Source organism: Ceratotherium simum, chromosome 29 (genome assembly GCF_057802395.1).
Source record: "Ceratotherium simum simum isolate JZ-2026a chromosome 29, ASM5780239v1, whole genome shotgun sequence".
NCBI classification, from domain to species: Eukaryota; Metazoa; Chordata; class Mammalia; order Perissodactyla; family Rhinocerotidae; genus Ceratotherium; species Ceratotherium simum.
The window spans coordinates 9,851,714-10,140,071 of record NC_141928.1 but is presented as its reverse complement, the minus strand read 5'-3'; the positions used below and the strand labels follow the sequence as shown (position 1 = coordinate 10,140,071).

General features: G+C 46.3%; 1 protein-coding gene and 1 non-coding gene across 4 annotated transcripts; one reads left to right on the top strand and one right to left on the bottom strand.

The window, feature by feature from the left end:
- The first annotated feature begins 93,736 nt into the window (after window positions 1-93,736).
- Window positions 93,737-278,164, top strand: MVB12B (multivesicular body subunit 12B). Of its 3 annotated transcripts, none has more exons than XM_087419078.1 (10): window positions 93,737-93,973; window positions 106,902-107,024; window positions 152,749-152,856; window positions 157,915-158,011; window positions 165,605-165,734; window positions 169,218-169,340; window positions 199,237-199,331; window positions 253,644-253,699; window positions 256,352-256,411; window positions 274,226-278,164. In XM_087419078.1, the coding sequence occupies exons 1-10, from the start codon at window positions 93,911-93,913 to the stop codon at window positions 274,310-274,312; spliced, it is 942 nt and encodes a 313-aa protein (XP_087275204.1). In that variant the 5' UTR covers window positions 93,737-93,910; the 3' UTR covers window positions 274,313-278,164. The 3 variants fall into 3 exon arrangements, with proteins under 3 accessions (XP_087275204.1, XP_087275205.1, XP_087275206.1); XM_087419079.1 differs by having other exon boundaries at window positions 93,738-93,973; window positions 277,441-278,164; XM_087419080.1 differs by lacking the exon at window positions 93,737-93,973 and adding an exon at window positions 101,309-101,456.
- On the bottom strand, window positions 222,131-222,234 carry LOC147913196 (U6 spliceosomal RNA). The gene has a single exon (XR_015549050.1). It is a non-coding gene; the product is annotated as a U6 spliceosomal RNA (small nuclear RNA).
- Window positions 278,165-288,358: the final 10,194 nt, after the last annotated feature.

Genomic DNA, 288,358 nt, shown 5'->3' with positions numbered 1-288,358 from the left:
TTCTGAGGCAGGAGGGACGCAGCGAGGAGCGTCTGAGGGCAAGAGGCTGTGCGGGTTTGGTAGATGGAAGGTGGGGAGCTGACCATGGCTCTGTTCTTTCCATTAACTGGACAAGATGGATTCCTGAGAGCGAGTGGAGGGGTGAGGAGAGAGGAGGCTTGGGCATGTGGGAAAAATGGAATAACAGCTGAGGGAGTGGGAGAGGAGCGCAACATGCTCTCTTGCACCTACTCGTACCAGGCTTTCACTCTGTCACGTCCCCAGAGCAGCTGTGTCAAGGGCACCTGTGGCCTCCATGTTGTCCAGGCCAAGGCCAGTTCTCAATGCGCTCAGACGCTCTCACCAGCATCTCACACGGCCATTCACTCCCCGCTCCTTGGTTCTCCGGCCTCCCTGGTCGCTCTTCCTCAGTGTCCTTTGCTCATTCCTCCTCTTCTCATCCTAAAACACTTGTGTGCTCAGGGCTCAGGCCTCAGACACCTTCTCTAGGGACACTCACTCCTCCAGCAACCCCTTCCGGTATCACATCATAGGATGACTCCCAGAACTCAATCTCCAGCCCTGACCTCTCCCCGCACTCCAGGCTCACGTATCCAACTGTCCGATCAACAGCCACGTGGTTGCGTAGCAGGCACCACAGACCTAACACGTCCACAACCACATCCTGATGATCCCCCGACCCACTCCTCCCAGCCTTCCCCGTGTGATACATGGCAACTCCATTTTACCAGCTGCTCAGGCCAAACCCTCGGAGTCACTCTTGACACCTCCCTTTCTCTCTCAACCCACATCCCACCCATAAGGAAACTTATCAGCAATACTTTCAAGATATATCTCGGACTGGACCACTTTTGACCCCTTTCCCTGCCGCCACCCTGGTGAAGCCCACATCATAGCTAACGCGGATTATTGCAGGGGCCTCCTAACCTCTCTCTCTGCTTCCAGCCGGGCTCCTCCAGGCAGTTCTGCAAGCACCAGCCAGAGGCGACCTTTCAAAACAGATCAGCTAATGCCACTTTTTGGTTCCAAGCCCTCCTCCAGGGGGCCCCACCTCACTTCTAGGAAAAGCCAATGTCATGCCATGGCCTCAAAAGCCCTAGATCTGCTCGCCACGCCTCTCCCTGCCCACCTCTCTGACATCATCTCTCACAACTCTCTCCCTGTTCACTCGCCCAGACACCCTGGCTGTCACTGCTTAGGGCTGGCCTGGGGCCCTGCTTTGGGTTGTGGGTGGCAGCTGTTGTAGTTCAATCATCTTAAAACTCATTTGAGGTGATGTGGAAACCCACCTGCCAACACTGCATCGGGAGACGCCCGGATACGGCCAACTGCACAGCCAGGTCATGCTCCCACCGGGTCAGCGTCTGCTCCGTGATGCACAGGCCATGGGGGAGTGGAGCAGCCACGGGGGACGCTGCAGATGGCAAAGGGGTTGTCATTAGCCAGAGAGCAGCAGGGTCCAGGCCCTGGCTTGGGGGAAATGATGGGGGAGGGGCTTGCCTCACTGGAGAGAGTGCGTTTTCAAAATTTTTATCATAAAAAATTGCAACCATTCAAAATTGCAAATTATGATGAACACTCTGTACCCATCACCCACTTTCAACAATTAATAACTCATGACCAATTTTGTTTCACCTATATTACCATTCACTCCCCCTCAATTGTTTTAAAGTAAATCCCAGACATAATAACATTTTAACCTTAAATATCCTGACATGTGGGGTTTAAATTTCATCCAGAGCTGCCCCCACGGGCTAGGCAATGACTCTTGTTTCTTTACTCCCAGGACCAGACTGGGCTCTAAGCTCCAGGCTCCGGGCCTGAGTCCAGGCTCCAGGCTGGGTTTGGGTTTCTGGGCCCTTGGACGCCCCAGCCTTCACCCTCTGGGCTGGGTTTCCAGTAGAGGACAACGTCTTGGGCAGAAGGCTGATCTTTCAGGAAACGGTGTTGGTGGAGAGGGGAGCTGGAGGTGGCTGCTGAGGGACGGGGACTTTCAGAGCGCCACGCCTGCAGCTTGGGCGGAGCTGGCAGGGCAGAGCACAGACACGAGGGCGGGGCCGGGCAGCCTCCTGAGACACTTTCCAGAGTGACTCACAGAAAAACTCAGGTCCCAGTCAAAATCCCAACCGCCTTTCTAGCAGAAACTAACAAATGGATTCTACAATATACACGGAAAAGCAAAGGACTTACAATAGCCAAGACAATCTTGCAAAAGGAAAATTAAGTTGGCGGATTTACACTACCTGATTCTAAAACTTACTATAAAGGTACAGTAATCCAGAGTGAGATCTGGCATCAGGGTGGATCAAGTGGATCACTAGAACCAAAAAGAGTCCACCCAGACAGAGTCAATTTTTTTTTTTTTTGACAAAGGCAGCAAGGCTATTCAACGTGAATAGGAAAAATCTTCTCAACAAATAGTGCTGAGGGGCCCGCCCCGTGGCTTAGGGGTTAAGTGCGCACTCCGCTACTGGCGGCCCGGGTTTGGATCCGGGCGCGCACCAACCAACCGCTTGTCCGGCCATGCTGAGGCGGCGTCCCACATACAGCAACTAGAAGGATGTGCAGCTATGACGTACAACTATCTACTGGGGCTTTGGGGAGAAAAAGGGAAAAAAAGGAGGAGGATTGGCAATAGATGTTAGCTCAGGGCTGATCTCCCTCACACACACACACAAAAAACAGTGCTGGAACGACTGGATAAATGGGGGAAAACACCCAACCCCTACCTCACACCACACACAGAGATTAATTCAAGATAGATCATGAAAACTACAACTATAAAGAAAATGTAGGAGAAACACATTCACAACTTTAGGGTAGGCAAAGATTTATTAGAGAAGACAAAAAAGCATAATTTATAAAAGAAAATGTTGATAAATCAGAAATTATCAAAATTAAAACTTCTTATCAAGAGACACAGTTAAGAAAATGCAGAGGCAAAGCACACTGGGAGAAAACAATAACAATACATATATCTAGCAGAGGACTTGTATTCTTAACATATAAATGTCCTATAAATCAGTAATAAAAAGGCAAACAACCCAAGTAAAGTTGAGCAAAATACTTCAACACTTCACAAAAGAAAATATATAAATGGTCAATAATCATATGACAAGGTGATCAATAGCATTGGTCATAAGGAAATGCAAATTAAAACGACAATGAGATACTACCACACCCAACAGAATGGTGAAAATTAAAAAGACTGACAATACCAAGTGTTGGCAAGAATGTGGAGCAACCAGAAAACTCTAACTTTGCTGGAGAGAGGGTAAAATTGTATGACCTTTTGGAAAACAGTTTGAAAGTTACTTAAAAAGGTAAACATACACTCATCACTCTACTTAGCGGTTTCACTCCAAAGTATTTACTCCAGAGAAATAAAAATGTATTTCTGCAGAAATATTTGTATACAAATGTTCAAAGAAGCTATTATTTATAATAGCCAAACACTGGAAACAACCCAAACCATCATCAATAGGTGAATGGATCCACCAACTACAGTACACTCACACAATAGAGTATCATTCAGCGATTAAAAATGCACAAACTACTGATACAAATCATGAGTACTTGCTATATGATTTCATTGATATGAAGTTCAAGAACAAACAAAACCAATTTGTGGCAAAAGAAATCAGAACAGAGATTACCTTTGGGAGTAGGGAGAGGGAGTTGATGGCAAAGGAGCAAGAAAAAATTTATGGGGTCATGAAAGTGTTCTGTACCTTGATTGGGGTGGTGATTTCACGGGTATATACATTTACCAATATTCAAGGATTGGGCACTTCAGATCTGTGCACTGCATTGTATGTAATCGCCTCCTCCCCCCAAAGCTGGGAACCTTTCAGATCATTCACTCCAGCCTCTAGTTTTAAAGGGATCCCTGAGGCCCAGAGAAGGCAAGGGACTGGCCCAAGGTCACACAGCAAGTTGAGGCAGTAGTAAGAGCTGGAATCCAGTCCCCTCCCAATCCTCGGAGGTCCTCGACCTGGGAAAGAGGAGAGGGAAGGAAGACAGAAAGAAAGGATGAAGAGACTGAGGGAACTGCCCGCACCCCCATCCCGCACGCCTGTCCTCAAAGCTGCAGAGAGGTCTCTGCACGCTGGACTTGGGCAGCTTGGGACCCTGCCCGTAGGATTATGGAGACTCCAAGGTAACTGCAGGGTCCAGGTGGGGTCTAGCGGCTGTGGTCGCAGCTCTCCCCCGGACCCCCACCGGGCGGGAGGATGCGCCTGCGCATTGTGGGCAGGGGGGAGGTGCGAGAAGACCAGGGGGCGCGGGGGGGAGGGAAGGCGTGATGGGGAGAGGCGGCTGGGCTGGAGCCTCGGCGGAGCGCGCGCCCCTAAATCACGCGTTCGCATGAATAATAAATAAGGACCGCTCGGATCCTTAACAGTAGTCGCATGTCTTATTAAACTAATATTTCACAAACTTTTATTCTCCCTGTGGTTGGAGGTCGGGAACAAAGCCCGCCTCTCACTCCGGCCTGCGGCGGGGCCTGGGGGCCCGGGGGCTCCGCCCGCCCCCTCCCACGGGGCCTGGAGGGGGAGCCGTCGGTCTCTGGGTTTGTTCAAGCTTGCAGCACGTTGAGGGTTCCTCCTCTGTGCCAGGCCCTGCGCACAGGGACACGGAGATGGGTGGGACCTCGTTCCTGCCCCGAGGGGTCTCCGGACACGTGAGGGGGGAGACAGACCCCTAAACAAACCGTTGTCCTTGGGAGTGACTGTCCAAAAGGGATGCACACAGGGCTGAGCTGCTCGGAGGAGGGGACGAGCATCCCGGGTAGGCGGGGAAGGCTTCAAGGAAGGGGAAACCTTGTCTCTGAGTGCGCGCTGCGTCCCTCAGGACCAGCACGGCCAAGCCCTTCCAGGTGGAAGGAAATGCAGGCGCAGGGAAGCCCCGGGGCCGGACGGACCTGGTGTAAACCCTGCCTCTGCCGCCAGCCACATGTTCTTGGGTCCCGAGAGGACGAGGGACAAGCCCTGAGAGGAGCTGCCAGCTCGCTGTGCAGGAAGCCAGGAGGGGCCCTGGAGACCAAGAGGGCTCCTCCAGGAGCAGAAACGGCAGAGACCATGGGGAGGCCGAGGCCGAGGGTGGGGGTCCAACTGTGTCCATACTTTTCTGTCAGCCAAGGATTTGTTTTCCTTAAAGATCTGCCTCAAATCCTGGCCCCATCACTCATCAATGAAAGCAGAGTCACAGACACCGTGTCCACATCGTCTCTAACAAATTGCAGGGGTGTTGAGGGGACAATCTGACATTAAAAGCACATAGTGGTGCCTAAGCAATGGGTGTTCCCATCACTTCCCCCTGAAACCACGCCTCCTGGTGCATCCCCTCCACTCCCCTAGAGGCTCCGATGGATGGCCTGTGGGTACCAAATCCAGTGTGTCCCACCCTCATTGCACTGCTGGCCCAGCTCTCCCTCCTCCAGCCCGTCTGACTGCGCCTCCCTCACCTCCATCACTGCTGCGTGCTTCTTGCCTCCCGGAGGGACCGACACCCACCTGGCTGAGCTCTGTGCTGAGCACTGGGGCTCTGGGCTGGGTGGAGACGCAGATCCCTGCCCTGAGAGCTGCCAGTCTTCCCAGTCTTGTGGAGGGGGCAGCCACGAAGGCCGAGCATCACCCGCAGGAGGCGCCGGCGGTGCTGGGCAGGTGCTCACGTGCTGGTGCTCATCCTCTCCAGCAGCTCCAACCACCAGCCCTGCTCTGCCAACCCCCACTCTCTATTTCCAGACCACGCTCCTGAGCGTCAGACGCTGTCTCCAAGGGCCCCCTGGACGTGACGTCTCCCGGCCCTTCCTACTAACCCGAGTCAACATTGAATTCCCCACCTGACCCTCCGCCTTTACTCTGGGCCACACTGCGTTCTCTTTGTGAATGGCAGCGTCACCCCTCCATCGGGGGGTCAGGTTGTGTGACTTCTCCCTCTCCACCCCCAGCCCCACTCAGTCAACTGAAATTCAGGCAGTCCTGCCTCTGAGCTGGCTCTCAGCCATTCCCCTCCTCTCCGCCTGCTCCCACCGCCCCAGCACTGGCCTCCTGTCCCTGCTACCTGGTCTGTTTCCCCAGACCTTTCACAGGTCCTCCTGCTGCCACTCCCCCCAACCCCACTCATCTTACATCCACTGTCACATTAATGTCCCGAGCACTCAGGTATAACCTCAGACGGCTCCGTGGCTCCCCGCTGCCCACAAAATAAAACTCGGGCTCAGTAACCTGGCGTTCAATGTCCTCCCCACCTAACAGCTGGTCCTCACCCATTATTCTAAACATAGCTCCCTCTGCACACCCCCAACACACACACACACACACACACACACACACACACACAGGCCCAGTCACCCATCCTCAGGCCCAGTCACCCAACCTCAGCTATGTCCCTTTGATATAACATTTTTAAGGCAGATAAGGAGGAATTAGATGGGTACAGACCAAGAAACTGCATTTCTTGGAGTGAGCTATTTAACCTTTCTGAACTTACTCATCTATAAAATGGGAAAACAAAAAATTAATTAGTTGCTCTTACCTTGTGTGAGTCTCAATATCTCAGTTAAGATTCTAGACTGGATTGCAGCATTATTCACTATAGCCAAGACGTGGAAGCAACCCAAGTGCCCATCACCTGATGAATGGATAGAGAAGAGAAGATGTGGTGTATATATACAACGGAATACTACTCAGCCATAAAAATGGCAAAAGCATCCCATTTGCAACAACATGGATGGACCTTGAGGGTATTGTGTTAAGCGAAATAAGCCAGACAGAGAAAGACAAACACTGCGTGATTTCACCCATTTGTGGAAGATAAACAAATGCATGGAGACAGAGAACAGATTAGGGGTTGCCAGAGGGGAAGGGCGTTGAAGAGTGGGCAAAAGAGGTACAGGGGCACATATATATGCTGACTGATAAAAATTAGACTTTTGGTGATGAGCACAATGCAGTCTATACAGAAACTGATAAGTAATAATGTACACCTGAAATTACACAATGTTATAAACCATTATGACCTCAATAAAATAATTTTTTTAAAAAGATTCTAGAATGGAATATAAAAGGATGATCTGTGAGCACCTAAGAGGAGGAAGTGTGTAAACCCAGGAGAGCGAGGGGTTTGCTAAGAAAAGGCCACATCTGACTGGCCCATGTTCTTGTCTACAGGATGGCTGGTCCAGTAGGTCAGAGAGGTGACGCTGAGAGGAGGCATCTAGATTCCTGGAAGGGGAGGTCTCTTGGGACATACTTATAGAATAAATGGGGAAACGTGGAATGGGCAAAGAGCCAAGTGAATAACTACCAATAGGGCAGCCTATGCCCTCACAGGGGTCTCTAGTGGAGTGCCTCAGGGCTCCCTGCTGTTCAGCTGTGGTCTCAGTCCTTTGTACACGAAGGTAGAGGGAGCTTTGCTGGTCCTCCAGGGCTGGGGGAAGAGAGCTATGCTGGCTCCAGAACCAGGGCAAAGAGAGATGAGCTCAGTCATGTCAGCACACATGGACCAGGGACCGTGGGAGCTCTTATATTTGGAAATGACTTACAGGAGAGAGTCCTAGCCTTCCTAGTGTGAAGGGGTGGTGGGCGGGGGAGGATGATAAGAACAGCAGTGACCACTACAGGGGCTTTGCCTCTGGTGTTAAGCCCCTTACACACAGGTCTATTATACTGGAGGATACTGCGGCTCGGGCAGGTCAAAGGACTTGTGCAAGGTCACCTGGTCAATGGACAGCAGGGCCAGGACACCAACCCAGGACACACTGTGTCAGCACCACTGCTCTAAGCTGCCTCCCGTTGGGGCCGCAGCCTCAACAGCCTGTAGCCTGGGGGTTTTCACGCAGAGGAGAGGGAAGGGGAGAGGAGTCACTCCTTCAGCCCTGGGGCAGCTCCTGGCGCCTCTCCAAGGAACTGCAGGGCCCTGGGAGCAGAGTCCGAATGCTATGCAACTAGGGTAAAGGGAAATGTCCAGCCTGGTCTGCCTGCTCAGCACGTAGCAGGTCCCTGGCTCTGCCCCGGGAGGTCCCGCTAGCTGGAGCTGCCCAGGAGAGCCACCCCTGCCGGGAGGGGACTAGCCAGCCAGCCTAGGAGGAATATTTGGACCAGCTGAGATTGGTTGCACCTGATGATCAGAAAGTGGGATGGGGGGTGGGGTGCTGTGAATAGCTCCCAGTTGCTGGCTGCAAATCTCTGCAGGGCTGAACTGGGGTGGGCGAGGGGTTGGGGGGAGTGGGGCAGCACATGAAGGCTGATTTTGAGGAACGACATTCTCAGAGTCAGAGTTCTCCGAGGATGGTAATGAGTTCCCCATCCCTCGAGGTAGCCAAATTAAAGCTGGGTGATACTGAGAGAGGAGATATTATAGAGGGGATCCAGCCATTAGAGGATGCACTAAGCCTTCAAGGGTCCTTCTAACCTTTAAATTTGCGATGCTTTTGCATCAACTGTGCTGCTATCTGGAATACCTTTCCTTCTAATCCCACCTCAAGGCCCAAATCAAACCCTACTTCTTGCCGGAAGTTTCCCCAAAGCTGCCCAGTCAGAACACATCTCATTTTTCCTGGTTCATTCATTGTAAACTAGACACTCTATTAAATGGAAGAGAAGCAAATCAAATGGAATTGCATGAAATCGACTAGAGCCAGGAGAACATGCTTTTAGAGCACCCACTCATGCCAGGAGCTGGTCCCCAAGGGCGCAGATTAATCGTCTCGACTGCCATTGGCATTGGTATGTTGGCTTCACATTCCAGATGGGGGCACTGGGCACCCCGAGTGAAGTGACCTGCCCAGGGTCATGCAGCTGGGGCCAGGGGTAGAGCTGGGATTTGAACCCCGGGCAGGCTGGCTCTGGGGTCCAGGCTCTGAATCATTGTTCAGGGCTGCCAGGATGATGAAATGAGAACACAGCAGAGACTGCACGTAGTGGGCACTCAGCAGGGCTGGCCTGTCATATCGCGGCCACGTTTCTCTTTGTCTCTGTCCCTGTGTCTCCCCATCCCTGTCCCTGCCCTTCCCAGCTCTGTGGCTCTCCATTCCTCAGTATCTCTGGCTTTGTCTGTCTTTCCCTGTCTCTCTGTCCTTACAGCTGCCTTCTCCCTCCTCTGCCCTGTCTCTCGCTCTGTGTGCCTGTCTTTGTCTGTCATTCTGTCCTTCTCTCTGTGAATTCCTGCCCCTTTCCCACCAGCCCCGCCACATGGCCCCCACAGCACGTGTCTCTGCTGTCCCCGTCTCGTAGTGCCTCTCACCACCAGCATCCTTTGTCTTTACGGCCGCCCCGAGTCTCTCTCCCTCTCTCCCTCCATTTATGAGCCTGTGTGTTAGTGGACAGGGCAGCAGGCTGGAGGCCACTCACTAGTGACCCGTCTCTACGATCACCTCATTATTTATCACCGGGGACGCCAGTGTTTCCATAAATTACTCCGACCCGGAGCCGCCTGCACCGGAATCAATAGTCGCCTCTCGCCTAATACCCAATTATTAATAACCACGGGGGAAGGGTGGCCAGACATGGCCAGACATGGCACTCTAGGCCCTCGCCTGGTGGGGGGAGGGGAGGGCTGGAAGGAGCTGGCACCTGTGCTGTGAAATGCCTGTGCAGGGCAAGAGGTAGGGCCTGGAGAAGAAACCGGGGTGCCCACACTCTCTCCGGGGCTGGGCAATAGAATCACGGACACGGTTCCCCCTGAGGTCGGAGCAGAGAGGCAGAGCCCATCTCCAGGCGCCTCCAGTCTGAGGATGCAGACATGCCGTGCCCTGAAATCTGCTCCTTTAGGACCCACCGGGGACCCTAGTGATGAGGTGCCGCTTCCCCAGGGAGCGGAGCTGTGGCAGGACCTTGTCTGCCAGGCAGGGTGCCGGGAGGGCATTTGGTCCCATCAGGGCAGTGGGGTCAGGAGGAGACTGGAACCCTGCAGGTACATGGGGATCAACATCTGAGCCACAGGGGCGGGTGCTGGTGGAGGAGGCACCAGACAGAAAGCTGTAAGGACAGGGCAGGGGGCAGGGGTGGGCACGCGGCACTTAGAGGGGGTGCCTAGCTGGTGGAGCCTCAGGCTGGGGGCTGAGGGGTCGGAATCAGAGCAGCTGTCCATGCAGGTGACGGGGTGGGGGCAGGGGCCACAGGAGGGGGAGGCTGAGTCCCAGGAGTCTCTGACCTTAGTCTCTCCAGGCACCCAGACACACACCCGCCTCGTCTACTGGCTCCGTCCTGGTTGCACCCAGAGGCCCAGTCGGAAACACAGACACACAGACACACACACCTCTCAAATCAACACAGCCACAAAGCAAAGACAGACACACTAAGAAGCAGAAATGCATGGAGGCAGAAAGAGACCATACATAGACACACACCCTGTTAGGCACAAAGATACACACACACACACACACACAGGGACACTTGCACAGAGCCAGAGACACCGATAAACACAGATGCATGGGGGCACACGAACACACCCACACACAGAAATACTAATACAGGTGTTTGTACCTATGCACGCAGACCACGCCCCCGGACATGCCCCACACACACAAGCGCCCACACACGTTGACACAGTGCACACTCACAGCCCATACTGCACACACACCCTTTGTGCATGCGGTGTGCGCACGCGGCAACGCGGCCTCTAAGGGCATGTTGCGGGAGCCGGGCTGACGCTTCTGCTCCTCTGGAGCCCAGTTGGTGCCAACACTGCCACCCTGTGGCTGCAGGGGCACGGCGCGCAGGCCGCAAGGCTGGAACGCCCGGCCAGTGGGGACGAGAGCAGGGAGGGACTGCGCTGAGGTCTTGCCCCCAAAGCTGGGCCTTTTCCTCTAGATGAGCCCGGCTGCCATTTTGGCCACTTCCCAGCGAAACCAGACCCGGTCCTGGAGAACTGGGGTCGGACTGTGTGGCAGCTGGAGCCAGCTCCTGTGGGCCGGCACCATCCACTCAGCAGGGCCTGGGCTGCCTCCCTTGGCCCGTGTCTCTGCAGCCTGTGGCTGGTGCCAAGTGGTGGGCAGACAGCCCCTCTGCTAGTGTACACGGAGCGCCAAGTTGCTTAAACTCTCCTAGAGGGACTGAGGTTCAGTCCTAACCTGAAACTTCGTTATTCATTCATTCACCAAAACTTATTGAGGTTCTATTCTGTGCCCAGGTACAATGCTGGGGTGACACAGTGGTGAGCATAGTGTCAATCGTGAGCATTTCCTTAATGTCAGGGGGCCAAACATTGAAGAGATAATACAATAAATATTTATTAGGTTGAACCACAGGAAACTGCCATTAGTGTAGGTCCAAAATGGTCAACTATTGGCAGTTTCCTATGATCCACCCTAATGAGGATAAGTATATAAGTGTTACAAAATAAGACAGAGGGGCCTAACTTGGGGAGGAGGAATGTCATGGAAGGCTTCCTTGAGAAGGTGAATCTAAGGTGATTTTGAAAGGATGAGTGGAGATTAAGTAACTAAAGGCAATGGAAGAGCCATGCAAAGGCCCTGAGGCAGGAGGGAGCTTGTATATTGCGGAAACCAAGACCTTAGAGCTGAGAACTAAGAGGTGAGGGGTGTGAGTGAAGCTGGAGGGGTTTGGGGAACCAGGCTTTCCATGCAGGACCCCAGGCATGTAATATTTAGGACTCTGGACTTTATCCCAAGGGCCCTGGGGAGACACCACTGAAGAAGGTCATAAGCAGAGGATTGTCACAATTAGCTGGGTACTTTGAAAAGCTCACTCTGGCTGCAGAGTGGAGAAGGAATGGGCAGTGGGGCAGGGAGTGGAGGTGAGAGATGGTGGTGGGAGAGGTGGGCAGAGTGGAGATCTTGGTCCAGTCACTCTCTGAGTCCAAGTTTGTCCTCTATAAAGTGGGCTGTATTTCCACCTTGCTGGAAGGACAAAATAAGAAAACGAATATAAAGCACTTGGTACATGCTTGGCACATAATGAGTAGTCAACGAATGGCAGCTGGGACTCCTCATCTTCTTGTTATTAGAAACCCAAAGGAGCACCCGCTGCGGGCTCCAGTGGTCTCTGCCACTAGGGGCCCAGCTCACTGACGGAGCCCAGAGTCCACTGAGGCACAGACGTTCTTGCTGTGGTTCTCAGAGTTCCTGGAGCCTTCGCCCCTCGCCCCGCCCCAGCTTATGCTCTAGATCTCCCAGGGGTGGGCTCCCTTGGGAGAACAGTGCCTGGAAGGACCATGCCCAGGCTTTCCATCCTCTTAGGTGCTGCGCAGAGCCAGGGCAGATGCCCAGCCACATCGGCCTGCCAAGGAGGCAGCATGATCTCCCTTGTACAAATAGGGAAACTGAGGTTCCGGGACGTTAAGTCACACACTGAGTAGCTGCACTGGGATGGGAAACAATGGCTGACCCCCAAAACTATGCTTTTTATTTTTTTTAAATCTCATTGCAGAAAGTCAAGTTAATTACACATGTCAGTTCCAGGCACAATATTCATGCGAGGTCTGTCTCCTGACTGTGAAGAAATTGATATGCGTTGACTATTTCCAGATCCCCATTGTGCACCAGGCTCGGTGACAGGACCCCACCCCAGAGGACCTACAGGTGGTTCAGTGATGGTTCTTATCCTTGGGGAGCACGTGGGCTCGTGGCAGCTAACTCCTGGGTAAAGGGCTTCCATGATCCCTCCCAGCCACGCTGATTGAAGGAATTTATCTTCAGGAAAATCAGGACGAGGATCTATAAATGTGTTTGTATCAAAATGATAATCAAAAATTCATGGTCTTCAGTGAGGAATAAGTGTATTATCATACATCATTTTAATGGAATACTATGCAGCCATTAAAATCGATGGTGTGGGTATTAATTTATTGATGCAGAAAGATGGCCAAGCTTTGTTATTCAGATTTTTAAAAAGTAGGCCATAAAATAGCATTCATAGAGATTCCCATTTTGAAAAACATAGATATATGCTTATATCATATTTTCTTGATTCTAAGATGTATACATTTTTCATGCTTTAACATTTCTGAAATCATGGTGTGCATCGCAATTAATATATGTTTAAATGCAGTTCTTTTCTCCCTAAAAGCTGGGTAATTAAATCAATGATGCATCCTACACTCAGTATTGTCCTAGAATCAAGAAAAAAATACACACACACACACTCACACACATATACATATATGAAAAATTCCAGAAAGATATCAACCAAAATGTTAAAAGTCATTAATTCTAGGTGATGTCCACTTTCTTTTGAAACCTTTCTGTCTTGTCTGAATTGTATAAACTGAGCACAGCTTATTTTTGTAATCAGGAAAAACCCCTAGTTCTATATTGGAAAACAAAAGGCACAGCTAAAAAAAAATGAAAGCTTCTCCTACACCGCATATCAGAATAATCACTAACCAGAGCCCCCAACCCAAGCTCAAAGGCGGGGGGCAGAGGGGGGAGCAGGGTGGCTCTGCGGCAGGGGCAGTGCAGGAGGCAGGGAGGATTTGGGTAGACGGAGAACAGGCTTGGGCACAGCAGGTGGAGGAGACAGCCTAAGAGGAGGCCTGGGGATCCAGAGCTGTCCCCAGGCTGGAGGGGGGTGGTGTGATTTGAGGCCACTCAGGTGACAGTGGTAGTGGCAGTGGTAATAGTTAGAATCATAACACAGCTACCATTTATTGAGTGCTCACTCTGCGTGAGGTCAGTTCTAAGTATTTCATGTGTATTTAGTTATTGTTACAGGCTGAACTGTATTCCCCCCAGACTAACATGTTGAAGTCCTCGCCCTCTGTACCTCAGTGTGTGACTGTATTTGGAGACAGGGTCTTTTTTTTTTTTCTTCCAATTTTATTGAGATATAATTGACATACAAGACAGGGTCTTTAAAGAGGCAATTAAGTTAAAATGAAGTCACTAGGGTGGGCCCTAATCCAGTACGACTGGTATCCTTAGAGAAAGGAGATTAGGACACAGAGGTACAGAGGGAAGACCACGTGAAGACACACAGAGAGAAGATGGCCACCTACAAGCCAAGGAGAGAGGTCTCAGAAGGAACCCACCCTACTGACACCTTGATCTCAGACTTCCAGCCTCCAGAATTGTGAGAGAATAAATTTCTGTTGTTTAAGCCACCCAGTCTGTGGGGTTTTGTTATGGCAGCCCTGACAAACTAATACACTCATCTACCCTATAACAACCCTACGGGGGTAGGTGTGTCAGTTAAAGCTTAGTAACCTAAAATAATAATTATCATTTATTTTGCTCTAGGGCTTCACAGGGTCAGCTCAGCTCCACCAGCATCGGCTCCGGCAGATGGCTTTCAGGATGGCTCACACACATGGCGGGCCAGTTAGTGCCGACTGTCAACCAGAACACCTACAACGGCCTCTCCACGTGGCTACTTGGCTTCCTCACAGCATGGCAGCCAAATTCCAAGAGTGAGCATCCTGAGAGAAGAAGACAGAGAAGTACATGGCATTTTGATGACCTAGTCCTGGGAGTCGTGTAGCATCTCTTTTGCCACATCTATCAAGGCAGTGACAAAGGTCCACCCGAGTTCAAGGGGAAGGAACATCATCCCCACCATCCCCTGGGAAGAGTCAATGGTTCTTATAAGAGCTTGTGGGATGGGATATATGTTGTGGCTGACATCTCTGGAAATTGCAGTCTGCCCTGGTACGTTTTTACAGCCGAGGAAACACAAAGAAAGAATTTAAGTGACAGGCTAAGATCAAGCTTGTGAGCGGTGGCATTGGGTAGGTTGGTGCTGGATCATGAAAGGCATTGAGTGCCAAGTTCAAGCTTTAGTCTTAAAGTGCACGGGCACTGGGGACCCACTGAGGTTTCTGACGCAGAGGGTGGCATGATTAGATTTGTGTTTAAGGAAAATCACTCTGGCTGCAGAATAGAAAGAGGAAGGATGGAGGAGAGTCTGAAGGCGATGAGGACACTGGAGCCACAGTCCTGCTGAGAGTGGATGCAGCCCAAGCCAGGGCAGCGCTTGGGGGATGGAGGGAAGGGCCCAGGCACCAGGGCCTCTCGTGGTGAATACAGCCCGTCCCACCCCTCCGCGGACCAGCGGAGCTCCGTGCCCCCTGGGTTCCTCCAAGATCCACTGCGTCACAAGACACCGTGCAGGTGCTCTGCCAGCCCCTCTCGCTGGCTCTCACCACCTGCTGGTTTGACCTCACTGAGCGTAAGGTGTCCTTAGTGTTTGCTCAGTGAACAAGTGAATGAGTGAATGAATGAATGGGAGATAAGCCACAAAAGACACCTTGATAAACTGAGGGAGAAAAAAGGAGAACATACCTTGAACATAAAACTGCACAGAATTGCAGATGTGCGGTTTCTACCTGGAAACCCCGCAGAACTAGGGAGCCAGGAGTTTGAGACGCCTCCAGACGTGGGCGGAGCAGGAAGAAAACCTGGGCAGGGACGAGGCTGAGTTCTGATTGGATGCAGTGGGTGTCAATCGCGGCTGCTCCATCGGCTTGCCGATCAGCTCGGAGTTAAGACCTCACAAGCCTCCCGGGTTCGAGTCCCTCACTGCTCCACGACTGAACACCGCGAGATCTCGAGCACGTTAGTTCGTCTGCAGACTGTTTTCTCAGCTGCAAAGTGGGGGTGAGAGCGGCGCCTCCCGCCAGGCCCACGGGGACGGGTCAGGGGTGGATGAGGGACTCCCCGCAGCCAGGGACCAGAGGGAGGCGGAGGGAGGGGACATCTGAGTTGACGCAACGCTGACAACGTGCCAGGAGCCAGGCTGAGACCTTCCGAGGGGGATGTCGTCTCATGGTCCGTGTTTTACAGAAGGGGAAACAGAGGCTCAGAAACGTCACGGCTCTCGGTGCTTTGAACCCAGGCCTGCCTGATTCCACCACTGTGCTTTTTATCCTACATACTCTGCCTCCGGGGAGACTTCGAGGAGGGAGACACAAGTTGGCAAGGTGGACTCCAGCCGTGGCATCTTGTGGGGGGGGGGGGGAAGTGGGGTGCCCTCTCCAGGTCCCTGCGCCCCGGGCATCTCTGCTTGGCCTCCTCCTGAGGTGGGCCCGGTAAGTTTCCCCTGAACCTCCGAGGACCGTTCCTCCTGGATTCCCCTCTCAGACCAGCCTAGACTGAGGGGGAAGTAAAGAATAAGATTTCCCTCCTGTGCCAGAGAGGCTGGGGCAGCCACCAGTGGCGGTGGGAAGCAAGTACCCTGGAGGATGGCGCCAGCAGAGAGACCCTGGCAGAGCAAACACGAGTGAGGAAGGACCACAGCACAGGCTGGTGGCTCCCAGGTACCCACCTTCTCCCTGGGGCCAGATTCACCTTCGGGTCCCAGGGCCCATACCTCTGTGGGCCGGCACCGCCCGGAATGAAGTTCCCATATTCCCAAGAGTTCCCAGGGCTCTGGGCTGGACTTGGGGCTTCAAGCTGAACTCATCCCCATCTGTAGCCTCATGTGATCTTCACCATCCCTGCTGGTCACCTCATGGCCCCTCGGCCATCCTGCTCAGGGCAGGAAGCTCATCTGGTGCCAGCAATGGGCACCAGAATTGGCCATGCTGCCTTAAGGCCATCAGCAGCCCTGCAGGCCCCCAGCCTTGCCCACACCCTCTCCAGCTGGCTCAGCTCAAGGCCAGGCTCTTACAGCCCTTTGGACACTGGTTCGAACAGCTCCCCGTCCAGCGGGCTGGCCAGCAGCCAGGCCAGGTCCTGAACAGTGCCCCCTTTTCCAGAGCCCCCCAGGCCCCACCTTTTCCCACAGCCTGCCTCCCCCCATTTCTGTTGGATTTGACATTCGCCCTGTGGCCGGGACTCCCAGGACCCCCTGCAGCCCTGCCTGGGGACCCGGCCCGGGTTCCAGCTGGCTGGCGAGCCCAGCCAAGCATCATAGCTCCCGCGACATCCCTGAGTGACAGGAAACAACTCGCGCCTTCCAAGAGGCGAAGCTCTGACAAACACTCACTAGGAAATAATAAAGTGGCAAAATAATTCTGCATCGGACACACTTACCAGAGCAGAAAGCGTCTGTGGAGGAGACAACATCTTGTACCATCTATCTTCCTTAAATCCCCACGCTGTGACAAAGTGGAGGGCAAAATCATGATGAATGATCGGACACATTTAGCCAGTACCTGTGCTCTGTAACGAGCGCGGCCCGGGGAAGGGGCTCTAATGAAGATCCGTGCCCCCCGCCCCAAACTGGGCCTCGTCAGAAGCAAGTCTTTATTACAGAATTGGCGCCTGGTTCTCATTCCACGAAGGATGGAGGCGCAAGGTGTGACATGAATTAACGCCGGCACCTGCGGGGTCAGCCCAGCCCTTGCTGGCGGTACATAGACAAACGGGTTCGGCTCCTGCCACCACCCTGCGTCTGGTTGACAAGGTGCCAGTCGCCTTCCGATTGTGCGGGAACACGCCTCGGTTTGTTCCTACCCGGCCCGCCATCATTTATTCTGCTGCCTCATTTGAATATGATGAATACTGTAGTCCTTTATTTGTTCACAACAACCAAATAATTGTAGATCCGTGGGCTTCGGGGCAATTAATCACATTTTTCCCTCCACCAATCCACTATAAACATGACATTGAACAATAAAGTACATTAACCTCTGCTTTGCACAAAACTTTGCTTATTTAAACACTGCAAGGTTATTTGTTTTCCTTCTTGCCAGGCCCCTGCCACAAGGGAAGGGTGGCAAGGAGAGAAGGGCCACCCCATACCAGCCAAGCCACTCTGGCCCGTCCTGGCCCCCAGCTCAGCCGGGCACGGGGTATGGACCAAGCAGGTGTGGCTACAGGTATTGGAGTGGGCCTCTCCAGGGCAGGGCCTGCAGCTGTGAGCCTGTGTGTGTATGCACCTGTGTATGCATAAGTGTGCCTAGGTATGATTATGGATATGATTGTGTGAATGTGTCTGTATTACATGTGTGTTCATGTGCGCATATATATTTGTCTGAGTCTGCTCTCAGAACAGAGGTTCTGGGGACAAGGCCTATGTGTGTGTGTGTGTGTGTGTATGTGTTTATGTTTATGTATAGGTGTGTTTTGTGTGTATATGTGTGTGCACATGTGTGTCTCTGTGTGTGTATGACTATTCCTGTGTGTGCACGTGTGGCCATTTTTAAATATGGTCGCAAATTCCTTCTCATTTCTCCCATAAGAGGTGGGGTCTTTGTCCTCCCCCCTTGAACCTGCATGGACTTGTGACTGCCTCAGCTAAGTGAGTGTGACAGAGGTGACGCTATGGGATTTCCCAGGCTAGGTCATAAAAGGCCCTGCAGTGTCCCCCCTGTTCACAGGCATGCTCACTCCTGGAGTCCTGAGCTGCCATTTAAGAAGCCTAAGTCCTGCGAGGCCTCCATGCTAGAGTAGTCACGTAGCCAGACCACACGGAGAGGCCCTGAGACCTGGAGGAGAGTGAGAGAGGCCTGAGGGGCACCCAGCCGTTCAAGTCACCCTGGCCCAGGGGTCCGACATGGGAGGGAAGACGCCTCTAGCCATTTGAGTCTTCCCAGCTGAGGCCCTGGGCATGGTGGAGCAGAGACAAGGCATCCTCCGGTTCCTAGGGCAGGGCCTGGAAGTCTCAGCATGTGTGTGGGGTGTCTGCGTGGGCATTCGTACATGTGCAGTGGCATGTGTGAGCATGTAGTATGTGTGTATGCATTCATTCCTTCACTTAGCAGATACTGACTGTGCACCTGCTGGCCACTCTCTCTTTGTTCTTCAGCGAGCAAAGCACGGCGTGTCCTCAGGGAGCTTCCATTCTAACACAGAGACAGAAAATAAATGATAGACCGAAACAATTTTTAAAAATTATATGATATGTTATACTGTGATAACAACTACGGAAAAGTCAAACTGGAGCTGGTAAGGGGGTCGGGAGAGCTTGGGGGTGGGGGTGGGTTGCAGTTTTATGTGGGTTGGTCCGGGTGGGCCTCCTGGAGAAGATGGCATGTGGACAAATCCTTGAAGAGTGTGGAAGAGTTAGTGTTATGGGTTGAACTGTGTCCCCCAAAGATAGACTGAAGTCCTAAGCCCAGGACCTCCGAATGTGACCTTATTTGGAAATAGGGCATTGCAGATGTAATTAGTTAAGATGCGGTCACACTGGAGTAGGGCGGGTCCTTAATCCAACATGGCTGGTGTCCTTATAAAAGGAGAAGAGACAGAGACAGAGACACACAGGGGAAAAGGCCACGTGAAGACAAAGGCAGAGACTGGAGTGATGCATCTACCACCCCAGGGACACCAAGGATCGCCAGCAAACAGCAGAAGCTAGACGAGGCAAGGGAGGGGTCTCCTCTACAGCTCTGTTCCGAGGGAGCACGGCCCCGCCAACGCCTTGATGTCAGACTTCTGGCCTCCAGAACTGAGAGACAATAAATTTCTGTTGTTTCAAGCCACCCAGCGTGTGGTACTTTGTTACAGCTGCTCTAGCAAACGGATTACAGTCAGTGACGTGGACTCCTGGGGCACAAGTGGTCCAGGCAGGGGATCAGCCAGTGTAAGGGGCCCAGGATGGGAGCACTGTGGCAAGTTCAAGGATTAGCGAAGAGGTGGAGCGAGCAGGGAGAGAGCGTGGGGGACTCGAGGTGAGCTGGGAGCAGGGCGCGTCTCATAGGGACGTGGCTGTTATTCTGGGTCAAACGTGGAGCCATTGCGAGGTTCTGACTTTTTGTAGTAAGTGTGTGTCTGAGGTTTGTCTGTATGTGCACGTCCATGGAGGGACAGTGCTGGGGAGGTCAGCCCCTGCTAAAGGGCTTGTCTTGGGTGGGCAGCGTGGCAGTGGGGTTCAGATAGGCAGGGCTGTGCCCCAGAAGCTCATGGAAGCAGGGCCCCTGGGCAGGGAGAGTCGAGTCATCCAGGATCTCATGGAGAAGGAGGCGCTGAAGGTGGTGAGCCTCCCATGGGGGCTGAGCATCAGTTGCACCAGGCGGTGCCCACGTGCCAATAACATGGGTTTGGCCAAATGGATTGGGCATCTTCACAGGATGGAATATGGGGTTGCCCTAAAGAAATTGTTGATTATTTGGGAAAATTCTCCCCAAATAATGTAAAAGGCAGTTCTCCACAAATGACGTAAAAGGCAGTTCTCCACAAATAATGTAAAAGGCAGTTCTCCACAAAGAAAGGAGAAGCCATCAGAGGCTCACAACTGCCAGATACCTTGGCTGTAGGATCTGTGCCTGCACCCTACTCTCTTCCTTCCCTTCTCCTGTCTGAGGCAGTCCCTCTCCTCCAAAGAACCTCGTTCCACCTGCCAATCACCGTGGCCCTGATTGCGGCTGCTGTGTTCGGCATAGTATCATTGCTGGAGCAGGTTAATAAAGCCTCCGGCCATTGATTTGGTGAACGCACTCCTTTCTATTCCAACCAGAAAAAAGGATCTGAAACAGAACAACCATAGTTATTTGTAGTTTTACCCCAGGGCTATATCAGCTCTCCCATTGTCTGTCATGTAATAGTCCAAGGAGATCTGGACTCCTTGGATTCCAGATTGCACAAAACATCACATTGATCTATTACATCAGTGACATCATGCTGATATGGACGAACAAAAAGTGGTGAGTTCACTGGAGGTTTGGAGAAGACACATGCACATCAGAGGGGGTGTACATATTTATAATTTGTGTAAACAGTATTGTGTAACATTACCATTCTCTTACTTATTTTTTTCAATTGACACTATGTTTTTGAGATCTGTGTTGTTATCTGTATGTATGATCCTTTGCTTCATAACAATAGTGAGGGCCAATCCAGATCGCTGGTAGCTCTCCTCCAGCAAACCTGCAGCAAACATCCTTGTAGATTTCCCCTTGTGTACATGTGTTAGAATTTTTTTGGGTCCTAGGTGTGTGTGTGCTTAATTTGCATAAGTAGTTTGGGACCGCTCTCCAAAAAGGCTTTACCAATTTACACTCCCGTCAGCCATGTGTGAGGGAGCCTATCTTCCTCGTTTCTGCCATTAATTGGTATTACCCAGCTTTCTAGTTTTTCCCAGTCTGAAGGTGTAAAGTGCTATCTCGTTCTAATTTGCATTTCTTTGGCTACTAATGAGTTTGAGCATCACTTCATGTACTTATTAGCTTTTGGGGTTTCCTTTTCTGTAAATTGCCTGTCATATCATTTGCTCATTTTTCTATTGGAGTTGATGTCCTCTTCTTGTTGCTTTACAGATTTCCTTGTATATTCTAGATGTTAATCCCTTGTCAGTTTTAGACTTTGGAAAAAAATCTCAGTCCTATCATCTAACTCTTAATTGGACTATGTTATTTTTTTTTATTAAACACAACTTCTTAATTTTGATGTAATAAACTTAAACAAATTTGTGCATTATGGTTTGTGCTTTTAAGGTTTTGTTAAATAAACCTCCTTGCCTTTCCCAAAGCCCAAAGATATCCTCCCACATTTATTTCTATTAACCCTATGATTTTTAACTTTCACATTTAGATCTTTAATTCACCTAGAGTGCCTCTTGTATATGAGGCTAAACAGGGATCCAGATAATTTTCTTAGTAGATTGAGCCAATTTTCCCTACTCTGTGCGCAAAACAATGCATCCTCTTCCCACTGATTTGCAGTGCCATCTCCTTTCTCCCTATTAAGTTCCCGTCTATACATATGTAGGTCGCTGAGTTCTCCATTTTGTTCCACTGATATATATGTATATATGTTTTTTTTAAGTTGATTTAGTTCTTCATGTATCTTCCATTACTCCATGTAATTTTTGGAGTAGATTTATGAAGTTGTTTTTTTTAAAGAAAATACACGCACATATATACACACATACATATATATACTTATAACCGTACTTATGATTGGGATTCCAGTGAATTTATGAGTTAATCTAGGGAAAGTTGACTTGGTTATAATATTAAGTCATCCTATCCAATGGTTGTCAATTATTCAAGTTTTAAAGTTCAATTCACAGAGGTCTTATGTGTTCTTGGTTTAATTCTCAGCTACTACATAATTTTTGTTGCTGTTGTGATATATTTCATTTTTTATGACATTTTCTTACATTTCTGATATCTTTTATCTCATATTACATTGATTACATTTTTGGGTATTTCATTGGCTATTGCTGGTGTAGAAAATGCTATTGATTTTTGTAGGTAAATCTTGTATCTGAGCAACCTTAGCTGAATTCTCATATTAGTTCTAATAAGTGCTCTGTTGATTTTGTTGGTACCCATCTAGATGGGTAATCATATTTACAAATAATGACGGTTTTATGTCTTCCCTTCCAAACCTCACTATCTTACTTCCTTACAGTATTAATTAGAATTTTCAATACTGTGTTAAACAATATCAGTTATTAGAGACATCCTTGTCTTTTTCCAGGACATGAAAATGTATGTTTCAAGTTTGTCTATTATGTATATTACTTGTTTGTGGTTGTATAAACTTTATCAGATTAAGTAAATTTTTTTCTACTCAAGTTTTATAAGAAGTTTTTAATCATAAAAAGGTACTGAAACTTATCAAATGCCTTTTATGAATCAATTGAGATTATCATATGTTATTTTTCTCTTTCTATTAATGTTGAACTAAATGGAGAAATTTTCTGATGTTGAACTATCCTTGCATTCCTTTTTTTTTTTTGAGGGAGATCAACCCTGAGCTAACATCCATGCCAATCCTCCTCTTTGTGCTGAGGAAGACTGGCCCTGAGCTAACATCTATTGCCAGTCCTCCTCCTTTTTTTCCCCCCAAAGCCCCAGTAGATAGTTGTATGTCATAGTTGCACACCCTGCTAGTCGCTGTATGTGGGATGCAGCCTCAGCATGGCCAGACAAGGGTGCATTGGTGCGCGCCTGGGATCCGAACCCAGGCCGCCAGTAGTGGAGCACGCACCCTTAACCACTATGCCATGGGACCAGCCCCATCCTTGCATTCCTTGAATATGATGTATTATTTTTAATACATTGCTGGATTCAGTTGGCAAATTTATTTATTTATTTATTTTTTGCTGAGGAAGATTCACCCTGAGCTAACATCTGTGCCAATCTTCCTCTATTTTGTATGTGGGTCACCACCACAGCATGGCTACTGATGAGTGGTGGTATGTTCGTGCACAGGAACTGAACCTGGGCTGCCAAAGTGGAGTGCACTGACCTGAACCACTAGGGCACAGGGCTAGACCCACAGTTGGCAAATATTTTGTTTAGGATTTTTGCATCTGCTTATAATTGAAATAGGCCTATAGTTTTCCTTTTCGAGTAGTTCCTATCTGGCTTTGGAAGCAGGATTATAATAGCCCCACAAAATTAGCTGGGCAGAGTTCTCTATTTTTCTATTTTCTGAAACAACTTGAATAAAATAGAAAATAACTGTTCTTTAGAAGTTTGGTAGAATTCATATGTAGTGCCATCTAAAACAATCTGGCCCTACTTTTTTGGGGGGGTGGTGTGGGGACAAAGAGAAGATATTTGACTATCAATTTAAACTTTTGAATATTTTTCTGTTTGAGTTTATTTATATGTCTGTCCAAATTTGCTTCCTTTTGCACAAATTTTAGCATTTTATATTTTCCTATATAAGTATTTCATATAGGTTCTTAAATTTGTTAGCATCTAGCTCTTTGTAATACTCTTTTATTTTTATTAACTTCTATCTCTCTTTTTTAATTAGTTTTTTTTAAAAAATGAACTTTTGGTTTTGTTAATTTTCTCTATTTCATTGATGAGTGTCTTTATCATTATTATTTATTTCCTTATTCGGTTTGTGCTGTTATTTTTTTTTTCATTTTCTTATTTCTTGAGAAATAAATATATTTATTTGATGCCATTAATTTCTTACTAACTGTTGTTCTTAGCTGTGTCCATAGTTTTGACAACTATTATTTCCATCATCATTTGCTTCTGAATACCTCTTCAGTCCCGTTAGTACCATGTTATAGGTAGTAAAGTTCAGGGGCCCTGGAGCCTGTCTGCCTGGGTTTGAATCCCTTCTGTGCTGCTTGCTCACTAGCTGTTTGACCTTGGGCAAGTCACTTAACCTCTCGGTGCCTCACTTTTTTCATTTCTATAACAGTAACATTTAAATGAGTATTAGCTCATGTAAAGACCACCACAGAACATGCCTGCATATAGCAAGTGCTATGTAAATGTTAGCTATTAAAGTTTTCAATCATGTGGGACACTTTAGCTCTCCTTTAGTTGTTAATTTCTAGTGAGATCGTAATCTTAGGAGGAAGCTTACCTGCTTCCTCTGGAAAGACAGAAGGGAGAAACTGTGGGCCCATGTGAGGTTGGAGACCTTGATTTTTCAGAGGCACCAGTCTTCGCGGCTGTGGCATTCTCCCCTGAAGGTTTCCTTGCTAAATGTGAGCAAGAAGGCGGCGAGATGCTTCCAGGGTGGAAGACAGAAAGGCAGATGGAAAGGGAGGACACATGGGCAAGAATGTCAGGGACACTGACAAGAGAAGTTTCAAGAGATGATGCGTGAAAGAGAGGGCAGATTAGATGTGGGGACTGAGGGAGAAGAGGGGGCAAAGCTGACCCCAGGGTTCCTACAACCAGATCGATAGAAGTGCTGGTTCCTGAGACAGGGAGAACAGGAGAAGGGACAATCTGGGAGGTAGAGTGCAGAACTGGGATTCAGTTTGGACACGTGATGCTTGGGTTTGGTTTGGCCGGGGCCTGGAGTATGGGTGTGGCGCAGGAAAGAAAGGATGAGAGAGGAGGAAAGTGGGCAGGTCCAGGTAACCCATGTTAGAGAGTATGACTATTATCACAAGTGCAGAGAACGATGGGAGTGGGGGTGTTAAGCAGGAGCCGGGCATGGTTAATTCTGTGTTTTGGGAAGACCACTGACTCCAGTATGGAGAATGGGTTGTAGGAAGAGAGAGCAGAGGAGGGAAACAAGTTGGAAGGGATCTGGCCTTACCAGACACTGGGCGTCATCCAGGGATGGTTTTATGAGTGTGCAACCTGTGCGGTCACACAGAGCCCTGCACTCCTTGGGGGCCCACATTTGGCTTAATGCTCTGCTTTTGCTATCTTGAGATTCTTAACCATTTCATCTTTGAACTTTTGTTTTATAAGTCAAGTCTGATGGGACAAGGGAGCGTGTGCATGAGCAGAGGAGATGTGCACAATATGTGTGCGTGATGCCCCATGAGCACAGAATTCTGGTGGACCCACAATCCATGGGGCCTTGCATATTCATAACTGTTTGGTTGGTATCCTTCATATTTGAAGGAGAGTTTGCCTGGATATAAAACCTTTGGCTCTTTTTTTTCTACTTAAATATCTTTAAAATGTCGCTGCATTTTTAAAACATAAAATGTTACTGTCTAGAATCTTGATGGCATCCTGATTTTCTTTTCCTTAGAAGTAAGTTGGACTTCTAACCCGAATGCCTAAAAGATTTTTATTTTATCTTTAAGGAACAATAATGTCACTAAGCTAAGTGTCAGTGTTGACCATTCAGGGTCAATTCTCATAGGACAGAGTATGTGCCTTTCCATATTTAGATTCAGATCTTATATTTCAAGAACTATTTTTAATTCAGTTTTTAAATATTTATTCTGTTTCATTGTTTAAAGTTTATTCTTTAGGGCTTTCAATTACACATATGTTGGATCTCCTTTGCCTAACTTCTATGCTTGTCACTTTCTCTCAAATCCTTTTTATCTCTTTCTTCCTTTCTGTTTGATTTTCTTCACTTCTCTGTTTTATATCCTCTGTTTCCCTTACTGTTCCTGTTAAGGTGTGTACTCACCCTTGTGTTCCTTCTAATTTAATCTTCATTTTAAAGTCCTCCTATTGTCTGGCCATCTCATTTCTGAGTGCTTCTATTTCTGTATTATGTGCTCTTCTTTCAAAGCTTCTCACATTTTCTTAATTTGCTTTCAACTCATTTAACTTTGTGTCCATATATGTCCTCTTTGTCTAGCAGAATAGTATTTAGTTAATTTCCACTTCCATCTTTTTCTTTCTTGTAAAAACCTTTTTTTGGAGTTATATTATATTTCTCTTTTGTTTCTTGAATAGAAAAGATGTTTTCCCCTAGATTCTTAAGAGAAGGTGGCTATGGAAGGGCCAGAGATGGGCCAGGTGGCTTTCCCTATGCTTTCTGTTGTTACTATGAAACACTCAAATGGTGGTCTCTCTGTGTAAATTTTTTTCGCTTCTCAGAACTAAGCCTGAATCAAAAGGGCTTCCTGCCTCCTTCCTTGGGTTTCCTGGAGCTCAATGGGCCTTGCTCTTTAAGTCTTCAGACTTTCACTGTCCAATATGGTAGCCACTAGCCACACGTGGCAATGGAGCACTTGAAATGTGTCTAATCCGAACTGAGATATAAAATACACACTAGGTTTCAAAGACTTAGTATGAAAAAAAAGTAAAATAGCTCATTAATAATTTTTATATTGATTACATGTTGAAATAGCAATAGTTTGAGTATATTGGATTAAATAAAATATATTATTAAAATTTATCTCACATATTTTCATTTACTTTTTGACTGTGGCTACTAGAAAATATAAAATTACATATATGGCTTGCATTCATGGCTCACATTATATCTCTATTAGACAGCACCGCTTTAGACTTTATATTAGCTGTTACAATACAGCAAAATCTGCTTCCTCTCAACTTTCCTTCCTATTATCTGAACCTTTTCTCTCAATTCTGCCTAGTGTTTCTTCCTTGTTCAATTTCTTTTCTGCTTCTAGCAGTTTTTTTTCAGAGTTTAACATCTGAAGGCGAGTCTTTTCTGGATAACTATTAAATCCTTGGAGACTGAGACCCCTAATAGCACGCACCCTTCTGCATCACTCACAACTTGCAGTTTGGGAAGACACATCCCAGTGTTGTCAGTGTTTCTCAGTTGCCCAGAGCCCGCTCGGGATGGAGTATTTTCCTTTTGGGTATGCAAATATTTTAGAGATTTGGGGGTTCAGTGTCCATCGATGGTACACTTTCAAATCCTGGTGCTCCTGACTCACCGCTGCGGGCCTGTCCTGTACATCCTGTTACTCTCAGGAGTTCGGCCACATCCGCCCGTACCCTGGAGTCCATGGAGCATCTTCGTCACCTGGTTTTGTTGAAGAGATTGTCTATGGACTTTCTTTCTTTTACTGCTATATTGATTTTCCGGAAACATTTTGGGGTAATTAAAAAAACTATAGTGCTGCCACAATTTCAGTATGACTAGAATTCTCTCATTTTCTATATTTAATTCTTTAATCTAGCTGGGATTTATTTTAGTGAATGTGAACTGGGGATCCAACTTTATTTTTTCCATTTTTTAAAGCATTTCCACTTTTTCTTATTATAAAAGTTATTTGTACACATGGAAGAAAACATACAATATGGATAAGCAAAAGGGAAAAAATGAATTATAATCCTCGCACCCAGAGAGAACCATTTTAACATTTTAATCTATATGCTCCCAGGCATTTTTAAGTTGGGGGACCTTGGGCAAATTACTTAACAGCCTTAAGATTGAGCACTATCGTCTATGAAATGGGAACTAGCATATTTCATTGACCCTAATATGCCATCAATTGTAAGAATTACCTTTTTTTTTGCCACTGAGAAAGAAAAAAAACCAACACTGCCAATTAAACTATGACACACAAGCAATCAATTTTAGGTATGTTGAGATATAAAAATTTAATCTTAGAATCAATTGAAAATGGTAATAATGACCTCACAAGACTGTTATAGGGATAAAATGATATAATTTATATAAAGTACAATAAATGACAACTATTATCATTCTATTATATTAATATACTGAAATGTATTTATCTAACCTCCTATTGTTGAATAGCTAGATTATCTCCAGTTACTGGCTATTATAAACATTAATAATTCATTAATAGATAAATGCAAATGATCAGAAAATACTAAATCTTAAATCTTAACACTGAGAAATGCAAATCAAAACAGCAATGAAATACCATTTGCACTCTTCAAATTAACAGGATTCTTTCACATGAAAGAAAAATTAGGAAAACCTCAATACCTAACAATACAATGTAACTAAATAAATTGTGATTCACTAGTATTCTCAGCCGTAAAAAAAGATGATATACAAAGGTGAGCAATTTATAATGTCAAACGCTACAATTCATAATGAAAACACAGTTATGCATATCTGTGGACTTAGCAACAGGGGATACAAGAGAAACAGAGACAAATTAGTAGTTGGCAGCTTTAATCCACCTAAGTTCATGACATATACATAAAAAAGTAATATAAAACATCTAAAAACATAATGAGTGGGATAACATTCTATAATCACAATGCAGTAAAACTAAAAATTAATAACAATATCCAAATGCAAAACAATTTTTTCTGCCCATAAAATTTAGAACTTTCAAACAATTCTTGAGTTAAGAAGAAATCAACCCCCAAACTTCAAAGTGTTCGTAGAATAGTGAAGGTGAAAATCCTAACTATTAGACCTATGAGATAGAAAAAGAACAGTGATCAGAGGAAAATTCACAGCCTTTGATATGTATAGTAATAATTAAGAAAGAATGAACAAAAATGCATCGTGTTTAACTCAAGCAATTAAAAGAATAAACCTAAAAAAATCAGAAGGAAAGAATCATGAAGAGAAAAGTAGACACCAATGAATTAGAAAAGAGGAAAAAAATAGCACTACTAAATCCAGGTGCTAGTTCTTTGGGGGAAAAACAAGAATATATCAGTGGTTTGGTGACGTAGTCAAAAAATGAGAAAGTAAAAATATACAAAATAATCATGACAATCGCAAAATAAATACAAATAGACAGACAATTACAAACATAGTTGGAGACATTCTGCCTAACTTGATTGCAAATACATTTGACAACCAGAAGAAAATGATATTTTTATTAGGAAAAAATAATTTATCAAAACTGACTGTAGAAGAGAAAGAAATAATAAACGGACAAATTACCATAGATGAAATAGAAAATGCTGTTAAAGATTTACCTACCTTCTTGAAAAATAACCCATCCCAAACAGTTTTATGGGGGAATTCTACCAGTTTTTTAAGAGACAGATAATTCCAATGCTACTTAAAATATTCCAGTGCCTAAAATATTTTTTATGTTCAAATTGTTTTTGTGAGGCAAAGACACACAGACGTACATACACATCACATGTACATATATTTATGAATTTTGACACAAAAGTCCAAATTAAAATAGCAAACAAAATACAACAGTACTTAAAAGCAAAACTAATACACTTTGACCAAGCGTTTACTACAGTAATACAAGAGTGGTTCAAGATTTTAAAATCTAACAGAATCAATTAAAATCTATTAAAATCAATATTTTAAAATCTATTATCTATTATGTGATAAAGTGAGTATAGTAACATGTTAATGGTAGAATGTAGGTCACAGATATATAAATGTTCGGTGTAACATTCTTTCAACTCTCGTGTATGTTTGAAAAATTTTGTAATAAAATGTTGCAAAAATATCTATTAATATAATTCATCATATTAATAGGTCTAAGGAGAAAGATCATAAGACCATCTCCATAAACACTGAAAGGGCATTTGACAAAATTTAATATCTATTCTTAATTTTTAAAACACTTAACAAAATAGGAAGAGATAGTTATTTCTTTAACATATAAAATAGATTCATCTAACCCATAAGCCAGCGTTATCCTTAATGGGAAAAACACTAAAAGCATTCCCATTAAAGTCAGGATAAAACAAAAATGTGCAATATTATTATATAGGACTATTATTTGCATTGTTCTGGAAGAAATAACCCATGTAATTAAAGAACAATATTAGAGGTATGAAAATAAGAAAGTGGGACATTAAATTATCTTTATTTGCAGATGATAAGATGAAATGATATGATTGTATAGCTGTAAAACCCAAGAGAGTCAACTGAAAAACTATTATAAAAATGAGATAGTTCAATAATGTGTTTGGGTACAAAATTAAAAGAAGAATCAAGAATATCTATATGTACATACTCTTGATACTTAAAATATGCAGTATTTTATCATAATGAGAAATGTGTCATATATATGTGAATAAAACGTTTAAATACTACTGAGGATATATATACACACACACTCTTGATACTTAAAATACTCAGTATGTTATCATAATGAGAAATGTGTGACACACATGAATAAAACTTCGAAATGCTGAGGATTACAAACGACGGCTTTAAAAATGGAAAGTTATTTCATGTTCTTGGGTAGAAGACTCAAAATAAAGATGTTAGTTCTTTTTAAATTAATTTACAAAGTAATAGGATCCCACCAAAATGCCAACAGTATTACTTAATGAAACCAGTTGATTCTAAAGTTCAGATAAAAATGAACGAACCAAAATAGGAAACCAATTTTTTAAATGTCAAGAAATTAGAGGGAAATAGGGCACCAGATAATAGAACATAATAAAACATATTATAAGGCTACAGTAAGAAGAACAGTGCAGTGATGGTACTTACATATACAGACAGATCAGTGGTCCAGACTAAAAGTTCAAAGTTAGACCCAAATATGCACAGTAGTTTAGTATTTCAAATCAGTGTAGGAAAGATTGATCATTCAATAATATGAGATAACTAGATAGTCATCTGGGGAAAAAAGTTGGATGCTAAGTTTGTACCTTACACCAAAATAAATTTCAGGTGGATCAGAGTTAAATGTGGATAATGAAACTATAAGCCACAGAAGAATGTTTTTATAACCTTGGAATAGCAAAGGCCTTTCTAAGTATCACAAAACCCCAGAAGCCATAAAAAGATTGATCAATTCAACTACCTTTTTAAAAAATCTGTAAGGCAAAAACCATCAGAAGTTAAATTCAAAGAAACTACAAACTGAGGGGAATTATTTGCAAGTCATTATGAAGAGCCGGGTTCTCTAAGATATGAAGCATTCCTAAAAATGAAAACAATAAGGCAACCCCATAGGAAGAAAATGTGCAAGGGCTCTAAAGAATGCATTCCCAATGGGTGTACTATGGCCCCCAAGAGGGTAGAAGTTGTTTCTTGGGGGGCAAAAAAATCTTAGGTATTACAATGGTTTGTGGCCCTCCAAACTCAATTCTTATTCCTTAGTATTTAATTTCTCTTGTTAGCAAGAAATGAAATTTGATTATTTGGCTAATTAAACAAATAAACTTATTAATTATAATATAAATTATAGTATAATAATTGTAATAATTAAAACAATTCCTTAATTAAATAAATTCATTAACTAATTAAAGTTTTCTCCTTATGGAGTTGATAATGAAAAAGTGTTGAGAAATATGAAGCTCAACAAACAGTTGACAGAAAAGGAAATACAGATGGCTGTGGATCAGATGAAAATATGCTCACACAAAAACTTTACACAAATGTTCAAAGTAGCATTATTCATAATAGCCAAGTGGTGGAAACAGCCCGAAGGTCCATCAACTGATGAGTGAATAGAGAAAATATGGTATATCCATGCGGTGGAATATTATTCAGCCATGAAAAAGGAATGAAGTACTGTTACATGCTACAATGGATGGACCTTGACAACATTATACTAAGTTAAAGAAACCAGTCACAATAGACCACATATTGTATGCTTTTATTTACATGAAATGTCCAGAAAAGGCAAATTTATAGTGACAGAAAGTACATTAGTGGTTGCTTAGGACTGGGGACAATGGGATGTTTAGGAGATGATAGCTAAAGGCTATGGGGTTCCTTTTTGGGGTGATGAAATGTTCTAAAATTGATTGTGGTGGGCCGGCCCCGTGGCTTAGCGGTTAAGTGCGCGTGCTCCACTGCTGGCCGCCCGGGTTTGGATCCCGGGCACGCACCGACTCACGGCTTCTCTGGCCATGCTGAGGCCGCATCCCACATACAACAACTAGAAGGATGTGCAGCTGTGACATACAACTATCTACTGGGGCTTTGGGGGAAAAATAAATAAATAAAATTTTTAAAAAATTTAAAATTGATTGTGGTGATGGTTGCCCAATTCTGTGAATATACTAAAAGGCACTTAATTGCACGCTTTAAATGGGTGAATTAATTGTATGGTATGTGAATTATATCCAATAAAGCTGTTGCCAAAAAATGATCAGTAACAGTGGTTCTTAGTATTTCTTTGGAATAGGCCATGTTGTATTTCTTAGAAGCTATTGATACTCACTCCAGAAAAATTCACATACAGGAAAATTTGCATTTAATTTTAGTGAGTTTAAGGACCCCCTAGACTTCCTAGAAGTCCATGCAGCTCGGATTAAGAACTTCTGCCGCAAAATAGTGATATGGAAATACATTCATTAATCGTCATTAAGTATGAAGTGCTGGTTTATAAAGATAGAATGGTTGGAATGAGTTCATTTCTGCGGTGTGTATGAGTGGGTTGAGGAGAATTAACGTCTGCGTTATATCAGCTCTTCCCATTCTGGAACATTTCTCGTTTATTCTTGTACATTTCTCATTTATTCAAGTCTCCTTTTATGTGAAGTTTTATGGTTCTCTTCACATGTCTGCACATTTTTTTGGTTCTTTAATAATTTGTTTCTTTTTTGAATTATATTTTTATTCCAATATTACTTTGTAAATTTTTTATTGCTGCCGCATTTCTTTTACAAGCTGCTACCTTCCTGAACTTTATTAGTTTTTTGACTTTTTACCCCTCCATTTTATTTAATTTTCAAAATGGAAATATCATTATTGTTTTCTGAATATAAAAGTAATACATGTTCATCATTTCAAAATTCAAACAATTTTTGAAAGATTAGAAAGTGAAAGTACCTCTATAATTCTACTCCTGGGGATAACCACCGCTTTTTATTAGTTCTAAGTATTTTTCAGTTAATTATGTGAGGTTTCCCAGATAGAAAAATCATATCATCTTTAATTAATGTGTGACAAGGATAATGTTTTGGGAATATTAAACCAATGTATTTTCTTTAAAAAATAATCTTAATTATGAAATATTTCAAATACACAAAAAAGTATAGAGAATGATATAACAGATATTCATTTTACCATCATCAGAGTTTGGGCGTCCCTCCTGCATCCTTCTCTTACCCTCCTTCCCCCAAGGACACCACTCTTTTTAAGTCAGTGGGTATCATTCCCATATGTTTATAACATAAGTGTATATCCACAAACAATACCCAGAATTCTGTTGTGTGTTTTAAGTTTACATGAATAGTAACATACTGTCCATATCTTTTTAAAACCTGATTTTGAGACTGACTCGTGTTGAGACATGTAGATCCAGTTTATTCATTTTATCTGCTCGCTAGTATTTCATTGTATGAATATTTTTCCATTTCCCTTCTAAGGTACAGTTGTTCTCACTTTTAAACTATTACATAGAGTCCATGATAAACATTCTTATCCATGTTTTCTTAGGAACACGGGAGAAAATTTGTCTAGGGTAGGTATGTGGACATGGAATTGCTAAGTCACAGCTGTGTGCACCTTCAACTTGACTAGGTCCAGTGTTATCAAAATATCTCCAATGTGATTGGACCAGTTTGCATTCCCACCAGCACTGTATAAAAGTGCTTGTTTTCTTGCATCCTCCCCATCACTAGGTATCATCTGATTTTTAAGTTTGGCTGATCCATGGATGTGAAACGTATCTCATTGTTGCTTTTTTTTTTTTTTTTTTTGGTGAAGGAGATTGGCCCTGAGCTAATATCTATTGCCAATCTTCCTCTTTTTGCTTGAGGAAGTTTGGCCCTGAGCTAACATCTGTGCCAATCTTTCCTCTATTTTGTACGTGGGTCGCCGCCACAGCATGGCTTGATGAGTGGTGTAGGTCCGTGCCCAGGATCCAAGCCCATGAACTTAGGCCACTGAAGCGGAACATGCCAAACTTGACCACTACACCTCTGGGCCGGCCCCTCTCATTGCTGCTTTAATTGCATTTTCCTGATTACCTGTGAGGTTGCAGAGCTTTTCACATATTTATTTACAATTTTCTTTTGTAATTCACTGTTCATAGCCTTTGCCCATTTTCCCATTTTTCCTTTCATTGATTTGTAAAAGTTCATTGTATATTGTGGACACTAATATTTTGTTGCAGATAGTTTCTCCCAGACTGTGGATTGTCTTTCATTTTGTTTATGGTATCTTTTATTGTACACAAATATTATATTTTTATGTCCTCAAATTTATCAGTGTTTGCCTTTATGGTTAGCACTTTTTCTGTCTTGCTTAGGAAATCCTTCCCACCTCAATGTCATAAACACATGTTCCTATATTCATTTCTAAAAGTTTCAAGATTTTGTAATTTACAATTAGTCTTGAATCCACCTAGAATTTATTTTTTATATGATGTGATGTAGGGATCTAATTTTATTTTTTTCTCATATGGATAAAAAAATCATTCCAGCATTGTCTTTCCCCTTTTTAACTTTTTATTTTAGAAAATTTCAAACATATACAAAAGTACAGAGAATAGGATAATAAACCACATGTACTCGTCATCCAGCTTCAACAATGATCTAATCATGGCCAGTCTTGTTTCATCCATACCTCCAGTCATTTTCTCTCCTGAATTATTTTGAAGCAAAGCCAGACACTGTATCATTTAATCTGTAAATATTTGAGCATGAATCTTTAAAAGATCAGGTGTCTTTTTATCCACAATAACATTATTACACCTAAAAAATGCAATAATTCCTTAATATCAATAAGCAAATTTCTACAAATTATATCATAATTTTCTTTTTGCACTTGATTTGAATCAGGATTCAAATAAAGTCCATACATTGCAGTTGGTTGAATGTTTTCTAACTCTAGTTAATATATAAGTATCTCCTTCCTCTTCTTTTTCCCCCATTGAAATTTATTTATTAAAGAAACTAGACTTGGTTCTGTATAGATTCCCACATTCTAGGTTTTCCTGATTGCATCTTTGTGGTATCATTTAACATGTTCCTCTGCCCCTATGTTTCCTATAAACAGTTAGTTAGTTAGTTAGTTAGTTAGTTAGTTAGTCAGTCAGTCAGTTTAGCAACTTGATCGGATTCAGGTTTGACGTTTGGTAAGAAAACTTCATGCAGGATTTTGTGTACTTCCATCAACTGGTATATAACATCAACATCATATTTTTAGGATAACAACCAGTGATGTGCCTAGATCCATAATTCCTTAGGGCTTGAAAAAAATGGCAATATTCTAATCCCATCACTCCTTTATCATTTATTGTAGCATTGTTTATTGAGCAGTCCATCCTTTTGCTACTCATTTGTGCCAGACCCTTACACATGTGGGTCAATTTCCAGGCTCTTTTTCTGTTCTTTTGATCTGTTTGTCTGTCCTGGCACTAATGCCACATTATTTAAATTACTCGAGCTTTATAATAAGTCTTCATATCTGGCAGGAGAATACATCAGCTTACATACATACTAAAAAAAAATAGCTATTTTTGACCCTTTATGATTCCATACATGTTTGGAGATCAGCTTATCAAGTTCCAAGAAAAACTCCCTTGTTGTTTTGGAGTGGCACTGTATCAAATCTACACATAAAATTAGAAAGAATTACCATCTTTATGATACTGAGTCTTCATATCCACTAACATGACTTATCCATTTATTTAGGGATTTTATATCTTTCAATGAAGTTTTATAATTTTCTCTTTAAGGTTTTTGCACATCTTACAGATTTTGTTATTATGAATGGTATCTTTTTAAAAAATTATGTTTTCTAACTGTTTGTTGCTGGTGTATAGGAATGCAATCAATTTTTGTATATGGAATTTGTGTTTAGCAGGCTTGCCTAACTCTAGTATTCTGATAGTTTGTTGGTAGATTTTCTTGGGCTTTTTTCAAATGTAAGCAATGATTTTTTTTTATCTGGGAATAATGACAATTCTGTCATCTCCAATCCATATATCTTTTTTCTCTTATTAATTGTATTTCTCTAGTACAATATTGAATACAAATGGTGGATAACAATCATTTTTTACTTGTTTCTAAATTTGATAGAAATGCTTTTTACTAGTCAGCACTAATTATCATGTATATTGTAACTTTTCTTACTTTATTTTTTTTCCAGCTTTAGTGAGATATAGTTGACACATAACATTGTGCAAGTTTAAGGTACAACATGATGATTTGATACATGTATATATTGCAAAATGATTATCACAATAATGTTAGTTAACATATACTTCACCTCACATAATGACCATTTTTGTTGTGGTGGTGTGGTACTAAGAACATTTAAAATCTACTCTCCTAGCAACTTTCAAATATGCAATGCACTATTGTTAACTGTAGTCACCATACCATACATGAGATCCCCAGAAATTATTTGTCTTATAGCTGGAAGTTTATACCCTTTGACCAATAAGTACTCCTTATGAAACGAGGTAAGCTCCTCTTTGTTCGCTAGATAACTTTTCATAAATGAGCATTCAATTTTATCACATATTTTTCCCCACATTTGTTGAGATGTTAATATGGTTTTTCTCTTTTAATATATTACTGAGCTAATTATATTAATATTTTTAAATGCTAAACTATCCATGCATTCATCAAGTAACCTCTACTTTTTACAATGTTTTGCCCTGTTTTTCACGCATTATTCAATTTGTTTAGTATTTTATTTAGGATTATTTGCATCTATGCTCATAAGAAAGACTGCCTTATAACATGCAGTCCTTGTAGCCTCTTTGTCTGTTTTGGTATTAAGGTTGCAACAGTTTCATAAAATGTGTTAAGAAGCTTTCCCTCTTCTATTCACTAGATTATGTTGTAAAGAATAAAGATTTGCTATTCCTTGAAGTTTGGCTAATGCTCATTTATAAAATCATCTGTGCCCAATAATTTTGTTTTGTTTTTGCAGGTAAAGTTTAAAATACTTATATAATTTTATTAATGATTAGGTTTACCCTCTCTTCTTGGATCAGTTTTATAAATTAGTTATCTATGAAATCATTCAAATTTTTAATTTATTGTCATAAAATTCTTTGTAGTAGCCTCCTCTAATTTATTATATTTGAAGTTTTGTCCTCTCCACCCTTTTCATTCTTAATATTGTTTATTTGTGCCTTCTCTCTTTTTTCTTGATAAATCATGCTAGAGGTTTGTATATTTTATTAATCTTTGCAAAGAATCGGTTTAGGGTCTTTTTTTTTTTTTTTTTACCTTCTCTACCGTTAATTTGTTTTATATTTAATTGGTTTCTATTATTTTCTTTGTTCTCATTCTTATTATTGTCCTTTGAGATTACTTAGTGTCTATTTCTCTAACTACTAGAATTGGATGCTTAACTCATTGATTTTTCCATCTTTTTAAAGCACTTTCTTCTTTCAGTGTTGCTTCTCGTATGTTTTTAAAATATGCTACTTTTATTTTTGTTTCATTTGCTAAATCAATGAGGTGTTTTAGCAGTCTATTCGTAATTGATTTCTAATTTTATTTCATTGCTATCAGAGTATATGGTCTGCATGATATTGGAATTTTCAAAGACTAATCTGATCTTGTACGTGGTTATTTTTATACTGTACTATAGATGCCTAAAAAGATTGCTTGTCCTCTAAACTTTGAGTACAGGGTTCTAAACAACCATATAAGTTCAAGCTTGTTAACTGTGTTGTTCAAATCTTCTTTATCCTTACTAATTTTATTTTTCATTTGCTTCACACATAAATAAGAGAGAGTACATTAAAAATCTCCCTCCTTGATTGTGGGTATGACTGTTTTTCCTTCTAATTTCAGTAATGTTTTGCTTTATATATTTTGAGGTTGTTGTTAGGTGCATACAAGTTTAGGATTCTTACATCTTTCAGGTTCATTGTTTCTTATCGTTATGCAATATCACTTTTCATCTCTATCAGGGCTTTTGCCTCAAACTCTGTTTTACCAGATCTTAATATAGCTACACCAGCTTTTAAATTATTTTGTTATCAAATTTCTCTGACATAACATATTCTGTTCTTTTATTTTCAATCTTTCTGAGACAGAATCTTACACTGTATATAGCTGTTTGCTCCCCTCCCCCCAATCTAAGCCTCTTTGTCTTTTAACTGGTAAGGTTAGTCTGCTTACATTCATTTTGAATACTAACATATATTTCTACCACCTTATTTTATGCTTTCTGTGTGCCATGCTTTTTCTTTATTTATTCTTTTTTCCCCCATTTTCTGCCTTCTATTTGATCAATCAAATGTCTTTATTCACTCCCTTCCTTTCTTCTCCCCCAATAGTTTGCAAGTTTTAACATCTATTTCTCTGCTTTCAGAAGGTATGCTTAAATTTTTATAATGCATGCTTGAATTACCAAAATCTGATGTTAATGATTTTACATTTGTCCCAAACTATTCAGGGATCTGATGACCACTCCCTTCCACATTTTCCATGTTATTCTTGTCTAGAAATTTAATTCCACATTGTTTTAAACCTTCTCCAAATTAATTCTCTATTTAATATCCGGTCTCCTCACCTCAGGGCTACTGAACTTGAGTTTGTACACTACAGCTCTGGCTTTTGAAAATATCCCTCTTTATTTCTCACATCTGGGCATTTTCATTTATGTGTGTCTGTGTGTGTATGAGAGAGAAAGAGAGAAAGAGAGAGAGAATGAATAGGTCTATATTTTGAAAATGTGGAATATTTTATACAGAATTTCTAGAAAGATCCTAGGTGATAGCTGAAAGGGATACCACATCATCTCAGTTGGCCATATTGAATGGCACTCCAGAGTTTTTAGGCATTTATATACTATACATGAACTTAGAGAAAATAGTTGTTTTGCTGTGGATTTTTTAACTTATAGAATATCATATTGTATGTAGTATTCTGCATCTTTCTTTTTTCCATCAGTAATAAGCATCTTCTCCTGTCAATATCCATACATCAAACTGATTCATTTTAACTATTGCAGCATATTGCATACTATGGATTTAATATAGTTTATTCAACCATATTCTCTTTGATGGACACTTAGATTATTTCCAAGTTTTTCTATTATAGGGAATGCTGCAGTCAAAATCATGTGCAAGCTGCCCTAGGAATGTGCCAACGTTTTCTCCAGGGTAGAAGCAAGGATGTAGAATTGTCATGTTATGGAGTGTGCATTTTTTTCACTTTGGCCCTGCTCAAATGCCCTTCAAAGCAGGAATGCCATTTTATGTATATTTTCATTATACCTTTTATATTCCTCTCATAATGTATGAATCTATTACCCCCATCCTGCCAACACTCATTATACTCGAACTTGAAAAGTTAGCTAAACTAATGAGTGAAAGATAGTATCTCTTTATTTTACCTTGCATTTAGTTCCTTGATTACTGGTAAAGTGAGACATCTTTTTAAATATGACTACTGACCGTTCGTATTTCCTTTCTGTGAATTGCCTGTTCATGTCCTTTCTCCATTTTCTATTAAATTGTCTTTTTCTTATTGACCTACACGAATTCTTTCCTTATTCTTGATCCTAATTCTTTGTCTCTTAATTAAAGGTTGTCAGTATTTTTAACACATTTGTCATTTTTCAAAAACTTTTGTGGTGTCATTTGTCACAAAGAATTATGGCTTATAGTGTAGCAAATTTATTAAACTTTGCATTTATGGCCTTTGGTGTTTGCTTTATCTAAGAAGCTCCCCAGACCCCAAGTCGATATTCATTCTCCTATATTTCTTCTAACACAGTTGCTGTGTGTTTTGCTTTTAGGACTTTAAGCCGCTGGGACTTTTTCCTTGTGGTTAGTGTGAGGTAAGGATCTAATTTTATTTTTTCCAAATGGGAGACAAAATTGCCCCAGTATCATGTATTGAATGGTACATAGTTTCCTCACACATTTGACATGTATCTTATTTAAATTAATAAATCAATGGACAGTATATATCTGAACTCTCTATTATCTGTTAATTTAACTGTCTTTTCCTGCACCATCACGACAGTTGAATTTCTACGCTTGATCTCAGCCAAAAGGCCGAGAAGCGATTCAGTTTAATTTCTATAATTTTACAAAGTTATAAGTTTCATAGAACGAAAAATAGAGTATGTTTAATATTTATCTGGTCAATTTGCATACAGTCATGCCCTGCATCACGACGATTTGGTCAATGACAGACCGCATATACCGCAGTGGTCCCATAAGATTAGTCCCATATAGCTGAGGTGTGTAGTAGGCTGTACCATCTAAGTTTGTGTAAATACACTCTATGATGTTCGCACAGCGATGAAGTCGACTAATGACGCATCTTGAGCAACACGTGACTGTACATTTGCTTTTCCATATTTATTTTAGAATCAGCTTGTGAAAGTCGATGAAAAATCTTACTAAGTTGCAATTGATATTGCATTGACTTTAAAGATTATTTGAGGGGGAATTTCTTTTATTTTCCAAATGCTTTGAGCTTTTTATTTGTTCAAACTTTTGTTATGAACTTTTTATTTTACTGCATTTAAGTGAGAAAATATAGCCTCCCTCTAATAATAAATATTTACTGAGTGCCTACATTGTAGCAGCTGCTGTGGTAGGCACTGAGGATCAATGATGACAGGACAGACATGTTCTCTACCCTCATGTGGCTTAAACTTCCTACCTTTTGAAAGGAATTAACATTTCTTTGTGGGCTAGAAAAACGTTATATTTTTTTAAAACGCTAAGTGGAATGTATTCTATGTGTATAGAATGTGTATTTTATGTATGTAGATTACATATTTTGAAATATATCTAGTAAATAACCTTATTAATGAAATTATTCATATCTTCCATATTTTTATTTCCCTTTGCCTACTTGATTTGACAAAGACAAAATGATGCAATAATATTAAGGTATCCTATTAAGATTGTGATTTTGCCAAATTCATCTTGGTATTTCTAATAGCTTTTGTTTTGTATATTGCTTTTTAAAAAATACCATTTATTGGATTTTTTAATAAAGAAAATGTTAAAGAATATCCCATAATCCCACATCAACATAGCCCTTACCAGTTCCCAAAACACACACACACACACACACACACACACACACACACACACTCTCATAGTTAGGAAATTAAAATTGTACAGAAAACCAGAAAACAAAAACTCAGGTTGCCCACTTCACCGTCCCTCTTCCTGAAGGTAGCCACTGTTAACAATTTGGCAAATTTTGTCTGAGATCACCTTCTTTCCCTCCAGTATTGTCCCACAGAGCCTTGTGTTTCTGGAATGCCCGTGATGAACTGAACATGATGAACTCTCTCTAATGACGCAGTCTCCACGGTGTCTTGGAGCCGGTGTTTTCAGATCTGTGCTCCAACTCCTGGTGCCAATGCCTCTTGCTCTGGAACTGCTTCGGCCTAAGAAACCTGCCTTCTAGAGCGGTGCTTCTCAGACACTTATGTGTACACCAGTCCCTAGAGATGTGGATAAAAAGCAGATCCTGATTCAGTGGGTCCAGGGGAAGACACAAGATTCTGCATTTCTAACAGGCTCCCAGGTGATGAACCAGGATGCTGGTTCATGGGCCACGCCTTGAGTAGCAAGGTCCTGTCCTTCAGCTTGGCTGTCCCTTGGAATCTCCTGGGGAGTTTTATAAAATATAGATGCCTGGGTACCACCTCCAGAAATTCCAATTTAATTGGCGTGGGTTGTGGCCTACACAAGGGGCAGATTAAAAGTTCTCCGGGTAATTCTACTAGGCAGCAAAGCGTGAGAACCACTGTTGTAGAGACTCTTTCTTCCTCTCTCTGCACTTTGCTTTCGCTGCACCATTGCTCTCAGCAGATGCCTGAACTGAAGCTGCGATTGAAGCTTCTGCAGCCTGTTCCCCTGGGCTCCTAGTGAGGACCCACATCTCTACCAGGTGCTTTCCAGGGTGCAGACTTCACTTTGGAATGTTCTGGACCTCGAGGAGACTTTTTACTTTGTCTTTTTCTGCAGTTGTAGGGTATGTCCCTGGAGTTTCATGCCCCAGTGTGTTTCCTTTCTCCTTTCAGGAAGGCACTGTTTTTGTCTTGTGGTATCTCCCAGAGTGAGAGCAAATGAAATCAGGAAGTTCTAGCTATGCTAAAAGCATCCATTAGAGCAAACAAATCTTGCCCCGACTTCACTTCCTAAATTGGTTAATCCTGCCCAGGAGATGTTCTCCATCAACTGACATCTAACCTAGGCCTGCCTCCATCTGTCGTCCTGCCTGGCCCCCCTTTATCTGTCTTATCTTTGCAGTGCCTTCCCTTAGGAAAGGTGGTTCTCAAAGTGAGGTCCCTGGGTAGCAGCCTCAGCCTTCCCTGGGAATTGGTTAGAAATTCAAAATTCTCAAGCACCACCCAACCACTGATCAGCAACTCTGAGGGTGGGGCCCGGAAATCAGTGTTTTATCAAGCCCTCCAGGGGATTCTCCTGACTCCTCAAGCTCGAGAACACCTGCCCAGAGCATCAGTCAGATGCTGACTGATTACTTTGATCTGGGGTGCTATTCAAGCATCACTGTGGTGAAAAGCTTCCCCAGGTGACTCTCACGTGCAACCAGCACTATGAACTGCTGCCTTAGAGAGCCCTACTTCCTTAGATTTCTCAGGGGCCAAGTAATGACTTGATCTCCAGCTACCTTGCAATTCACCTTGTGATGCTTCTAGTATTTTGTGCTGATCTTCTTTTTCCCTCTCAGATTTGCCTGGATCCTCTGTAACTCCTTGGTTCAGATGCCCCAATGTCTAAGGAGAGAGTTCCCAATTGCTCCAATGATGTACTTTGTGTGTGTGTGTGTGTGTGTGTGTGTGTGTGTGTGTGGTGTGTGTCTGTCTGTCTGTAAGAGACCATTTCCCAATGGTATCCTGGATGTGATTCCCTTGCGGACAATCATTCTAGTCTCTTCTCTGAGATCTTGCTTCTCTTCCTCTGGTAAATTTCCCCAATCACCATTTCTGCTGTAGTAACAGCTAAGACATGGCCCCTTCTCTGATGCTGTGTCTATCCTTCCCTTTCATATCAATCTGTTCTGCCTTCAAGATCACATTTGTCATCTCATATCCATCCAGTCTGGTCCCAAGGTCTCAATCTTTCTCTTCCTCTGCTTAGTGAGGTTGTTTTCAATTGTTTCCTTTCTTCCACTGGTCCTGATCTGATAGTCTGAGGTATACTTTTCTCGGTATACCTCGATTCTCTGGACAACTTAATTCTTAGAGACAGAGTCCTTCAAGGACAGGCTTCTTTAATGCCTTTTGTAGTTTTTGGGTTTGCAATAATTTTATCGAGTTGTTTCCCTATAACCTAAGAAGGTAACGCATCTCTTTATAACTGATTCCCTTTTCCTTTTTATTTGTGCGTTAATAAAATATGCCATTCTTATGAGAGTGAAGCTGTGATTTGGATCTAAAATCCAAGGCCATGATTATTCCAGAGCCAGCTTTAGATCACAGGGTGGGGTGTGTGACCCATAAGAGCCTATGGGGAAGCCACCTACACTGAGAGCTGATTGAGAACTGAGGCCAGGGGTGTTACACCAATGGAGCCCGTCTTCTAGGAAGGAAACAGCAGGAGTGGGATGACAGATTTCCCTCAGCACGTTTCTTGAACACTAACTGTGTACCAAGCACCAAGCGTGAAGCTCTATACAATCCATGGTACTGAATGCCCATGGCAACCCCATTAGAGATGGAGTTTATTCACATTATCCTCTAGGAAAGAGAGACTCAGAGAAGCGAAGCCATTTTCCCACAACTAGTAAGTGGCAAGGATGGGATTCAAACCCAGGTCAGTCTGAATAATTTTTTTTTAATGCAAAGGCAAAAATTATCTCACTTAGGACAAGTGAGGTAAGCCTGGATGGGAGCACATTAAATGGACCAGTTGTTTGAGGGGGTTTTTTTCTTCCAATTTTCCCAGCAGTTTATACTGCTATACACATTTTTTAATCCCACAATAGAAAGGAATTTAGGTGCTTTATAGATATATTAACCCTCTATATCCTCACAGCAACCATATGAGTTACGTTCTATTATCATCCTCATTTTACGGATGAGTGAACCGCGGCTCAGAAAGACTAACAACCTGCCCAAGGTCACAGAGCTAAAAAGCGACAGGACTGGGATTCCATGCCCCATGTCCACATTCACCATTGCCTCTACGATAAATGGCAGAAAGGACAGACGGGAGGGAGTGGACTTCACTCTTCAGAATACATTGTTTCCAGGTGGCACAGGAGACTGACTGGCTAAAAGCATATTTAGTCCTGTGTGCTAACCTGAGCCAGTGCAGGCAGCCTGCCCCTTAGCTCTGGTTGGCTGAATTATAAAGTAGCTCTTGAGCAAGGAAAAAAATACCTTTATATAGTCTATTGTAGTTGGTTGCCTTATATATGTGACATACATGCATATTTTTTAAGGAAACTATTTCATAGACAAACCCGCATTATGGGTGAATGAGCACTATGGAAGGTAGAGTTAAACGGGATATGATGTTATACCAAGATTTTGGCTGTTTTTTATGCACTTAACAAAAAATTAGAGAATCACATGGAATCTTCTTGCCATGCCCCACTGTCTGAAGTGGACTTCCTGGGAGTGGTGATTGTCCAAATGCTCTGAGACGCTGGGTCTTGGACCAGACCCATTCACGGATGTGTCCTGGCTTCGTGGAAGTATCGTGAGTGCCTGACACTTTCCAGGATTTAAGAGTTCCCCCAAAGAGAAAACAAAATGACCTATAGCACAAGAAAAAACAAACCAGGCATGTGGTCACCAAAGAGAACAGTGAACAAAGTATCCGTAATATTATTTTGTGAATTAGCCCTTAACTTTCAAATCTTCATAAAAACATATATAGTGATAAAATACCTCTATACTTAGTGCTTTTTTTGATGAAAGACTAGTAAAGTATACCAGCATGACAACAGCTACTAAAATAATTTTGTGTTTCTAGCCAACTCATTTAGCAGGAATCTGTTCTACTATGTTCTTGAGTTGACCCTACATGACCCCTCCCCCAGAAAAAAGGGTAGCTTTGTGGTTGAGCTCTAGTGAGCAATGGGTGGGTGGGGGAGTGTGGTGTCAGCTTCTCTTCCTCTATTTCCCATCTGCTGTGGAGCCTTCCCATTGATCTGCACCTGGCCTTCAAAATTGCAGCCTGTGTGGAGTTTGCTAGGCAGGCCCGCCCCAGATTGGGGAGCTAACCTGGGAGCAAGCCATCTCTCTGTACTTCAGTCTTGGGTAATTCAGCACGAAGGTCAGCCCTAAACATTGCAACTGGAAACAAAGTCTTGTTTTAGAAAAATAGATCTGACATTGTCACTCCCCTACTGAAAATCCTTCTATGGTTCCACGTTGCCCTTGGGAAAAGTTTCAACTGTCTTAGATGGCCTGTGAGGCTCTGCTGGATCTGCTGCCTGTTCACCTTGCTAGCCTCATTTCAAGCCATCTCCTGATTTCTTTTTTTTTAATTGAATTTTAAAATTTATATCAAAGTTCATGTAAGTCATTTAAAGAGTCAAAAAGGAGAATAAGGTTTATAACAAAAAACAACGGTCCCTGCTACATCCTCAGTGTCCCCTTCCACGAGACAACTTTCAACTTTTAGCCATCTCTTTGCTATTTGCCTTTGTATTTCAAAGCAACTGTGTATGCTGCTAGTTCCCCATTTTTGAAGGAAAAAAATACTGACTTTCTAGCAAGAAAGATGAGGATTTAGTTCTTTTACGTCATACCACACTCCCCCTCTTCCCATCCTTCCAACATAGTTACATCACAATTTTCGTTAATTAAATATCCAATATTTTAAAAATTACGACTATGCAAATATTGGTCACAGCTGAGACATGTGGTGTACTATTGATGCATTCTTTTCTTGTATAACTTTTGTTTTTCCCAGAATTAATAATTGCTTTGTTTTTTTCACTTGCCTAGTATTCTGTGATTCTTCACCACTTCAGCCTCAAACTCGCCAATGAACTAAAAAACTCTTCCCAATAGGGTCAAACTCATCTGGTAATCTATCATTTGTTTGTTTCTTTGCTGGACACAACCCCTTGGGGCCTTCCATATTCCTGCCATAATCCAGGGTGTTTTTTCTCAAGGTCTACCTGGTATACAACTGTCTTCTTGATCCATTTCCTTCCCATCATTCCAGGTGTTGCCTTTGCCTTTCTGTTGGATCTCATTTCTTGTATCTCATGCTTTTCTCTTTCGTGGTTTTCATCCTCATGTAGTTGTAGCATGTCTTCTAGTAGCATCCTGAGAAGGATTGCAGAGGAGCTAATATTTTTTTAATCTTGCATGTCTGAAAATGTATTTATTCTTCTTTCACAGTTAATTGCTAAGTGAGATTCAGAATTCTTGGTTGGAAATTATTTTCCCTTATAATTTGTAATTCTTTGCTCCATGTCTTCTAGCTTCCAGAGTTGCTATTGGGAAGTTCAGGACTATTCCGGTTCCCAATTCTTTGTATACAACTTTCTCCCTTTTTTGGAAATTTCTAGGATCTCTCTTTATTCTTAGCGTTCTGAAATTTCACAATGATATGCCTAATTGTGAGTCTTTTTTCACTGGGCTGGAGTGTTCCCTTTCAATCTGGAAATTCATATCCTTCAATTCTGGGAAAATTTCTTGGTAATGTTCTCTTTTCTGTTGTCTCCTCTCTTTTTCTAGAACACCTATTAGCATCATTCTAGACTTCATGAACTGATTTTATTTCTTCTCTTTCTTGATCTCCAATTAGTTGGATGTTGGATCTCCTGGATTGATCCTCTAATTTCCTCATATTTTATTTTCTATTTAAAAAATTTCTCGTTCTCTTTTTATTCTAATTTCTGAGTCATCTTAACTTTATCTTCCAATCCTTTCATGTTCTCTCAACAGTCCCTTAAAAAATACGTAGATAGCATTCTAATCTTATTTTATGGCTGCAATGCCTTCTCTTATCTTTCAGAGGATATTAGTCCTAGGTATTTATTTAAATGTTTCCCTGCTCCCTGTATTTTCTCTCTTTCCTCCTAATTGCCTTTCCCTATTCCTGAATCTTTAGTCTCTGTCTTTCATTCCAGAGTTTTGTACAAATATCTGGTGATAATTGGCTGTCATTCATATTCAAAGTATTGGGTAAAGAGCTGACTGGAAGCTCTATGCCCATGGGTGGGGCTCACCCGAGGGTGATCAGGCGGACACTAGCTTTTTCATTGGAGGGCCTTTGATGGTCTCTGTAGACCTCGTCCCTTGTGCCAGGCAGCTTCCCCAGAAAAGAATTTTCTAATTGCCTGACCTGAAGGGAGAAAGAGGCATGAAGATAGTCCTAAGCCCAACGGCCAGCATCCTGTGAGCAACCTGGGAGGACAGAGGTACCGGTTTTAGTCTGGGCCTCACTCTTTGCTTAGCTAATGCCCTATATTCAGAGCCTCCATAGTCAGCCCTCTTAGAGGGTAAACTTCTTGTCTTCAGCTGTGGTGGGCGGTGTGGTTGGTGCCCTGGCTGAATGAGGCTCTAACCTGTCCTCTCACGTTACTCCCTCTCAGCCCCCTTCGGAAGTCCCCAGCCTCCCATCCTGAGTCTTTCCCAGGTCCTTGGGGCTAATTGGTTTGTCCCTAGTTGGCTTCCCTCCTTGCAGGCTCAGATTCCAGCTTTCCCTGCTCTGCAAGTCGATTACCATCATCCATCTTCTTTCTAGCTTCCAAAATTTAGTTAGTAACCCTCGTCTGCTTTGTCTCCTCTCCTGTTCTCTTTGTCCTGTGGATTTTTACATCTTTAAATTCCATGCAAGTCCATTTTGGTAAGATTTCAGGAATGAGTAGAAATAAACACATCTTTAACCATCCATTTTGCCTCAAGTTCCCTACCTTTCTCTGTCGTTCTCTTTGCCTGAGCCACATCTGCTCTCTCTCTCTCTCTGTTTCCTAGACATGTTAAGTTCCTTCCTACCTCTGGGCCTTTGCACATACTGTTCCCCCCCTCCTGGAACACTCTCCCCTTCTTTCACCTGCTCATCACCTAGCTAACTGTGACTTATCATACGTGTCTCAACTTAAAAGTCACCCCCTCAGAGAGACTGTCCCGATCTCTGGCCTTCTTCAGCCTAAAGAAGCTGCAGTGGCCACCTCTACACAAACCAGAGCTGCTTCCTCTGGATCTTCGATGACTCACCTCCTCCCTCTCAGACTCAGGAGGTTTTCAGAAAAAGGGAAAGAAACAAAGAGGACAGCTTCCTTCCCAGAGCCCTGAGCATCCTGCTGGAAGTCCCCTCAGGCCTGGCCACAGCCTCATCCACCCTCTGACCATATGTCTGCTGCCCTGAGGAGCTGAGCTGGTCCCTGGGATTCCTCCCCGCTGCCGGCCAAGGCCGGAAGGTCGGCTGAAACAAGGCTTCCCCTTTGTTCTCTCAGCCTCACACTCATCCGGGACTTTGCACTCACGCTGTTAGTCTCCGTCACTCTCTCTGGGTCTCAGCCATTCTCTGTGTGTTTCTTTGTCTCCACCTCAGTGTCTCTCTCCCTTTCTGTCTCCGGGCCCCTGTTGTCTCCTGTCTCCTCCCTCTCCCCTCCCGCCTTCTCTTCTCCCATTCTCTCTCTCTCTCTTCCCGTCCACCCACCTCATTTTCCCTTTGTCTTTCTCCACCTTCCTCCTGCGCCCTCTCTGGCTCTGGCTCTGGGACGCCTCTCTCTCCCGGGCACCCACACACTCGGAGGGCTCCCCTGAGTCCTTCCCCTGCCTCTCTCTGCGGTGCGTGGTCGGTGGGGGCCTCCCGCAGCGGAGCCCCAGGTGTGGTGTGGCCTGGTGGCCGGCCGGACCGCCGGCTGTCTAACACTCTTGTAAGGTTACTATTTATCTAGTGCAACCAAAGTTGGCACACACATCTGGCGCCTGGTACTTAGTGCAATTATTTATGATTTCCACCAAGATTTAAAAGCTCATCGCCGGCCTTGTAATGCAGTAACTTATTGCGCTGCTAATGTAATTAAGAAAAGATTATGATGTCCGCGTGGCGTACCAGATGGTGGCATTCATAGTAATCGGCGTGCACAACTGGCTGACAACTGCACAAGGGCAGCCGAGCGGAGGCAGCTGGAGACCAGCGTCTTCCTCTAGCCACTCAGAATGGAGAGAAGGCTGCTGGGGATGCCTGACAGTGCAGGGTGGGGAGAGGAGGGGTGCAAGGGGAAGGTAGGGGTGAGGAGAACTAGACAGGGGAGGAAGGGGTCCATCTCCCCTGATCTGGTGCTTCTAGGTTGGTGTCTTTTTGTATTGCTCACACACACACACACTGAAAAGCTTTGCTCATGCACATACACACAAAAGCACACATGGACACAAATACACACCCAGATTGCCATAAATAAGGGACTCTTTCCTTCGTTTATTCAAAAATTTTGATTAAGTGACTAATTGTGCTAAACCCTGGGACTCTATTGATAAATAAGGCAGAAATGGTCTTCTTCCTTGTGGAGCTCAACAGATTAGAGGAGGAATAAGCATTGATCAAATAACCACAAGAATAAATGTAAAATTGAATTGTAAGCAATGTTACAACTGAGAGGCAAGCGGTATTATGAGAGCTTCCATGGGGCATTTGACCTGGTTGGGATGTTCAGGGAAAGCTTCTCTGTGGAAGTGACAACTGAGATATGATATGAAGAGTAAGCGCTAACCAGGAGATGAGAGGAGGGAAGAGTATTTGAGCAGAAGGGACATGTGCAAAGGCCCTGGGGTTGGAAAGGGCGTGGCAAATACACATGTCTAAAAGGAGGCCAGTGCCTAAGAAGAGCCAAGGCAAACTAGATGCCAAGATTTTTAATAAAGCTATAGTAATTGCGGCAGTGTGGTGTTGGTGCAAGGATAAACAAGTTGACCAATGGAACAGAAGAGAGAGTCTGGAAACTGATGCACACATATATGATTATCGTATTTATACAAAGGTGACACTGTAGTCCAGTGGGAAAGGGCTGGTCTTTTCAATAAATGGTGCTGGGTCAATTGGCTATCCATATGAAAAAAAGTGTATCTTGACTCCCACCTCACATCATACACAAAAATCCTTCCCAGATGATTTGCAGAGGTAAATGTGAAAGGTAAAACAATAAAGCTTAGAGGAAAACATAGGAGAGCAGTCCTATGACCTTGGGGTAGGCAAATACATCTTAAATAGGACACAAAAAGGCTAATAACTAAGAAGAAATTCATAAATCAAATATATTAAAATCAAGAAATTCTGTTCTTAAAAGATACCAGCAAGAGGGTGAAAAGCTAACTAAAGGGGTGGGAGAAAATGTTCACAATTCACATATTTAACAAAGAACTTGGATTCGGAATATATTTTTTAAAATGCCTACAAATCAATAAGAAAAAAACAGGCAACCCGTTTTTTTAAAAAAAAAAGGGAAAAAGACTTTAATAGATACTTCACAAAAGAAGATATTCAACAGGCCAGTAAACATATGACAAGATACAAGACTTCATTAGTCATCAGAGAAATGCAAACTGAAATTACAACCAGATACCACTACCACCCACCAGAAGGGCTAAAATTAAGAAGACAAAATATCAAGTATTGAAGAGGATGTGGAGAACAGAGCTCTCACGCACTGCAGGTGGAAATGAATATTGGTCCTTGGGCAAAGTGTTTGTCATTAACTCTTAAAGCTGAATGTATACATACCCAGTGCCCCAGCAGTTCCACTCCTGATGTATACCACACTCAGTGTTCACCAAAGACATGCACGAGAATGGTCATCGCTGCACTTACCCATAACAGTAAAAAACTCAAAACTGCCTAAATGCGTACAAATCGCAGAATGGATTTTATCAAAATAGATAAATTGTGGTACATTCATGCATTGGGATCCTATTTGAAAATGCAAATAAATAAATAATGGCTGCGTTCAACATGGATGAATCTCACAGATATATTTATGGGTGAAAGCAGAGAGAACAAAAGCATAGATACTGGATAATTCCATCTATATAAAGTACACAAACAGGTGAAACTAACCCGTGATATTAGAAGTCAGGAGAATGGTTATCCTTGGGAAAGTAATGAAAAAAACCACAAGAGCGGCTTCTGGAATCTGTGATTTTCTATTTTGGGTTCTGGGTACTGCTACATGGGTGTTTTCAGTTTGTTAAATTTCTTTGAGCTGTCTACTTAGGATATGTGCATTTTTCTCTGTGTATTTTAGACTTCAATAAAAAAGTCAAAAGTTAAAAAGCTAAAAGGAAGAAAGAGGAAGAAGCCAGTGACCGGAATATATCTTCAGAAATAAGTAGGGGAAAACCAGGCAGGGCCTGGCAGGCATGTTAAGGAGCAGTGGGAAACCACTAAAGGGTTTCAAACAAAAGTTGGGGTGGGAGTGGAGGGTCAAAAGGTGGTGATGTGATCTGTTGTGGATTTCGCACAGATCACCCTGGACCTTTGTTTAAAGATGACTAATCAATCACGTGCGTTTATCTCCTTTTTCTCCTAAATGCTGCCAAAGTGAATGGAAAGAAATAAGAAGGATATGCACACACAGCGATAAAAAGAACCAGGAGAAGAGATATGGGCTAAACCTTTCTACAAATTTCTGGAAGCCAAAAAGCAGATGGGAGAGAAGTGCTGAGGAAGCTGTTGAGAGGGGACTGCAGCTTCAGTGCGGTCCGAGGGGCTCTCATTACACGAGGATTTGATCCCAAGGAACCTAGGAGCGGCTTGGTCTCAAAGATGTCTCATGCAGAGGAAGGTGGGAGGGACACGTGGGGCTTAAAACAAGGAGATCAATTGGAAGCAGGCAGAAAAATCCATCGACCTCTATACCTCCCAACCCTCCTCCTACACAGAGAAGGCACAGAACAATCAAATAATAAGAAAGGACTAAGAGAAAGTAAACATGAACAATTCAATAAAATTAAAAGATAAATTCAAGGAAATCTCCCAGAACATGAGATTAAGGTAAAAGAGGGAGAAAATATGAGAAGAAAATAAGAAAAATAGAGAATTTGTTGAAGGGTTTCAATAACTAACTAATGGTAGTCCCAGAAAAAAATTAATTTAAAAAAGGGGGTGGGAGGAAGAATTAACAAAGAAATAATACAAGAAATTTTCCCACAGGCAAAGGACACAAGTCTCCAGAATAGACCTACTGAATGCTGGACAAAAATGAATGCGTAAAGATCCACATATAGAAACACTGACATGAACACCACAATAGAGAGAAACTATTAAAAGCTTCAAGAAAGAAAATATGATACCTAGAAGGGATTGGTACCAAAATAGCATCAAACTTCTCCTAGCAACATTAGACTCAATATTTCCAATATCTTCAAAACTTTTAGGGAAATGATTTTCAACTAGAATTTATATGCCCAGCCAAACTATAGATCAATGCGAGGTTAGAAGAATGATCCTCTCAGAAAATTTACCTCCAATGTGACTTTTTTAAAAGAAATTACTTGAGAACGTGCTTCAGCAAAATAAAAGAATAAACCAAGGAAAAGGAACACATAGCATCCAAGAAACAACAGACCAGCCCAGAAAAACAGCAGAGAGAAATTCTAGAAGAGAAGCAACGCGGTAGATCGAAGGAGGAACCAATCCATGTAGGAGCTGGGGACTCCTGGAAAGAGAGGATATAACAAAATACAGAACCGGATGGGAAGGCTGGAAATGAATGAAAATATGATAATAGCAAATAGCACAAGGGGAAAGGGCAGGGGGAAATTCCAGGGGGAAAAGGGTATTCAAAAAAGAAATACGATTATAATATACTACTTGGCACTGCAATGAAGAGTATTTAAGTAGAGTTTTCTGTGAGCTAAACCCTCACCTATCATAGCAGGAATTCAATTAATAATGTGTAAGACATAATTGAAGAAACAGAAATGGAAGCATATTACTGGAAGGTATTGGAGATACTATCAACAGTAACTAAAGGAGCTGGATGTTGCCTCTGGGATGAGGGCTGAAGATTGGGGTAGATGCGGGTGGAGATCTATTGTTTTTAATACAGCATATAATACTGCGATATAATTTTTTGAATTGCTATTTCACTCTGGCTATAGAGTGGATATCTGATTGGAGGAAGTCAAGAGCAGATACAGGGAGACTGGTTAGGAGACTATTACAGCAGTGCAGGCAGGAAACAAAGGTTTATTGGATCAGATTGGTGACAGCGGAGATGGAGAGAAGACGATGGTTGAAATGTGATGAGAAGGTCACATGGACAGGTCTTGCAATGTGTTGGATAAAGGGATGGTGAGAAAGATGGGGATCCAGCAATGACATCTAGTTTCATGCTCGTATATTTGAATGGGCAGTGGAGCCATCTATGGAGACTCCTGGCCAAGAACTAGGTCATCAGGAGAAAGTAGTGAGTTCCGCTGGACACATGTTGAATCCAAGGTGCTGTGGGCACGTCGAAGAGAAGATGTTCGTAGACAGTCGTAAACACAGCTCTGAGCACAGATCAAATACCCAGGGATAGCTAGTAGGTAAAGCTGTTCATGCAGATGAGATCTCCTACAGAGACAGTCGGATCCAATTATGCTGAAGGGATTGAGTAAACGAGAGAGAAGTAATTGATGGTGTAAGGTTGACACCAAGTTTCCCATTAGATCTATTCAGCACACAGTTCCAGATGGCAGAGATAGAAACATATTCACACAGTCACCATGTCCTTTATGGGCACATTGTAACCCAGATGCTCGAAGACGACCCCTTACTTTCCATTAAAACCAGATGGTTCAAGCTCCTGTCCCACATGCTGTAGAACATCTTCCCCCATATTTCCATGGGTTTCCAGACAGACTCTCCCGGTTGATATGCACTGTAGCCACCCTCGCCACTATCCTGGCCCCTGACTGTGGCTCTGACCTTCACCTTTGGCTAGTCACACCCACCTCCACCCTGCTATTCTCTCCCAGACAGCATCAACAAAGGTTATTGTGTGAGCAGGATTTACTGATGATTTGGGGTGGTAGGGACAGTTACAGCACACAACAGGAGGCAAATTAAAATAGTATCAGAGGGCTGGCCCCGTGGCTTAGTGGTTAGGTGTGCGTGCTCCCCTGGTGGCGGCCCGGGTTTGGATCCCGGGCACGCACCGACGCACTGCTTCTCCGGCCATGCTGAGGCCGCGTCCCACATACAGCAACTAGAAGGATGTGCAGCTATGACATACAACTATCTACTGGGGCTTTGAAGGGAAAAATAAATAAAGTTTAAAAAAAAACAGTATCAGACATCACAGTCCTAGAAATGGATCAGCTATACCCCACCATAGGGAATTTTGCACTGGCCATGAGCTTGTGTGGAATCCCTACTTCGTGCCCTGTAGGGGTCCTCTTCTTGCTCCTGCCTCCTCTGTCTTGTCTCTGTGTCCTCACCCCCTGCCTCCCAGGCTGTCCTCAGAGATCCTGCTGAGAAATCCAACCCTCTCTTCGTTCCATCCCTGGCCTTCCTGGCCTCACCAGGCCACTGACAGTGCCCATGGGGGCCAACAATGTACTTTTCAAAACAAAGAGCCATCTTCCCTGAGATGAATTATGTCCGTCCCCTAGAACGGTAAATTGGCTGCCTCCTGTTCATTCTCTAAAGAGAGAATGAACACTCACGTGCAGACGTGTACACTCACCTTGACATTCATTCACTTACACACACGCTCATGCTCTCACCTGCAACCACACACTCATACATGGATGCGTGCACACCCTCACAACTGCATATACACTGTGCACACGTTCACATTCACACACGCTTGGACATGCAGACACGCTTACAGGCTTTTAACAGTTAGCACCCAGGGATTAATCCTGAACCATTCCCTTAGGTTAACCCCACCCTGTGTGTGTGCATGCATGTGTCTGAGTGTGTACCTGCTCTTTGCTGCAGTGGTCACTAAGCTGTCCTAACGGAGTGGTCTGTTCTTGGACTTGTGCCTGTCACCCGGGGACGAGGCGTCTTAGCCCAGAGAGTAGAACTGAGCTGAGCCTGAGGGTACTGGAATTGGGCTCTGAAACATGACCCTGCCACAATGTCGCCAAGGCAGCTCCACCCGGAGCAAACAAGCCAGGAATTGGGGGCTGTGGTAGGCAGAACAAAGATGTACACAGTCGGATCCCCAGAACCTGTGAATGTATTACCTTATGGAAAAAGGACCTCGCAGATATGATCGGACTAAGGATCTTGAGATGAGCGGGATGGGCCCAATGTAACTGTCACCAACCAGGTGCCTCAAGAAACTCACAGATGGGTTTGGAAGCAATTAACTGTTTTTCCAAGCTGTTTCTTTTCCTTTTGTGTGTTAAGGAGATGTAACCACCAGCCATCCTGAAACTGACCAAGCCTCACACAAGAGCTATGGCCATGACCTTTGCCTTATTTTCAATGCAAATATCCCTCCAGGAGAAGCTTAGGCCTCATTATGTGGAAGCATGTTCTCCAACTGAGCCTGTGCAAGTGAATACCGGCCTCTCCCTTTTGAATATTCATTCCCCAACCAAATAAAAGTTCCTGCTTCCCTTATTCAGGGACGCCATGACTTTGGAAATGATTCCTCATGGCCTCCTATTTGCTGCAAACACACTTTGTGAGACAACTTCCACTGGTGTAGATTCTTATTTAACTCACCAGGAGGCGAGCCCACTTGGTTCGGTAACATGATGACAAGCAGAGGGCAGGGTGATGTGATGCTAGCTTTGCAGATGGAAGAGGGCCACGAGCCAAGGAATGTAGAGAGCTTGTAGATGCCAGAAAAGGCAAGGAAAGGATTCTCCCCGAGAGCTTCCAGAAGGAACGCAGCCCTGCCCATGCCTTGATTGTAGCCCAGTGAAACCCATTTCAGACTTCTGACCTCCAGAAACGTTAAGATAATAAATTTGTATTGTTTAAGCCACTACGTTTGTGGTCATTTGTCATAGCAACATTAGGAAACTCACATAGGGGTCCTGTGATATTGCCAGTCCTTGGAGGCCAGAGGTTAGGAAGCATGGGTGGTAGGGAGGGAAAGTTTGGGTGGGGCACTGGGAGGAGGTCCCTCTAGGGGGAATCAAGGCCATGCCTTCCTTGGCTCACCTCCCTGTGGCTGTCAGCCAAGACTAAGGGGAAACTCTGTGCCAGGGGCTTGGGGAGCAGCCATCAGGGAGGGGGCTTCAGGGAGCTAAAGGGACAGCTACCTCCCCCAGGGCTGCGTGGTGTGGCAGCAGGAGAAGGATGAAAGACTGGAGAAGGAGTTGGGCCTCATCAGCAAGCAGCCCCTCCCCCAGAGCCGCCTGTGCTGGAGGTCAACCTGGAGACACTGGGTGTCCTTCTAGGAATGGTGCCCGTGGGACTCCATGGGTCTGTGGCTGAGGAAGGGGCAAACACTGCCATCCTGCAGGGCTTTGGAAGGGACTCTGGGTTCTTTGGCTGATTGACATCAAGCCTCTGGCCTCAGAGAGAGACCAATGAATTCCGGCCAGTGTTAATTACCAGACTGGGAGCTCCTCAGGTACAGGCCTGTCTTTGGCCCATCTCTCAACTTCATGACAGGGCCAGTTGTCCAGCAGATGCCAATGAGCATGTGTAGGGACAGCAATGGACAGAAGCCCCAGACCCCCTGGGGACAGCTCCAGAAGAGGGTATTCTTGGGCCCGTGCAGTGATCCAGCCATATTCCTGGGCCTCCTGGATGGAAGATTCCAGAACACCTCGATCTTAGTTCCTCACGCACCTGGAAGAGATCCTGACTATCTTTCTTGACTTTGTGCTCATAAGTCCAAGCCAGGGCTCTCCTGGGCTGTCTATAGCAGCACAGCCTCCAATATAATCCCAAGAAATGACCTTGGACAAATGTCATGAGTTCTCTGGTCCTCCATCTTTTTCTCTGTGAAAGGGGTCTAGTAATAGTATCATACTCAAAGAGCTGTTGTAAGGATTAAGAGAAATAATAAGTATAAACCTCCTGGAATATAGTAAGTGCTCAAGAAAAGGTATCTTTTCTTTTCTTTCTTTTTTTCACCTTTGAAAGTCTAGAGAGCAAATTTCTGGACTACACTCTGGCCTGCCACTACCTGATGCCCATCAAGCATTGGCTATCCTAAGGTGGCAAGTACCCTGGGTGACCTATAATTTTCTGGGATTGGCTGATGACCAAACCCCGGCCCCCTCTGGCCACTTCTCCAACCCCACTGTCCTGTTGATAGAATGTCTCAAGAACAGGTGGGGAATCCTAGAAATTACTCCTAAGAATTTACCTATGGATGCTGAAGGACAAGAGAGCAAGAGTTCATAGTGGTATTTACAATGGTGAAAAATTGGAAATAATCTACATCTACATGTCCAATAGTAAAGGTACTGTCAAAAAAATAAAATGGATTTGTTAAGTAAAATGTTATGTATCCATATAAAAGAATCTAAGCATTTTCAAAAAATTATGACAATGTGTTTGTTTGCAAATGGAAAGATGTTCATGATATATCATATTAAAAAGCCATTATTAGAAATTATAACAGTAGAGCAGGCCCCATGGCTTAGTGGTTAAGTGCGCGCACTCTGCTGCTGGCGGCCTGGGTTCGGATCCTGGGCGCGCACCGATGCACCGCTTGTCTGGCCATGCTGAGGCCACGTCCCACATACAGCAACTAGAAGGATGTGCAGCTATGACATACAACTGTCTACTGGGGCTTTGGGGATAAAAATAAAATTAAAAAAAAAAATTATAACAGTAGAAGCCCATTTTGGGGGGTGTGTGTGTGCATGTTAGATACATATACATGTCTTAGATACATATATATATATCTTAGATATATACATACATCTTAGATGCATATGCATATATACATATATATAACCATATATAAAATCATACATGTGTATATATGTGTATATTTGTAGTGAATGTATGTATATACATAGAAAATAGGAAAATAGTCTGGAATTAAACAGACCAAAAAATTAACAATTGAGGTGGTTATCACTGGTTAGTGGAATTTTAGATGATGTTAATTTCCTTCTTTATAGTTCTATGCATTGCCTGAAAAAAAATTTCAATGTGTTTATACTAGTCTTTTTTCACTTTTTTAAATTAAATCTTTTAGATATAAAAACAGTATTGATAATGTAATGAAATATCATGAAACCACCAATCAGCTTCAGACATATATTACTTGTTTTGAAAGAAGAATTATTTTCATTTATTTCAAAAAATGTGCTCCTTGTTATCATTCAAACAATACAGAAATGTATAAAATAAAGTCTTTTGTCAATCTCCCTAATCACTGAGTTACGAAAATTTATTTAAAAATTTAAAACATAGTATGAAAAAATGGACAGTATATACCATATTTTTGGATGGAAAATCTTGATATAAAAATATCCATTCTCCCAACACTAATATATAAATTTAATGTAATTCCAATTATGGTACCATTTTTAATTGGATGAAATGATCATAAAGTTCATGTAGGAGAATAAATGTCTGAGAATGGCCAAAAAAATATTTAAAGGAGGAGGTCTTGCCTTACAGATATTAAAATATACTGTAAAACCACTAGAATCCAACAATATGGCATTGGCATAGGATTATTGGATTGACAGAAAACTTTGGAAGAGAATAAAGAGCCCAGAAATATATCCCCCTATATATGAGAATTCAATACATAATAAATATTTCACTTCAGTAAGAAAAATAAAAGGTTCATTAATAAATAATGCTGGAAAAAAGCACCTTATCGATTTGTAAGAAAGTAAAAATGGATCCTCACCTCACACCATTTAAAAAATTAACTCTCAGTGGATAAGACTTAAATGTAAAAATAATATATGACAACCTTATCCCATGCACATGAATTGGAAGAATAAACACAGTTAAAATGTCTATATTACCCAAAGCAATCTACATATTCAACGCAATCCCAATCAGAATCCCAATGACATTCTTCACGGAAATAGAAAAAAGAATACTAAAATTCATATGGGGCAACAAAAGACCCCAAATAGCTAAAGCAATCCTAAGAAAAAAGAACAAAGCAGGAGGCATCACAATCCCTGAGTTCAAAACATACTACAAAGTAATAGTAATCAAAACAGCATGGTACTGGTACAAAAAAAGACACACAGATCAATGGAACAGAATTGAAAGCCCGGAAATAGAACCACACATATACGGACAGCTAATTTTTGACAAAGGAGCTAAGAACATACAATCGAGAAAGGAAAGTCTCTTCAATAAGTGTTGTTGGGAAAACTGGACAGCCACATGCAAAAGAATGAAAGTGGACCATCTGCTATCGCCATGCACAAAAATTAACTCAAAATGGATCAAAGACCTGAAGGTGAGACCTGAGACTATAAAACTCATAGAAGAAAATATAGGCAACACACTATTTGACGTTGGTCATAAAGGAATTTTTTCAGATGCTGTGCCCACTCGGACTAGGGAAACTAAAGAAAAAATAAGCAAGTGGGACTTCATCAGATTGAAGAGCTTCTACAAGAAAAATGAAACCAGGATCAAAATGAATAGACAACCCACCAGCTGGGAGAAAATATTTTCAAAACATATACCTGACAAGGGATTGATCTCCCTAATATATAAAGAACTCACACAACTAAACAACAAAAAACAAACAACCTGATCAAAAAATGGGCATAGGAAATGAACAGACACTTCTCCAAAGAAGATATACAGATGGCCAATAGGCACATGAAAAGATGTTCAACATCACTAATCATCAGGGAAATGCAAATCAAAACAACACTAAGATATCACCTCACACCCGTTAGAATGGTTATAATCACCAAGACAAAAAACAACAAATGTTGGAGAGGATGTGGAGAAACGGGAACCCTCATACACAGCTGGTGGGAATGCAAACTGGTGCAGCCTCTATGGAAAACCATATGGAGATTCCCCAAAAGATTAAAAATAGAAATGCCCTATGATCCAGCTATCCCACTACTGGGAATCTATCCAACAAACCTGAAATCAACAATCCAAAGAGGCTTATGCACCCCTATGTTCATTGCAGGATTATTCACTATAGCCAAGAAGCGGAAGCAACCCAAGTGTCCCTCGACTGATGATTGGATCAAGAAGATGTGGTGTATATATATATATACAATGGAATAGTACTCAGCCATAAAAAAAGACAAAATTGTCTCATTTGCGACAACATAGATGAACCTGGAGGGTATTATGTTAAGTGAAATAAACCAGAGAGAGAAAGACAAACACCATATGATCTCACTCATACGTGGAATATAAACCAACACATTGACAGAAAAAACTGTATTATGGTAACCAGGGGCAAAGGGGTGGGCGGATGGGCACAAGGGGTGAAGGGAGACATGTATGTGGTGATTGACAAACAAAAATGTACAACCAAAATTTCACAATATTATAAACTATTAAGACATCAATAAAAAAAGTGAAAACCTTAGGAGAAATTTTAGGTTAACATATGTATAATCCAAGGATTAGAGGGGACATTTTTACTTGTGACAGGAAAACTAGAGTCTATAAAAAAAAATCATGTTTTACTACATAAAATTTAATCTCATCTGGTTAATTTTTATTTGATATTGTATATCTTCGTTCTAGAATTCCCATTTGCTTATTTTTATAGTCTGTTTCTCTGCTGAGGTTTTCTATTTTATCATTCATTTCTAGCATATTTTCCTTCATGTCTTTGAACATAGTTATAATAGCTGCTTTAAAATTCTTATCTCTTAATTCTAAGATCTGGGACATCTTGAGGTTGGTCTCCATGGCCTTTCTCTTGAACATGAGTCACATGTTCCTATTTCTTCATATGTCCGATAAGTTGGGATTGTATCCTGGATACTGTCAGTGATAAGTTGTGGAGACTTTGGATTCTATTATGTTCCTTTAGAAGACTGTTGATTTTTTCTTCTGGGATTTCTTCTTTCTTCTTTCTGATTTCCTCCCTCCCTTTCCAACTACTCTGGAAGCCCTAAATTTTGTCCTCTGATTCCTCAACAAGTAAGAATGCAGATTTCTATCTAGTGTTTAGCCAATTCATGTGGCACTTCCTGGAGCCTGGCCTTAAGCACAAAGAAGTTAAAATGAGAAACTCATTTAATGTTTTCTTTTTCCAAGTGTCAGTCTCTCCAATTTCTGCCAGGTTTTAATCACTTTCAATGCCTTTACATAGCCTTTTAAATATTTTGTCCAGAGTTTATAATTGTTATCTGTCAGAGAGATTATCTTTTACAAAGTATTCCAACATTATTGGACATGGAACTCTCTGACTACATAAAATTTAAACTTTTTTAGATGGCTAAAGATTCCCATAAACAAAGTTAAAAGACAAACACTAAAGATAAAGAGTTAATTTCTAGCTCTTACAAATCATTAAGAAAAAGACAAAGCATCGTATAGAAACGTGTTCCCAGGATATGAATAGACTCAGAAGAGTAAACCCAAATGACCAACAAAGATATGGTTCAACCTCCTGGTACTCAGGGAAATGCAAATTACAGTAACTTCTCACCCATCAGATGGGCAAAAATTCAAAAGAATGTTAACACCTACTACCGATGGGAGTGAAAGGAAAAGTATATTTTCATATGTAACTGGTGAAAAAGAGAATTGATATTGCCTTTTTGGAAAGCAATATGGAAAAAAAATCTATTAAAAAATTCAAATATACATACCCTTCAACCCAACAATCCCACTCATAAGAATTTGTCCCATAGAAGTAAACAAAATCACTCATATGCAGGAATATGTAAAGGTGTTTAGTCCTGCAATATTTGTAATGGACAAAGAACTAGAAAGAGCCCATGAATAGAAGAGTGTTTAAATTATGGCACATTCACGCCACGGCACAAGATGTAGCCATTAAAAAGAATACATTTGCTTGCAAGAGTTTCCACAATATTATTAATTGAGAACGTAAAGACATATATGTAATATGATCCATTTTGTCAAACAAACAATGATCTGCTAGCCCTATGTGCATATGACCACACGGGCACGTAGAAGGGCATGGAAGGATTCACATCAGGTTTTAACATTGGTTGTTGGAATATTGGGGAAAGAGCAGGGAGATGGAAAAGGGGATAAGATTAAAAAAGTGTTTAAAAAGTGTCCATGAAAAAAACATGTATGAGATGATATATTTATGTACAAACATGTGTGAAAGCAGAGTAACAGAAAGGTGTTTGAGGCATGATCATCAAAATGTGAATGATTAGGGGGCTGGCCCAGTGGTGTAGTGGTTAAGGTCAGCGTGCTCCACTTGGGCGGCCTCGGGTTCACAGGTGTGGATCCTGGGCGCAGACCTACACCACTCATCAAGCCATGTTGTGGCAGCGTCCCACACACAAAATAGAGGAAGATTGGCACAGATGTTAACTCAGGGCCAATCTTCCTCACCCAAAAAAAAAAAAATGTGAATGGTTAGGTGTTGGGAATTATTAATTTGTTCTTTTCACACTCCTATTTTTTAAAAAATCTTTTAAGTATATATACATCACATAATAGAAAAATTAAAGCTATTTTTAACATGCAAAAAGGTTTTAAAACTATAGAAGTTGACTTCCTCCCTACATGATGTCATCCAGCCCCTGGCTACCTGCACACTGATGACTCTTGAATTTCCATCTCCACTCCTAACTGTGGTCAAGAGCTACAGGTTCATAGACCAAGATGTCTGTTCAACAGCTCCACCCATATGGGCATCTCAACCCTAACAGAGCCAGCATGGACGGTTTGATCCTCTCCCATCTAACAGGTTCTTGCCCCATTCTTTCCCATCTTAGTAAATGACACCACCATTTGACCAGTTGATCAAGCCCCAAATCTGGAAGTTAGTCTTGATTCTTATTGTTCTCTTTGATCCCACGTTCAATCCTAGGGCAACATCTGTCAGGTCTACGTTCAATATATGTCCTACATCCATCCCACTATCCGTGACGCTAAGTTTGATCCCTTGGTTAAGATGGTGTCTGCTAGATTCTTCCTTTGTAAAGGAAACTCTTCCTACTTGAAATTGAAAGGTAATCTATTGAATGATACTTTGAAATCCTGTGAATGTTCTGTGTCCCCAACATTTCATCTGACGATTTTAACATCCATTAGTGAGTCTTATTCGAATCAATTACTATATTGGTGATTGCAAAATGGTAATTTTTCTAATTTTATCATTTCTTCTGTTTTCATTCTACATCATTCTATAAATAACTTTTCTTCCTGTCCTCTCTTTGAGTATTGTATGGATTCATGGATTATTTTTAATTTAATGTGCTATAGGGCCAGCCCTGTGGCTTGGCGGTTGAGTGCGCGCGCTCCGCTGCTGGCGGCCCGGGTTCGGGTCCCGGGCACGCACCGCTTCTCCAGCCATGCTGAGGCCGCATCCCACATGCAGCAACTAGAAGGATGTGCAGCTATGACATACAACTATCTACTGGGGCTTTGGGGGAAAAAATAAATAAATAAATAAAATTATAATTTAATGTGCTATAATCCATTACTGTCATATTCTTTTTTATGCTCAAATTGGTCAAAATTTGGCCATCTCCATCAACCTATCTCTTGTGCTTTTTGACATGTCCTCACCAGTCTTGCAAGACACCCTTAGTTTCTGACACAACAGAATTGGGATAATTGGGAAAATTTAAATATAGACTTTATATAAGTATTATTTTATCAGTGTTACTCTTGGGTGTGATCATGGTATTGTGGTTATGTAGGAGAATGTCCTTGAAATTAGAAGACGTTCTGAAGTCTCTTGGGCTGAAACATTGTGATGTCTGCAACTAACTCTCAGATAAGGGGAATGGGGAAGAAAAATTTTGCAAAATCTTAACAATTGGTCAATCTAGCATATATTAAAACTATACCCTGCTTTGAACTTTTTTGTGGGGTTGAATTTTCTCAAAGTAAAAGTTGTGGAATGGATAGGTCCTGTACCCCATCACTGGTCATGCCCTCCACTGCTGCCATGCTGATCCCCATCACTCTTCCCAGTTCTTCCCTCCCCTGCAGTCCAATCTCAAAGAGATGCCAAAAGGAGTGTTTTAAGACTTAAATCAGAACTTGCCATTCCTTTGCCTAAAGTTCTCCTTGACTCCTGAAGTAAAATCTAAATTTCTTACCAAGGTCTCTACGGCCTTCCACGGTCTGGCCCTCCCTGCCCTCCTTCCTCACCTCTTGCCCCTTGCCGGCTCACTCTACTCCAGCCTCAGGGCCTTTGCACAGGTTGTTCCCACAGTCTGAACAGTCTTACCACAGATTTTCACATGGCTTTCTTTTTCTCATCATTCACACTTCTGCTCAATGCCACCTCCATTGAGAAGCCCTCCCTGCCCACTCTACTTAAACAGCTTCCCCATTCCCACCCAGTCATACTCTATCCTTGACCCAATTTAATTTTCTTCTTGGTGCTTGTTGGTTGTCTGTCCCCCCTGCTAGAATGTAACACAGCCCAAAGCAGAGACTTTGTCTATTCAACCTTGTATCCTTAGCACCAAGAATAAAGCTTAGCACATAGTAGGTGCACAATAAATCTTTATTGAATAAAATGATGTAGACATTCACTGATACAGACACATATACGTAGATGTGCTTGTACACACAAATGCACATTCATGCAGAGGATCACACACAACTGCTTACTGAGGTACATGTAGAGAAACAGAGTCACATGGGAACATCCATGAACAGACATACAATTATATAGCTCCTATAGACACAAAAACACACACACACTTGGAAGACAGATACACTTCCACAATAACACACACTTATCTTTAGACATATATCCACTAATCCATATACATTCAAACATTGATGCACACAGGCAGAAATATGCTCACGCAGTCACATACACACAAAGATACAGACATTCAGGCGTAGGGGCATAAATGAATACCTACTACACTCTTGCACGTGTGTGTGTGCGCACACTTCACCTTTGCCTGACCTAGGTGTTCACATCCTTGCTAAGCCTGGCTTGCATGGGCACTGCTGGACCACTCCACAGGAGGGCCCCAAACCTCCTGGCAATGTTCCCCCTCCCAGGACAGACGATCTGGGAGGGCTGGGGGCTGCTGGGCAGGCGCCCCCTGATTTATGACTGCTCCAAGGCCGCTGTTTGGAGCGGCAATGTCAGAGAGGCCATTAGCTGTCTGGGCAGAGCTGTAAAACACGCCTGGCTCAGCACCCTCAGCTCCGGCCACGCTCGCCTCTGCGGTCACCCTGCTTCCCGGGGCAGTGCCTGAATACCAAAGGCAGTGGCCTCTCATAGCCACACACCAAGGAGACAAGGGCAGTAGGGAAAGCCCTCAGGGCTCCTTAGGTTTCTACCCACCTGGCTGGGTGGGGGGGTGACCCTGTGGGGTGGGGGCAGGCAGATGGTGGTGGTCCTCAGTGATTCAAGGCAGATTGGTATACACTCTGCCCATATACAGCTAGAGCAAGTAGGCTGGGGGTCTGGAGAGGGCTATGGCCACCAGGCAAGGGGCTAAGAGGGCACTTGGCCCCCCAGGTGGGATTGGCTGTTTCCTGGAACTCTCAAAGCACACTCAATGCCAGAACCAGGTAGCAAACCAGCCCCAGAACCCAGTAGCTGGTGCAGCCCGGGCCGCCCACGGCTACCTGCCCAGCCTGCATAGGACTCCAGTCTGAGCTCATGAAGTCTTCAGGGGACTGGACATTTCCATACCCTAGATACCCACGTGGGAGACCCTGAGGAAACCTCCGTGGCCAGCCTCTCGGCAGTCTCCCGTTCACATGGAGCCGTTGGGTGACACCCTCTGCTGGACTCAGGAAGTGGCAAGGCAAGTTCCTGAAGGGTCTCGACGATATGTTCAAAAGCCTAGAAGCTGGAGAGGACACAGTTTGTTCAGTGACTCCACGACATAGCTGTGAACAAGGGCCAGCACAATGGAGGGCCGAGGTGGGAGAGGACATGGTGTGCTCAAGCCTTGTGAGAAACCGAGTCCAGCTGGAAGAGAGAGGGAGGAAGTGAATGGGAGGACGGGAGACCAAAGAGCCGCTGGTGCCCAAACCCTGCAGCCCAAGGCAAGGACTGGGGCTTGAACCTAAAGGCACTGGGGAGCCACAGATGAGTCTATAGCAGAGGAACGATGTGATCTGATTTGACACAGTGTCCCTTGCCATCTCATGCAGCTCATGGCTGTCATTTCATTACGGAAGTGCAGAGGTGTACCAGGACAGGAAAAGGGAGGGGAGACATTTTACAGAGCGTCAGGGACTGTGCACCAGCCCCCTGTTTTTTGCCAAAGGTATACTGCTTGCAACTCGTGTTCAACCAAGAGCTGGGTTTCTTCCATTCATTCATTCGTTCATTCACGTACCCATCATCATATAAACCTTATGGAGATGAGAAATAAACCAGGTCCTGCCATCCAGGGGTGTTCAGTCCAGTAGACAAAGAGGAAAGGGAAGGGGCAGAAGCTGGGATCAGCATGTATGGGGCGCCTATTGTATGCAGGACACCCAGCTGGGCAGCTGACATGCACGGTCTCCTTTTGGCTTCCCAACCACCTGGTGAGAGAGGTACTTCTCAACCCATTTTACAGACAAGAAAACTGAGACTAGGGAGTGAAGCCACCTGCACGAATCCTCACCAGGGGCCCAAGCCCCAGGCAGAGAGGCTTCAGCGAGTGACAGAGAGCAGCCTGAGGTACTTCAAGGGTAATTTCCGTCCTTGTCCTCAGGCCCGGCAAGGTTCTGAAGTTCCCGAAAAGGATGAGACCCTGGGGGATTGGACCAACGGCCCCGCGCTGCCGCCCCTCAGCCCGTGATTAATGCCTGACAGCCCTTCCACTTGCGGGGAACTCATCAGACTAATATTTCCTGATGTGAACTCCACGTCGCCCTAGAATGAGAAATCCCAGCCCCCTCGCGTTCCGTGCCCCAGATGAATGGGCTCCCGTCCCGAGGCCTGTGAATGATGTGGCCGAGTCTGCAGAGGGAGGTCGATAAAGGCCCTTCATCAGCAGAACCGCAGCCTCTCCTGCCAGCCAGCGGGTCCTGGCTCCCCTCGCCACACTGCTCCCCAGGGCTGGCCCTGGACTGACCATCAGAGATGGGGAGGCAAGGTCAATGCCAGCAGATGGGTGGGGAGGGCCCCGTGAGAGAGGGACAGGCCTTCTCCAGTCCTGCCACAGAAGTCAGGTCTTTGGGGACCAGAAGGAGGGGGCAGTGTCTGCTAACAATTTGCCTTGACTTTGAAGCTCCACTGAGCCCAAGGAGGGCGTAAGCATGTAGCGCAAGGAGCAAATGCCTTCTTAAGACAATGGAGAACCTCAAAAGCTGCAGGGAGGGCGCTGGAACCAAATAATTCTAGGAATGGAAACACCAGTGGTTGTTGCCTGAGTAAGAGAAAATAGAAATATTAACCAGTCCCATTTATTGAGTGCTTACCATGTGCCAGGCATGGCACGAAACACTGATATGCATTATTGCATTCAGTCCTCACAGAGCCCCACGGAGGAAGGTGGTATCTTCCCATTTTACAGATGAGAAAAGGGAGGCCAAGAGCAGTGAAATGATACTCTGAGTGGAGGCATCAGGATCGAACTCTCGATTTCCCTCCCTTCAGACCTGTGCCTTTAGCCCATCATCCTCCAACCATTCCACTGGTACTGGTAAACTGGCATCTTTGTGCCAGGCATTGAGCTGGGTTCTGAGAACACACAGGACAGGCACCATCCCTGCCCTAACGGAGCTTGTAGCCTCGTGGGAACTGACATCAAAGGAGATGACTGTGGGGCCTCAGTGAGAATGCGGGTGGGGACAGAGTGCTCAAGGCAGGTGTTGCCAAGACGAGGGGGAGTACCCTGTCTTGCCCTTACCCAGGGAGAAACCAGTCCAACTCCCCAGTGTGGGTCCTGAGGACAAGTCCTCTCCGAGGTGGCCAAAGGTGGAAAGAATCCAGGGCTGACAGTCAAAGCATTGCAGGCCAAAGCCAAGGCAAAGAGAGGGGCTCTCGTGCATAGCATTAGCAGAAGACGGGGTCAGGATGCGGATGTGGGTGGAAAGGAAATGATGAGAAGGAAGCAAGGGGTCTCCTGTGTGAAGGAGGCAGCCACTGTAACCCGAGCTGTGTGGTCCCTGGCTGGGTGGCGGGTTGGACTGGCTTAAAGGTGGAGGTCGAGAAAGATAGCTATCCACACCTGAGAGGGACATCTCTTCCTGAGGGTGTCCTTCAACAACAGGAGATACTTAGAGTCAGGTACACAGCAGCGCCAGGATGGTAGGTTCACGGGAGGTCCCCAGCCAGATGCTCAGGGAGAGTTGTGACTTTAGGAGATGGGGGCTGGCATAGGTTATGCAGGGGGTTCAAGCCCCAGCCAAGCAGGGTGGGTTCAGGGCAGAGTTCGAGGTCCAGCAGGAAAGAGGAGGTGGAGGATGGTGGCCAAACCCGAGCAGAGCCAGAGCCAGAGCCAGAGCTCAGGGCAATAAGAGTAATACCGGAGGCCACCTGCTGGAGGCGCTGTAGCCACCGACCTGCTCTCCACCGAGTCAGGATGGGCCTGGAGCTGCAGTTAGGCAGAGCCACCCCACGCCTGGGGCTGCCAGGGGCCGGGAGGGTGGGGAGGGAAACAGCCAGTCCTGGCTGCAGAGAGCTTGTCCTCCCCCTGCCTTTTGGTAGTGGTTTGGCCTCAGGCCTTCACGTGCAGCTTCTCGCGTAGCAAAGTTTGGGCCCATTAGACCGTCTCCCCTCCTCCCTCCCTGAGCCCCTCCTACTCATGGCTCCACCCTGTTTCTGAACCTGCCTTGAACCTGCCCCGCGATTCATCCTTGACCCTTACCCCGTACCCATTCCCGAGCCTCACCCCAATCCTGAAATTGCTTCCATCTCTGAGCCTCAGCCCCTCCCTGACCCTCCACCCCGTCCTCGTCCCGCCCCAGTCCTGATCCTCCCCCCTCCCCTATCCCCCATTCGGTTGCCGGTCTCTGACTCATACCAGATCCCTCCCCCATCCTTCCCCCAGCCCTGCCTCTGAGTTGGAGTCAAGATCCCACTCGAAGTTCTGGGAGGAGAGATGAGGGTATCTGTTGCTCATATTCGTTAATAAATTATTTCAAAACTGAGAGGTTCCTGTTTTCTTTGGGGGCCAAAAAAACAACAGGTGGGAATTTCAAAATGCGCTCATTAAAATGGCACGTACAAAATCAATCCACAGCTTGAGTTGTCAGAATAGTGGTCCCCCTTACGGGAGGAGGCAGGGTAGAGAATGGAGGGAGGGCACAGGGGGCCGTCTGGGGCTTTCTGTTCTGTTTCTTCATCTGGGTGTTGGGTACCCGGGTGCATTCAGTTGGTGAACATAAATCAAGCTATATACTTATGATTTGTGCCCTTTCTATATCTGTGTTATACTTTAATAGAAAAAATGTTTTAAATGCCCTGTAGTCTGGGCAATTCGGGCCCTCAGGGCAAGGGAACTGGCCACAGGGTCCCTGGAGCAGTTGGGACACAGCCTGGGAGGCTGGTCAGGCTGGTTCTGCCTTAAACAGGCCCTAGGAAAAGCACCGTTGAGTTTTGAGTGTTCCCAGGACAAGATTTCACCCCAACGGGATGCTGACGACACGCCCCCCCTCCCCCAGACTATATACCCCCTGTCCGCTGGGACCCTGCCTCAGTGCCAGCTGCCTTTCCTACCCTAACAGCTGTATTTTTCAGGTACAATATGACAGGCTCAATCTATTCCTGTTATATATTTCCCAGTAAATGGACAAGGTGAAAACAGTGTCAGTTCAAATCACTATCATGACACTTAATTCTGATTTACTGTACCTTTTGCTGCAATCTTGAAAGTGCCTGCGTCCGTGCTGAGCTGGATTGCCCAGCCAGGCCCCACGGGGTCGATGTTAAGATCAGCTTCAATAAAAGAATTTAGGGTAAGGCAGCCGCGGGTGGGCAGGGGGCAAGCCGGGGCCCAGAGGACGAGCCAGCAGAGACGCTGAAGCCACAGCTCTGCTACGCCTCCCTCCCACCGACTCTTTGTTCCCAGCGCTGTGTTTGCAGCAGCTGGGAAATTTATAGAGGCTCCATAAACGGGTTTTACAGACAGCTGTTAGAGCGTGTGGAGCAATGCTTGGCTGTCGGGGGACCTAGTCGCAGGCTTACAGCCAAGACACTTAAATATTATGGCCCCACATATATAAAAAGTGTGCTGTGCACGTCCTCTGCTCCCTCCCTCCTCCTGACCCAGGAGCGTGGGGTTGCCAGCTCGCCAGAGACAAAATGCCTGCAACTCGTGGCTCCAGCCCCTGCAACGCGGCCCAGGAGCCTCTGGCTGCGCTGGCAGGATGGACGCAGGGAGACCCATCCAAACGGCAGTGCCAGGGGTATGTTGGCCTCCTCCTCCCCTGCCCTCCTGGCCTGCTGTGCCCAGGCTCAGCTCACCAAGTTCTTTCAGCCTCAGGGCCTGGGTCCAGCTGTTTTCCCTGTCTTGAAGGTTCTCCCTCCCCGCACCTTTTCTTGCCCTGGCCAATTCCTACCTACCCTTCCTGAACTCAGCTGAAACATTGCTTTCTCAGAGGCGTCATCCCCACCCTCCAGAGTCAGGTCCCCTGTTATAAATGCTTGTATCCCCCCTGGACTTCTTCATAACATTTATAACAATTGTAATTAAATAATTATTGGTGTCATTATCCGTTTAATGTCTGTCTTTCCCACTTGACTATAAACTCTGTGAAAGCCAGGACTCTATTTGAATGTATCCCTGGTGCCTTGTGCAGGGCCTGGCACTCAATAAATATTTAATGAATGAATGAATGAACGAATGAATGAATCAAGATGTAGAGATGCATCCCACACAACCCTCAGACATAGCACAGGCAAAATGTGATCCATTCCTAAGAGCAAGAGAAAGGTTTGTGGGCGTTCAGCAAAGAGAAGCCACTTGGACAAGGAGGAAACAGGGAAGGCTTCCAGGAAGAGGCGCCATGGGACCTCCTGGTATAGTAAAGTGCTTTCATTCAGAAGTCCTGAGTCAGAGGGCTGGTCCCTTAGTCTCACTGAGCCTCATCTTTACTGTCTTTAAAATGGGACTAATCGATGATGGTGCCTATATCATGTGGTTGTCGTGAAGGTTAAATGTATTTAGCACAGCGCGTGTAATAAGAGTTCCTTAAGTTACGTTACTATGAATACAGATAGAACTTGGCAATTCCAGGGAAAGGGAGCAGCATATGTGAAGGTATTTACAAGGGATAAAAACCATTCCTCTTGATGCCCTGCTGCCTTGGAAGCCATGTTTTGTGTCTCATAACCTCAGCCTGAGCTACTGACCAGGGCAGTGTCTGATCCAATAAGAGCCCATTATAGGCTGAACAGCGACCTATGACCTATGGCTGGGCAAATCAGATGTCCTGTCTTGGATGTTTGATTGAAGAGACGTGAGAAGAATTGGCAGGAGAGCAGAAGCTGAAAGTTCCATGATACAAATATTGCACAACAGAGTAGAAATGACAACTCAGCACGAGGAATCAGGGAAATGTCTCAGAGGCCTCAGCTCCCAGCCTATCTGGAGGCTTATGATAGAAGTCCTTTATTTTTTTCTTTTTGAGCGGGGAGTATAGCAGTGCAATTAAGTTTGACTTCTCACTCAAAGATATATTAACTGTGTGACCTTGGACAGAATACTTAACCTCTCTGAGCTTCAATTTCCTTGTCTGTAAAATAGAGATCATAAAAACATTTATTTCAGGATGTTGTGTGGATTCAACGAAATAATATAGTAGATTATATTACTGTTCACTGATATCCTCCCTATTAGGAAAAACCAGCCTGATCTAAAAGACATAGTGATTGCTTAAGACATAACTCCATCCTTGGACCTCCAATCTTTTGGATAGAAAATAGGCTGAGCAATCTGCTCAACCCCCAAACTGGGCATATTCTCTAAGGCTCTCGTCGTATGCGGAAGAGCGTAGGTTGGGCCATGTGAAATTGCCAGTGTGCAATTCAATGCTTTATGGACCTTTTGGTCCATAAAAGTGAATTTCCTTATGGTTCAACCTTGGAAAAGGAAGGATCCTCCAAGAGCCAACAGCCACAGAGAACACTGGGCTGGGGCATTCCTCCCAGGAGAGGGAATTGGGGCCTAATCAAGGAACATTCCCCATCCTAGGGAACAGACCCCTGGAAAGGTGTGCCCAGAATGATTGCAGAATCTACAGAGCTGTGGCTGCCATGTGTCTCTTATTCTTGTCCCTTTAGAAGGGAAGTGTTTACCTGTGATTGCCCTATCCCATTTCACCAGAGTATACTGAGGCGGGAGGTGGCCGTTCTCATTGGCTCATAGATCTCTGAACCAAAATGAGCTGGTTGTCTCTCCTCTCTGCCAAAGAGAATTCCAGGTATTATGCAGAAATCTTGGACTTTGAGCTTGAACCAGTGTCTGCTTGGGACTTTGGTTTGTTTGCCTAAAGGTGAGCAGGTTCCACATGTAGGAGACAGAAGGAATTGAATATGTGGTGACAAGGAGGATAGACGCTGGTAGATTATTTTATTGGTCACTAACGTTCCAGCCCCTTGAAGTCCGTCTTGGCCATGCAACTTGCTTTGGCCAATGAAATGTGAGTGCAAGTGACATGTCCCTCTAGGCAGAAACTCTAGGAGCTAATCTGTGATTTGCCACACCCTTTCCTGCTGAAAGATTACCACAACCAGCAATGTTCCAGAGAGAAGATGCTCCAGAAGCCTGGGTCCTGGAAGAAAGAAAATATGCTGCCAAACCATAGCCAACATGCCCTGGACAGGTAGTATGAGGGAGAAATAGATTTTGGCAGTTGTAAGAACCCGGAATTTTGGAGTTGTTTGTTACTGCAGCATAGCCTGGCTTATCCTGACTGATGAAATGGTATGCAAATAACTTAGCCCAGAGCCTGCCTCAGAATAAATGCTATAATTATTTTTTTCCTGTCTCTTAGTAGCCAAAGAGTCATATTAAAAGGCCTGGAGGCAGAAAGTATGATTTTGGTTTGGTAAAGAATTCAGTGTAACTGCAGTGAAGGCTACACAAAGGGAAGTAGTTCATAAAAGCGGATAAGGGAGACCGGGTCATAAAGAACTTGAACAGAAGCCATATGTCTGGCTTAACCAGCATAGAGGGTACAAAATAAAGTCACTGACTCTAAGACCCCATCTCCCCATGGAAGAAAGAATGTCTTTCTTTTCTCTCCAGCACCTGCTCCCTAAGTCTTCCCCCCTCACTCCAAGTTAAGTCTGGCATCCGTTGAAGTTACTGTTGTCTCACAGAGAGGATCAGATGATCTAATCTGTCCACCAGAGGGAGGGCCTGTGTCCCTGGTGGCTGGTTTCCCTGCCTCACTGTCATGGCTGAAAACAGACTGGTCAGAAGCAAGCAGCATAAAAGAAACAATTGCTAGATCTCATGATACTAAAACGTAAAACTTCTAAATGACAACAGACACCATAAACAAGCTAAAAACAAGCAATAACCTGGGAGAAAATATTTGCAATTTATATAACAGATAAGGAATTGGCATCCAGAATATATAAAGAATTCTAACAAATCAATAAGAAAAAGACAAATGGCCCAATAGAACACTCAGCAAATGATAAAAAACAGTCGATTTATGGAAAAGGAAATTCAAATGGCCAATAAACTTGAAGAATGTTCAATTTCACTAGTAATCAAGGAAATAAAACATTAAACTACCATGAACTATATTTCACTCATCAGATAGGCCAAAAAAAATTTAAAGTTTGATATTAAATGTTAGTGAGGGTGTGTGGAAATAGGGACTCTTGAATACTGCTGGTGATGATGCAAATTGGCACAACCATTTTGAAGGACTCCAGCTAATATCTCCCCTGCAGAAAACATTGGCACGTGTGCACAGAGAGGCCCAAGTAAGGATGTTTCCTGCAGTATTGTTCAGAAGAGTAAAAAACTGGAGAAAACCTAAATGTCCATCAACAGAGGCTTAGCTAAATAAACCTTAGCGTGGCCATACTATGAAGTACTATGCAACTGTTTAAAAGAATGACATAGGGACCGGCCCGGTGGCGCAAGCGGTTAAGTGCGCGTGCTCCGCTGCGGCGGCCCAGGGTTCACTGGTTCGGATCCCGGGCGCGCACCAACACACTGCTTGGCAAGCCATGCTGTGGCGGCATCCCATGTAAAGCGGAGGAAGATGGGCACAGATGTTAGCCCAGGGCCAGTCTTCCTCAGCAAAAAAAGAGGATTGGCAGATGTTAGCACAGGGCTGATCTCCTCACAAAAAATAAAAAATAAAAAAAATAAAAGAATGACACAAATCTATGACATGACATGAAGAGATATTGTTGGGAGAACAAAGCAAGTGGCAAAAAGAACATAAAGCAGGGCACTTTTTATTTAGAGACAGAGAGAGAAAAGAAACATACACAATAATTTTTAAATTTTTTATAAATATAGATGTATAAAAAATATTTGAAAGGATGATTCAAAGGGGAATAAGAGTAGGAATCTCTGAGACTGTGGTAAAGGACCTTGTGCGGTGGTGGTGGTATAAGTAGGAGCTTTATTGTTAATGTTTTGCATTACTTGAGCTTTATTGTTAATATTTTGTATTTTTCACAGAAGAAAAAAGGAGAAGGTCTTGATGGACTGATTGTGCAATTAAAAATGAATTATTTATAAAGAGAAAAACAGACTGTCTGGCTTGTGAGCCCCCTCCCCACTGACAGACACTGTGGGGCCAGGAACACACCCACACCACCCATGTGCAGTCACTGATGGGGGAGGGGGCAGAAGCTGTGAACTAGTCAGGATAAGGTAACCGCTGTAACTAACACCACCAACATCTCAGTGCCTTGACACAGTAAAAGTTTATTTCTCACTCATGTCACAATTCAGTGTGCATGGTGGGGAAGGGGGAGCTCTGCTCCATACAGTCACTCAGGGGCCCATGCCCCTTCCATGTTGTGGTTCTGTCATCTTGTGGTGCCTCGTCTTCCTCTGCATTCGGTTGTGAGTGGGACACAAGAGATAGCAGGGAGGATTGCTCAGGAAACTTTTAGGGGCCAGGCCTGGAAGTGACCATACCTCACATTCTATTGGCCAGAACTTAGTCATATGGCCCCACCTAACTGCAAGGGAGGTTGGGAAATGTAGTCTAGCTGTGTGATCAGGAAGAGGAAACCAGCTTGGTGATCACATAGCCGTCTCTGCGTCTCTCAGCCATGGTGGCTCCAGCTCCTTCCTATTCACATAGTTGTTTTAGGACACAGCCTGGCCCGTCTTCTCCCAGCACCTCCCCCCACCTCCCTGCACCCTGCCATTTTCTTCAAGACACCCTCACACTGTCAGGTTAGGAGGGGGTTCCAGCTTTGAGCATCCTCTGAGCCTAGACGCACCCTCTGCCCCCACCTCAATGTCTTGGCCCTGGAGAGCAGGGGAATCCCTCCTCATCCCCCATGTCCAAATGCCCATCTTATTTTTAGTATCTGGGGCATTATTTTCCCCAGGGGGAAAGTTACCCAGAGCTAAGGAGTGCAAATTTCACCCAGAAGCAATGGGAAGCTCTGAAGATTCTGAGTAGGGCACTGACATGACGAAATCCATGCTTCAGAAAAGTGAGGAGGGTGGACTGGGGTGGGGTGGGGGGGCTCCTGCCATGGTCCTAGCGATGGATAATGAGATCTGTGCCAGGCAGTGGCAGAGACAGAGCACAGGAAGGAGGCCCTGGAGCAGAGATGACAGGTCTTACAGAGGTAAACTGTAGGATATGGGGGCACACAGGGTGGCTCCCTGATTTCAGAAAGACAGTGACCCCCGAGATGGGGAACAGGTTTGGGACAGGAGATGGATGAGTAACTCCTGACATCCTGAGATGTCTGTGGACATTCAGATGGAAGCATCCTGTAGGCAGCTGGGCAAACACGTCTAGAACTCAGAAGCAAGGCCTAGACTACCAGGAAAGACTTGGGGATTACAGATGGTACTCGAAGTGATTGGATCACAGTTAAGTCTGTGTCATAAGAAGACTGAGAAACACTCAGCTCTCCTCAAAACAGGCAAAGAACACGTCCTTGTAATTCCAGCATCCTGAAATGAGGTTAGCTGAAAGGATGGACTTCTAGATACTGAGTCATCTCTGACACAGGCCAGAGGAGCTGGACCAGTGGAAGAAGCACCTGGCAGGGGAGGGAGCCCTGTGTGGGCCACAGTCGTTCTGAGATGGAGCAGCTGGTCCCCAAGGGAGGAGAAGCTGTGAGCCAAGGCTGTCGTGGAGGCAGGAACATCCCGGGGCAGGCAGGGCTGGATTCACGGGCAGGCAACCTGTGCGGTCACACCTGAGCTCAGGAGAGCCCCTCACCTGGTTTAATGCTCTGCCATTGTCATTTTGAAATTCTTAATAATTGTATCTTTGAACTTGTGTATGGTAAGTGAAGTCCGATGGGACGATGGAGCACGCACGTGAGCAGAGGAGATGTGCGCAATATGTATGCTCACTATTATTTGCCTCCCATTGGTGGATAGCGTTTGTCACGCCCCACGAGCACAGAATTCTGGTGCATCCACAATGCATGGGACCCCTGTGAGACTCAGAGCAATTGGAAGGAAAACGTATTACTTCTACAACTAAGTGGGGGTGCCCACAGCCCTAAGTGGCCACACGTTCCCTTCAAATAAGAATTTGCTTGGAATAGATGTTAGCTCAGAGCCGGTCTTCCTCAGCAAAAAGAGGAGGATTAGCATGGATGTTAGCTCAGGGCTGATCTTCCTCAAAAAAAAAAAAAAGAATTTGCTTGGAATGTAGAAAGAAGGCAGTGGTGTTCTAAGAAGCATGAACTACCAAGCAACACTGTCAGATCCTTTCGTATTCATGTTCCTTTCCTATATTAGCCAACTGCTTAAGTTGAAAACCGTGACACAGAAGGAAAGGGAAAGAGAGAGCAACCATAGTTCCTTTTCCTCTCGGTACTTCCTTACTCATCAGTAAGCTCAAGGTAGACAGTATTAGGAGAAGGTGCATAGATCAAGAAGTGAAATAAAACAGTTGAGTGCGTTTTGTAGAGTAGCGTTCCTACTGTTCTGGGAAGAATGAAATACATATGTCTATAGGAGCTACAAAACATGTATGTAGTTTTGGTGATTCTGCATACGGGTTAAGTGCTCTTCTATTTGCATTTCAAACTGGCATTGCAAAATATAAGGCAAAATTCATGCTAATCATTTAAAATTGTATTATTACTTAGAGTGGCGTTAAATAGCAAAGAAAAAATATTATGCTAAGTCAAGAGAGAGACCACTAAAGAAAGGAAAAATCTTTATATTTTAATATTTTTCATTGCACTTTTCCCCTGCTTTTTGTACAAGGGGGTCCATGTTTTCATCTGGCACTGGGCCCTGCAAATTATGTCACCAGCCCTAAGCACAGGGTTTCACCCTGGGACTTCAAGAACCAAGGAAAGTCTGTGCCCTGGGGAAGGCATTTTGTCTCACTTGCTTCTTGAGCAAGCATTTGAGCTCTTCTGTAATTTGGCCCTGTCTCTGATCCTGGTGGCACATTGCCCTGTGGTTCAGAGCTAGGCTTGAGCCACACTGCCTTGATTCAAGTATCAGTTCTGCTTTTGCTGGCTGGGTGATCTCAGGCAAGTTACTTGACCTCTCTGTGCTCCAGTTTTGCCATCTCTTCAATGAGGATTTTGATAATAGTACCTACCTCAAAGGGTTGTTGAGACAGTTAGATGAGTTAATACCTGCAAAGTGTTTGGAACAGCCCTTGGAACCTACAATTGGGATTCCATATGTGTGAACTATTCTCATTATAGTGTTTCCACCATTTCACCGTCCAGTGGAGGAAGTCCCTGGGTGCCCTCTCCCCTTGCATCTTGGTGATGCTGGAAGACTGGACCAAACTCAGTCCCCATGCTGAGGAAGGGGGCTGTGGAGAGTGGGGCTTACCAGCAGGCCCTGGGCCTCGGGTCAGTGTGTGTGGAATGTGTTGACCCTGATGCTCTGTGCAAGGCTGCGAAGGCGGCAGCATGTCTGGGGTTGTGTTGGGGGGATGTTGGGTGGGGAGGGTCTCTTGATCCCCGTGTCTGTATTAGTTTGCCGGGGCTGCCATAACAAAGTACCACAGACTAGGTGGCTCAAACAACAGAAATTCATTTTCTCAGTTCTGAGGCTAAAAGTCTGTGATCAAGGTGTCGGCAGGGTTGGTTTCTTCTGAGGCCTCTCTCCTTGGCTTATAGACGGCCACCTCCTCCCTGTGTCCTCACATGGTCTTCCCTCTGTGTGCGTCCGTGTCCCAATCTCCTCTTATAAGGACACCAGTCATATGGGATGAGGCCCACCCATATGACCTCACTTCACCTTAATTACCCCTTTAAAGGCCCTGTCTCCAAATACAGTCACCTTCTGAGGTACTGGGGCTTAGGACTTCAACATAAGAATTTTGGGGGCACACAATTCAGCCCATAACAATGTCTGTGAATGCATGGCTGTTCTGTGGGTCCCTGTGTCCACATGATTGCACACCTGCATTTGTGTCTGTGTGTCTGTCCATCTGAGTGTCTGACCTCTGGGGACTCTGTCCTTGTGAATCTGTGTTGTTGGGGCTCCTAGGTCTCAGCGTGCTTGTGTTCCTGAGACATTGACAGTGATCTGTGTCGACCTGACTGTGCTGTGAGCGTGTCTGTGAATCGGTCTGTAACCTGGGAGGTCCGAGGTCTGGGAGCCTGAGGGCCTGTGGGAACGGGATCTGCTCACCTCTGGGTCTCTGTGCACATAGGTCCTGGGGTGGGTGGGTGGGGGTGTGTAAATCTGAAATCTGACCAGGCATGGCTGGAAGGCAGTATTTGAAAGGAGAGAGGAAGGATCATATTAATTTGAGCTTTGAAAGGAGACAGCGTGTTTACAAAAGCATAAGAACAGCGGGTTAAACATATGTTGGCGATGACGGACGGTGAGGGGACAGCCGCTGAGGCTAGGCTGGCTCCAGTGTGAATTCTGTGGCATGTTGGTGTCTTTAAAACTGTCACAAAACCAGATACAGAAGCCAAACAATGGGACTGCGTGGAATGCACGGTGGGGGCAGGGAGAGGAGGCAGGGGCGGGCCTGGGAGGTGGAGTCGTCATGAAGGCCGCTTTGTCTCAGCGCCGTCCAGCACACAGCAGGGGCCCCCAACACTGAACTCTTTCTCGCTCTCCACCCACTTCTTTCCAGCTGAGACAGATCTGAGCCCTGAGCCCTGGAGCAGTGGGCGGGCGTGACCCTCACATGCAGAGCCCCACTCAGGCTGTGCTCTGTGCTTTACATGCATTTTTTTCTACTCCTCCCTACAAGCCTGCAGGGGGGTCATTATCTCCATGTAAGAGCTCAGGAAACTGAAACCCAGAGAGACACAGGGCCTTGATCAAGGCTATAGCCACTGAGGTCTGTCTGATTGGTCCCAGGATTCCTGGATGGTGTTTGGTTAAGAAACAATGAATGAATGAATGAATGAATGAATGAATGAAATGATAAAATATTCCTTGTGCTTTGAGGTCAAATCTATGTCCAGACACTAGTTAACACCCTGAAGGGCAGTAGCTAACTCTTCCTTTTGTCATCGACCAGATGCCTGAGTAACTCAAAGGTGGGTTTGGAAGCAATGAACTGTTTTTCCAAGTTGTTTCTTTTCCTTTTGTATGTTAAGGAGATGTAACCACCAGCCTTCCTGAAACTGACCAAGCCTCACCACAAGAGCTATGCCCATGACCTTTGCCTTATTTTTAATGCAAAGATCTCTCCAGGAGAAGCTTAGGCCTCCTTACCGGGAAGCATGTTCTCCAACTGAGCCTGTGAAAGCGAATATCCGCCTCTCTCTTTTGAATATTCATTCCCCAACCAAATAAAAGTTCCTGCTTCCCTTTGTTTGGGGACGCCATGACTTTGGAAATGATTCCTCATGGCCTCCTATTTGCTGCAAATACACTTTACTTTGTGAGACAGCTTCCACTGGTGTAGAGTCTTAGTTAACTCACCAGGAAGCAAGCCCACTTAGTTCCGTAACACTTTCTCCACCACACCCGTTAGTCCTGTAATAAATGGGCTTGAGCACTTTAACCTATTCTTTTTGGAAAATCAATGGCAGTTGAGAGACAATATACACTGGTGGCTTCTAACCCAGGGAGCAGAGTTTTTCTTGGGAAACAGATGGGAAGGCAATGGTCAGGACAGAGATTCTGACTAAGTGCCAGCATTGGTTTGGCTCGCCTGTGGACCTGGGTTTGAACATCAGCTCTGCCACACGCTGGCCTGTTCATTGTCCTTACTCTCCTGTTCTTGCCTTGTTTTCATCTGTCCCTTCATTTCATTGAACAGGCTTAAATGCACAGCTCTTTCAGGTTTTTTTTTCCATCTCCAGGTCTTGGGGTACAAATGGTGCCCTTGGATGTAACCACTGGGTCTTTCTCTTGGGGGCTTGCTTCCTTGTGTGTTTTGTAATTGTTGTCTATAAACTCACACTAAGCAGGGCTTGTTTGCCCTGGGGTCCCATGTGCCCTGGGTTGTATCTATGGAGCAGTTTGAAGCTTGCCTCCACCGGGGATCCCAAGGTTTTTCTCTCGTCCCAGTGAAGTGGCTTATTAATTTCCCAGGGTAAGTCCCCGTGGCTCCAGGCTTTATACAGGAGCATGGGGAAACCTTGGACTCCCGTTTTTTTCCACTCCTGGCCCAGGTGGATGGCAAGTCTTTTGGCCTCTTCTGCAGACCAGTGGGCAGAGTTTTTCCCCCTGTGAGTTATGACAGGTAGAGTTTCTGTCCTTGTTTTTCTGTAAGTATGGTCTTTTCTAATTTCCATGACAATGCCCTCTTGGACCCATCATAATCTGGAAGTGTCTTTGTGACTAGCTGCTGTTTTCCTTCGCAATCCCCGTATGTTTGTATTGCCTGTTTTCTTACCTAAGTAGAGCTAGGTAGCTTTATTTGCAGCCTGATTCTTCCACCACTGATCTCTTCCAGCCATGGCTTTGGCTCCAATCTACAAGTTTTGGCAAGGAGTGTTTTCCAGCTCAAGCATTCTGGTGGCCCGTGCCATCTCGTCTTGGACCCTTCGTTGATTTACAACTGCTTTGTTTACTCTCCAAGGTTTCCTTTTCCTTCCTTATCTTTTGTCAGTTCTAACAGACTTTTAGAGTGGATACTAACTAGAAAGGACAACTAGAGAGGTGTCTAGAGATGGTTTATTTAAGTTGAAAGCTGAAATAAATCGACAGTGCCTGATGGTGTGCACAGGCCAGGAATCAGGTGTCCAGGTTGAACCCCTGCTCCAGGCCTGACTCGGCCACATTACTTGGATGCTCCAGCTCCACTGAAGGTTTCAGGGCCTCTGGCTGCTCAGTGGGCATGAAAGCCCTGGGTAGAGTTGTCCTGGGGCCTCTTTCTCTTATCAAGCACTTTCTGGAGGCTCCTGGCTTTCTGCACATAGCTCAGTTCCAGCCCATTGCATTCACAGGGCCCAAGGCTCATGCCCCACCCCCTTCTCCAGGAAACCCCTCAACCTCAGATCCTGCTCACCGTCCTGACTCTGAGTTCCCTCTTTGTCTGTTTCCTGGAGTTTCTTCTTTCTTGGCTTTGAACTCATCTATGCATTTACACCTTTTGCTTATAGTTTATCTAGCATTTTAATGTGTGTAGAGTAGGAGGGAGGATTTCCCATATTGACTCAATGCACCACATTAACTAGAAGTTTCTGGCATGATTATCTTTATGCCTTTGAACAAGACACTTAACTTCTCCGAACCTCAGTTTCTTCATCTGTAAAATGAGTAGATCCTGTAATAGGAATGTCTTCAAAATAGGTTGTTATAAGGATTATGTGAAACAGGTGTGCAAAGAGTTTAGCATATATGGTGCCTGGAACATGGTAGGTGTCCAATAAGTGGTAGGTGTTATTATCATTTCTATTCCTATTTTACATATAAAGATCTGGGGCTCAGAGAGATTAAGTAACTTGCTAAAGTCACACAGCTTGTCAGTGGAATAAACCCCAGATGTCTGAGTCTTCCCAGCCCAGAAGTCAGACATGTGAGTGAAGAGATCTTTAGAATGGCCTAGGCCCCTAGTCACCATCTGAATACCCCTTCATGAGAGACCCCAAGTGAGAACGGCCTAGCAGAACACAGTCACTCCCCAGGTTTGTAACCTGGGGAACGATTGCTGTTTTTATAAGCCACTATTTGGGGAAGGTTTGTCATACAGCCATAGACAACAGGAACACGGTCCTATTGCTTACAAGGCGCAGTCAACTCCTTGGGCAGACATGAGGAAACAGAGGGCTGCATCTTTTGTTCATTCATCCATTCACTCAACAAACATGTACGGAGCCCCGACTGTGCCCCAGGCTCTTTGCTAGGCACTGGGGATTCAGTGGTAAACAAGACAGGCAAGATACGAAAGATAAGAAACAAACAAACAATTACATAAAAAAAAAAAAATGCCAGGTAGTGATAAATGCCAGGATGAAAATAAAACACAATGAGACAGAGTGACAAAGGAAGGTTTTTCATATTAGGTGATCAGGGAAGGTTTCTCTGAGGCATTTAGGGTGAGATGAATGTCAAGAGGGAGTAAGGGCTGGCAGCAGAGTATTTCAGGCAGAAAGAATTGCTAGAGGAAGCGGGCTACAGTGGGAATGAGCTTGGTGTGTGTGGGCATCCTTCAAAGGCTGGTGTGGCAACAGTGTAGAGAATGTGGGAGAGGAAGACCAAGAGGTAGGCAGGGGCACAGCATGTGGGGCTTTGTAGGCCAAGGAAAAGACTTTGGATTTTTTCTGAACACAGTGAGAAGGCAGTGGTGGGTATTTTAGCAAGGTGGTGTGTCAGTCCAAATAGGATAGGCTATGCTGCAGTAACAAATAAACCGTAAAATCTCAGTGGCTTTCCGCAGTGGATACTTATTTCCCTCTTATGTCAGAGTCTACAATGTGTCTGGAGGATTTCCTCTAACTGGCAACTCTGGAGTCAGGCTGCCCCCATCGTGTAGCTCCATCATCTTGTAGCTTCAAGGTCACCCTGATGTCATCTACCTATGGACAGGTAGAAGGAGAAGAGAGAATGGGAAAGACACCTCAGATACTTATCCACCTTAGCCTGAAAGGAATTCAAATCACTCTGCTCACATCCCATTGGCCAGGACTAATCACATGGCCAAGTTCACCACAAAGGAGGCTGGGAAATCTCAAGGAGCACACACATATCGGAGATCCTCAACAGTCTCTAGCACAGGTAGTAATAGAATCTGATCTGTATTTCAAATTGGCACTGTGGCTACTGTGTGAAAAATGTGAAGCAGGAGCAGTGAAGTCCCAGCAATGATTAGATTCTGAAATTGCAACCTAACTCTCTCCCCTTTTGAATATGTCACTTGTGGCCTTAAATGCTGGGCAAATTTTACCTCCCAGAACAAAAAACACTAAAAGTTGTGTCCTGAAGGCATGCTCAGGTCAAGGCTGGAGTTAAGAGTTCAAAACCAAATGTTCAATCAGGGAGGCCCTGATTCCCAGACTTTGGGATCGTGGACTGGTAAATTCCAAAAATAATTTGGAAACTGACAAAGAGTTATTTTGTCTCATAAGTACATACTATCACCATGATTTCATAAAATAAAGGGCATCTTAATATTTACAAGTTGGAAGGAAATAATAGCACAATAAAGAACATTCCTTTCATAGAAAAGATGTTTGAGAACTTTACACAAATCATACACACTCGTGCAGGCACCATGCACATGTATAGACACACTAGCCAGTTATGCACAGACACCATATGTTAGTTGGCTTCCTGGAATTGCCCATGACAATCTTTTATCATCATTAAATAAGTGAATCATGCCAGGACCCACTGTGGGGCTATTTGGAGTTGCCTGTGTGAGAAGCTGCTTGAGGCAAATTACCACTCTTCATTCAAAGAATCACCCTCAAAACTTTCAATTTGAGAGTCACATTCGAAATCATGGTTTATCTTCTTTGACTGTGATATCTTAATGCTCCCATCATGTTCCTCTCAATTGGTAGCCATACAGGTCACTTACTATAATAACTGCTTACCTGTTTGAGGTGTCTTTCCCCTTTGGGCCCCTAAAGTGAATTTTGTGCTCACCACGTAGCTTAACTTTTAAGCCAGAGCATTCCAAACATTGCACTCACATTCAATATGCCCGGCCATTTTCCTGTGATGTCATAACATACAGACGGAAATGCAGTTCTGCATATATAATGCCACATTGCCCTTATTTTTCTCATTTCCCTACTTGCATGTCCTGTCTCATCAACAAGCACTGGTCCGTGGACTGGCACTTGGAGGCCACAGGGCTGGGTGGACAACAGCAGCCAAGGTCCAGAGCCAAACACGGAGGTTTAGGAACCGGGATGCTGAGAGCCAAGGGTGGCCACATAGACACCGGGCGGAAGTCTGGGTGAATGGAGGAGGAGCAGACACTCGCCTTGGGGATTGGTGACAGGCCATGGAAGGGCCTGCAAGGTGAGCTGGGGGACCTAGAGAACTTTCTCAAGACCTGCAGGAGCCGGACTCCATCTGCTTCGCCAGCCTTACTTCACCCGGCCCCTCCAGTCAGGCTGGCCTCCCTCTCATCTCCACACAAGATATCCTTCTCCTATTTTTGTGCCCTTTGCACATGTCCCTTCTGCCTGGACTGTGTCCCGGTCCCATCACTTTCTGCCTGGCCAACTTGTATGTATCCTTCAAATGGAACATGCTCTGCCTCCCTCACACAGATAAAAACAAGCTTGGCACTCAGAGGCACCTCCTCGACCGCCCTGAGCCTTGAGGCTGACATATTGGGTGTGAAGTATAAGAAAAAACGAGGAGGTGAAGACGGCTCCCAGATGTTTGGCTGAGCAACTGGAAAGATGGAGTTTCTAGTAGATCAGATGGAGAAGACTGAGGAAGGAGTGAGTTTGAAAGGGACGATCAGGAGCTGAGTTCTAGATGTGTTACATTTGAGATGCCCGCTCGACCTTCAAATGGGCATGTCGAGTGGGCTGTTGGATATACACGTTTGGAGTTCAGGGAAAAGAACCAGGCTAGAGACGTAAATTTCAGCGTCACCAGCACAAGGCTGGTATTTAAAATCATTTTTTGGATGAGATTATGTGGCATGTGGCTCCCAAAGGCCCTCACCCCAGGACACCAGCTCCTTCCAGCTGGCCTAAGCCCACCACGTAACCTCACTCTCTCCCCTCCCAGCTTCGGACCCTTCCCAGCAGCTCCAGCAAACCTCTCATCCTTCCTCTACACTCTGCACATTTGCACAACTTTTCTCCTTTGCCTGTTGACTGTTCCTCGTATTTCAAGGACCAGCGTATACATCCTTTTTCTCTGTAGCTTCCTCTTGGAAGAATGAATATTTCCATTCTCACCATTACAACAGTGCTTTGACTACATGTATTGATACCCTGGGGCAAATTACTTCACACTGTGTTATAACACCTGTGTCATTGATAACTATTTTGAAAGATAACCCAGTGTGTTTTCTCCTCGGCAATTCTTTCTAGCACCTCACCCTGAGCCTCTTCTCTCTTCAAAGCCCCTTCCCTGAGCCCAAATACTTCAGGGAAGAAATGATACAAAGCAAAACCAAAAAATAAACAAACAGCAAAAACAAACGGTTAACTTCATGGCTTTGAGTTTTCAAATTTCACTGTTAAAAATCCATGGCATCAAGAGAATAAGACAAGCCACGGATTGGGAGAAAATATTTGCAAACGACAGTGCCTGACATAGGGGAGTGGGTAAAGAGATGTGACACTGTCCTGTGTCCCAGTTCATTGGGTCCACGGTAGACCTGACCGTTACTGGGCCTATCAGATTCTCTCCCCCTAAGTCTTAAATTGGGGCTTAGAGATGCTTGTCAGTGTCTGCGGGTCACTGCAACTGATGTGATATAGACAGGCTGAGGGTGCCATCATGGCAGCCACAAGAGATTGTGAACTGGGAGAAGAGAGAAGTGGTCTGTCAGAAAGGGTGAAGAACAGAGGCGGACACCCAAGGAGAAGGAGTAACAGGAGGACATGTGACCTTGGAGAGTCCCTAGAATTTTCCTGCCTTGGGACTGCTTCCATGAGAATCCTCGTTTGTTCCACGAATTCTTTTTTGCCCAAGCCAGCTTGAGTGCATTTTTGTTACTGACACCCAAATGATCGTTGACCAACAATATCTGAATCCCCTTCAGACTGTGAGCATCTTGAGGGCAAAACTGACTGTGCTCATCTCTCTAAATCCAGAAGCCTGGCCAAGCTTCCTAGTGAGGTGCTAAAGGAACAACCGTTATCCATAGAACAGCCCGGCTCCATCCATCAGAGCATTCTCCAGGACTCTGGGAATCCTGTTCAAGAGTTTTGTAGAGGGAAGTTATAAGCATTTGCCTTGGAGTTTCACGCCTCTGACTCCCACTTACCACAATGTGACTTAGGAAGCCTCAATTTCCATAGTTGTAATATGGGGATCACAATCCCACTTTTTAGGATTGATGTAGGTATTGAGTGAAATAATTTATGCAGAAGGGTGTGGCACAGAGGAAATGCTCTGGGAATGGAAATTATCACCATTTCTAACAACTACCTTTGAAAACTGACATTATTCATTCAATAAATATTTGCTGAGTACCTACTGTGTCTTGGAGTGGTGACAAGAGAGACAAGAGTCCCGAGGTGCCTGCCCGCATGAAGCTTACAATCTAAAGAAAAGGAAGCTGCTTCTCTTGAGTGCCTTCTCTGTGCCAGCTCTCCGGGTCAAGCTCCTCTTCATTAGGCGGGGTATTGAAAGAATCACAGTTTGGGTCTGTCATTATGTGGTGCCTCTGTGTAAGAAAAGCTGTTCTGCATGTGGTTATGGTTTCTTAGTTTCCACAGCACTGTTTGTGGTTATTCTGTGTTTATTTTTCACATCCTTCCAGTCAAGCTCTTGTGAAAGAGAGCCAGCCACACTTACAACACCTGTCCCACAAACATGTTAATCCCGCCTGCCTGCCTTCTGCTCCCACGAGCATCTGTGTTCAGTCTGAGAGCAAGATCCGATCAAAAACCATGCCGAGGGCCGGCTCCGTGGCTTAGCGGTTAAGTATGCGCGCTCCACTGCTAGTGGCCCGGGTTCGGATCCCGGGTGTGCACTGACGCACCACTTCTCCAGCCATGCTGAGGCCGCGTCCCACATACAGCAACTGCAAGGATGTGCAGCTATGACACACAACTATCTACTGGGGCTTTGGGGAAAAAAAAGGAGGAGGATTGGCAATAGATGTTAGCTCAGAGCCAGTCTTCCTCAGCAAAAAGAGGAGGATTAGCATGGATGTTAGCTCAGGGCTGATCTTCCTCACACACACACACAAAAGAACGTGCCGATCAGGGAAAAGTTCTGTTTAGCCAGCAAGATTCATAACTGGTGAGATTTTACCCTCGCTCTCTCAAGGCAGAATCAATCTGTTCTGCTTCCCACAGATCAATACCAGAAAATAGCCCTAGGAGTAACGACGTATTTATTAATTGAGAGAGCCCTTAAGGAGGGCCGAAGAGGACTAAAGTGAGGGGTGGAGATCTCGGATTCAGGAAGCTGCCCGAGTTGGTCCTTGACCTACAGAGGCGAGGCCTGGTAAGCAGTGAGGACCTGCTCTCCAAATTGTTCACCACACTTGACCCACCTCTCCCAGAACAAGTACTGTTTATGGCGTTGACCACCCTCTGGGATCTCGTCATGTCTGAAATACACTGACATTTTTCCTGATTATAAAAGTTATACATGTTCATTATTAAAATTTAAAAAATTTTAATTACCATGTTCCCTGATAAGGAAACAGTGATTTATTTTTATTTTTTATTTTTTACCTTTTTCCAGCTTTATTTAGATATAATTGACATGTAACATTGTGTACATTTAAGATGTACAATGTGATAATTTGATACATGTATATATGAGAAATGATTACCACAAAGAGGTTAGTTAACACATCCATTATCTCACATAGTTACCTTTTTTGTGTGTGTGTGGTGAGAACTTCTAAGATCTACTCTCTTAAGAACTTTCAGGTATACAATATATTATTGTCGTCTATAGTCACCATGCTGTACATCAGATCCCCAGAGCTTATTCACCTGATAACTGGAAGTGTGTACCCTGTGATCACCTTTACCCCTTTCCCCCACACCCCACTCCTAGCAACTATCTACTATCCAATCTACTCTCTGTTTCTATGAGTTCCACATATAAGTGATACCATATACTATTTGTCTTTCTCTGTCTGACTTATTTCACTTAGCATAATGTCCTCAGGGTTCATCCATGTCGTCACAAATGGCAGGATTTCCTTCATTTTTATGACTGAATAATATTCCGTTGTATACGTATCCCACATTTTCTTTTCCCATTCATCCATGGATAGACACTTAGGTTATGTCCATGTCTTGGCTATTGTCCATAATGCCACAATGAACATGAGAGTGTAGATATCTCTTTGAGATCCTGTTTTCATACCTTTCAGATATGGTGGGATTGTGGGATCACGTGGTAGTTCTATTTTCAATTTTTTGAGGAACCTCCACACTGTTTTCCAAGGGAATGGTGATTTTTATTGGCCTGGCAATATTGCCAGCCTCAGGAGGTGGCTGTGATCGACAAAGCCAATTTCCTAGCGTCCCTTGTGGTTAGGAGTGGCCATGTGACCCATTTCTAGCTCATGGGATCTTAGCAGGTCTGCTGGGGAGTTTCTGGGAAAGGCTTTGCTCCCCACTCCTCTTCCTGCTGTGAAAGAGTAGGCCATGACATCTGAGGCTGGAGAAGCCATCCTGTGCCCATGAAGCAACAGCATGAGCATAAAAGACAACCATCTGAGGGTGTCAGCAAAGGACAGAAGGACATGTGTTCTTTTTTTTTTTTTTTTTAATTTTGTTTATTTATTTATTTTCCCCCCAAAGCCTCAGTAGATAGTTGTATGTCATAGCTGCACATCCTTCTAGTTGCTGCATGTGGGACGCGGCCTCAGCATGGCCGGAGAAGCGGTGTGCCGGTGGGCGCCTGGGATCCGAACCCGGCCGCCAGCAGCAGAGCGCGCGCACTTAACCACTAAGCCACGGGGCCGGCCCAGGACATGTGTTCTTAATGTCTTCATTCTCATATAACAGGAGACTGAAGGTAGATGACACGTGGCCAGTAAAATAAATGCCTATTGTTCAACCTGCTGTTGGTTGGGTGTTCTGTTATTTGCAACCATATTCCTAAGATGTGCTAAAATATAGATATAGATATGCTAAAACAGAAAATAGCCCCTCAGAAATATCCCCTCAGATATAGCCACTGTTAAACTGTTAACTTTTGGTATACATTTTTCCAAGTATTTTATGCATATATTAATATATATAAATAATCACAAATACATATAAAATTAATAGGCTCATAGAATAAATGCATTCTGTTCTATTACTGTTTTTTTATTTAACAAAATACCCTGATATATTTCTACGTCAGTACAGCTTTTTTTTTTAACGACTCATTCTTCTATTGCTAGACATTTAGGATATATCCAATATTTTCTCATTATAAGCAATGCTGAAATAATTATCCTTGAACGTACATCTGTGTGCACTTGCCTGATTGTTTACTTTGGATAATTATTAAACATGCACAAAGGGTATGCACATATTAAATGTTGACACATCTATCTATTAAGCAAATGTTTATTGAGGGGCTAGTATGTGTGGCACATTTATGCTTGATGAACAGATACCTTGGTGGAGCTTTAAGTCTGGTGGGGAGACTGACACTTGAACAGGGAAACAAATAGTAAATAGTTACAAATTGTGATGAGTGGTAAGCAGGAAATGAACTAATGTGGTATGAAAACAATAGAGACCTTCTTAGATGGATAACTGGTGAAGGCCTTCAAGGAGGTGGCATTTAAGCTGAGAGTTTAAGGATGAGAAGGGCCAGGCCCTGTAAGGATGGAGAGGAGGAGTGCTCTATGTGAAATATCAAAGAAAGAGCTTTGATATTTAAGAATCTAAAAGGAGAGCAGTGTGGCTAGAGCAACTGAGAAGAGGATGGAGGGGCGGGCAAGGTCCAGACAACATGAGATCCTGTAGGTCATGCTGGAGCATTTGAATTTTATTGTATTTTCTGGAAAGTCATTGGAGGGCTTTAAGCAAGAGAGGGACTTACTGTGTTTTATTATTATTATTATTATTATTATTATTATTATTATTTGTGAGGAAGACCAGCCCTGGGCTAACATCCGTGCCCATCTTCCTCCACTTTATATGGGACACCGCCTCAGCATGGCTTGCCAAGCGGTGCATTGGTGCGTGCCTGGGATCCGAACATGCGAACCCCGGGCCGCTGCAGCGGATCGTGCGCACTTAACTGCTTGTGCAACCGGGCCGGCCCCTTATTATTATTATTTTTTACTGATCACTCTGGTTGCTATTTTCCATTGTTTGGATGGAGGCAAAGCCAGGAGACCAGTAAGGAAGTTATTAAAGTGTTCTAGGCAAGATATTATGGTTTGGAGTGAGGCATTAGGAATATACAAATAGATCAGTGGATAAAAGCAAACCATTTATAAACAGGGAACTTACATGATAAAAGTGTGTATCCCTACACTAGTGGCCCACAATTTTATTTACTGAAGTTTTTATATTATGTTTTAATATGTTAGAGCAATATATTATATCACATTATATTTTATATACATTACATTTTATATTCATTATTATTAATAATATTCTTATAATAATATTATTTAGTTTCAAAAATTTCCTGGATATTCCCCCATATTTATTTATCAAGATAAGTTTTAAAATAATTTCGTCGTGTTCCATTGCACCCCACCCCCCCAAATCATATCGGTTCTTTGATTTGGATTCCACTAAATTTATAAATTGAGTTGGGGAGATAAGACATCTATGTAATTTTGAGACTTCCTGCCCAGGGATTAGTTATGTTTTTCCTTTTATTAAGAACTACTTTTATGTCCTTCAGTAAGATTTTATAATTTTTTTCTATGGGCCTTGCCATTTCTTGTTGAGGCTCTTTTTTTTTTTTTTGTGAGGAAGATCAGCCCTGAGCTAACATCCATGCCAATCCTCCTCTTTTTGCTGAGGAAGACCGGCTCTGAGCTAACATCTATTGCCAATCCTCCTCCTTTTTTTTCCCCAAAGCCCCAGTAGATAGTTGTATGTCATAGTTGTACATCGTTCTAGTTGCTGTGTGTGGGATGCTGCCTCAGCACGCCTGGAGAAGTGGTGTGTCGGTGTGTGCCCGGGATCTGAACCCAGGCTGCCTGCAGCGGAGCACATGCACTTAACCGCTAAGCCACGGGGCCAGCCCCTCTTGTTAAGGTTTTGCCTAGGTATTTTATAACATTCATTGCTAATGTGCATATAATCTCTTTTTTTTAAATCATACTATCTAAACAGAAATCACTGGTATTTAGGGTTGTATTTAGGGGATCCTATAAGTCATACCTCCCTCCTTCTTCTGAATTTAAAAGAAACCAAGGTGTAGATACAGGAAAGACACATAGGAGATACAAATACTACCTTCACTGCTGATAAAGTTGACTAGAAAATGTAGTTGTTGATCTGTAGCCAAGTGGGCTTGCTATATTTGCTGGATTGAATAGATTTACCTCTATAGCAGCAGGCAGTGCTGGATGATAGTATCTCTCTACCCCAGAAACAGGTCCACTTACCACATGGTGAGAACACATGAAAGTCACTCACCCCCCTAGGGTGAAAAGAGGCCACGAGTCTTATCCTAACGGAAGTCCCTCTATATGGAAAAGAAGACTTCTCCCTTAATATTTAGGAAAGTCATTGATTTTGGTGTTTATCTTATAACTAGCCATTTTACCACTTAATAGTCTCTAAGATTTTTAGTTGATTCTCTTCAATTTTTATTTTTAGGTATGCACTTAAATCATGAACAAATAATGACATTTTGTCTCTTCCTTTCCAATATTTGTATTTATTATTTATTTTTCTTGTCTTATTGCATTGGCTTTAGTTTGTAGCAATTAAAGCAGGCATCCTTGTTTTGTTTCTGACTTAAATGAGAATACCTTTAGTGTTTCACCATTAACTATGTTTGTTGATGGCTTCTGATAAATTAACTTTGTCATGTTGAGAAGTTTAAATTTTCTTCCCAATTTACTAAGAGGTTTTTAAAAATTTATAAGTAATTGGTGTTGAAGTTTATCAAATACTTTTAAAGCACCTATCCTGTTGATAGTATTCTGTGATTTATTTTTCTTTAACAACGCAATGAATTTACAGACTCCCTAATGTTGAATTATCCTTGCACTTTTGGGATAAATCTTGCTTGATCATGGTGGATTTTGACTTGTTTTACAGCAAGTTGGATTCAAATTGCTAAAATTTTATTTAGTAGTTTTGCAAGTACTCTATACTTAAGTGAATTGGTCTATAGCAGTGATTTACATATTAGAGATTAATTGGTGAACTTTTGAAAAGGTGATCCTGGATCAGGTGAGTTTGGGAAATGCCAAGTTAACCAGATTTCTTCATGCCTGGACTTCACAGTGACCTTAATATACTAATACATACTGTGATTCTCCGAAAGTTAGACTTATGATAAATGGCATGCAGCACTTTCTCAAGTTATTTGATTGCAGAACCTCTTTTTCAAAAAACACATATTAAATTCTCTGGAGACTAGTGTTCTGTACTGATCTGCAGTTCTCCTTTTTGGTGTTATCTCTGTTGGATTTTGGTATCAGAGTTATGCTAAACTGGGAAATGAAGTGGAAAACTTTTGTCTTTTTTTTGGCGGTGTAACTGTTTAAATAACATAGGGATTATCTGTTCCTTAATGATTTGCTAGAACTTGCCTGTAAAACCATCTGAACCAGTGGCATTTCTGAGTGATACAGATGGCTGGAATGCACACACTTGCCTGGCTTCCCCACAGGACCTTTTACCCAACAGCCAGTTCTGCTTGGCACCCTTTTCTTTAGGATCAAACAGTTATTTTGCAAAAGCCTAGAATGTGTGAAAATGAAACGATGCATTAGCAAATTGATGCTGATCACTCCTGTATGGTCCTCAGCTCTAAGCGCTCCAGCCTGCTGACCAGAATCTTTTCAAATAGCATGCTGGCCTCTGCCTGGGGGTCCCTTGCTGGGGCTGTGTAGGGCGTGTTTGGTTAAGGGGCAGGGTCTGCTCCTGACTTTCCCACCAGCCTCTCTTGCTGAGGGTCGAGCTTTGGACCCCACTCCTCGTCCGGCTCCATTTTTATCCGCTGGCTGGTACCCTTCCCCGAGGACTGTCGACAGCACTTCCACTTAAGCCTCTCCCTCAAGATGCTTCCCTGAGGCAGGCCCCAACACCCCGGCTTTAGGCCCCTGTGGGTAGATCATTTGCCCACATAAGCGGAGGCGGAGAATTGCTAGGAGATTGGGGTCAGTTTGAGAGGCCTGGGATTAGCAGTGGAGTCTGGGGCCTGGGTAAGCTTGTGTTGGGTCACCTGCGGCAGTGGGGTCTCCTGAGGTGGCCTGGGTGTTTCTGCAAGTGGCCAACTTTCGTGTGTGTGTGTAATGGTTATCCAAGCCTCCAAGAGGCCTGGGGGTTTCCAGGGATCTGAGCTGCGCTGAAGGACTGGTCTAGGATACAGTGAGGCCCAGGAGAGCTGCGTGAGCTGCGGGTCCCTGGAAGAGACCAACTTGGGGGAGGGGATAACTGGTGCCCCTGGCTCCAAGAGGCCTGGGGCTCCCGGGGGGTCTGAGGCTGGGCTGGGGGCCGCCTGCGGGCTCGGGGAGGCCGGGTCAGCGGCGCCAGGGCCCTGCCCGGGGGGCACCCGCTGGGCCGGGGGGGGGGCCGTGGGGGAGGCCGCGGGAGGCGGGGTGCCGGCCGGGGCGGCGGCGCGGGCTCCGGGCGCGAGGGCTCCCGCTCCCTCCTCCCGCCCGCGCCAGCCTCGGGCGCCGGGCGCCTCCCCCGGAGCCAGCGCCAGAGCCGGGAGGCCCGGAGCCCGGCCCGCCGCCGCGGCCCGCGCGGGACCCCGCGCCGTCGTTGTCGCCGCGCCGCCAGGCCGCGCCCCGCCCCCGCCGCCGCCGCCGCCGCCGCCGCCGCCGCTCCCGGGGAGGCTCGCGCTCGAGCTGCGGCGCCGGCCCCGCCGCCTGGGCCCCGGGCCGGCCCCTCCCGCGCCGCCCGGGCGATGAGAAGCTGCTTCTGCGTGAGACGGAGCCGGGACCCGCCGCCGCCGCCCCAGCGGGGAACAGTTAAGTGAGGCCGGGCGCGCCGGCCCTGCTGCCGGGCCGGGGGGCGGGCGGAGCGGGGCGCGCCGAGGCCTGCGGGCTCCGTGCCCGGCCCGCCGCGGGGACAGGCCCGGCGGCCTCCGCCCGGCCCCGGCGCGGGGGGCGGGCGGGAGGGAGCCCCGGGCCCCGAGTGCCAGCAGCGCCCCCAGGGCCGGGGCAGGGGAGGGCCCCGAGAGCCACCTCCGCCTGAGGGAGAGGCGAGGCGGCCCACCTGTGCCCAGGCCGCCGCGGCCACCTGCACAGGCTGGGGACGGTTGTCTAACTGGCTCGGCCTGGGGTCCAGCTTTCTGTGGTCACGTGGGTGCAGACCAGCGTGCACCTGAGCCTCGGGCATTATCTGGGGTGCGGCCTCGTCTGTGACTGGGCACAGCAGAGAGGACACCCCAGCGCCGGGGCACCTGTCTGCAAGGTGAGGTGCCCGACGTGGGCACCCGAGACCCAGAGTCCCCATCGTGGAAGGATGGTGGGCGTGTTAATGAGCACCCCAAGGGACTCCAGCACAAGTGAGGCTCAGGGGCAGGGGCTGGGACGAGAGCTGTGTCTTAGGGCCAGCAGACATCGAATCCTCAGAGACAGGCGCAGGTGAAGAAGGGAGACCCATGAGCATCTTTGTCTTCTTTGTTACCAGCACACAACTCTTTCTAAATTATCAGCCTTTCTCACCATTAAAGATGTCACCCTTCTGTCCCTGCCCCTCAGCAGCCTCTTCAGCAGGGCACAGAGGAAGGCCACAGGAGGGCAAAATGGCTGTTGCCCCTTCTCTGCTCCCCACCCCCACCCAAGAACCAGTGCCCACTCATTTCTGCCAGGAAAGCAGACAGCAGGCCAGCGTCTCTTTCGGGGCCTTTGTCTCTGGTGGTTCCTTCTCAGTGTAATCTCATTGTACATTTCTTGACAGCTGGCCGGATCTTATCTGGTTTTAACAGGGCTAGAAAATCTTATCAGCTGGGCCAGAAAAGCCTTAGAAAAGTTAGGAGATAAGCTTTGTGGAAGCCTAGACTAACTGAAAAACTCAGTGTACTCGGAAGGTTAGTTACAGGAGACGGCGACACCTTTCTTGCTCACGGGAAATTGTTCGGGATACTTTGAGATAATGTACCATGCTCAGAATATTTAAACGGGCCCTCTGAGAGATGGGGCCTTTGCTGGGATGTGGGCACCAAGACCAAGGCGTGGCAGTTGACATGGCAATTCCTGGTTCATTTGAGCCTAGAGTCGTCTTGAATCCACGTTTGTCATTCCTTCCTTCTAGCTTCTAGGCCACACGCCTGTGTACACCTCCCACTGGCTGGTGGGCTTTCCCCCCTTCTAGCCGGACTAGTGCACCATGGTTAAGTGCAAGGGCTTTAGAATTAGACCTCAGCTTCAGCCTTGGCTTTCCTACTTACTGTGTGTTCTTAGGCAAATTAATGACCTGTTCTGAGCCTCTGTTTCCTCATCTGTAGAGTGAGGCTAATGCTACTGTCTCTCTCATAGGATTATGATGAGAAATAAATGAAATATCGCAAGAGAAGTGCTTAGCTTTGTGCCTACCACATGGCAAGTGGTCAGTAAAAGTTAGTGGTTATTATTAAAGGTTTGTTAACTGATTAATCAGAAGGGTAGCTTCATTTTTTTTTTTTTTTTTGAGTGCCTTTCTGTTTGTGGTTAATATTTAGCTCTTCTCAGGGCAACTGGGAAGGGACGCTAGAGTAGGAAGAACACTGGGCTTGGATTCAGGGGCTTGGATTTGAATCTCAGTCTACCCCCTGGAACCCAGGTGACCCTAGGCAAGTCATGAAACCTCATGGAACCTTCCTGAATCCCCATTTCCTTATTTGTAGAAGTGGCTTGACAATAAAACCTACCCCGCCAAATGAGCTAATGTATGTGAATGTGTGTCGCCCTGCAGAGGGTGAGGGTTCTCACTAAATTTAAGTCTGATCCAGTGGCAGATCGCGGTTTTGTGGGTCTGTGGTTTAGACAATTGGTGTGTGTGGCAAGGGCTATAAGATCAAGAATACAAAAATATCTAGCTTTTGTACATTTTACAAAAACTCAGGACCACGGGAACACATTGCTAGATATGGCCCTCTCAGGGCCTTGGAAGGGGTCGGGGGGAGGGTTAAGCTTAATCTGCATCGGTTCCATGGCAGATCTGCCTCTGGGGACGTCAGAATCCACATGGCCTAGGCCCTCTGCCTTAGCAGGTTCGAAGTGCTCCATACTTCATGCTCGAAGAGTGACGTCCTTGCCACACTGGAAGGTAATGATGGTGTTGGAGTCAAGCATGGGAAATGTCAAAGGTGCTGTTGTGGCGAAGATAACAAATGACTGGATTTGGTGGGCTGAGAACAACACTGTGTTTAGTTGGCTGCGGTTGGGTGAGCAAAGTCTCCTTTGCTGGTTGGGTTGTGGGAGGGAGGCCTGGGTGCCTTGAATGAGCTGCCTCTCCCCAGGCTGTTCTCACTCTCTGAGGCCCTCCCTGGCCGACCTTTCACTGGCCCTGCAGGCTTTCCTTGGCCTTCCGCTAGCTGGGCTGCCCCTGGGAGTTGTGGTTTCCCCGCGTTGTCTGCAGTGGGGCATCAGATCTCCTCTCCCCAGCTGCTTGGGAGGCAGAGCCACTGCAGGGTATACTTGACATTGCTCCCTTGTTGGGAACATCCTGTGGGCATGCGTTTGGTTTACTTGACACGCTTTTGGCGCGATGCGGAGCCTGTCCAGGCTGAAATGTGAGAGGCCTGCGGGCCTGGAGCCCAGGGTCGCACACTTGAGCTCTGTAGCTCGTACTTCCCTGAGGACCGGAGGGCTGTCTTGTTGGGCCTGTGGCTAGAATCAACGTGAGATTGTTCTACACACACACATACACTTTTTGTTTTTAACAAAACTTATTTTTTAACATACTGATCAGCAAAACAAAATGTTCAAAGAATATTCCTTTAGAAGAGAAAAATAAATGAATTCTTAATGAGCTACATATCCCTAGGATGTTTATGAAAATGCAAATTCCAGGACCTCAAACCCAGACCTTGAATTAGAATATCTGAGGAAGAAGCCCCAGAGTCTGTTCAGCAGGAACCTTGGGTTCTACTGAAACTTGAGAACCACAATTGCAGGTGCTTTTTTTTACGTTGTAAAATACACATATCATAAAATTTACCATCCTAAATCATCATCTTTAAGTGTACAGATCAGTGGCATTAAATATATTCATGTTGTTGTGCAACTAATATCTGGAACTTTTTCATCTTGCAAAACTGAAACTCTATACTCATTAAACAACTCCCATTCCCCCTCCTCCAGCTTCTGGCAACCGCCATTCTGTTTTCTGTTGCTGTGAATTTGACTACTCCAGGTGCCTCATGTAAGTGGAATCATACGGTATTTGTCTTTTTGTGACTGGCTTATTTCACTCAGCATAATGTCTTCAAGGTTCATCTAGACTTTCCTTCCTTTTTAAGGCTGAATAATACTCCACTGTGTGTATATATACTACATTTTGCTTATCCATTCATCTGTCTATAGACACTGGGGTTGCTTCCACCTTTTGGCAGTTGTGAATAATGCTGCTACGAACATGGATGTGCAAATGTCTCTTTGAGACCCTGTTTTTAGTTCTTTTGGGTCTATACCCGGTAGTGAAATTGCCAGCTCATATGGTAATTCTGTTTTTAATTTATTGAGGAATCACCATGCTGTTTTCCACAGCAGCTGCATTTCCATTTCTCCCAACAGCGCACCAGGCTTCCAATTTTTCCACATTCTCTCTAGCTCTAATTTTCTGGTTTGTTTTTTTTATAGTAGCCCTCCTAATGGGTATGAGGTGATATCTCATTATGGTTTTGGTTTGCATTTCCCTAATGATTAGTGATGTTGAACATCTTTTCATGTGTTTGTTGACCATTTGTATATAATCTTTGGAGAAATGTTTATTCAAATCCTTTGCCTGTTTTTTCATCGAGTTATTTATTTTTTTATTGTTGAGTTGGAGTTCTTTATAGATTTGGATTTTAACCCCTTACCAGATATATGATTTGCAATATTTTCTCCTGTTCCGTAGATTGCCTTCTTCACTCTGTTGATTGTGTCTTTTGAGGCAAGTTCGACAGGTTCTTTATCCACATTATAACCCTGTAGAGGAAATATTATTATCTGTTATTCCAATATTATAGGGGTGGAAACGTAGGCCCAGTGTAGTTAACTTGCCTGGGGTCACACAGCTATAAGTTAGTGTCAGAGCCAGGATTCAAGCTCGGGTCCCTCTGACCCCGAAGCTTGCACCCTTTGCATTCCTCTGCTTTGCCTTGCATTCCCCAGCTGAGCTAATAGCATAAGGAGGCCCTGGGGCGTCTACAGGAAGTGGCCTTGGTTTGAGAGGCCTTCAGTTGCAGGAGAGGAAATAAGAACGTATGAATGGAAGACTTGGGAATCTCTTCTTTCTGACCACTGAGGTGCTCCTCCTGTAGATCTGCATCATTGCTTAGACCTTAGAAATAGCAGCGGAGTGCAGACAGGTTTTTAACTGTCTTGTGTATTTGTTTGTTTGTTTAAGCATTTCATAAGCTTGTTGCAGAGCCCATCTGCATACTCACAGTTCCCCCAGCAGTCCGTGTGTGTTCATACTATGTAGATGGCATGTCTTCTGCCTCTAATACCTTCACCACTCTGCTCCCTCCATCTTTCAGGGAGGCCAGCTCAAGTGGCAGTCTCCCTGACTGACCAGGCGGAGGAAGCGTCCCCTCGTTTGCAGTCCATTTCTTTTGGGATATCTCCTCCAGCCTGTGAGCTCCATGGGATGGTGGCTGTGTACTATTCATCCCTGTATCACCTAGCAGTGACACTTCACCAAGCTTGTGTATTATCTAGTCTCAGCCCCAGGCCAGACCAAGTAAATCAGAACCCGGGGGGTTGGAATGGGCAGCTGTAGTTTTTATAAGCTCCTTAGGGGAGTCTTCTGTGCAGCCAGCCTGAAGACACACTGCACCCTGCCAGGCCCTCATTCATCCTGCTTGAGCTGAGTCAGACCCACTTCTTTTTTTTTTTTAATTTTAATTTTAATTTTTTTCCCCCCAAAGCCCCAGTAGATAGTTGTATGTCATAGTTGCACAGCCTTCTAGTTGCTGTATGTGGGACGCGGCCTCAGCATGGCCAGAGAAGCCGCGCGTCGGTGCACGCCCGGGGTCCGAACCCAGGCCGCCAGCAGCGGAGCGCGCGCACTTAACCGCTAAGCCACGGGGCCGGCCCCAGACCCACTTCTGAAACTGCTAGGAGAGCTGAAGTCCCACGTCCCTTCCTCTGCAGATGGCCCATCTCTGGAGTTGTGGTGTTGGTCCTGCATGGGGCATCAGTGATCCCAGTGTGGGGCTCTCACTGGAAGGGGCCTGACAGGTCTGCTCTCACCATTGCCCCTGGTGCTTTATATGCCCTCCTTAATCCAGTGAAACGTGGGCAATTTTGAGAGAATGATAGGAACTTTATTCATTCATCCTTCCTTCCATCCATCCACCCACCCACCCATAGTCCATTTATTGAGTTCCCACTGTGAGCGAGGCACTGTGGTAGACATAACACCTTTGAAGAACTTATGTTCTGCTAGGGAAAGTGTGTTATAACCTTCTGAGAGGCAAGGCTGTGTGTGTGTGTGTGTGTGCATGTGTGTGTGCATATGTGCGTGTATGCACATGCGTGTGCTAAGACCATGTCCTTGGACAACATCAGGATTCTAGTGACAGCACTAGTTGGCTGGGCAGTGGAGGAAGGTTTGGGGAGAATGGGAGATGGGACCTAGATTTTGAATGGTGGGGTGGGTGTCTTAGGGGAGGAACTAGGTGCTCTTGGCTGACCTGTGATGGGGAGGGAGAGCCTGGGGACTCATTCTGAGGCTGTTCTCCGTGGATGATTACCTTCAGGTTCATTCCATTCGTTCACTCATTCATCAAACACCTAATGAGTACCTACTGTCTTGTACTCAAAGATGGGGCTATGGACCAGCTGTTTCACCATCAAATGGAGCTGGTTAGAAATGAAGCTTCTCAGGCCCCATCCTAGACCTATTGAATCAGTGTCTCTGGGAGTGGGTTCAAGAATCTCTGTTTTAACAAACTCTCCAGGTGACTCCTATGCATGCTAACATTTGAGGACTCCTGCTCCAGAATGTAGGATTTTCCGTCTTCATCATTGTGTACCCTCTCTCAATGCTTAGCACAGAGGCTCTCCATAAACGTTTGTGGACTATTATGTGCCAGATCCTGTTAGGTGCTGGGAAAGTGGGAGGATGGCAAGGTCTGCCAAGTTTGAGGTATAATGGGACATGCAGGTGACAGTAGCCAGCAGGACACTAGGTACACACCTCTGAGTCTCAGGAGAAAGGTCTGTGGAGGTATTTTGGAAGTCATCAGCCGACAGATGCAATGCTTAGGTGACCAAATGTATGAAAAGAAACTCTCAAGACCCATTGAAAGTCAGGGAGGGGAGTGGTGGAGATGCGGCCTGGCTGGCTGACCTAAAGCCAAGTGTTCTAGTGCTTCTGGCCCGGGAGCCCATTTGCCCAGCGTTTAGGTGACATAGTGGCATTTTTATTCTACAGACACTGTGGCCATCAGGTCAAGGGTGTGACTCCTCTTATGTCACTGAACATCAAGAGAGTGTCACTCTTGGGGCCTCCTGGGATGGTTTCATTTGTAGAGCATCTGCCTTCTGTTGAGATCTTCCTTCTTCCTGCTCTCCAGGGGACAGTATGGCACCAAGACCTGATGGGAGTGGGCAGGAATGACCCTCAATTGCAGTAATTGTGGGCAAGTCTGGATAGGACTCACAGTGTGCTGGAGAACGCCCCTCCCCCCCAGCACCAGGTTCCCTGGTTTTGCAGAGTCGCAGGGCTCTGGCCTCAGCAGTGCTGTAGAACTTGATCCTGGATTTATTTTTGGAGAATGAATTCCGGGATCTAGCACTGCACTGTACAGGCTGCAACCTGAACCCCGGGCTGCCTCACGTGGTTTATGGAAAATATTTGGTAATCAAATGGTTAATATAAATCTCAGCGTAGGTCAGATTGAATGGATGCGTTTATATACCAGATTCTTCTATTAGAAGTAACAGACCTTTACTGGGGAAGAGGAAGTGCTCACCGTTGTTAGTTCCCTAGCTGGAAAATTCTTTGTGATCTAGGAGAGCTTAGAAAAATATTTGCTTTAGTTCCGCACTGTCTCAGCAGCCTTCCCAGCAGCCTGTGGCCTCTTGCCCCCTGACCGTACTCAACAGCGTTTGTCAGAGTTATTTGACTTCTGACTGGTCACCAGGTAAACTGTCCAGACCAAAGTACAGGAGGCGCCAGGATGCTATCCTGAGGTTCCATAGTGGACGCCTCTGAACCTGGGCGCTGTCTCCCACGGGTGGCCCCGAGAACGGGCTGGCCACTCACCTGGGTGCTGCATGGACGCTGGCCTCTGCTCGCAGCCTCCTGAGGAGGTAGGTCTCTGCACCTTTGCTGCTTGGAGGTGGCTCGGTTTGTGTGTTTGTGTGTGTCATGGTGTACATTGGTGAAGCCTGGCGGTGGGCTCCCTCCAGTGGGGACGAGCAGTGTCCTTCTGTCCCCTGCTTAAGATTTGTTAGCAGAAAGGTACTGGTCATCCTGGGGCAAGCGAGGGGAGCATGGATTCCTGCAGACCACCGCTGCCACTGGGAAACAGGCAAAGACCTGCCCAGGATGGCCACAGCAGCAGCTTTTACTGGGGGACAGCTGCTCTCAGTCGAGACCCTGCTCTGGTGGCGTTTCCCACGGCGAGTGAAATATTTCTCCACTTCCCCAGCCCCGCAAGCTGGTAGATGTGGGCAGACCGTAGATGTCTTTTGTGCCCTTGACTTTGGATTTCAAACAAGCTGATTGCAAGTTCCTCCTTCTGTAGGGACTCAATTAACCCACCTGTTTTGTCATTTCAATTACAGTAGTCCAATTTAACCTCCCCCCACCCCCACTTTGAAATTACTCTCCTCAAAAGTTGTGTGCAAGTCACGCCTTCAGCCCTGGTGGGCGGCGCTGGCGCTGCTTCTGAGCGGCTGTCTCCACCGCGGCAGGGACGCCGAGTCGAGGATCCCGCTGCGCCTCCTTTGAAGGCAGCGCCCCCGCCCTCCTGCAGTGGGTGCCCCCCAAAAGCACTTTAAACTCCTCAGCCTGCACCCCAGCCTGTCACTGGAAGGGCCTTTGTGGAGAGGGGTCTGTTAGCTGGGTTTTGATTTCAGTGCAGGAGTTGATAAAACGAGATAAACCCCAGGCTCACGGGGCCGGGAAATTAAACAGAGATGATATCAAAGTTCCCCTGAGTTTTCAGCTGTGATACAGTAGCTTAGTTTTCTCCCAGACTGGGGCCGGGAGGCATGCCTTTGATTCTGAAACAATGTTCAGCATCAGTTAAGCCCAGCACTGCTGACTTTTAGGGATTAAGCACACTGTTGTAGTAATTCTTTGATCAGCTACAAGGGAGCAGTGTGCTGTCTGTACGAAGGGGCTTTCTAGTTAAAGTTCATTTCTCTGTGAACCCAGGACGACAGCGTTGGTGAGGTGCTGCAGGGCTGGGAGTGGGGGCCTCCCCCAGGCACTGTTTGCAGCATTGCAGGCGGAAGTGGGAAGCGGGCTTTCTCCCACCCAGAGGTGTTGCGTGTTGCATAGTATTCATTGCGCATGGCATGGAAAAATCCTCCTGGCTTGGAAAACAGACCTCACCCTGACTGACTCCATCTAGCCCCCAGTATGTACGTGCAACATACACACACTCACACACACTCTCCCGCCTTGCAGGGGCAGACACAGGAACAGCTGCCCGGAGCGAGGCTCCCCAGCCCCCAGTCGTAGAAATGATCTAGTGGAGGCTGGCTACATACTCTGAGTAGAGACAGGGATGGGGATTGGGACCAGATGACCTGCGAGGTTAAATTAGGAGGACTAGCTCAAGGCCAGTGTTGCCACTGCACTCCCTCTGTGCCCAGGAGCAGACGTGACTCCCAGGCGCCGGCGCCGCCTCATTCCTTACCAACGTGGTTTCAGGCTGGCTCAAGCCTACAGTTCTGAGAAATCTCAACATCCGTTATCTTGTCATCTAAAATACTGGGTCAAGGGCCGGCCCGGTGGCGCAAGCGGTTAAGTGGCGCTCCGCTGCGGTGGCCTGGGGTTCGCCGGTTTGGATCCCGGGCGCGCACGGACGCACCGCTTGTCAAGCCATGCTGTGGTGGCGTCCCATATACAGTGGAGGAAGATGGGCACAGATGTTAGCCCAGGGCCAGTCTTCCTCAGCAAAAAGAGGAGGATTGGCAGATGTTAGCTCAGGACCGATCTTCCTCAAAAACAATAAAATACTGGGCCAACTTTTGGCTTCCCTGTAGAGACCCTCCTTACAGCCACAGCTGGGATGGTGGAAGTGTCCCCAAACTGCTCCCCCCTCCTGCCGGTTGGCCCTGCGACTTCCAGTTGGTAATGGAGCCCCTGTGTGCTGTCGATGGCGCTCGCACTGTGCTATACATCAACTATTCCCTCCTGTGCAGTGCTCGGATCTCCCTCATTAGGCCTAAATTTACCTCTGTCCTACACAAACATGGCCTTAGCTCATTTTTATTGTTGTAAATTATTTATGAGGAAGATGTTGAATCTTGAAACTGAGGTGTGAGGAAAATTAATCCCATGTTACTTTTATCCTTCTGTACTTCCCCCCCTTGCTTCATTTATTGGGCGATGGCTAGAGAAAGTAGAGCTTTGGCATTTTAAAATATAATTAGCGTTAAAGCTGCTTTCTCAATCGGATATCGGATGGGATGTTGGTCTCTCTCTACGCAGTGTCATGGAAAGCAGACCGGACTGGGGAAGGAGGCTAGAGGTCCTGTTCGACTCTGCCGCCTGCCAGCTGTGTGGTGTCTGAGAACTCTGGGCCTCAGTTTTCTCTCCTGCAAAATGGGGGTAATATGACCCAGCCACCTCCAGGGTTTGGTGTGAGCATCAATTGAGAAGGAGCCTGAGAAAGCTCTTTGAGGATTGCAAAGTACTGTACAAATGCAGCACAAGTGTCTTGGTGTGTATTGTGTGCAGTTAGGATTTTGAGATAGAGACGGATGCTGGCTGAGGAGCTGCTGAGGACAAAACCAGGAGTCGTCGCAAGTAGGCCTTGGTATTTTATGTTTTAGTCTTGCATTGCCTCTTGCCAGACAGGTTGATGTTGGTCTTCAACACCCTGCTCCCTCCTCCCCCCTGCCTGGGCAGATTAGCTCTGCAGGCTCGCATTAATGGCCTTTTCTCCCCCTCACAGAGGCCTGGCCTGTGACCCTGGGCGCCTGAGTACCCGGTGGTGCCATCTCTTCGGGCTCGAGGCTCCACACAGCCCGGGAAACGTGGAGTGCTAGTTAATAAATGGCCTTTTGTTATGAAGGTCAATTGAAGTGACGTTAGAGACGCTGTTAAAAGTAATTTGCAGTCAGAAAATATGTAATTCAGGGCAAGCGGCTTTGAGTGATTGCCTCTGCCATGGATATCTTGGGCGTTTCTCATTAAAAGCTTCCTTTGCTGGTGGTGGTGCTTCCTTCACTGCCGAGCTGGCCGCGGCCCTGCGCAGCGAGGAGTCATTTGTCTGTATTTCACAAAGGCTGCCTTGATCCCTAGGGTACTGCAACTGGAGGGGAAGGAAAGAAGAAGGCGTGCATCCGAGATGCTCTGTGCTAGTGCTCTGCTCGGTGCATCCTCCCATCCTGCAGAGGCTGGAATGTGACCATGCATGCACGGGCACAGGCCGCCGCTCCTTTGTCTGCCTCAGCTGGAGGCGGCCTGCAGCCATCTTGGAACCTGCTGCTGGGCTGCTTCACTGGAGCATTCTGGGAGCAGCGTCGTTTCTTTGAGAGCAAATTTACCCCACTGCACTGGAGAGAGTGCCTCAGAGCAAAAGACAGCCATTGTCATCAGTTCCTCGTGGAAGATACTGTGACCCAAGACATGAATCTATCAGCAAATGAAATATTTCTTGTTTATTCCCATGCTTACCTTCTCTCTCTCTGTTAGATAGAGACAGAACTATCTTAATAAAAAAAACTTACCTCGCATGTTCTTTATTAAATTCACAGCATGATATTTTAGCACTGGCAGAATTCGTACATTCTCTTAATGAGTTGTTAATTGCAAAGCATTTTGGTAACCAACAGCAGGTACCAATATTTTGCAAACTGCAGCAATGTTATTTTCCTGTTACGAATAATATGGGATTTTCCAAATGAAGATACTTTTTGATCAGTGTTTGCTTTGGATTGGGGTGGTGCACATATTTAATTCTAAATCCCCGTTATTGGGGGCATACATGCGAATTTATTCACTAAATATTTACTTAATGCCTACTGTGTGCAGGAAGCACGAAGCCCTGTGCTTCATGCAGATAAACCTGCCCGGTAAATGAAATTTGAAAACAGAAAATGATGCAGTGATGCAGCATGGTATCCTACCTTCTGTCCTGGGCTTCTAGAAACTTATTTTCAGTAGAATTAAGTAAAGCATAACTTAGTTTGGCTTTTGTCATAAACAGAAGCTGAGAATGCGGCTGCTGCCAGGCGCTTCTGAGCCTTAATCCGGGACTTGGCTCCATTGCATTGACGAGTCTGTTTCCGGAGCCTTTTGTGGGTCTTGGGGACGCTGATTACATGGGTAACTTGCACACAGCATTCCAATTGTTCCTATTTAGGACGCTGCAGTCATTTTTAATAGCCTCTGCCTTTCCTGATTCTCGGCTGAGAACTAAGAATATTCTTCCTGCCTGCCTAGTTAGGCAGGGTGTTTGGTTTGCTTTAGAAGCGGTAACCAGCCTTGAGAGCTCTGGCAGACCTGCAGCCAGTGGAATTTAATTGCTGCAGAAGGAGGTGGAATTTAACTTGCTCTTTTTCACTGCTTGTCCTTTTAAAAGTACTAAAAGTCATTTACATAAGGTGTTACCTTTTTTATTTGCTTCCTGGTGCACTGCCACTCGAGCTGCACAGACCCCGGTGCTCTCCATATTCTGCTTGTCTGCTCTGGTCACATCAAGAGGCAGTCAGCAGCAGAATAATAATTCCATTTCCCCTCCCTTTCTCCCCAAGTGCCCAGCAAGAATTATGGTCATTGTTGGTGTTTAGCTTGAGTAAGTGTCCACATGACCTGCGGGATTAACACAACAAAGGGATCTGCCTATCCTCTGGGGAATGGCCGGTTACGCCGGACCTGCGTGACCCCAACCCACCAGGCTCGTCTGCTTTTGTGGAGTGCCTACTGTGTGCCAGGGGCCTCTGCAGGCCCTCCATTTACATGACTCCTGCTTCTCCCTGCAGCTCTGTGAGTCAGTATCATGACTTCTTCTTGCTCAGTCCTGGACCCTGGGCTGCATGCCGTTCCTTTGCCTCCGTGCCCAGAACACTTTCTTCCGTGTGTTTGCAAAGCTCTGCCTACTGAATAGTCCACCCTTGGTTGTCACAAAGGCCGTGGACTTGGAAGTCAGCTTTTCCATAAAGGGATACTGTAAGGGAGAGAAACGAAAGGTGGTGTTAGGTTTAGCCATGTCTGATTTATCTTCAGGGAAGCTACTGGTATCTGTTCAGAAGTTAGGGAGCGGGATGGGAGAGTTGAGAATGGTTTGCTTTTGGGTTTGAGTCAAAATTACCTCCTCCTCCGAGGGACAAGCCCTCATTTACTGTGTTAGCTCAGTGTTCAAAGCTAACTTGAGAAGACTGGGGGCCAGAGATGATCTGAGTTCTTGGAGGAAAGGTCAGCTGGGGCCAGGTCCTTGAGCCGGTGCAGGTATGTGGAGCTTAGCTCAGGATGTTTGCCCCAAGATTCTGGCTCTGTCTGTCTGAGCCTTTGTATCATTCACTTTAAACGCTCAGTTTGAATTTTTGTACTTTCTCTTTCCTTTTCGGAACCAGGACCAATCCACCATGCCTGAAGTCAAAGACCTTTCAGAAGCCTTGCCAGAGACGTCGATGGATCCCATCACGGGAGTGGGGGTGGTGGCTTCTCGGAACCGAGCCCCGACGGGCTATGATGTAGTAAGTCAAGATTCACTGATTCAGCAAATATTTACCTCCCTTGTTCAAGGCTCTCTGAACCTTGTGTGTAAGATGTGCTTCTTCCCTCTAGGGAGTTAAACAGGGAGAGAAGCATCACCAATGGGAAGGTGTGGGGAGTGCCCTGGTTTGGGAGTCAGAAGGCCTGTGCCCATCTGGGCTGTTTCCTAGCCGTGGCCAAGTCAGTGGACCTCTATGATGCCCATTTTCACCTTCTGTACAATTAAGGGGTTGGATTAGTTGATTTCCAAAGGCATTTCTAGTTGTGATGTTTCACAAAAAGGATCCGAGAATCTGAAAGACCCTAGGTGGTTGTCACAGATTGTCCTACATGGATAAATGTCCTAAATGTATTGCCATACGTTCGTACAGCTCTTTACAGTTTACAGAGCAGTCTCCTAACAGTGCACTCATTTGGCTCTCGCAAGTCCCTGGAAGGCTGAAAGGGCAAGTAGCTTTATCGCCACTCCGCTGATTAGCAGCACCCGAGCTCTGAGAAGTGCAGTGCGCGAGTCCCAGTCCTTGGGAGTGGTGATCAGGAGGAGACCCCTCCCGAGTCCAGTGCTCTGACCAGCCACACCCCACAGTGTAGCGCAGAGCTCGCCTTGCTTTTCAGCAGACTGCTGAAAGTGGAGGCGGGGTTCAGTAGTACTGATGGCTGGGATGGGTTAGTTTGTTGTTTCAATAGATAAGTTCCTATCTGGGTGGAGCTTAAAGAACGCAGGAGAACATCAGGAGGGTTTAGTGAACAGTGGTTGTGTCCTGTGTTCTAAGATTCTAAGGTGGTCTGATTTTCACTTTCCTCCTTTTGTTTATGGCGTTGTTTTATTCTTGTTCTTGGAAAATATGCACCAAGAATACATAAGAATTAAAGAACATGAGTCTCATTAGCAGCACTGAAAACCTGCCACCATGACTAGATTAGTGTATCTGACGTCCCAGATGTGGGAGGGATGCAGTACCTGGTCCAGAAGGAGCCCTAGGGCAGGGTTTCTCCAGCTTGGCACTTTGGGGCAGAGAATCAGATAATTCTGTGTTGTGGGGCTGTCCCCTGCGTGGCAGGATATTCAGCAGTATCCCTGTCCTCCATCTACTAGATGCCGATAGCACCAACCCCTCCAGTTGTGACAACCAAAAATGTGTCCAGACATGGCCAGGTGTCCCCAGGTGGAGGGAGTGGGTGGGCAAAGTCAGCGCCCATTGAGAACACCGGGGTAAAGGCAGCTGTATATCGGGTCAGCCAGCGCCGGGTCCTGGGTGAGGGAAGAGTAGCCAGTTAAAGTGCTCCACATCACTCTCCCAACTGTTTGAAAGCTTATAAACATTTTAAAAGTGAAAGAACGAGGGAATCTTTCTTGACAAAGATTTGAGTCGTACCTGCTGCCTGACTTCAAAGCACTGTTTGAGTGTATAACTTGCCGTAAAATAGAATCATTAGGTATGGCTTTGTGCCATAAAACTCTTGGAGAAGCTAATAAAAATGTTCCTGATTTGAGAAGCCAGAGTGTCTTTTGATGAATTAGATATGAAGCGGCAAGCTGTGAATCAGGGCCGGGCCTCAGCGCTGCCGTCCCGGGAGGACCCGCTCCGGGTTGGTCTCCTGGGAGGCTCACGCGGGGCTCACCCCCAGCGCGTGGGTCTCCCCGTCTTCTTGCTGTTCCCTTCGGTTGATCTGTGTCTTTAACATTCTGCTTGTCCCTTTGGGGTCATCTTGGGTGCTTGGTGAGCGGGCGGCAGATGCCCTCTGGTAGTCTGGTTTTCTGAGTCTTGGTGAGCCTGACAGGAGCAGAATCTATCCCTATCATTTTCTCCTAACATCTCGCTCAGGGCAGAAGAGCGCAGTGACAAATGAGTAAAATTAATAAGCACATTTCATGATTACGCTGTACCGTGCATTACAGTGAAAGGTGAGCAGGGCAGGAGGCTCCACAGGGTCAGCCTGGCAATTACCCAGCCTCTGTACTCCAGGACGGAGTGTGTCCGAGCTCCCTCTGAAAGCCCTTCCAGGGAGAGACGTTGGAGTCCTCTCTTTGTTCTGGCTGTTGGACTGTTCTCAGATAAGCATTTTGTTCCCCAGAGGTCTGACCCTGCGTTCAAGGGGAACAGGGGGAGGGCTGGGGGAGGAGAGGCACTTCCCACTCCTTTTATCCAGGGTTTCATATGAAGTCACCAGCCAAACTGAAATGTAAGGCCTTTTATGGTGGCTGCGGAGATGCTGAGCCAGAACTGCCGTGGCTGAGGAAGCCCTGCTGCGGACAACGGCGAGACCTCTCTCCACCTGTCACATCTGCTGTAGGATTAATCCCTCCTGTGCACAGGATACGTTAAGTACTGTGGCCATGCAGTCCCGAGAGTTAGGGACCAGATGGATTGCTGACCCTGGGAAGCACAGCCACTTTGCAGTGAGCATAGCCCTGTTGCTGTTTGAAGTAAAAGATGCCAAATGTTTGTTTATAAAAATTTAATTTTATAACTTCTCTTCTCTCCAGGTCAGGGGAAGCTTCTTAGGCGAGGGGGCTGGGGGTTATTTGCTAAACTTCTCAATTTATTGTTCCTATTCCTGCAGTCCTCTCTGGAGTAGCCTCGCCTTTCTGTTCCGCAGCCACACTCTCAGATCTTGGAGTGACGGGTGCTCGTCTCTGCCATCCGAGGACGGGTGGGTCTCCTATGTCCTCGCGTAATGACTCTATGTTGGAGATGTTTGGCATTTGCCGAAGGTAGTACATGCTGTTTCAAGTGAATAAGTCTGTTTTATCATATGTGGGTGGGCAGTTTTCAGTGAATTGTAATTCCGTAGAAGCACTTTACACTAAATCTCCTCTTCACAGAAGTAACCTTTGATTTCCAAGTTACTCTGGGGTGTTGCAGCGTCTAAGAGCATCAAGTTGGACATCACTGATGGCCATTGTTGGGTGTGTTGCTGTGTATTTCCAGTGAAATACATCCTACCTTTTACCTACATTCTTTTGCCTTTCTCAATGAGTGTTTATAACGCAGAGACTAAAGCCACAGCACTGTATTTATGAGATGACTCATTCTTTCCAAAAAGGAAACATCTTCCTTTGATAAATATACTTTTTGGTAATATACTTTCATATAATAATACACTTTTTTTGGCAAAAACAAACAAAACAAAAAGCCAACAATACAGAGAGAGAATAATCAAACATTCCAGAGTGTTTTAATTTTAAATTGTTTCTTTATCCAGCCTATTTTTTGAGTATCTACTGTGTGCCAGCTAGGGGCTGGGGATATAGTGGTGAGCAAAAACATATCATTCTTGCCTTTATGAAGCTTACAGTCTAGAGGGGGAGAAAGACGATTAAATGATTACACAAATAAATGTAAAATAAAATTGTGGCAAATGCTTTGAAGGGAATCCTAACAGACTATTTTATGTTTCAGATCTAGCTTTCCAGATCTATCCATTTCTCTTGCTAAATCCCAGATTATGACAGCATGAACCCCCTCCAGCTTACTTCTAGAAATTGCTCCCTTCCTTCCTTCCCCCGAGACCTGCCAAGTGTTGGTCCTTCAGCCTTTTCTGAGCCTTTCCCCGGGCACTGCCCCAAGTGTGCTTAGGGTCCTTCAGCTCTGGCTTTCTCCCCTGCCATCACACTGTGACTTGAGTGTTGGTGACATGTATGAGGTCGCCCTTGGCGGGGTACAGCTCCTTGGCCAACCTGGCAGCAACTGCTCCCACCTTTCTGGCCTGAGTGGGGCTGGACGCTGCTTTCCCTTCTACTCCCTTCTGTGACCTTCCATGGTTTCCCACAGAACAGCTGAGACCAGAATTACTTTAATGAGACTTGCTGGAGCTTTGAGGATAATGGGAATGAGAGAGTAAAACTCAGAGTGTATTAACACCTGCTGCTGAGGCCCAGGTTCTTCCTCTGATCCCCTACCTGCCCAGCCCCTGCTGGCTGTCTTCATTCCACCTACCCCAGAACGGCGTGTAGAGTTGCCGCACGTCAAGTCCTAGCCGAGTTGGGTCCGGGCCTCAGAGAGAATAGGAGATTTTGTTCTTTTTCCTCACTCCAGTCTAAGACCTCCTCCATTCCCTTCCTGATGAACCCCACCCTGCACACAGGAGTCTTTCTGACACAGTGACCCTGAAGTGGCAGATTATCCTATAGTCCAGTGACTGTTTCCAGATGTCCAGGTGGGGGATTCTCCAGCTTTTGTGGGCCTCAGTCCTCTGAAGGACCCTCACCCCTTGAATTCCTGCTGCACTAGGTCTGGGGTGGGGCCTGAGAATTTGCATTTCTAACTAATTCCCAGGTGATGTTGATGCTGCTGGTCCAGGGGCCACACTTGGAGAACTACTGTCTAAGTTAAGTCATTCTTAGATAAATCTCTACATGTGGTCACCACAAGTCTGTCTCAGGAAGGGCTGTGCCAGTTTTTCCTGTTGTGTTTTAGCCCCTCCTGACTTAGAGTTCAGAAAGCCCTTGGTAGTGTGTGTGTATGTTTGTGGGGTTTCTTAAAAACATATTTTACATGTACAAATGGGGCAGTACTATTCAGACTCTCATAACTTAAAAAATAATAATATATTGTGGGCATAGCTCTATATCAATCCATATAGATATATCTCATCCTTTAAATAATGCATAATATTTTATTATCTGACTGTACCAAAATTTGGTTAATAATCTCATATTAAAAGACAGTTTGTTTCCATTTTTTGTTTTTAATGTGATCAACAGCATCCTTGGATATGTATCTTGGCATGGTTGTCCTGTTAGCTCTGTAGAATAGTTTCATGGGTTGGATTTACTGGGTCAGAGTAGTCACATTTTAAATTTGATGAATATTGCCTTCCAGAAAGGTTGTGATATTTTGTCAGTTTCTATTCTCACTCAAGTGAGTGTAAGTAAAATGAATGTTTTGGTGGGGGATGAATTGACTGAATCTCCCCTGTGCCTAGGCTTTGTGCCCCGCCTCCTGTCGTACGGGTGCTTCTCAATCGGGCACGTCTCTGAGAGCGAGGGCCTGGATGATAATATGCACCCTTGTTTCAGTGGCAGCCGTGGGTCTTCTCCCCAAGAGGTTTCTCATCTCTGATAACCAGATGTAGGACAAATATCCAAATCCTTTAATTTGGCACACGTGATTTCAGTGTATTTTCCAGTCTTACTTCCTTCTACTCACTTCTCCTCTGGCCTCATTGAACCTCTCACTTTCTCACATTCAGAATAAGCAGGGACTTTGTACCATTGTACCTTTGAACTCACTTTTTCCATATTTTCAAAATTCCTGTACCCCATCCCCTTTTCTGGGTAAAATTTTACTCATCCTTCAAAATCCATTTTGAATAGCTCCTTAGTGAAACTTTTCCTGACATTACTATCATTTAGTTATTTACACATGGTTTCACAACTATTTATTGACCACCTACTATTGTGCAAGGCGTTGGGAGTCCCAGTATTCAGGGAAGGTTGGGTTCTATCAGGTGAAGGGTGAGAGATGAGGCTGGTCAGGTGGATGAGGCCAGATCACAACAGAGTATTGTAAGCCACACGAAGGAGTTTGGCTGTTATTCTGAGGGTGGTGGGAGTCATTAAAGGACTATAAGGAAAAGAGTTTCTTAGATTTGTGTTTTCAGAAGTTCAGTTGGGGGCTGGCCCCGTGGTGGAGCGGTTAAGTGCGCACGCTCTGCTGCTGGCGGCCCGGGTTTGGATCCCGGGTGCGCACTGATGCACCGCTTGTCAGGCCACACTGTGGTGGCGTTCCATATAAAGTGGAGAAAGATGGGCACGGATGTTAGCCCAGGGCCAGTCTTCCTCAGCAAAAAGAGGAGGATTGGCAGATGTTAGCTCAGGGCTGATCTTCCTCACACACACACAAAAAAGTTCACTTCGTGTGTGCAGCAAGGAAAATAAATAAGTGGAGGGTATAGGTACTGAGGCAAGTGGATGAGTTTAATGTAGGGTGAGAGATGGTAGCTTAACCCAGAGTACTGACAGTGGAAATGGAAAGAAGTGGATGGATCTGAGGGACATGGGAACATGGGACATGGGGACCCAAATACATATTCTTTCACAGAAAAAATGGCCTGAATGTTGGGAGATGGGTGCAGAGGTGAGGAAAGGGAGGGAGGAGAGTGACACGAGGGTGTCTTGCTGGGCAGCTGGGTATGTGTGGATGCTATCTGCTGAGACAGGAGCATAGACAACCAGGTGGGTTGGGGGTGGGAGGAGGACGATTGGGTCAGTTTTGGATGTGCTGAGTTTGAAGTACTCGTGTCACGTCTAGGAGGAGGTGGCGAGCGGTCTAGGTCTGGGGAGAGGTCTCGGTGTCATCATCATATAGCAGAGACCGTGGCATAACTGAAACGGTCCTGTCATCTCAGACTCCACATCCGAGCCCCCTGGAGTATCCCTGAGTAGGGGCGGACCTGAAGGAGGCGCTCAGAAGGGACCGTGGCTGAGCATCCAGAGAGGTGGGAAACTTAGTATGAAACTGAAGGAAAAGAGCATTTCTAGAAGAAGAGGTGGTCACTAATGTTCGAAATTGTCTGAAGGGTAAGTGAAGTGAGGCTGAAAGGTTTCCGTTGGATTTAATAACGAGGAGGTGGTTGTGCACTTGGTGGCAGGCTCAGGAGCAAGCTTGGGGTGGACTCGAAGAGTCCACCTGAAGTGGGAGGTGACCAGAGAGGCCGAGAGTGCAGATGGCTTTAGGAGAAGGGAGGACAGAGGGAGGGTGGTAGCTAGAGGATGACGACACGGGATGACATGGGATCAGGAGTCTTTTTTCTTTGTTTAAAGGCCGGCAAGCCTTGAGCATGTTTAGTTGCTGTTGGGAAGGAACCAGCGGTGAGGGAGGGCTGGCAGTACAGGAGAGGGGGCTGATGAAGTGAGGCCCAGGAGGGGCCGGAGGACTTGGCGTCCAGAGCCTGGTCAGAGAGAGGCCCAGGAAGTCACGTTGCTGTAGCTCCTGCTCCTTCCTGCCGCCGTGTGCTGGGAGCCGGCCGTGGTGAGGGCCTGGACCCGCAAGTGGGCCTCCACGCGCAGGACAAAGACCAGTCATCCCATAAGTCTCCACTACCCATTTCTTTCTGCACTCCCTCTTCTTTCAAGACTGCCGTTTATTTCTGAAACTAATTAGACAACAAAACATTTCTTAAAAACATTGGACATGTATACTTTATACATGCCGTAAATGTATCTAGTATATTCTAAATCATAGAAAGTTTCAAATGCTTGAACTGTCAGATGTGAGGGGCTTTGGGGCTGCTGGAGAGATTGGCTCCCCTCTGGGCCAGTGTGCCATGTCTAGGGGGCATAGAGAGGGGTAAGTTTAAAATCCTAAATCTGCAGATGAAGTCCTGTTTTTTACTTACCAAAGTGGTAAAAGAAAAAAAAATCTATTGAAGGCTGATGCAGGTTCAGACAAGCTGGTGTTTTTATATATATAGTGCACAAGGAATTTAAAAAATCACATGAAAAGCATGTGAAGATAGTAGCGATATCTTATTAGAAACAGATGGTAGATACCAAGTGGAAAATGTGGGACATAATCGTATGTCCAGTCTGATCACGGCTGTCATGTGGATCTCTAGAAAGCTGAAGTTGTTCGGGGAGGCCCCGAGCAGGGCAGGAAGACCACCCTTGTTCCTTGTGGCCACAGTGAAAGCCTGAAGCCTCAGGGAGCTGCCCCTCCTGAAGCTCTGCCTCCATGAAGCAAATGCGGAAGCAAATGCGGAAGCAAATGCAGAAACAAGGGGCCACTGCTTCCTCCTGCTGCCTCCAGTCCCCTCCCCTCGCAGCCTTGCTATCCAGGGCCTACTCCCAACGGTGGAAATGACCACAGACAGAGTCCTGCCTCCCACATTGGTTTATTTTCAGAACCAGAGCTTGTTTTGGTAAAAGGCACCAGGTGTTCTCCCTTTTGTTTTGTTAGCAAATACATTAAACTGAGATTTACTGAAAACACGGAAAGTGGTTTTATGACCAGCCCTGGGGCCTTTGTTTCCTATGGCCTGGGTGAGCCAACTTTGGGTAACTCTTACATCTTCCCTGCACGTTCCCCTTTGCCCTGTGGAACCCTGGCCCCGGGGAGTGGAGCCGTGCCCGGAAGGATGCACATGCACGGTGCCTGGAGTGCAAGAAGCAAACGTCCGCTGCTGTTAGGATGATTCTGTCAGAAACAGTGGCTTAAATTGTCTCCTTCTAGGCTGCTCCCCCACCAACTATGAATTTTAGTTTTGACCCAAAGATTTTATTCTCCCTAGTGGCTTATTTCACAGTTGGTTCATTTCGAAAGTAGACAGGCCCTGTAGAGAACAATGCAGTGTTCTGGTACTTCCTCCTGTTCACTGAAACTTCCTCTTCGCTATTTAGAACGGCTACTGACCAAGAAACCTCAGTTAGTTTGGTTAGTGGAAAACCAAAGGGACTTGCTTTAATTTTTCTGTCATTTTTTTCGGTTAAACTTTTTATTTTGAGATAATCGTAGATTCAGTTGTAAGATGTAATCAGGGAGATCTTGTTTTTAGCCATTTTCCCCCAACGGTAACATCTTGCAAGCTCTGGTACAACATCACAACTAGGCTATTGACACTGATACAGTCATTCTGTTTTAAAATGTACCTGGGATTTAATTTTTATTCAGGTATGGTGAGGCCAACAGATCAGGAGACAACTGCCATTGAAAAGATAGTTTGTTCTCACAGGTCCCGAGAGGAGGGAGCTGCCACTCCATGCAGGGCCACATGGGGAAGCACCAGCATTGGTCAGGAGGAAGAGGGAGCAAGGGGAAAGCATGGGCAGGAGCCTTTCTTGTGGTTTCTGTGGGAAAGGCAAGGCAAGGCAAGCAGACTTTGGATTGTCTAGTTCAAATAAGCTCAGTGGGCTCTGGGTTGTAGGGGTGGTCTCTAGTTGTCAGACACCTGGCCCTGGTGATTTAGGGCAGGGGGATAGTGTTCCAGACTGAAGAAGCCTGATAAAGGGAGGCAGATGGGGGTATGGACTCAGGATTTGTTGGTTTGCATAAGTGTGCTCCTAGGCAAGTTGTTTACTATCTCTAGGAATTAGCTAACCTCCTTAACCACTGACAACCACTAATGTGTTCTCCATTTCTATAATTTTGTCATTTCAGGAATGTTATATAAATGGAATCTTACAGCATATAGCTTTTGGGATTGGCTTTTTTTTTGTTTTTCGAAAACTTAGCATAATTCCCTGGAGATTCATCTGGAGAATCTATCACAGGTGTCAGTAGTCTGATCGTTTTCATTGCTGAATAGTCTTCATTGATATGGCCCCATCACAGTTTGTCCAACCATGACCCACTGAAGGACATCTTGGTTTTTTCTGGTTTGGGGCTGTTATGAATAAAGCTGCTATAAATCCTCATGTACAGGTTTTTGTGTTAACATGAGTGTTCATTCCTCTGTGATAAATGTCCAGGTGTGTGATTGCTGGTCATATGATAGTTGCATGTTTAGTTTTTAAAGAAAATGCCAAATTACTTTCTTATGTGGCCATAACATTGTATGTTTCCACCAGTAATGTATAAATGATCCTGTTTTTCCACATCCTTTCCAGCATTTGTTTTTTTCAATATTTTTTTTTGTTTTAGCCATTCTGGCAGGTGTGTCGTGATAACTTATTTGGTTTTAGGTTGTATTACTCTAGGGGCTAATAGATGTTGAACATCTTTTCCTGTGCCTGTTTGCCATCTCTATATCTTCAGTGAAATGTATCTTCATGTCTTACTTATTTTCTAATTGGATTGTTTGGTTTTTTACTGTTGAGTTTGAAGAGTTCTTTGTATATTCTAGGTATGAGTCTTTTGTTGGTTATGTGGTTTGCACATATTTTCTTATAGTCTGTACTTGTCTTTTTATCTTAACAGGGTCTTTTACAGAGCAAAGTTTTAAATTTTGATGCAGTCTAATTTATCAAGTTTTCCATTTATCAATCATGTTTTTGGTGTCAAGTTGAAGAACTCTTAGCCTAGCCCTAGATCCTGAAGATTTTCTCTGATTTTTTTTTTCTGTAAGTTTTGTAGTTTTACATTTAACGTTTAAAATCTGTTATACCTTTTGACTTAATTTTTGTATAAGGTGTGAACCTAAGTTCACACCTTGGTTGGAGTTCTTTTACTTTTTCCCCTGTGGATGAACAACTGCTCCGGTACCATTTATTGAAAAGGCAACCTTTCCTTTTGAATTGCTTTTGAACCTTTATAAACAATCACTTGGGCATATGTGTGTGGCTCTCTATTCGGTTCCATTCTATGTGTCTAGCCCTCGGCCAATACCACACAGATCTGATTACTGCAGCTGTATAATAAATCTTGAAATTGGGTAGAAAGATTCCTCCCATTGTTTTAGCTATTGAAGTTCCTTTGTCTTTCCATATAAATTTTAGAATAATCTTGTCTATATCTATAAAAAAAATCTTGCTGTAATTTAGGTGGGAATTAACATTTAAAAAGGGTTCTGGACTCAAGTCTAACATGGAGGTGGTTTCCCACACCAGCAACAAGCAATTCTCAGACACCAGCTGTAGGTGTCCTACAGTTCAACGATTCTGACACTGTCTACCTGGAGATAGCATCAGATTGCATAGGTTAAGGGCTCAGTCCCACAAGACTACCCCCTACTCACTTTAGACACCTTTCGCAAGTCCAGGTTATCACCTGTGCTTCTGACTGACTGGCTATAGATCGGAGGTTCCAATGACCCCCTTCTTGGGTTCAACTAATTTGCTAGGGCAGCTCACAGACCTCAGAGAAACATTTTACTTACTAGATCACCAGTTTATTATAAGAGGATATAACTCAGGAACAGACACATGGAAGAGATGCATAGAGCAAGGTATGTGGAAAGGGGGTCACATTCCCAGCTCTCTCCCACCATGCCACTCTTCCCAAATCTCCATGTGTTCCCCACCCCAGAGGCTCTCCAAACCCTGTCCTTTTGATGATTGATTGATTGATTAAATTGTTGGCCTTTGGGGATTGAATCAACCTCCAACCCCTCTCCCCTCCCTGGAAATCAAGTGTTGGGACTGAAAGTTCCAACCCTTTATTTATGGTTGGTTCCCCTAGCAACCAGCCCCCATCCTTAGGTGCTTTCCAGAAGTCACCTTATTAACACAAACCCAGTTGTGGTGGAAAGGCTTTTGTTACGAATAGCAAGATACCCCTTTCACCTTCATGGCTCTGAAGTGATTTCAGGAACTAGGACAAGAGACTAAATATTATGACAAAAGCTGCTTCCATTGCTCTTACCACTCAGAAAATTCCAAGCGTTTTGGGAGCTGTGAGCCAGGAACCAAGAGGGAAAACCAAATATATATTTTTTATTGTAAATCACAATATCTATGCATCACAGTGTTAAATCTGTATATCAATTTGAGAAGTCACATCTTTACTATGTTGAGTCTTCCAATTCATGAGCATAATATAGCTCTCCATTTACATAGTACGTCTTTGATGACTTTCACCAGCATTTTGTAAGTTTTAACAGACAAGCTTTATACATGTTTTAGTAGATTTAAGCCTAAGTGCTTTATTTTTTATTTTGAGCAGTTGTAAATGGAATTGTATTTTTAATGTTGATGTCCATTGCTATTATATAGAAATACAATTGATTTTTGTATGTTTATCTTTGCTGAACTCAATTTTGTATGTCTGTCTTTGCTGAGCTTTGAGACCTTGCTGAACTTACTTATTAGTGTATATTCCTTGGGATTTTCTATGTAGACTGCCATGTCATCCTTTCCTCCTTTCTGACCTGTATGCCTTTTATTTGCTTTTCTTGCTTTATTGCAATGGTTAGAATTCCTAGCACTGTGTTACATAAGAGTGGTGAGAGTAGTGATCCTTGCCTTATTCCTGATCATAGGGGGAAAACATTCAGTCTTTTACTATTAAGTATAATATTAGTTGTAGGTTTCTTTGTAGATGCTCTTTATCAAGTTGAGGAAGTTCTTTTCTTTTCTTGTTTTACTGAGAATTTTTGTCATGAATGGGTGTTGAATTTTGTTAAATGCCTTTTCTCCTTTGATTAATATGATTGTGTGATTTTTTTTTTCTTTAGCCTGTTAAGATGGTGTATTACATTGATTGATTTTCAAATAATGAACCAGCCTTGCATCCTTTGAATAAATCCCACTTGGTCATGGTGTATAATTCTTTTTATTTAGTGCTGAATTCTCTTTGCTAATATTTTGTTAAGAATTTTTGTGTCTATATTCATCAGGGATATTGATCTGTAGTTTTCTTTTTTTGTATTGTTTTTGTCTGGTTTGGTAATCATAAAATGAATTGGAAAGTGTTCTCTCCTCTTCTATTTTCTGGAAAAGATTGTATAGAATTAGTGTTAATTAAATGTTAGGTAGAATTTGAATGTTAGGTACAATTCCCTAGTGAGATTGTCTGGGCCTGGGGATTTATATTTTGGAAGTTTCAAAATTATAAATTCAATTTCTTACTAGTTATAGGGCTATTCAAATAATCTCTTTCATATTCGTTACGTTGTGGTAGTTTGTGTTTTTCGAGGAACTGATCCATTTCATCTAAGTTGTCAAATTTAGGTGTGTAGAATTCTTTTTAGGATTCCTATATTATCCTTTTGATGTCTGCAGAGTCTGTAATAATATTCTCTGTTTCTGATATTTATAATTTATGTCTTCTTTTTTTCTTTGTCAGTCATCCTAGAAGTTTGTCAATTTTGTTAACCTTTTCAAAAAAACAGCTCTTTTTTTTTTTACTTTATTTTTCTGTTTTCAATTTCATTTGTTTCTTCTTTTATCTTTATTATTTCCTTCCTTCTGCTTGCTTTGGGTTTATTTTGTTCTTTTTCTAGTTTCTTGAGGTAGGAGCTTAGATTATTGATTTGAGACTCTTCTTTTCTGATGTATGCATTTAGTGTTATAAATTTCCCTCTCAACACTGCTTGAACTATGTCCCACAAATTGTCATATGTTTTATTTTCGTTTTCATTCTGTTCAGTGTATTTTTAAATTTCCCTTTAGACTTCTTTGACCCATGGATTATTTAGAATTATGTTGTTTAGTTTCCAAACATTTTGAGATTTTTCTGTAATCTTTCTCTTATTCATTTCTAGTTTGATTCCATTGTGATTGGAGAAGACATTCTGTATGATTTCAGTTCTTTTAAAATTGTTGAGGTTTGTTTTATAGCCCATGAAAAGGTCTATTTTGGCAGATATTCTGTGGTCACTTGAAAAGGCTGTGTATTCTGCTGTTATTGAGTAGAATTTTCTTTAAATATCGATTAGATCCTCTTGGTTGATAGTGTTGTTGTGTTCTCCTGTATCCTTGCTGATTTTCTGTCCATTTATTCTTATCAATTTTTGAGAGAGGGGTATTGAAGTCTCCAACTGTAATTTTGATATTGTCTTTTCAAATTCCAAAATTTGTCTTTTTTTCTCTTTGGTTCTATCAGTTTTTGCTTCACATATATTTAGCAGCACTGTTGTCTGGTGCATACACATTTAGGCTTGCTATGTCTTTTTGGTGTATTGAGCATTTTATCGTTATATAATGTCCCTTTCTGTCTGGTAATTTTCTTAGCTCTGAAGTCTATTTGATCTGATATCAATATAGCTCCTCCTCCTTCCTTTTAATTAACGTTTTCATGATAAATCGTTTTCCATACTTTTACTTTCAGCCTGCCTATAGCATTATATTTGAAATAAGTTTTTTATAGATAGCATATAGTTAGATCATGTTTTTAAATCTACTCTGCCAATCTCTGTCTTTTAATTGGTGTATTTAGACCATTTATATTTAATGTAATTATTGATATGTTAGGGCTTAAACCTGCCATTTTATTTTTTATTTTCTGTTTATTGTCATTTCTGTGTTCTTTTACCCGCCTTCCTTGAGTTACTTGAACATTTGTTAAAATTCCATTTTGGTTTTATCTGAGTGTTTTTGAGTGTATTTCTTTGTACAGCTTTTTTAGTGGTTGCTCTAGGTATTACATTTTGTGTGTGTGTGTGTGTGGTAACAATCTACTGGTAACGTCATTTTTGTAGTTCAGGTGAAGTGTAGAACCCTTGCTGTCTTTTATATCCCTTTTCCCTCCCTCATTTATAATATTAAATATTTCCTCTCCATACATTTATTTTTATTTATTTATTTATTTATTTTTGTGAGGAAGATGAGTCCTGAGCTAACATCCATGCCAATCCTCCTCTTTTTGCTGAGGAAGACCGCCCCTGAGCTAACATCTATTGCCAATCCTCCTCCTTTTTTTCCCCAAAGCCCCAGTAGGTAGTGGGGTATGATAGTAGATATGTAGATAGTAGATAGTAGATATGTCGTAGTTGTACATCCTGCTAGTTGCTGTATGTGGGACACCACCTCAGCGTGGCCGTACAAGCGGTGCATTGGTGCGTGCCCAGGATCCAAACCCAGGCCGCCAGCAGCGGAACACATGCACCCAACCACCAAGTCATGGGGCCGGCCCTCTACATACATTTAGAACCATGGCAGACAGTGTTATAATTTTTGCTTCTACCATCAAACATCATTTAGAAAATTCAAGAGAAGGAAAATCTATTTTATTTAACCATATTTTTGCTTACCATGTTTTTTCTTCCTTCCTAATGTTTCCGAGTTCCTTCTTTTATCATCTCTTGTCTGTTTAGAGAACTTCCTTTAGCCATTCTTTTAGAGTATGTCTGATTGCAACAGATTCTCTTAGTTTATCTGAGAATGTCTTTATTTCCCGTTCATTCCTGAAGGATATTGCACTGGATATAGGATTCTGGGTTAACAGTTCTTCTAGCACTTGAAAAATAATATGCCATTTCCTTCTGGCCACTATGATTTCTAATGAGAAATCTGCTGTCATTCTAATTGTTCTTCCCCTCTAAGTAAAGTGTCGTTTTTTCCTCAATTCTTCAAAAATTTTTCTCTGTCCTAATTTTTCAGAAGCTTGACTATGATGTATCTTGGTGTGGATTTACTTGGATTTATCCTTTTTGGAGTTTGCTTACCTTCTCGACTCTGTAGATTTATGCCTGTTGCTAAATTTAGGGAGGTTTTAGCCATTATTTCTTCAGGTACTTTTTCAGCCTCACCCTCTTTCTCCTCTCCTGGAACTCTGATGACAAGAATGTTAGATCTTTTATTATAATGGTCATTTTTTTGTTCAGTCTATTTTCTCTCTATTGTTCAGATTGGGGAATTTCTATTCTGGCTCCCAGTTCACTGATTCTTTTTTCTGTCCCTTCCTTTCTGTGATTGAGCCTATCCATTGTTTATTTCAGTTATTGTATTTTTCAGGTCTAAAATTTAAGTTTGGCTCTTCTTTATATTTTTTATTTATTTACCAAGACTTTCTGTTTCTCTGCTGAGACTTTCTATTTTTTCTTTTGCTTCACGCATTATTTGCAATTGCTTAGAAACATTTTCATGATGGCTGATTTAAATTTTTTTTTCAGATAATTCTAACATCTCTGTCATCCTGATTTTGGCATCCGTTGATTATTTATTTATTTATTTTTTGTGAGGAAGATCAGCCTTGAGCTAACATCTGCCAATCCTCCTCTTTTTGCTGAGGAAGACTGGCCCTGGGCTAACATTTGTGCCCATCTTCCTCCACTTTATATGGGATGCTGCCACAGCATGGCTTGACACGTGGTGCGTTGGTGCGCGCCCGGGATCCGAACCAGCGAACCCCGGGCCGTCACAGCGGAGTGCACGCACTTAACCACTTGTGCCACCAGGCTGGCCCCAATTGATTATTTTTTTAAATTCAGTTTGAGATCTTTCTGTTTCTTGGTGATTTTCTTTGCTGAGTGAGTTTTGACTTACACCTGGAAATTTGGGGTATTATGTTATGATACTCTGGATCTTATTTAAACTTTCTATTTTAGCTGGCTTTTTTTTGACACTGCACTGGTAGGAAAAGGGGGGAGAACCACCTCTTTGCTGCTAGGTAGGGTACAAGTCCAGTTTCCCCACTTGACCTCCATTGACACCCATGGAGGTGGGGCTTTGTGTTACTGCTGGACAGAGGTGGGATTCTAACTTCCTACTGGGCCTCCACTTATACCTCCCTGATAGGAGTGCCTCATTACAGCTTCCCTTGTGGCCTCCACTGACGTCACCGGGTTGGGGAGGTGGCTTTGTTTGCTATCATGGTGACCCTCCACCAGGCCTCTTCAACATCACCCCAATGGGGAGAGAGAAGAGCAGGGGGAGGAATGCCTGGTGGGGGTGAGAATCCTGGCTCCCTACTTGGCCTTCCCTGACACCATCTTGGCAGAGGCGTCGAGATGCCTCATTACCGCCTGGTGAGGGTGGACGTCTAGGCTCCCTACTCTGGCTTTGCCGACATGATTTTATGTGGACACAGTAGTTTATGTGGTGTTTGGCTGGAGTAGATCTGTTATTATCTGACAGTTTCTGTCTTGCTTGGATGCTCTTTTGGCTAGAGAAAGCTGGCTTTCGGGGGGTGTTTTTTTTGTCTCTGTCTGTTTCTGTTTCTGAGTTGCCGGCTTCTTTAGCTCCAGTCTGGGATATGTAGGGCAAAAAGAAACCCACGGAACTCACCACCATGATGCTCCTTGGGTCCCAAGGTCCTTAGCATCTGCCTTCTTCTCTCGCTTTTCAGAGTCCACTTGTGTTTGTTTCATATAATGTCCAGGGTTTTTAGTTGTGTTTAGTGGGAGGAATAGGGAAAAGTGTATCTACTCCATATTCCTGGAAGTGGAAGTCCTGGCTTGCTTTAATTTTATGTTAATTCAGGGTTAACCAGAGAACATGTTTATATCTAAGCCTGTCAGAAATCTTTCCAAAACATTTACATTTCAACCTTATTATGTATACAGGCAAGAAATGTACTACTGCATGCTTATAAAATACTTGCCAGTTACTCCTTAATGTCTACAAGACTCACAATACTTCAGGGTCACCTTTCTCAGTTTTTGTGGTCCACACTTATAGTATTAAGAGGCTGTTTGCATGAGGGATGGTGCATAAAGGGAAGAGGAGATGTGTTGGAGTAGAGAATTGTGGGTGGTGAGCTATGTTATTGAAAGATGAGATCACTGAAGGGAAGAGAGAGTCCAGGAGATGTCTCCAGTTATGGGAGATGAGACCAGAAGGAAGTGTCTGTTCTGGTTCTTGAAGTAGGTAGACATCCAGAGGATCTAGCAACCAGTTCCATTAATTAATTCGTTATTTGTAAAGTATTGTTTTGTTTTAATAGCAGGTGACTATTGTTAATAGTTTGGTCCATAGCCTTCCGACTCTTTATCTATGAATTTGCAAATACCTATATATATACAGAGAGAGGGGCTGTTTGATGGTCAAACACATAGTTGCTGGAACCCCACTCCCTGGGTTCAGATCTTGGCTCTGCCTCTCATTAGCCGTGTGACCTTGGTGAAGGTACGCTTAGTGCCTCAGTTTCCTTGTCTCTAAAGTGAAGATTGATAACAGAACTTTCCTCATAGAATTGTGGTGAGGATTAAATCAGTTAATGTTCATAAAGTGCTTAAAACAATGACTGGCATTAGCTTGAGCTATGTACCTGTTAGTATATTATTATTATTATTAATACATATGCTATATATAATGTTCCTTGACTTTCCTCTTTTCCTTAACAGTATGTAGGAAATCTTTCCATGTCATGACATACAGATTAACCACATTCTTTTTATGTGTTTTTTATTTTTTTTTTTGTGAGGAAGATCGGCCCTGAGCTAACATCTGCCAGTCCTCCTCTTTTTTTTTTTTTTTTTTTTTGCTAAGGAAGACTGGCCCTGGGCTAACATCCATGCCCATCTTCCTCCACCTTATATGAGACACCGCCACAGCATGGCTTGACAAGTGGTGCTTCGGTGCACGCCCGGGATCCAAACTGGTGAACCCCAGGCCGCCGCAGCAGAGCGCACGCACTTAACCACTTGTGCCACCTGGCCGGCCCCAACCTCATTCTTTTTAATGGTTGCTTTTCCACTGTACAGTAACTTATTAACCACTGCCCTGCCAATGAAAATTTAAATTTTTTTTTAGTCTTTGAAAAGCAAAGCTGTGATAAGTATCCCTTTACATACATCTCTGAGTGTTTCCTGATGGATCAGAGGATATGTACATTTTAAATTTTAGTAGTTACTGCCAATAGCTTTCAAAAATGCTTTACAAATTTATATGTACTCCCAGTAAATGGTACACAAAAGTTTCTGTTTACTCTTATCCTTACCATCACTCTTTATTATCAGTTTTTTTATTTTTATTTTTCCAAACTAGGAGCTCATCATGTAAATTTGCAGTTTTGTTATTAGTAATAAGGTTGAGCATCTTTTCGTGTTTATTGGCCATTTGTATTTTTTCTATTAATTTCCTATTTTTATAGTGGACTCATTTGGTTGGCTTTTTCTTAGTGATTTGTAGGACTCCCTCATATAATCTATTTATTAATTCCTTGCCTATTACATATGTTACAAATATTTTTCTCTCAGACCATCATTGTCTTGCAGCTTTGTTCATTTTATCAAACTTTGGCGATAAGTTTGTTCATCTTATCAAAGTTTTTAGTTTTCATGTAGTCACATCTGTCAGTCTTTTTTTTTTTGGTCTTAATACTTTAAAAGACTGTCTAGATGCTGAAACTAGGAGGTGCAAGTTTAATGAGACACAGTATATTTATGAAGTCTCAAAGTATCTCCCACAAAATACTGATTAATTACAAAGAATAAAAGTAAACATTACAAGTAATGAGACAAAGAGAAATCATGTGCCTCTTGATATGGTACACCATGAGGGACACAGCATGTAAATGCATATATGAATATATATTATATATATTACATATATATTATATTACATATACATACTACAGTACATATATATACATATATATAATATATATTACATATATATTATATTACATATACATATTATAGTACATATATACATATATATAATATATATTACATATATATATATCAGAGAGAGAGAGGAAGAGAGAGAGAAAGCAAATGTGGCAAAATGTTAGCATTTTAGGGAATCTGGGTGAAGGGTATACAGGAATTCTTTATATTATTTTTGTAACTCATCTCTAAATCTTAAATTATTTCAAAATAAAAATTTTTTAAAAATTAAAGAGGAGGAAAAAAAGCCTACCTACCCCAGGATTATAGAAATATTATCCTATATTTTTAGCTAATACTTACTTCATCTTGTTCTGTTGGTTTGGCTTTTTAAACGTCTAGGTTTTTATTTTGGAGTATAAGGTGGAGTCTAACTTGTCTTTTTCCCAAATGTAGCCACTGTCTGAGCACCGTCTTCAAGCTGTTGGTTTGATGCGTTGCTGTTGTCATAAACTAGATCCCTGCATATACCCAGGTTTGTGCTTTAGTTTGGTTAAGAGCTCATTTCCTGTCCCCAAGATGAAACCCACAGCAGCTTCTTTTCCCTTAGGGATAAGGCTCGTATGCAGAGAGTACAGGATATGAGGCAAACAGAAATAAGCTGTATTGCTGCCTCCTCCTGACCCCTGCCGACCCCCAGCCAGATCCGCCGGGGGGTGGGGAGGTGGGGGGGCCTAGGGGTCTGCAAGGAATGCTGGGTAGGCCTTTCCTTCAGGGCTGGGATGTGAGGGCCATGTGCGTTGCCAGTAGATATAACAGAGCTACACTGCAGCAGGCCCAGGGCCAGGGGATTAAAACACCCCAGTTAGGTCAAATTGTACCACTAACAGCAAATCATGCCTTTAACACTCAACCCTGGCTTTTAAAGATTTTTATTTATTTATTTTTTTCCCCCCAAAGCCCCAGTAGATAGCTGTATGCCATAGCTGCGCATCCTTCTAGTTGCTGTATGTGGGACTCGGCCTCAGGATGGACAGAGAAGTGGTGCCTCGGTGCGCGCCCAGGATCCGAACCCGGGCCACCAGCATCAGAGCGCGTGCACTTAACCACCAAGCCACGGGGCCGGCCCTACCCTGGCTTTTGTGCTGAAATCTATACTGCATTATGCCGATGTTGCCGCATCCTGCTGATAACTTAAGGCCTGTGGGCGTAGCTGATTTAGGAAGCAGTCTGGTGACCACGGGGAGAAATCTTGTTGCAGGGTGGCTTTGCTTGAGCCCCAAAGAGGGCAATTTTCCAGACTATTTCTAGGCTCTATTCCATTTCATTAATCTGTTTAATCTATTCTTCCCCAATAACACACTGTTTCAATTATTGAAACTTTATGGCATGGGGGTTTTTTTGAAGTTAGCCACTCCTTGATTTTCTAAAAATTGAGGTGACATTACCATAACACAAAATTAAGCATTTTGAAGTGAACAATTCAGTGGCATTTAGTACTTTCACAATGGTGTGCAACCACCACCTGTATCTAGTTCCAAAACATTTTCTTCGCCCCAAAAGAAAACCCATACCCATTAAGCAATTGCTGGCCATTCTCCCCTCCCCCAGGCCCTGGCAGCCGCCGGTCTGGGTTCTGTCTCTGTGGATTTACCTGTCTGGGTATTTTGTATAAATGAGATCTTATAATATATGACCTTTTCTGTTTGGCTTCTTTCACTCACCATACTATCTTCAAGGTTTTCATAGTGTGTTTTGATGTCTGATAGAACCATTTCCTTCCTTTCTGTTCTCTTTTTCAAAAATTTTTGGTTATTACAGCATATTATCTTTTCTAAAAGAACTTGAGAATCAACTTGTCAAATTCCATAAAATATCATGTTTTGATTCTCAGTGCACTCGCACTGAGTTAATAAGTTGATTTGAGGAGAATCAACATATTTACAATATTGAGTTTTCCCATCTAGGAGCATGGTTTGTGTTTCTATTTATTTAGGTCTTGTTTTATGTCCTTCAGTAAAGTTTTATAGTGTTCCCCATATGTCTTGTCATGTCTGTATGTGCTCTTTTGTGTCTGTTGTGTATGGGTTCTTTTTTTATATAGCTTTATGGAGATACAATTGACCAGCAGCGTACTGCATGTATTGAAAGTGTTCGATTTGATGAGTTCTGACGCGTGTATGTGCGGGCCTGTGAAACCGTCGTCGCAGTCAAGATGATGAGCTTGTCCATCGCCCCCAGAAGTTTCCTCCTGCCCTTTGGTAGTGCATCCCTCACTCCCCCAACCCCATCCCTGGGAACACACTGGTCTACTTTCTGCCACTGTAGACTAGATCACAGTTTTTAGAATTTTATATAAATTCTTTTTTTTTTTGTCTTTTTTCTCCCAGAATAGTTATTTTGATTCATTCATAGTGTTGAGTATATCAGTAGTTTTTGTTTGCTTGCTTAACAAGGAGTAAGTACTTCATTGAATACTTATGTGACAGTTTACTTGTTGATGATTGTTTGAGTTGTTTCCAGTTTAGGCTATTAAAAATAAAGCTTCTGTGAACGTGCAGATGAAAGTCTTTGTGTGGACATATGCTTTCATTTCTCTCGGGTAAATACCTAGGATGGATGCTGGATTTAATGGTAGATGTATGTTTAACATTTTAAGAAACTGCCAAACTATTTTCCAAGTCCTTATATCATTTTACGTTTCTACCACCAGGACATCAGCCCTCTAGCTGTTCCATATCCTTGTCAACACTTGATATGTTCATTCTTTTTCATTTTAGCTATTCTGGTGGGTGTGTAGTGGCATTTGATTATGGTTTTAGTTTGCATTTCTCTAATAACTAATGATTTTGAGTATCTTACCTTTGTGCTTTTTTGCAATTAGTATATCTTTGGTGAAGTGTCTGTTCAAGTTGTTTGCCCTTTTTTTTGTTGGGTTGTTTGTCTTACTATTCAGTTTGGAGAGTTCTTTGTGTATTTTTAAATACAAGTCCTTTGTTGGATATACATTTTGCAAATATTTTCTCCCAGTCTGTAGCTTGCCTTTTCATTATCTTAACAGTATTTTTGAAAAGCAAAAGTTTTAAAGTTTGGTGAAGTCCAGTTTATCAGTTTTTGTCTTTTATAGTTAGGACTTTTAGTGTTACATTTAAGAAATCTTTGCCAAACCAAAGGTCAAGAAGTTTTATAGTTTTAGCTCTTACATTTGGTCGATGACTTATTTCAAGTTAATTTTTATATATGGTATGATATAGGGATCAAGGGTCACTTTTACATATAGCTGTCAAATTGTTCTAGCACCCTCCCTTTAAAGGATTATCTTTTCTTCATTGAATTGCTTTGGCACCTTTGTCAAATATCATTTGATCGTATATGTATAGGTATATTGCTGGACTCTGTATTCTATTTCATTGATCTATATATCTGTCCATATGCTAGAACCACACCCTTTGATAGTTGTAGCTTTATAATAATTCTTAAAATCAGGTAGTCCTCTAACTTTATTCTTTTTCAAAGTTATTTTGGTTATTCTAGGTCCTTTGAATTTTAATATAAATTTTAGTATCAGCATGTCGATTTCTACAGAAAAGGACTGCTGGGGTTTTGATTGGGATTGTAATAAATGTGCGGACCAATTTGCAGAGAATCGACATCTTAACAATGTTGAGCCTTCAGATCCATTAACATGGTATATATCTCGTCATTTATTTAAGTCCTCTTTAATTTCTCTCATCAGTCTTTTTTATTTTGCCAAATTTATCCTTAAGCATTTCACATTTTTGATGCTTTGTAAATGGTATTTATTTTCGCTTTAATTCCATTCTAGTTTATAGCAATACAATTGGTTTTTGTATATTGAGCTGGTATTCTGCAGCCTTGAGTAGTTCTTGTAACTTTTTTGAATATTCCTTATAATTTTCTATATAGACGATCATATTGTCTATGAATAAAAGCAATTTTACTTCTTCCTGTCCAGTCTGTATGCCCTTTTATTTATTTTTCTTGCCTTACTGCACTGGCAAGAACATCCAGTACACTATTGAGTTGAAGTGTTGAAGGCAGACATCTTTGCTTTGTTCCAGATCTTAGGAGAACAGCATTCACTGTTTCACCACTTAAATATAGTGTTAACTGTAGATTTTTTGTATAGATACTGTTTAATAGGCTTAGGAAATACCCTTCCAGAAAATTTTTATCATACTTGGATGTTGGATTTTGTCAAATGCTTTATCTACATCTATTGAGATGATCATATGGTTTTTCCTTTTTGATCTTTTAATAGGATGAAATATACTGATTGGTTTTTAGATGTGAAACAAAACTTGCATTTCTGGGGTAACCCCACATGGACATAATATATTGTCCTTTTAATATATTGTTAGATTCAATTTCCTAAAATTTTGTTAGGACATTCTATGTGTACGTTCATGAGAAATATTGATTGGTCTGTGGGATTTTTTTCTTGTAATGTCTTTGTCTGGTTTTGGTATTAAGACAGTGCTGGTCTCATATAATGAGTTGGGAAGTGTTCCTTCCTCATCTGTTTTCTGGAATATTTAATGTAGAGTTGGTATTATTCCTTCTTTAAATGTTTGTAGAATTCACCACTGACGCTGACTGGGCCTGGATGTGAGAAGGTTTTAAACAGTTCAAGGTTTTTTTTTTTTGTGAGGAAGATCAGCCCTGAGCTAACATCTGCCAATCCTCCTCTTTTTGCTGAGGAAGACTGGCCCTGGGCTAACATCCATGCCCCTCTTCCTCCACTTTATATGGGACGCTGCCACAGCATGGTTTTGACAAGTGGTGCGTCGGTGCACGCCCGGGATCCAAACTGGCGAACCCTGGGCTGCCGCAGCAGAGCGCATGCACTTAACTGCTTGCGCCACTGGGCTGGCACCAGAACAACAGTTCAAGTTTTTAAATAGATATAGTGCTATTTAAGTTATCTATTCTTGAATGAGCTTTGGTAATTTGTGTCAAGGAATTTTGCCATTTAATTTAAGTTTTCTAATGCCTGGGCCTAAAGTTGTTTGTAATATTTATTATTATCTTTTTTTATCTTTAGGATCTGTAGGATATCCTCTCTTTCATTCCCAATAATGGTAATTGGTATCATCTCTCTTTTTTTCTTGCTCAGGCTGCCTAGAGTTTTATCAATTTTATTGATCTTCTCAAAGAAGCAGCTTTTGCTTTTATTGATTTTCTCTATTATTTTTCTGTTTTCTATTTTATTATTTTCTCTTTATTATTTCTTTTTTTCTGCTTACTTTGGATTTAATGTTCTAGTTTTTTAAGGTGGAAGTTTGGTCATTAATTTGAGATCTTTCTTCATTTCTAACATAAGCGTTTAATACTATGAATTTCCCTCTAAACTCTGCATTAGCTGCGTTCCTCAAATTTTAATATGTTTTGTTTAAATTCCATTCACAGTTCTGTCTGATTTCCCTTTTGACTTCTTCTTTGACCCATAGGTTATTTAGATATGTATTGTCTCGCTTCCATGTTTTTGTGAATTTTGTAGATATATTTCTGTTATTGACATCTTTAATTCCATGTCATCAGAGAACAAACTTAGTTTTATGGCCTAGGACAGGAGTCAGCAAACTTTTTATGTAAAGGTCCAGATAGTAAATATTTTAAGCTTTGTGGGCCTCATATGGTCTCTATTGCATGTTGATTTTTTTTAACCCTTAAAAAATATAAAAACCATTTGTAATTTGTCGGCTGTACACAAACAGGCTACAGGTTGGATTTGGCCTGTGGGCTGTGTAGTTCATCAACCCTGGCCCAGACTACGATCTGTCTTGGTGAATGTTCCATGTACACCTGAAAAGAATGTATAGTCTGCCGTTGTTGCAGTTGGAAAATTTCTGGTCATTATTAAAATAGCTCTTCGCCTCTCCCTTTCCTGGGGCTCTAATCACATGTATGTCAGGCCACTTGATATTATCCCACAGCTCAAGTAGCCAGACAAACACGTGGAAGGAAATAGCAAAAATAAAATCAGAAATTAGAAGTAAGAGAAAAGGACGGAGAGTTGTTAATTGAGAATTGATTCTTTGTAAAAGCATAATAGATAACCTTCTGGCAAATATAATAGTAAAAGGAAATAAAGTAAAGATAAGCAGAATGTAGACTGAGAAAAGGAAAGTAAGAGTATAAGGAGATTTGAAAATTTTAAGAGAGTATGATGTATTGCTGTTATGTGCAGCCCTATGCGATTAAAATTGAAAATCTTGATGAGTTCGATCATTTCTACTGCTATTTAAGAGGAAGAAATCCTATAACAAACCTGTATTGGAGGAAGAAGTTGGAAAAGTCATTAGAGAATTATTTCCAACAAAAGCACTAGATCCGAATTGTTTTAAGGTAGCATTCCCTAAATTTGTCAAGGAACAGGTAATTCCCACATCCTACAAACTATCTTAAAGCTTTCAAAAAAGAGGGGAGGCTTCTCAGTTTGTTTTACAGAGCTAACTTAATTGATAATTGATATTGCTATTGTGAATGATGCTGTTTTCCCCAGTGTATTCTTTAAATGATTGTTGGTTATGGTTTGTATATTTTGTGTAGAGGAAAACTAATTTTTAAAAATATCTATCTATCTAGGGGCTGGCCCAGTGCCGTAGTGGTTAAGTTCGTGCCTTCCACTTCGGTGGCCTGGGGTTCACAGGTTTGGATCCTGGGCGCGGACCTATGCACCACTCATCAAGCCATGCTGTGGCAGGTGTCCCACATATAAAATAGAGGAAGATGGGCACAGATGTTAGCTCAGTGCCAATCTTCCTCACACACACACAAAAAAAATCTGTCTCTCTCTCTCTATGGCCAACAAACTCATTGAATTCTTTTATTGTTTCTAATTTCCCCTCCTACTTCTGGGCTGTTCCATGACCCTTTGGATGATGGTTTAGGCTGAAAAGTTTGTAAGGTTTATGCAGTAGGAAATTATGTGATTACAAATGTCGCTGTGTTTGTGGAGGGGCAGATGAGAGGGGAAAGTTTAAGAAGAGATTGACCTGTTGACTAAACAAATATCCAGTAACTTTTTTCTCCATGCTCTTTTACTAAGGCCCATTGGATTGTCTCCCAATGCATCTCCCTCACTCCACTCTAGCCTCCGGTCTGTCATAAGTGATTGCCAGTGGAAGCTTTCTGAAAGATCAGACTATTCACCTGCTCAGAATTATCTCCAGCTCTCTGTTTTTAGATTCAGAGGCAAATTCGTTGTTTTCCTTACCACTGAATGCCCAGCTACTAGCCCTCAGTAGGTGTTTATCGACTTCATGGACTTCACTGGCATCTGAGACGGTTTTTGATTTGCCCCCTCCCTCCCTTTCTCGCCCTCATCCTGCCCCCTTGAACTCTCTGCAGTTCTCCAGCTGTGCTGTTCGCGTTTTTGCCTCTGTGCCTCTAGGCGTGCCCCCAGGCGTGCCCCCATTCCTCTCCCCGTGGAATTATGTTGGAGCCCTTTGTGTTTGGATAGTGCCTTTACTTCCCTCCATTGCAGCTCTTACCTTTAATTGCAGAGGTTGGTCAGCGTGTGCCCTCCGTGCGCACTAATGCCCCTGGAGGCCGGGGACCAGTCTTTCATACACCCCCCTGCCCAGCATGGTGCTGGGTGCATACATGCTCCGCCAGGCAGGCAGAGGACGTTTATGGAGTTGAATTAGCTGGCTCCTTTCTGTTTTGCCTTTGTGTGTCTGGGATATTGGATGCCAACATCCAGCTAAGTTATGTTTGTGTTAAACATGAATTGAAATGCAATTACAGCTGGCAATGTGGTCTGAGAGCTGAGTAATAGAGTAAATAAGAAGGGTGACTTAGTCACAAGTGCCAGTTCATCTCCTCTGCTTTCTTGCCTCCTGTCACTGAGCGTGACTCACGGACAGCACGAGTTCACTGTCTTCTCTTAAATCCCATTACTTTAACTCTTCCTGTCCTTCTAGTCTAGTTGGGTCTTTTGCAGGGGCCCCTTTGTTAAAACCAGCCAGAAGCCCAGAGCCAGGCCTTGTGGTCTGAGCTGGTTGGCTCCAGCAGGAGGCTGTACTACTCACTCCAGGTGGTCTCTGCGGAAAGCTTGGGCAGGGGTGGAGGCAGCAACACGGGGCAGAGGGAGCCTGGGCCGGTGTGCAGGTCGGGATCCTTCCTCAAGGCCTGGGGAAGCCACGCAGGGTCCCTGCATTTCCTGCTAATCTCAGGATTGCTAGTTTTCACTATTTTCTAAACCATATCCTGCTAGGGCCCTAGCTAAGACAAAAACAGTGCTATTTATCAAAGATGTCGCCTCCTTATCTTAGGCCCATTTTGTTTTTCATAGCCTCATTGAATTTCATTCAGGAATTGTGTTCTATAATTGGACCTACCTCCAGGTCAGTGGTTTGGCTTGATAAAAAAGCTTCCTTCTTGTTCTTAAGAAGGCACGTAGGTGTCTTGGAGTCTCAGCATGGGGGTCTCCAGAATCTTTCAGACCTGTGCAGTTGCTTGTTAATGAGCATTTCTGTAGCCTCCCTAAGTTGACTGGCATGCTCCTTTATATAAGTGCACTCTCCTGGGTTCAGAGGAGATTTCCTTAAACTTTGGAGATGGAGCAGAAGAAGAGAGGGAAGCATTGAATTTAGTAGCCATTATTTATTAAACCCCCACCAACTGTAGGTCCTGTGCCAGGCACTGGGAATTGTGAATGTCAGATGTAGTCCCTGCCCGCACGCAATTCACAGACCCAGACAAAAGAGATGAAAGGAGAAAAGAGGTGGGGCATCTTTGGGTAGCTCTCTTCCTTCCCAAGATTAATCCCCCCAGAGGAGTTCTCATTTCCACTGCTTCCTGCCTTCATTCTTGCTGGTAAATCCCTCTCATTCCCTCTCCACGCAAATATGCTGCTGCCCTTCTGTTCCTAAAAACAGCAGCTGCTGCGACCTCCTCCTCCTCCCCTTCACCGCGCCAGCCCCCCCAGCTGCTGTCCTGATAAGCCCTTCTCCCCCAGCGTCGTTCCTACCTACCATCTCCTCCTCTTCATCTCCACTTGCCCCTTACTTCCCAATTGTCTAGCTTTTCCCTTATTCTTTTTGATCTCATCTCAACATTGGACACTGTTGACTAATTTCTTCCTTCCTTAGTATATTCGTTTTCTGAATACAGAACTAACACACGTTCATTGTGGACAATTTGGAAGATATAGAAAAGTACAAGGAAGAAAAAAAGGGGCTCATAAGCCTACCACTCAGAGGAAAAGGACTGTTAACATTTTGACATATGTCCTTTAGTTTTTTTCCTCTGTGTGTGTGTGTTTTGGCAATCACAGGATTCTCTTGTATGTACTATTTCATAACATGCTTATTGTGGCGTTGTATGTTCTCATTATATTATTGCAGTATTTTCTTAGGTCATTCAATGGTAGCCCTTCTTTCTCAAAACGTTCTGATTCCTTAAATGTGATTTCATCTATTTTCTGCCTGTTCTTCTCTGGTTCCCCCTTCTTGTGGTCGTCTCTCCCACACCGAGCACACGCCCAGCTTCCGTCAGGGCCTGTTTCACTGTGCGCTCTCCTCCAGCCTGGGTTCCAGCCACACTGGAGCCGAGCTGCCGTCTCTCCTCTGCAGACAGCCTGTGCTCAGGCCTCCCTCCTTAGCCAGGCCCTTGCTTCCACTGCCTGGCGGACAAGCCCCTATATCGTGGCTGGCTGACACTCAGCCTGAATATTCCCTAACTAATCTGTCTTCTGTTTCCTTCCCACCCCCGCCCAGTGCCCCAGCCCACAGCTGCCCGGCTCTAAACTGTTCCTCCCAGATGGGGGCCAGGCTGCCCCTGGGGCTCCTCGTCCACCCTCTCCCACACCCGTCAGGCAGTTTCTTGGCTTCTACGCTGGCTTCACCTTTTGCATCTTCCTTTTCTGCCGCTGCTGCCACCCCAGGTCAGGTCCTCACTGTTCTTGTCCTGGATAGCCTCTTCCAGGAGGACTCTGGTCCCTCACTTCTCAGCTCTGGGTTTCTCCTTAAGCATCACTCTTAGAGTTCCCCATGTCTGCTCTGAGTTCTCCAGAGATTCTCCCTCTTCCACAGGGACCAGTCCTAACTCCTGCACCTGCCCTGCTTCCCAGTCTCGGGCCCCGCCCACCTCTGCCTTCCATCTCCTCTCTCACCCTGCGTAGGCACAGTCCACCATCCTAGCTCTTCCCACAGGTGCCTTTTCTGGCCCTGTCTCTTCTAGGGGCGGGCCTGCCCATCCTCCACTGCTTCATTCCTGAATGTTGATGCTTTATGGTGCATCCCAGCTAGAGCTGCCTTTGATCCTCCTCTTCCTTCCCCCACCTCACGCCCCTCCCCAAGCCCTGATGTGCTTTCTTATTCTGCTGAGCACTTGTGCTCCTTTATAGCTTTTTTTTTTTTTTTGTGAGGAAGCTCGGCCCTGAGCTAACATCCATGCCCATCCTCCTCCACTTTATATGGGATGCCGCCACAGCATGGCTTGACAAGTGGTGCCTCGGTGCACACCCGGGATCCGAGCCAGCGAACCCCAGGCCGCCGTGCTGCGCACTTAACTGCTTGCGCCACGGGGCCGGCCCCTCCTTTATAGCTTTAAAGTAATGCTACCTTGTGCTTCAGTAACTCCGAATGTCCGTGCTGTGTCTGTCCCTGTGCTAGTTGCTTCCACGGACAGTGTGTACTTCACACAATGACCTTGTGAAGTTACTATTATAATCTTATTTTACAAATAAGAAGACAAAGCCTCAGAGAGCTCGAGGGCTCTTCTTGAGGATCACATGACAGGGGTGGATGAGCTGAGCTCAAACCCAGGGCTCCTGCCTGTGCGCGTTGTGCCCTCACTGCCAGTTCAGCTCATCTGCTGGCCTTCCTCTGAGGGGGTCCCAGAGGGGGGACCATGTCTTACTTGTATTGTAGGTGCTGAAGGGCATGGTGCAAAGCCTTGCGTAGTGTAAGTGCTTAGTAATTATCTGCCAAGAGAAAAGTAAAGACCTGTGGCCTGAAGAGACGACTGCTCCCTGGTGGTGGCTGCACACGCAGGTGGAGGTCTCTGTGAAGCCGGCTCAGCCTGCAGACCTGGGCGTGGGAGGGAAGCAGTTCTTCTGCTGCAACATCAACACCAGTAGTTACTGCTGAGCGAGTACTGTTCTAGGTGCTGGGCAGAAGAACTTTATCTGCCTCGTCCTTTTAATTATTACTACAACTGTATGAGATAGAATCTATTGTCGCCACGTACAGAGGCAGACGCTGAGGCTCAGAGAGGTTGAGGGACTCAGCCAAGGTCACACAGCTATAAGTGGTGAAGCCAGGATTTGAATTCATGTCTGTTCAAAGGCAGAGCCCATGTTTTAAACTGCTGCGTTCTCCTGCTTCCCTGGCCCAGGAGAGTAGGTATTGGGCAGTGTGAGGCATAGGTTGTTACCCCAGGTCCAGCCAGAAAGGGACTTCGGAGTGCTGTGCCGTGAGTAGCAAGGACAGAGGGCAGGAACCAGCCTCACACTGTAGCTTGTCTTTTCTTTCCTTCTCTGCTCAGCAGATGCATCCTCCACCATGAAACTCTCTCTTACTCTCAGGAGCCTGTGGTAGAGACAGGGTCAGTGAACCTTGCCTTTTTTTTTTAATTAAAAACATCTTCATGACATTTAAAAAATTATAAAAGCTCATTTCAGAAAATCCAAATTATATAGAATTATAGAAACTGAAGAGTGAACATTATTACCTTTCCTTTCCTCTCATCCTATGCATATTATTAACAGTTTAGAAGTATCCTTCTAGACTTGGTTTTTCTTTTTGCAAAAAATTACACTTATTTTTAATTAAATAAGGAATACAAAAATCCTCTTATGGTAAAAAAATCAAATAATACAGCCAAAGCTCAAATACCTTTCGACCACACCCCTAATTTCTGTTAGCTGCTGTCATTGGTTTGCTCTTTTTTTCTTCGTTTTTACTCTGCATTTGCACGTATAAATGACTTACCGAAATAAATGGTTGCAACTTGTATATTTAATATAACTTAGATCATGCAGTAAGCTCTTGCTTTATTTTGACTGAGTGATGCATTGCCATTTGGCTCTTTCTAGATGAGTGTGTACACGTCTCGTTCCCTGGTGTGTGCTGTTGCATGGAGGCGGAGTGCTCTACACAGCATTCTCCTGCTGCTCAACTTTTAGTTTTGTTCCAGTTTTTCACTAAACAAAGCCTGAGTACGTGCCTCCATGTTAGAGTTGCCAGATTTAGCAAATAAAAATACAGGACGCCTAGTTAAATCTGAAAATTTTGAAAATTTTTTTTTAATTTGAAAATATTATTCATTATTTATCTGAAATTCTGATTGAACTGGATGTCCTGTGTTTTCTCCAGCAACTCTCCTTCTGGTGCACATCTGCGGGTATTTGAAAGCCCTACTCTTTTTTCTTTTAGGTCTCTACTCTCTGATTTTTAAATTAAAAAATTGCCTTACAAAACATTTCATATATTTAGAAAAGTATAGAGAATAATGTAACAAATATGTATGTAACCACCATGCAGCTTTTCCAGATCTTAATGTTTCACCAAGTTTATGTGAGATTTTTTTTTTAGAACTATAATGTTATCGGTGCCTATGCACCCTCCAGGCCCATGCATCCTTCTTACCCAGAGTAATCACTGAGTTTGGTGTTTATCATTCCTGTGTATTTATTCCTGTTTTCAAACTTTATTTAGATGGTAGCATACAGAATATATATCATACTGTACGTATTTTTCAACTTGCTTTTTTGCTTAGCATTGTTTTTGAGATCTATCCTGGCTGATATGCGTAGCTCTGGTTCATGTATTTTCAAGGCTGTATAGAATTCTATTGCATGAATAGACTGTGACATATTTATTCATCCTTCTTTTGATGAGGATTTGAGTTGTGTCCAATAATTTGCTATTATAAACAGTGTTGCAAATAATATCCTCATATCTTTGTGCTCAGGATTTCTCTAGGGAACAGTTTAGGAGAGGAATTGCTGGGTCATTTTTGCCTTACTGAATATAGTAAATGTCTTCTCCAAAGTGGTTGTGCCAATTTGTGCCCCACTCATTTTCGTCAGATATTTACAGTTTAGTCAATGATTTGCCGTGAATGGTATAGCACTGTCATTTTTAATTTGCCTTTCCTGGAAAGGTTGAACATTTTCTCAGATGGCTCCTACATATTGCATATTATTTTTCTTTTGGATTATTTCTTTTTCTCATTGACTTTTAGGAGTTCTTCAAGTATTTTGGACATTAATCCATCGTCAGTTATGCATTGCTCACAGTCTGAGGCTTGTCTTTTCACCGTTTCTAGCGTCCTTTGTAGTATCGAAGTTTAATTTTAGGGTAGTAAAATTCATCAATTTTCTCTTTTATGGGTTTTTTTTGTACACGTGTCTATTTCTTTAGTAATTCCCACTCTTAAAATCATAAAGATATTTTACATTTTCTTCAAAAAGTTTTAGTTTTGCTTTTCACATTTATCCTGTAATCCACCTGGAATTGTTTTTATGTGAGGTAGAGCCCTAATTTACTTTTTGTTCCACAGTGATTATCAGATGTGCTGTTGATTGAATAGTTCATGCTTCGGCCACTGGTGTGTCATTGGCAGCTCTGTCATCAATTGAGTCTGTGGCTGAGAGGAACCCTGTCCACTTGGGTGCCAGTCAGCCACGAGGGAAGTTCTAGGCCACTGATGCTGCTCTCCATGGGGCCCGTGGAGGTCCTGGGCTGTGTCCTGGCCTGGCCATCTGGGTGTGGAGGAGCATTTGTGGCCCAGGCCCTCTCCTGACAACCAGGAATGGGGAGGAAGTTCCCGCTTTGATACAGCCAAGCGCCCTGCTCGTGTTTACTTCCCGTTTCTCTCTCACAGGCCTTGCAGTCCCCAGGAGCTGATTTCCCCATGTGCAGAAGCAGGGCTCCTGATTTCGGGGGTGTCTCCAGGGGCCTTTGCTTTCTTCCGCCCTGCCCAGCCTCAGGACTCGGTCCCTCTGTGCCTGCTGTAGCCACGGCAGCTGTGCGGCAGGTAGAATGAAGAGAGGGCTGTTTTCTGTAGCCCCGGATATGCCAGCCTCAGTCTTTGTGCGTTTTTCACACTGTCCATTCTTTTACTTGTTCATTCAGCCATTTGGCAAATGTCTGAGTGTGTACTACCCGCAAGGCCTGGGGCCAGGTACTTGGAAAAATGCCCACTGACTAAAATAGGATCCTTACTTTAAGGAGCAGAAATGATAATAAAGAGCTAACATTTTTTGAGTGTCTGCCACATGCCAGGTCTTATGTTAAGAGCTTAAAAAAATAATAGTATTATTGAAATATAATTCACATACCATAAAATTCACTCCTCAAAAGTGTACAGTTCAGTGGTTTTTAATATATTCATAGAGTTGTGCAACCTTCACCACTATCTACTTCCAGAACATTTTCATCACCCCAAAAGGAAACCGCATACCCATTGGCATTCGCTCCTCATTTCCCACTTCCCTCAGCCCCTGGCAACCACTAATCTACCTTCTGTCTCTATGGACTTGCCTTTTCTGGACATTTCGTGTAAATGGTACCATAAAATGGCCTTTTGTGGCTATCTTCTTTCACTTAGCATAATGTTGTCAAGGTTCATCCACATTGTAGCATGTATCCGTACTTTATTCCTTTTTTATGGCTGAATAATACTCCATTGTACCGATATACCACATTTTGTTTATCTGTTCATCAGCTGATGGACGTTTGGGTTGTTTCCACTTTTTGGTGATTATGAAAAATGCTGCTATGAGCATCGTAAACAACTTTTTGTGTGGATATTTGTTTTTAGTTCCCTTGGGTATTTACCTAAAAGTGGAACTGTTGGGTCATTTGGTAACTCTGTGTTTAACATTTTGGGGAACTGCCAAACTGTTTCCACAGTGGCTACAACATGTTACATTCCACCAGCAGTGCATGAGGGTTCAGATTTTTCCACATCCTTGCCAACAGTTGCTATTGTCTGTCTTTTTTTTTTGCTGAGAAAGATTGGTCCTGAGCTAACACCTGTTGCCAATCTGCCTCTTTTTGCTTGAGGAAGATTGGCTCTGAACCAACAACTGTGCCAGTCTTCCTCTATTTTTTTTTTTTTGTATGTGAGACACTGCCACAGCATGGCTTGCTAAGTGTTGTAGGTCTGCGCCTGGGATCTGAACCTGCACACCCCAGGCCGCCGAAGTGGAGCGTGCTGAACTTCACTGCTGTGCCACTGGGCCAGCCCCCTGTCTTTTTGATTGTAGTCATCCTAGTGGATATGAAGTGGTATCTCATTATGGCCACCTACTTTTTGTGCTTTTTCTCCTTTAATCTTCACAAATAGTCCTATGAGGTGGGTCTTATTATAGAATATTTTCATTTTTTGATGAGGCTCAGAGAGGAAAGTGTGATTTTAAGAAGCCCCAGTATATAAGTGGCAGAGCCGGGACTTGACCTCCAATCTACCTGATTCCAAAAAACCTAGTTCTTTCCTCTGTCTTATGGTTTTCTCCACATTGAGAAGGTTTGATGCAAGAAGCTATCGGGCAGGGAAGATTCTGGAAGAAGACAGTGTGCTCTGGCTGGTGTCATCAGGGAGGCCTTGCTGGGTGGGTTCTTTGAGCCGGGCCCTAACTGCTGAGAACATCCCACACGGTGAGATGCTAGAGGGGACAACAGGAGAAAGCCAGGGAGGCGAGCAGTCGCTGGGCACATCGAGGAAAGATAAGTGTGAGGACGGAGAGCTGGAGGAGAGGCAGGCTGGTGCAGCATCACGGAGAGGCGTCGCAGAGAGGAGCGAGGCCCAGCAGGAGTGGGTGGTCCATGTCCCTGGACTCTGGGACGTGAGTGGAGAGTGCAGCCCGGAGACTGAGTGAGATGCACGGTCCCAGGAACAGAGGCAGGCATTCATTTCTTTTCCTAAAAATATTGGACATTTCAGCTGAAGGTCTGTGGCAGACTTGAGCTCTCCATTCAGGATACAAAACAATAAAAAGCAAATCGGGATCAGAACCAAAAACCAGCCAAGAGTCCCTGGACTCGTCCCCAGATAAGTCAGAAGGCTCTTTTCACTTTATAGTTTTTAGAAAGCATTCTGGGCGCACCTCCTGGTAGGGATCCAGGAGGATGGTTCGTCTGGCTCTCTTCCTCCATGCAGTGCCCAGACCGCTCTCACTAAGAGGCTAAGTGGCTCCACGGTTGGCCACTGTCTGACCTGGGCCAACTGTCTGTGTCTCCACAGTGGATGATCTCACACATCAAGAGCCCTTTCAACTTCACTCTCGTTCGTAGTGTCAGCCAGATATTTCCTTTGGAATGTCTGCAGAATTTCCTGGCCCCTTTGATTGCTTTCTGTCTGCCAAATACATCTTTGGATTGTGGGTGGGCTTTCTTAAAATGCCAGGGTGTGAACGGGTTGACGAAACCAGTGGTTAGCCATGTGTTTCGAGAGCTTCTCTTTGCACAAGGAGTGCTTGATTCTGACATTGAAGAGCCTCTGACAGTTTTGAGGATTTACTGCACAGCGGCACTCCCGGCGGCTTAGTTGAGTAGCTGATTTACAAAGTGTTTGTCAAGTTTAAATCCAGCAGAGCTTCATTTCTCACCACATCAAATGAAGTCTTTTAAATTGTTGTTTTTATTATTATAAAACCTATATAGAGTCAAAAGGTACAAACTTCCAGTTGTAAAATAAATAAGTCATGGGGATGTGATGTACGGTGTGGTGACTATAGGTGATAATACTGTATTGCATATTTGAAAGTTGCTAAGGGAGCAAATCTTAAAAGTTCTCATCACAAGAAAAAAATATTCTGTAACTATGTATGGTGATGGATGTTAACTAGGCTTCTTGTGGTGATCATTTCACAATATATACAAATGCTGAGTCATTATGTTGTACAACTGAAACTAACATAATGTTGGATGTCAATTACACCTCAATTAAAAATAAGTAAATAAAAAGGACATTGAAAAAAATACCCATAATCTCAACTGTGCAGAACGAAACAGTGGTTAATGCTGTGCTTTATATGTCTATCCTTTTCTATATAGACAATTTTTAGAAAACAAAATATATAAACCATTTTGTAACTTATTCTTTCCCCTGAACTTTCCCTGATGGTAGGTATGTGTCCTCAAAGTTGTTTAAATGGGCTGCTGACTCTTCCATTGCAAGGATGTTCTCTAGTCATTAGACATTGACCTAATTGATCTAAGACGTTCCCAGCTTTGCCTTGATAAACTGTGCCTCAGGGAACAGATAGAGAAGACTCTTCCCAGCCTCCCAGGCTCCAGTCACAGAGCCCGCCTTGCTGTCCCTTTAACCCATCAGCCCCGTTCCCACCTTCCTGTTTCCACAATAGCTGCTCCCTTGCCCCAGAACCCACATGACACTTTCTTCTCGTCATCCAGGTGTCAGCATTGAGGCACCTCCTCAGAGAGGACCTCCTGGTCACCCCACCTGATGTCGCCTCTTCAGTCACTGTCCCCAATCCCCCATTTTATTTTGTACAAGGCCTTTACTGCTCTCTGAAATTACCTTATGTAGGGCCGGCTCCGTGGCTTAGCGGTTAAGTGCGCGCACTCTGATGCTGGCGGCCCGGGTTCGGATCCCGGGAGCGCCCCGAGGCACCACTTCTCCGTCCAACGCGAGGCCGAGTCCCACGTACAGCAACTAGAAGGATGTGAACCTATGATATACAACTATCTACTGGGGCTTTGGGGGTAAAAAACTGAATAAATAAAATCTTTAAAAAAAAAAAAAAAAAATTATGAAATTACCTTATGTATTTGTTTGTTTATGTGTTTATTGTGCATCTTCCCCCATCAAGAATGTCCCCCCAGTGGGCTCAGTGACTGAGTCTGTCTCCTTCACCTCTCTGTTCTCTGCTCCTTGATCCGTGTCTGGCACCCGGAAGCTCACTATGAGTGAACAAATGATGATTGTACTCTGTGCACAAAACTGATGGTTTCCTTAGGCTCTGCCCAGAAGTGGAATTCCTTGGTCACGGGGCATATATATTTTAAGGCTTTTGTTATGCAGCACCAAATTAATCTAATTGATGTTGTACCCTTTATACTCACTCCAGCAGCAACGGGTGTGCCCCTTTCCCCATAGTCTCTCCAGTGGTGAGTGTTACCATCTCACCCCTTTTTAAATTATCTTTGTTAGTTTGATAAAAGTGGCATCTTGTTGTCATTTGAATTTAATAATTACCCAAGTCCAGCATTTTTCTGTGTTGATTGGCCATTGGTATTACTTCCATCAACTGCTGGTTGATGGCCACAGCCCATTTTTTGACTGGAATGTTTGTCTTTTCCCTGTTGCCTTATAAGAGCTGTTTGTATGTATTCTCTTGTGTGCTTTTTGGTAAGATTTTTTTCCCCACTTAATATATCATGGACATAATTCTGTGTATGTACATACTTCATCCTTTCTAACAGCTGAATACATATTCTGTTGCATAGGCATACCATAATTTATTTAACCAAGATCCTTTTGTTCCTCGGTTTCCTCACCTATAAAATCAGATAGTAACTGATTATTACTCATAGTAACTTGGCGGGTTGTTGTGTTAAATGAGTTACTAACACTAACGACTTAAGGAGAATAAAATCCTTAGAGCAAGTTCTGACATCTAGAATGTGCAGAGTAAATGGTAGCTGTTGTTGTCATGCACATAGAAGGAGAATGCAGTGGAGCAGGCTGGAGAGGGGCGTCATCTGTGGTGATGGTGGAAGGCCATGCGTCCCACCCATTGAGGTCCTGGGCCAGGTGTTGGTCCTCAAATAAACCAAAAGTGCTTTCCTTTTCTGCGGTCTGCTTGCTTGGACTTTTCTTGGTTTCTGTGTGCTTGTATCCTCACAATACCGTTTCCTCCACCCCTCCCTCTTAGGGTAACCTCAAGTACTTCTGTGTCTTGCAAGCAAAAGAATGTAATTAAAATATTGGGCCTTGCCTGAATGTATAGGACCTTTTAAAACCATTAGGACTCTTAGCTTAAGTCTCACACAATAAGTCATTTCAACATTAAAATTAGTTTCGCCATTTTCTCGTGTACTTCTGTCATCAAAGCAAAGCTCTCCAAACCTTCATGCTTCCCAGAGTGTGCTCAAGCATTCTCTTTCTCCAGTGTTCAGCAGAATTGATGCTGTGTGTTCTCAGCTTCCTTTCACTGTGGCGATACTGGTGGATCTTTAAAGTGGGCCTGAGTGGTTCTTTCTGTTTGGGTGGAGTCCTTCTGGTATATTCCACATAGGCCTGCATGTAGCTTGTCAGCTGTCCCAAAGGCAGGGCCCACAGGTGTCCTGCTTTTGACCCGGGAGGTTGACTGACCTTCTTGAGCTGTGTGGGGCTACTCCGCTTCCTGAGTGTTGAGGTGTTAGAGGCAGGAGTGCGCGCGGTCTGGGCCTGAGACCCAGGAGACCCACCTCTTCTCTTACCACTGAGTAAGTTGACTCAAGTTCTCCAAGCCTCATTTCTCATCTGTGCACTGAGGAGAAGATGGTACCTATGTCCTTGGGTTGTTGGGAGAATTCAGTGGGAAAATGCACATAACCTGCTTAGACCAGTGCCTGGCGAGCAGTAAGTACTCAGCAAAGAGTTCAGTCCTACCACCTGTCCTTAAACTGGGAGGATTTCTTATGTTTGACCTCAGGAGTTCTCTTACAGTGGACATGCCCTGTAGACCAGCCGCAGGTAGCCAGTCCCACTGTGCAGCAGGCTGTTCGGGGCTTCCTGAACACATATTTTCTTCTGTGGCTGCACAGTGGTCCGGAATGTGACCTCTGAACTTGAGCCAGGGAAGGAAATGAGAGGCCTAGGCTGTGCAAGACAGAGACTGAGCCCGGAACCTGGTCAGGCAGCTTCCTGAAAGGCTTGTACAGGTCCTGGTGTTGGTTCTGCAGGACTGGGGGCTGCTACTCACAGGGCTTCCCCCTCCTGGCTTCCGCATGTTAACTCTTGGTGGACTCTAGCAGTGGAGAAGGCCAGGGTCAGCTGTCCATGCCCTTTTGGACATTGTCACACGCTTGAGAACACACTGAAGAGGTAAGTAGGACTGAGGTCATGTTGCTCCTCCAGGAACCTCCCTGATGGTAGTGATGGTCATGGTGTGTCTAAAAGGAATAATACATTCGCATACTGTCTTCCAGGAGACATTTTCCCAGCTCCCTCTTTTTTTTTTTTTTTTTTTTGGTGAGGAAGATTGGCCCAGACCTAACATTCGTTGCCAATCTTCCTCTTTTTGCTTGAGGAAGATTGTCCCTGAGCTAACATCTGTGCCAACTCTCCATTTTGTATGTGGGACACCACCATAGCATGGCTTGACAAGTGGTGAGTAGGTCTGCACCCGGGATCCGAACCTGCGAACCCTGGGCTGCTGAAGCAGAGCACATGAACTTAACCCACTATGCCACTGGGCCAGCCCCCCAGCTCTCTGATTTTCTTTTTTTTTTTTTTTTTGGTGAGGGAGATTGTCCCTGAGCTAACATCCATGGCCAATCTTCCTCTTTTTGCTTGAGGAAGAGTGGCCCTGAGCTAACATCTGTGCCAGTCCTCCTCTATTTGTATGTGGTACAGCTTGATGAGTGCTGTGTAGGTCTGCGCCCAGGATCTGAATCCGTGAACCCCGGGCCACTGAAGTGGAGCACGCCAGCTTAACCACTACGCCACTGGGCTGGCCCCGTGATTTTTTTAAATTAAATTTGCTTTCTTTTAAACAAAGTGGTACATAGACAATTAAAAAGAAAATCAGAGATTACTAAAGAGCTTGTAAGAAAATATAGCAGCCCCAGCCTCATCTTTCCCTACTCTCTTTTATTCACTCCCCAGAGAGGCAGTTACTTTCAACAGTTTTAGACTTTTTAACTTGAAGTACTTTATTTCTATATTTCTAAATAATTTGATTGTCCTCTTATGTCTTGATTTATCTATCCTACGTGTTTAGTTCTCTTATAATCTCCCGCTGTCAGGCGGTATCACAGTTTTTGGTAAATTAGTGGTCAGTGTTTCCATATTATAACAGTGCAAACATCGGGTCCCACTGAATCAAGTAACGTGCCAGGAAGAGTTTTCTTTCTTGTACAACCTTTTCTTTTTCTTGGAATTAGTCACTGACTTGTTTCTTTCAATTGCTTAATTTTCTAGGTGCCTATTGGTCTTCACATTAGAATTTTTAAACTTTGTGTTTAATTTTTAAGTTAGTTAATAAATTACGTTTTCAAAGAGCTTTATGCCTATGTTTTTATTTTCCTAAATGCTCCAATACGTCTTTCCCACGCCCATCCACATTTCTTCCCAGGGCTTAACTGCAGCTCCAAAAGCTCTCAGTTCCATACTCTCCTCCCCACTCAGAGGTGGCCCACCGCTGCCGTCTCTTCTTTCCCTCCCTCCCTCGTCTCACCGCTGTCCTGTGTGGGCTCTGTCCTGGTGCTCATGGTTGCTTCTTTATGGCTTTAACCTCCAGTTTCGCTGATGTTTGCACCGGTTGGTTCCTAAGAAAGGGCCAGTGGGAGATAAACTTTTGAAGTCCTTGCACATCTGCAAAGGTGTTTACCCTCATGCTTAATTGATCATTGATTTAGGTGGAGAATTCCAGAATTCCTCAGGATTTCGAAGACGTTGTTCTCTCGTCCTTTAGTTTCCAGTGTTGCCGTCGGGAAGTCTGACGCATCCTGATCCCTGTCCCTTTGTACGGGATCTGTGATTTCTCTCTGGAAGTTTTAAAGGCAGTTTCTTTACCCTAGCTTTGGCAGGGTTCTGTTACTTTGCTGTAACGTGGGCTCTGTCACTCCGTGTGCTGCCGCCCCGGGGCCTCTTGAACGTGGGGGCTCACGTCTCCCATTTCCTGTTTCTCTCTCTGGAAATTTCATTACTTGGATGATGTGTTCATCTTCACTTTTCTTAGTTTTTCTTTCTTATAGTTGATCTCATCTTTGTATTTTACTTTCTGGAAGATTTCCTCCATTTTCTCTTCCAATATTTTTTTTTGAATTTTTTATTTTAGCTGTAGCTTGTTATTTCTAGGCTCTTTATATTGTTTTTTTAAAAAACAGTTTTCACAATAGTCCATTCTTGTTTGGTGGTTGTAATATATTCACTCATCCCTCTGAGGATACTGATTATAGGTTTGGTTGTTTGTTCCTTAGCTTTCATTGCCTCCTCATATTATCTGTGCTCCCTTCAAGTTCCCCTTCTTCTGATTTGCGCCCTGTCCTCATATCTTAGATGTCCCCCCCGTGCCTGGTGATCCCTTGTTGTCAGTTTATCTTTAAGAGCGGGGCACTAGCTCATGGGGTTGGAGCTGTGGGGGGGGCGGGACCTGTCGGCTGGTCGGCTGCACAGGAGGGTGATGCAGCAGGGAACTAGCTTTGTAACAGGAGCTCCCCAGAGTCTGTGTGCTGGTCTGCTCCCTGGCACTCTTTAGTTTCTCCAGAGAAGAGTCCTTCAGTGTCTGGTATTTAGGGGGATATCTAGGGGGGATTCTCCTGGCTGCCAAGGTGCCAGAAGCAAAGGTGAGTGAGCCTGGTGGTGGCAGGGGAGGTGGCCCACTATTCACCGTGCATAGTTAACCCCGCTGTGTTCACTCTGGAGGCTTACTTCCTCCTTCCCCTCCTTCCTCACCGGCCGGGCTGGTGTTCTGGAGTCCTGAGCTGTACTGGTTCCATTTCTGCAGAAAATACTTCTGAAATGGGGGTGGGGATCTGGGAGTCTAACTGCTTTGCTTATAGACCTGTTCCAGTCTGCCTGTCTCAGCCCTAAACTCGCACCCTCCACCCTCATCCCCAGTGGTGTCTGGTGGCTCTGGGCTCTGGACCTCTGAGGAGTGAATCATTAGCTCCCGCAGGCCCTGAGACATCAACCCCCTCTGCTCTGCTGAGTCCCGTACTTTCCACTTCCCACATCTCCAGACATTTGTTGGCATCTCTCTTGTGTTGTATTCTTCTCTTTATTTTAGTGAGTTCACACTTTCTCCACTTGATTGTCATTTTGGAAGAATATGGGCAGAGAAGACCCATGTGTTCAGTGTGTCACTGCCCACCTCCTCCACAGAGGCAGCTCCTGTACCCAGGGAAATGCTGGAGAGAGAGGGAGGGTATGAGAGTGTGAGTATGTGTGTGCGTGTAAGAGAGAGTGAGTGTGTGTGAGTGTGCACGTGTGTGTGTGTGAAGCCCTGCAACAGACGCTCCGGAGGCACTGCACTCAGCAACAGCGTTGGACAAAGTCCAGTCGCTTTGGGAACAAGCAGAGTACAGACAAGAGAACCAAAAGAATAAGTGGCCTCATGGTTGACATGGGTGTGTGGCCTCACAGAGTGGTGATTTTAAAGGGCACGCACTCAGCACAAGGACTTAAATCCTGGAAATTTCATTTACAAAATTCCGTGGGCTGGCCCAGTGGTGTAGTGGTTAAGTACATGTGCTCTGCTTCAGTGGCCTGGGGTTCGTGGGTTTGGATCCTGGGCACAGACCTACACACACTGCTCATCAAGCCATGATGTGGGGTCGTCCCACATACAAAATAGAGGAAGATGGGCACAGATGTTAGCTCAGGGCCAACCTTCCTCACCAAAAAAAAAAATAATAATAATTCTTAGTACTGGGGTAACTGGCAGGGTATGTGGATTTTCACACTTTTCTCCTGATTGAATGGCTGATTCATTCATTCATTCCATCAACAAGTTTCAGTTGAGCCCATATGCAGGCGTTGTACTTAATGCAGAGGATAAATGGCCATCAGAACTGGCATTGTGCTTGTCTTTGTGAAGTTTATAGTCCAGTGGTGGGATAGTAGGGGGCAGGTAATTTCACACAAGTATATAATCTGTGTTTGAAGACCAGATCTAGTCCCAGAGATGGGGAAGGAATCCCAGAGGACCAGAGGTTGGAGCTGAGCCCTGATGTGACAGTTTGGGACTTTAGAACCCTGATGTGGCATGACGTCACTTTAAATATTTGGTTCCATCTTGGACCAGATATCCTCATTTTTAGACATGTTAGCACTGGCTTTATGGGTGCTCCCTGGTGAGCAGAGTCAGGCTCACTTCTCTAACCCTGGAATCTCCTCCTGTCCCACCTCCCCAGGCCTTCCCCATCCTGGGATGCAGAGGCTGGCTGCTGCACGTGGATGGTCAGAGTTGTGGCGTGAGCTTCTGCAGGGGCGCCCGTGCAGCTACCTGCCTCACGCGTAATTCATCTTATGGGCCATTAGCTCATCCAACTTGAGATGGGAGAAGTTAGGTTAGTGAGCACCTTTATGTGGCTGAATTGGAGAGAAGCTTCTTATTGCAACAGGGAAGACAACACGGGGGATGCCTGGTCTTGTTACACCCAGGCCACTTCCCTAGTGCTCCGGATGAGCTAAGACCCAGGGCCCTCTCCCTCCTCACTCCGGTTCATGGGGCTGCAGCCCCTGTGTGGATGCAGCCGGCGTGGCCCGGGCTTCGGGGCTCCTCTGCGTTCTGCCCAGACACACACACTCTCTCTCTCTCTCTCACCTCCCTCCTCGCTTCCCCTTGGCTGGGGTTAGAGGGCATTACACATTTTTCCTTTATTGCAAATGAGTTGTGGCCTCAGGGCGAAGTGAACCTTTGGTCGTCCACTTTTAATGCTTTTCAGACTGGGTTGGAGGACTAACTGCCAGGACAGAGAAGGGGGCCTCCAAGGAGGGACAGGCCCACTGCCTGCCTTTTCCCTTTGCATCCCTGCACTGGCCCCTTTATCATATCAAGGTATCTTCTCACTCGGAAAAGGAAAATTCCAGCAATGGGGTGAGAGGAGGGAATCATCATTTCAAACCCTGGAAACAGTAGCCTTGATTTAGGGTGCACACCACCCCTCAGTGGGATTTCCAAGTATCCAGAAAAGCCCTTCTGAACTCCCTTCCTTTTCTGGTGGAAGGGTAAAGACACAGCTGTCTCTCTTCTGATGTTCCAGCCTCTGGTTCCACAGCCTTTGAGTGTTCTGCAGACTATTGGTTTTTTTTTTAATCAAAAATAATGCATTTATTATAGAGAAACCATGTAGGTTCTCTTATTTCTTTGTTCTTATAGCATCTTTTATTTTCACATTTTAATGGTTCTGAAATCAGGATGCATCTTAAAATAGATTTGTACATTTTGGTAAGATACTATTTTTTTTTTTCCTGAAGGGGAGCTCTTTCAATCCATGGGTGATTCCCAAATGACTGCATCCTGGACTTGAGGAAATACAGTAAAAGTACAGTTTGGAAAACAAAAGTCTTTTAAAACATGGAATCCACGGGAGAAAACACACAAAAGGATCCTTGGTGGTGGAGAGTTGGAGCCACTGCCTTATATCTCGTGTTTTCCGAGAAACTTTGTGTCAGACCATCATGGGAGAGGATGCTGATGAGGCCTGTTCCCATTCCATGAGGTTTCTTTCTGTGGGGGTGACATACGTGGAGCAAACAGTTCCTAAAATGATGCCCATGCCGTTCCTCCTTCAGACTGCAGGTCACACATATTTGCATATTTAGCACAAGGACCTTTCTTTTCTCTTTGTTGCATTCGCTAATTTACAATTGTTCAATTTGAAAAACAGCATTTTTCTTTTGCCAGTTGGCCTTTGGGCTTTTCTCAGACATTCTCAGAGAACACGGCTGTGGGGGGCTCTGGGGATGTCCTGGCGGAGCGGCCCCCGCCTGCTCCTGCCCTGTGCATGTTGCGCTGCTGTGTAGCCCATGGCTTTGCATGAAGCTACTCAGTATAGACGTGGGATGGGGCTGAATCAAGGTGTTTTTTGTGTAAAGAAAGGAGGCGCTTTCAGCAGTTTGTCAGAATGGCGGGGAGCTTTTCAGATCAAAGGCTGCAGCCCGAAGTCTGACCCTTAGAAGGACAACCAGGGAGACGGCAGAGAGCACACGGCTGGGAGGCTGCCTCCGAGTTCATCCTGAAACAGGCGCTGCTCCCTCAGTCTTCCCGATGTGCCCCTCGGGGTGCCAGCCATGGCGTGGACGGTTGATGAGTACTCTGACGCCATGCTGGTAATGTCACGTGAGGCTGCCGACTGAGAAAGCAGACCAAGCCCTGACAGTCCATTGAGAGAACAATCTGGAAAGACGTGGGAAGAAGACCGTCCTCGTCCAGCCTGTTCTGTCCTCTCCGGTCTCACTGTAAACTCTTTCCCACAAAGCACGGACCTTCACACTGTTACCCCTACCGCAGTCCAGTACACAGGTCCTTTAAGACTCAAATCGAGGCTGGCTTCATCCTCGAATACTTCCTAGAGGAAAATTTCTACAGCTGTTTGTGGGGAAATGGCTTCTTAGTGAGACTATAAATGAGGAACTGAATCTTTTTTTATTTTTCTATCATGATACAGTTTCCGACCTTGAACACCACCCATAGAGTTTGTACCAAGAAGACACAGTGAGGAGCGAATTTTCCTGACACCCCGCCCCCCAGGCCCCCGTAGAGTCCCATTGACTGAGGCGCCCTGGCTGGCCCCAGGGTCCCGGAGCAGGAGGCCCTGTCAGCCTCTCTGCAGGCGGTGCCCCTCCCAGGTGGCATTTCACACCCTATTGGACTTTTTTCTGCGCCCCGTACCATCCCCCGAGTAAGTGGTAACGAGCAACTTAATGTGCTGACTTACCGAGTCCCTTCTTGGTCCATTGCAACAAAAGTTGCTCTTTTCTCATTAGACCATTTTTGGCAAGGCATCTTTAATCAATGGCTTCCCTGGGGACTATATTTTTGGAAGTTGTATTTTTCACACTCTCCCTTTTCCCCTTTTGGAAAACCTCTTCCCAGTGCCTAGTGAAATGGACTAATGAGATGCCATGAGAGTCCGGGCCAGTGTTAATTGGTGCAGATATGAGGAAGTTGCTCTCACACACCTTCAGTTCCAGCCCGCCTTACCTGCGGCCCTGTTCTCTGTCTCTTTGGTGCAGGTTGCACAGACAGCAGATGGCGTGGATGCTGACCTCTGGAAAGACGGCTTATTTAAATCCAAGGTTACCAGATACCTGTGTTTCACAAGATCATTTTCCAAAGAAAATGTAAGTCTCGCAGTGGTTTCTGTTTGCTGAGTGAGCACTTGTCATTTACATCCCTGTTTAAAATTTCCTCATTTTCTTGTTGTGGTTTATTTTCATTGCCATATTAATTTATCTGTGGTTTTAGTGAACTGGGTAGAATCAGCAGCTAGTGCTGTGTTTCATTTATTAACAGTATTATTAGCCACGTACCCAAGTATACAGTGAATTCCATTAAAACGTGTTCTCAAAAGGAAACCAGGAAATTTCTCTCACAGCTCTCATTTGCCGGCCTTGCCTCCAAGTAACAGATCACAGGGTAGTGTGGATGTGGGAGTTTTCCAGTGGAGCTGGATTTAAAGCTGACCGACAAGTAGGAGCATAGCTGGAAGGATGCTCCATGATCTCCCCTTTTCACAGACATGGCCTTGCTTCCAGAATGACTGACTTTCTCCCTGTATGTCTGTATGACATATGACATTTTACTGTGTCTGCAGGTAGGTGTGCACATGTGCAGATTTCTTTTAGTAGCTGTTTTTAGTACTTGGGCCCATAAATTAGGAAATTTTAAAGATATCTACTAAGGCTTTTCCCATGAAGTGTTTTAATAGGTGGCTTAGAAAAGAGGAAAGTAGCTTTTGTGAGTATCCACTCCGCGTGAGGCCTCTTCTAGGCACTCTGCAAATATACCCCTTCCGTCCGCAAGACGATCTCTTGAAGTATTAGCTCCTTTCCTGAGTCAGAGAGTTCGTGCTTGTCCAAGGTCACCTGTCTTCCCTAGCCCCAGATAGGGAGCAGTCAGATTTTCATTTTCCGGGATGACATTTTATTTTTGGCTGAAATGTTATTGTCTCTTTCTGATGCAAATATTTATTTTTGGAAATATTTTTATTAATTTTATAAATTTTGCTATAACAAAAATATATATTCATGGTTTAAAAAGAAAAAAAATAACTTCAAACATCCTCATTCAGAGCGTGAAAGGGGAAAAGTAATGGTCTTTCTCCCCATCACATACCCCCCACCCCCACCAGGCCCATGGTCCCATCTCGGGGTCCTTGCGTGTCCCGTCAGCGTCCTCTGGCTGTAGACAGTCACGGGGTTCTCTGGCTGCACTCTCCTCCATCAGCCGCTCCTCTTGTTTGTTGATGAGTCTTTGTTAGGAAGATTATTCCTAATGTCCTCGGGACTGGGGGAGAAGACGTTGCTTTAATTTTTCCCCCTAATTATGAGAGTAATATATGCTTGTTTCTAATGGAGTAGGGACAGACCTGGCGCTAAACCCTGGAAATCTTTTTCATACAGGCAGGATGGCGGCAGCTGAGCCTGTAATGAGTCTGAGCAGGTCCCTCGGGCTCATGTGCTGTCTGAGGAGCCTTTGAGGAGCAGGTCTGAAGGCCGGGTTGCCCTTCCAAACAGCCCTCATGCTGTTAGGGGTGGTCCCCCCATTGCCGCATCCCTCCCTCTTGGATCCACATCCACACACACAGGGTGCTCTCCCCACCCTTGTCCCTGGAGTGAACCGAAGCCTTTTTTTGAGACTATTTATATTTTTAGCTTTTGTCACCTCTGTTCTGTCTGCCAGCTGCTGTTTTCTGCAGAGGGTCAGCGTGGTCGCTGCCGCTCAGAGCTGTAGGGATAAACTCCCAAGGGTTCAAACAACTCCTGTTCACACCTCGCTCTGCTCAGTGGTTTCAGGTGTTCATAGTGATCTCTACTCAGCCTTTCCCTTTCCTGACTGAAGAGGCTTCCGTTCAAAACTGTGGCCTCAGAGGACAGCCACGATCCCTTTGATCATTTTTGATTTCTGTCTCTGTGGCATTTCCCCCGAAGGCTGTAGGGTATTGGTACTCTAGGCCGGAAGAGTCCCCGATCCCTTGGAGTGGGGACAGTGACAAATCTAAAAATGACAGAGAGAAGGCACAGGGCTTGTAAATTTTGGGTGTCATGGGTAAGTGTATTCTAGAAAATGCATTGACTTAGTCAACATTTATTGAATATTAAAGAGATGTTTATCGAGTGCTTACTCTGTGTGTTGTACTCTGTGAGGGCTGGGTGTGGTGGGGTGGGGTGCAATGAGGGGATGTAGACAGAGACAAGGATGGTAGGAGAATCCGAGGCCTCTCTTTTGAAGCAGTGTAGGAAATAGGTGTATTTTGTTTTCAGAAAAAGAATGAATGGGTCCTATAGTGAGATCCATAGGGATCCAGTTCAAGGGGGTGGCAGGGGCCCACTTGCCGGCCAGGAGTAGAGTGGGAATGGGACATATTTTAATCTCTTACAGCCAGTCTGTCCTGGCCCTGCTGTCAGAGCCAAGACTTTGCATAGCATAATTTTTCACAACTGTAAAGGAGGGATGTGGGATCTCAAGACTGGACAGATTCTTAATTAGGTGACTTGAGACTCCCAATGTAGGAGTTTTGGGAGATTCCTTTGGAACCTAAATTCCTTTCACCCAATAATGCTATTAATACAGAAACCTGGCTTTGGAGTGACATTGCTTCCTGGGTAAGGATCGAGATTAATTGCACTTTTCATGCCCTGTACTTTCTGCATTACCTGTAATAATAATGTACATAGATTAGGTAGGGAGGATATTAAACAGAAGGATTTATGAACATTTGAATATTAAGTTGGTTATCTGTGGCTACCTTAAATGCAAGGTTGTCAAAAATAATTACAGTATACTAGCAAATACTGGCTACCAGAGACAATATAAATACCCTGAGTCAGTGCCTATTGGGCTTTTGGCATGAATCATTTGCTCAACAAGGATTGGGAATACGTTCTTCATATTTATGAGGAGGAAATGAAAGAGAGCATGGGATGGGGGAGGGGAGAGGAACAAGCAAAATTAATGGTGTCGCAGACCTACTGTATTAAACCCCGAACAGCGGCAGCCCTGTGCGCAGAGGGACCACACTTTGAGTGCGGGAAGCTTCGACAGTGCAGCCTCCCGTTTTGTATGCATGGGAGGGTTTTGTGATGCTTTTTTTTTAATGGCTGCACCACTGATGTTCTGGTTTTATGATCAGGGACATTTGTAGAGTGTGGAGGGTGAGGTCGCTAAGTGGTTTGCAGTTGACTTCTGTAAAACCCAACTTGTCAAGTCGAAGACATTTGAGAAGGATATTGATGAATGCCCATCCATCTGCAGGGCAGGAAAACAGACCCAGTTGTTAATTTCTCAATGCAGAAAGCAGTGATGACATGGAAAAGCAACTGCCAGGAAAAAGAAATTATGATAGATTAGATCAGGCGATTCTGAAAGCAGCTGATGTTTGCGAGTTAGGTTAACGGTTCAGACCTTTCCTACATGGTTGGAGATTTATTCCACGTTAGCGAGGGTGCTACTTCCACTTGGCTGTGCTGCACTGTGCGTTGTCTTCCTGAGACCCAGCCACCTGAAGTGTCATAATATAAAATTGTTGGCAAACACAACAGTTCTGAGAGAAAGGAATGGTTTGGTGACAATAGTGCCATAAAAACACCATCATACTTTACACGTGACACGTGGACCTTCATGCTTAAATTTGAAGGATTTATTTCATTTGTATTCTCTTGGTTTATAATGCATTTATTAAATATATTTTAAGTATTTTTATTGTTATAGTTTAGATTTGTCATCCAAGCAAATCCAATTTGATTTCTGGCTCTGAGTGGCCCACCCTGTTGAAAATGTACCAAAAAACATTAATCTATTCAGCAAGTAATTATTGAGCACCTGCTGTGTGCCAAGAACTATGCTAGGCTTGGATTTACAGTAGTAACAGAGATAGTGTTGGTCCTCATGGTCCTTACACTCTAGTGGGGAGACAGATATTAAACAACTAACCTCACAAATATGCCGTTATAGATTGATATGAAGGAAAATAGAGAGAGTACAGCATAGAGTGTAGATGGTAAGAATCCCTCATTAGCTTTCAGAGATAGTGTTGGCCCTGTGCAGGAGGGGTGAGGAGGCTTGGCCCCCATGCACAGAGATAGAGGTGCAAGCCCTTCTCTGAGCAAGACAGAAACAACGGCCTGGGAAGTTGTTGCCGAGGGCAAAGTGATGGGCTGGCCAACTCGATGCTTGTCCAGGAACGCAGAACAAGTAAACTGAGAGTGTGCTCGTGTGGGGCATCTGGGGATAAGGAGCTTCTGGAAAATGGGCATGCAAAGTGCATTGCTAGGATCCTAACAGGAGAGATTTGGGATAGGAAGTCGTAATTCTTTCCTTAACTGGTTGTAACTAGAGGGGGAGCTGAGCTGCCAATGACTGATGATTTTAACGAAATCTCAGAGGTGGCCCCACATATTTAAGTTGTAGAGCAGATATCCTTAGAGCTCGTTTCCAACCTGAAATGCGGGCCACAGGTGCCAGTGTGTTTGCAGAGAATTCTCTAGCAGTTACAGAATGGGGTGTGCTGTCTTCGGAAGATGTTTTTGCACTGGTTATGGAAACTGTGCGCTGTGGAACCCATATACTACCACTAAATAGGAACTCTAAGAGGCCCCTGTGCATGTCACTTTAGAAGCTGTGGAATATTGAGGCAACACGGCTTTTTGCTCTATACTGGTTTATGATTCTTGGGATTTTACAGAATGTATCTGGCAAACGCAGTGTGTGTCAGTATGCAGACTGGCGGTCACATAGGAGTGTGACTGGTTCTCTGTTCGGGGTAGATGCAGCTCTCCCCCTACAGCGACTGCCCCAGGAATTTGCTCTTTCTAAAACCTACTGGCCCGGGAGCTGATGCTCCATCAGGGCTGAGTGGCAGCTGGTCCCGGGACGTGTGTGCACAGCTGCCCTCTGCTGGGTTATGTATGTCTCAGGTGTCTCCTGGGTTGCTCGTCTGGCTAACCAAGGCCATGTCTGAGTGAATGGCTTTGAGGTTCCGCAGATGAAACTCCTTCCCTGGGGCCACTCGAGTCCCTGTGTAACCACTGGGGAACATTAAGTGGCACCTACTCTAATTAACCTGCTGTCGTAAAGCTGCAGGAGTCATTGTGTTAAATATGCATCTTGAAGCCAAAATGGCAAACCCACCACAGGCGTGTTCAGATTAATAGTCTGTATCTCTTTTCTTTCTTCCCAAGAGTCATTTAGGGAACGTGTTAGTGGATATGAAGCTCATTGACATCAAGGACACTCTGCCTGTAGGCTTCATCCCCATTCAGGAGACGGTGGACACACGTGAGTCATCCTTTAGTACCACTCATAACAATGAGCGTTTTATTCCTCCAGGTATATTTGTAGATCTTTTTATGTGCATTTTTCCTTGGAAACATTTTAGGAGGCCTTACCGTGTGCCCATGAGTAAACCCTGCTGCTTTTGACGTGTGCCTGACTTGATTCTCCAAGGAGTTTGCAGTGTTCTGGGTAGCGACATGTAAATGAGCAGAATGTCCTTTTCTCTTAGCATGGTGCTCCCTGCTGAATTGGCTCACTTGGAATGGAACGGTGAGACTGGTTACAGTTCGTCCTTAGTCCATCCTCTGGTATTGCTGAAGCCAAGCTTGGACAAGACCCAGAAGCAAGAGGAAAAACATCAAAAGACACCCAGGGAGTACAAGTGCAATACTGTCCCATTTTTGGAGCCTACAAGAAATACCAGAATCAGAAAGCCTGCAAGTTAGAGTGCCCCGGATTCAGATGTGAGCAGATGCTCTGACTCCTGAGCAGTACCAAACAGAAGCGAACGCTGAAGAGTTGGAAGCTTCTCCAGGATCCTGGAGGGCGTTGAGGTTCCTGTCAAGCACGTCAGTTATTACATAGTGCTGGAACACCTCTGGATATTTGAGCCTCCTTGTTTTGATGTAATATAACTTGCTTTCATTTTTAATTACTTGTTACCAACTTTAGGATATCTATAAGAATGATGCAGTAAATAAAAAACCAAAAATACTGGTTATCCTGTTTTTATGACACACAATTCGTTTGTGAAATTTCATAAATTTTATTTATAAAATTCTGTATCTCATTCTTTGTCATACGTTCTTTTTGAATAGTTAGCCCCATTTTGGACTATTTTTTGCTCTTTTCTTGTTAGCACTTCTTATAGACCAGACTTTCCATATCTACACAGACCCCACGTAGCTGTTACTTTAATGAAACAAGTAGAGTCAATTGTGTAGCATACTTTTCTTTTCTTTTTTTTTTTTTGGTGAGGAAGATCAGCCCTGAGCTAACATCTGTTGCCAGTCTTCCTCTTTTTGCTGAGGAAGATTGTCCCTGGGCTAACATCTGTGCCCATCTTCTTCTACTTTATATGGGATGCCGCCACAGCATGGCTTGACATGCTGTGTGTCGGTGCGCGCCTGGGATCTGAACCTGCAAACCCCGGGCCGCCGGAGCGGAGCGTGCGCACTCACCCGCTACGCCACCAGGCCGGTTTTCTCACTTCTGGACGTTGGGCTGCTTTTATGGCTTGTTATTACATGTATTAGCCAATAATCATAATAACCGATATTTAGCATGTGTTTACCCTCTGCTAGCCCTGTGATAAATGCTTTATGTACTTGATCTCATTTAATCTTCAGAAGACCCCTATTTGGAGATGGGTATTATTCTACCCCTCTCACATATGAGAAAAATGCGGCACACTGTCTACTTGGGGATGAAAGATCTTATCCAGGGTCACACATCTAGAGGTGGGGGAGGAAGTAGAGCACACATACCAGTCTGACTCCAACCACACTGTTAACCACAGGGCCACTCTGTAAGAGCATGTGTTTAAGCACCTTTTATAGACAGATTTTATGTATTTATGTATAGGGTTTTTTGTGACAGCTTTATTGAGATGTAATTCACATACCATACAATTTATCCATTTAAAGTGTACAATTCAGTGGCTTTTAGTATATTCGCAGAGTTGTGCAACCATTACCACAATCAATTTGAAAACATTTTATCACTGCCAAAAAAACCCTGTACCCATTAGCAGTCACTCCCCATTTCTCCCCAACCCTCACCTCCCTAACCCCTGCCAGCCCTAGGAACCACTAAACTACTTTCTGTATAGATTTGCCTATCCTGGACATGTCATATAGACTAAATCACACAGTATGTGGTCTTTTGTGATTGGCTTCTTTCACTTAGCATAATGGTTTCATGGGAGGTCCCTGTTGCAGCATGTATCAGTATTTCATTCCTTTTTATTGCCAAATAATATTCCATTATATGGATATACCACATTTTGCTTATCCTTTCAATTGATGGATCTTTGGGTTGTTTCCACTTTGGGCTCTTATGAATAATGCTGTTGTGGACATTCATGTACAAGTTTTTGTGTGGACATGTGTTGTTATTCCTCTTGGGTATATACCTAGGCATGGAGTTGCTGGGTCGTATGGGTAACTCCGTATTTAACTTCTTGAGGAACTGGCAAACTCTTTTTCAAAGGAGCAGCACCATTTTACATTCCCACCAGCAGTGTACAAGGGTTCTAGTTTCTCTGCATGTTCACCAACACTTGTTATTGTCATTTCTTTTTTATTCTAGCCATCTTAGTGGCTGTGAAGTGGTCTCTCATTGTGGTTTTGATTTGCATTTCCCTGATGGCTAATGATGTTGAACATCTTTTCATGTGCTTATTGGACATTTATATATCTCCTCTGGAGATATGTCTATTTTAAATTGGTCCTTTGCCCATTTTAAATTAGGTTGTCTTTTTATTTTTGAGTTGTAAGAATATTTTAATATATTCTAGATGTAAGTCCTTTATCAGTTATATGATTTGCAAAAATTTTCTCCCATTCTGTGGGTTTTCATTTAATTTTCTTGGTGGTGTCCTTTGAAACACAAAAGTTTTTTATTTTGATGGAGTTCCATTTATTTATTTTGTGCCTTTGTTGCTTGTGCTTTTGGTGTCATACCTAAGAAACCATTTGCCTAATCCAAGGTCACCAAGATTTATGCCTGTGTTTTCCTCTAAGAATTTTATAGTTTTAGCTCCTTACATTTATGTCTTTGATCCATTTTGAGTTGATTTTTTGTCTGTGGTGTGAGGTAGGGGTCCAACTTTATTCTTTTGCATGTGAATATCCAGTTGTCCCAGCACCATTTGTTGAAAACACTGTTCGTTCCCCCATTGAATTGTCTCAGCATCCTTGTCGAAAATCAAATGACCGTGAATGTCAGGGTTTGTTTCTGGACTCTGAGTTCTCTTCCATTGATCTGTATGTCTTTCCTTATGCCAGTACCATACAGTCTTGATTACTGTATGCTTTGTAGCAAGTTTTGAAACCGGAAAGTATGAGTCCTCCAACTTTATTCTTCTTTTTCAAGAGTATTTTGGCTTTTCTGAGTCCCTTGAATTTCCATATGAATTTTAGGATTAGTCAATTTCTGCCAAGATGCCAGCTGGGAGTTTGATAGTAATGGTGTTGAATCTCTAGGTCAGTTTGGGTATGTATAGATTTTGAGTGATTTCCTTGTGATAAGTTTCCAGGTATTTGAGGCTACTGGGTCATAGCTCCTCTGTGGTCTGCCCCCAACCTTCCTCTACAAATGTATTCCTCATCTCCAAGCACCCTATGCTTTACCCAAACCGAGCCACCACTGTGCTGTCTTCACACTCCTTTCTTTTCTGGCTCTACGTACTTGCTTTCTTGTTTTCCTGCCTGAAATGCCCTGTCCCTCAACTCTGAATGTCTACACCCCATATCTTTCAAGGGTGAGCTTAAGTTCCCCCACCTGCATGACACAGTCTCTGATCCCTAGATACCAGTTTGAAGCAAGCTCTCTCTCCTCTCCACAGTCAGCTAAGGTTGATGGATGTCTAGTGTAGGTACTGCAGGCTTTGGGATATAAAGATGAATAAGATGCTGGCCATTTCCTCAAGAAGCTTAGTCTAGTGGATGACTTGGACCTAAAAACAAAGAATTGCCTTACAACATAATTGGACAGGGCTATAGTCAGTTGGAGGTCAGGGGCCTTGTCTACCTTCTTTACTGCTTTTCATCGCACCTGGCACAGCACACATCCATTGAAGGGAGGGAGGGAAGTAAGTACATGCAAGTTACAGTGGTGGGAAGCCAAAGGAAGTGATTGAGTCTGCCTCTGAATCCCCATCTTTACCGCCATTAGAAGAAACTGCGGCTTGGCATAGTGGGAAGGACCTGGACTCTGGAGTCAACCTCGCCTAATATTGAGTCTGGCTCTGCCCCTTACAACTGTGGAACTCGGGGCAATGACTTCACCCTCCTGGGCCTCAGTTTCCTTGTCTGTAAAATGGGGGGACTATTACCCACCTCATAATGTTGTTTTTAGCTTGCATTGTAGCCCTTCGTGTGTTTTCTTCATGTCTTTATCTCTTGCTTTGAGGGCAAGATCCATGTTTAATTCATCTTTTATTCACCTGAGGTAGCTACCATACACAGTGCTTTGCTCAGAGGATGGGATCAATCGAGATAACTCTCCGTTACCAAATGAACTTCCAGAAATACCAGTTCACAGTGACACTGATGATGCAGGCTTGTACCTGTGTCCCACAGGCCTGCCAGCATAGGTTTTAAAATTTTTATTTGGTTTTACTATTCAATTTTATTTAATTTTCACCTCCATTATTTATTAGCAAGACTGAACATTTTCACAGGTGCTTTGCTCCTTTTGCTGCTGCTTATGTGACTTGTCTGCTAGGAACTAAAATTGCCTGCTAGACTTATATTAATTTCCCACTTTCCCCCCGTGTTTTTTAGTTTCAAAATTTGCATTGGTGTTCGTTTTTGACAACTAATTGACTTATAATGTCTTTATATTGATATACTGTAGAGCCACAAGGGATTTCCCATTTCTGCATTTTCCTCTCAATTTGTTGAACCAGTTAAGATAGGAGTCCTGTCTGGGCCTGTGGTTTGGCTGCTGTCGGGCCACAGTGATCCTGGGTGGGAAGCCTCTCTCCTGTGGCGGGGGGCTGCATCGGTTGCTGCCCTGTGTACATTCTGAGGCTGGGTCCTGGCATCTCCAACAGGTGTCTTCTCACACAAGGAGAGTAGGTTTAGGGTAGCCTATTCATTTCGGGTCATACCGTCTTTTCCTGGAGCCTTTACCCTGGGGGCAGATGAGCCCAAGCTGACCAGATAAATCTATGGTCAGCTCTGTGCAGTTTGAGTGCATTTAAAGCCCTGATTTTATAAAGTCAGCCAAAAAGATGAGACTTCTGTAATTAATTTAAAATATAGTTTGTTGCAGTATCCATATAGTACTTAAAAACTGGAAGACTGTTTTAGTAAAGTGCTGTGTCCTTTCTGTGTTCATTAGCATGACTGAACACATTTCTGTTGACTCTGTATAATATGTTTACTTAAAATTAGGCCTGTTTAAGCATGTGTAATTAGTGGCTCCATCTCTTGCCCCGAGTTTACTGTAGATGGAGGAATGGAGCAAAGAGCAGCCTGGCAAACCAAGTACAAGGCCAGCACTTGCGTTTACTTTGAGGAAAGGTCTCATCTTCACACTTTCAAAGGCCTGATCTTATCAGCTAATCGCTTTTGAAGGTCCAGGGTTGCTGTGGATGTTTCCCCTCAGGACACCATCCCTGCCTTGTTGGGTACAATGTTTGGGGTCTGGATTCAGGGCCTTATTGCTCACGGCTGGGAGATCTGATCTAGCCCTCCGTTTCCTCGCCTAGGAAAAGAACCCACCGAGTTTCCATCTGGCTCCTTAAAAAACAAACCCCCCTCCCCAAAATCACAACCGACACCATTGATTCTAATCTGACACCGCTGATTCTCATCTCCCCATGGTAAAATTGACGCTGGCGATGGACTGCCCTTCCCTCCTCATTCTGCTCTCTGATTCGAATGTGCTTATTTCCTGCCACAGAACTGAAAGGTCTTGCAAGTCAATGCCAAACACTGACATAAACTGTGCGCTGGAGGCTTACTTGTGATAATGGTGATAGGGACATTCTTGGCTGTTCTTTATTGAACGCTTACTGTGTACTAAGTATGCACTGGGCTAAATGAAGCGTATGTGTGCCACATTTCATCTGCCCAATGTCCCTATGGCGTGGGGTTTCATTAACTCCCGTTTACAGATAATGAAACTGAGGCTCAGAGAAATTAAGTCACGTGTCTAAGGTCATAGTGCCGGAAAATGGCGGAGTTGGGATTTCAACCCAGATCCATCTGACTCATGTATGGAGTGGCTGCAGTTGATTGAAATTCATGTTTAAAAACCACAAATGAACAAACAAAAAACACCTGGTTGGTCACCACTGGTGGTTGCTAGGGCACCAACTCATTGCTCTAAGACTTCATAAGTAAAAGAAAAGCACGCATTTATCTTTCCTTTCCTGTACAAAGCATATTTTAGGGAGACAAAGTAGTTGAAGAAGAAAAGTTGTTTTTTGGTTTTTGGTTTTTCTTTTTGCTGAGGAAGATTGGTCCTGGGCTAACATCTGTGCCCATCTTCCTTTACTTTATACGTGGGATGCCTGCCACAGCATGGCTTGATAAGCAGTACGTAGGTTCGTGCCTGGGATCTGAACCTGCGAACCTTGGGCCGCCAAAGTGGAGCTTACAAACTTAACCTCTACACCACTGGGCCAGCCCTGAAAAGTTGTTTTTTATACAGAACAATTCCAGCTAATACATACAGAAGGAATGACAGATTTCGAAAACCACCATCTTAATGAAATTATGGATCTAGGCAGCAGTCATCAGGGGATGAGAACACTGCTCAGAGAACAGTTGTTGGGGACTTTATAACCGAGGGACCAGGCCGACACCACTGGAACCCACTGAGGCTGGCACAGCTGGACTCCATGATGGACGCCACAGGACGTACGTGCGCCACCTGTGAAGTGTTCGTGCCTAAAAAAATCTAACCTGAATCTTATCAAGCTGTTAGCTGTAACTGCCAGTTTATAGGAAGTACAGGGTAATGACCCATTTTCTCCAACCTACCCATGCCCTAAAGAAAAAGGGAGGCTGGAGAGGTTGTTATAGAACAAAGGGGACTTAGGAGACCTAATAGCCAAATCCAGTGCATAGAATTGTTTGGGTCTTGATCCAGACAAACCAACAGTTAAATGATATTTTTGAGATAATAGAGAAAACTTGCATATAGACTGTCTAGTGGATGATGTTAAGGAATCATTGTTCATTTTGTTAAGAATGGTAATGGCCTGGTGGTCATATTAAATAAAATTGTCTGCCATAGATGCCTACTGAGATATTGATGGGTGACACGACATGGTGTTAGGGATTCATTTTAAATTCTCCAGCAAAACTAAAGGGGCCTGGGGGGAGAGATGAAACCATCTTGTCCATTATTGACAGTATTGCAACTGGATGATGGGAACATGACGATTCATTTTATTTACTGTTCTCTCTACTTTGGGGAATCTTTGAAAATTTCCATAATAAAAAGTAAGAAAGACAAAAAGTCCATGTGGTAAAATGTGTTAATACTCAGGGTGTCTGATGGCTTGAGCAGTGAGCAGATTGTGGTTGTGGCTTTTAGAAGCTGGCCCCGTGTGTTCGTTCCAAGCTGTTTCTCCCTGCAGAGGTGTATGTCCCCTGGGAACCCCTTCTTAGTAGGGGATGTCTGTGGTCAGGTCCTGAATGCAGAGCAGGGTGACTGACACCCACTCTGCAGTTGCAGCCTGTCCACTGTGGCCCTGTGGAGAGCAGGAGGGGTAGAGCCAGTCCTTCTGTCAGGTGACTTGGATGACCGGTCACTTCTGCTATCAGGAAGGGAATGTCACAGGAGACATGGTGTTCAGAATAGAGATGTCGGTGTCTCTGGAAGACTCATACCTTTTCTTGTCCTTTCCTTCAGAGGAAGTGGCTTTTAGAAAGAAGAGGCTGTGCATTAAATTTATTCCACGGGATTCAACGGAAGCTGCAATTTGTGACATTCGGATCATGGGCCGGACCAAGCAGGCCCCGCCTCAGTACACGTTCATTGGGTAAGTCTTAATAACAGAAATCTCATCTCTTCGCCCTGCCAAGAGTGCTCAGTTCACCCCCGGGGACGAAGCCCTGAGACTTCCTGTGTGACCCACGAGGCTCTCGGCCGTCTGCCTCTCATCAGCCTCCCCAGCCTCAGCTCTCACTGCTGCCCTTCCTGCTTGCTGCAGCCAGTCCAGAACGCCCAGCTCTGCACCTCCCCGTGCCTTCGTCCACACTGCTTGCTCCATCTAAGGGCCTTTCCTTTCCCTCATCCTCCTGAGTATCCATGCCTCAGGCTCCTCTGGGGCCCTTCCTGATGCCTGAAAGCCAGGGTGTTCTCTCCTTTGTGACCACCAGGCCACAACTCCCCGTACTGTTTATTCACCCCATTAAAGTTTACGGGGCACCCACTTTGTACCCCTGGGCCACAGACCCTGGATATGGTGATGGATGAGGCAGAGACCCTGCTCCCATGGACCTGGTGTTCTAAAAGGGAGAGACAGGCAACAGACAAATAAATGAGTGAGACCGTTTCAGCTAGTGACGAAAATGAAACACAACAACGAAGGGGGCGACTTCAGCTAGGGGGTCAGGAAGGTGACGTCTGAGCAGAGACCCAAATGTCTATAAGGAACCAGCCATGCAGAGATTTGAAGGCAGAACCTTCCAGGCAGAGAAGAAGAGCAAGTGTGAAATGGGAATGGGCGAGGCATGCTGGGCAGCAGAAGGCAGCTCAGGGTGGCTGGAGCAGGCGAGCGAGGAAGAGTTGGGGATAAAGAGGGGTAGTGGGCAGGACCTTGCGGGTGTGCACCTGTGCTGGAAAGTGCACCGGAAAGCCGGAGAGTTCTGAGTCGGGGAGAGACGTGACTATCACGTGACCACATGATAATTCCTGGTGCAGTTTTTTGGTCCGATGTTCGTCTTCCCTGAGAAGCGGAGGACTGCTGAGGGCTGGGCCTGTTGTGTCTTATTCTCCCGGTAGCCTCAGTACGGGCACAGGCCTGGCTCTGTAGCTGCTTGCTAAATAGTAAGTACAAGGAATCTCAGGATTTCACTCCAGATTCTTTTGTTTAAGTGACAGGAAATCCAACCCAGACTGGCTTAAGCAAAAGGAAGAATTTCTTGGCTGACATAACAGCAGAGTTCAGGGGGCAGGTTGACTTCAGGTGTGGCTGGAAGTAGGCGCTCAGAGGACGTCACTAGGATCTAGTTTCCCCCTCTCTCCTCTTTGCTCTGATTCCTCAGGGTGGACCCCATTCTTAGACGTATTCTACCCTAGAGTAGAGGAATGGGGTGTGGTAGGTTCACCTGCTTTTCCTCCAGCTTCAAGACCCAGGACAAAGAGCAGGTCTGTGTTCTCCACAATTCAAACAGAAGTTCTAGAATTCAGTCTCATTGGTCTTGATGGATCTCCCTGGGGTCATATGTGCCCTGAACCCATCACTGCTACCTGGAAAATTTTGTTCTCTCTTCCAGGCCTGAGCTGGAGGTGGGGTCAGCTCCACTGGAACTCAGGGGCTAAGAATGGGGGGTAGCTGCCCTCCAAATACAGAGAGGAGGTAAACGTCAGAAGCGGGGGTGAAAAGACGCTGGATGTCCGAAAGATAATAGATGTTCGTTATACTCAGTCAGCTGAAATTCGCGTCTTTCAAATTAATCAGTGTGGTAGCTGGTTTTTGGCCCCCTTGCCCACGTGCCTCTCTCCCTGGCCGGCTTTGCAGGAGTCTTGCTTTCCCGCAGGTCCCTGCAAATGAGTTCTTCCTCTGGGGTCTGGGCTGTGCTCTGTTTTGCTCCTTGTTCATTTGAGCCCAGACCCTCCTCTTTCCTCTCAAAGCCAGGGCCTTTCCTCGTATGTAGACGCAGTCTGGGTGGTACACAAGAGCTGTGGTGTTTGCTCGAAGCGCCTGGGGTGCAGGTATCACAAAAATAGAGACTGTGTTCATTTTGGGGCACGTGGTTTGTTTAGACTCTTCAGCTCTGGAATCTGGATGCTCTGTCTCAAGATTTTGTGGTCCTTAAGAAACACTGTGATCATTCCCTTCCTACTAATTGGGTAAACCGGATTGCAGGAGTAGCAAATAGTTAAGAGAATAACCATACTTCAGGTGTGTTAGAAGCAGCAGTTTACATACAAATAGTAGAAGCCAGGAATTTAATAATGCACTTTTAAAGTCTAATTTCAGTTACTGTGTGTATTTTTAATTACAAACTATACTACTTTAAAAGATTCAATTTTTAACCAATTTAAACACTTCTAAAGAATAGATTCTTACCACATGTGTCTTGATAATCAAAACTAGAATCTTCTGTCTTTTTTATAATTTTAAAAGATTTCTAAATAAAGTATATTTTTGTTTCACCTTGGGGCAACAATTCTTTTCCGTAGGAAGAGAGTTTCGGTGTCATTTTTAAGTAAGGAAAGAGAATTCAGTATTCAGAACTCTAAGTCACTTTTTCTTAAAAACAGGCACAGTTCCATATGTTACTTTGCAAGGGTTGGGGTTGTCAGCTGGGGGAGACAAACCTCCTGTTTGGGAACAGCTCCTCCAAGGCCTGACCGTGGGGCCATGACCGAGATGTGGGGAAATCAGCGCAGCCGATTGGAAGCAGCCATCTAATAAGATGTGATCGTGGTTTAGAATAGTTCCTGTCATGTACTGAGAAGCTACTAGAAGTATCCATTGAATAAATCTGTTCTCATTTTTTGAAGAGATAATATTCCTCTCCATCCCAAGATGCAGTTCTCTGGGGCAATTGAGAGGCTGTAGGTTCAATGAGGCTAAAATAATCCCATTACAATTCCTAAGAACAAGCCTGTCTCATAAGCACCTGTGACTGTGTGGGATGGGGCCGGGCTGCAGTGGGCGTGCGTATCAAGTAACAGGAAGCCCGACGTGGCATCTGTCAGGCCCTTTTGTGACCACTCTGAGTCGTGGTGGTTCGTGGGGCACATGCTTTGTGGTTTGAAGATGTCTCCTAAACTGACCCTGAGAATGAGGCCGACGGCTGGTGACATCCCAGCAGGAAGGAGCTGTATTCAAAAGTTGGGGTGTGTCACAGAGCTGGGTGGGGCTCATTCTCCTCAGAGTTAAAAACCAGGCATGTGTGTCTGTCAGTCCATTGCTCCATCTGTCTCACCCTAACCATACATAGGACTCAGTGGCTTATCACGTAAACACCCACAACGAAGTGGCAAAATAAAAAGAATTTCAAAGACTGAGAACCAAGGAAAATGTCAGCAGGGGTGGGAAGGCGAGCTCCAGGGTGGTGAAGAAGATGGCCATGCCATCAAGGCCTGTTCAGTGGGACAGCTGCCCTCACGTTAGACTCTGAACTGTGGCACCAGAGCACAAAGGGAGGCGATGGAACCCATCTTCTCGGGCGAGCATTGATTCCCTGGTGTTGGAGGCTGTGATTCTTCTGAATGAATTGTTGCTTTGTTGCTCAGGTAAATGCTTTGTGCTCAACAGCGCCATGAAGATTTCTCTTTTCTCCTAAAGGGAACTGAACAGCATGGGGATCTGGTATCGGATGGGCAGAGTCCCGAGAAATCATGACTCGTCTCAACCCACGACGCCTTCCCAGTCGTCAGCAGCTTCTACGCCAGCCCCCAACCTTCCCAGGTGAGGCCTTGTCTGTGGTGGCTTACGCCGCTCTGCGGGTGACAGTCCTGCGGCCTTGGGTCCCCCTGCATAACATTTTAGAACACCTCCACTTAGTATCTGCTGAAATAGCACAGAAGCTAGCTAAAAAATTGCAGAAGCAACATACCTTTAGAGGAGATTTTAAAAATCCAATTAGAAATCTTTGCATTACATGAATGTAAAGGCCATTCTCTATTCTATTGTGAACATATTCTGCAGGCTCCTAAAATAGCAGAATATGCAACTTTAAATTGGCTTGCTCTTCTAAAGAGCCGATAGCTGCACACAGACACAAGCTTTGTGGCCATGTGGGTAGGAACACGGGCTGTGAGAAGGTGGAATTCCTTCTCTGCTGTGGCCAGCAGCTCACTTGAAACCCAGGAGGGTTGGTAAGTAACTATGCTCATTTTCATATTGTTTCTTTTCCCAGTGAGCTACAAACTAAGAAATGAGCAGTTCGGGTATGAGAGAATAGCAAGGAGTTTTTCAGGGGATGTTAGTTTCAGTAATTGTTTCCACAAAGAAATGTGGGAGAGCAAACTGGCTGCTTGGCAACCGATTTTGGTCATAATAGAGGTAGTAATGGTCTTCTACACTTTCTGCAAGAAGCAGATGGTAAAAGAATCCTGTCAAATAAAAAACCTCTGCATCACATTTACTCTGCAAGTAAATTATTTGAGGACAAGGAAGAAACAGCGATGATGGATGAAGTTTGAGAAAAGGATTACAAAAGTAAATAAACAACTGAGAACTGGCGAGGCCTTGTCATTTGGGGACTGATGTCACGTAAATGAGAAAGGATCTGAAAGCTTCCATGTGGGCGAATAGAGATGAACAAAATCTGTCGGGTACGTGACAAGGTAGTCACCAGTGGGCTCCACGTCCTGATCTCCACAACCCCACCCTGCCCTCTGAGAGGTGCAGGGCCATTCGTCTAGCTGATGGTCTGCTTCCTTCTGAAGAACCAGCTGTCATGAGCCAGCAGCTCAGAGGACTCTGTCCTTCGGGACAGACCGCCTAAAGACAGTCTGGTCTTTCTCTTGTGCAAGTGTCGCTTAACTACCCCTGGAATTGCCTGAAACTTGAGAAGCAGTTTTCAGTTTCACTTTGGGGGTAAAGATATGAATGGCTAACGAGCTGCCCACAGGTGCAGGTTGAGCAGGTAGGTGAGCATCTGGTTTAGGAGTACCAGGCAGGCACGGCTCCCGTCAGCACTTGCTCGTTCCTTTCTCCCTACCCGGAGCACTGTCACCGTTGCCATCACTGTCACCTGTGCTGGGGGTTATCTCAGGCCCATCCCCTGTGCTGGGGGCTATCTCAGGCCCATCCCCTGTGCTGGGGGCTATCTCAGGCCCATCCCCTGTTCTGGGGGTTATCTCAGGCCCTTCCCCTGAGCTGGGGGTTATCTCAGGCCCATCCCCTGTGCTGGGGGCTATCTCAGGCCCATCCCCTGTTCTGGGGTTTATCTCAGCCCCTTCCCCTGAGCTGGGGGTTATCTCAGGCCCATCCCCTATGCTGGGGGTTACCTCAGACCCATCCCCTGTTCTGGGGGTTACCTCAGACCCATCCCCTGTGCTGGGGGTTATCTCAGGCCCATCCCCTGTGCTGGGGGCTATCTCAGGCCCATCCCCTGTGCTGGGGGTTATCTCAGGCCCATCCCCTGTGCTGGCAGTTATCTCAGGCCCATCTCTTGTTCTGGGGGTTATCTCAGGCCCTTCGCCTGTGTTGGGGGTTATTTCAGACCCATCTCCTCTGGAGTAGTTAGAGCTGCTCTCTGTTGGCATCATATGCTCCGAGGGGCCAGGAAATGGGGAGCACCTCGGGACAGGTTTTAACTTTCTGTTGGATAAAGGAAGAACCCTGATTCTCCCAGGTAAAGTGGGAAGGGTGGTCTCCCCAGAAACTTGCCGGTCAGCGTAGAGCATGGTCACTAGCAGCTGAAGCGAGAGGGCCCAAGAACAGGCCATGGGGAGCCGGGCGTCACTGGAGATACGCATCAGAACAAAGTGTGTATCAGGCTTATATATTTTATCACCTCTTGTTGTACAGTTTATGGTTTACAAAGGCTGTAAGGAAATTGGATCAGTTTTGTTTTACTTGCCAAATAAAACAAGTGTCAAAATAGTCAATATAAAATGTATTCTAATTTGGCTGAGTTAAGTCAGCCAGTATGCGGTCGGATAATTGAATGTTACATGGATGCTTCCCAGTAAAAACCACTTGTCTGTCCCAAGTCCTCTCTCGCTGTGCGATAACTTACAGGTGGCATACCCACTGATGGGAGCCTCCTATCCATCAGGGGCTTTTTGTGTCTTTGGTTTTTCTATTATTTTCCTATCTAATATTTTTGATTTAAAAAAAATGAAATGCTGGGGGCCGGCCCGGCGGCACAAGCAGTTAAGTGCACGCACTCTGCTGCGGCGGCCCGGGGTTTGCCGGTTCGGATCCCGGGCGCGCACCAACACACTGCTTGGCTAGCCATGCTGTGGCGGCGTCTGATATGAAGTGGAGGAAGATGGGCACGGATGTTAACCCAGGGCCAGTCTTCCTCAGCAAAAAAAGAGGAGGATTGGCAGATGTTAGCTCAGGGCCGATCTTCCTCACAAAAAAAAAAAGAAAGAAAAGAAATGCTGATTATTGATTCAAATTTTGCATTGAAGATTTATGAAATGACGAGCATGTTACTTTATTCCTTGAGGCTTCAGGTCTCTGTACCGTCTCCAGCGGAGGAATCAGACAGCTTTCTCGGTGGTCGTGGGCCCTGGGTGATGCTCGTGTGCCTGGTATGGGGTCTGCAGTGGGCCTGTAGGGTGAAGACTTCTGGTCTTCTCTCTCTCATCCCCAAGCCTCAAACTTTAAGCTGAACTGGTAGCCTCTTCTTCCCTTCCTGTTTTGTGCCTTTGTGCCTTTGCTCATGTTGACACCTGTGCATTGGGTGTGTCTCGCATCCCCTGCCTTAGATGCCTCCTCTGCCAGGAAGCCTTCCCTGAACACCCTGGGCCTGGGCCTGAGCGCTTCTTGGCCGTCATGCTTTCACTTTGTGTTGTGGTCATATGGTGAACTCTTTGAGGACAGGGACATGTCTAGTGCCTGTTATCTCCCAGCGCTCAGCCCAGACCCAGGCTCGTATTCAGTTTTGCAACAGATGTTTCTCCAACAGCTAGAGACCCCATGCTGCAGCCCCCTCTCACCACCTTCAGACGAGTCCTCAGTCCCCGAGCACTCCTCGGGTCTTTTTCTGATTATGAGAGTAATAAAAGCTTGTGGAAAATTACAGAGTATAGAAAATAATGAAAAAAGGGAAATTCCATTTCTGGTGGGCAAAGGCTCATAACCTGTGGTTCTACGTCCTTCGCGTCATTTTACCGTGTACTTTTTACATAGGTGATATCACACCGTATAAGAGCAAGTCTGTGTTTTGCTGCTTCCTTCTTGTGTGATACTAAACTACAAACGGAAGAGTTACTTCTTCCAGCTGGTCTTTGTGTGGACGTGGGGATCGAGTTGCAAAGCCAGGGCTGGAGTAGTGTGGTGACACAGCACCCTCTACTGACCACACTGGGAGGCGGCGGGGAGGACGGCGGCGGTTCCTGAGAGTGGGCGGCGGGTGGCAGGCCGTTCTCCCAGCGAGTCCCTGGGGGGACTGGAAGGGAAGGAGGGAGGGGCCCCTGCAGACCTTGTTGCCTTCTTGAGCTTTTGTCTCAAAAGCTAGAAACGTGCTCTGCCTCCACTTCTTATGTTGTCACTCATCTTTCCAAGAATTTCCTGCCGTTTTTTGGAGAGCTGCTATCCCAGCTTATCTCAGACAAAAGGGGAGGTTGGTGGACCTTTTCAGAGATGATGGGTCAGCACCGGTGGATCTCATGATCCCGGCAGAACTGCCTTCTCTTTCCAGAGGCAGGCACAGCCCCAGGCACAACGCTTCCTGGCTGCTTCCTTCCTGTTGTTGGGGAGAATGCTCGTCATGGGGCCAGATGTGGAGTTGTCCCTTCAGAATGGGCAGGGCCCGGAGAGACAAGGATGCCCCTTGGCTGTATCCTGTGAATGGGACACAGTGTTTGGTGAAGTTTGTGGCAAAGGCAGGATAAGATGTCTTGGCAGAGCTCCTCTTCCTCCTTCCCTGAATCTTTACCTCACATGCATGCATCTCCGCACACATTTCTTGACAGTTTCCAAGTGAAGAAGGGCATGCCTCTTCCTCCAGGGGCCTGGAGCCTCTGCTTTCTCTCTGGGCGTCAGCGCTGCTCCATCCTCTGCCCAGCTACTTCATGCACGTTGATCAGCAGGATGGGGCTGAGGTACAGTCCCATCTCCCCATCTCTCCTCTGGGCTGGCCTCAGCTCTGCGAGTCAGCCTGGTGCATATAAGCAGAGGACAGGGTCTGTGGGTCCAGGCTTTTCTGATTCTCTTCCGTGCCACTGCCCTGGGGCAGGTGCAGATAGAGGAAGCACTTTCCATATCAACCAGAGCAGCCCCCACTCCTCTCACACGCTGGGTCTCATGTATGATTCTGCTGGGAAGAAAAGGTTCTGCTGCTGCCAGTACTGAGGTTTGGAAAAGCTCTGGCAGGCAGGTGGTTCACAGTTGATGGAGCACCCGTCGCCCCCAAGTGTGGATGAATGAATGGTTTTGTGTTGTCCAGGGAGGGGCCCCTGGTGGACTGCTGCCCCTTGGCTTGCTGAGCAGTAGAACTAGTGGCTTGATAAAGACATCAGAAGCATACTTATCAAATTTGCAGATGACACAGAGTCATTAGGGAGAGCTGATGTGCTGAATGACAGAGTCAATACTCCGCATCTCCTCTGCAGCTAGAACACCCCGCTGGAAGCGGAAGATGAAAGGTGATGGGCGAAAATGGAAAGGGCCTGCCGAGGTTCAGAAAGTCAATTGCACAAGAACCAAATTGAGGAGACCTGGCTTAGCCGTGGTTTGTGTGAAATGACCGGGCTGGGCACGAGCTTGGGTTGTGTGGAATGCAGCCTGGTGTGCACAGCGGGGCACGTCGCCTGGGGCGGCGTCCCACACGTCAGGTCCATCGAGAGTCCACGTCCACTGCCTCGTGCACCTTGTAAAAGTTACCCAAATGAAGCGTTGAGTTTGAGTGTGAGGAACCACTCTGTTTTGACCTGAGTAGAGACTCGGCAGCTGGCTTCAGCTGTTTAAGTGGTCAATATGTAGAAGGGAAAGTCGAAGTGTTTCCAGGTGGGGTTGGGTCGTTGGGAGCCCCAGAAGGCAAAATCATATCAGGTGGACTGAGGTTATAAGGAGGTAGATTAAGACTTAACATTTAAAAAATTAATAAAGAAAACTTCCTGAAGGTAAAGATTTCATGGCATTGACGAAGCCGACTAACGAGGCTGTGTGCTTCCCGCTGCTGGTGGTATTCAGACAGCATTTAGATTCTTCAGACCTTCAGTGGTTCTTCTTAAACCTACTGAAGAAATGTGTCGTATTCCTGGTCCCCACCCTCAGAAATTCAGTTAGCAGACCTGCATGTTAGGGCCACAGCCACCTCACCAAGGTTGACTCTGGGGAGCTCCAGTGGGCAGGGAGGGTGCAGGGTAGTGGGCGTTGGCCACCGAGGTCCTCACGCGGCCTTCAGTGCTTCCTCGTTGTCGTCTGACTTATAACCATCACCTTCTTGGGCCACCAGTGCCAGTGTCGGGGAAGGAGGCTTGGATAACTTGGATAATCCTCCCCGGATGGAGGGCACAGAGAGCCGTCGGCAGTGCTGACACCCTGTCTCTGTCCCAGTGTGGGCAAGTATTTTTTGTCCCTTTGAGTCCATCTGAAGTAAGTAGTCTGGACCCCAGAGTGCTGGACTTTCCAGGACATTTCATGTCTGTGTGGATGTTGGGCTAGGGCCGTCCTAGAAAATGTGGAAATTGTGGTTCCAGTAGCTCTAATCTGCCCTTCCCATCGGCCTGGGGTGCTGAGTCTTGCACACTGTGGTCCTGGAGGAGAAGCTGCTGCCTGAACTCTGCTCCCCACCGACCTCAGGCCATGGGCACATCCTGTGACCCTTCACTGACACTGTCCCTCCTCTGGGAGGAAGTGTCACCTTCCCTCCCAGAGCCACAGAGCACGTCGTTCCTTTCCCAGCTGCTGAGTCCTGCCCCACAGCCTCCGCCTGCGAGTGCAGCCTCCAGGGATCCTCTCCCAGGAGTCAGGCGGGCCGAGCTTCCCTTATAAGGTGCGTGGCGCTGCTCTGAGTTGTTCCCGGAATCTTCCGGTGATTTGTCAGCTTCCAGCAAGTTGTCAGTCACGGGTTCCGAAGTATGTTTCTTAGTGACAGACATAATTGTACTTAACTTTTTGCGTGGATGTTATCAATCTGTGACAGATACTCTGGGAAATGGGGCATTTTGATTGCAGAAGATCTGTCACACGCATTTAGTCTTCCTCTCAGGGACACCAGGATTCAGTCACAACTTTTGCATGTCGATGTCAGGTTTTGAGAACATAGATCCTTGCTGACCTCAAAAATCGTTCCGTCACTCTGATCCCAGGGCTGTCATCTAAAAGGTTAATGGCTCGTCCTAAAGGAGAGAAAAAATTGTGCTGCGGTGATACAGAATGCAGGCCATGCAGGCCCGTGCTCATCCCCCATCACATCGTTGTCAAAAGCCCGTGAGCCGCTGTGCTCCGTCCTGGCCTCCCTGACCCCACCTTCCTGCGGATGTGGGATCAACTCTGCTACTTGATCAACCTGCAGAATAAGCCAGCAACGGAGCTGGGACCTCAGCTCACTGGCTGGAGTCCTGCCATCTAAGCTGACAGCCTAAGATCCTCAGGCCGCCTTCTGTCGGCGTTCAGTTATAAGATAGTCTTTGCACCTCAGATGACACCTGTCACCTGCTCCGTTGTTGCAGGACTTGAACGAGAGGCCCAGAATTGCACAGATAGGTGAGGCCGAGTTATTCTTTTCCCGTTGAGGTGTTTGCCCCCCATCCAAGTTGCAGAAAGCTTGGAGCAGGAGGCGTTTACCTATGAGGAGGCCCAGCAAGTTCTCCTCTTTTCTAGGTTTAGTTGGAGAAGGCTCAGCCCAGAGGATTGGAGGGAATTGATTTTAGAGTTGAAAGCTGTCCTTTAAGGTTCATCCTTTATGAGAGGGGTTATATGTGTCCCCCATCGAGGTGAGATTAGCAGACAAGGCCAACCGCTGATTCCAGTGATATTTTCCCCCTAAGAGTAAACAGTTTATAACTTGGATTTTGAGCTCCACTTCCATGGTAGCAAGAGGCGTTTTGGGGTACATGAGCCCAGGGGAGCACTCGGCCCTGGTCCCATTAAAGGAGGGCTTGGGTCTTGCTGTTCTAGCAGGGTCCTTCAGAACCTTGTACCTCTGCAGAGCGTGTCCAGGCTTGACTGTGGCTTTACTTGGAATAATTACACTTCCTTTTCCTTCACACTAAAACTACATCCATCTGAAGATGGGACACACATTTTCATAACTTTCCTTGATGTGACACTCATTTTAAGATGAAAACTGTAATGCAGATTTTTTTTTTTTTGCACAAGGAGTACAAGCATTGGCACTGTGCTTTTGAACTATCCTCGCTTGGCTAGTGGTACCTTCCACCCACTCCAGGTAAAAATACCAACAGTCGGGGGCATCTCAGAGAATAACCTTTTGGAAGGGTAGGACCTGAATCTACTTCTAACTGAATCTATCTTCTAACTTGAAGTTAGATTAGAGGTTGGGCTTCTGGGGGCTCAGGTATTATTTCATTTAAATAGCCCACGTTTACATTCTTTCCCTGGAGCTTTCAAGCCCTCGGTTGCCTGCCATCCTGCTGGGGTTTTCAAACATGCACATGTTCTTTTTTCCATCTGGAACTTTCACTGGCTTCCTGTTATCTGACATGTCTCCCACATCATCTCCTGTTAATCAGACGAGTCTCCTCTTGGCCCCTGAGCACGTCATCCTCATTCCAGAAGCATCTCTGCTCTGGCTATTGCTGTGTGCCTCACTTTATGCCGGCTGCTCTCCTGAAAGAGGCAGACTGGACTCCAGAATGCCGAGACTGGGTCCTGTCCACCCTCCAGACCTGGTGTAGCCCTCGCCTCTTCTAGAAAGCCTGGCCCGTGTTGTCTTCCCCCTTTCTCACCTCCAGTTACCTGCACCACACAGTTCGGCATTTCACGTTTCCCCATCGTTGCTGCCTGTGTTTGTGTTTGGTCTTAGGACTACATTTGCTGGCTTATTGATGACAGGGATTCTCCTGTGTCTTTTTTTCTCTTTTAAAGCCTCAGAAAAGGCTAGTCACACAGAAATAAGGATGATAATATTGCATCTGTGTATGGAAATTTAGCACGTACTTTCAACTGTGTCATCTCATTTGATACAGTAAGCATTCAGTGAGAAATGTGTAGCCTCAGAATGGTCGGGACCTTTGAACTCCAGGTGCCTGGCACATGGTAAGCACTCAGAAAATATTTTTTGAATGTGTAAAGTGAGCTGGTTTAGATACACTGAACCAGGTATCATATATTGATTCATCTCTTCTTCCTTCCATCCATCCATCCATCCATCCAACAGAGATGTGTATTGCATTTAGTAGGTGTCGGGCCCTGTTCCAAGGGCTTTATAAATAATAACTCATTTAATCCTAATAATAGCTCTGTGAGTTGGGTGCTATTATCACCTCCATCTTAAGATGAGGAAACTGAGATCAAGGAGGCTAAATTCCTTCCCCAAGGTCACACAGCTACTAAGTATCAGAGCTAGGATTTGAGCCCAGGCAGGTGAGTTACCTTTGGCTTGCAGGCTGTCCCTGTGCCCTGATGCTCACGGTCACAGGGTTGCTGGTTGTGAAGCATTTCACTGGGGAGCTGAGCGTGTGCCTCGAGGGGCTGCTGGTTGGGATGCAGCCACCCAGGTGTCCTAGCTGTCTTCCCGTGCAGCTTCTCCAGGCTCCTGACCAGCAGCTGGGAGAGAGGGACTTCCCAGAGCCTGCACGTGTGGGTGGGGGAGCTCATTGTCTTCCACAGGCCCCGCTGGTCGGAAGCCGCCAAAGCGCCTGCGTTCACACTCTTAAGGGGAGACGTGCGAATGTTGGCTGGGGTCCAGGCCACTTGAGTTGTCGGTGATGCCTGAGGAAAACATGTGGAGGCCATACATGAGAGGGGCCCAGTGTCACAGTTCCCCTCCAGTGGCTTCAAAGCCTGAGATGAAGGAGGGTTACAAGCAGCCTGATTTATTCTGGTGATTAAGACAGCTGTGTGAAAGAGACCTACAAAGTAAGGGTATTTGAATATCTTTAAAATGCTTGTGTCACAGAGCTGTGACTGCTTTTGTAACAGTATCAAACTTAGCTTTGGCGTCAGAGTAATTTTGAAGGCGAATGGAATGCAGTTTGGTGGTGTTAGATATGAATGATGAGTTTAGGCTGAGCAATACACTTTTTGATATTAATTTTTAATATGGCTTCTTGGGAAGTCAGAGCTTCTGTTTAAGGAAGAATTGACTCTTAGTCAATGCAGCTTCCACCTCTGAGCGGGCCTTCTTTGCTTTCCCTCTCACACACGAGATTTTGACAAGGTATTTGTTGCTTGTAAATGTGTTCTCTCTGTAATTTTTGTGACTCTGTGTCTGATTTTTCTGGGTGGTTATGATGGTTCTGTGTGCTTCTGGTGGTGTTGTCCCGGAAAGCAGGGTTATAAATGTGAAGCGATTTCCTCCTCTGCCTGGTTCTCAAGGGTACCAGGCTCTTTGTGAGGCTGGTTTAAGCTGCGGGGTTTGGAGAAAGGCCTTTTTCAGGATTATGAAAATAGTTTTCCGTGTGTCAGAACAGATTTATCAGTTCACTTTAGGGTCGGTTTTGTGAACCAGACCATTTAGAGGAGGATATTTTACCTTTTATCAGAGTGGAAGCTGACAGTCTATTTGCAGGGAGCTCCATGGAATATTTCACCCGGGTCTCTCAGTGTAAATCTAGCTGCCAAACAAAGTAAAAATGGGTGTTAAACAAGCGAAATTTCCCGGTATTTTACCGCACCACCCCTCCCCCCACGCTGTTTTATTTCAAGGCAGGGTTTCAATTATTAATTTGGATATTTAATAAAATCCTTTGCTTGCAGTAACTTTTAAAAGGCCTTTTGAATTTATTTGGTCGGGGTTTTTGCCCGTAAGGAGGGGAGCATTCAACTTGAATACCCTTCTTGAGCAGCAGATGTTTTGTTTCCAGTTGAATAATAATATTAGTAATAATAATTATTAGAATAAATACAATGATCGTCATCATCATTATTTCAGCTACAGTTTTTTGAGCATCTGTGCCAGGCACTGTGTAAACACTCTCTATTGTTTTAATCTTTATAGCCATGTGGTGAGATGAATAATAGTGTCATTTTTAAGAAATGAGGAAACTGAGCTTGGAGGGATGGTGACTGACCCAAGGGCAGGCGTCAGGATTTAGCGGAGCCAGGATTGGAGGCCAGGTCCTGCCGTCGCCATCGCGTCCCCTGACTTCAAGGAGCCTCAGGGCGTCCTGAATTTCAGGACCCTCTACCTCGGTGTTTCCTGCAGGCTCTGCCTCAGCCTCCCTAGTGACCAAATATGGCTGTGAACTGCTCCAGATCACAACCCACATTCCACCTCCTTGTTGGTCATTGCTTTATTTTGCTAAACAAAATGTTTTCCACAGCTTTTGAGATTGGTTGGGCCAGAAGGAGAAGAATGTGGCCTTGGGTTCTTTGTTAGGTTGGTTGTTTCCAGTCCAGGCCGTTCTCCGCCCGCCGTGCGCTCTCACGCATGGAGCCTTTTATGAATCTGAGTTTGGCAGCCTCACAACTCTTGAATTTTGGAGAAGCGGATATTTTAGTAGGCTGGAAGAAGATGAAAAGCTAGCCGTGCCCATATGTTCCTTGTTTTTAGAAGTAAGGTCAGCGAGGTTTAGAGACTCTTTAAATATTTCAGTTTATAAGATTAGACTAGATCATCTGGACTGGAAGTGCGGTGCCCTCGGTCCCAGACTTGGTTTTTTTCTTCATTTCTTTTATACGGGAGGTAGGTGTTTTGGCATTGCAGGGTTCAAGTGTAATAAAACTTAAATGTAGTGAATAAATACCATGATTTGGAGTGTTGCTGCAGCTATGAAAGTTAGTTTCCTTTTTTTTTTCTTTTTTCTTTAAGTAATCAGTGACTTGAAAAATAGCAAATTGGTACAAGGATGGTAACTTAAGAAACCAAAAAATCCCAAGTTTTAAAGGAGTATAGTCTTTGGTATTTTTCTAAGGAAGCATTTTCTTCACTCAGTTAAATCTTCCCGGGTCGAGATCAGACATCCATCCTGAAATGTATATTTGAATAGTTTGAAATTCAACACAAGCACGCGTGTTTAGTGAAGGCAGTGCCATCCTTTGCCCTCATTCTTCTCTAGGATAATGAATGGAAAACGATGTGGTGGTTGCATTTCTTGATGCCAAGATATTTATAGAAGCCCAGAGTCTGAGCAGCTGTCGAGCCCAGCCCCACGTTTCCACTGAGGGCCCTTGGCAGTGCCTTGCTGATGCCGTGCACGTGGGGAGAGGCAGGGCTGGGACTTGGTCTCACCTGTCACAGTGCGCCTAGCATCTTACCCTCTCCCCTCTTACCCTCTGGGACAAGAAGCATTTTTACTGTCCTTGGGTACTGATACGAGCCCCTGGGAGACCCCGGGAGGAGGGATGGCTCTGAATGCCCAGAGAGGAGGCGCCTTGACCTTGTTTCCAGGGCCCCACCCTTCTCCCACCGAAGACGAACTCTGTGCTTGCTGGCATTTCCTGTCCTGTTCCACTCACTCTTCATACCTTTCCGATTCTAAATTTCAGGAGTAATTTGTCACTTTAGAGGAGGGAGTCATTAATAACCATTATTTAGAACTGTCGAGTCTTCCTCTCTCTGTGTGAGTGTCTGAATTAAGCATCCAAAAACTGGGCCTTGTTGGTGGCAAACAGGGCCTCCACATTGACAGATCAGGACCGCCCCACCCCCCTGGCCTTCTCACATTCTAGTTCTTCCAGGTCTGTCTTTAATCACCGAGAGGGTGGCGACAGAGCCGGGAAAGCACGTCCTCCTGGAATTCATTAGGATTATTACCAAAGACCCCGTTGTAAATTGTTGATTTCTTTTAACTGCTTGGAAAAAATCTCTCAACTATTTCATTTTAACTAAAGTACTCAAAAAAGAAAGATTTTTCTCATCAAACATTTGAATCAGAATAGTTCAGAAACCCTGACTTCAGATCCCACATTTGTCCTCAAGGAAGCTGAAATCACGACTCGTCACCCTGGGGTTGTGGGGTGGGGGCTGAGGAAGAACCCTTAAACCTTCCGACAGTGGTTAAGAAAAGGAATTGTCATTCAGCGGATGTTAATGCACGTTGTTATTCTTTAACATTAAAATTCCACTAAAGTACTAATAATTACTGTTAATATCTTTCAGTGGAAACTTACAGTACAGGAGCCATAGTAGGAACAGTATTTAAGGGAGAGCTGCCGGCATGATAAGAATGCAAATAAGTGTTATTAGTCTAATGATTTTGCCGTCGCCATGGTTGTGCGGCAGCAGTGTTGTGAATATGTCATCCAGCACCCGTGAATTTGGAAAGTGTGTCAAAACACAACTTCAATTAGTTTGCTCTAATTATGGCTCTGGAGAGTTTGTAACTACATCACTCCTCATTAAAAGAGATTTTCTTATATGGATTAATGTAATATACAAAGGAAAGTTTCGAAGTTCCCGACGCCATTTGCTCCCACAACGAGCAAGCTCGGAGCGGGGCCGATGCATCCTGGGTCTCCCGCTGCCTCCCGGCCGAGGCAGGGGGCCGAGTCTGGGGCTGCGTGGGGTGGCTCTCTCCTTCCGGCCGGTCATCAGTTTCCTGTTCCAAGTGGCCACTTCGAGTGGAGCTTTGACGATTTCCACAAGAGGGTAATTGAACCCATCTCAAGCTTTTAAGAGAAAATTGCTACTTTGAAACGATCAGGATGTCCCTCCTTCTCAGCACTTCAGCGGAGTCTGGAAGCAGAAAGCTGTAGACCCACCGTGGCCAAGTGCAGTGTGCAAAGCCAGCCTTCCGTCCTGTCCCGGGGGTCCTGGGGGAGCATGCGTGGGAAAATTTATTTTTGGTCATGCAGAATCACATGGCATCTGTGAAATGCCAATAAAAGTCTTTTCATGTAGTGAAAGAGTACTTTAAGGAGGTGCTATCTTTTATCTCAACTGAGATGTAGTTATAAATGCCGTTGTGAGCTGTTGCCGTTTTGAAGAAGAAAATCAAATCCACATTCTCTGTCCTGTTACTGACTCACCCCTCACCCCGGACACCAGCAGTGCTCTGTAGGACCTGCCTCTGCGAGGCTCCCCCATGCAGATCTGGACGGCCACCCCACGGCTCAAGTTGGCCGTACAGGCTGTTTCCCTCAGTTTTGCTGCCCTCAGCTCGCCCGTTCTCCTGAGCACCTGGCCACAGCCTCGTTGGGACTCCCTGATTTGGGGAGCTCAGTGGTGCATTTTGAATCCAGGAATGAAATTTGAGAATGCTGGTTGAGGAGGCCTGGATTTTGGTTGCACACCCCCTCAATTTATTTGCACAACGTGGAATTATCCATAATACAGCTCTGAATACATTTCTTTGACCTTTAAGTGTTCTCTTTGTCGTTATTTTTGGTGAGGACAAGATGTGTGTGTGTGTGTCATGAGTACCTTGGCCTTCTTTACACCACTCATGAGCAGTGTTAGCTTGAGTGGGTTATATCTCTCCTCTGAGCCTCAGTTTCCGCTTCTGTAAAATGGGGATAGGAATACCTTCTTTGCAGGATTGTTGTGAGAACTAAATGAGGGAACATGTGGAAGTGCCACACCAGGCAGGCACACAGTGGGCACTCGTGCGTGTGGCTGTGTTTGTCAGGGTTCGTTTCAGAATTTAGTCTGCGCACGAGCAGTTCATTCCATTAGACCTTTCTGTTGCCACATGTGACTCCTGGCTGTAGCTCCGAGTCCCCAGCATTCCCCTCCCAGCTTCCCGGAACCCGGCTGTGGGCGCAGGCGCTCTCCCCCGCAGAGCTGGGACCAGAATCGCTGTGCTCACAGGTGAGCAGCTGGTAAGGGGTTAAGATAGTAATTGTGTAAGTCTTCCAGGCTTTCTCCCAGTTCTGCAATAATTTGATGAAGAACTTCACCCTAATTAAATATTCAAATTAGGAATAAGTGTCAATATGGCTTCCCATTGCCTGGAATGATGATTAATTGTATTCAAAACTCTAGTGGCCCACTGTAATCTAAACCGAACGTTGTTCTTGATTATTTCTGCACCACACTTGCCATGTTTTTGTTTTAAGATTTAAACTAGTAATTGATTTGCCATATGCTGTCGAGCTGCACATACTTGAAAGCTATGCGTTCAGGAACTTGGGGAGTTTGGAATCGTGATTTCCTTAGTGTTCCAGCGGCAGAGTGGAACGCAGAGTGATGTGGTTGGGGGTGTGTGTGTGTCTGTGTCTGTCTGTATGTCTGGTGTGTCTGTGTTGCCCATGAGGAAAACTCATTATATAGTCAAGTTGGTAGGCTGAAGTTATACTGATCGTGGCAAATGGGTTGCTTGAATGGAAGATGAACAAGTCTGCATTTATGCTTACTTTGTGCTTTGCATTGTCTCTGTAAAGTAACATGGGGTAGAGGAAAATCATAAACTCACACCCTAGCTCAGCCAGTTTCTTCAGCTGTGTGAAGAACTTCCTTGGGCAAGTTCCTTAACCTCCTGAACCCCGTTCCCCTGCTTCTGTAGAATACTATTACCTTGCTGGGTTGTGATGATTAGAGATGAGCGTGAGGCATGAAGAATAGTGCAAGTGCTCAGGAAGTGGTAACTGTCAAAGGCATAGACGGTTACAGGAACAAAGCCACCCCCGACCATCTGAGTCCAGAAGCCTCCATTGCCCGTATCTTACTTCGTGACATCTCTTAGGTTGTTGTCTTGTGAATTACTATTTCATTGCGTGGGCCTTTTCTCCTCCACCGTGTTCTCTCCCCTTGGCAGCTGGGACCACAGCAGCCAGGGCTTGGTGGAGTGCCTGGCACATGGAGGCACTCCAAAGATGTTGTTTTCTGCCATTGTTTTAAAATTGAAGCATATAATCTTATAGTCTTTTATTTGCATATCGTATGATATTTAGAGCTTTTTACTTTCTGATGTAGGATATTTATCTGTTTCAGTTTACTTGTAGATCAATTCCTAAAGGGGAAAAGAGATGAGGATTTACCCAGGATGAACCTACACTGACACATCATAATCACCAAAGGCCATAATCTACCTTCGGGTCACTCTTAGTGTTGTCCGTTCTGTGGGTTTGGACAAATGTATAATGACATATGTCCATCATTATAGTATGATACAGAGTATTTTCACTGCCCTAAAAATCCTCTGTGCTCTGCCTGGACATCCTCCCCACACCCCCTCTGGCAATCACTGATCTTTTTACTGTCCATAGTTTTGCCTTTTCCAGGTGTCATAGAGTTGGAATCATATAGTATGTAGCCTTTTCAGATGGGCTTCTTTCACTTAGTAATATGCATTTATCACTTGGTTTTTTTAAACTATATCAGTGCCAAACACCATGCTTGGCAAATACTAGGAGCTCAGTTAAAAGCTGGTGGGCTGAGTCGGTCACAACACATGATTATAGCAGCCTTGTGTGCCTGTGGAGACCACCATCTGTCTCCCCTTGGATGGCATGAATTCATTGGGTATATTTAGAATTAAGTTTCAGGTCTGGGCATAGAGAGTTTATGAGATAGTAACTATCGTTGTAGAGGAAATAGGTCTGTTTTAGGTTTTACAAACCCTCACTGGACTTTGCTGGTGTCCATTACAAAACAAAACAAAAGAAAACAAAAATGTCTCAGCAGACCATGAGAAATGGTGGTCAACTCTTTCTGAGGTTGACTCCCAAAGTCAATGAGAGAAGAAAAATCACCACACCTAAAAATATCCTAAGGCCTAGAGGCATTAAAATAACTGACTTTCTGTTTTAGTAGAACCAAGTAACAAGAAAAAATTGCAACAGGGTCTCGCATCTCTGCGTCTTCACAGATCTGAATCCTAACTCAGAGCCTCAGTCTGGAAGCACAGGGGACCTGGAGCAGGAGTCCTGGCTGTGAAGTCTTGGAGGAGGACGCTGGTGCTGGCCTGGCCTTCCAGCGGAAAATGATTCATTTTAATTACCTTCCAGGCCGATCCAATACCTGAGCATATGGTCCTTAAGAAATAAGCTTCCCCAAACTGTCAGCGAGTGTGGGCAGTGGTCAGGGACCTCGTTCTGACACCGGTGACCAGACTTGGAGAGCGGACGCTCTAGAAGGTGCTTATTAAAATGCCAGCAGGTGCAGCAAGGGTCCCCCCTTCCTGCGGCTCCCTCACCCTGCCTGTGCCAGGTGTTTTATAAGAGCCTTTTTCTTCATTAAATGGCATTCATTAAGCACGTCCTTACACCTGGCACAGAAGCTGTGCGTCACAGATGACTTCTTCCCAACAGTGTTTTGCAGAATAAAGTGGAATTTCATTTAGCCATTTGCTGTGTTCTTTCTCCCCCGACCACCTTAACTCAATTATTACGGCTTGTGCGTCTTTCTCCTCCACCCCCATTCCGTTACTCTCCTTTGCCCGCTACCTCTGGTCCTTGACCACCAGCAGACACGTTATCTAGAAAACAAGGTGTTCCTTTAGCATCAAGTGCAGTGCCGGATGCCTTCATATACGCTGGTTCCTCTCACTCCTGAAAACTTTGAGAACTCTCCTAGTTTTTGCCATCTTTTTCTTACTAATAAAAAGAAAAAGAACTTCTCATTGAAGCAAAAATGAACACATAAAAATGTATGAAAAAGCAGGGGAGAAAAAACCCAGTCTCACTCAGACTTCTGTTGTCCACCACGAGCACCGCCCCTAACCCCGGGCCTGCCATCAGCCCGGGGCCGTGGTGGCTGAGTCGACCTTCAGGTCCTGTTTGTGCAACGGCACGCCCGTCCATGTGCACCCACAGAAATATACTGCATGTGTGGCTGTTCACGTACATGTCGGCCTGCAACTTGGTTCTCATTTTGTGTTGACCTAACAGCTGCGTCTTTGAGATTTGGCCATGTTGACTATCAGAATGTCTGCCTCAGCCCTTCTGCTTGTTCTGTCTGGGGTTAGGATCATATGAACATTTTCCCAGTTCGTGACTCTTACGGACGTGGCCCCGGGGATCCGGTCCTTGCCTCTTCCGCAGCTGATATCCCTCTCCCCGCCCCGGTCTGCATCCTCAGATCCTAGCTCAGCATCACCTCATAAGCGCCCTCCCCCCAGTTCCACCCAGAAAACCTGTAAATCATCTTACGTCTGCAAAATATTCCGAATCAGACATTTTTTAATGTTATTTCCAGTTTTTCAGTGGAGCATCATGATTCAGAGCTAAATTTTGTAATTTGCCCCCTTGAGGTTCGCATCCAAGCTGTGCCCCCTTGGGCAGGCTGCTGACCCTTTCTGAGACCATCTGAAATAGAGGTGACCTCCGCATCTCGTTTTAGGATCTGGTGGGGAGCAGAGGATGCTCGTGAAGGGCAAGCCCTGTGAAAAGTCAGCTCATGCTATTTTACTGTGTTTGTCTTCAAGAAGTCATTTCTCACATTTCAGGTTATTTCCTCAGGCTAGATTTCCAGAGGGAAAGGCTAACTGCCGGTCCTTTTGTTCCATCACTTCCCCGTCCTTAAATCTTAATTTTGAATCATCCAGGAACATGTTTTCATGTATTTCTTTCAGAGAAAGGGCATAAAGGATCTTTTTGTGGTTGTTGTCTTCGTGTATAAAAGACAGCTTGAAGGAGTAAAAAATTTCTGAGTCACAACTTTCTTTCCCTTTGTGACTGTGGCTCTGTTGTCTTCAGGCCTTTAGTGTGACAGAGGACAAGTCTGAAGTCACTGTCAGTGTTTGCCAGGACTCATCTAGCGTGGATCTCTTTTCATGGCCTTTTCTGGAATACTGTTCTTTTCTAGAACCCTATTGGCTTATCTAGGTCTTTTTTTTTTTTTTTTTCCCCAGATCAGGAAAGTATTTTCAGCTTTACTAAAGTATACTTGATATATGATAAACTGTACATATTTAAAGTATAATTTGATGAACTTTGACATATATATATGTATATACACACACACCTGTGACACCATCACCAAAATCGAGATCATGAATATATCCACCACCCCCAAAAGTTTCTTTGTGCCCGTTTGTAATACATCCTCTCTCAGGCAACCACTGATCTGCTTTCTGTCCTTATAGATTATCTGTGTTTTCTAGAATTTTATATAAAATGGAATCATAACATAATACACTTTTTCATCTTGCTTGTTTTACTTAGCATGATTATCTTGAGATTTATCCATCTAGCATGTATCAATAATTCCTTTTTTATTGCTGAGTGGTATCCATTGTATGGATATACCACAGTATTTTTATCCAATCACCTGTTATTGGACATTTGGCTTGTTTTTAGTTTTTTTACTATTACCAATAAAGCTACTCAGTACATTTGTGTACAAATCTTTGTATAGACGTATGCTTTCATTTCTCTTGGGTAAAAATCCACAAGTATAATGGCTGGCTTGTATGATAGGGTATGTTTAACTTTTCAAGAAACCGCAAACTGTTTTCTGAAGTGGTTGTACCATTTTACATTCCCACCAACAGTGCATAAGAGTCCCAACTGCTCCTCATCCTTGCCAACAATCGATGTTGTTGGTCTATTTAATTTTTGCCATTCTGGAAGATGTGTAGTGATATCTCATTGGGGGTTTAATTTGCATTTCCCTAATGACCAATGATGTTAAACATCTTTTCATGTGCTGATTTGCCATTTGTATATTTTCTTTAGTGAAATGTCTATTAAAATCTTTTGGCCATTTTTAAATTGGGTAGTTTGTCTTCTATTAAGTTGTAAGAGCTCTGCCTATATCCTAGCAATACGTTGGATATGTGTTTTGGATAAAGGTTGGATATGTGTTTTGCAAATATTTTCCTCAGGCTCGTGGCTTGCCTTTTCATTTTTATAACAGGATCTTTTGAAGAACAAGAGTTTTAAATGTTGGTGAAGTCTAATTTATTGATTTTTTTTTTTTCTTATACAGTTTGTGCTTTTTTGTGTCCTCTTTGCCAAACCTAAGGTCACAAAGATTTTTTTCCTGTGTTTTCTTCTAGAAGAGGCCATGCTATGCTTGTTGAATCCAGATGCATTTAAATAAGAAGGGTCAAACCCCAGGCTTTCTGGACTTAATAATTTACCCCTTCCCCTTCCTTTTTTCTAGAATAGTTCCATGAAACTCTTGGGTCATTTTTTATACATATTTGGTGTGAGGTAAGCTACAAGTTTCATTTTTTTTGAATATGGCTGTCTAGTTGTTCCAGCACTATTTGTTGAAAAAGATTCCCCTTTCCCCATTGAATTATCTTGGCACCTTTGTTGAAAATCAGTTGATCATATATGTATGGGTCTGTTTTTGGACTCTCCGTTCTGTTCCATTGAGCTATATGTCTAGCTTTATGCCAGTACCACACTGTCTTGATTACTGTAGCTTTACGCTAAGTCTTGAAATTAGGTGGTCTTGAAATCAGGATTTATTTAGCTGTGAGTCTCTTTATTGATTTTGCTTGGAATGTTGGAAGTCCCATTGGCTTCTATATTTAGTTTAGTTTTTTTTTTTTTTTTGTCAGGCAAGCTTTGACCTTTTTTTAATTGTTACTTCTCTTTTAATTGTTCTCATTTATTTCTAACACCTAGAATATCTAGGTTGGTCTTTGTTCTCCTATTTATATTTTTCCTCATCATTGTTATCTCTATGTTCTTTCTTTCTCTGCATTCTGGAAAATCTTGGGGGGCTTATCCATGATATTACTAATTCAGTTTTTTAAAATTTTATTTCTGCATTATTTGTAATGCAGATAACTTTTTCTACATCCTACAGTGAGTTTTTTCCCCAAAGGTGACATTCTTTTTATCTTGCTGTGTGACATTTCTAGACTAGGTGTTGGCAAAAAGGCAAGATGTGTGAATGACCTTCCCCCCCTTCTCACCTGGGTGCTCATTATTTGGTAGATAATCTTCTGAATCTTCATTACCTTTCTCTGTTCTCATTAGTTTTTGTAACTTCGGTGACAGGAGGCTGGCTAGAGCCTTCACAAATCACACAGTCCTGGTTTCTTGTTAAGATATGTATCATTTCATCCTCCTAACTTGAATTTTTTGAGTCTTTTGAATATTTTCAACTGTTGATTCTTTATACCAGTGAAAGAGTGAATAAATAAATGTAATTCCTCGTTATTTTGTGGATACACTGTTTAAATATCTAGAGTAGTCTGTCGTTGTTGCTTACTTTGTCTCACAAACCCAAGTCTATATCTCTAAGGGTTTCATCAGTGCCATTAAGAAAGGGGATCCAGTTATAAACCAATGTTACTGCAATAAACAAAAAATTTAAAAAATAAAAATAAAATAAAAATTAAAAAAAAAAAAAAAAAAAGGAAAAGATAAACAACCAACCGGAAAAATGAGCAAAAGGAGAAATACAAAAAAAAAAGAAAGGGGATCCACAAGCTCGTCCAGGACCTTTGAGGTGGCTCGTGTATGAGAAACGTATAGACCAGAGTTAATGCAACCCTAACTCCTCTTCACTGGCCAGCTGTCTAGGCCGTGGTCGCTTCCTACCATGCTGTGCCTGTTAAATCAAGATGCATTTAAACAAAAAATATCAAACCCTAGGCCTTCTGGACTTAATAATTTATGCCTTCCTTTTGTTCTTCTCTAGACGAGTTCTGTGAATCTCTTGGGTCATTTTATACTTTTATTCCTGCCCTGGTCTTCTTTCCTTTATATGTGGACAGACATTTCATAGCTCTGCGTTTCGCCCTGGCATGGTTCAGGCAAATGAGCAGCAGGTGGAAGCAAAACCTTCAAATGTCTCAGCTCACTTTATTCTTGAACTATATTCTTAAAAATAGTTATTTGTGGGGCCAGCCTGGTGGCATAGCAGTTAAGTTCGTGCATTCCGCTTCAGTGGCCAGGGGTTCACCAGTTCAGATCCTGGGCGTGGACCTACTCACTGCTCATCAAGTCATGCTGAGGCGGCGTCCCATACAGAAGAACTAGAAGGACCTACAACTAGGATATACAACTGCGTACTGGGGCTTTGGGGAATGAAAAAGAGGAAGATTGGCAGCAGATGTTATCTCAGGGCCAATCTTCCTCAAAAAAAAAAAAAATTGTTACTTGCCTGGCCTTACCAAGTGAATCTCATCCTTCATCTTTCTTCCACTTGTAAAAGTTTATTAACTTTTTTTCATAGGCACCTTTTTATTTAATTAAGAATATAATTGAGACCAACTATTTGTTTTTTCTTTTCTTACTACTCTTAGCCCAATCCCATGAACTTCACAACTGGGTCCTTTGTTAGCTGAGGAAGATTCACTCTGAGCTAACATCTGTGCCAGTCTTCCTCTGTTTTGTACGTGGGTTGCCGCCACTGCATGGCCACTGACAAGTGGTGTAGGTCCGCCGCCAGGAACCAAACCCAGGCCACCAAAGCGGAGTACACCGAACTTAACCACTAGGCCACTAGGCCACCAGGCCAGCCCCTCAACTCAGTCTTTTGCAGAGTTACATTTAACACATTGTCCTAGAACAGGGGTTTTCAAATGTTTTGGTCTAGAACTTTTATATTCTTAAAATTGAGCATTCTAAAGAGCTTTTGTTTATGTGGGTTATGTTTATATTTACCTTATTAGAAATTAAAACTGAAAAAAATGTAAAAGACAAGAATACATAAGCAGACATCAGAGCAATGACATCATCATAAGTCACAGAGCTTCTGGAAAATTCTTCTGTCTGCTTGTGAGAGGATGAGAGGAAAAAGGCAAGTGATGTCTTAGTATTATTTTGAAAATAGTGGTGACCTAATGGGCTCCCTGAAAGACTTGGGAACCCCCAGAGGTCCCTGGAGCACACACTGAAAACTGCTGCCCCAGAGGTGGTTTTAATACAACCGTCAGCCCGGGAAAAGAGAATGGGAGTTGTAATTTTACGCCACAAAGTTTGTTTTGGTTGTGTGTGTGTCTGTGTGTGTAGGGGGTGGGGGATAAAGTGAGGTTTGTCTCTGCCTCACCAGCCTCCGTTCCCCCGACGCTGCCCTCTGACAGTTTGAGAGGACAGAGGCATGGCTGCTGCCTGGGCAGAGCCGTCTTCATTATATGTGGCCACTGGGTCCAGAAGATTAATGATAACATTTTAAAAATTCACACAGACCTGGAATCAGCACTAGAAAATACAGATTTAAATTAACAAGGAGAAAGCAGACTCCCATCAAAGGAAATAAATCGTGCTGGCAACTATTGTCACATAATAAAATGTATTCTATAACTGAAGGGCTTTTATATGGAGCTGTCTGCAGCTTAGTGGCCATGTTAATTGAATAAGGTGCCTAAGACTGACTTGGGGGAACAAAATGAAATTTCCCTCAGTGTCTGTTCAGCCAGAGCCAATGGCAGCAGCATGTGTGGTGCTGACCTATTTGTTACCAGACAGCCTGTCCCTCCTGCAGAGAGACGTGGTGTGCTCACTCGGCAGAGTGTGCCCTGTCTCCTCTGTCTCCCTCTGTGGACGGGGGACAGAGAGGAACGCTTGGTCAAGTTCCCCTAGGATTTAGGGGCTGTTCTGGTTGGAATTCTCCAGTTACCCAACAGATTTTGGAATAATAATCCATCATTTGCATCAAGTGTCAGAAATTGTTGGCCTCCAACGGTCAATCCCTTATTCCAGTGGTCCGAGGCCTACAGGGGATGGTACCAGTAGGTCTGCATCTCTAGGTGCCCCCCAAGGTAGAGCCAGTTTCCTGAGTCTTTGGAGTTACTTCTCCTTGGTCTGCTGGGGATCTTCACGAACTCTTAAAATCTGAAACACACTGCTCTGCCTACGGAGTGATCAACAAGTTTGGGGCCCACTGAAATGAGTCCACTGACATCGCTGTCCATAGGGGCAGGCACGACCATCATGTTCTTGGACTTCTATGTTGTGTGGATGCCGTTGAGCACATACTCATTCTCATAAGTCTCCTGGCTTGGGTGCTTCAGAAGAGCTGAGCACCTAGCGCCCACGGTCTACTGAAGCTGCTGGCTTCTTCCTTCTTTCCTCCTCTAGAAACACCCAGGGTCACGATGGGGCATTTCTTTAATCTCATCAGATGATCAGGTTATAGGAAAGAAGCCAAAGAGTTTGGGTTAACCGATCACAATTCCACGTGTACAAGTAAGGATTTGATATCTTTTTCTCACCAGATGCTATGGTAATAGACATGGGCTCTGGCCACTATAGTCTTCTAAAATATTTTAAATGACTGTAAAAAATCTTATCAGAGAGTTGTACCATAATTTTTTAACCAGTTCTCTATTATTTGGTATTTAATCTGATTCTGGTTTTTGGCTTTATAAGCAACACCATGATGAATGTATTTACTGCTTATCTAAAAATATCCATGAATCAGAAATAGTTGCATTTCCTGAACCGTTAACCAACCCAGTCCTGGGGATGAGAAGGAGACAAGTGGGAAGCCTTCCTGTAAGTTTCCCAAAATTATCTCTAATTACGTGTCAGATTCACATTCATTCACTCGTTCAAAAAGTGTCAGGTAATCCTATATGGTTCTCCCCTATATTTTTTAAGTGCCCACTGTGTGTGGGGATATGGTGGAAAGAGAAAGTGTAATGGAGATCATGTTCTGGTGACACGTAAACGGGTCAGACAGTCCTACAGAGTGGGAAGGGCTCTGCAGAAAGGAAAGTGCACTGTGTGAGAGAGAGTGACTGGCGGTGGGTGCTTCCTCAGGCGGGTCGTTAGGGCAGGAATCTGAGGGGTGTCCTTTCTGAGGAGGAGGAGCCTGCTTCTGGAGTGCTGGGGAAGAGTATTTCAGGCAGAGGGAACAGCAAGTGCAAAGGCCCTGAGGCAGGAATGAGAGTGAGGGGATGGAGGGACAAAAAGTGGCGGGTGAGGTTGGAGGATGCGAGTGCAGAGACCATGAACCAGCTGAGGTCAGAGAGGAGGGCTGGGCAGGAATTGGCAGGACTGGGCAACCATGGGGCAGTTTAGATTTCATTCTAATGCAGAGGGAAGGCACCAGTGGGTTTTATAATGGTCCTGTACTGAGGCCCTCATGAGCAGGGCTCTAAAATAACGCCAGGGATGGCAGGAATGGGAAGAATCAGAATAGGGGTTATACGTGGAATTATAATGGGGATTTTATACTTCTGCGTGCTCACTTCACGCCTGGTTCTGTGCTGTCTGCTCTGCCTGCATCAGAGCGAGGTGTGCAGTGGGGGACAACACACCCTCAGGGAAGGGCACCCAGTTCCAAGTGGCCCTGGGATTTGAACCTATGTCGGGCGGACTCTGAGGTTGGTGCCCTTAACCACTACAACTGCTCTGCTCCCCTGGGTACGTGGTTGGGCCATTGGTTGTCCAAATCTGTATGTTGCTTTTCCCTTTGTACCATATTTGTGGGACTGTGACTTGTCAGGGTCACCGAGCTAGTAAGTGACAGAGGTGTTGAGGCCCTGACATCATTGGTTTCGAAAGGGTCTTCTGGATGGACCCTGCCTTCCTGGTTGAGTAATCTCATTCAATATACCTGATAGTCAAGAAGATACATCAGGGTACCGTGAAGATGGTAACAGTAACCTCCAGAGGACACATGGACTAACCCTTTCGTTAATTCTTAGCTTCCTCTTTGTCAGCCTTATCTCTGAGGGCCTCAGTTTCCCGTTCTGTTAAATGAAAATAATCGATTGTTCCTATCTAAAAAGGTTGCTGAGAGGATTAGGCAAGGTGATGTATGTGGAGGAACCCAGCCCAGTGCCTGGCAGGTGGGTCCCCACCAGATGCCGGGGGACCGGCGTCTCATCTCGCTCTGAGACCCCGCTGATTGCAGAGCCATTCCTGTCTGCCTGTCACTTTCAGGCTAATCTGAGGCTACAGTGCCCCGGGGCCGCTTCCTCTTCAGCAGGTGACTTCTTTCGATTTAACCACAGGTGTTCTGTCGCCTCAGCCCAAACCGTCCATTCTCATTAACGGGAGGCCTTGGTCTGCCTTTTCGTCCTCCTGGCCCCATGTCCCCTCCTTCCTGTGTCCAGGAACAACAGAAGTGAAGATGCAGAAGAGGCTGTTTGCAGCATGGGGAACTCTTCTCCCTACAGCTGTGTCTGGTCAGGGGTCTTGCCTGCTTCCCGCTCTCTGGATGCTGCCCCATGCCCACCCTTGCATCAGCCTCTGCAGCTGCAGCTTTTGGTAACTTGATTTCGAGTCAACAGATTCCTATTGAGCAATTACTCTGTAAAAGATACAGTCAGCCCTGTGACTTGAGTCCTGTTTTAATTTCACATTTACTGCATCAGCCACACATTGTCTGTTGTATGAGATCAGAAACTTTCTTTTTTTCCCCCTTGTAAATTCCTGGTTGCTGCCACCACTGACTTCTTCTCACATCATACCTATTTTCCTCTGTAGCAGAGGAGTGGGGTGCATAGTATAATGAGTCTCCCAGAGATCCCTTGAGTCTAGTTGAGCAAACACACATGTGCGGAAATGAAGTAATAGAGGCAACAGCAGTTCACGTCCATGATGGACTAGGTTCAACACTTGATTTGGTCAACAAATGTTCAAAAATTGTGTACTATAGGGTGGAACTTGTCCTGGTAAATGGGATACAAAATGGCTGAGATTTGGCCCTGCTCTTGAGGAGGTCACAGTCATGTTAGAGGGACAAGCTTGTATCAAATGATTATGCTATATGGTGATAACTGGAGTGAGAGTGGACATACAGACACCCAGTCCAGCCTGGGACAAGACCAGGGAAGGTTCTCCAAAGAGGGGATGCTTAGGGTGGGGTATTGAAGGATGGATAGGAGTTTGGAGAGTAGGTAAAGAGGAAATGGAGATTCTAGGGAGAGGGAGCAGCGTGGGTAAAGAATCAGGCATGAAGAAACACGGCATATTCAGAGATTTACAAGCCTTTCGCTCTTCCTGGTGGAGGGAGAAGTGGGCAGTGACGAGAGATAGAGTCTGGAGAGGTGGGCTGGTGTGTGTGGACGGCTAAAACCAGGGTGTGGACCTGGATTAGGTTGTCCAGGGAAAGTGTGTGGCGTGAGAAGAGAGCTAAACCAGAACCCTTGCGAACAGCAACCTTTACAAAGTTGGAGGAGGAGCCAGCAAGGACTGGCTGTGAGGAAGAAGGAGGACCAGGCCAAGGGAGGGGGAGCTGCAGAGTGTGGTCGCAGGCAAAGTCTGATGCCCCAGAGACGCAAGCAAATTCAGACCAGGAGGTCCACGGTGGGCGTGGGGTAGTTAAGGAGCTGGCACCTTGATTGCTCTAGTATGAAGATACTTCTTTCTTAAGTCCCATGTGCCATAGAATTTTCCAAAACTGTTCATTTAGAGGGTAGCAGCTGGTCATTTTGACAGGACTTGTTGAGAGTCTGCACACAGTAGGTGCTGAATAATTGTCTGCAGTTTCATGATAATCTTCATCGTAATTTGCTGCTCCCTTCCCATCTTCCGTGGCTTCTCACTTTCCCACAGGCAGGCAATTTTTAAAATTATAAATTGGATCTTGTCGCATCTCTTCTTAAAAATCCTTCAGGATCAAGTCAGAACTCACACAGGGCCTTGCGTGCTGTGGCCCCATAGCCCTCTTCAGCCTGGTCCCACGCCCTCTCTCTGGCCTTGGGGCTCTGGCCACCCTGGCCTCCTTCCAGGTCCGCCCTCAGCCAGACTTCCTGCTGCTTAGGAGGCTGGTTGCAGAGCCTGGAGGCGCTGGTGCTCCTCCCTGCCACACCCCTCTGAGCTGCCCATCCTCACTTCTCCACCCACCCGGCACTTCCTCAGGGGAGCTGTCTTCCTGCTTTCTGTGCCTGATTGCATTCGTAAGCTACTGTTTGTTCCTGTGACCTTGTGGATGCTTTCATGGCCCCTGCTGCAGGGTAAGCTCTGACTTCACAGAGGCCCTGCCTGACCTTTGACCGCTGAATGGCTGGGCTGGCCCCGTTCTCTCCTCTGGCTCCTGGTTGGGCTCCGTGCTGTCATCCAGGCCCACCCGTCTTCTAAAGTTGTGCCAACACCCTGCCTCCTCCTGAGCCTTCCCGAATGCCTCCAGCTGCTGCAGGAGCTACTGCCCTGCCCAGATGTTTGGAGTCCTTGGTTACATTGGAGGCACCTTTTTAGGGTTTTCAAGGCTTAGAAATCTTAGGGTGTGGCAGCCCTGAAGCACAGTTCTTCCCCTGGCTCCTGGTGATCCCCTCATTGGTACAGTGGCTGCAGAAACAGCACCCACCCAGGCCAGCTTCGTGGATGTACAGCCAGGACAGTCCCACAGGGCCCCGTGCTCAGAAGGCCCCACGCTTGGCTTAATGCTCTGCTTGAAATATTTTGAACCATCTTGAAATGTTTTGAACCAGGGCCCCACATTCTCATTTTGCTCTGGGCCCTGCATGTAGTGTAGGGCCTGCACCTGCCCTGTAGGGGCATGTGAGGAGAATGCGTGAAATCTGCATACCCCGGGGCCGTCACATGGCGAGCACTCTCCACAGGGTCCCCTGTCATCATTTTAGCTCTGCTCAACCACAACCACAGTCAATAATTCATTCTTCTGTTTGCTCAGCTTCATTGACTAAGTGCTGTGGTCAGAGGCATTGATCAACTGCTTAAAACCCTCTGCAGCTGCTCCTCACCCTCTCAGGGTCCCCAAACCTGGCCAGTCTTCAGAGGCACTGCTGGAGCTTGTTAGAAATAGATTTCTGGGCTGCCCCCCAGGCCCACTGAACCGGCCTCCCCAGGGTCGGGGCCGTGAATCTGTACTGTTAGCAATTTCCCAGGTGGCTCTAATGCTTCCATCTGTGCTGTGATGCACCGAACAGAGTGGGGAACCTTCGTCCCAGGGGACAGAACCCAGACCTCTTGGTGTGGCATTTGGCGTCCTTTGCAAAAGGCCCGCCTGTCTCTCCAGCTTTGTTTCCCATGTGTACCCTAACCCTACGCCGGAGTGTTGGCTTTCCCTGACTACCCGGGGAGTCCCTTTGACTCTTTTAGCACTCGTGTCCTCCTCTGTGACGGTGTCACCAGAAGGCCCATCCCCTTTATCAGAACGTGTTTTTCCTTCCTTTCGTGCTCACTCAGCGCCTGGTTTTTATTCTCCGAGCACATGTCATGTTGCACGATGATTTGTTCCTGCACCTTTATCCCCCGTAGTCTGGGACCTCCTTCAGGGAGCTCACCTGCGTAGCCTTAGTTAGCAGCAGTGAGGAGCAGACAGTGCAAGTTCACTACGGCAAGTCAGAGTACCCAGTGGACACGTCTCCAGGTGCTTGTGTCTGCTGGTTCCCCATAGCCCTGAGCGCACAGTCGGTGCTCGGTAAAGCCCGCTGCTTCAGTGGCACGGGTGTTTGTGGTCAGTGCTCACTCTGCAGCCAGCAAACCAAATGCCTTTATAGCCCTTGGCCCCATCTTGTCCCCGGAGGCTCCTGCTCACTCCTGGCCCTGTGGGAACAGGCCCTGCCTGGAGAGCCTTTCCTCCCAGGGGTCTGTACGTGCAACAATCGTTCTAGGAGGTCATGCATTTGTTGTGTGAAAAAGGCAACATGTAAAACTTAAAGCTTCCTTTATGTAGTGAGTGCTCCCTCCCTCCGTCTCTTCTCTTTTGGAAATGACTGAATGTGGCCAAAGCTTGGGCTACTGAGCTATTTCAAACCACCCCCAGTCGTGCCAAGAAGAGGTATTTTTGCTTTCTCCCCCAGACCTGTTGAGTTTTAAATAGTTTTCCTATTTTTTTAAAATTTTTTTTATGAGGAAGATTGGCCCTGTGCTAACATGTGTTGTCGATCTTCCTCTTTTTTCTTTTTTTCCCCCAAAGCTCCAGTACATAGTTGTATATCCTAGTTGTTGGTCCTTCTAGTTGCTCTATATGGGATGCCGCCTCAGCATGGCTTGGTGAGTGGTGAGTAGGTCCGCGCCCAGGATCCGAACTGGAGAAACCTGAGCTGCTGAAGCAGAACACACGAACTTAACACTGCGCCGGCCCCTCCTATAATTTTAATCTTAGTTTTCCACATTTGCTAAAGGCAGCTGATGACCACACCAAGTGATGATTTGCTTTTGATCAAATACTCAATGCTGTGTGCATCGTGGGCTTTAATGGCCAGCACCTGTGCCATAAACGACAGCACTGGAGCAATCGAAGGTGTTTTCCTGAGCGCCTACTGTGTGCTCCTGCCCAGGGGGGAACACGCAGATGTGGCAATTCAGAGGAATGTGCCATTCTGATTCTCAGTGGTCATCAGTTTCCTGGACTCACATGGTAATAATAATACCCAACACCTTCGTTCACAAAGTGCTTCCTGCACTGTTCTCAGCAGCCCTGCGGGTCAGGCATGGAAGCCATTGGATAGATAATGGAACCAAGATGGTGGGACAAACCGAGACTGAAGTTCAGATCCTGAGTGTTCTGGTCCCGCTGGTGTGTTTTGCCCAGTGGGCAGAGTCTGGACTAAATTGCCCACCTCATTAAAGCACCTTGGACATGCCGTAAGGCTTGGGGAACCCTTTCTTCTTCTTGGATGTCCTTCCTGGTATGGAAAACGGTGGCTGCTGATTTCTGTAAGCTTCTGAATTCCTTGAGGAGACTCGAGCTGGTGGAGAAGTCCTGCTCACCAGGATGAGCGCCCACACCTCCTGCTGCGCACTCCTGTGGGCTGTCGATGGCGTCGGGAGCTTTCTGAGCCTTGGGGAATGCTCCGTGCACGCTTAACCACCTTTTTCTCCTCTGTCTCTTTCTCAGGCACATCTCTCTAACACTGCCTGCTACCTTCCGAGGCAGGAACAGCACTCGGGCTGACTATGAGTACCAGCACTCCAATCTGTATGCCATCTCAGGTAGGTGGGGCCGCTGCTAATGGCCGGCTGCCGCGTCTGTGTCCCGGGCACCACCTCCCTCTGCGTGCTTCCTGGCTTCTCACAGCATCTGTCTGTCTTACCTCTCTTTTTTTCCCTGCAAATGGCCTGTTCCCTTCAGGGACTAGGCCTTCCCTTTCCTTTGTGTCACCGCAGCACTTAGAGAAGGGCCAAATACTCAGCATATTTTGAAACTAATGATGAAAAACAATGTGTGGATTTCACAAGCTCGAAGGGAGGTTTCCAGAGAATAGTCACTGCATTGTTCACCTGCCAGATCCAGGGCAGGGTTCCCAGGGGGACTGAGGCCTGGTCCGCTCACCCTCCCGTATCCAGGTCTGTCCTCACCTCTCATTTCCCAAAGCCAGGTTTGTGGCCAGAAGTTACACTGGCGGTCTCCCCTCACACCCGCCATCATGTGAGTCTGTGATTTCTGAACCTGGCTTTGAAATTGACAGTGTTACCTTGGCAGAAACTTCAGCAGTCCTAGTTTCCTTTCACCTTCACCCAGAGAGGGGAGAACTTACAAGCCTTATTACAGAATTGAGATTCATTAGGTGCCTGGCTGTGCAGGTGACTTGCTAAGAGCTGAGGAGTCCCAGGAACTGGCCTCCGATTATGCTGGGCCTCCATTCGGGGGTGTTTGTCTATAAGGGGGAAGTGGCAAATCAGTGCCACTTACCAGTGCACGCCCTTAATGGTGAGTGACATTTTGAACACGGGAACATGGCATTCATTCATGTACCATAATGAATCAGTTATTTAAAAGGTAATCTTTCTTCTAAAAATTGCAACTTCAGGTTACTAAATAGATGAAATAGAACAATGGTATAATTCGTGTCAGTGTTAGTTTTTCTTGTTATGATCACTCCCTAATAGGTTTGGAAGTATAAGCAAAAGCCAATTGTTCTATTTCTGGGTGGCACTCCTGTCAGGGAAAGGGAAGAAGAGGGGTGTTCGTAGAGCCTGTATCCCCTGGCTGCACTCCAGGAACCAGGCTCCCAAAGGGTAGAGGGAACATGTCGTCTAAGAAAAGCATCTCCAGGGAGAGTTCCTTTTGTGCTGTGGCTATTTCAACAGAGTCGACAAGGAGCATAACAAGTGTGGAAAGATGATCTATTTTGTAGAAAAGCTGAATATTTCCCCAGATGCTTAGTGGCAGAGTGGTGCAAAACAGGCCTCTGAAACCCAGCAGGGCGACCCCATTCTGAATGCACGTAAGGAGAGGGCAATCAGAGCAGATGACTGTTTTCCTCCAGCTTGCAAATCTTTTTCCAGGCACAGGGTTCAGCTCCCCCCACCTTACCTGGGTTCTCTGATGGCTTTCCCAGCTGTTGGCGTTTCTACAGAAAAGGGCCCACAGTGAAATCTCCTCTGGTTTGGCAGGAGTGTTCTTGTCTGCCTCTGGACCGCCGCTTCCTCGCCCCACGGCTTTGATGAGGTGTTGTCTGGGTTCATTTCAGCTGTTAGTTTAGCAATGCCGAGGTAACAGCCTCAGGACACAGGGGAGGCCATTCAGAAACTTCCTGTTACATTTATGTAAGTGGCAGTCAGTTGGATTTTATCTTCCAAACAGAGGTAGTTGAGGCTGCAGCCCATAGCAGCAGGCAGCTCAGGCCTCCTCAGCGGCTGCAGGCGCCAAATTGTTCTGCCAGGGTCCAAGACGGCTTTGTTGTGATGCTGCCAGAAATATCCCGCAGGACCCACTGGCTCCATAAGGCCTGCAGGCTCAACACTGGGCAGCCCTGGTGTAGCTGGGAAGCCTGCCCACCCACCCGCCAGCAGCCTGCCTGCGAGCTGTGCTGGCTGGCTGGGAGTAGAGACAACCCCCTCCCCCGTACCAACAGTACTTGGCGCTGAGTGGCACGTCTCAGTTTGGTATTGCAAAGTAAGGTTTCAACGGTTCATTCCAAAAACCGTCAAGGCAGAGTGTGACCCAGGCCCTAGCCCTTGCCTGGTACCCGATGCCATAATAGCTGGAGCTCTGCTGGTAATGAAATGAATCATCAAACTGTTCTCCTTCCGAACTGGCTTGGGCACATGTTCGCTGCAGACTTTAGGGGCTAAACCTTTGGTGCAGTCTCCTAGTATGCTCTGGTTCATTCCTGAAAACATTTGATTCCTGCTCCCTTAGTTTGCAGTCCCTTCCTAGGATAAGTAGATTTCCAAACAGTGGAATTAGAAATTTGAAAAGCAGCGTACATTTAGTTTGTATGTGTGGTTATTAAAGTGATATTTACTTTTAAATGTTTCCCAAGGGCATACCTGTTAAAATATCCCTTCTCCTATACCTTTCACTCAGACAGTTCATCTCTGTCATACCTGCAGAGGGAGAGATGCTGCTCAGAGTCACTGGAGAAACCAGTGGAGACAGCGTGTAGCTCTGTCCCCATACACAGAGGTGCGCGTGAAATGTTACTGGAAGGAAAGGAGGGAGGAAGAAAAGCATTTAGCCCAGTGTCTCCCTTGCCCAAGAATACCCTCTGTGACCTCGGGGGCAGGTGATCATCCTGATTTGCTGCTTGAATGCCTCCAGCGTCTGGGGCTACCACCTCCGACCAGCCTATTCTGTCCCTTGTTCTGCTGGGGTCTTTCTGTATCTTCATATCCATCCAGCCATTTGGGGTACTGTGTGTATTCCATTGGCCAGAATGTGCCAACTGTTCTCCGTGGTCCAGCCAGTAGTTCTGTCTTGCGCACAGAAGTGGGGTGAGGAACCTCTACTGACTCAGTGCTGAAACCCTGAGAGCTGTGTCCCTCGCTCTGTCACCTTGTTCCCGAGTCACAATGGCCAAGAAGCTCACCTTTGATCCTCACCCTTCCTCCTCCAGGAATTTCTCCTAGAAAATACTTACAGATGTGCAAAAAGAGTTACCCACAAGGATGAGCTCTGCTGCTATTTAAAAATAATACTCCAAAAGAAGGCGCAGTGATGGATATGCTAAATGTCCCAGACAAAGGCAAATGGTTAGGTTATGAAACACCCATACAATGGCCTTAACTTTTCAGGCATCCAAAAATGATGATTCAGATAAAAAAGAAGTGCAGGAAAATTGTTAAGTGATGATCAGAATGTGCAGTGTGATCTCATTTTAAAAAGTATCTCCAAAGGCCTGGAAAGGTACACGCCAAGGTGTTGACCGTGTTTTCACCGAACTTTCCTGCTCTTTTCTTTTATCTGTCTTTGCAGTGTCTCATTTTCCTATGATAGCATGTGTTGCTTTTGTAATAGAAAAAATCCAGACCTGATGTTAAGTGGCATGTTCTTGGTAAGCCTCGCTAGCCCCAGTGGTCGCCTTGTCTTGTCTGAATGCTCACAAGCCTCCTGACTCATAAAATGGTTTCCAATTCTACTGGCAATCACTTTCAGGCCACAGATCAATAATTTTCTTCTTGTCCCTTTTTGAGAATATGGTTTTTCCTGTTGTCCAGCCCCCTGGAACCTCCTGTCCCCTGACGTTCCTCAGTGACCACCACCCGCAGTTCCAACCCCATCTTTCATGTCCCACTGGCCCTACAGACGCTAACCGAGCGTGAAAGCGCCTGGCTGCTCGAGCCATCGCCTCACCTTTCTAGCTCCTCAAATCCGCCATCACCGTGTTATTCTACTCTTCAGGGTTTGAGGATGGTTTTCCTTGAAATAGGAGCTAGAAATAAAGTGGCGGGCGCCTGGTTTGGCTCACTCTGTTAGCTGTGCATTAGGGTCGGCAGACCACTTTTTAAATTATTCTTGCTTTTGGTAAATGGCGGCTCGTGGGCTCATGCTTTCCTGGCGATGTTCTAACTGGTCTGTCCCCCTCAGTTGTGTGCCTTTAAGATCTTCCCTCCTGGGGCCGGCCCCGTGGCTTAGCGGTTAAGTGCACGCGCTCCGCCGCTGGCGGCCCAGGTTCGGATCTCGGGCATGCACCAACGCAGTGCTTGTCAAGTCATGCTGTGGTGGCATCCCACATAAAGTGGAGGAAGAAAGGCACAGATGTTAGCCCAAGGCCAGTCTTCCTCAGCAAAAAAAGAGGAGGATTGGCATGGATGTTAGCTCAGGGCTGATCTTCCTCACAGGAAAAAAAACAACTTCCCTCCTGGGAGGGCCTCCTCAGGGCTGTGCTGATTTCTCTAGATTCTACCCCACACCCCTACTCCTGAGTTTCCTCCTCAGGCCTCTTAGGGGCTGTTGGTGTTCTTTTTAAGAATCTGTTCTTTTTAAGAATCTCTTCTCTCTCCTGAAAAGTCTTCTATTTTAGTCCCAGATAATAGCCTCCTACCTTATTTTTTCCCTTAGAATTGTTTAGATGTTTAGATGTCTGACCATTCATTCCTTTCTATTCCAGAAAGATTTAAGGTAATTCCAAGAATGCATGTAACAAAATGAAAATGGAAATGAAAAACTAAGAGTGAAGGGAAATACAGGCTAGAAAAGTAGAGGGCAGCTGTGGGTGAGGTTTTGCACGAAGGGGCTTCTGGGTTTGGTTCTGAGTCCACACAGTCTCTGGATAAGGTGAAAACAAACTAGTTGCCCAAGAAGAACCTAATTTTTCCTTTTCCTGAATTCTTCCTCATAAAGAGGGCCCTATAAGCTGCTGTGGACCACAGAATGGCCGCTTTGCAGTGAGTCTGATAAGGACAGCCTGTATGCCCATGTATGGGGGTTGTCCACTCATGTTTGAACCCCTAAAATGTTTAGAAGTTGAGTGAGATGTTTCTTAAGAAACATTCTTGTGCTGGGCATCATGTACCTTAGGGACTGGAGACCTCAGGGGATGTCAGGAAAGAGGAGCTCCCTGACCCCTGTCCAACCTCAGGGAGACACCTGTGCCGAGGCTCCCTGTACGGAATGGCTCAGCCAAGAGGTGCCCAGGAGTGCTGTTTCTAACCAAGTAATGTCTCTTGTCCATCTTATGGCAGGTTTTACTTAATGAACAGGTGACAATAGGTATGGGAAAGCACACTGTGCTATTCTTTTGTTTTTGTTGTTGTTGTTATGAACTGATTTATAGCTCCAAGTGAAGAATTTTTACCAAAGAAAACTTACTTCTCTCCCTTTGGAAAAAACTGACACAGTAGTGTAACATAGTAAAATCAAACAAATGCATAATAAAACTGGCATGTTAGTAAACCAAAAGTCTAGAACAGCCCACAGATTCAGGGTGAGCCACAATGCAGAAATACGCTGTGGTGCAGGGAGCTGTGGGACTCAGTTTCGTCTCCCTTGAGTACACAGGCAGACTGCCTTGCTGACATCTTCATTTCTCCATCAGCAGTAGGCTGACCATGTAATTTACTGCCCACACCGTCACTTTTGAGAGTGAAAGGGGCACACAGTTGTACCAGGACAAAAGCTGTAACCTGGAACCATCCCGGCAGACTATGGGGTGTAGTCACCCTACCTTCAGCTTTTATGGTTTTTTCAATTTTTTTCAGTTTTCTTTTTGATTGCTGGAAAAGCCATCTTTCTGCCCTCCACAGCTGTTCCCTCTTAAAAACCAGTTCCCTTTCAAGATGTTTGACACCAGGAAGTGTGTGAGTGTGGACAAGTCCGTTGGCTCGTCAGTCTGGCTCTCAACACCCGTACAGAGAGAAGGACGATTTTGTCTGAAACACGGAACCGTGTATAAGCCCTGTACCTCTGACATCAGACCAGGAGAGCACAAAGCAATTAAAAATAATTAATGATTTCTTGACTATCAGCCTTCTCCATGCAGTTTTAATCTAGTCCTCATTTAAATTGGGAGATGGACATTTAATTATCAGTATTATGAAATTCATGATTTATATATTTCATCCAGTTGGATAAAATTTCTGCCACCAGCTCTTCATCTTATCATGAAAAAAAAACCTGTATATTTTTACAGTGTCATCATTTAAAAACTCATCTGCAGCATACCAAACAATTATAAACATATTTTCCTTTCATTTGTAGTGATTGCATTATTTCTATCTTTTTAACAAAAGAATCTCACCTGGAAAATCAAAATAAACTTAATACTTTAATGATCATAAAGCATTGCCAGGTTGGAAAACGAAAGCTAAAAGACTAACACAATAGGGTGCTCGAGAAAAGGTGTTCTTTTCTGGGTGAGGGGTCCTAACCAACAACTGCTCCTCATGGGATGTTCATGGTATCACACTGTAGAATTCGCGTCCGCATTCTGCGTGTGCGTGCCCATGGTTCTCCGTTTCCTGTGTGTTCCCTGTGGGTGGGTTGAGTGACTGTGTTACTGATAACCACAAATGAGGGAAAGCCGCTGTTTTCCAGTGGAAGCCCTGAGTAATCATGATAGTCAGCCTTGCATTTGCAGGTTCCCCCATGGCCTTTGTCTTCAGTGGACACGTGCGTGTGGCTTACGTGGCCTCATATTTCAGGCTCTTGGATTCCTTGATCCTCCACTGTGGATTTTCATAATCACCAGGACTGGCTGGGGAGGTGGTGATGAGTGTGTGGGAGGGTGGGCAGTATCCAAGAGAAGAGCGTCAGTTTGGCGCAGCCACAGATAACAGCACATGGGAAAAATTCCTGAATGAAGTGAAAAAATATTTATAATAATGGTGCTCAAATCAAGGAGGAAATAAGTCGTTTTAAAGGCATATAAATTTTTATCATCACCTCTAACAGCCATTGCGTCCCTTGTCTACCCATCTATTCTTGCCCTGACTGACAACAAAATCGAGTACAAAGAAAAATATAATAAGAAAGAGAAGAAATGAATGGGAGCGGACGGGGAATTGATCGCATGGTGTATTTGTACATCCTGATGTAAAAGGTGTGGTTGACAGGTGGCCAGGTTTGCTCTGTACACAGCCATGTGTGTGCTGTCAGGCGCACGCACGCTGCCTTGTTTCGATTGATGAATTGCCTGCTTTCTTGATTAAACCTTCCGTCACTTAAGAAACAAAAAGCCTGTGTTTAGATGGCAGAGTGGGACATGTCAAAAAAATCTGTCTCCTTTACCTTTGTGCAGATGTTGGGCACAGACTGTAACATGTATTATTAAAATGAATGTGGCATTTACTGTGCATTATTCCTTTCCTGGGAGAAAGGACTGTAAATTATATGCTAATAATAAGCTTTAACCCTTTCGAAATGCAAAAGATTTAAGAGTGCAAATATTCATGTAGGCCTGGCTGATTGGATGTGCTTTGTATGCATTCGCATGGTAGTTGTGTCACCGAAGTTAATGAACAGCGTGTGCGGGCGGACACGCAGGGCGCCTGGGGAACTCACGCCTCCTGGAGGCGTTCCGCTCTGCAAGTACCTCCTCTAGGATTTCACAGAGAGATCTAGACCCTGAGACCCCTCAGCTGGGCTCTGGATCATCTTACTACGGATTAAGCCCATAGCCGTGTCTAGTTCCCCAGCGTGTCTTCTGGAGCTGAGCGTCAAAGGTGGTCCTCTCTTCACTCTCCTGCATCCCCACTTACCCAGCTGGCTGGGCTTAGGCCTGGCAGCTACCAGGCATTGGTGCCTCGTACCTATTTGACTGTCTTCCTTGACCTGGCTTATCTATCCTTAGTCCCCTTGCCCAGGTGGCAGACTCATCTCCCCAGAGTACAGCTCCTCAGATCAAACTGTCATGCCTGCCTCAGCCCACTGCCAGCCGCCGGCTGCATGAATTCATACCTTACCTGCCCAGTGTTGAGGCTGTCGGTGGCCAGTCTCCACCTGTCCGGTGTCTTCTCGCCATTTCTCTTCACCTGTGCCCACTAGCCTGGGTCAGTCCTGTGTCCTCACCTTTGTGTCTCTCTGTGCATTTGCCCCTGCAGTCCAGTGGCCCAGATTGCCCCACCTTCTCTTCTTCTCTTCTCTGCTAACCATTTTTGAAGGCCTGTCCCCAAACTGCCTCTTCCACAAAGCTTTTCTGATTCCCTTCCAGGTGAGGATGTTCCCTTCCTACTTTCCTCCCACACAATTTTGTGTTGGAGAGATTTCACCTCTGAGCACCATGAGACGGCAGAGACTATGTTTAGAGAGGATGGAGGCTGCCTTCAGTCATTTTGAATCAAGGAGGATGTAATTAAAGGCAAAGAGAAGAGAAAGAATGTTTACCCCTCTATTCATTCAGCAGACACTGAGAGCTGCCGTGAGCCAGGCCCCGTGTTCCCTCCCGAGGACAATGGGAAGCCTGTGGAAGAAGGTTCAGCATGTGACTGATGGGGCATTTGGGGTCAGAAGCATGTGTAGCCATCACACAAAGCCACAGTGAACGGCTGCACAGGTTGCGCACTGCACAAATATGTGACTGGCTCCCCTGCTAAAGCTGTGCAAAGGCCCTGCATTATGTTACCTTGGGCAAGTCACTCAACACTAGTTATTCATATCTGTAAAATAATGCACTACCTTCCAGGATTGTTGTGAGGATCCAGGGTATATAAGAACACTTTGTGAATCAAGAAGCAGTGCAGGAATGTCACTTCTCTCCATATTCATCTGCCACACAGGGCTGTGATCAGAGCCAGACCCCAAAGGTTTGTTGAGAATTATCACTCAGGACACACTGGCTCCTGCCCAGCATGGTCTTCATCTTCTCAGCCCTGTGCCCCCTTATATAATTTCATATATAAGCTTACTTCTCAGTAATCAGAGAGCTCTGAGTGTTCAGAGAGAATTTCTTCCCCAGTCCAGAGAAACTTGCAGTCCAGGCTCTGTGGCATAGCTCAGCTCGGCACCCCCTGGCAGCTGAGACATGCTGTCAGACATCGTCACTTAGAAGTGGGCGATTTTCCATGGCAAGCAGCCCACAAGCCTTTTCCCGTGAAGGTGACGGGATGATGGTGTGGGGGCAGGAAGGAGGGAAGCCCTTGGCAGGATGAGCCGGCGCCTTCTATAAAATCTTCCAGTGTGCTTTTGGTGTTTTGGAGGAAGAGTGCTTGGGGGGCTGCTTTCTGCTCCAGGCTTTCATTTCTGCTCTTCCTGTGCTCTACGGGTAGGAGCCAGTTAAGACTTTTTCCAGTTTCGTCGTCATGAAAAATAAAAATATTATTAGGTGACAGATAACTTCAGTGCTCTTAAAAGGATGGCCACCCTCCCGCTGTGCGCTCATTCTCTCGTTGGCTTTAAGCGTGGTGAAGTTCAGGCAGCAGTGGTTTAGTGGCCCACATCCCCCTCTGAAATCCAAGAGCCGGGCAGCCGAGGGGCAATGGGAGGACCAACGCAGGAGGCAGAAAAGCCGGGTGCGGCCCTGCGTCTCCCCCTGACCAGCCCAGTAGCGTCAGGCAGGCACCAAGCCTTCCTGGATGCAAATTCCTGCATCTCTCAGTATCAGGAATTGCAATGACAATTTATTTGTTATTATTTGTTGTTTGTTATTATTTGTTGTTTGTTATTTGTTATCGTCAGTAATTTAAATGTTAGTTCAGCTAATGTTTATCGGAAGCTTCCTATGTGTCAGACATTGTCTAGCATCTAAGGTAGCAGTGATAATACCCACTTTCAGGCTTGAGGATCTGTGGGAAGGAGCCTTATGTGTTTTGCAGACTGGGGACCTGAAATGTTACCAGCCAATGTACAGTTGTTGCCCCCGAACTTCATAGATATTCCATCCAAACACTGCCATGACTATAAAGTTCCTGAATGCAGGAACAATTAAAGAAAAACCAACTTTCTGACACCTTTCTCAGTGTGTTTATCTTCTTTGACTAGTTTTTAGGCAGAAATCTGCCCCCATTTCCCTGTCACAATCCCCTTCCTGGTAGGCAGCATGATTGTGGGCCAGCCACAGGGTCCTTTCTGAAGGCCTATCCAGAGAAATGCTGAAAAAAGAAGGGAACACGCTTAATCCCAGCTCTTCATCTGCTCTTAGCACTTCTTCAGAGGTTTTCTCTGGGATGAATAAAGTAGTTTGGTGTACCAAACACTGCTGCCTGGGGGCAATTTATATCAAATTAGCCTTTTGTTTCTTTATCTCTGTCTCTCCCACAATAATAGACTGTCAGCTGAGAGGGAAAAAATGATATAATTAAGGCAACTTCTTTAATTTAAACACATTTAGGGAACTGAAGTTGTTTTTGCTTTTATTAAAATGGATTATATTAATTTATTTTAATAATACCTAACCTTCCTCTACCACTTACTGAGTGAGTACAAGACCCTGTAGTAAGCACTTTCCATGCATTTTGTCATTTAATCCCAACAAATCCTTACCAAGAAAACCTTACAGAAAATCTTTAGGGTTTATACTATTACTATTAGTATCTCTATTCTATAGACACAGCACAGCTGCCAGTGTTTCTGGCCTCCCATGCTCAAGCCTTGTAAAATAAACATCTCTTATAAATATCCTATCTTTATAAATATTTTTATTTTCAGGTGGAAAAAACTGAGGTTTTGAGAGAGTGTGATTTGCCCAAAGTTACAGTGCTAGTAGGTTGGAGGGCTGAGATTCGAACCCAGGTCTCTCTGACTCCGGACCCTAAGCTCCAAATCACTGTGCGGAGGATGCTGCTTCAGGTTGTGTAGGACCGTTTCCCCTCTTTGGCAAATGGAAGTTGAAAATGGCACACTCACCCAGAGTGAATTGTGCTGGGACCAACTTGGTGTATCGTTTAAATCGCAGGTGAGTACCTGGACCATCATCTCTGGGACCTCATCAGAGTGAGGCCTTTGATACTTGACTGATGACAACTCCCAGGTCCAGGGGGTATCTCCAGTAGTGGGTGTGGCTCCTATGGGCCGTTACTGGGCAGAACAGTGAAGGGGTGAGCACACAGGCCACTCACTTAAAGCTGAGTGATCTTGGGCAAGGAGCTTAACCTTTCTGTGCCTTGGTCTCCTTACCTGTGAAATGGAGATGACAGTGTCCGTGGTGAGGATTAGAATCATGCCTGGTATGTAGAAAGTGCTGTAAATGTGTCACTATGATTGTGTTTATTCCACAGCCCCTTCCTCCTGCCTCTTCTCGGATCCTTTCCCAACCAGGAAAGAGAATATTCCAGGGACCTCCTCCCCATCTGGAGGTGGGGCTACCACTGGTCTAGCTTAGCCCTTTGTCTGGGGAGCTCTGGGCACCTGGATGTCCCCTTGCCATGGTCTTCTCTTAGCCCTGTGGTGATAGTGGGCAGCTCAAACCCACCATTTCACTTATGGGACTGAACCCCCGGTGTTCTTCTCCCCCAGCCCCAGCTCTCCTGGACCCTGCTCACAAACGGGCTCCTGTTTGAATGGACAGTCACCCTAGTGTCACCCTGCTTTGAAGCTTCTTTCCCTAGATTGGGCCTCCTAAGATGCCAGTCTCTGCCCAAACCAAGCCTGAGGTGACCACGCCGGTCCAGACCCCGTGTGCTCCCCTCAGCTCCCAGCCCCAGCTTCCCCTCCTGTCTGGTTCCAGCTCCCTGAGTTCTCCCGCTGCCCCTGTGGCCGAGCTCCCATGCCCCAGCCTCGCTGCCTTAGACAGTAGTTGCAGGGGGTCAGATTCCAGGATAGCGTGTTTAAACTCAGTGAGTAAAGATGGTGGGCATTGGCAAGAACTTGGGGAGCAGTTGGACAGCCACATAGATTCTGTGAGGAGATCAAAAGTTATCTTTTATCTATCACACAACGTGAGCATCCTCCCTTTCATGTCAGAATGAATGCGTTTAATTGCTAACATTAGGACAAAAGAAATTCTGATCTGTGCTAGAACAATGAAGCCACCTTTCCTGTGGACAGATCCCTGAGTCCATCCATTGTCACACATTTGGTGTTTGTGTCCTGAATACCCAATACTTTTTTCCCCCTTTTTATTAATGTCCAGTGATGATCCTAACTTGTTTATGTTTAAGAAGAAAATCTGCAGCGCTCCAGCTAGAGTTTGGATGGAATAGATTTATCACGTATCCCGGAGAACGAGGCTCCTTATTCCTCAGATTTGTCTTTCAATTGTCTCTGAGACAGTGAGTGATGCGGGACTCTCCTCCAAGGTTGAGATCCTTTGTTAGAGAGCGGTTTCTCTCGCCTGACTTGCTTTATAGCGTGAACCATCTCATGATCCACTGGCGCGGCGACATCCATAATTTTGAATGAGAGACTACAGCTTGCCTCGTTGGCCCGAAGCATCGCTTCTGGTGACACACTTAGAGGTATTTAATCGCTTGCTACCTAGAGGCAGTAAACGCACCCATCTTTATGTTCCATTGCCTCCTGTGTTTACCTTAAATATGCCCTGTGCTAACAAAACGCCAGTGTCACTCCTGTCACAAGGTCCTTTGGTTCATGAATTACACAGTCCTCACTCACCCTTCTTCTGCCAAAGGTGGCTGTGCCTTTTGCAGGCCCAGGTGGTCAGATCCTTGGGCTGTAAGCTTCTTAGCTATTTATGCTTCTTGTAAAACTGTGGCCATCTGATTGGTTTCCCAATTCTAAGAAAGTCCATCTGTGTTTGGTTGTAACATCTTGCTCAGTGCTCAGTGCTCTGCTGGAGTTCAGGGTCCGTTCTAGGAGGGTGGGACAATGAGGCCTCATTCACAGGTACGTGCCTGACGCCCTGCCCAGGACCTGGCACTCGGGAGGCGCTCAGTGATGTTTGTTGTTCAGTTGATTCTTGAGATCCACCCTTTTGTATCTGCCCTTTCCAGCTGCATGACTTTGGACAGTTTATGTAACATTTCAGTCTGTTTTCTCTTCTGTAATTTTGAGGGTTAGAAATAATATACGTGAAGTGCCTAGTACCACGTGGGCACCACAGAAATAGTAGGCGGTACGACTGTCACAAATACTGTTACTCCAGCGAAGTGCTTTCTGTTATTCTAGGAAGCGCGGTCTTATACACCCTACAATTTGACCCCCCACCCCACCTAAAAATGCAGTCAGGGAGGGGGTCAGAGCCAGAAGAGACCTCACCCCTGGAGGGACCCCGCCCAGTTCAGGGGACCTTCTGGCGTAATACAAGGCAAATCCTACATCCTAGTTCAGAAATCTGTAATTGCTTGAGATGTTAGTTTGCTATGGAGTGAAACAATTTTAAAGAGAACTTCTCAACATTTAAATCAGCCTCTGATTCCCCCTTCCTGTCTCATTGAATCAACTCTAATTAAGAAAGGATCGTATCTGTGCTCAACCCTCTAAACGTCTGACTTCTTTCTTCTTTGCCTTTTGGTTTCTGGCTCTTTCCTTCCCACCCCTCCCATCCCAGGACCCTTTAGCAAGAAAGGAAAAAAGGCGCCTTTCTTTGCCCCAGAATCCTCACATGGCTATGAGCCCGGGCTTGGTTTAAGGGAACGTGAAAGTCATGCCACCCACCGAGCACATCATGAAGTCCCTGCTCCAGAGCTCCCTGCCAGGCCAAGGGCCCCCAGGCTCTATGGCCTGCGCTGAAGGCCTGCGCGGCAGCCACACGACACACCGTGCATCGAAGGCGTCCTTTCTCAGGGTTGGAGAGAGCAGATTAAACAACTTTCATAGATGTCCCCATCTTATGGGAGGACGCCAGGGTATCTCTCGCTGCTGAGGGATGGCTCCTTTCTTTAGACTACATTTTTTAAAAAAGATATTGTACCTTTTATTTGGATTTAATGAGGACAGACATTTTAATCAGAGGTTAGTCATTTATTTTTGCAAACTATTGTTTTGATTCATCATTTTTGCAGATAATTAAATGGTTCAGTTGGCACAGTGTCTACTTTATTAAAACAGGTAATTTTGAAAAAAAAGAGAGATGCTATTTTTTGGATCACTGCACAAGAATTGCTTTTATCTTCATCTCTGAGCTTAGTTTCTGGTTGTTTTGCTAGAAGGCTCTCTCGCGTGCAAGCATTTGGTGTCCTCTGGTCTGGAGTGGCTTGCCCTTGGACAATGGGGTGTTAGCCGTGATGCCCTTTGAAACAGGAGATGGAGAGTAAATTCTGTACCGTTACCTTTTAGAAAGACTGTTAGGTTTTAATTGGACTGGGGAAGAGAGCCTACAAGTTATGAACTTCGCAGAGCAGCAGTTCTTATGCTAAAAACAGATTAATTGTAGCCCTCGCTGTGGGTGGAGTTTAAAAGTCAATTACTGCTTGTCCTATTATAATTTACACACCTAGGATTTGAAAAAGTCTGTCACTTAGTATAAAAATGAAAAGGTTACGTGTACTAGTTTGAGTGTACCTGTGACTTTTCACGTGTAAATGCCTTAGCTACATGCATTTGTGTGTATGCAACTTGTAGCCGCAGACCTACAATGTAACTACAGCTTCGAGGAAGATTCCTTATGCAGAGTAACCTTTATGATTTGGTTCTTTAAATCCATAATGGCTTAGAATACAGTCCTTTGTGTGGCAATTCTGTCCACTTGTAGGCACTCTGGGCAGCCCCTGCAGAGCCTTGGGAACACTCCACTCCTGGGTCATGAACCAGTAAGGGAATGGCCCTTCCGGGGTCAATTTCTTAAAAACAAACTGCTCAGGACATTTGCTTTCTTTGATTTTTCCATGTTTGTGTCCTGAATCAGTTAATTCACTTATTAAAAGGATTTATTTTAGGTGGACCAATTAAAACTTTGGAAGCTAATTTTTTGCTGAGCAGCACAGACCTCTGAAAACACAGTTTATAACATGGCTTCTGCCCTTTTCCACCGAGAGCTGTCTGATGGTGCTGCAACCTCGGGCGCTCTTTGAGTTACAGAACTGCCGCTCTTTGTCCTCCCCTCTGGGCTAAGCTGCCACGTGGGTGGGTTTCTCCCGGCCTCCATTGTTTTAAGGTGAACAGGCAAGTCAGAAAAGTCCAGCCCAGCCTGGGAGTGGCATCTGTATTTGTTTGCTTGCATAGACTCCATAGTTTAATTTTTTTTAATAGGAAGCTGCTGTGTAGTTTGGATATTTAAACAGTTATTAACCGAATGACAATTAACAGATTGCATAGACAGATTTTCTTTTGAAAACCTCTGAAATTGAGTACAGTTTGCAAAACTATCACGGCACAGTAATGACAATGAATTTTGATTTCCCGGAACTGATATTAGACTCCTTATTAAACTATGTGCATCTGCTTTTAATTTACTCCAAATAATTGGAAAATGCAATGAAGCTTTCCAATTAAAGCATGGCTTTATGCTGTTTAATAATACCCCCATAATATTATAGCTTATGAAGTGACAGGTGAGTTGGTGTATGAATAAAACATAAAGGCAGCAATAAGGGACAGAAAACCGGAGACAGTTGTGGGGATTTTAAATGCTAGATGTAATTTGCATATATTAATCTCTTCTTTTCAGCCTTATCAGGCATTCTTCAGTATTTGAAGTTAAAATAGCGTTGACAGGCGGGAGTACGCTTAGTTTTTTCAAGGATTTATTACTTGTATAATTTCTGATCTTTAATAAGCAGATATGACTGATCCTCATAGTTCTATAGAAATCGGTTAATTGTTCCAGATGGCGTGTACTGATTATGCAAAATTACTTTTCACACCATTTTTTTTGTGATGGAGTTTGGAGTAAAATTAAATTTTTTATAGCCTTCTTATCATGCTGTTTTACAGTGGTTTTTCTACAGAAGTTGAATTTAATCTACTATATTACATTGACCAGCACAGTTATTCTAATGTAGCATTTTGTGATTTGACAAAGAATAATAGAACACATTGCTCATTGTTCATTACTGTGCCCCTAATAAAAAGGAGCTCCTGTGTATAGAACATAGCTGTTATTTATGAAGAATGCCTAATTCATATGGTTAAAAATGCAAAATTGTACTATGAAGTAGTTCCATTTGGGGAAAGAATATCTGGGCAAAGCAAATGGAAAGAGGCTTGTTGCTACAGATTTTACATGCTAAAGGAGGGGTCTTCTTTTAATGACCAGAGTGTTTAAATTGTACTACTTTCTTCTTCTTTGAAGGAAAAAAAAAAAGCTAGATAATCTCATTCTGTTGAGAGAAGTGTCACGGGTTGACTTGTCTTGATTTACATAATCCCAGAAGTCTTTCATAATTGAATAGCATTTATAAAAGGCGGTTATACTTTGGTGTGAAGTATCAAAAAAAAATAGTCTTAAAAAGCTTCAATGATAATTCATCTCTAACGTCTTCCAAAGTGTCGATTTTTGCAAAGCGTCTCGTGCTGGTGTCAGTTCCAAGTCCAGGTTGTGTGTGCTACCAGGTGACATTAATCTAGGCTTATCCTTGTCCAGGTTTTCAGATAACATTCTCTCCACAGTTCAGCTGGTAGTAGGATATGAAAGACTCAGCAGATTCACCCCCAAAATGGGATTGTAGGGCTGTTATCTTGTTGCAGGGGTGGGCGTGGTTTCCAGGAGTGGGAGGGTGGGGGGAGACAGATTTTCTGTTGCATCAAAAATCTTGTCTGGGTGTGTAGTATTTTAAATATAGCAGATAAATATAAAGAAAAACGTTTCTATATATATAATCTGAAGTTTGACTGGTTTTCAAGAAAGACCACTGCGTATTAAGTCTTACCAGGATTTTTATAGACTCAGGATATGTATTTCTATTTTAAATAGAGTAGAATCCCATATACAGAGAGACTCACACCGATCTTTCTGTGTCCTGACTGCTTACTCCAAGTAGTCCAGTCCCGTGCATCAGCACCTTCCCACCCACGTCCATCGTCCCGCAGGCCTTAGAACGCTTCCTTGTTTGAACAGACTTGAGGCAGATTTGGATCTGTTTAAAGGGTTCAATTCCCTTAGCCCTGGGGGAATCAAACTTTTTTTTTTTAATATCCTTACACGAGCAACACTGATTGCTCTTGACAGAGCGGTCCCAGGGGTGGAAGCAGGACCTCATTGACACCTCCGCGGCAGGCTCTAGGGAAACAGACCAACAGAATGTCGCAGACCTCGGAGCTCAGAGGCAGTCTGTCTGCCTGCCTGTCTGTCTGCGTCTGCTGGGGGTGGGGGCACAGGGTGCAGGGCGGCGGCTGCTCTCTCGGAGTGTGGGGTCTCCATAGGGCCCAGAAACAGATTCAGTGAGATGCCCAGATGTTACACCACCAGTGTTATACAGATTGTATTGTGTGCATTGGACTGTATTCTGGTCTTCAGAATATTTTTGGTTAAGCTATATTTTGTATCTAGTCCAGTCTTGGAGGAAGTTTAATAGTAAGGTAAATATGTTTGGCTACCTATTGTACTATAATGACTAATTAAACCAAACATAAGAAATGTGATTCGGAGCAGAGAGCACTTGCAATCAGCAGTACCGACTAAGTCCTGTATTTGCTTTACCTCCAGAGTACTTCAAAAACTTGAAACCTTTCACATACCCTCTTTTGTAAACTCAAAACGTATTTTTGTGAAAATTAAAATTATATGAAAAAGAGAATGCATAAATCAGACATGATTAAAAATATTTGTTCTAATGCAGTAATAATTTGGTAGTAATGCTTTCATCAGAATAGCTTAAGGCTACATCAAGTGGACAGACTTTATATGGATTCTCTAATTTTAATCTTCAAAATGCTATCTAATGTCTCATTAAGACTTGCATATAATGTATCTTAAGTATAGTCATTAAATATAGTTTAGGGAGATTTATGTTCAGATATTGCTTAAAGATGTTTTAATAGGCCCATTTACTCTGATGATATTAATGAGCTCTTAATACAGACTAAGCCTCTAAAACTACTGGTAACAACTCCAGCCTGAACACAACAACTTGGAACTGGTGCCTGGTCTGGACAAGAGCCCCCAGGTCAGCCCTGCGGACACTCCAGGGTCCGTGTAAGCCCCTCCGCCGAGCCTTGAGTTTCAGAACAGGGTCTCCTCTGACTTGGCCTGGCTGCTGACCCCAGAAGACTCCGTTTTTCCGCAAGCCCGAGAACGGTCCTTTTTCTCCCCCAAATCCGTGCATAGGACGTGTGCTAATTTGGCCAAATCGTACATCTGCAAGGTCATTTGAGTGGTGTTGATGCTCCTGGCGGTGTCTCGGGGGCACGGGAGGGTTAAAGGAGGCTGTTGCTGTGCTTCTCATGTAAGCATCTGCCAGGTCAGGTGTGCGCAGTCTGGCATCGTTATGTGAACAGCTTTGCTCTGCCGTAAGTGACTGAAAAAGGTCACATGGGTGTGTTTTCATCTTTCAGGCATTCGTAGTGACTGAGGTGCACGTAATAACGTGGTCCTGCACATTCACAAATGGAAAGAAAAAGAAACTATCCCAACAGGAATCTCTGTGTGCCCCGCACGTGTGCACGGTCCTGCCCCAGGCCCCGTTTTTAAACATGTCGCAAAAAATCTCCGTGTCGGTATTTCCTTTTCTTTCAGAGAAATATTGAACAGCATATTTTTTGGTTTCAATTATTTTAAGGGAGAGAAAAAAAAGAACCTATGAGTTCAGAGACTTTTCTAATTACTAAATTGGTTTGTTATAAAAAGATAATAGCAAATTTCTTCTTTTCATAATTGGACATTTCTTCCCTGTAGGCTAATGCATGCACAGCCCGTGCATGCACAATAAGTTGTGCTTTTGAAAAGCCATAACTAGCTAATAACAGCTACAGTGTCATCAGAGAGTAATGGTGTGCTGATTAGCATAATTAATGACAAATGGTAGTGCGGAATTGGTGGATTGGTTTATCGGATGATGAATGCAGCACGGCCTGGGCCGGGGCTGCCAACTAGGCCTCGCTGGCTGTCAGCCCTTCTGTTCTCACCGAGGCAGCCCTCATTACTCACGATGGGAGGTGCCAGTTTGTATTCTGTTTGGAGCACAGAAAACTTAATAATCCAAGCAAATGTGGCTTTCCCTTTTTCCTCTGTATTTACTCACAAAAATCTCTTCTCGCTCTTTCCCACTGTGGCCAAATCATGAAGGCGCAGCTCTTTCAAGATGCTTCCACGATGCTTGAAGGGGAAACAAAAGGTAGTGTACGAGACACACACGTGTGGCAGTGCTTTCCTCTGACCACAGATGAATTGCTCCCACTAGGAAGACTTCTGCTCTGTGAACTCTGTTTATCTCAGTATTTAGGAGAGGGGAAGAGATGAACTCAGTAAGCTATATGTTCTGTCCTGAAGTAAGATTAGCATATTTATCTTTGACTTGATTAATCAGACCTAATTTGCATCCTCAAATGAGACTGATAAAAATGGATTTACCTTTTAACCTTTAGAGGAGGAAAAGTGTTTCTCTGCAAGATTTCTGGGGCTATCTTTCCTTAACCGATAAGAAGCAACTCCTTTATCAATAAAGATGAAAATCCTTAATTTGCATTAGTGAATGAGACTAATTATTATATAGTTAATTAGCATCTGGAAATGAGGATTATCTTAATTACAAAGCACAATTTCCCTAATAGCTACAAAACTGTAAGTTTGATCCGTGTGGAAATTGGTAACTATTATTATGTAATTAGTGATAACATTAATAGTACAGAGTATTTAGGCATAATTTGCATATGCAAATGTAATTTACCTGAACCGAACAAGTGGACCGTTAATGATTCGAGCATGATTGAGCCGACTGAAAGTTCTAGACAGCTGAACGGTGAGCATTATGCCGAGTAGCTAAATTAAGTAGTAAAGTAGGTAAGGACCTTTACATTTAGGTGGTCAGAGTGGATTTTGTTTTAAGAAGAATTAGTAGTCGGAGGGTTAATGATGAAGCTAACGCTTAGGGAAATAGCTGGCCACATAGTCGTCACCTTGATTTCCCCATGCTTCCCAAAATCCCTTGAATTCTAGATGGACGTTCCCTACATATTTTAACATTTCTGAATATTGGGTCTGCCTTACAATTGACGTGTACTTTTTTTTTGTTGTTGTTGTTGTGAGGAGATCAGCCCTGTGCTAACATCCGCCAATCCTCCTCTTTTTTTGCTGAGGAAGACGGCCCTGGGCTAACATCCGTGCCCATCTTCCTCCACTTTATATGGGACGCCGCCACAGCATGGCTTGCCAAGCAGTGCATCGGTGCACGCCCGGGATCCGAACCAGCGAACCCCGGGCCGCCGCAGCGGAGCGCGCGCACTTAACCGCTTGCGCCACCGGGCCGGCCCCGATGTGTACTTTTAAAGCAGTTATACACACACATGAGCACAGCAAATTATGAAATCGATGGTGCAGCTTACAGTTCTTGGGGGAAAATTCGGAGCTTTCTGACTTTTATCTGTATGGCCCTGGAGTCTCTTCCCTTCAGAGCTGCTGCTTCATCTACGTCTCCTCTGGTACCCATCTGCTCCCTCCTTCAGACCGTAGCAGCGTTTCCCAAAAGGTGGGGTGTGTACCCGTGAGGGAAGGTGAGATGTGGATGGCCTTAATTTTTTATTTCACCCATAATAGCATATCAGTGGATAGCATTGTTTAGAATAAGATTAAAGTAGGCATATTAATCAGTCTTTTCTGGGCTATGCTGCAGTAACAGATGATCCCCCAGACCACGGTGGCTTACACTACCACCATGTTGTATGTCACTCAAGTTCCAAGTTGGTGACTGCAGATCGATGGGGTCCTGCTCCATATGTCTTCTCGTTCTGGAACCCAGGCTGCAAGAGCAGCCCCTGTCTGCAACATTCTGTTCTTAGAGCAGAGTGAAAGAGCTAGAGATCTGGAAGAAACTCCCAGGGGCTCTGAAAGCTTCTGGTCAGACATGGAAAGAACTCAGCCCTGCCCCACATCAGTGCGTAGGGGTGCGTCCTCTTCCCCAGGAGGCCCTGGCCTTCCCATGGTAGTGGGTGGGGATGGTCAGACTCACAGGGAAGTGGGAGCATGTATTCAGGAATGGTAATTTTGCGTTTTAAATAGTGAATTTCACCAAAAAAAGTAATTAAAAATAATTTTAAAAAATAAAGTTTCTTTTTTAATTTTTAAAAATTTTAAAAAGTGAGTTTTCAGCTGTAAAGAAAAATATAAAGTCAATAATTATACTGTAAAAAAATAAGTAAAGCTGGGACATGAGTTACTGTTTCCTAAATTTGGGAAACATTGGCTTATAGTGTCTGTGGCTTATCTTCAGTCATCAGGAACTTGAATTCTCCTGGATAGTTAGGTATGAGCTCAGGGATGTCACACATGTTCCAGTGTGGTGGAAATAGCACTGCCCTCAGGGCTTTAAGGCTCATTTTGACCACTTCCAAACTGGACAAAGTTGCTTCCTGTCTCTGGGATTCAGTTCTCCTAGCTGCAAAATGAAACTGTGGGACCAGGTGGTCCTTCTTGCTGCTCTGCCCTCCCACCACCCCTTCTGAGCACCTGTTGAGAGCCAGGCACCTTACAGGGGCTGGAACAGAGGTGTTCTGGAAAGTTCTGCCTCCAGGCTGATGGAACTCAGCAGTTCCTATAGGAACCTAAAAAAATAGACAGAAAAGTTCATTGATATATTTTTCTTTATCAAAAACAGGCACAAATTTTCCGATTTATAAAGGTAACATGTTCCTTGTGGAAAAGTTGGAAAATACATAAAAGTATTGGGAAGAAAATAAGTATCACTCATAAAGAAACAATATTTTAGGGTATATGCTTTCAACTTTTTCCTATATCATATATTTATATGTAAAAGTATATTTCTACCTAATCGTCCATTCTGGTTTTTTGGTCAGATTTACTGAGGTATAATTTACATACAATAAAATTCACCCTCTTAATGTGTACAGTTCAGTGAATTTTGACAAATATCAAATTACATGCTAAATGTTACATAACCACCACCAGAAGCAAGATATAGAATTTTTCCATCACCCTAAAAAGTTCTCTAGTTCCTGTTTCCAGTTGTTTCTCTCCCCGACCCCTAGTCCCTGGCAGTCACTCGTGTGTTTCATGTGTCATACATGGAAGCATACAGCATGTGCCTGCTCTGCGCGTCGCTCAGCCTAGTGTGTCTGAGATTCATCCATGTGTTGCATGTGTCAGTAGCTCGCTCCTTTTTATTGCTGAGAATGTCCACTCTTTTCTGAGATCTGGTCACACACCTTTCTTCTGGTCATTCATAGTCCTCCTCGGGGTGAATTGAATGGTTGCTAATCTTCCTCATGGATACAATGCACTTTGTCTAACCAGCCCTCTATGACCAGATTCTTACACTATCTTCGCTTCTAAAAGTGGTGCTTTGGTCAACATTCCTTTAGGTAAATCTTTGTTCCTTCGGGTACGTGTGCATTTTTAAGCATTGTCATACAAGATGATAAATTGCCCACCAAGATGCTCGAATCCATTTACATTCTCACATATGCAGAAGGGAGTTTTTTCCCCTGAAGCCTTACTAACTGGCTATGATTTTCTGAAATCCTTATCGATTTGAAAGATGAGATGGCGTCTTATTGTTCGTTGACATTTCCCTGATGACTGGTGAGGGGCACGTTTCCCTCTGCTGCTTGGCCATTTGGAGCCCTCCAGTCTTGCCTGTTCGTACCTGCGGCTTTTCTGTTAAGTCAGGCTTTTGTTCATTGGGTTATAGCAGCACCCTAACGGAACAAGGTCTTTTCTTGCCCTGTGTTACTACTGCTTTTTTCCAGTTTGTGGTTTGTCCTCTAATTTTGCTCTTCCTTTGTGTTTTGTGCCCTTGCTATCACATTTCAGCAAAGCCTTCTCTATCTTGTGGTATCTTCTGGTACTTTCTTTTTTTTTGCACTTAAATCTAAAATTCATCTGTAACTTGTATGGCATAAGGATCTAACTATGTTTTTCCAAATTATTTATCGTCGTCTCATCACTACTTATTAAATAATCTGTTTTCAAATGAGTTGGTAAAAAAAAATCTTATATTCACCTCCTGTTATCTACTATGATATATTTGCAGCTTGTGCCCTGTTCCATTGACTTGAATGCATATTCTAACGGGAGGATCACACTTTCAATTATTATAAATGTATATGTTTTGATATCCTGTCTTATTATTCTTTGTCATTGTTTTTCAAAATGTTCCTGGTAATTCTAGCTCAATTTTTTTTTTTTAATATGGAACGCTTCACGAATTTTCATGTCATCCTTGTGCAGGGGCCATGCTAACCTCTGGATCATTCCAATTTTAGTATATGTGCTGCCGAGGCGGGCACTCCAGCTCCATTTTTTTACCCAGCTGAAATTTAGAATCGCTTCAAGTTCCAAGGAAAATATTTTTAAGACTTTGATTGAGAAAATATTGAAGTCATAAATTAAATTGTGGAGAATGATCATCTTTAAAATACTTGGTCTTTCCTTCTAGAAACGTAATATGACTCTCCATTTATTCAAATGTTCCTTTATATCATTCAGTAAAGTATTATAGTTTACCTTCTGTTTATCTAATTCCTAGGTTTTAAATGTTTTTGTTGTTGCTTTGCGCATTATGTTCTAACTGGGGATTGCTTATATATATTTACAAAAATACTGCTGGTTTCTGAATATTCGTTTTGTAACTGGCCACCTCTCCGTATGCTTGTTATTTCCAGTAGCTTCCGACTGATTTCCAGTAGCTTCCAAACCCAAGAAAACTCAGGTTTTCTCGGTAGACAACATCATCTGCAAATATAAACTTGTCTCTTTGATAACACTTATGCCTCATTTCTTTTTCTTGCTTTATATTGTTGGCCAGAACATCCAGAGCAGCAAATGACAGGGGCAATAGCTTGCATTCTGTCTGGTTCCTGACTTCAGTGGGGCTGTTTCTAGTGTTTCACAGTCAAGTCTGAGACAGGCTGGTAATTGAGGAGTTTGATCATGTTAAAGGAGCCATTCTTCTATTCCTATTTTCCTGGGGGTTGTGTGTTTGGTTTTTTTAAATTAAATTGTGTCACTAATTTCAATTTCATATAAAAATAAATTCAGAATCTATCAATAATACAATATTGTTGTTTTTTCTCATTTAACTTATTGATACTAATCAATTTTTATTTTGATGATTTAGCATTTAGAAAATTATTGTTATATTTCTGAAATAAATCCTACTTTACTATGGGGCATTATTCTTTAAATATAGTACTAGATTTGAGCTGCTGTGATTTAAGTTGGGATTCTGGTATTTATATAAGTGAGATTGGGCTTAATGCTTCTCAAGATATTATTTTTGACTGATCTAAGAATCAAGAGTTTTTTTCTTTCAAAGATAAGAATATTTTTTGAATACTGTAATATCTTTTCCTTGCGGGGGTTGGAAAGAAAATGAAAGAAAGTTCCCTTAAGAACTAAATGGTCCTGGAAGCATCTGGGGACCTAGGGGTGCTTTGGGAGGGAGGGACAACAATTGCACTTTCTTTCACAATTGTGATCTTTTTCAGGCTTTCTGCTTTTTCTTGAGTCAGTTTTGTTATTTATATTTTCTTTGAAAGAAAAATCAGCCCTTTCATCTAAATGTTAAAGTTTAGTGGTATAAAATTGTGCCTAAGAGTTTATTTCTATTTTAAAATTAAAATATGGTCATATGTATCCCTGATATTATTTTTTTTCCCTCTTTTTCTTGGTTATCCTTGGTAAAGATTTATTTGTTTTATTTATCTTTTCAAATAATCAGTTTTTGATTTATTTTTAAAGGCATTTGGGCCGGCCCCGTGGCTTGGTGGTTAAGTGAGCGCGCTCCACTGCTGGCGACCCGGGTTCGGATCCCGGGCTCGCACCGACGCGCTGCTTCTCCGGCCATGCTGAGGCCGCGTCCCACATGCAGCAACTAGAAGGATGTGCAGCTATGACACACAACTATCTACTGGGGCTTTGGGGGGAAAAATAAATAAATAAAATCTTTAAAGGCATTAGGCTTCTGCTTTATATTTCATTATTTTATCTTTAGTTCCTTTTTCTATTTTCTTTTGGCTTCTTTTGATTTTTTTATAGCTTCTTGGGTTGAATAGTCACCTCATTTGTTTTCAGTTCTTTTTGATTTTTGATACGAATATTTAACTATATAAATATTTTTGTGTATTTGATGGTATTCTGATATATAGTACTCATATTTATAAATATATAATAATTTTAGTTCTGGTTGCCTCTGACTCAAGTGTTAGCAAATACTTTTTTCTGAGTGATTGAGATTTTTTTTAACCTTTTTGTATTAATTTCTAATTTTTTTGCGTGGTGGTCAGAGAATGGCACCTGTATAATTTTTATTTTTTCACGTGTATTTGGTCTTTCTTTCTCATTCTCTATATGATGAGTTTTAGTAAATGATCCATTGACACTTGAAAACATGTCTTCTTTCTGTAAGGCACTATGTTTGAGATACACAAACACACGCACACACACATACACACACACACACTGCCATTCTTTGATCAAGTAGAACGGATGGATATATCCATATCCATATCCGTATCTACATCCATCCATCCTACTTGGCCAAAGAATGGTAGCTTTTCTTGTTTTGTAAATTTCTTCTTATGTCATTATCCTTTTTGAGCATCAGTTGTATTTTGTACGTTTCAATGTAGTGTTATTCATGCCATGAAGGTTTATGACTGTCTGTTTTACTCTTCCTCAAAATAAAATTCCCCCTTTTTGTTCCATTTTGGGTTTTTGCCCTTGAGTTCTGTAATGTTCTTGTCGCACGTTAGCTCTCAGGCCTTTTCCGGGGCCCTGCAGCCTGGCAGTGGCTGCGGCCCCTCCTTCTGCCCTGGCAGGGCAGGCTCCTCCTCAGGCCTTTGTGTGGTCTCACTCCCACCCCAGGAGCCTTCCTGTTCCCATCCACATCCTCACCAGTCTCCCTCCCACCTGCACACCAGCCCTGCTCTTCTTGGAAGCCGTGCCTAGTGACTCCTGTTCTCCTCTGGTTCCTTCCACAAGCGCCTCCAGCCACCTTTGTACCCCGAGTGTGAGCACACGTCTCTCGAGTGCCCTCCATATGCACGCCAGCTGCCCTGTGTCAGCTTTGTCCTGAGCTCTACGTTCAGAGGCCCCCAGTCCCAGCACATGGGACCAAGCCCAGCCCTGCTCAGTCTGTCTGTGCCGCTTAGTTACCTCGTTATTAAAGGGGCTGATTGCTGCTGCTAGACTATTCTGTTCTTAGAGTTCATCATGAAACACCAAGTCATTTTTTTAAAATTACTTTAAGAGCCTTAGGCTGAAACTATGATCACTGGAAGTGCTATTTGAAAGCCTTCCCACATGCGCTGGTGATGCTCCAGGGACGCGCACAAGAACACCAGGCAGCGTGGTATGGAAGCGGCAGCAGGGCTTTGCAGACCACCGCCTTCCAGGCTGGGCGCCATCCAGTGACTCGCAGACGCTCCCCTTCAGGCTCGTTCTCCTCCTGTCTATGGGAGGGCTCCTTGCACTTGTCGTGCACGCGCAGGGGGGTGGGGGTGGGGGCGGGGGGGAGGGGGGCTGTGAGAATTCATCAAGGCCATTCACTCATGCAGCACCCAGTTCCAGAGCCACTACTGTGCACCCAGCCTAGGGGCCAACTCTGGTTGATAACACGCACAGGGTGGGGCAGAGAGCCTGGGGGCAGTGCGTAGGTGCTCAGAGCACACACCGGTTTGCTGTGGCCTGCCAGCATACACATTCAGATACAACCTGTGGAGATCAGATGTGCTCTTCCGCTCGTTGAGGTGGGTCACTGGAGAAGGCTCAGTGGCCGCAGGCACATAGCGCAGCTGTCCACAGGGCGACCCTGGCAGATGGGGCCGGGCCGCAGAGGTCCGCAGGCCCGCTCTCTCAGGTTGTCAGTCTGGTGGACAGGGATGGCCTCCCTGGTTTCCTGTCAATATTGTGGCTTCGGATGAGAGTGAATGTGCCCACAGCACCTCTTTACTAAGGCTCATTTCCAGAGGAAGGCAGAGAGTCATCCTTCGTGTTTAAAAGTAAGGACAGCCTATAATTTGGCAAATTTAGCCACTTCCTACGTTTTCTGCCCAGAGACCTGGGACTATTTCTGACCCTGGAAGGGCTGGCCTGGGCCCAGTAAGCCCTGAGTCCCGTGGGCAGCTGTGCTGGCTGGGGTGACTGTCGCGTCATTACCTGCGATGAGAAGGACTGGCTTCTGTCCTCTCTTGAGCAGCCTTGCCATGGAGGAGCAAGTGACGTGTGTCTTTTTGGTTTCAGGAATAATAATCAATACTTATTGAGCGAAATCACTTTCATGTATGAACTTATTTAATCCTCACAACTACCCCAGGAAACACAGGGTATTATAAATGAGGAACTGAGGTTCAGAGAGGTTAAGTGAGTTTCCCAAGGTCACACAGTAAATCACGACAGTGCCTTCTAGAGAAACTTCTCGTAGCCTTTCCCAGGCTTCTGCTCTTAGTTTGTTTTGTTTTTTTTTTTTTTTATTCATTTTTTTCCCCCCAAAGCCCCAGTAGACAGTTGTATGTCATAGGTTCACATCCTTCTAGTTGCTGTACATGGGACTCGGCCTCGCGTTGGACGGAGAAGTGGTGCCTTGGGGCGTGCCCGGGATCCGAACCCGGGCCGCCAGCATCAGAGCGCACGCACTTAACCGCTAAGCCACGGAGCCGGCCCTCTGCTCTTAGTTTTAAGTTTCTTTCTCATTTCCTAGAGTGTACTCTCCATGAGGGAAGCTCTTGGCCTTATCGATCTGTGTACCCCCCAGCCTCCTGAGGTGTAGCATCAGAGCTGACTGTGAGGGCCCTGCAGTCAAGTTCACATCGCCGTCAGTGTCCCCCATGGCCGACAGCCTGGGCCTGGGCCGCAGTGGTGGTGGCTGCAGAGAAGCCAGGGCAGGAAGGCGCAGTTGGTGGCGAGCACTGCTGGTTCCCTATCGTGTAGAGCAAAGAGCCCGGGCTCTCCCCGGGAGGGAAGGCCTGGCCCTCTGGGAGGCGGTGGGCAAATTCCATTTCCTCTGGTTAGGCAGCCTGACTGACGGCCGGCTGAGCTTGCAGACCCGTCTGGGGGCTGGCGGACTCTCCCGCCTGCGCCCAGAGCAGCCCGGGAAGCCAGCCTCCACCGGGGTGCCACAGATGGCAAGCCCGAACAACAGAGTGCACTCCAGTGTGTCGTGGAGACATTGTCCGCCTGCAGCTTGTCTGTCGTGTCGCCGCAGCCTCTTGCGTGGGGACTCCCTCCCTCCCTGTCCCGCCTCCTGCCTGTGTGAGGATTATTTACAGCTTTTCATAGGGTTGCGGGGAGGGCACAGAGGGGTTCCAGAACAGACATCGGTCATTTTCTTTCTGTTTGGGAAGTGAATAATAATAACAATAACAAACACCTACCTAGCATTTACAGAGCGTCAGCCCTTGTTCTGAGTATTTTACCCAAACCATCTCTGCTGCTCTCATAACAATCCTAAGAGGTGTGGGTCTCATTAAGCCCAGCTTACAGATGCAGACACGAAGGCACAGAGAGCTTCGTTAACTTACCTGCAGTCACACAGCTCAGGCAGGCTGGTCTAGCATCTACTGTTGACCTCCACACTCTACTGTCCAGTGTGTGGTGGAGGCTGAAAGGCACTTGCCTCTTGCTTGGGGCTGGCACCCATGCAGGAGAAATGGCACCTGGGGCAGCTGTGAGATCCCAGGGACGTCCTGTGGGCACTGTGGGTGCAGATTAGCTGCTCCCCTCAGCCGAAAATGGGCATCTGGACTGTCTGGCCTTTCTCCCACCAGTGACAAGGCCCTGTGGTGACAGGCTGACGCAGCACTGGGCAGAAATACCCGAGTGTTCCACCCTGGGGTGCAGCCTAGCTCCTCACTGGTGACGTCTTTACATCACTGGAAGGACAGGGGTCAGAGGAGGAGCAAGAGACCTGGAGGCGGAGTCTCTCAGCTCTGCCGTTCACCCCAAAACTGTGATCAGGAGCCAGGCCCTTCACCTTCTGGGCCTCGGTTTCCCCAGTTGTAGAAACAGACATGGAGGGACAGAAAGCCTCCTCGAGAAGCCATTGAAGATTCAATGAGGTAAAGCTTGCAGATGGCCTGGCCCACTGTAGGCGCTCACACCTGCAGGGAGTAGAGTGGGGGAGGCAGTGAGGAGACTTGTGCAACGGGATCGACCCCGTGGTGCACTTCCAGGTGGGGAAGCCGTCAGGGACTCACGGGCACTTATAGAGGGGATGATGCTGGGAACTGCACAGGTCCTTCAGTGATGCGAGGAGGAGCCCTGGAGACTAGACCATGGTGAGGCTCTGAGAGAAGTGGGTTCAATCAGGCCTGTATCCCCAGCCCCGTGAGCAGCAGGAGTTCACACGTGGCTGGGGGCAGGCGAGCAGAAGCCAGAAAAAGGAGTGAGCGGGGCCGCAGGGAGCTCCGAGGTGGGACTGCCCTTGTCCCCTGCCTTCCAGGGCTGGGGAGAGAGAATGCTCGAGGGCCTGGGCTGGCTGCCCAGGACACGCATCATTGGAAAGGATGTATTTATCTTTCTGATTTAGCTTCAAAGATGCCCGGAACACACGGCCTCTGGTCACAGGGAGCAATGAAAAGCCAGGTGGAATATACAGAGCAGATTAGCTGAGCCGTCTGATGGATCCCCAGCTGTTTGCTGCGTCTCTGTGTAAATTTCATGCAGGTTGCTTGATTGAGAACACTCGGAATGTTATAGGCTTGGCAGTTCTGCAAGTCACACTGTTTCATTCCTCAGCCCTTCTTACTGGTTATGCGAAAGTTGTACAAAAAACCCCATTCCCAGCAGCCTCTTGTACGTGTGGGAAACTTGTCAAAGTGTTGTTCAGACGCTCGAGGTGTCAGTGACCAGCAGAGCTACCTTCTTTTTGTTTGGAAGGTGGAAAGAGGTTACCAGGTGCCTTGGAGGATCTTCATTTTGTGTGCGTGCCCACGTGCATGCATGCGTGCATACATGCAGAGCGTGCACACCCATGTGGCCACACGCACACATGCAGGCTCGCATATGTATGCACAGCCAGGGCTCCCAAGTAGAACTGCATTGTATGAAATGGACCCAGCATAGTTGCTGGTCTTCAGGTGTAGGCCTTTCAGCCAGTCATTCGGTAACCCTGAGGCCCTCCTCCCCACCGGTCACTCTGCTTGATTCTGGGCCATCCAAGGCGAAGAAGACAGGCTGTGCCTGGGGCCCTGGGAGCCCTCTCCCTCCAGGGCACCTCCTCTGGCCACACTCAGCTTCAGGTGGGTGCAGGCCCAGTGGGCCCTCAGAGTGGCCTGGGAGCCAGAGAAGCATGTGCCCCGTTGGAGCACAGTCTGCTTGGTGATTTGGGGGCAGACAGCATGACAGATTCCAGGGGGCCTCCAGATTATTTGGCTGTACTGGAAGTGGTTCTATTCCGAATATTGCTGGAACTAACAAGGCAGCTGTTCAGCCTCTCTGTGCTGGGCTAATAAGTAGAAAGTGTTTCACCCAGTGGAGGACATAAAGAGTTGTCAGGGCCCTCTCCTCCATGTCTTTGCCCTCTGACCTGTGTGTTTGGGTGTGGGGTGTGGGGGGTGAGTTGGGGAGCTGGTGAGTGTTTTGGCTGAAGTAATGGGATAGTAATTGAAATATCTTAGGAAGGGGGGAGAGGAGGGGATGTTCGAGGGTAATTGCTAACTGATGCCAAAAATAAAAGAACTTAGAAATGTTTAGCAACTTCATGGACCTTTCTTTTCCAACCATTTCTGCAAGCTGTGGTCCAGTTCTTTCTCTGGGACAAATGACCTGCTAATATGGGGGACGTGGCTATAGGACAGTGTGGTCTCCTTTTAAAAGCCCTGGACTCAAGTCTCAGCTCCACCCCTCCCCTTCTGAGCATCAGGTCGGTCTTCTATCAAGAGGGGATCATGGGAAAGACTAAGAAAAGACACCCTAAAAGTGCCTTGTCCGCTGTGAGGTCTGTGAGGATGAGGTAATCCCGATTTCTTCAACTGAGCAGGATTTTATGGGGCATCTCTTTTTGCCTATGCTGGTGTCACGGGCACAAATCCCATGAAGGTGCCACCTCCCCGCGAGCCCTCCCCAGGACGGCTGGTCCTCGGCATCCCTGCCCGCGAGGTGGCTCGTTCCTGGGTGGACGAGCCGGGGAGAGAGAGTCCGCTGAGGAGAGGTGGGCCAGGGGCCTGGCAAGGGCGGGAGGGACACTGAGCGCTCAGGTAGAGTGGCCAAGTCACGGTTTGCCCCGGCTGCATTCTCAAGTCTGGAGTTTTATTTTCCACTCTGAGGCTGGAAATTCCAGGGACTGTTTCCTCTCCACCCATGCGGACTGTGAAAGAGCCCTGTTCCCAGCAGCGCCCGCCCTGTGTCCCTGGTGCTCCGTGGAGGAGGTGGCTGGTCACACAGGCTTGGCCACCGCTCGCCTACGGGGCTCAGGCGGTTTCTTTCTTCTTGTGGTGCCACCTTCTCACACACACACCCGGCCTCCTCTTCCCTCTGACCATCAACCCGTCACCAGCCCGGTGACCATCCAGGCCCAGGGCGAGGGTTCACCAGGCCCTGACAGGGCAGAGGACAGTGAGAGAGAGAAATGAATGTCCCACATCCGTCAGGGAGAATCTGAGAGAGAAACAGGTGCCGTAACACAGAGGAAGCGTCCAGAGACAAACATCAGAGTACGTAACTCGGAGTTGGTGCAGTGTACACCCATTAGCACCTTCCTTTAACAGTTGAAAACCTTTATTTCTACACTGAGAAATAAGCTTTCTGCTTTTATTTTCAAACTTCAAAGATTACTTTTGAAATAAAGTTTTTTCCAATCAAATTCCAAAGGTTTTACACATGTGTGAGGGAGGAGTTTGGCTATTCAAATGTGTTTGCTCTGCCCTTGGTCTCCTTAACTACAAAGGTCCCGCGGCCGCCTCCACTTTGTTCTCTTAAATATTATACTAGCTCGCTCACACGCCCTGGTGCATTGCTCCAGCCTCTCCCCTCCATCCCCCAGGCTGAGTTTTGTTCCACTAGAGCCTAGTGGGGCAAAATAGATTTTTTTAAAATTATGGTTACTGGCAGAAATCTTCCCTGTTTGGACACTGTTCACAGCTCCTCAGCTGCTGCCACGAACCCGGCTCTGTAACTGTGAATGGCCACGGTGGCCTGGGGCTGCACAAAGGGAGTGGTGGCCCTGGTCAGAGCCAAAGGAATTTCCCCTTTAAGAGTAAGGATGGGTTTGCAATGGCTAGGGGTGTGGGCGTGGTTGATTTTAGCCCCTGCATGTTGTTAGCCCCATAAAGACCCAACTAAATAATTGGGCTGGGGGTGAATTTTTGAGCCGCTAATGCTCCATGTAGTGGTTTTGCCATCATGTGTGACTCTAGAACAATAAACTTTTTTTTTTTTTTGTGAGGGAGATCAGCCCTGAGTTAACATCTGTGCTAATCTTCCTCTTTTTGCCGAGGAAGACTGGCTCTGAGCTAACATCTATTGCCAATCCTCCTCGTTTTTTTTCTTTCCCCAAAGCCCCAGTAGATAGTTGTATGCCACAGTTGCACATCCTTCTAGTTGCTGTATGTGGGACGCGGCCTCAGCACGGCCAGAGAAGCGGTGCGTCGGTGCGCGCCCGGGATCCGAACCAGGGCTGCCAGCAGCGGAGCGCGCGCACTTAACCGCTATGCCACGGGGCCGGCCCCTAGAACAATAAACTTTGGTAGGTCATCTTGAGCATCTCTTCCTAATATTAGATCATAAATGTTTTCATAGGATAATCCCCCAAGATATTCCCAAATGGCCAAATTTAAAAACAGCTCTTTAGCACATAATTTCTCCTGCAAAATGTAGTAATGTAAAAGTGAAACGTTTTGGTGAACCTTTAGAACTAATGATTCTATAAATACAAGCTGACGTCATTTATAAAGTTATTTAAATAAATTTTGTCACTAAAATACATTCCTCCATATATTACATCACTGTTAATAATAATTTTAACAGTGAGTTTTGTTTATGTAAAAAAGAATTGGGCCTAGACCCAGGGTTTTCCTAGTCAGGCTGTCAGCGGACTTGGCTGAGGTTCCCGTTTTCGCCCCTTCCAGCTCCCACCCCGGGATGTTCAGAACGTTGGCGCAAGTGGGGCTCAATTGTAAAGACGGCTGCAGAACCAGGAGGAAAAGTGGTTCTCAGGCCACCTTGACTCAGAAACTTCCTTTCCTCCTGCCATATGAAGTTCGAGAAGGCCTTTTCTTCCAACAGAGGCCAACCTCATCTGCACGGAGCACTAGTTCTGTCCCGTCACCAATCTCTTCCGCCCGGAAGCTGGGTTAGAGATGGTTTCACTGGCAGCAGCGTCTGCTAACAGTGCCCCTCTTTAACTTCCATTTATAAAAAATAGAAGGAAAAGGGCCTCTTAAAATTCTGGAACCGCCTTTACTCTCGGAAGTGTTCCCGACTCCTTGCTCTCTCCTGAACCATCGAGAATCCTGCGCTTTCTGCCTGTATCCTCACACCACAAGTTGACCTGCTCTTCATTCTCCCCCAAGTTTTCCCTCTTCCTTGAGGAGTGGTTTTCACAGCCAGAGCCCCGGCCGCACCACGCTCACGAGTGCCCCGTCTGATTTCCATGCCGCCTGTGCCGGGGGCTCACTGCCTCCTAGAGCGGAGTCCAGCTGCGCCCTGGGTCCACATTCCCCTCTGTAATTGATCCCAGACTCCTCTCCGCACCCCCACCCCTGCCAGGCCCCGCGTGCTCTCAGACCTTTTCGACTCCCCCTGCCCTTCCAGCACCAGCAGTTGGCTCTTTGGTGGGGTCAGTTTTTTTAAATAAAGAAACAAACAGTCACTTCAGAAGAGTTACTGCTTTTGCAGGAGGAAAGTGGGGAGTGTCCCAGCTCGGCTGAAATTCAGGTGCTGAGTGTCCGATGGGCTTACTCGCCGGCCAGACGCCCCACTCACAGTATTCCAGTTTGTGCTTTTTTTTTAGCAAAATGACAATTTCATGTCATGACCTTCAGAATTTCCACCAGTGGTAGACACCGTGAATGTTATGTTCTCAAGGACCAAAGGAGAGCCTGTTTGAGGTGTAAGGACGCGGCTTCACGGACACACGGAGGGAAGAAAGCCTGCGTGCTGGAGCGGCCCCCCAGCTCTTGACCATTTGGGGTTTTACAGACAGAACATTTAAAACCACCCTGTGTTTTCACAACCTTAGGCGAAAATGAAATCACAGTTTGGTGCTTATCCAACAGCCTAGAGGGAATCAAGCTGAGAACCCCAATCAGCAGGCTGGCCCCCTCTCCACCAAAAACTAAACGATAAAAACAAGCCGAGAAAGATGTGCTTTCAAGGTGTGTCTGTCAAAAGACGATTTGGAAACTCCTTCACAATAACGACTGAGCAGAATGTTAATGACCCGTGTCCTCTGAGTTCCCAGAGCCCCCAGACCAGCAGCCCTGAACATTCTCTCACTGAGAGGCAGCCTTTGACTTTGGATTCTGGGGTCCCTTCCAGGCCTCTGCTCAAATGGTTTTTCCACAGACCCAATAAATGACTGCATAGCAGTCAGGAGACCCGTATTCAACACCCAGTTCTGTTACTGGCCAGCTAGGTCGCATTGAGCAAGCCAGTAAACCTCTCTGAACCCGAGTGTCGTCATGGTGAACCTGGAACAGGGTCAGCCTCACGGGGTACAGGGTGGAAACTAGGATAGAGGATAACGGGTGTGCAACCCCGCAGGAGAGTTATGAGGCACCACAGGTGTTCACGCTGTGGGTTCTTATAACTGGACATCTGGGTTCTCTCATTTCTAAGCTGCTCCCTGCTCCGGCCGACACCCACACTCCACACTGGCCTATAGCCCCTCCCCTGGGGCTTTAAAGAAAGTGTTTTTAAGAACCTATTGGGCCCTGCGTTGCACGATGGTTCCCCCAATTCTTTTTTTTTTTTTAAAGATTTTATTTATTCATTTTTTTCCCCCCAAAGCCCCAGTAGACAGTTGTATGTCATAGGTTCACATCCTTCTAGTTGCTGTACGTGGGACTCGGCCTCGCGTTGGACGGAGAAGTGGTGCCTTGGGGCGTGCCCGGGATCCGAACCCGGGCCGCCAGCATCAGAGCGTGCGCACTTAACCGCTAAGCCACGGAGCCGGCCCCCCCCTAATTCTTGCCTGCAGCACGATCTCCCTAGTTACTACAGCCGCCCTGAAGGCCTCGTGGCGGAGAAATCACTTGTGTGTGTCTTTTTAAGCTATTAGGTTCCATTGAAACGTGGTCTTCCACTTTGGTCTGACCAAAGGGTCCCTTTAAAAAATCCAGGGCAGATTTTCAAGTGGCTGGAAGTCATTCCTCAGGGAAGCACAGGAAGGTTTAAGAAGGAAACTCAAGAGTCCAATACAAGTTAGAAATACGTTCCTTAGCTTCAAAATGTGACGAGTTCAGTTTGTGTTAGGCAGAGAGAGAGAAAAAAGAGCCTTCTGTCTGGATTCCAGAAAAGACAGTTACAAGCTATCTGAATTTATTATTTTTCTTTCCTACTATTAAAGGTAAAAGCCATAGAAACCCTGAGTACTCAGAAGACTTTCTGCAGATACAGAGACAGACAGACCAAAGGTTCTTTCCATCTTGAGAGTTTTAGAGGCTCGTCCACGAAAAGTCTAGACCAAAGGGAAACCCAGGGTTAGGTTCCATAATAAGTGATAAATAGTCGGTCAGTGAGTGGAGTACCTGGCTGTGCTCTGGCGCTCGTATTTGTTGACGTCTTATCTTCAGTTATGTAGGAGTTTCGAGAGCCTGGCCTTCTGAGCTAGACAGACACGGTTACCAGTGCTGGCCTCCCTTTGCACTGGAAGCATGGCTCCCTTGCCTCTCAAAGCTGTAAGACAGGTTAACCCCTTTCGCCTCTTGGGGTTGTGACATGGGGACGGGTCGAGCTTTCACCAAGTGACAGCTGTGACCGGTGCTACGGTACTGCCTGCCCTGCTGCGGTTATGGGTAACAGAGAGTCCTGTTTGCAGAAAGGCTTCACAGAACCGTACTCGTAGACCCTCACCCAAGCACTCTCTGGCTCCAAGCACAGAGCAGAGTTTCCCATGGTGCCCCTGACCCAGAGTTCCTGAGCCAAAGTCTCCGGAAGCTTGGGGCTAGGAATTTGCATCTTTAACTAGCATCCCAGGCCATGCTGACACACCTGGAATCCTGAGACTCTGTGGTTTGGAGAGAAAGGATGTGCCTCCCAGAGTGTTGGGGGCCGGCTTTGATGATGCCATCTTTAAAGTGCTAACAAAGGCCGAGCTTACCAGTGCCCACCCTTACCTCCCTCACTCATCTAGACCAACGCCTCTCCCACAGGGGTGCTGTCTGTGATCTCGAGGGATGTGATTGCTCTCCAGAGAGAGAGGGCTCCTGCGGTCAGAGCTTATTTTCGGTGGGCTGGCTTCATGCATGGAATTGCCCTGGTTGAGAAGCAGCGTCCCTGTGATTTGGGTTATCTGCATGGACTTTCCATTTGGGGCTCCCATGTGAAACCACTATTTTTCTCCCTGCCTGTGGCATCTGTAGTCCCATGTACCTCAGTCTTAGCTGCTCTGGAGGAGGCCTGCCTGTCTCTCTGAGGGGCCTGCTAGCTCTCTCCCAAGTGAATCTGCGATACACCCCATAGCCTCCAAACTTGGCAGAATTCCATCTAGCTGCGTCTGCCTGCCATGGCTCTGCTCAGACCTCCCTGATGGGCGAAATGAGGCTCTGCTCGCCGTGCAGAGACCAGCACTCACTGCGTAATGGGCTGGGCCCTGGGCAGAGGCGGCCTGGGGCCTGTGGGCAACCTGGGCTTGAGCTCCGACCTTGCTGGAAATGTCCCTGTGGAAGTCATGCGCACACGGGCCCAAGTGTCTCCATCTGGAAAAGGAAGGCGTTCCACAGAAGCCACCAGACTTCCAGCTTGGACCTTCCTGGCTCCTTCCATTTGTTTATCCTCGGAATTCTAACACTCCCATTTCACTCACATCAGATGTGTTTTCACTTACATCAGATGTGTGTTCACTTGTGCCCAAATGCTTTGCTTGTGCTCACTTTCCATCGACTGTGGAAGCAGCTGCTTGTGCCCCTTTCCTTCTGAATCCCCTTCTGTAGGAGAGGGGGTCAGAGGGATGTGGAACCAGGAGTAGCCAAGCAGCTCCTGTCAGGGCCAGAGGGGTGGGCACCCCGCCACACACACACACCAGGGTCCAGGGCCGTGGAGGTGGGGAGGAGGGCCAGGTTCTGGAGAGATCTCTGGATAGAATTAAGAGGCACTGTCGTGTCATAGGAAAGAGTCAGGCTCCCTGGGTTCAGTTCTGCTTCTGCGTCTTGTCAGCTGTGTGCTCCTGGGCAGGTTGCTTAACTGCTCTTTGCCTGAGTGTCCTCTGTACAATGGGGATGATGGTGATGATGATACATACGTACGTACGTACATACCTACCTCGTGGGATTGTCATGAGAAATCAGTCAATAACAGAGCACCCAGACCACGGCCTGGCACAGAGCAGGAGTTCAGTGAAGTGTGAGCTGCCACCACCACCACTCTCTTTCGGATTTAAAGGACTGGTGACCGGTGTGAGGGAGGGGGACAAGTCCCTATTGCTCCGGGCCCCTGGATTGGACATCCAAGTGGGTGGTACTGCTATTCACTGGGATCCAGAAAATAGAAACAGGACGCTTGTCAGGGAAGAGAAATGCACCCTTTCTTCTCTTTCCGAGGAGGGTGGGAACAATGCCTTGCTGCCTTTTCCTTTGTTGTCCCCGGTGGGCTTGCGCACGTGGCCGTCAGAGCACCCCCACGATTCCTGCCCGCAGGCTGGCGCTGTGGCTCTTCAAGGATTGTCATCTATTGTCTTTGAATCACGCTGCTGGGGAATAGTTTGCATAGATTCCCAAGTTTGTAATTAAAACAATTGAGAAACAATTTTCACTATATAAAAAAAAAAAAAAAAAAGAATAGCTGAACAGGAAGTCTCTTTTAAGCAGATGTTGTGCTGTGAGCCATGTAGAAATATTATTTTATCATCAACCCAGCACAGTTATCTCCAGACTTGAAAGAAACTAAGGGAACATCTTTTCTACTAACCCAGCGTTTTTTAGGGCCTAATATCATTTCACATTTAAAGGTGATGGCAATATCTTTAACGTTTTTCTATTGGATTAATAACGTTTAATGTTCAAAGCAATAAAGCGAAATGTTTTCATGAGGGTGCTTTATATCACCAGTGGAAAATTCAAGTTAAAAAAAGACCACACACACGAAGTAATAGGCGTCGAGAACCGTAAACTGAGAAGGGAGCCTGGGCATGGAGGTGGTTTCTCGGAGCCCGTGGGTGTGCAAGGCTTGGGGCCCCGCCCGGCCTGGCGCCAGGAGGGGCTTCGAGCTCTTGGCAGTGAGCGCTCGGAGCCCTCGCCCACTCCCCAACCATTCATCTCCACCTAGCAGCGGAATATGACAATGTTAGCATTTTTCATTTCCCTGACGTTACCATTAATAAAGCAATGATCCAAAAGGGGCTTTGCTGAGTCTGTTCTTTATGCTCCCATCACTCACGACTAGATAATTTCACACAGGATCGTTTTAAAATTAAATGACGATAAAAACGCTCTGCTGTTCTGTGTTCACCAGTTCATAGAAGTCTATCAAGTCATTAATGTGTCATGACAAACTGCTCGATGGATACAAGAGTAATTAATTATTTGAATAAATAACAAGTTGAGCTCGGGGCTTTGAACCACAATGACATACGCATCCCATTAAGGGTGTCTTGGAACCTTTTCAGGGCACTGGTATGAAGAGTTAAAATGCAGGCCAGGGTATTGAAAATGATGAAAAACAATTTCGTAAACACAGGGTAATATTTTCCAGGGAGAAAGCCAAAGTGTCACATTTCCACGCCCACATGGAGCTCCATGTTCAAAGTTCTCCGGCCGCGGCCATTTCAAGATACCACTTGATCAGTGATGATTTCAGAGAACAATTATACAGATTTTCATAATCACCATTAATCTTTGCATATTTTTCAAGATAATTACAGCAATTATTATTTAGATTTCTCTTTTCTATGCCCATTGTAGAAAGGAACAAGTGCTCATTATCCTGGATAGTTCAAAGAACCTTGGGTTAAAATTCTTTGTCATCTCTACACTCATTCCTTCAACTCATGTTGCCTCTGAAAGTTCCTCAGCTCCAGAAATTAGAGTGCTATTCGCAGGCTCTATTATTAAATCTTAAGGTTGAGCTGTGACTGCGGTTAGTGGCTGGTTGAATTGTTCGTTCGTGGGACTGCTGAGTTCCGTGAGAATTACTGTCAGGTGGCAGGAGATGTCCATGACAGGCGTAGTCGGGGATGGGGGGCCACCTCACTCCTGTTTTCCGTGATAGACTTACAAAGCGAACTAACAACCAATATTTAGAGAATACATTTTTGTGACATGCCCTTTAAAGGTTACTGTTAAATCTGCAATCTGGGTAATTTAGGGTGCTGACTGCATAGACACAGCAACTGGATAGAAGGGAGTGCTCCCTAGTATTTCCGAGTCAAAGGGGGTGTCCATGCAGGCATCAGTTCTGTCTCAGGCTGCTCCTTCTTCCTCACATCACTGTGGTCCAGAGAGCTTGTCCGTTGGAGCTGAGTTTGGGGGAAGGTGACATACTGCTTTCAAGAGAAGCCATTTCTCAGGGGAAAGTTTCTTGAACATTCTGCTGATTGGAAACACATCTCTGTATGTCCGGTGCGGGTGCGCCTGTGCCGCATCCCAACTACGGGCGTTATTTCTGCAGCCTCCTGTTCTTCCACGCCCGTCTGTGGGGACTGTCAGAGCCAACCCACCTCTGCCAGACTGCGAGGGGGAGGACAGCCAGGCCTTGGGTTTTGAACTGGGAATCCAGCATTTGAGCTTTATGTAAAGTGAGGAAATACAAGACACAGAAATGCCTTTTTTCTCTTCAAATTAAGTTTTGTTGTTCAGTCATGATCTGGTTCAAATGCACACAAGCAGTGTGCCATTACATGAACATAATAGATTGGATGTAGAATGCCGTCGGACTTTCTTTATTTGGCCCGTACCTCTCGATCCCTGTGACTGGTCTTGTGGAATCACCTGGCGGCTTGTGGGGGATGGAGCTGGGGCACTCTCAAGCAGCGTCCCCCACAGGGCTGCCCCTCCAGGGCTCACCCCTGCCCCAGGGCTGGGGCCTTCACTCCGAAGCTCTCACCCTAAAGTCTCTCATTCACTTGGGGGGGCCCGGGTCCTGGGGAACTTGATCCCACTAATCAAGGTCAGGAGATCTCTGTGCTGTGGTATCAGATTGTGACTTCTTGTCACAATTTTTCTTTAGCCTATGGGCAGTCTCTTCTCAAATCCTAAATTTATATCGAGGTTCTACCTTCCCAGTTTGTGTGATATGCAAGCCCACTATCCTGTTGTTAAAGTGCTTGGGCAAATGGGTAATTAAAAGCTTACTCATTGATCATGGACTCAGAGTAAAAGGAGTTGGGAAGTCCCTTCTTCACAGAGTCCTGAAGGATTCCCATGCTGGAGAGTGGCCTGCATTCATTCACCTGTCCATTGCCTCGTCCTTGCTGGCTCTGGGCTAGCATGGAGCTTGTAATCTGGGGAAGGATATTGGGACGGGTGATCAGAGCACCGTAGCACCGAGAGAACAGACCGCTGGCTCCAATGAGCCATAGCTTGGGAGGCCCCCAAGGGGGTAACATTTCATCCGGTTTGGGGGGTTCATGGGCAGGAATGGACTCTCCAGGTTGAACCCACAGCCAGGAGAAGGGCATGTCGCGTACAGAAGGCCTGACTCAGTCAGGAAATGGTGAGTAGGTTGGGGGAGCTAGATCTTAAGTTGTAGGGAGCAGGTTGCAGGGGCAACCAGGCCACAAAGCTAGGTTGGGATCACCCTGTGAGGACTGGACTAAGGCATTTGGACGTCACCCTGTAAACTTTAGGAAACAGTTGACGTTTTTAAGTAAAGGAATGGCACGAGGAGATCTGCATTTGGAAGCAAACACCAGAGATCTCTGAGGTGGTGTATTTGTCTTGGCCATGAGCAGTGTCTCCCTGGGAGAGTGCCCAGAAGATGCTCCTCAACCTCTTCCAGCTCCGCACACCTTCCATTCACTTTCTCTTCTTGATTGCACTTTTCTGCTTCCCCCTCTAGATGACTTCTTCATGTCATGTGGGAGGGTGTTCCTACCTCATCCTTTGTATGGTGGGAAGGCAATGGGCTTGGAAGATCTCCCTTTCTGCCCCAGCTCTGCTGTTTACCAGCTTTGTGGCCCTGACAAGTCCCTTCCCTTCTGGGCTTCAGGCCCCTTTGGCAGAGTGGGGATGGCGACACCTCACAAGACTATAAGGAGGTTTAAACGGAATGTGTGTAAGTGCCCGACATGCTCCTCTTCCCCTGGACAGGCACTCCGTGGTGCAGGGCCTTCCAGAGTGGTGGATCAGGATTGGCTTTAGACACCCATAGATCTGGGACACCTTCTCTCTTTGCCCTTTGCTTCCAGGGAGGAAGGGGAGGCATCTGACCTGAACCTACAATTACCCTTTGTGATTGTTGCTTTTCAGCAGCCTTTTTAAGTAGAATCTGGATGCGGGTTAGAGAAATCAGCTGTTATCTACGAGGGGTCAACCTTGGTGGATTTTGTAAATTGCATCCTCTGGGGTTTAAATCCAGGGTCTCAAATCACCAATACCTATTTAACACTTATGGTGATTCTTATCATCTGTGAGACTGAAGAATGTCAGAGCTGGGGGAGGGGGGGTGGATTTTAGACGCCATCTAGCCCAGGGCTACTCAAACCTAGTTGCACTAATATTAGAATCACCTGGGGGCTTTGAACAACTACTGACTCCCGGGGCCCACCCCTCAGACCAAGTAAATCGGAACGTCTTGTGGAGGAACAACAGGCAGCAGTAATTTCTTTTAAAGTCACCAGATAAACACTTACTGAGTCGCTGATCGAGCCCAACCCATTCTCTCCCAGATGAGGATGCTGAGCCTTGATTGAGCTGCACATGGGCCTCCTGACTCCAAGGCCAGCTCTCTTTTCACTGTTATTTGTTCAACAGATATTGTATCCTTCTCAATGCATCATCTCAGGAGGTTCATGATGTTGGCATGACCCCACAATTGGTGAAGTTAGCTGGGGTCACCTGGTTAAGGTGCTGTTTGTCAGGTTTCTTCACTGTAATGTTACTATTTTTCCTTTCGTAATTAATATGTAATTTGTGGGAAATACTTTAGGACTATGTAAATAGCTTATTCCTCATCAAATTTTCACCTACTAATTTTAGCGTCTCTTGGTTTTCATAATTCCATCATTCCTTTAGTTTTCTTAGTTGGCATTTTATGTTAAAGAAGAGCTTTCCCTTATCCCCTGTTTATGTATATTGGTGTGGACTACTGGATTCTTGTTCATTATTATTAATTATTTTGATGCTCAAATTGTTCCATATTTAGCCAGTGGGAGCCCCTTCAAGCTGGCTCGTGTGTCCCTTTGCTACGTTCCTGTGGTTCTTTGAGAACGTCTTTACTTTCTTGTGCAACAAGATGTCCCAGGCTTGTTCCTTCCCTGCCCAGCCCTCAATCAGCCATTTCTCCAAAGAGCCTTTTTCTTTCAGAAGAGAACACTAGACACCAAAATCTGGGCATGAGGTGTCCTCATTGCTTCTAGGCCCACAGCAGATAAATATATGTACATGTGTGTATGTTTGAGTACATATACATATAAATGTATATATGTATATACACACATGTGTATATGCATATACATATCTATCTATATCTACTTATTAAAACCAAGTTTATACTGATACCTCCAATTTTTGATCCAATATCACAGAGTACATTCTAATCTTCCTCCCATTGTTTTGCCAACTTCTCTTCCTCAACCTGAGCATTCAGTGTTAGCATCCGTCAGTGTTCTGTCTTGGGCCTGGCTCTCTTCTCACTGTTTTCTTCCCAGAATATCTCAGCTTCTCTCTTGGCCTCAATTATCACCGTGCTGGTAACTCCCAGACTAGCCCGCAGGCCTCACTTCTGAATTGCCCTCCAGGCAGTCCTCACCAACCAGTCTTTCCTTCCGTCATGATGTTCTCACCAGTATTGCCCAGCTTCCCTTGGATGTCTCACAGGCCCCTCAAACTCAGCACATCCAAAATGGAACCCACTAGCTTACACCTGCACTTCTCCACCAGCCCCCCGACCCCCCTGTCAGTACCTGGCATCCATTCTCCAACTGTTTAAGCCAAAATCTCAGAGTCACCCCTGACTCCTCCTCCTCTTCCCTTGCCCTTTCACCGCCAGTCGCCAGGTCTCTTGATTCTGCCACCTAAACATCCCTCGATCTGTCCCCTGTCCTCTCCTCTTACTGTCACAGTTCTTGTCCAGGCCACCAGCATCTCTTGCCCGATTTGCTGTCAGAACCTCCTCCCTGGTGATCCTGCCTCCAGCCTCACTCCCTCTAATCGGTTTTTCTTTCCACAGCCAGGGAGACATTCCTAAATTATAAATATGACCACGTCTCCAGCTCAAAAAGCTTTCAGTGGCTCCCTAGGGACCTCATGGGGACATCCAGGCCACTTAAAATGGCAGTCAAGGCTCCTTATGAGCTGGCCCCTGTTGTCCTTCCACACCCTTACTTCTTTGCAACTGTTAAAAAGACTGAGATACATCTATAGCTGCCATGGACACTCGCTGACAGATGAAAAAAAGCAGATTGCAGAACAGCTGATTATGCTGTGATGCTATTTTTATTAAAAACACAAACACATACAAAACAAAATTCTGTATTTCTTCTGTATACACACAAACACATATGTGAGTGCATGGGAAACGGGCTGGGAGGACCCCGAGGACTGTGCACAGACCACGTCCAGGGCTGGCCCTGTGGAGAGCTCTGGGATTGGGCTCTGGGTTCAAGGGGTGCTTTAACTTAGCTGTACTGTTGGAATTGTTTCTTTAGAAAATATATTCATTTATTGACGGGTCAAGAAAAATACAACTTGGGCCGGCCCTGTGGCTTGGCAGTTAGGTGCGCACACTCTGCTGCTGGCCGCCCGGGTTCGGATCCCGGGTGCGCACTGATGCACTGCTTCTCCGGCCATGCTGAGGCCACGTCCCGCATACAGCAACTAGAAGGATCTGCAACTATGACATACAACTATCTACTGGGGCTTTGGGGGGAAAATAAATAAATAAATAAATAATCTTTATAAAAGAAAAATACAACTTAAAAATATAAAGGAGTTGGTTTTGAGAAGGTGAAAAAGAGCCCTGGAACAGAAAGTGCATGCTCCTGCCCACGGGGCTCCGAGCCCTGCCAGCAGGTTGCTGTATCTGATGCTCAGCCAGCAGAGCAGGCGGCTCAGCAGTTACATCCCGGCCTGTCCTGTGTCGAGCCTTTGCCTTCAGTAACACGACAGTGGCTGTGAATTAAACTGCTTATATGTATTTTAGACCATGCCTGCCTTCCGGAGGAATGTCGTCACTCCTAGGGGCAACGTGGCTGATTGGACCCTCGTCTCTGCATGTTATTCTGCATTTACAAAGACCCTGGTGTTAGTCTCGAGCTCACCAAGGAGTTTGTGTGTGTGTTGCCTGTGGACAGTGGGTGTGCACACATGGTGACTTACCCAAGAGCCCCTTAGCGATCTAGGCACCTTTTCACCCACATGGAAAAGTGTCACTTAGTTGGATTTTTTCTTTAGTTTGAGAAAAATGCAGTTGGTCTCTGCCTCAAGCCATTAAATACTTATGAAGCTTAAGAAAGCATTTCTGTAGTGGGGTGAGAATGTTCTCGTTGTGTGTTTGGAGCATGGGGCAGCTGCACAGCTCAGCCTCTCTGTGGACTCCTGCCCTCCCAGCTCCCACAGCTCGCAGACACCTGCCCTGACCCTGCAGGTGCACTATCCTGCTGCAAAGCCCCCTAGGGTCCTGGAGGGCTGCTCTGAAAGGAGGGGTCTGAGGGCCGGAGACCCCTCAGATTCCTCCCAGGATACTGGGATGTGGAACGGTGAAGTGGGCCATGTGGCCAGGGTGACGGTTACTGGCACGTGTTCTGTGTAGAGATGGGGGCAGAGAAATGAGTGTGTGGGGGCAGGGGAGCTTCCTAATTGCTCCTGCCAAATAGAACCTTAGAGAATATTCGTTTGTGGTGTGAAGGCACCTTTATTTGAAGAGTGTGGCATTTCCGGGTGACCTGGCCAACTAACCTCCAGACTCCCGAGGGCAGTTTTCTTCACTTTGCTTCTCGGGCTCTTTTCCAGGGGACATTAAGCAGCCTGGGTCAAGTTTGGGCCTTGTGCCTACAGTTGAGCCTGACCTGTAACACCAGAGATGGCAGACACAGGGGAGAGCCATGTTCCGGGGGACCCATTGAGTCCTCCTGGGCAGGCATTGCTTCCGCACCTCCAAGAGTCTTTGGATGGGGACTTACAGCCCATGGCTTACGTAATTTAATGTGGCCGAACTTATGTTTTTATGTAAAAGCAGGTAGAAAAAGAAAAAGGTCTGCTGCCTTGGAAGAGCATTTTCCTCTAGTGTAGTGATGATGATGGTGGAGTGATGATGATGGTGGTGGTGGTGATGATGATGATGATGATGGTGATGGTGATGGTGACAGTTACAGAGCAGTTTGTACCTGGAGCGTTATGTTTTTATCTCATCTAAACTTCACAGCAATCCAGGTATTATTATTTCCTTCCTTCTACAGTTTAGGAAAGAGAAGCACAGAGAGATTAAATGCTTGTCTTGAGTCAGAGGTGGGGCGGAGGACCCGGCCTGAAGTCAGCCTTCTGAAGGAGCGTCGTGCTTAGTCTGTAAACCATGGCTGCTGCCAGTTGAGTACCTGCTACGGCGCGGGCTGTGCTCGGCTCTTTCTCGTTTGCCGAGTCATCCCCTCAGCAGTGCTGCCGCGTGGGCATGATTATCCTTCTTTGACAGATGCAAGTCTGACTTGGAGGCTGAGTGACTTGCCCAAAGCCCCGCGGCCAGCATGCGGCTGCGCCTGGCTGGTGCTCACGCGCGTCTGGCTTCAGCGTCCGCTCCTTCTTCCCACGGAGCCGCCTCTCATGCGTGGGACTCCGGCGGCTCTCGCTGGGGCTGATAAATCACTCCTTTTGGCTTATGAAGAACATGGCAAAACAAATTACTTTGGGGATCTAGAAGGAAGTTGTTGGCCTTGTGTAAACTCAATTGGAATGTCACCGAGCAGACAGCTCTGGAGGCGTCTATAGATATCTTCCAAGCGGTATCCCCAAAGTGAAATCACCAAGAAAGCAGAACGGGCTGGGCGTTTGATTTGCAAATGAGTTTGAGAAATGGCCTTGAGATCTGGAGCTGCTGGCGCTTTTCCCATCACAAATTGTAAAGGACTTCTGAAACGCCGCGGGAAAGGGGGGAAGAAAGGGCCGGGTTGCTGATTATTTACAGCTCCAAGCCCCAAGCAGGCACACAGAATTAAAGACCTCCCACCATTCCGACTGCATTTAATTTCACTCTGGAAATGACTACCTGCCAATAAGCCATGTTGTTCACCATCATCCCACGAGTCCTTCTGAGGTACTGTGACTCGAGGTCACTTAACACCACTTGACAACTGTAAGCAGATAACAATTGAGATGCTGCTAATGGAGTCTTTATATTTTTTACCACAGGATTTTATGACTCTTTATCAAGCATGTTGAAATTAATACATGTGTTGATTGGAGTATTTCCTGGTTGGGATGTCAGTGAGGGAAGGGGTTGGCAGCCCCGAGCAACTGTGGGTGTTCCAGGGTGATGGGACGACCCTAGGTCCAGAGCCCTTGGGAATTGGTCAGCAGTGGGTTTATGTTGAGCCTGCAGAAGTCCAAGGGTATGTGTTTGGAGGGGAGAGTCAAGAGATGGCTCTGAGGGATTGCCATGGCAAGGAAAATTATAGTTCCCATACGAAGGCAAGACACAGGAGCTATAACCCTATCCTGCTGCCAGGCAGAGTTCCTACAGATTCATGGCAGAGCTATCTGTGCAAGCAGAAATCCAATTTTATGTCCAAACAAATACAGCGTGCAAATTGGACTACTTCCCCAAGAATAGCAAAGGCAGGTATTCGGGTCAGTTGGAAAAAAAAATCGCCCCCCTTTTCCTTCTTTAAAACAGGGGGTGGTGTGAATACAGCAGCAGATCAGAACTTTATTTGTTTAAACCTTGCACATTCTGTAAGCATTCACAATCCTCTTGACTTGTAGTGCCTGATTGTAAAAAGAACAGTTGAATGAGCTCATTGTTTCCTGGTTTTTTTCTTTAATGTATTTTACAAACACTCCGGTGACAGGCCTGACACGCTGATTTCTATGTACTCGCACTTCAGTTTGGGATTACAGCATTAATAACAGAGTTCCATGCATCATGCCATTTTTAAGCATGATCGTTATGATAAAGGGCATATACTTAATTACAGGCCTGCTTAATTACAGCTCTGTTGAAGCTCGTTTGTTTAGGAGAATGCTAATTGCGCTACGGAGCCTGCGGCACATCCTTGCTTTCATCTGCTGTGTGTTGCACGATGCTGTGGATCAGCGTTTTGTTAAAACTGCCACCAAAAATAAAATTTAATAAAAAAAGGGAGAAGAAGAAAACAGTGTGCTGGTAATGAAGGGAAACCTACCTGGCACACGTCTTTTGGTCAGAGCGGAAACTGGCATTTGCCGAGCGCTCCTTACTGCTGGCCAAATACTGAACTCTCTGGCTGGCTGCCTTCCCTTTCAGCCTCACAGCAGCCTCCAGGGAGAGCCATCGTAGCATCCCCATTTTACAGACGGAGTAACTAAGGCTCAGAGAGGTGAGGCAGCCACCTGCTGAGTTGGAGTCAATGCCCAGTCCCTTGACCTCCCAGACCCATCCCTCCCCGCCACACCCACTGCAGCGCCACCACGAGCCGGGCTCTGGGCTGGAATCCTGGCTCCATCAAGCTACGTAACTCCCCTAGGCCTCAGTTTCCTTAAATGTAACTTGCAAGTGGTCATGTTGAGGGTTGTTATTTGGTGCATGTTCACTGCCTAGAATGTGGTCGGGAGACGTGGGTTTCCTTTCCTTCTCCCTCTTCTGCAGGACTGGGCCAGGGGAAAAGTTCTGTCACCTCCAAGGCTTGGAGGAGCCTTTGTTATGTCACAGTGGGAGCCAAGGGGACTGCTGTGTGCCCCGAGAATGCCACCTTTGGCGCCAATGAGGAGAGGTCAGGTGCTGTCCCTTCTTCTGGGTTGTGACCACAGTTTGGTCAGGCAGTGTCCCTGTGAGAACCCCTGTACCAACCCAGGCTGACTGAGAGGGCAGGTTGGGGGACGAAGATGTACCCCCTGAACAGTGGCTGCGTGAGAGCTGGGACCTCTCTTCTGGCTCCACCTCCTCTGCCGTGTGTCACTGAGTGGGACTCGGCCACAGAGTGAGCCAGAGCGAGTATCGCAGTCTCTGGGCGCTAAGTGTAGTGAAGACAAAGTGCTGGCTTCAGCTGGGAAAAGGAAGGCAGGAAATGTGCTCCCCCACGAGAAGCCAGGATGCAGAGGGTTGATGAACACTCTTCTGAACACGTGAAAAATGTGTGCCATTGATTTTAAGAATTATGTTTGGCAAACCTCTAGATATTTTAAAATATGGAAAGGCTGCCCAGGTAAGGAGAATAGAAATGGATGTTATGGAATTAGAAGGGGATTTAGTGGTCCCACAGATCAGCTTTCTATCCAACACACAAAATCCCTCCGTAACTCCCTGACAAGTGGCCTCTGCCTGGACCCTGTCAGCCAGCTGTGCTGGTCCACCCTTACATTGGAGCGGGCTGCATCTTCCCAGAGGAGGGCAGGGTCTCCCCTTGAACTGTGCCCCATCTCTCTCACACGTCTTCCTGTGACAGCTCTGAGAATAGGTGGAGATATTCGATCATGTTCACCTTCAAGTCTTTTATCTGGACCAGAGCCCCATCTTGCTGCATTTCCCATGTGCTGGGCACAGCACTGGGCTCGGGCGTGTGGGGCAGGGGCAACAATGAACAAAAATGGACAGGAGTGTGCCTTCCTGGAGCATCAGGCCTGATGGCTTCCGGTCCCTCACCATCCTGGGCCTCCTTGTGGGCTACCCAGGATGACTCTCTGACAATGCCCTCCAGCACTGAGATCCACTCAAGCTCGGAGCAGACCAAGATGGCGCCAGGACTGTAGCACTGTAACTTAAAACAGCGTCCCCCTACCCCCTTAAATAGTCACATCACGTTATTGACTTATTCAACTACAAACAAATCTTTTTTCATATCTTGTTATTCCACATCTCTTTGATTCCTAATACAGCTGGTTTTTCGGACCTAAAGTGTGTAACTTAACACTGACCGTTAGTAAATTCCATCCATTAAATTTAGCCCACAATCCCAACTTTTTGAGCTCTTTATTGGATTGCTTTCTGTTATCCAGTTTATAGACTGTCCTCCCAGACTCCCCATCAGCCATGTATTAGATAAGCCTACTTATCCATGTCTTCATTGAAGTAATTGATAACGCCCTGGGCACCGTCCAGAGAGGTCGCTCGAGGTCAGCATCAATCTGTTAATCAGCTTCTCGAGCGTCTAGTCCAACCAGTTATGGATTTTCCTACACTTAACACTGTCCAGCCATATTTATCCATCTTGTCCATGTGGGTAACATGAGAAATTTTGTCAAATGCTTTGCTAAAATCCGCATTCTTTCAGTCTACCATAATCTTTGATATACTAGATTTTTAGAATAAATGAAATTTGGCCAGCATATCATCTGCTTAGCAAACTCTCACTGGCTCCTGGGGACTCGGGCTCCCCTTTTAAGGGACTCTACACATGGATGAGAGCGTCCTGTTCCTCTTAGGCCAGCTCGAATTTGGGAGCTTCAGCCCACAGGATCCTACCAACTCGCTTTCTTTTCCTCTGAGTTTGTTAAAATCTGTTTTCTAGAAGGATACAAGGAGCATCTGACTGTGCCTGTCTTTCTGTCATGAACTCTGAGATAAAGTGGTAATTTATCCCAAAGTTCCCATCTCTCTCCCTTCACCAGACCGCTCCTTCTCATGGTCGGATTAGGTCTGAGTGGTTCTCCTCACTGTCTCCTCAGCCACTGAGCCCTGTCAGGAGGGCATCGGCTGCAGGGCCGAGCAATGCCAGCACAGTCCTGAAGGCTACCCTCCCTGCGGCCTCTTGCTTCTCAGTCTCGGGAATGCCTCTTCCCTTTCTTCTCTCCAAACGGGCTGCCGTTGGCATGGTCCCATAATGATATCGCTTCTTGTCTTCTGTCTTCAGCCTCCTCAAAGTTTCTCTGTGAAGAAATTGCCTTTGAGACTACCTGAGGACCAGAGGTGTGCCTTAACCAAACACCTTGATTGTTCATGTGGTGGATTGGCCCTTGGCCCCAACAACTCCCTAACGTTCTCCAGAAGGTCTAGTGGGGAGGGCTTTACCTCTGGAAAGGAGGGCCGGGGAAGGGCCTGCAGGTGAACAGGAAGTGCCTCCAATGAAGCCTCCTTCAGGGCTGGCTCAGAAACCCCAGACAGGGGGTGTGGCCGTGCACTCTCTTTATCTGCTGCTTCCCTCAGTCTCTCTCAGAAATGAAGAGAGAGCCTTTTGAAAATGCTGGATATGTGTATGAGTGTGTGTACATATATGCATACACAAGTGTGTATATACATACATACACATACATACACGTACATATATAATAGATACATATGTGATATAAAATATATTGCATATTATAAACATGATATAAAATAGACATTTATATATGATATTTATTTATGTAAAAGTTTATTTTTATATTATATATAATGTATATACATATGTATATAAAAAATGCTGTTATTGTTAGTATCCAAGTTTTACAAGTTACTTTTTTCTGGGTCTTTATCTTTTTCTCCTCAGTTTTTATTTACAGCCCTCCAAGTCCCATCAGCCACCCTGGCCAAAGCCACCCTTCCCCATCCCCTGTCATAACTAGCCAGGCAGGAGCACAACATCCAGGAGGCTGGGCCAGCATTGTCCAGAAAGCCAGTGTTATGTTTCTAGATCTTTCTTTTCAAAGACATGATGGTCAGTTGGAAGGAGAGGTAAAAAAACACTCCTGGGGGAAGTGGGGGAACTGCTCAATGGTAGAGGATGTTACTTGGAGTGAGGGAAGTGTTCTGGAACTAGACAGAAGTCGTGGTTGCTCAGCATTGTGAATGTACCAGATGCCACTGAACTGTTCACTCTAAAAGGGTTAATTATATATTTTGTGGATTTCACCTCAATAAATCATTACAATTAAAAAAAAAAAACAAACACTCCTCCCTGCTTAGATCTTCCCAGTTCCTAGAGGTGCCTCCCAGACTTCTTCGGGAAATTCATGGCTTTCATCCCCAGCAACCAGCAGGATGAGTGGCAGGCAGCAGCATACCAGGCCTGCAGGGGGCTTAGGCACGCTCCCCCCCACCCCGGCCCCGTCCACAGGAAAGTTCCCTCGGGGAACAGCCGCCCGTCCTGCTCCAGCACAGCCTCTGAGCCCCTCCGGGCCCTGCCCAGTGCCCAGGACATGGGAGTGCAGAGCTGACGCACACGTGGACTGCCGGGAGTGGAGACGTGGCCCTGGCCGGGGAGGAGGGAGAGGGCCTCAGAGAAGGCTCCCTGCAGGAGACGCTGTCCAAGCAGAGCCCCGAGGGATGGCTGAGTGTAAACACAAGGGGTAGGGAAAGGGCGTTCTTTCCTAAACATGAGGGTCAGGGCCTTAAATGCCAGTGAGGGCCCACCTTGGAAATCTTCCTGTTCTCTTCCCTTTTGGGGCACAGGCGTGACTGCCACCCCCTCCCTCTCTCCTGCCCAGGGCTTCCCAGGCCTCTCATTTCCCGGGATATCCAGCCTCTGCAGGTCACCTCACCACCTTTTCAATACACAAGTTCTCTAAACGTACATTGTCGTTTAGATGGAAACAACTGTCACAGTGAGAGGGAGTTCTCCACCATATCTTATCAGAAACCCCCGAACACTAATAAAGTCTTTAAACCACCAAAGGCAGAAAGCCTACTGAATGGATGATCGGGGTTCTCAGCTTGTGGTGGGTGCTGAACATGTGCTCACTGAGCACTACCCACCAGGCATTCAGTCAGCAGGCCTCCTGAGGGGCGAGCAGAGGGACCTCTGCCATGGACCCTGCCGTCTGTCTCGTAGGCAAAGAGAAGCCGGGAAGGAGATGCGTGTGTGCAGAGAGTGACATGGCCATGGCAGGTACAAGAGTGGGCTTTGCGACTTGAGAGGTGAAGTAGGCTGTGGCTTCTAGTGCTTGGCTTGGTCTGGCCAGGAGGAGGGCTGCATGGGAACGGAGAGCGGGAAGGCCAAGGAAAGAGCGGGTTTGGGGAGAAGGCAAAAGTGGGTCCAACTCTGCACTGTTCGCACCCACACCCACTTCCTGGCCCATAGGTCTGATCACAAAGAGCTCGTAGAAGGGCCACCCGGAGACTTAGGGAGGGCGAGATAACGGTCCTCAAAACCTTGACGGACCCTGCTGTGGAAGAGGCAGATGTGTTCTCGGAAATTGCACACCTAATGGAAGGCCCAAAGACTTGGGAGTCACGCTTGCTGCCCGCGTGACCTCAGCAGGCCCCGATCTCTCTGACCCTCTGATCCCTGATCTGTGAAATGATCAGAAATGCTGTGAGTCCACGTGCCCACCTGTCTCCATGGCATCGGGAAGGGGGCTGGAAGTCAGAGTGCCGGGTGGGGGTAGGTCCATGTTGGGCGGATGGTAGCAGTTGCTGGGAAGGGAGCGTGGCCTCTTGTTGCATCTTGGGGGAACCTGGTCCTGCCCCTCTCCAGAAGGCATTGTGGCCTTTGGAGGTCTATTCACGGATGTGTTTTTCCAGCTATAAATGAGTGTGCATACTTAGGTGCTCCGATTTCACTGGTGTGTTTTGAGTGTGTGACGTACTATATAGGATTATTTGGGGCTTTTTCCCCTCCCCTCTTTCTGGGCAAGTGTCACACTGTCCCCAGCCCCTAGCCAATCCTCTTCCGGGCAGTCGGCAGGTTGCGGGGGCCCCTGTGATGGGAGACCGCAGGTGTCTCTGTCCGAGCCCAGTGGCCACACTTTGGACAGAGCCTTCTGAAGGAAGGAGGAGGTTTCAGTGCAGCAGCTGGGGCCAGCTGTGCTATTGCTTTTTCTTCAAACTTAACAAAGAAAGTTTCATTTTTTTCTTCCCTGAAATTATGAATGTAGTTTAAAATGAGCCATTGGGCTCATCTTGCTGATCAGAGAGGATTTGTCCCAGATTTCTTTCTCTTATTTCCTTTTCTTCTTTCTGCTTCTGCAATTCTTATTTCTTAGGACTGAAAAATTTGCCTACCACTTGTATACCAGAGAAGTCCCCATTTTAGAAGACGGGGGAGGCAAGAACATCATTTCCCAGGAAACCCCCTCACCAAGGCTTCTAGTCTGTCACTCCATTTCTTCCTAACAGCCACAATTTACCAGAAAACCATGACCCTCAGGGTGAGGCCCCCACGCCCACTGCTGGGCTACGGGTCCAGGCACACACGGCGGGGCCCAGCGAGGCTGCATTTGGCCTCTGCTCCTCCCGACTCTGCTCGGACCTGGTGGGAGGAGCCTCTGCCCCCCTTGCCCGCTTGGCTGCTGAGCCTTCACACTGGGAGAGCCCCGAGTCAGTTCTGTCCAGTGTGACCTGTGCAACGTGCCAAGGTTACAGCCAGCACTGACGTGGTATCCGAGTCCTCCTCTGACGTTATATTCATCAAGAGCCCTCATCCTGGGGGATAACGTGCTAGTGGAGGCGGCTCCAGTCACGTTTTTCTCCATATGCCCTTGGTGACGATGCCCTGGCGACACGGTGGGTGGAGAGGTGTGGAAAAGGAACTGTACCACTGACCCCCTCCCCCGCCGTGTGTTCGTTTGCTGGGGACCCGTTCCTGCCCTTCTCTTGTGTCCTGTTAAAACCGAGCAGACACGAACCTCTAGTCAGCCCCTGAAGCCCAGGACTAAGTGATGGAGGGTCATCGATGGTGGCCGTGCAGCCCCCGCCTCCCGAGACCTGCTGTGTGTGGGCGCTGCTCGCGCCTCCAGCTCACACACGCCCCTTTCACAGAGACCGTGCTATCCTCCTTTTAAACACAACTTGAGAAGCTCACCCCAAGTCACAGCCGGGATTCAACTCAGTCTGTCTGACTCCAAAACCACTCTTTTCTCCAACTTGGAGCTTTCCCAGGAGCCTGACAGCCTGGGATCTGATATCAGTCTCAGCTGAGGGAATGTCTGATGGGCGTGCCTACTGCTCACCTCCTCACAGGGCGCAGCTCCATCCGCCCTCAGCCCTAGTGCACCCCTGTCCTGCCGTCAGCCCCTTGGTGGCTCCCACCACTTACAGGTCAGAGGCCAGACTCCTAGGGCGGGCTCCAAACCCTTCTCTGCTCCCACAGCTCTTGTCTGCACATCTGCCTGGTGTTCAGGGGACATGTGGGGCGTCTGCCTCCCTCCCCAGGTGCGTGTCCCGGGAGCAGGGGTGGTACCTGCCCCCCCGATGTCCCCCCACCCTGCAGGCCCCACTCACCTGTGCGCACGTCAGCTGGCTCTAGGCTCTGACTCGCTTGTACTGTCTGTGTCGACGTCTCAAGTTACTGAACATCCATGGTGTTTGAAATGCCATTCTGTCTTTTTTTCTTCTTTTGCAGCAATGGACGGTGTGCCTTTTATGATCTCAGAGAAGTTTTCTTGTGTTCCAGAAAGTGTAAGTTTCACGCATGATCGCCCTTCCCTCCTCCACCCCCAGCCTGAGCTCCCTCTGCCTTGATGTCACTGCACAGCTCGCGGGGCCGTCCTGGCGGCCTCATGTTCCCTGCCCTGTTGGGATCGTTTCTCCCCACTGGAAGCTCAGCCCTACAGCGACGACAGGGCTGCCTGAGAGCAGGCAGTGGGTCCTGTTCTTCTCTGAGCGCCTTCAGCGAGTGCTGCACGCAGTAGGTGCTTGCGAAGTGAAAGAAAAGATCAGATGGGGGATGAAGAGGGACCCAGACAGACCAGCAGAGAAGCTCAGGTGCAGCCGAGCCTTTTCCTTTCAAATGTGATGTTAAGTTGGAGTGAGCTTCGCCGGTTGTGAATATTCTTGGTTTCCAAGTCCGGGTTAATAATTTTTGGGTTTTTTTCATTTATTGGTGACAATGCCCTGCAGAAAGAAGGCTGCCTCAGTTTCCCGTTGTAATTGCTGCCTTCCGTGATCACCACATTCTCTGTTCTAACTCAGGGGTCCCCGAATAGCAGGCCTGGGTCTCCCACTCACCGCAGGCCAGCATTGACCCCATGATACACGTGAGCCAACCAAGGCCCAGGCTGGTCCCTGAGCTGTCTTCAGTGACAGAGGGACTGAGTGGGCTGGCTGGGCCCGAAGGCTGCAACTCAGACCGCGAGAGGGGCCCACCACACACACACAGCGTTGGGGGCTGGGGCTGCAGGCCCCGCCTGATACTCTGGGGCTCTCTCTTGGATGGTGCCTGCCCCCTAGGAGGGCAGTGGCCCTCCCTCAGCTGTGCAGGGCTGGCCCATGCCCGCTCAAGAGACTTGTTTCTGGGTTGTTTTTTTTTTTTCATCCTTTCTGCAGAAGTTTGCCTTGAGTAGCTAATAAACATGGAGGCCCCAGTTTGGGCGCCAGCTAACGAATCCTTCAGTGTTTTTCTTGGATCCAGCTTAAAACCACCCGGCTTGTGATTTGACCTGCTCTGTAGTTTCCATTTTCATGAAATATAATAGGCCTCCTCTGAACCCTTCTGGTAAGCAGTTTAATCTTGAAAAATGCTCCTGATGTGACATGCGGAGCATGAGTAACTTCAGCCGACTCCACTTGGCCACGTTGCCGTGGAGACGCTGGCGCCTCTCCCGCCCACTCCCTCGGAGAGGTGGTTCTGTCCTCCGCACCAGCTCCAATCGGGAGAGTTTAGTGGGGCAGTTAGAGCCTAATGATACAACAGCTGGACCTCTGCTGGATCCCGGGCAGCGTGGGCAGGTGGCCCTGTCCTCGTGCCACTCGGGCTGGCAGCGGGAGAGAGCCAAACTGGTTTGTGGCTCCTGGCAGGGCAGCCCGAGAGCTGAGTGCCTTGTTTGGCGGCCCTGTCCCAAGATTGCCCTCACAAACGTGCTGCTGCCCGGCGCTGCCGACTCAGCGAGCGCTCAAGGCACGCGGACTCGGGCCAGGCCCGGTGCCGAGCTTCCGTGCGCTCCTCTCGTTTAATCCTCCCAGCAGCCCGGCCAGGAGGCCTGCCCACGCTGCCTGTTCACAGGAGAGGACACGAGGAAGCGATTTAACGATTTAACGTGTGGCTGCAGTGTGAGGAGGCGCTGGGCCTGGTTTTGAATCCGGGTCTGGGAGCCAGCCTCCTCTCTACCGCGCCTCTCAGGAAATCTCTGCTGGCGGGGCTCAGGCGATCGCTCTGCCCCCACCTCCAGACTGCAGTTCAGAACCAGGAGGGCTCAGGGGTTTTGTCGGAGACTCAGGTTTCACCTGTTCATCCCTGGCTGCCAGCCGCTGGCCTGGGCTGCAGGAGGCTGGGCCGGTGCCCCTCCTGGGAATCCAGAATGCTAATGTGCCCAGAGGGGGCTCAGACCAGGGGCCTCTGAGACAGGGCTCCCTCTGCCCTCTTCCCGTGCATTTCAGCCCGGCTTCTCTGGGCGTCCAGCTGACTCTTGTTGCCATGTGGATTTGATTTTTCACACTGTCTGTTGAAAAGCCAGCATTTTCAAAGAAAGGTCCCCATCTTCATAAAGTCATAGAAACCACCATTAAAATGCAATGTTATCCTCTTTCACCACCATTGATTTCTCAGACGATAATTGATGGGCAGTTGTTTTAATCACCTTGCATTTTCAAAGACCTGGAATTCCCTCCAGCTCCTTCCCTGGAGGCCAAGGAGTCCCAGACAGGAGATTGGCTGCCCCGCCTCCTGGATCCCTTAGACCCATTCCACCATGCAGATAGAGCAGGCGGGGCAGCCTCTGTGGAAGTCCTGGGCACCTCCGTCGCCACAGCTGCACAAAGAGCAGACTGGATTTTTAGCTGAGCAGGGAGAGAAGAGAGGCAAGAGTTACGGGTGACAGTCACTGTGTTTCAAGGAGGGCCGTGACCCTCCTGGGCGCTGTAAACAGATGACTAAGCAGGGGTTCCACTGGAAGGGACTGACCCCGTTGACGGCTAGGTTTTCTGGAAGTGCGCTCTTGTTACTGGTCCATTTACCCTCACTAGTCACTAGAGGGTCGTACTGCTGGTTTCTGTGGAAAGGGGGTGGAGAAAACACGAGCTCACGTAGGGTGGTGGGGTCACCATTGTGCATAAAAGCAGATGTGAAGGAGCATTCTGAGCTGTTTAGAAGGATGACTCAATCTGTATTTTCAGATGCAGCCCTTCGATCTCTTGGGAATCACCATCAAATCTCTGGCAGAAATTGAAAAAGAGGTAAGCAAGCTGCCCAGAATGGGGGCAGCAGGGCCTGGGCCATCACCACTCGCCCAGGGTCTCTCGTCCCCATTAGGGATCTGCTCCAGGAACAGGAAGGACCTAGATAAGGGGGGGTGGGGGGGTGCTTCTGAGGAAAACACTTTCATTTCACTCAAATTTATTTCTTAGAAAAAGGAACTCACTTTTAATGTGTTTATTGCTCCAAGTCAAATATGACCAGCATCTCCTTGTCTTCTCTAAGTCAGGTTTTAAGTGACAGACGGAACAGTCAATTCTGCTTCATTGTTTTAAAGACGTCTCAGCTTAAAGAAAGTGGAGGTTGGGGGGTGGACAGAGTCGACTCTTCTTCCTCCCTTCTGTTTTATTATTTGCCACCAGTAGGGGTTTTGGGAAATGTCCGAGCCTCTTCATGATTTGGAGGAAGGATCTGGATACATTCCATTGTGCTTGATGAGCCAGACCCCATTTGGCAGCCTGGTTCGGAATAGTTTGGATGTTTTCCTAATAAAAAAGAAGGAAATCCGAGATGGGAGTGTATGTGACAACTCTGAAGAAGGAGAGTTGAGATAATGGAATCAAACTGGAGGTCAGATCCGCCAGTGTTTCCCTGTTCCATAAGATAGCATTAGTGCGAGTGTGTCGTCTTTTATGTGTAGAAGGTTGTTAAGCAGTCACATGCTCGCAGCCAGCTCTCCTCAGAGAGGAACATTTGTCTCCAAGATGGAAATGGTAGAACCATTTCAATATTCTCAGCTCCTTTGGGCTTTCTCTTGTATACCCAGCTAGCAGAAGCAGGTTGCATTATTGAAAGATGGCTGAAATCGAGGAAAATTGAATCAATGTAGTACAACAAATTTCTAAACCTGTCATAGCAAAAACAAGACAAAAAAGTCCCCCTTTGTCTTTGATTTTCAGTAAATCATAAAAACCAATCTGATTGTCATCTATAAAATTTGGGGGTAAACTTAGGGAAAAGAATAGCTGGCTACCACGTTAGAAATACATACGTGTATAGAATTCTGTCAGCCCTTCTGCAAAGCGGGGTAGCTGGGTGGTTCTGCCGGCCGCCTGTGCGTGGGGTTCTGCGTAGGGTGGCGCTCAGTGAGCGTGTGGGGAAGGCTATTGAGGGTGGCCCGCTCTGGCTGCAGGTGGTAAGGTAGGGGCACGACCTGTGACCCGTTTAGGATGGACAAGATCGTACAGACAGACGTCTAACCCAGCTCCACACTGACCAGGGGCAAGTCATGCCCCCTCTCTGTTTAAAACCAGGATAACAATAGAATGTCTCGTAGGGTTTTCCGTGGATACTAAAGGAACAGATGTAAAAAGCGCAGGCAGACAAGTGCCCATCACTGCGGGTTGGGTGGCGTGTGCTGGAGAGAGGGGGCCATCAAAATGTCGTGCCTTCCCTCCCCTCCAGTCCTCCCCCGACCAGCTCACCCGGGCCCTAACCACAGCCCCATTTATTTAAGCACCTGCTATGGGCTCAGCTCGGGGCTCCGGGCTTCACCCACATTATCCCTGGTTCCCACCCCAAGCCGACCAAGTGGGTGTCTTTCCTCCCCTTTTGTGGAGCAGAAGTTGAGACTCTGAGAGGTGAAGTAACTTGCCCAAGACAAGACTGTGACCCAGCGTGTCACACCCCAAGTCCTCTCCATTATGACTTAGAGTCTGTGGCTCCCTATCCCTCTAAGGGGCTGGTGGGGACAACGGGGTGTAGGAGGCTGGTTGACCTAGGTTCTGACCCTGGCTGGGCCCTCGAGTTACCAGGAGGGGGTGAGGTAGGTGAGGACCCCCGTGTAGAGCCCAGTACATGTGGTAGAGAATCCCATAAGCCTTAATTCTCTTCCCCACTCTGAGGACTAAAATCTAGTCCAAAAATGTGTTTCATTGAAATGTCTTGTCTTGGTGTCAGGTGCTCTGAGCAGAGCCTGGAGGGGCAGATGGGCCAGGAGTCAGCCGCCCTGGGCTTGACTCTCAGCTCTGCCACTAACCTTTCTGAGCCTCAGTTTCCTCTTCCATAAAATCGGGATACAATAAAAGTACTTACCCCATAGCATTTACAGGATTTAACTGAGATAGTCATGTCAGTGGCTTAGAACGGTGCCTGCTGCGGCTACTGCTCAGTAGTCAGCCACGGCTCTTGTCATGGTCATGGTCGTTGTTAATGATTGTTCTCCTGTCCACGGGAAGAGGTGTGAGTCCGTGTAAATCCATCCCCATTTCAGCGTGGCACACTGCCCTGTTGCTAGTGGCTGACGAGTCACATCCCGGTTGACCAAGCCTAGCTTTATTTCTTGTTTTCAATGATGGGTTATAAACACGTGTACATTCTCCATTGAAGGAAATTAAAGTGGAGTTAAAGAAAATGTGGGGAAACGGGGAGAGGTTAGGAACAGACAGTGTAAGACCATCACGGGTATCATCGCAGTCAAGAATGCCCTGGAGGTTTTCGTTTAATCTGAGGATTTACAGGTTACTTGCGCCAGCCATCCGCGTGCATTTAATGGTGATTAGTATGTTGATATCCACACACTTTAGTGAACGTGCTCCTTCTTCTGCAGCAACGTCGGAGGCTCTTCTCCATAAGTAAACCAGAACTTGCTCCTTTTAGCCGCTGAACTCAACCTTGCTTGTGGAGTGGGAGGCGGAGGAGAAGCTGCGCCCACGGCCCCCCGGCCCCGGCTCTCGGGCTCCGTGGGTTGGCCCTGAGCAGCTGGGTGTCCCCTGTGGAGATGGTTTTGCGCCTTTCCATTCCCAGCAAGTCTGGCTGCCCTTGGGGGTTAGGGGGCCTGGGGGCGAGGAGATCCCGGCTGGGGAGTTTGCTTTGCTCACTGTCAACTATTATTTTGTTGTATTTTACATTGTTAAGCCAAACTCCCTCCCCGCAAAAGGCAGAACACTGCCTTTGGTTTCAGGAGCACAGACGCGTGACCCCCGTCACCTTTCCTTGCCCATCCAGAACATCTCCCTGATCTCTAGGGTCCCTGCGGTCTGTGGAGGCTGCTTTGCGCTGGGCAAGCCCTTCCCCTCCTTTGTCCCTTGTGGGGTGGTGGTGTCGCCCCCATTTACAGCAGAAACCCGGGCTTGGGTGGTCCCAGTTGTAAAGGAAGTAGAAGTGCATGCCCTTGAAGCGGCGTGATGCTCCATCGTCCAGAACTGGGGAGCTTTGCCTTCCTGCCACTTGAACTTTACTTACCCTGCCCTGCCTGGGGGATGCTTCTGAAATTAAACCTTTGACCCATCGCCGCCATTTGACCTCGGGGACAGGTTACTCCATGAAGCAACCCCCTCACTCTGTCAGCCTTGAGCTTGGTGGTCAGGGTCCAAAGGGAACACACCAGCAGCCAGCCCAGGAGAGCTGTCCCCGCATGCCCCCCCCCCAGAACGGGGACCTGCAGTGGACCCCAGCCTGCCAGCCCAAGAATTGCCTGGCACTGAGTAACAGATGGGGAGAGACGAGGTGTCACCCCAGTCGTGGGTGGGCAGTGCACCCATAGCCCCATTCATTGTTGTTGGACAACTAGCATTCCCCCCGGAATCCTGATGAGCTCAAGGGAGTGTGTGTCTCTCAGCCCTGCAGCAGGGAAATGACACGGCTCGCTGGCATTGTGGCTGGCACTGTGGACCAGAGCTGCCTGCCACCTTGGTGTGTAGATATCAGGTGTTTGCAGGGCCGTTTGTGGGCTGCGTAGACAGTGGAGGCAACGGGGTGCAGTGGAGAGGACAGTTTTCGAGTCCAGGTGCCTGGGGTAGCGTGTCAGATCTGCCACCTGGGTGTGACCCTGGGTCATGTCCCTCCTCCAGGAGGTTGGAGCGCAGGCCTGATGACCCCAGCCCAGGCCCAGCACTGGTCAGACCCGCTGCTGTGGTGTTCACAGGGACCTCCCCGTGCCTGTGGCATACGTAGCACTTGGGTTCAGGAAAGACACCCGAGGAAGGTCATGTTTTAAGGTCATGATTAAAATCAGTGTACATGCCCTCAAGCAGATGTTGAAGAAAGAAAAATATCATTGGAAAGGCGAAAGCTCTCAACTCAGAAATACTCAGGTGGTGTGTGTGGTTGAAAATGAACGAAGCCGTGGCTGATAGGGAAGGTCCCACTGGAATGCTGTCGCTCTCCCGGCCCGCGGAGCTGGTAGCTGTGCCCTTTCTGCCTGGCCCCGTCTTCCAGCAGCCGCGCCCCCGCCGCCCCTGCAAGGAGGAGAGCTTCTGCTTGTCTCCCTCGGCCCTGGAGGCGACCAGGGCCGGGCCAGTGGCAGCCGTGGGCAGCAACACAAGGGTTTTCTGGCCCCGGCCTGACCCCCCACCGTGGGGCCGGGCAGCAGCCGTTTGGGTCTGCTGTGCTCCAGTGACCCTGGGGGTCTCCGTCCCAGCGAAGCCCTTACTGTCCTACCCGCTGTCCAGACAAAAGGTTCCCCCTGTTTGGGAGTCAGGAAGAGTGTAGTCTCACAGCCGACCCCTGTGATGAAGCGTCTTCTCTCGCAGTGAGAAGATGGGCGTATAAATATTCCCGTCTCTGCTGCTCTTTATTTCCCTTGTAAGCAGTTGCCCCATTTCTCCATCTGATGGATTCCCCCGTGCAGCCGGGGTGGGAGCTCCCAGCGCCGCAGTCCAGGCAGCAGCGTCTGAAATCATCCCATGTCTCGTTACCTTTCCTAGAGCCGGTTTATCTGCCCTTCCTGCCCACTGCCCCACCCTGGCCTCCCTCACAGACGGCTCTGTCCCTTGTCTCAAGGAATGATGGCCAGGAGACAGTGGCCTTGAGTGTAGATTTCAGGTTGCATGCATAACGACCCGCAAGCCTTTTAAAAATAGGAGCCAACACCTCCTCCGATGAAACGGCGTCCAGAGTGCCTTCCAGCTCCATGGAAAGCCATTTCCCCAGCTGCTGCCAACCTCCCACGGAAAACCACGATGCTCGCCCGCCCTTCAGTGGGTGCCACACTCAAAAACATGGCAGGGGAGGTCTCGTGTGCCTGCCATGCTTCCGGGTGGAGCACACAGCCTCCATTTTCACTCGACTTTAAAAGACAAGGGAGAGTCTAATTAGTAAAGGGACGATCTAATATTAATCACTCCCTTAAAATTGACAAGGGAGGCAGTTCATTTAACCACTTAATTGCTACAGGTTTTTATGGGCCGCTGTTTGCAGACGTCTTTAATGAAGAAGTTATAAATCTAAGGGAGCTTAAAATTTTAATTTTATACCTAAATATTTTCCTTGTTCTCATGTTTGTAGTCAATCCTCAAGAGTGTAGTCACGTGGAATGTTCTTTAAATGAACATATTTGCTAACTGGCGTGATTTCAGTTTTTAAAACATTGGTTCCAGCAATTAGGCATTTTTTTCAGTTCCCAAATGACTAGAGAAATTCGTCTTGATTATAATTGCTCTTAGCCACGCATATCTAATTTGTGTCTTTTTAAGTGTTAATTAGTAAACAGTTTGAGCTGACATCTTTATGTGTTTGTGTGTTGAAAAATGGGGCTTATTGCTTATTTAGCTTGGGGCCGATTCCACTAGCGTTTACGTCACGACGTCGAGGTGAAATTAATGGAAACACATTTGGCAGCGCGAGGTAAAAAGAATTTCTGATTTTAACTTTTGAGCATCCACTTAGCGGGCTTCTGCAGGCCCCTTCAAATATATGAGATTAAAATGGATTTGGGACCTGCATATGCGGGAAGAAAGTGAAGCAGAAGGTTTTTGTATCAGTAATGAAATGGCAGAGTCCCAATTTTATAAAAGCAAAATGTTCATATCCCAGCACAATTGTTCATTCTTCCTACTTTTGGGAAGCTCTCGCTGTGCTTATTAATGTTGAAGAATTTTGTAGTGAGAGATGTGGCAAAATGTGTGGTCCCTTTGCACCATCTAGTGGTCAGGTCGTAAACTGCAGCAGGAAATAAGGTGCTGTCTCCTGACCTGTGAGATTGAACATTTTCACCACCCAGAATCCTTTTTCTTTCTTTTTCAGTCAGGAAGCTGATATGTTTTCGCAAAGAAATCCGCCTCCTTCATTTATTAAATAAAAGTTAAATAAATAGAAGTTAACCTGTTCTGCTCCCTTTTTTTTTATATTGCTCAAAGACACAGAGCTGCCACCAAATTCTTACAGAGCTCTCACACTGAGTTGAGATAATTCCAGCCCAAAACAAAGAAACCTAATGAAAATGGATGGCCGTTCTGAAGGCACGAAAGAAGTGTTAGGCTTCTTTTGAAATGTGGGACGTAGCTTGAGGACCACCCCTTCACGGACTCTTCGGGATCTGACCACGGCTTAGGAACCACTGTTTTATGCCACAGACAAGATTAGTTCTCTCCCCATAAATTGTGGCCGATCTCTTGGGCTGTTTATCACCTTAGGCAGCTACCCTGCCAATCAGAATCAATTTCTTCATATTTAGTGTTTCCCCCTGAGTTCAAAGGTTGTACACGTTTATAAAAATTCGAACATTACAGAAACGTGTGAAGTAAAAGGTGAAAATCCCCCACAATCCACTCCTGGGACACACACGTCCTAACAAAGTTTCGCAGGTTCACGCTATACGTGATATTCTGGACCTTGCTTTCGCAGTTAGCAGTATATCTTGCACAACCTTCCGTATCATTTTGCACAGATCTGCCTCATTCTTTTTAATGACTACACGTGGTTCCCTTTTATGATCATGCCGTAATTTATTTAAGCAATCCACTATTGATTGACTTCTGAGTTGTTTCCAATTATTCACTCTTACACTGCTGCACTATGTTTCCTCGTACGTGTCTTGGCTCCCCCGGGTCTGTCTTTAAAGGAATATCTGTTACCATTTTGCCTTCCGAAAAGGGAGTGCCCATTCAAACCTCCCCTGACCCCAAGGCGTACAAGGGGCTCCCTATTTCCCACGTGCTCATCATAGCTAAGCGTCACTGGTATTTAAAGGTGAACGTCTTCTCCTATGTTTATTGGCCATTTGTATTTCTTTTGTGAATCTCTTCTGTCTGTGCCCTTTGCCCAATTTTTTCTATTGGCTTATTTAGCTTTTTTCATTCATTTGTAAGAGTTCTTTGTGCTGTTTATAATAACCTCCTCTCTGTCATGTGTTCAAACACATGCTCTCTAACCAGTTGCTTTTCACCTTGTTAGTGACGTGTTCTGCTGTACAATATTTAAAAATTTTTCATGTGCAATTTTGTCTTTGTTTTAATGTTTCATTTTGTTTGTTTTTGGCTTCTTGTCATACTTAGAAGATAATAAAACTATTCACCCCTATTTTCTCCTACCCTTTTGATTTTTAATATATTAAAATGTTACATACTTTTCAATGACTTAATCCATCTGAAATTTATTAGAAGGTAAAAACTAAAACCAGCAGTATTTTATCCTAAAGTGTTAGCCAGTTTTCTGAATGATTGCTTTCTACAGTGAATTTTAAATGCTGACTTTTTCATATAGTTCCATATGTAAGTTGATCAATGGACATTTTTCTTAACTCTGTTCTTTTTCTGTTACTACCACACTGTTTTACATCTTACAGCTTTAGAATAAGTTTTAATATATGATAGGGTTAGTTCTCCATTTTCCCCCCCAAATTTTCCTATTTATATTCACATGATTATTGTTCCAGCTGAGCTTCAGAATCTTCTTTGGGGGGAGGGGACTCCAAAAGCTCCCTCCTGGGTTTTTATTGCAACTGCACCCAGCATACAGATCAGGAGAGGAACGATGGGCGTTTTAGATGAAGAGTCTCCTTCTGGGTCTTTGTTTTCGTCACTCAGCAGCGTAGGTGGTGTTCTTTGTAGGTTATTTCTAGGTGTTTTATGTTTGTGTGGGTCTTGCAAATGGGATCTGTTCTGCCATTAGCTTTTCCATCATTTATATGTCAGGAAGCTGTTGACTTTTGCATTTTATTTTTGGAGCTGGCTCTCTCGCTGACTCCTTCGATTGTTTCTGCTGGTTTTCTCAGCTGCTTTCCTTTGTTTCCCAGGCGGGCAGTTATGTCATCTGCAAACACCGGTGCCAGCCTCCTTTTCCCAGCGTCTGTCCCTCTTCCTGGAGCCTTTGCCTGGCACCGCGGCTGGCACTTTCGGGTCCCCAGGCCGCTTTGTCTTATCCGTGTTTTTAATGGAAGCTTCTAATTTCACCGTTAACCCGTAATGCTGCATTTTGGCTTGCTATATATAGACATCTCTCTCTTTTTTTTCATGTTAAAGAATTAGCCATCTATTTCTATTTTCCTAAATGTTTTTTATCAGGAATGGATGGTGGCTTTTGATAAATGTCTTTTAATCATCTATTGAGATGATCATATTTTTTCGCCACGGGCATATTAATATGGTAGATTATATTAATAGAGTTCCTAATTCTGAGAGGCTCAGAGCCCCCTCCCCCAGCGCCCTCCTGGGTTCTGTCGGCAGCCGTGTCGGCCAGGCAGCAGCCACCACACAGGTTGCTCCCGCAGTGGCCCAGGGCGTTCATCACATAGATGAGAGAACCTTGCTGAGCTGTGGACTGAAGCCGAGGTGATGTTTGGCAGACAGAATGACCTGCCCTGGTACTATCATGAGTGGTCTCACTGCTCATGCAAAACCGAAGTCAGGATGAATGTCTGGTCTTTTGCAAGTGCTTCATAAAGGGATTTTTCTATCCTTTCTTTATCATTTTGGGAACTTTCATGCCCCAAGTTTGAAAGTAATACCCCCCCAATTGAACTGTTAGAGGGTTGCCTGGCATGTAGGTAAAAAATGAGCATAAAGATGAGATAAAGAATGAGGAGGGCACCTTCCTTCCCAGAGTGACCCCACAGCTTCTCATCTTCCACCCAGAAGTCAGTGTGGGAAAGCAGTATTGTTTTAAATATTTGCTACGAATAACCTAGAAGAGGGAAAATATAAATATCCAGTTTTTAGGTGATATTCAGGTGAATGATGAAATGCTGACTTGATGAGGGATGAGCCCCCATGGCTGTTTGCAGACATAGAGATGGCCTTTATTCAGCAGCCAAGGCATCTGTCAGTCCCCAGCCCCGCCCAGAGCCCCACGCAGAGCAGACGGCCTGGAGGGGACCACCAGGCCCGCCCCGCAACAAGGGAGGGGCCAGGGAGACCAAGAGACGTTTTGTGTCCTTATCAATCGTGTAGCAGTCTTCAGTTCCACCACAAAATGTGCTTTCCCTCATTTTCCTTAAAATGTGTGGCCTTCTCAGTCTTTAATTTTTCTACTTTTAATACTTTGTCGCCATCACCCCACACACTCACACACAGAATACAATCACAGGGATAAAATGGCAGTTGGCACTCTGCCTGGTTGGGCCTCTTATGCGGAGTGGTGGGGACTGTGGCAAACTGGAAAGCATGTGCCTCTCTGAAGGAAGCAGCCGCCACTCTCCTGTGTGAGGCTGACGGTTGCTGTGCAAGAATGAAGATCCCGAATTGCCATATCACCCTATATTTTTCAATAAAAGCTGGAACATATTGGCATTTTATACAAAATCTCTCAACTTTTCAATGTTTATAACTATTTTTTTGTGTGTGTGAGGAAGATTAGCCCTGAGCTAACATCTATTGCCAATCCTCCTCTTTTTGCTGAGGAAGATTGGCCCTGGGCTAACATCCATGCCCATCTTCCTCTACTTTATGTGTGGGGTGCCACCACAGCATGGCTTGATAAGCGGTGCATATGTCTGCGCCCAGGATCTGAACCTGCGAACCCCAGGCTGGAGCTCACGAACTTAACCGCTATGCCGCTGAGCCAGCCCCAATAACTATTTTTTAAACACTACACAGGCCAACAGTGTGTGAACCTCCAGCCTGCACAGTCTGTGCACAGAGATACAAACACAGATCACACCTAGACTCATCATTTCACCTTTCGCGGGGGTGCCGTGGACAGACCCTGGGCTCAGTACTTGACGTGCATGAGTTAAATACCACGGGCCAGGGGCCATCACACGTCATGCTCAGAGGGCGGTGGGAATTCAGAGGACCCAGGGCTGGAATGACACGCTGCTGCCACAAAAGACTGAAAAGCAGAATGACCTCCCACCTGCCCAGGACGGAGTCCCTGAGCCAACCTGCCTTCTCTCCTGTGCATTGAGCTGTGCCCGGAGCCCGATCTGTCCCTTCACTCACCCATCCATCCACCCGCCCATCCGTTCGTTCACCCATTTACCCCTCCACCCCTCCTGTACCATCCGTCCGTCCGTCATTCATTCGTCTATTCTGGGCCACAACCTCTACCAGGCTCTGGAGCTGCAGAAAGGCTGAGACCACATCCTGACCCTACAGCTACGGAGGATGTGGAAAGTGCTGTAGGGGCCCTGGGGCGTTGGGATTAATTCTCCCTGGGGGAGGAAGAGTGTCCCAGAGGGAACAGCGTTTGCAAAGGCACAAAGAGGTGACTGGCCGAGGCACATTTAGGAAATGGTGTTTGGCAGGGAGAGGGAGGGGAGCCCTGAGAAACCACGCATGGGGAAAGGTCTGCAGAAACCATTCAAACTTCACTCCGGGGCTCGGGGCTCTGCCCCAGCTGGGATGTGGGAGTCTCTTCACCGCTCCCTCCGAATCCTAGGGGGAAGGTGCTCGTGAGCTGAGGATGCCGTGAGGACGCATTGAGCCTAGGGAGGCAGGCCGTGGAGGGCGGCGGGTGGGGGCGCCATCCCCTCCTGGGAGGCCCAGGCTTGGAGCAGGAAAGCGGGGAGGGTGGGTCTGATGAGAATTGATGACAATGACGTGGATGCCTCAGCGGAGGAAGATGCGAGGGCCGGATCAGCGCACGGTCGTGCATTCACTCAGCAGCAGCTGCTTACAGAGCCCCGCTGGGCCGGCTCCGGGCCGGGCCCTGTGCCCAGACAGACGTGGTTCCTGCTCCTGGAGCAGGTGGGCTGTGGAGGGGCCCTGCGTCAGCCCCTCATCTAGGGCGAGACCCGGCAGTGGGACTGGGCAGCCCAGGGCTCCTGACTCCGGGGTTGCTGCTCTGAGACTGGAGCTCATGAACCCAGTGGGGGAGCCAGAATGGAAGCACAGAAGCGGCTCCCCAAAAGGTTTGCAGGGGCCGGGCTGACCCTCTGTGGGGTGTTGTGGGACCCGCCGGATCATCCATACCCAACTGTGGTGGGTGGAGGGCCTCCGGCTGTGTCCCGACCCCTGTGGCCTTGGCCAGGCTGCGCAGCCTCTCTGAGCATCGGTTTGCTCGCCTGTCATGGGAAGGGGAGCAGGACAGGCTTCACAGGCGGGAGGATCTGGTTCCGGAACTCTGACTCGGGACCCAGCAGCTCCTGCCACTCCTGTCACCTTCTTAGTGACCACAGGGGTCATGGCTGTAATCCACAAGCCCTGAGCTGTGGGTTCTCACTAAATGACGGGGTTGAACAAGGCGTTCTCCCAGCTCTGGGGGATTCTAGAACCTTCTGGGGGTTGGGGGAGGGCAGTCCTGGCTCCTCCCACGTTCCCCTGTGCCCCTAGTCTGCACGTGGACAGCTCTCCTCGGGTAAAGCAGTTCCACAAGTGTGTTGACCCCAGGGCTTCCCCTGTCACCCAGTTCTTCAGATGTCTCTGTGGAACCACAATCCACATATGAGACAAGGACTCCTGCGGGAAAAGACGAGAAGACTCAGACCACAGAGCGTCACGTGCCTGGGGCTCGTCCCTCTCCTCTAGTCCTTAGTCTCCCCTTCAGTAGTTTGAGAGGGTGGACAGATTCAAGATTAGCCCAGTGGGCCCTCCCCAAGCACGCAAAGGAGGCCTGCACCCTGGGGACGTGGGCACTTCCACGGCCGCTCCTCGCAGTGGTACCTGCCCCTTTCCTTCCCCAGGGGCTGAGTTCCAGCGGCCAGGCTTCTGGAGACAGGCGGGAAGGACTCAGAGCTCTTGCGTGAGAAGAGGAAGCTTCCCGTAGCTGAAATTCCAGGGGTCGAACCACGGGGGATGAGCAGAGCAGGTGTCAAGGCCTGGGCCATGGGGACCTGGAGCAGGCGCCAGGGCAGGCTTGGGAGAGGCAGGCTGTGGGGAAGGCCAGGCCGCTGCTCAGAGCCTCACCACCTCCCTCTGACTGTGTGGGTCCAGGCCCATCCACCTGCCCTGGGGACGCTTCAGTGTCCTCCAGCCCTGAACCACACTTCTCGTTGGCTTGAGTCTTGCTCCTTTACCTCCTTCTACGTCTCCTCACCTGGCCAGGCCCCCTCCAGGCCCTTCCGTGATCCAGCGCAGTGCCAACCTGCATTGGCTTGCTGGCTCACATCTGTCCGTCTGCCCCCCATCTCCGAATGGCACCCACATGCAATTCTGAGTTGCACCTGCCTGACGCCGGTTGCCCCGCCAGCACTGCGCCTGGCCCTGGTCTGGGCGCCACTGTGGGCCTAGTCCAGCCCTGCGTGGGCTCCCTCAGGGGCTGTGGGCAGTCTGGTCCTCGCCCAGCCTCAGCTTCTGCATCTGCAGAACTCAGATGCTGGGAACAAACCTTCCTGCCCTTCCTCGTCTGGAGCCCTCGGGTGACCTGACCGTTCCTAGACAGGGAGGGGAGGGTGGGCGGTCTGCTCGCCTTCTTTTCCCTCTGCCATATTTGGTCAAAGTTTTCATGCGGTGGTTCTCCACCTTCCTAACCGTGAAAATCACCTGGGTGCTTTTTAAAAAATGCAGATGGCTGCCCCACCGTGCCAGTTAAACCAGAACCACCCCACCACACCAAAGCTGGGCCCAGGCTCACTGGCTTTGTGAAAGCCTTGATTCGGATGTGTGAGGACTGGTATCGCCCGCTTTGTGCCAGTGAGGCTGGGGGCTCATGTGACTTTGTGTCCGTGGTGCAGTTGGTCTTGCCGTGACAGAAGGCTCTTGGAAGCTGGGCCTCGCACGCCGTGGCTGGAGAGGTCTGATGTCAAGTTACAGGGTCTCCCAGCCAGAGGCACCGTGTGCCCGCAGGGAACCTGGACAGAGCCCCTGACAGTGACGTCTCTTTCCTGGAGAGGCCACCAGGCTGCGTCTGTGCTGTGATGGCGGCCTGTGCCCACCAGAGGGCGCCGCGGCCTGGCGCTGCTCAGCTGAGCTCGGCTCAGCGAACCCAAATGCTTTTTAATTGAAAATTTTTTTAATTCAAAAAGGATTTGCTGTTTGTACGCGAGGGCAGGTTTTCCTTATGCGGGAGACTAATGTCTTGAGTAAACAGATCCGGGCCCAAATCCACCTTCAAAGGTACTCGCTGTTTGCCCGAGGGAGTGAAAGGGCTTCCAGAAACGGCCCTAGTCTCTTGGGCAAACACTCTGGGGCCAGCCATGCCGGCAGAGGACAGCGGCTGTGGGAAGGGTTATCCGCAGCCTAAGGGGGATTATCTCGGGGGACATATGTTGAAATTTCATTTGGGGAGTTAGAGAAAACAAGAAGAGGTGGGGGACTAACGCTTTTCTCCAGCCAAGATAACCTAAAAAGGGAAAAATCCCAAGAGCCGGGGGTCGGGGGTGGGGGGGTGGGGGGTGGCAGTCTGAGCCTCTGGCCCCCCAAGGGGGGTGGGGAGGTGCTCCCGCTGTGAGTCAGGAAAAGGCGGTGTCTGTACTTTCGACTTCTCCCTGCCTTCCCCCGGCCCCAGAGTGCCAGAGAACTTGCCAGTTCATTCTTGAAGGCCCGTCTACAGCTGCTTCCCAGTGGCCCTGTCCCTCCTCCTGGCCATGAGTCCCCGCCAAGGCACTTCCACCCGGTCAGCCACTTGCCCGGACTGGGAAATGTCCTGCTCCCCCTCTGTCTCCCACCCACTCTGCCATCCAGAAAGCGGAAGTGCCCTTTTCTGGGCCCACCCCGTCAGCATCCAGGCCCGGGCTGTGGACATCCGGGAGCTGGTGCCACCCTCTCCCTTTGTGCTCTATGTGGCCAGCCAGCGCAACAAATCACGGAGGCCTGACCGCCCTGTGCGCCCCCCGCCACCCCCGGGAGCCTGGCACAGAGCCCCACACAGCAGGGCACAGCGGAGCCTCCTGAAGAAGTGGCACAGCCCACAACTGGCTCCCCAGCCCTTGGTGGTGCCCCTGCTGGGGGCCTGGCACTGGGCCGGCTGCCTCATCTGAGAGGTGCCTCGCCTCTGCTCCTCTCTGGGGCTGCCCCAGACAGGGGTCTCCCAGGGTGGTCTCAGAGCAGCCAAATGGCAGCCCCCCCACCTTCCCCCTCACCCGTTTCCCACTTCTGTCCCCTCACCAGCCCTAAGGTCTCTGGCCCTTCACTCTCTGCCCACTTGCATCACATCTGCTCCCAGGTCCCATTGATTGGTCCACAGAATTGTCCAACCTGGTCCCCAGACCAGCAGCAGCAGGTCACCTGGGAGTTGGTTTAAAATGGAGACTCTCAGGCCCCACCCCAGACCTGAGTCGAATCTGCATTTTAACAGGACCTCCAGGGCGTGTGTGTGTTAAAGGTTAGTCAGCCTGCTGGTAACAGCTTTATCCTGCATCTCTTGCCCTGGGTGCCTGAGGAGGGGCCGCACTCACCTGTCCACATCTGCACCCCTCTCTCGAACCTTCGCCCCCCCAGAACTGCTGCTGCACACCTCCAGCCTCTGCTGCCCTCCCTGCCCATCCTCGTGTCTTCCGACGCCGGGTGCTTTTCTTGAAACACCTCCACACCTGTAACTCCAGCTGCCCTGCCCCGCAAGTGCTTCCAGTTCCCAGCCCCTCATCCCTGGCTCCATGTCCCGGCAGCTCCCCCTGAGGGCTCCTCGGGGACCACCCTCGGCCACTGGCAGAAGTGCACTCATGTCTTCTCCCCCAACCTGCTCTTCCTCCTGTGTTGCCCACTTGGGTTGATGGCCCTGGTGTGCCTGTGTCCCTCCCCGGTCACCCTCGTGGGGCTCGTGCCTGCCCCAGCGCCCGGCACAGGGTGCATGTGGTGGGTGCTGATGGAGGTTCCCAACCAGGGAACCTTTCCTACTGTGGTGCACCCGAGCAGCCGCCAGGTGGCGGTATTGTCCTAGACTTTGCTTGAAGGTCTCCTCTGGGGCTGTGCTCCTCTGCCAGCCTCCTGGGAGCTGGAGTCCCCAGGCCTGTGCCCTGGTCGTTAGGGAGCAGGAAAGCAAGGACTGGGGGCTGCTTTGATGGACGCTCCCGTGTAGCCAACAAATGTGCACTGAGTGTTTGGTGCCGGGGCGGACCCTTAACCAGCCGAACCTCATCCCATGCTCACGGCAGCCCTGTCAGTGCAGATCCCACCCCGCTTTTTTTATTGAGGTATAATTGACATGGAACATTGTGTTAGTTCCAGGTGTGCAACGTAATGATTTGATATTTGTATATATTGTGAAATGATCACGATAAGTCTAGTTTACATCCATCACCATACGTAGTTACGAATTCTTTTTTATGAGAACTTTTTACTTCATTAGCAACTTTTAAAAACGCAATACAGGGCCGGCCCCGTGGCTTAGTGGTTAAGTGCGCGTGCTCTGCTACTGGCGGCCCGGGTTCGGATCCCGGGCGCTCACCGATGCACTGTTTGTCCAGCCGTGCTGAGGCGGCGTCCCACATACAGCAACTAGAAGGATGTGCAACTATGACATACAACTATCTACTGGGGCTTTGGGGGAAAAAAAAAGGAGGAGGATTGGCAATAGATGTTAGCTCAGAGCCGGTCTTCCTCAGCAAAAAGAGGAGGATTAGCATGGATGTTAGCTCAGGGCTGATCTTCCTCACACACAAAAATTAAAATAAAAATGCAATACAGTATTATTATAGTCACCATGCTGTACATTACATCCCCAGGACTCAATAATTGAAAGTTTGTAGCTTTCAACCCCCTTCACCCATTTCGTGCCCCCGCCCGCCTCTGGCAGCCACCAATCTGTTCTCTATGAGCTCGGTTGGATTTTTTTTGTTTTTTTAGATGCCACGTATGAGATCATACAGTATGTGCCCTTCTCTGACTTTTTCCACTTAGCATAATGCCCTCAAGGTCCATCCACCTTGTCACAAATGCCACGATTTCATTTTTTGTGGCTGAATAATATTCCTGCGTGTGTGTGTGTGTGTGTATACAGCACATCTTCTTAATCCACTCAGTCGTCAACGCACATGTAGGTCGTTTCCATATCTTACCTATTGTGAATAATGCTGTAGTGAACATGGGGGTGCAGATATCTTTTCCAGTTAGTGTTCTCATTTTCTTCAGATAAATACCTAGAAGTGGAATTGCTGGATCTTATGATGATTCTATTTTTAGTTTTTGAGGAACCTCCATATTGTTTTCCATAGTGGCTGCACCAGCTCACGTCCCCACCAACAGTCCACAGGGGTCCCTGCTCTCCACATCCTCGCCAGCACTTACTTCTTGACATGACCCCACTTCAGAGATGAGTTTACTACGTGTCTGTCCATCCTGGGTCGGCTTTGGGGGACCATCAGGCAGGGGTGGCTGAGGACACAGTGCTGGGCGTTGGCGGTCTGTTGGCTGCCTCAGCGCCCCCCTCATTCTTGAACTATCCCTACACCCTCCTGCTCTTCGCTGTTCTTGCTCAGCGCGGCCCTCAGAAGTCCTTCCTTGTTGCAGGCAACTCGTTTGTGGGGTGGGGGGGGCACTGAGCAGGCCAGGCTTTGCCAGTGCGCCTGGCAGGAGGAGGGGGGCTGTGGCAGTTGGAGGCTGGGGTCTGCAGCCCTCCCTGGGGTGGCGCCCAGTAGTCCCCCTCCTGCTGGGACGGTTCCGCACCGTCTTCCTCAATAGCCCCCGAGGAGACGGCCTCGGGTGGCGGCCGAGTTCCCCCGGTCATCTCCACTTTGCTCTGCTTTAGTAGGGGACCCCTTTTTATGGCAATTCTGTTAAAAAGCTTTAAGTATTATTTAAAATGTTTAACAACCACTGACCTAATCTAAGCTCCTCGTTCCTAAAACCCATGGGACCACACGTGCCCTGGCACAGTGTCCCAGGCCGTTCCCACTCCACAGCCCCTGAAGCTCAGGCCTGTGGGGCCCACCATGCCCGCCCTTCCGCCTGGCACACCTGCCCCACACTGGGATCCCACCTGGCCTTCAACGTGAACCGCAGGTGTCCCCCCTCCCCCAGCAGAGGTGGTTGCCCCTTCTCTGAACTTCCATCAGACCGAGGACCTACCTTTCCTTGTTTCTGTGACCCAGGGTCACCTAGGTAAGCCCGGGTCTCAAGCGTGTGGGCTGAGCTGTGGTGCGAGGCAGGCAGCAGCTGCCCCGTGGGGTGCCCGGCCCTGGCTCAGGCTGGGTGGCCTGTGAAGTGCTGCTCTCTGGACCTCGGGTCCTCCTCAGTTAGTGAGGACAGTTGTACACCCTTCAGGGAGTGGGTCTGGGAACTCAGGAAAGTGGGTGTAGGGTGGTGCCCCTTCCGTGTCTCATGTCACCCAGAGTGTCTGTCACTGCAGTGCTCAGGAAGCACTGAGCAGACCAAGTCCAGGGGTCCCGAGCCTGGTGGCTGTGGCTGGAGTCCCAGACCTGCCCCTTACCAGCAGCAGGATCAGGAGGCCCACCTGCTGGGTTGTGGGAGGCAGGGCGGCGATCGGCCGGCAACCTGGTGCGTGCTCAGCCGGCACGTTGGCCGCTGGCATCGTGGGCGCCACTTGGGCTGAGGTCTCACCTGGTGGGGAGCGGGCCAGGGACTGTGTAAGGTACCAGTCGTCACAAACCAGCCGGCCCCTGCAGCGCCAGAGGCGTGTCTACACACACAGAGCTCACACCCGCGGTCCCTGTGCACACGCACACGCAGAGGGCAGCCCTTCCTGCGTCCGGATGCTCGGCAAGGTGACGTCAGGGCCTCTGCCCGGGCTCGGCCTGAGGCCGTGGAGGGGCTTCTCTTGTCCTCGTGCACTGACCGGGCCTCTCTGTCCCCTGTCCCCCACAGTACGAGTACAGCTTCCGCACGGAGCAGAGCGCCGCCGCCAGGCTCCCGCCCAGCCCCACCCGGAGCCAGCAGACCCCCCAATCCTGAGGGCCACCCTGCTGGGAGACGACGCCTCCGCCCAGACTGCTGAGCGCCCCTCGCTCCCGGCCCTGCCCTGCCACGCCGCCTGGCCCACCTGGGACACCCTGGCAGCTGAGCCCTTACTCCTCTGTCGTCGGCTCGCCTGACGTGACATCCCCGCCTCCCTGGGGACACTGTTCATAATCTCGACTAATCTGTGTGTGCTGTAGTGACCAGCAGCTCCTAACCTGTCTGTGTGATGACCAGTCGTCCTACAAACAGCCCCCCCACCACGGGAGTCACCCGAGGGCCCTGGACACTTGCTCCGGCCGCCCAGTGACGCCACCGGCTCCCTTGACTCCTGTCACTCGCCACTAAGCCATCGTTTTCCTCCTGGAAGACCCTGAGGGGGATGGTGGCTTTGCACAGGACCCTCCAGGGCTCCCTGCTCACCCCAGACCCGGGGCTGCCGTGGAACAAGTCCCCCACACCAACACCATCAAGTGCCCTGAGCATTTCACAACGACCCTGGGGAAACACGGGAGGAAGAAGCCAGTGGTCCCCGAGCGGACCTGAGCCTGGCTCCCTGCCCCACTGCGACAGCCCTTGAACTCGTCACTCGATGCACACACTGGACGTGCTGAGGCCGGGGAGAGCCCGCCCCGGCCGCCCGCACGGAGGGGAGAAGGCTGAGTGACCGGTGCTTGCCTCAATGCGAGGCCACTGTGCCTCACCCTCTTCCCCAGAGGGCTCGTGTCTGTGATGCCCACATGCCAGCAGCAGCTCCACCTGCCTCAGCCCCGTGCCCTCACCCGGTGGCCACAGCGGAGGGCCTCCCAGAGCCGGTGCCCAGGGAGGTGGACACGTGGCCACCCAGCTTCTCAGAGCCAGGTGGTGTCTCATTGTCCTCTCCTAACACGAACTGTTGTTTGGAAAAGTCTCTCTGACCCAAGTCACCGAACTGGGGCCAGAACTACATTTCTGCCACGAGTGGCCAGTGGATATGCTGGATTCGTCACAATGCCAGCTGCCAAGTCCAGCTCCGCACACATGTGCCATGAGAATGGGCTGCGGCCACCCGTGGAGGCGCGGCCCTCACTGCACGGCCCGCCTTGTCTGGCTGTCGGCAAATGCCGACATTCTGTGGAATTAGGACGGAGTCCATCTTAGGGGTCACCAGATGGGCGGGGCTTTGGACGTGAGGTTTGACATGAGGCTGGCATGAGGGGGGGCCGTGGAGATCACTGAGGTTCCCCCACGAGGAGGGCAGCACAGGAGAGCCACTGCCCAGCCGGTGACAGACCCTCCTCCCTGCAGTTCCCGGGAGGGCATGTGGTTAGCTGGGTGGCTGGGGCACGACAGGAACTGGGCACCACAGTTAGGAGGTGGCTGCTGGCTAGGAAGTGGGGTGGGGCCAAAAATACCTCATGCACCTGCCATCGGCCCCACTGTCTCCAGACACCTCAGCTCTGCCCCCTTGGTCTTCATTTCGATACCTCCTGATTTCTGCACATCAGGGAAGCGGTCAACTCTCCCCACCTCCCCCGAGACCTGAGCGCGTCCCTGGTGGGGCTGGCCTCCCCGTGCCTCCCACATGGCAGGAGAGGGCAGGTAGTCGGTGGAACCAGAGGGCTGTAGGGGGGAGCCAGCGGTCTCTGTGAGCACTTTGGGGATCGGTGCTTTACCAGGAAAGGGCTGAGGGACTGACCTCAAGTGTTCCCACTGAAATAAACTCATTGTGTTTCTGAGGAATTGGGGGAGCTCCATGGGGCCCAGAGAGCCTGGGTCTACTGCTGCTTTTTGGATGGGTGGTTAGTCCCAAACCGAGTGACCTCTGTGACTGGAAGCCCCACGGAGGGGGGTGACGTCGGCAGGCGTGGGGGGCAGAGCGCTGCTCACCTCTGTCCAGTTGCAGTGGTTTGTGCACTTTTCGTTCCATCTCTTCTTCATACCCTGGTTGTGGCGTCATCTCCAACAGGTGACACCGGGGACCCTTCTCCCTTGACTGAGAACCAGGCATTTCAGCAGCTCTCAGGGGCCCCAGAAAGTCCAGAGACCACAGCATGGGATCCCTGGTCAGGAAGCAAGAAGGCAGAGCCGGGCAGGGAGGGTGGTGGGAAGGAGGAGGAGGGGTGCCCCAGCTCCCCACTCACGCCCCCGGGGCCCATCCTGCAGTTCCAAGCTACACAGAGCCAGGCGGGGCTGCAGGGCCGCCAGGAGGAGGGCAAGCCTGCGTGGACTCAGGGGAGCTGGAGACCCCCCAGCACTACAGACTTGGTCTAGGCACGACATTGACCGTGAACGGTGCGGTCCACGGCCGCTCGGGACAGTTAAGCAGTGATGGTGTTAAGGCAAAGTTGGCGTCTGTGGTAGATTTTACGCTGCTCCTAACCCTCTGCTGCTTTGGGTTCTGAGAGGCGGGTGAGCGAGTGTGGGGGTGACCAGGTGACCGGAGGCCAGGGGTGCGTGTGTCTGTATGCGCCCGCACCCACCCCTCTTGGGGCTCGTGCAGCCACAGGAGAGCCAGCCAGTGGAGCTCTGGTCACACAACCTTTTGTTTCTTTCTGGAAGGTGCTTTTCTTCACAAACTCTCTGGCCACATGGGGAGGGAGGGGCAAGGGCTCTCCTGGACATGTGCAGGGCAGCGGCCTTGCCCTCGGCCCACCCCCCACAGCACACCCCCACGGTCCCTCGCTCCCAAAAAGTCTCTAAGCAGAGCACAGTGCCCCCCCGCCCCGTTCCCTTCCCATTCCCCGTGAACATTCCAAGTTTCTCTCCAGAAGCCTTGGAAATGGCACAACGGTGATACTCCAGTTCACTTGCAAATTTATAATGAGGCTTCTTTCCCCACCCAAGTCCAAGAACCCACATCCCACACCCTCCTCCGCTTGGAGAGATGGGAACCGCGGTGGCGGGAAGAAATAACAGGTTAGATCCCAGCGCCCCCGTCAGCGGAGGGGTGCCGCCCGCCGGCCTGCTGGGAAGTCCCAAGCACGGCACCCTTGGCGGCGAGAAGCCACCGCCATTGGCTTTTCCACCTGCCCCAGGCCCGGCGGGGGGCAATAAGGACTAATGTGCGAAGCACCTGTTCTTGGCCCGGCGCTAGGCTGGCACTCTGAGCACATTTCCTCCTGTCTTTCCCCCTCCAAAAACAGATACCCAGACGTGGGTGTTACCTGCTCCTTGTCACAGACAAAGAAGCTGACGCTTGTCCACAGGCACAAGGCTGGTAAGTGGCAGGGACGGGATCTGGACCCGAGTCCCGTCCGGCCCCAGAGCACCCGTGCCAGCTGTCCCGTCAGACGCACACGCCCCACGCTGACCTTCTTGTTTCTGGTCCAGTGATGGACTCTACAGCCATCACTGGTCCTGCTGGTGCCAGCGTGATGGTGTCACCACGCACCACGCCCTGGGTGCTGAGCACGGAGCGAGAGCCCGCCTGCCTGGCTCGCTCCAGCCAACAAGGCTCCCTGGGGGCTGCGGGCTGCCCGTCATCTGCCATTTACCGGGATCCCAGCCTGTATCTCCTCTGAGACCCGGGCAGCCTGAGGACGAGGGCAAAGCTGAGCTCACTGGACTCAGGTCACTGTGCCCCAGACCCCCAGGGCCTGGAGAAGGAGGCCAGACACCCTCGCTGTCGCCCCCGGGCCGTCTGGCGCCCCGGGGTCAGCCCTGCTTTCTACACTTGTTCTGACCACGGCCCAGCAGCGGCTGCGGCTGTCACCACCGTGAGATGGGGGCGTGTGACCGCGTGGGGCTCGGGAACGACATCCTGCCTGCGTGTATTTATTTGAGGCGACTCCTGTCCTTGGCAAAGGGAAGTGTCACTGTGTGATTGTCTTAATATAATTTGTTGAATAAACGTTTGTTTTAACCTTTTCCCAGCTTGCTGCTGTTTCTGAAGCCACTGAGGTCAGCGCCCGTCAGGGGATGCTCCAGGCTCTGGCCTCCAGCTTGTCCCGGACACTGGCTGGGCCAGCCCCAGGCTTAAGGCGTGGATGGCCAGCGCCCCAGCCTTCCAGCCTTCTAGAAAGAGCTGGTGGGCTTCTTTGCCCGTGTTTAGTTAGAGGACCTGGTTACAAGCCCAATTCAGAAAGGGCGCAGAAAGCCCTGCGATTCTCTGGCAGCATCCATCAGGCATGCTCCTGAAGGAGAAACCGCAGTTGCCACACAAGCATGTGGACGCATGCGTTTCAGGGGTGGCCAGCGAGGCGTGCAGAGGGTCTCTCATCTCCGGCTTGCCCTGAGCCTTGTCTGCACGGGTTCAGGGCCGCCTGGCTGCGGCAGGGAGGACACACAGCCACACGGCCTCAGCACAGCGGTTCAGTCCTGTCCTGACCGCTCACCGGCTTGTCAGACGCCACTCCAAACACCGGGGAAGGGCTGCAGGGCCCTAGGACACAGCACAGGCGCCTGTGTGGACGCGTCCGTTCAGTTTCACCATCAAAGTTCTTTGCCTCCCTATAAGTGACCTTTGCATTTGGGGGTTAGACGTCACAGTCCAAGCCGCCAGTGCCGCCATCCCTGCTCACGCCAGGCTAGGGCAAGAACTCTCATCTCAGTAGGACCATGAGGGTCCCCAAGAGACTGTCAGCACCTCCGGCCCAGGCCCCCACCTCTGGCATCTCTCAGGTCTTTTTCCCACAGGAGGAAAGGAAAAGCAGCCCAGAGAACCCCATGAGAAACCCACACAGAACGCTCAAGGTGGCGTGAGAAGAGCTGGGTTCACAGTCTGGCTCTGCCACGCCCTGACCACGTGGCCTTCAGGTTATTACCCAACTCCTGTCAGGATGGGGACAGCGCCTCCCTCAGTGGCTTATCCTGGGAAGATGGAACGAGGACGTTCGCAGGGCATTTAGCACAAGCAGAGACGGAGTGACATCCCGGATCTTTGCTTGGGCCCTGAGGTTGTTGCCATCTACGGTATGTGCCGAGCCCTTTGTAGTGCTGGGTCACCAACGAAGTACCCCTGGTGGCTTTTGACATCCAGGACACAGAGTCTGTCTGTGAGGGGCTTCAGGCACTGCTCAGGAAGGCAGACGTGGATGCCCGGGGCCCCGGGGGAGGCACCTCACACACAGGCCTTTGGGTGGCAAGAAACTGAAATCCACACACAGCAGCCCAGACCAAGCGGGGTTAGTGGCCAGACCTGGAGGACACTCAGGGCCCAAAGCAGGACACAGCCGAGCCTCGGAGGGGCCGGAGCCGGGCAGCACCTCTTTCTCCTCATCCGCCCCTTTCTGGGCGTCTGCTTGCTTCTCATTCTCTCCCACTCCATCCTCCCTCTCATGCGCTCTGCGCACCAGTGTCATGGCACACTTGTGTACACACACGCGGCCACCCAGGTTTACATGTTCTCAGTTCAGAAGACCCAGAGGCAAGAGTCCCAGGACAGACTCTGATTGGCCAGCCCAGGTCAGGTGGCCCCTTCTACCTCCGGCAGCTCTGGCTGGGGAGGAGGGGGCGTGTGTGATCACAGAGTATCTGGAGCAGGTCTAGGTTCAGACCCTCAAGAGGCACCTGCTACCGAGGAGGGCGAGGTGGAGGGCGGAGGGGAGGGAGACCTTCCTGAGAGATGGAAAAGCACTCCACCAGCAGCTGAGCGAGGCGGGGAGAGGATGGTGAGGTGGGTGGAGCATCATTCATCCTTTCATCCACCCATCTGTCTGTCCATCCACTGAAACCGCGTTGTATGAGCGCCTTCCACGTGCAGGCCCTGAGCCCGGCACTGGGGACTCAGCAGTGACCAATACCACCGACATCCCTGTCCTCACGGAGCTGGCGGTCTAGCCCGTCCCACTCTGCCCCACGCGCACACGCCCAGCCACACCGCTCCTGCTTCTCCCACTGCTTCTGCCCGCTGCCTCCCAGCCACACTGGCTCGTGCCTAAACTCGGCTCCCTGAGGCCCGCCCTCGCCTCTCTCCCCTGCTACTGCGTCCTCCCGGCAGCTGGGTGCAGCCTGTGTCTTTGCGCTTAGTTCTGCCGCTGGTCAGTGTCCCAGAGCTCCAGCGGCCACCTCAGTGTCCCACCCAGACCTCAGCACGTCCCCAGCTAAACGTACCATTTTCCTCCAAGCCCAAAACTGCTCCCCATCTCTGGAACAGCTCCACCATCTCTCCCGCCAGAGTCGCCCACACCACCACTGGGAGCTGCCTGTGATCACCCCGTTTCCAGCTGGACAGTTCTCTCGTCTGAGCTTGTCTTCAGACTCAGCCACTATCTTCTCTTCTGGCTGCTCCCTTTTTAGTTCTGGCCTCGGCACCTTTCACCTGGGTTACAGCATCAGCCCCTTAACTGTTCCCCCTGCCTCCTGTGTCTTCCCCTCTCATCCGTCTTGCACACACCGAGATCCACCTTAACAGACCTCCTCCACTTACGCTGCTTCGCCCCTCACCCTAAGAATGAAGTCCAAGTCCCTCAGGCTTCTGTGCACCACCCTCCTAGGTCTGGCCCCCACTTCCCATCCCAGCCTCACCTCCTGCTAATCTCTTGCTGAATTATTTGTGGTTCTTCAAACCCTAGACTCTGCTTCCTCACCTTTGCATATGCTATTCCCTCTGCCTAGAATGCTTTTCCCTCAGTTTTCGCCTGGTAAACTCTTGTTCATCCTTCAAGACCCTGCTCATACACCTTGTCTGTGATATCGTTCTTGACCCCTTGGAGGCAAAGGGAATGATCCTCCTCTTCAAGCCAGTCTGTACCTTGCACATCAGAGCCATTGGTCCTCTCATTAGATTGTCTGCTCCTGGAGGAAGGGGTTTGTGTCTCATTTGTTACACCCTCCTCCCCAGCCACACATATACTCGAACTGAGCACCCAGCAAAGGCCCAGAAAAATAACAGGCCTGAGCAAATTTTGTTTTTGCTTTAATGAATTCTTCGAAGCAGGGAGACAGGAGACTGGACGCGATTGCTGAGGAGCCCAGGAAGAATGGGCCCCAGTGGCACTTGCTGTGAGGCTTGTGACCACCCCAGGGACTGTGCTGGCCAGCGGCGGGCCTCCCTGGACGAGTCCTGATGCTGGCCCCAAAGACCCCAGAGACAAGGTGAGGCTGGGCCCTCATCCGTTCATCTCTGAAGCCCAGCTCAGCGGAGTGCCAGAGAAAGAGAGAAGATCAGTGGATACAGGACCCATCACTAAAGATAGGAGGGGCTTGGGTCTGGGGATGCAGAACAGCACAGGCCAGAGGGGAAGACGGCCGATGCCACAGACGAGAGGTGGTGTGGGGGAGCAGCCTGCTGGCTATGCTCCTCCATCTCCCCCATGTTGCCCTGGGTGGGTCATTTCATCCAGTCACCACCGAAACAGCAGCTGGGCTGGCCCCTGGGCTCCCGCCTCCGCTCTCTCCACACCTTGGGCCAGGTAAGTGCAGCCAGAGACTTGGGTCTCGGGAAAGGTGGTGCTGGGACAGAAGTCTTGGATGCTTCTCTGAGGGTCTGGATCTCCTGATGGGGGAGGACACACGAGCAAGGTTGGCACGAGTTGGAACACCCAAGGCGCATCTATCCCCCCACCCTCCTTGTCGTTGGAGGGGCGGGAGAAGGGGGGTACAAGGGTTCACAACCTTGACCGCACACGTTCGAATCACCTGGAGAGTCTTTAAAACTTCCTGTGCCCAGACCACACCTGGATCATTGAAATCCGAATGTCTGGAGGAGGCACCCAGGAGTCGCTCGTTTGTCAAGCTCCCCAGGTGACGTCAGTGTGCAGCCAAGGTTAAGAACCGCTGAGCTAGATTCTGGGCTTTTACCACTTTCCTCAGTTATGTGTGACCAGCAGTGGAGCTGACAGTCCAAAGGAATAGCGAGTTCACAGGGGAAAAACAGACACCAGAAGGGCTGGTCCACCAAAAGAAAGACAAGAAGCCGACCAACCAACACCAAAGAGGAACTGATAAACCAGACAGAACGTGAGTTTACTATAAACAAAAAGTAGCCCCCAAGAGATACGAGAGGACACTGGAAACATTAGGCAGGAGCAAGCTGCTTTGAATAAGAGCCTATCAGTTTTGAAATACTGACAGACCACAGAGGAAAAGAAACAGATAAATCAGCAATTCCACTTGAAGATTTTAATACACCTCTCCCAGAAACTGTGGCCAAATTGATAAAATATGAGCAAATATACGAGTTAGTTCTGGCATTACCCAGGATTACCCTGACACCAAAGCCAGACAAGGACACCACAAGAAAATAAAATTACAGGCCAATATCCCTGATGAACATATATGCAAAAGTCCTCAACAAAATATTAGCAAACCAAACTCAACAATACATTAAAATGGTCACACACCATGATCAAGTGAGATTTATTCCAGGGATGCAAGGATGATTCAATATCCACAAATCAATCAACGTGACACACATTAACAAAATGAGTAAAAATCATATGATCATCTCAATAGATGCAGAAAAAGCATTTGACAAAATTCAACATCCATTATCATAAAAACTCTCAACAAAGTGGGTATAGAGGGAACATACCTCGACATAATACCATATATGACAAGCCCACAGCTAACATCATATTCAATGGTTAAAAGCTGAAAACTTTTCCTCTAGGATCAGGAACAAGACAAGGACGCCTGCTCTCGCCACTTGTATTCAACATAATATTGGAAGTCCTAGCCAGAGCAATTAGGCAAGAAAAGGAAATAAAAGGCATCCAAATTGGAAAGGAAGAAGTAAAACTATTTTCAGATGATACGATATTATATGTAGAAAACCTTAAAGACTCTACCAAAAAAACTGTTAGAATAGATGAAATCAGTCAAGTCACAGGATACAAAATCAATATACAAAAATCAGTTGCATTTCTATACACTAATAAAAAACCATCAGAAAGAGAAATTAAGAAAACAATCCCATTAACAATTGCATCAAAAAGAATATAATACCTAAGAATAAATTTAACCAAGGAGGTGAAAGACCTGTACACTGAAAACTCTAAGACCTCGATGAAAGAAATTGAAGAAGACACAAATAAATAGAAAGATATTCCATGCTCATGGATTGGAAGAATTAATATTGTTAAAAAGTCCATACTACCCAAAGAAATCTACAGATTCAGTGTAATTCATATCAAAATTCCAATGGTATTTTTCACAGAAATAGAAAAAACAATCCTAAAATTTGCATGGAACCACAAAAGATCCTGAATAGCCAAAGCAATCTGAGAAAGAAGAACAAAGCTGGAGGCATCATGCTCCCTGATTTCAAACTATATTACAAAGCTATAGTCATCAAAACAGTATGGTATTGGCATAGAAACGGGCACATAGATCAATGGAACAGAATAGAGAGCCCAGAAATAAACCCACACAAATATGGTCAACTAATTTATGACAAAGGAGCCAAGAATATACAATGGAGAAAGTCTCTTCAATAAATGGTGTTTGGAAAACTGGACAGCCACGTGCAAAAGAATGAAAGTAGACCACTTATCTTACACCATACACAAAAATTAACTCAAAATGAATTAAAAACTTGAATGTAAGACCTGAAACCATAAAACGCCTAGAAGAAAACATAGACGAGGGCCGGCCCCGTGGCTTAGCGGTTAAGTGCGTGCGCTCCGATGCAGGCTGCCTGGGTTCGGATCCCGGGCGCGCACAGACGCACTGCTTCTCCGGCCATGCTGAGGCCGCGTCCCACATACAGCAACTAGAAGAATGTACAACTATGACATACAACTATCGCCTGGGGCTTTAGGGGAAAAATAATAAAAAAAAAAAAAAAAAAGAAAACATAGACGGTAAGCTCCTTGACATTGGTCTTGGAGATGAGTTTTTGGATCTGACTCCAAAAGCAAAGACAACAAAAGCAAAAATAAACAAGCGAGACTACATCAAAATAAAAAGCTTCCACACAGCAAAGGAAACCATCGACAAAATGAAAGGGCAACCTACTGAATGGGAGAAAATTTTTGCAAATCATATATCTGATAAGGTCTAATATCCAAAATATATAAAGAACTCATACAACTCAATAGCAAAAATAATAATAATAATCCAATTTAAAAAATGGGCAGAGGATCTGAATAGATGTTTTTTCCCAAAGAAGACATATAGACAGCCAACAGGTACATGAAAAGGTGCTTGACATCACTCATCATCAGGGAAATGCAAATTAAAACCACAATGAGGTATCACCTCACTCCTGTTAGATGGCTATTATCAAACAGACAAGAAATAACAAATGTTGGCAAGGATGGCGAGAAAAGGGAACCCTCATGCACTGTTGGTGGGAATGTAAATCGGTGCAGCCACTATGGAAGACAGTACGGAGGCTCCTCAAAAAATTAAAAATAGAACTACCATAGGATCCAGCAATTCCACTTCTGGGTATGCATCCAAAGAAAACAAAAACACTAACTCGAAAAGATAGCTGCTCCCCCGTGTTCACTGCAGCATTACTTGCAATAGCCAAGACATGGAAACAACGTAAGTGTCCATCAGTGGATGAAAGGATAAAGAAGATGCGGTATACATACACACACACACACACACACACACAATGGAATACTATTCAGCCATAAAAAAGAGTGAAATTTTGCCATTTGTGACAACATGGCTGGAACTTGAGGGCATTATGCTAAGTGAAATAAGTCAGACAAAGAAAGACAAATATTGTATGTTCTCACTTATATGTGGAATTAAAAGAAAACCTACAACGAGAAAACAAGCTCATAGATACACAGAACAGATTGGTGGTCGCCAGAGGCAGGGGGGAGGGGACAAAATGGGTGAAGGGGGTCAAAAGGTACAAACTTCCAGTTATAAAATAATTAAGTCATGGGGATGTAATGTACAGCATGGTGACTATAGTTAATAATACTGTATTGCATATTTGAAAGTTGCTAAGATAGTAATCTTAAAAGTCCTCATCACAAGGAAAAAACAATTTGTGACTATGTATGGTGAAGGATGTTAACTAGATTTATTGTGGTGATCATTTTGCAATATATACAAATATCAAGTCATTAAGTTATACACCTGAAACTAATATAATGTTATGTGTCAATTATACCTGAATAAAAACTATGAGCAAAGAGATAAAAGATTTGAATAAGCTGATTAATAAGCACAGGACTTTCAACCCAACGTAGATCTCATATCCTTTCAGAATTCACTATGTGCTAAGCTACTGAAGAAGTCTCAATAAATTCCAAAGTGTCAACATCATACCTAAAGTCGTCTCTGATCATATGGTGATAGAACTAGAAATTTACAACAAAATGATAGTTCTCTAAAATCACATACAATTGGAAAATACAAAACATACAACTAAATAAGAGGAGACTGTAAAGGAACTTATTAAAATCTTAGAGCAAAATGATAATGAAATCACCACATATCAAAATTTTCAGGACACAGCTGAAGCAGTAGATACTATGAAACTTAGAATCTAAATTTATCCCAAAACAAGAAAGATCAAAAACAAGCTAAGCTTTCAATTGAGGAAGGTAGGAAGAGAGCAACACGTAAATGCAATGAAACAGGAAATAATGATAGTAAAAGTAGAATCAATGAAACAGAGAAAACAGAAATAGAAATTTGAACAGTCAAAATTTTGTTCTTTGAAAAGACAAACTTCTAACAAGAAAGAGAGAAGATGCAAATAAATAAGAATTAAAACAAGAAATAACTACAGATACAACAGCGATTAACAAGATTATTACTGGGAACCATATATTAAGTATCTGGAAAAATATAAAATGTCAAAAATTAAGAATATCTGGGAAAATATCTCAATTACATGTCAATTTAAAAAAAAGAATATCTGGAAAAAATTGAGATACCACTTTATACGCACCAGATGGCAAAAATTAGAACGTCAATTCCAAATGTTGGTGAGAGTGTGGGCTATGTTGAACATGAGGCAGAAGCCTCATCTGATGTGACCTCGGGGGACAGGGTTTGGACCACGAATGGACACAGCAGGAAGGCACATTTCCATTTAGCCAGAGCTGTCGGCCCTGCAGCTCCCTGAGAGACGGTGAGCACCTTGTCACTGGAGAAACAGAGGCCCCCCTGTCAAGGACATTGATTCCAGGAGGATTTCTTTCATCAGTTGTCACTCATCAAGGGGTGGATGACTCACTAAGGGTTTTATGGTGCAAGGTCACGATCACTCTAATGCTTTTTTTTTGCTTTTAAATATGTTTTGTCCTGGTTTCTGACTCATGTAAAATGGTGCAATTATTATGGAAAACAGCATGAAGTTTCCTCAAAAAATAAAAAATAGAACTACTATATGATCCAGCAATTCCACTTCTGGGTATTTATCCAAAGAAAATGAAAACACTAACACAAAAAGATATATGCACCTGCATATTCATTGCAGCATTATTTATAATAGCCAAGACTTGGAAACAACCTGAATACCCATCAACAGATAAATGAATAAAGAAGATGTGGTGTATAGAGACAGACACACGCACACACAATGGAATACTATTCAGCCATAAAAAAGAATGAAATGTTGCCATTTGTGACAACATGGATGGAACTTGAGGGCATTATGCTAAGTGAAATAAGTCAGACAGAGAAAAACAAATACTGTATTATCTCACTTATCTGTGGAATTAAAAAAAAAAAAACAAGCTCATCATACTGAGAACAGATTGGTGGTTACCAGAAGTGGGGAGGAAGAGATGGTGAAATGGGTGAAGGGGGTCAAAAGGTACAAACTTCCAGTTATAAAATTAAAAAGTCCTGGGGATGTAATGTACAACATGGTGACTATAGTTAACATATTGCATATTTGAAAGTTGCTAAGAGAATAAACCTTAAAAGTTTTCATCACAAGAAAAAAACATTTTGTTAACTATGTATGGCAATAGATGTTAACGACTTATTGTGGTGATCGTTTCACAATATATAAATATAGAATCACGTTGAACACCTGAAACTAATGTAATGTTATATGTCAATTATACCCAATAAGTAATTTTGAAAACATTTTTAAAAAGAAGTTATAGATAGGGCCGGCCCTGTGGCTTGGTGGTTAAGTGCGAGCGCTGCGATGCTGGTGGCCCGGGTTCGGATCCCGGGTGCGCATCGAGGCACCACTTCTCCGTTCATCCTGAGGCCGAGTCCCACATACAGCAACTGGAGGGATGTGCAGCTACGACACGCAACTGTCCACTGGGGCTTTGGGGGGAAAAATAAAATAAATAAAATCTTTAAAAAAAAAAAAAAAAAAAAAAAAAAAAAAAAAAAAAGAAGTTATAGATAAATATGGTGCAATTATCAATCTTTTCCTGTACGGTTAGTGCTTTCTGTGTCTTGTTTAAGAATCTTTGCCAATCTTCCCAAACCCTTTACAAAAGGCTTTTATGTCCCACCAGTACCGTCCCTGGGAGAAGAGTTCTGGAAGGTGGGAGAGGCAGGATTCCTGGAGGAGACACGTGTGTGCTCAGCTCTAGGAAGGGTTGACCTGGGATGGAGGATGCTCCGAGTGAGGGGTGCACGAATGGGGTGAGGGGGTTTCGCATTTGTGCACACAGCACCAGCAGACGTTCACGGAGGGCACGGTGGTCCTCTGTGTGTGTGTCATCACAGCCCTGCAGTCGGGGACTCCTCCGTTTAGCAGACGTGGAAACTGAGGCTGCAGAGAGTGCTCAGAAGCACACAGCCAGCCAGAGGCGGCTCCGGGCATCCAATCCGAGGATGCCCAACTTCAGTGCAGTGCCTGACCACAGCCGGGATTCTGTGCCCCCCCGAAGGAAGCGTCCTGTCGTGTTGTGGTTACAGTGGGGACGGCTCATGAGGTCAGAGGCCCCAGCTCTGCCAGCTCCCCTGAACGTGACCCTGGGGCTCTGGGGTAACACCCAGGGCTCTCTGCAGGAGGAAGTGAGGTCAGACCTGTAGCAAGCTTGGCTCCCGGCCTGGCGCAGCGCTGCGGGGACCCAGCAGAAGGCATTTGGCCATAGGAAGGCAGGAAGGGCACTGAGAGTCTGAGGTGACCCTAGCCACCCCAGACCTGTCCACCCAGTGTGGGAGCCCCTGGCCCAGTGCATGCTGGTGCTCCATCCGTGTTCCCTGGCTGGATTTTGCCAGAAGATCTAA

Coding starts and splice junctions, on each gene's coding strand:
- MVB12B (XM_087419078.1), top strand. CDS start 93,911: ATGAGAAGCTGCTTCTGCGTGAGACGGAGCCGGGACCCGCCGCCGCCG. Junction 107,025..152,748: donor CCCCGACGGGCTATGATGTA/GTAAGTCAAGAT, acceptor TCTTTGGTGCAG/GTTGCACAGACAGCAGATGG. Junction 256,412..274,225: donor TGGCAGAAATTGAAAAAGAG/GTAAGCAAGCTG, acceptor TGTCCCCCACAG/TACGAGTACAGCTTCCGCAC.